Source organism: Furipterus horrens, unplaced genomic scaffold, assembly GCF_987537825.1.
Source record: "Furipterus horrens unplaced genomic scaffold, mFurHor1.1.pri manual_scaffold_6, whole genome shotgun sequence".
Classification (NCBI taxonomy): Eukaryota; Metazoa; Chordata; class Mammalia; order Chiroptera; family Furipteridae; genus Furipterus; species Furipterus horrens.
Genome location: NW_028327176.1, coordinates 117,835,305 through 118,123,662, shown reverse-complemented (window position 1 = coordinate 118,123,662; position 288,358 = coordinate 117,835,305). Strand labels below are relative to the sequence as shown.

The window sequence follows — 288,358 nt, the reverse complement described above, 5'->3', positions numbered from 1 at the left end:
CCCGCCATCAGAATTATAACTCTGAATACCAGAGTTTAGTGAAAAGAAAAAGAACTGTTTATTTAATAGTTATATAGATTTAGATTATTTGCGGATTTCTGCCTTTAAATCTTATGTTCTTTAAAACACCTACAAACACATAGTTCTGCCTCCCCCTACCAAACCAGGCTAGTTTTAGAAAAGTTAGAAATACCGTTTCCCTACTTCCTAGACACAGTTCAGCTTTATGGGTAGCCCAATAATTCAATTCTGATTGGGGAGGTCTTTCTGTGTTGTGGTACCTGCCAGCTCTGTAAGCTCTTTCAATACCATCCCATGGTCCAAGACCCCTCCTATCTTCCTGGGCCCTGGAAGCATCAAAGCCATTTGCGCAACAAAGTTACCAGCCACTAGCCCCAGGCATGCAAAGGCATCCTAAAAGCTGCTTTCTTTTCCCCATCCCCCAGCCGCAAGCTCTGGGATTTTTTTTTTTTTTTTTTTTTTTTGGACACCCCCATTCTGTAACACCATCACAAGTTTACAGCTTCCAATCCAGGAAATCAAACTTGTCACTTCCCTTTCAGACTAGGCTACAATATAGAGTCAAGTCCAAGATGGTAAATGGGCAAGAATGAAGACTTGGATTCAGTTTGAACTTATTTTTACTTTGACTTATTCCAACAAGCAGTTAAAAAAACACAGATAATGTCCACTGGAAATGAGCTGACACAGTTCCTACTGTGTGTTACAAGGCCGTGTCATCAAGGTGCTGCCCGAAAGGACCAACTTACCAGGAATCATCTTGACAGACCGAGGGGGCCTGCAGGGACATCCAGGTGCTAGGGGGAATGCTTCTCCCATAGCAGCAGCCTCCAGGAGTGGGGCCTGCATCAGACCACAAGGGCAGAAGAGGGGGCATGGAAGAGTCTCACCATGGTATTCACTGTACTAAAGGAAGAACCAGATTTTGAATGGGGCTAGGTCATGAGTATACAGCTGTGCCACACGTGGGACCATTTACTCCTAGGGGTTGCTCTGGGGTGCTGTGGGGTCACAGGGTATAGGAGAGTGCATGAGGCCAGAGGAGAAAGGTGGGGGGTCAGTGGAGACCTGCCTCTACATCCAGAAGAAACAACCCTGCCCCCTTCATTCAGGCAGGAAGACAGCCCAGCCCACAAGGGCCATGCACAGTGGCCCAGACCCCACATCTAAAGCCACAGTCACAAACCAGGATATCAGGGTGTTCTGGGGAAAGAGTGCTTGGAGCTTTGGAGGGCCCTGGGCAAAGCTCCAGGCAGGAGAGGCCCAAGCAGCAGTGAGTCAGCTCAGGGTTGTCATACTCAGGGCTCATCAACTAACTCCTTTTATCACATGGAGGCATACAACAACTACCATGGCCTCAGCAGCTTGTTTGAAATGAGAAGGCCATGGGGCTAGAGAAGCAAAGAACTATGGGTTCACTGCCTTTCTTGTGCACAGTGAGGCCAACACCCAAAACAATTTATATGTACTACCATATAAAGCTGTATAAAGAAGATCCCCAGGAAGCCATGTCAGTTAGGTCCAAGTTCTGTGTTCTGAGTCTTATGATCCCTGCTATGCCAACACAGGGGTCTGGGAGTTTTCCATTTCTACTCCCCTAGAGGCTTTTCACACCCATGTAGGACAATTTCCAGTGCTCTCCAATGTGCTCAGAATAAAATTCAAACCCCTTGACATGGCTATGTTATATTTCTTTCAAGCCTTTTCTTTCATCTCTCAGCACTCCCCACCATTAATACTTAAATACTTGGAGTCCCTTACAGGTATTTATTTTTCTCTCTCACCTCTAAGTCTTGGTACTTGCTAACTTCTCTGCCTGGAATACCATTATCCCCTCCTCCTCTCCTGGCTTATTCCCATCACCCATCAGGGGCCAGACCCAGCTCCGTGTCTTCCCAGAAGCCCCCACACAGGCTCCAGTGCTCCTTCTGTTCCACCATCACTACTACCACCCTTGACTTGCTTAGGCACCCCTCTTCTGTCTTGCTAAATCCCAACAATTTTCCCTGCCATAGCCCTTTTGATGACATTTTCTAATTAGCTATATTTATCATAATCTGTCCTATTATACTATAGAGTCCTTGAATATATCCCCAGCACCTGACACATAGTGAGTGCTCAATAAACATTGGATAAATAAGTTAGTATAATTTCACCTATATGAATCATCTGTAGTATTTAGAAGCACACAAAATTAAATACCAAGAATGAAGAAGGTATTAGTCCCACTATATACTAGTCATGCTGACCATGATATTCCATGGGTGGGCACCACGTTTCAAGAAAGGAATAAGTACTGGAGCTTGTCTCATGAAGCCCAAACAGAAAAGTACAGGGTTAGAAATCCTGCAAGCCAAATAACAGCTGGAGAAACTAAAGATGTTTACCTTGGAGAAGGGAAGATGCAGGCAGTACCTACATGAAGGTACTCTTCAGATACTTGAGATGATGCCATGTGGCTCCAACAAAACTGAACTATGCTGTAGAACTTCCTACCTGTTAGAAATGGAATGGGCTTTTTCCTCAAAACAGAATGTGCTGCCATGGAAGAGGGGTTCTTGGGGCAGAGCATGCAGGCATCACTTGTGTTGTAGAAGAGTTGTGAGAGGTCAGACTAGATGTTTTCTGCAGACTCTCTAAACCCTGACATTCCAAGATTTAAATTAATTAGCATGCCAGGCACTTTGCTACTTAGCAGTTCTGGAACGTCCTCAGCTCTATAGTGCTGTGTGGGAGTGCAGCACTGATGCAGCACTCCCAGCCAAGCCAGTCTCTGCTAGTTGAATGGAGACAATTCTAGCCAAATCTTTCAGCATGATTGGATTTCTTCTTCCTTCCAACTGACTGTCAGTGATTACAAAATTGTATATTTTGCTTTGTAGTACTGTCACAAACTGCCTTCAGAGCAATGCAAAAAACAAAGCTCAACTACTTATAGTCCTCAGAAACAGAATAGGCCTCTGGCCAGTTCCTCTGCTGATACCATGCTTCCTTCTTTATATGTAACATCATCATTATTCTTTAGCTGATATGTTTGGCTTATGGCCCTTAGTGTCTTTGAAGTAATGCACTTGGTAACTGTAGTCACTCTATTGACTTTTATAAAACTCCTTTTTTTTTTTACTAAGAAGCCACCTCTAAAGCCAGTAAATCATGTGCTCTGGATCTCCAGCTGCTTGGGTGGTAATGTGAATATTCAAATAGGGCTCATTGCCAGCTTTGGACAACATTTACTCTGGGACTATCTTTAAATTCCCTAATGAACCTATCCATTAATAACCACGTTTTGCTAACCAATTCATTCAATGTCATTTTACCTATCTCTGATATTTTATGTACATCAAAGGTATCTGAATTAAAATGATTAAATGAAGCAAGGAAAGAATTAGCTTACCTCTCAGAAAAGCACATATTTGTATTAACTATTATCTTATGAAAGGAAGGTAAAAACTATGAAAAGAAGAAAATGATAAAAACAGACACTGACATTTAATCTCTCTCTGATAGAAAACCATAGTCCTTGCCTGAGGTAAGTTTTCTTGATGGATTTCTAAACTGCTGATTTTGGTCTCCTTTTCTCAATATGCATGTTTCCCTGTGAGGCCCATAACAGCTTTTGAAAGCAGTCATTTTGCTCATGCTTAATGGGTGGTGCTGTCTGCCCTGTAATTTGCCCAACTTGCCACCATCAATATTGAAAACAAGCTTTAAGGAGCAGGCAGAGCACATGGATTAGTATTGCTAAGAGGAGATGACTAGATTCCCACGATTATGTTGCAGAAGCCCTGTCCAGGTTAGGCATTTTCCAGTCTCTGCAGCTTGACTCAAAGCTTGTTGATCTGCTTTGCTGTGCAGTGCAATGGAAAGAAGCCTGTATTGGGAGTCAGATAGATGGGGTTTGCTTCCAGCTCTGCCTCTAACCAGCTAGATAATAATGGTCAAGCCAAATCTTCCCTAAACCTCTGTAAAACAAAGATTGTATTTTTCTACCTACCTCACCAAAGTTTATGAGAATCAAGTAGCAATAGCACTTGATAAGTAATAAGTCACTGGTCAAACATATGCTCATGGTATTTATCATGCAAGATGACAGTGGGGAAATATTTCATACTATAAACAGTAAGTAAAGAAAATGAAGTACATATACAGAAGAAAAAATTTTCACATGTAAACACATATAGGTATGTGTTAAGTTCACAGGAATTTTATGTAATTTAGATTGGGCCAGTCTATGAGAACTTCATAGGCATAGGTTTAGATAATCTCCTCCAGATTGTGCTAATGACAATATGATAATATTTACATAATGACATACAAGCAAAAACATAGATGGGGCAGGATCAACATGGGCATATTCTCCAGAAGAATGCAACAGTCTCATCACACTCTGTGGCATCGGATTGTTTACTTGTCCATTTCTCACACTTGCCTGGGAACTCCATGAGGGCAGTAATTGTGTCTATTTTACTCATCCTCAGGCAGTGTAGTTTCCTAGGCTACCTAAGAACAGAATCACCCACTCTGTGTTCAATAAAAGTAAAAGGTGTACATAACCCAAAACTGCAATCATAAAAGAAGGGCAGCCAGATGAAGTAAATGTCAGACTGAGGTCCTAGGAGATGCCAATGGATACCTGAGCCCATTATGATGGCCAGTTCCCAGGCTCCTTCCCAAACCTCAGACCCTCTTAGCCATGGGACCTAAGAATCTACATTTTAAATGTTCTCTTGGTCATTCTCATGAACCCTGACATATGAGAAGCATACTGGATAGCATGTTTTAGAGGCTATTGTGCTTGATCTCCAAATAATTCAAGTGCCAGTTTAGTAAAGTGAGCACATTAAAAAGGAACATACTTGAGTTTGAGAACAGCTTCCACTTCTTACCAGTAAGTAGCAGGGCCTTGGGTGAGTCACTTAAGCCTCATTTGTAAAATGGGAATGACAAAGCCCTCCTCACAGGGTTGTTGAAAAGGGCAAAGAGAAAAAATGTGTGTGAAAGTGCTATAGAAACTACTAGTGTTATACCAATCGTGGATGCTGCTGCATTTTTCATTGTTGGTGTTGTGGTTATCTGAGCCTTCAGACAGTTGGCTGCAGAGAAAGACCATCCAAGTGAGACAGTCTGCAAATTTGTGAGATCTGCTTACAGGTGGGAGACAGCACGCTCACATTCCTCTTACTCATACACCCTCTCTTGAGTGTCAATATTAAGAACTGGACTCTTCTCATTAATATTTCATAAAAAGACAGGATTTGGCCCCATCATAACATTAATAGTATGTATTTACTCAGTACTACTTGCCAGATACTCTATGTATATTATCTGCTTTACTCCTCAATAAACCTCATGAGTTAGTATTGTTGGCATCTTTATCCCCTTTATATAGAAGAAGAAAGCAAGGCACAGAGAAATTAAGAACTTGTTCAAAAACACACTTTCTGTAGGTGGTAATGCCAGGTCTTGAATCCAATCTGACCCCAGTCCCTGTCCTTCTCAGCCCTACATAATACCACTCAGGAGCGTGAGAAAAATGTCCTGTGCTCCTTCCTTCCCCACTGACCTCTAAGACATGCAGACAACCAGGGAAAAGAAAGAAAGATGGACTAGTCTTACTAGTTTAGCCAGCGTCCTGCCCACAGCACTAAGCTAACTCTACAACTCTGCAACTTTTCCTTTTTTAAAAACTTAGACTGTGGTTATATGCAGAAGTAATGAAAATATGGTCTTAATTGCCTTAGTCCTAGTTGAAGAAACCATTGACACACATTCACATAAGAAGATTACTAGGGAATCCATTATGAGTTTTGCCACTAGTATATGATATCTCGTAGTGCAAAAAATTATTGGAGTGAGAGCTTCTAAATGAAGTGAGCTAGGGTTTGAAAACTGATTGGACATTTCTCAAGGATAAAGCTGCAAGGACTTCTACTGCTGGATATAAGAACACAGAGCTTTCAGATCCCATAGGAATATTTCAGTATCTAGTTAGGTTTCTCAAGAGTGATTAAAAGTACTGACACATTTACTTTTCTTTCAAAGGGCAAGATATTATCTATCATCACTGATTAATACTTAGAGTCATTCTTCATAAACCATCCAGCAGTCAGTGTTGGCAACCCAGGTGTCAAGGGGCTGGAAATACAATCTTTCCTGAACCAGAACAAGGGCAACAAGCCTGGAAGGTGGGGTGGAGCAGGAGATAGGCCCACGATTAGACCACTCTAATGACAAAGTAAGAAGCCCATAGAAAATGTTTTAAATGGCCATGTAAAGACTGCAGTTTTCCCTTCTTTTCTACAAGCAATAAGGACTAACACAATGAGGGGAAACAGGTATCTTCAGTGAAACTAAGAGGTGTACATAACCCTAAACTACAGTATTAAAAGAAGAGCAGTCAGATGCAGTGATGGTCAAGATGGGTACTGAAAGAGGCTAAGAGAGAATGCGCGTACTACAGAGCTCAAGTACAAAGAGAAAGCACAAGTCTATAAAGTAAGAGGTACCATCTGAGAGGAAAGGCAACAACCTCTGGTATGGAATAACAGGAAGGGTATGTATGGGAATTGGCCCTGTGAGCTATTAAGACTTATTATGAAACTGTAGTAATTAAGATAGTGTGGTATTGGGACAGGTATAGACAAATTATCCACTAAAAGGAAACAGGGAGCCCAGAGCAGACCCACACAGATATGAAAATGTGATTCATGATAGAAAAAGGGTTGCAGATTAGTGGTAAAAGAAGGAACGATTCAATAAATTGCGCAATAAAAAGTAATGGGCCAATTAGTTAGCCATTAGTATGAAATGGGATTTCTGCCTCTCACCATATAAAAATTCAATTCCAAGCAGATTAAAGACTTCAGTAGGAAAGGCATAACTATAAAACTTTTAAAAAGGTAGTGTGAGAATCTACCATTATTACATAAGGGAGGAAAGAATTTTATAAATAAGCATAAAAGGCATAAATCATAAAGTTCAGGGTTGATATATTAAATAAATTTAAAATTAAAAATTTCTGTTCATGGAAAGATATCTTAAAGAGAGTAGAAAGACAAGCCACAAAATTAGAAACAGTTTTTGTAACACATATAATTCACAAAGGACTGGCTGGTATCAGAACAACAAAACATATCAGCACAAAAAGAGACAACCCAATAGAAATTGGGCAAAAGCCACAAGTTGGCATTTCATTGATGAAAATCCACGTATGGTCCATGAGTGCATGAAAAAAAATGTTCAACCTTATTGGTAATTATAGAAATGCAAATTAAACCACAATGAAACATCATTTCCCCTATCTATTGGAAAAGATAGAAGACTAAGAGTATTAAGTATTGCCAAGGATGTAGAAATCTACCCCATAGGTTGACATTGCCCAATAGATTCAAATATATCTGTACTCGATGATCCTGCAAGTCCAGCCATAGATAAAGACCCTAGAAAAACTATTTTTCCCATCAGAGTGACAGGGAACAGTAAGTTCAAAGATCTACTGTGTTGGTGAAGGAATCGAGTAACAAACTTGCATGCCTTGCTAGTGGAAGAGCAAATTGATATAACTTTATGGAGAGCAATTTGTCAATGTATTTCTAAATTAAAATTTTATATTCTCTTAGATCCTATAATTCCACACCTGAGAAATAGTTACAGCCTTGATTGGTGTGGCACAGTTAGTTGGGTGTTGTTCCACAAAGCAGAAGGTCTCTGGTTTGATTCCATGTCAGGGCACATGCCTGGTTTGCGGATTGGAGTCCATGGTTTGGCCATACAATAGGTAACCAATGAATAAAACATTGATTTTTCTCTTCCTCTCTTTCTCCCTCCCTTCCCCTTTCTCTAAAAATAAATAAATAAAAAGTTAAAAAAGAAAATAGTCACAAATGTGTGAAATTAGGTACAGGAAATTCATTTTAGCATTATTTGAAATATAAAAATATTAGAAATAATCCAAATATCTCAGAGTGCAATGAACTACTATGCAGCCCTTAAAAAGAATAATTGAGCTCAATATGTACTGACATGGGTGACTCTTCAAAAAAACAAAGTACATATGCTGCATTTGCATTTTTAAAATAAATATGTTCATGTATTTATATATTAATATATTCATATTTGTATGTATTTATGTACATATTTGTGTGTGCGTGTATTTGTGTACATGTGTGTATACATATGTGTTTATTAACACACATGCACATGGGCATAGAATAACCCTGGAGTATGTACAGAAAACTAATTAGAGTATAATTCAGTTCAGGGATGAGTACAAGTGAGTCAGAGGCCAGGTTTAGAGGAAGTTTTACATTTAATTGCATACTCTTTTGTATTTTTAAAAATATTTGTGCCACGTGCATGTATGACATATTAAAAAATAATAAAATAATTTTAAGAAGTAAAACAGTCATTACTCATGGTAGACCAGAAATCTAGAATGAGGGGATCAGTACAGAGTAGGAGCATATGCTGCTTCTCAAAGTCAGACTCAGGCAGAAGAACAGAGGAAGACCTAGAAAGCAAAGATCAGTGGAAGCAGCAAGTCTACAACTGGGGGACGCTACAAGTATTAGGAGCTCGTAATTCATTGGGGGCAGAAGGCAGAAATTACATGGTCTGACCCTGAGCACCAGCAGCATTCAAAGTTCTTGATACCGAGCCAATATTTTGTCTTTTTGTTGTCGTTGTATTTTTTATTGTATTATTTCTATTACCATTTAGTCCCCTCATACTCACCTACCCACTGCAATCACCACACTGTTCTCCATGTCGATGGATCCCTTTTCCTTTCTGCTCAACTCCTCTACCCCCTACCTACCTGCCCTTAGCTGTCATCTGCTCTCTATAAGTTTGTTTCTATTTTGCTTGTTAGTTCAGTTTTTTCATTAGATTCCACATATGAATGAAATCATATAATAATTGTCTTTCTCTGACTGGATTATTTCATTTAGCATAATGTTCTCCGGGTCCATCTACACTGTCACAAAGGATACAACTTTCTTCTTTTTTATGGCCGAGTAATATTCCATTGTATAAATGTCCATATTTGTTTTATCCCTCATCTACTGATGGACACTTGGGCTGCTTCCATATCTTGGTGATTGTAAATAATGCTGCAATGAACATAAGGGTGCTTATAGTCTTTCAAATTAGTGTTTTGGGTTCCTTTGGATATATTTGAAGAAGTGGGATTGCTATGTCAAAAGGCAGATCCATTTTTAATTTTTTGAGATCTCTCCATACTGCTTTCTACATTGGCTGCACCAGTCTGCATTCCCACCAACAGTGCAAAAGGGTCCCTCTTTCTCCACATCCTCACCAGCACTTGTTGTTTGTTGATTTATTGATGATAGCCATCCTGACAGGTGTGAGATGGTATCTCATTGTGGTTTTAATTTGCATTTCTTTGATGATTAGTGACATTGAGCATCTTTTCATATGTCTATCGGCCATTTGTATGTCCTCTTTGGAGAAGCATCTATTCAGGTCCTTTGCCCATTTTTTAACTAGGTTGTTTCTTTCTTTTTTTTTTTTTTTTTCTTGATGTTGAGTTTTGTAAGTTCCTTATAAATTTTGGATATTAACCTCTTATCAGATGTATCAGCGAATATGTTCTCCTGTTCTGTGTGTTGTCTTTTTGTTTTGTTTATGTATCCTTTGTTCTGCAAAATCTTTTTAGTTTGATGTAGTCCCATTTGTTTATTTATTTATTTATTTATTTTTGTTTGTTTCCCATGTCTTCGGAGATATATCCAATAAGATATTGCTACAAGCAATGCCCAAGATTTTCTTCTATGATTTTTATGGTTTTGTGTCTAAGCAGTAATCAAAAAAAACTCTCAACAAACAAAGCCCTGGACCAAATGGCTTCAAGGTGAATTTTAACAAACATTCTGGGAAGAACTAACAACTTTCCTTCTCAAACTATTTCAAAAAATTCAAGAGAAAGGAAGGCTCCCAAGCACATTTTATAAGACTAGCATTATCCTAACTCCAAAACCAGATAAAGACACCACAACAAAAGAAAATTATGGGCCAATATCCTTAATGAGCATGGAAGCTAAAATCCTCAACAAAATATTAGCAAACCAAATGCAGCAATGCATCAAAAAGATCATACACCTTGATCAAGAGGGATTTATTCCAGGAATTCAAGGTTGGTACAACATTTGCAAATTAATAAATATGATTCACCACACAAGCAAAATAAAGAGTAAAAACCACATGATCGTATCAATAGATACAGAAAAAGCATTTGATAAATCCAGCACCTATTTATAATAAAAACTCTCAGCAAAGTGGGAATAGAAAGAACATACCTAAACATAATAAAGGCCATATATGACAAATCTAGCATCAAACTGAAGAGGCAAAAACTACAAGTATTCCCCTTAATATTGGAACAAGGCAGAGATGTCACTTTCACCTCTCTCATTCAACAAAGCACTATAAATCCTAGCCACAGCAATCAGACAAGAACAAGAAATAAAAGGCATCCAAATTGGAAAGTAAGAAGTAAAACTGGCTCTATTCTCAGATGACATGATACTGTACATAGAGAACCCCAAAGATTCCACCAAGAAACTACTAGAAATAATCAATGAATTCAGCAAAGTAGCAGGATACAAAATTAATATCCAGAAATCAGTTGCATTTTTATATGCCAATAACAAACTAACAGAAAGGGAAATTAAGAAAACAATCTCATTCACAATTGCTTCAAAAATAGTAAAACACCTAGGAATAAACTTAACTAAGGTTTATTTTGACCTGTAGTTGGAAAATTACAGGAGAGTAAAGGAAGAAATTGAAGAAGATACAAATAAGTGGAAGCACATACCGTGTTCATGGATAGGAAGAATTAACATCATTAAGGTGTCCATACTACACAAAGCAATCTATAGAGTCAATGCAATTCCTATCAAGATTCCAATACATATTTCACAGAAGTAGGACAAATCTTTAAGAAATTTATAGGGAACCACAAAATGCCCCACATAGCAACAGTGATCCTGAGAAAAAGGAACAAAGTTGGAGGAGTCACACTACTTAATATGAAACTATATTATAAGGTCATAGTTGTTAAAACAGCATGGTACTGGCATAAAAACAGACACATAGATCAATGGAACAGAATAGAGGGCCCAGAAATAAACCAACACCTTTATAGTCAATTAATATTCAACATAGGAAGCAAGGACATACAATGGGCTAAAGATAGTTTATTCAATAAGTAGTGTTGGGAAAATTGGACAGATACATGCAGAAAAATAAAACTAGACCACATTTTTACACCATATACAAGAATAAATTCAAACTGAGTTAAAAAAACTTAAAAGTTAGACCTGAAAACAATACTTTTTCTTAATCAGGAAGCTTTCATATGCTTCCAGGATTCTGGAGCAAGTCTCCACCAAGATAGCCAGAGATGAGGCAGTGGAGAATACTAGGAATGGCCATCTGAAAAGGAAAGTGAAGGAGCAAGAAACTGGCCATTGCTAGCAGGCTGAAGAGACCTGCCTCATCCACTCAGGGCCAGTTACATAATTTGCAGGGGCCAATGCAAAATGAAAATGCACAGCCCCTTGTGCAAAAAGCAGGAAAATGTACCATTCATTAAAGGTGCTAAAATATAAAGATTTTTCTCCTGTAATATTTCTCTTGACTTGTCATGGTATTTTATATTTGTGATGTAATGTCATTCTAAGTAAAGAATTAAAATTTTTAATTATTTTCATACATTTTCTAATTCATTTTTATATAATGTGATGCCAGTTTAAGTGTAAAATAAAAGCATTTGACTCATAGACAGAACCACTGAATTATACAATTCTTATTTTGTAGCTCATCCTTGCATACATATATATTTTGTTCTTACCAGAACAATGGCAATTCCACACAAAATTAAGCACTGTTTTATTTCACTTCTTAATATGCATACATTCTACCAATACTCTCTACCTTCACTTATTGATGAGTAAGGAAGGAATGAAAGGAAAGGAACTGTGGGTTGCCCAATCTTTCCCTTTATGTAATTAATTTTTCTGTAAGCCATTAGCTAAGACAAGGCAGTGACATGAATTAAAATGGATATGATTGGGTTCCTTGGTAATTCATGCATCTTAGAAAGCCATTGCCTCCTTTCTATGCTTGAAGCAAGTTCTGATTCAAATGGAAAATGTGCCCTCTTGGGACTGCCAGCTTTCCTACTTATTCAGTCATATCCATAACCAACTAACCTGTATTCCTTTGAGTCTCCTCAACTCACACATATTGTGGGTCCACTGGAACTCTATGCTCATGGGGCATGATGAGTACTTCATGCAGATGGGTGCCAAGGAATGGTGGACAAACATTGTGTATAGCGCTGCTCAGGCATGTGTTCCATTGTCACCCTCTGACTTAATTTACCAAAAAACAGGTTCAGAGCTAAAAGTGTTAAGAATTTCATGATGATGACAGCAGAGCATTAGAGCAAACTCAGGGCCCTTCTAAGCACAGGGCCCCATGCATCTTCAATGATTGTATGGCCATGAAGTCAGCCCTACACCCTGGAGTCTGCTGTTAGAGAAAATCTGGATAAACATAGCTGGTTCTCTCTTGCCAATACTTTTCTTGTCCATTTAATATAATAATAAATGTTTAAGAAGTACATTCTTAGAACCATCATATTGAAACATGTCTGAATAACAAGTATTATGTTGTAAATTTTGATTTTTCAGTATTCTACTTATCAGTCTCTTACCAACCTATCTCTTTATGAAAGAACAAAACAATCTTCTGAGGGCTCTTGGTGACACTGCTACTGAATTCTTATGATTATTAATGCAGGATATGGAAATTTCCTCTAAAGAATTAAGAATGAAATCTTAAGTCTGAAGTTTTCTTCAGGGAATAAACTCAAACAGATAAACTCTGGAATTAGTATGCAGTGCAGCACAGATGGGATTGGAAGTATGCTTGCTCCTATTTTCTGTGTAAAGCTTGTCAAGAATGTATTAGGTTTCTCTGCATCATTTATTTTGCCATTTAATAGAAGCCACACAATTGAAAGAAAATGTTTCAGTCTTCATGATGCCTGTTCTATTGAGAGCTTTCCAAAATATATTTGACTTCCAATTGCCCCCCAAAAAAGTTGGCTCTATTATAGAAAGTGACCGGACTCGGGAAAGGAAGAAAAATCTCTTTGTTTTTGATCAGCTGTACTGGATGCGAATATGTCTGAAAAGAACGTCCTTGTAAGAGACCTGAACCACTTAATTTGTCAAGTGTAAAGGATCTGATAATGATAGCATCCAGCTTGTGGGCTTTGTATAATTTAAATAAGATTGAAAGACTTAGCATAATGCTTATGCACAAAAAGTGCTCCATAACTATTATTATTAGCTGTTTTTCCAGCTAATATTAGTCATGTTAAGAAGTAAAGATGATGGCAAAACCTTACATATTCCCCTTCAGCCACCTGTTTCTTTTATCCCAATGTAATGCTGAGGGATATATATAGTAGAATTCTCCTGGCAAGTCCTCAGACCTTCACCACCATGTGTTCTCTACCCTTAGATAACTGTTTCCTGGACTTTATCAAAAGGCCCAGATGACAGGCAAGTAGAGCAGCTTATTCTACAGCCCTTTTTCCTAAGCCCACAACCTGGCACTATCTGCAGAAGCTCATTCCTCTAGTGGGACAAATTACAATGGTCCCTGGGGATGCCATTTTGTTTAAGGCCATTATCGGAATTTCTTTCCCTAGGGGAAGGAAAGTAAAGCCTAGAACATGTATCCTCGTATCTTTTAAGAAATACCTGAGTGCATGAAGAGATGCTCAACGTTACTAATTACCAGGGAAATGCAAATCAGAACCATAATTAGATATCACCTACCTCACACCTGTTAGAGTGGCTATTATCAAAAATATAAAAAATAACAAGTTTTGGTAAGATTGTGAAGAAAAGGGAACCTTTGTGCACTGCTCGTGAGAATGTAAATTGGTGAAGCCACTATGGAAAACAATGTGGCAATTTCTCAAAAAATTAGAACTACCATATGATCCAGCAATTCTACTTCTGAGTACTTATCTAAAGAAATCCAAAACACTAATTCAAAAAGATAAGTGCATCTCTATGTTAATTGCAGCATTATTTAAAATAGCCAAGATATGGCAACAACTGAAGTGTTTATCAACAGATGAGTGGATAAGAAAATGTTATATATACATATATAATGGAATATCATTCAGCCACAAAAGTAATGAAATCTTGCCATTTGCAACAATATAGATAGACCTTGAGGGCATTATGCTAAGTGAAATAAGAAAAACAAATGCTAGCTTCCATTCAAGATGAGGCATAAGTAAAAATGGTTTGCCTCCTCACACAACCACATCAAAATTACAACTAAACTATAAAACAACCATCACCCAGAACCATCAGAACTTTACTTGAATGGAAATCTGAAAACCTTGGAATTAAAGAAACCACATACATCAAGACTACTAAGAGGGGCAGAAATGCAGAGATGCTGAATGGGCTGTTCCCACACCCATGTGTGGTGAATAAAAAAATTGGGAGGATATCTCAGAAGTAGGGAGTCCCAGCCACACACCAGGCCTCCCAGCCCAGGGTTCCAGTGACAGGAAAATAAGTCCCCATAACTTCTGGCTATAAAAACCAGTGGGGATTGAGTTAATGAAAGACACTGCTGGACTCCCAAGCAGTTCCTCTTAAAGAACTGACACACAGATTTACTCAGACTCACTCACTCTGAGCTCAAGCACCAGGGTAGCAGCTTGAAAGGCACCAGTTGCGTATAAGGAGGAAATGAAGTGTCTGGCATTAAGGCAAGAGCCAAGGGACAGCTTTCTCCCAAACAGAATGGCAGGCAGAGGCCATTGTTTCTTTTCTGAACCCTTGCACCACAGAGCCACAGAACCAACAAGTAGGTCCCATATCTGAGACTCCATCAACCTGGCTTACACTGTATGCCTCAACCTTGAGGTTCCATCCCCCCAACTTACAGGCCCACTCAAGCTTTAACAGTGGTGTTCCATATGAATGGCTTGTCTAGGATCATGATTCACATCTTCATAAATCCTCTAAAATAAGCAAAAGCCAGCCTCACCAAGCCACTGCCCCCATATCTCTTCCTAAGTGGCCCTAGGACCAGCACTAGCAGCAACCAGTCTCATTTCACAGTATGGCTTCACGTGAGAACTTCCAAGTGCAGCACAAGTTTCAACCATCTACAGATTACTTTGTAGGTCTTGCTGCAGAGGTCTGGGCAGAACACAGGAAGGGAATGACCTTGGCCTGCACCACTCAAAAAACCCCAGAACCTGCTCACTCAGTGGACAGCTATAGACTACATCAAAGCACCACCACCCTGCCCCTGTACAGCTTATACTTCATGGATAGCATAGGTTGGTAGTCAGTGGTCAAAGCCAGGCCTTGAAGCTAACTGGCTGGGGTAAAGCCCTCCCATTGACCTGCCAACAGCAATCAAAGCTCAATTACAAGAAGAGGGTATACTCAGCCCACAAGAAGGGCACACCTCAAGTACCCAACTTGGGTGATAGGGGAAACTGTACCACTGGACACTACAGGACACCTACTACATTAGGCCATGCTACCAAGACAGAGAGTCATAGAAGCTTTACCCAATAAATAGAAACAAACATAGGGAGGCTGCCAAGATGAGGAGACAAAGAAACTTGGCCCAAATGAAGGAACAGATCAAAACTCCAGAAAAAGAACTAAATAAAATGGAGATAAGCAAGCTATCAGATGCAGAGTTCAAAACACTGGTTATAAGGATGTTCAAGAACTTAGTGAACCTCAACAACATAGAAAAGATTCAGTCAGAAGTAAAGGATACACTAATTGAAATTAAAAAAAAATTTACAAAGAAAAAAACAGTAGAGTGAATGAAGCTGAGCACCAAATCAATGATTTGGAATACAGGAAAATGTCAGGCCCAGATAGCTTCACTAGTGAAGAATAGCCAAAACAACTTTGACAAAGAACAGCATTGGAGAACTTGTACTACCTAATTCCAAGACAACACTAATCCCAACTACATAGTATTAGTCTAAAAACAGTTAAAGAGATCAATAAAATAAAATAGGTAATTCAGAAATAGGTCCAAGCTTATATAGCCAATCAATACTTATATATACTAAGCAGTTTAGTATAATAATTTATTTAGACTTAGCCACCTTATGAGGTGGCTACTTGTTATTAGTATCCCTATTTGATAGATGAGGAAACTGACACAGAAAAGTTATATTACCAACCAAGGGTCACACAGCTAGTAAGTGGACAGACGAGGCTTGAAAACCACATGCTGTGCATACACCAAAAATTTATACTCTCTCATTTTTTTAGTAACTGTCACTGTACATAATTACTACAATATAAGAATTTATACTCAACCCACTACACTGTTCTCCTTTTATGGCAAGTGTTTCATTATTAAGTCAACCTTGTAAAACCCTGGGAAATTTTATAATTAAATGTATAAGTGGCAATATAAAATCAAACCTATTGTGTTAATATTTTGGGCTATGTTTAAGGGAAAATAGTAAATATTTGGTATTTAATTATTTATACTATCTAATGGCATATTAGAGTAATTAGTAGGTAAGCCTAGGCACAACTTAGATTTATTTTTAATTAAAAATTAAAAGATAATTTGGCTAAGATTTCAAGTATTTTGGAACATGAGAATTTAAGATCATGGTAGATATAACAAGGGTCACAGAGGATAGAAGTGGTCCCTTCCAGCATATGAGACTGTTTTATCACAGTTATTGTTAGCATGTCAGTACATAGAGATAATAAAAAGCAGGCTAATAAACATTCAATTAGTTTTATTTTTTTTATAAATTCTTTACATATAATGCACCTCTATAGTGTCTATGCCCAAAGTAGACCACATTTATCACACCCACTGTTTAAGATTCCCCATATTTGTAAGTTTAAAGTTTTGTATTTATGAGAATTATTTAGGTACAGGCATACCTCATTTTATTGTGCTTCACAGATGTTGCACTTTTAAAAATTGAAAGTAGGACCCTCCATCAGCAAAAATATTACAGCCCACTCCATTGCGATACTGGCCTCATTGCAGTGGTCTGAAACTGAACCTGCAGTATCTCTGAGGTACGCCTGTACTTGATATGGTTTGTTTTATAGACAAATGAATTTCTTTAAAAAAATAAATAACACTGGATTTATAAATGCATTTTAAAGCATATTAAATAAATTAACTTGTTGTGATTCTGTGGTTTATAATAAGAAATATATATTTGGTCTTTGTTCAGTTTCTGACACAGAGCTCCTAAAACTCTTGGAACTTTCTGAGTGCTAAGAATCATAAAGGTATCTCTTGTTATGTTAATGAGAGGACTTTTGGATCACATCTAAGGATAAAGGCAGGTCAACAGGAATCAACCCTGTGATTAGGTGGTTGAAACTTTCATTCCCATCCCCCACCCTCACCCTCACACATACACCCACTTTCCTCTGGGGACAAGAATAGGCTGGAGACTGAGTTCAGTTACCAATGGCCAATGATTTAATCAATCATGCTTACATAATAAAACCTCCATTAAAAAAGGAGGAGGGTGGAGAAAGAGTTCAGAGAGTTTCCAGGTTAGTGAAAGCAAGGAGATTTGGGTAAATGACACACCTGGAGAGGGCATGGAAGTTCTGTGTCCCATCCCCATAAATTGCCCTATAGATCTCTTCCATCTGGATGTTCCTGAGTCATAACCTTTTAAAATACACCAGTAATCTAGGAAGTATAATGTTTCTCTGAGTTTTGTGAGCGGTTCTGGCAGATCAATTCAACCCTAGAAGTGAGTCTTTGGAACCATTGATCTATATAGCTGGTTGGTTGGAAGCACAGGTGAGAACCTGGCCTTGTGACTGGTGGCTGAACTGTATGTGTTGAGTTGGGGAGTCTTGCAGGACTGAGCCCTTAACCTACAGGATCTGAGACTCCCACTCCCACACACACATTCCAATTGGTAGTCAGAACCATTTTTAGATGTAAATACTACTGTACAAATGGTTGTTAAATTTTGGTAGATGTGTAAACAGGAAACCAAGATTTATGAGTTGAATCTGAAGGATTAAGGAATAGTGACACAAGCTGTTTTATATGCCAAACCTCTTCTAATTGCTTCTCACATGAACTATTTTATTCTTCATAATCATCCTATTAGAGGTGGAAACTGAGACCCAGCTGGAGTAAGAATGACACCTATACAGGGTTTCGGTGAAGATTAAATGAGTTGTTGTGTACAAGAATAAGTCATTGGTCCAAGGTTGTGGAGTTAGTAAGTGGCCAAGCTGAGACTCAAACATGGCTTCTACCTCCTTGAGCCCAAGCTCTTACATTTTTTAAATCATAACTTTAATTAAATTGAAAATTAATTTGTAAGACCACAGAGGTTCCTGAAGTAGTCTTTGTGCATAAAAGCCATCCTCAAGGACACCAGAGAGCACATTGATAAATAGTAACTCCATAGGAAGACATTATTGTACAGAAGAGAAAACTTCTTTGAGGTTGACTAACTTAGTAGGTGGTGAGTAGATAACCACCTACTAACTGAGGCAATATGCTATCTCAAGTCTATTTAACTGAAAGCCAGTAGTTTCAGCTAGTCTGACAGACAGTGCCCTAATACCTTGCTTCTTTTCAGTTGATCCACAGTCAAGCAGCACTGAGATATTTATTCAAGAGCTTGCTAGAAATACAAAATCTTAGTCTAAAATGAGAATTGGAATCTGTATTTTAACAAGATCCCCAAGGATGGAGGTGCACTAGAATCAAGAAGCACTTCTTTCATTAACCTGACCTCAAACTCTCTACCATTTAGAATATCTTGAGCCTCTGAACACAGCTGAGTTACATTTCAATGATATTTTCTGCTGAGAACTTTTGCTAGCCAAAAGGTATGAATGAACAAGGGAGAAAGATACCTGGTTGGTGAGTGTCAGACTAAAGAAGCAGGTGATAAAAGAGAAGGGGGAAGAGACTTGGATGCTTCTTCTGAATATTTCAACTGGAAATCACAGCTTTATCTAAATCATTCACTTGATATGTAGTTAAAGTCTAATTCTGATATCATTTCAAGTATCATAGTTTTATCTCCACGTTCATATTTTAAGTATAGGCAGTATGTGTGAGTAGTGTACTGAATACTTTTATAAGGTAACCCTAATTATGGGAACTCCTGGTCTCAACTGGGTATGTCAAAATAGTAAGGAAATTGGGAGCCCATCTTTTCCTGGCTTAATGTTTAAAGGATGACTATAAACTTCAACCCCCTCACTAATCCATTAGTTCCATTCAGTTTAATACAGGTTCTGCATACTATTCTCTCTCTCTCTCTCTTTTGGCAATGCTTCCAATTTAATCTTTCCAAAATTAAATCAATCATTTTCCTTCAAAAATTGCTATTTATCTTATAGTAACTCAACTTACACCAAGACTTTCTACTCAGGCCCTCTAGTATACAATACAGGTCCATTCTCAGCTCCTTCCTCTCCTTCATCTGTTACAGTAAATATTTTCCCCAATTACAATGGATTCTGCCTCCTAAATCACTTTTTTATTTGCTCCCACCTTTCCTCCCTATTTCCGTGGCCTCATTGAAGACCCTTAATGTCTGAACCACTGAAGTAGCTTCCTAATTGCTTTTCCGGATTCTGGTTCTCCATGCTTCAAATGATAGACAGTCTCCCTTTAGGAAACAAATCTGATCACATCACTCTCCAGAAAACCTCTGATGGTTCCCATTGTTTATAGGACAATGTCCAGTCTCTGAACCCAGCATCCAAGACCCTTCAGAACTGTTCCAGTCTGAAACTTGGACCTCCTCTCCCTGCCTACCCCATGTGCCCAGTGCACACCAAACCCCAGATGTGCCTTCTTATGCCATTCTCTGCCTAGGATGCACACACCCCTCTCCACCTGCCAAGCTCCTAACATTTATTAAAAGTCCCAGCAGAGATATCACCTCCTCAGTGAAGCCTCTCCTAATTCTCCATTTCTAAAATAGTGATCCCCAGACAAACAGCATCAACATCATCTGGATACCTGTTAGAAATGCAAATTCTCAGAATCCACTGCAGACCTACACAACAAGAACCTCTGGCCATGGTGCACAACAACCCGTAGATTAACGAGCCCTCCGGGATCCTGTTCATACCATGGGCACCCCTCACACTACGTTGTAATTACCTGTGGTTCTTTGTCCCCACTGCTTGACAAGGAGTGCCTAAAATGCAGGGAAATTGTCACATTCATCCTCATTTCCTCGGCATCTAAAACACAGATGTCTGTCAATCTCTTCTTTTAATCAAATAAGAAATAAGTTCCCATATTCCTGGCTTTTTACAGTAATTTCTATAACATATAAAGAAAGACCACTATAATTGTTCCTCTTGCCACTTCTCAGCCCTCCCTAAATTGCTAGGTTCTCCACACATGTCAACCCTTTCCAGGATTGATTGGTTGGACAATGCTGTGTTTCCCAAGACCAGAATGTGAAATTCCATTTAATGAGCCAGCCAGGAAGTCTCCAACACCAATTCCTTTCTCTGACAATGGACCCCTTGGAACAAGCTTTTAGGAACCAGGCCTTCCTGCAAGGGCCTGAGGACTTTGTAGTCATTCATCTGCAATTGTTTCCAGGCTGGGGTGTTTTTTCTTGTTTATTTATTTATTTATTTACTGTTATTCTATTACAGTTGTCCCACTTTTTCCCCCATTGCTCCCCCTCTACCCAGCCCACCCCTTCTCTCGCAGTCAATCCCCACCTCATTGTACTTGTCCATGGGTTATTTATACTAGTTCCTTTACTAAACCTTTCCCCTACTTACCCTCCTTCTCTCCCTCCCTCCTCCCCCTCGTCACTGTCAGTCTGCTCCTTGTTTACATGCCTCTGGTTCAATTTTGTGTATTTGTTTGTGTTGTCCATTAGTTTCCTGTATTAGGTGATATCATATGGTATTTTTCTTCTGTTGCCTGGCTTATTTCGCTAAGTATAATTCTCTCTAGTTCGATCCATGTTGTCACAAATGGTAGGAGTGCTTTCTTTCTTTCTGCTGCATAGTATTCCATTGTGTAAATGTACCACAGTTTTTTGGTCCACTCATCTACAGATGGGCACTTAGGCTGTTTCCAGCACTTGGATGTTGTAAATAGTGCTGCTATGAACATAGGGGTGCATAGGTTCTTTTGAATTGGTGTTTCAGAATTGTTTGGGTATAATCCTAGCAATGGAATTGCTGGATCAAAAAGCAGTTCCATTTTTAGTTGTTTGAGGAAATTCCATACTGTTTTCCATAGTGGCTGCACCAGTCCGCATTCCCACCAACAGTGCAGTAGGGTCCCCTTTTCTCCACATCCTTGCCAGCATTTGTTGTTTGTTGATTTGTTGATGATGGCCATTCTGACTGGTGTTAGGTGGTATCTCATTGTGGTTTTAATTTGCATCTCTCTGATGGCTAGTGATGTTGAGCATTCTTTCATATGCCTAAGGATCCTCTGTATGTCCTCTTTGGAGAAGTGTTTGTTCAGGTCCTTTGCCCATTTTTTAGTTGGGTTGTCTGTGTTCTTAGTGTTGAGACATATAAGTTCTTTCTATATTTTGGAGATCAATCCCGTGTCTGAGGTATCATTGGCAAATATGTTTTCCCATATGGTTGGTTCCCTTTTCATCTTGCTGATGTTTTCTTTGGCTGAGCAGAAACTCTTTAGTTTGATTAGTCCCATTTGTTTATTCTTTCATTTACTTCCCTTGCCTTAGGAGATGTATCGGTGAAAATATTGCTACGTAGGATATCTGAAATTTTCCTGCCTATGTTTTCCTCTAGGACTTTCATGGTGTCATGGCTTACATTTAAATCTTTGATTCATCTTGTGTTTATTCTGGTGTGTGGTGTAAGTTGGGGGTCTAGTTTCATTTTTCCAGGCTGGTTTTAAAGGACAATTGCCACAAGAAAGCTTTATGAAGGCCTGAACACTTAATGTTCTCAGTAACGATGACCTCATTAAAAAATGACATAGGAAAAAAATAACACCTAACTGAATGTGTTTGGTTATTGTTTCTCTTTTGAGAGACATATCTCATACCATAATGGTATTTTAATATAACTCTGAAGTGTATTTGTAAAAAATAAAAAAAAACTTTAGTTTCAATTGTAACAGCACCATGGAGTGTGTCTGTGTCACCAGACACAATATTAAATACTAATATAGAGGGCAAGGATTTTAATGTCTATTCCCCTTAGAGGAATACCTGGTACTAGGTGGGCCCTTTATAAATATTTGTTGAATATTGATTTTTTTCTTGGTTCTTACAGTACCATTTTTAGTTAAGCAGAAAAACCCACATATTATAAATATGCAGTTTTCACATTCTTTTTATGTAAAGATAAATTACTGTTTCCATTTTGAACTACAAAATGCAAATTAGTTATGTGTTTTGCTTAAAATTCCTCAGCCTCCTGCAGCCATCACTCTGGAGAGTTCAAGATCTCCCATCTTTTTAATGATCTAATGAGTGACACCAACGGCATAGCCGCTGGTGGGTAACTTCCCAACACACTGGTTGTTCATAGTAACAGCTGATGCACTGCTTTCTCGCTGAGACTGTGCTGGGCAATCAATAGTTCTTTGTTGATTAATAACCAATTTCTCCACTGATGGAAGTGCACAGATCAATGCACTGCTCTGTTTTGGTGGGCTCCTCCCCGCCCTTCCCTACAGCAGCATTTCCTTCCATTCTATTCATGTTTCATTTTGCTCAGAAGATGGCTGAGATAACTCAATGAACAGGAGGGTGGGGCCATACCCAAAATTTGGCTATCAAATTTTACTGCCGGTTATCTGTGCGCTACCCCCCCTTCCTGTCCGCTAGATGGTGCTGCAGAGCCGTGTTTGTAACAAAAGAGAAGTGAAAAATATAGACAGGTGAAATGCTGTGGAATGCTTAAAATTTATGAAAGTTAATCCTTTAAACATGCTGGTCTGTGGCTGTGTCTTGGCAGGCACTTGAATAAAAGGTCCATCCAAATGAATACAATTATACAACATGCCCATTTATTATTACACCTGGCAGCCTGGGCATACACATTTTCAGGACAAGTACCTCCTTGGCACTTCTGTGTATAAAATAAAGCAGATGTTTACTCAGTGCATAACAATTAATACACTCCCTAAGGAGTATGATTTATGATGCTGAATACAGAAGAGAATGTTTTGTGATCTCCTGAGACACCACTCAGTAAAAGCAACATGTTGTCATATCTCAGGTTTATTAATTGTTCTAGTATCCTAACACTCAGTAGAATATTAGTGGGAATTTAATCAGAGGTGAGCTTTTGTACTTCAGCAATCACCTTTTCTTTAGAATTGAAGGTCAAATTCATGGAAGAATTTGTTATCAAGGGAACCTTGGCATTTCTTTTGACTATGGAAGAACTTCCCCTAGTGGTTATTGCTACTTAAATTTTGCTTCAGGGGGATAAAGGTTAGCTAATAAATGTGGCTCACTTGGAGGGGATCTGAGTTCTTTGGTAAAAAAAAAAAAAAAAAAGGCTAATTTTGTTGTTGTGGTGTGTCCTTTCTCTTTGTGGCACTGAGAACCTATCTCAGCGATAACATAAATCAATCAGATTTGACTCGGAGGCAGCCACCCGCTTACCGTCCACATGACAAAATGAGGTTAACCTCATTTGCAAGTGACGACCCCTTTTCACTGATTGTGAATTGCTTTCTTAACTCACTTTGGGAAGGAGTATCAATAATTCAGCATGAGTTGGTTGGCACGTCTCCCTGACAGATGGAAAAAGCAACAGGGCCATGGATTCATTTATTCCCTGGGATGGGGGTGGGGTAGCAGTAGTGAAATTCCCTGCCCACTCCATCGCCCCATCGCTCCACCTCCCCCCGCGCCCGATCCCACCCCACCACCCACCCCGTCTATGAGACAGTGAGAAAGAAAAAAGTAGTTCCAACGGTCACTAAAGCACAGGCCTCCAGTGACAGCCAAATATGCAAATTTCCTAGGATGTTCTCACTTCAGGGAGAAAATGAGGAATGAAGAAGCAAAAGCAAAAAGACATTAATAATGCACCTGAGAAGAGAACTGAGCAGCTTGGGGAGGGCTGGGGGTGGGGAAGGAGCAAGCAAGAGGTGGCCCAGAAGACGCTCTGAGCCAGGGACCAGCTTCCTGCTTCTGACGCAATCTTCTTCTCTGGAGCCTGAGAAATGAATGGGGGCGGGTGGGGGGAGGAATGAAATTGTAAACCACATTTGTTGTGGGCCTTTTGGTTTTGGCTTCTGGTTTCCCTACTCCCCTGATTTATCAGGTGATGGAACAAAGCTGTGCTTAGGAAGGTGAGGGACTGTCAGTGCAGTCAATCTAACTAGTTGGTGGCTAAAGGCCTTAGTCAAGGGGCAGCAATGCAGAAGTTTGGTTTGTGTGTCTATAGCTGAAATAAGCTATTCCCATGTTTTGTTTTATGTTTCACCTGTCATTGGATACATACAAATGAACAACTCCATAAAGACTTTGATTATACTGCCTAACTTTTCAATTCTTCATCCCTCAAGATAGTATCCTTGAAAGTGATTAAAACAGATGAAGGTATGAATATATTTCCATGAAAATAAAATAAAAAAGCTATTGTTTGACCAAGGTGTTGTCCACTCTGGGGACCCAGAAACCCTTACCTTCAGTTGGCTCATTTTGGTATTCTTGTAGTATCCCCTCTGAATTCATGTCCTCTGAGTGCCTTGACTGCAGGTGCACATCTCTTTGTTTCTGTGACTGACAGGCTGTCCCCCAGCCTCCTGTCAGGGGGCAACATCACAGTGTCTGGCAAGCCTTGATTTCCAAATGCCACTCCCCAACCACTCAGTTCTAGCCTGCTCCACCCTCCACAGCAGCTTTCTGCATGATGTCTCAGCCCCCGCACAGGCTCTCCCTATTGATTCTCAGGTGGCCACAGGCAGAACTTCATTGTTTGATGCCCTTTCACTCAGTGAACTTCACAGGTGACACTTGTAAAATTGCTACAGATGTTGAAAAGAACAACGGTGCACCCATGTCTCAGCAGTGAGAACAAGAGAGTATAATGAGTGTTTAGCCATTTCACTTGGTCTCAGTTGGAAACGCCTCCTCGTCTCCCAAATGACATGATCAGTCTTGTGATTTGCTCTGGCAAACAGACTCACTAAACAGTCTTCAGATAATACTAATAACCCGTGTTTACATAGAGTTCTAAAATTTGCAAAACTCCTTGGTTAATATTACCTCATGTAATCATCACAAAAGCCTTTGATAACACATTAATTTTCAAGATTATGAAACTGAGTGTAATTAAGTGATTTGGCTAAAGTTTCATAGCTGATAAATGGCAGGGCCAGGTCATTTGAGTCTATATCTCATATTCTTTTTCCTGCCTCTGTCTTAAAAGCAGAATTCACTGACTTTATATTGCTAGGTTAATTACCAGACTATCATTGGAATAAAAAATGTCCAAAAAATGTTGTATACTGTACTGTCTCCTCACAGGTCTATGGAGGTTCAACAAGAACAAAATGGGGTCATAACAGAGGGGAAATAGCATGGAATTTAGGGTGTAACCGTCCTGCGCTCCAACCCTCACTACCTACGTGTAAAGCACTCAACAACCCTGGGCCTCAGTTTTTTCATATAGAAAATGGAGACGGTAATTCCTACTGAAAACACTTGAGAGGATTAGCTATTTTAATGAATACAGAAGGTTATAGGTTATATTTATGGGTACCTAACAAATACTAACTTTTATCGGCTATTATGATTATTTTTATTAATTTCAAAATAATTATTATTATTGAAAAAAACATGGACTTAATACAATTCCAGAATAATCAGTGAGCTTGGGATGATAAATTTAGAAGACGTAACTGTACAGAATAACAGAAAATTGGCCTTTCATCTTTACAGATGGTAAAAATTGGCTAATTGTCTCTGACTAACAACTTAATGTTTTTACATCCTCTTGATACTGAAAACTATTTTATTGTCTATGAAAACAATTTTGGTCACAGAAACAATTGCTTCTAGAAATATGGAAACTCTGAAAGACACTTGACAACTTGCTTTGTTAACCATTTGCCAATGATATACCCAATTTTGCATCTTATTTCCCGTCATTGTCAATTATGTAGTACCGTATCAAGATTTGGAAAACAGGTAATCAGGTTGCTAGCAGCCTTGAGCCTGCCTTTGATTTCATCAGAAACACATGCTGCTGCATCCATCAATTTGCCTTTTATGTAAGCTTTGTTATTGTGGTGCTTCACATTTGTCTGTAGCTCACACGCTTGCTGATTTTCATGCCAGAGAAAAAAAAGTGCAATATAGAAGAAGTATCCATGGGAAAGGGCAGCCAAAACAAAGGTGTGGAGTGACTTTAAAGATGTAGTTCAGCAGAAAATCCAACTAGTCCTAATCCATTAAGTCTGTAAGAAAATGTGTTGTTGAGAGGTGATAAAGACAATGCCTGCATTCCACCAGAGAAGAGGTATGATTAAAGCAGCATAATGGAAACATAAGGAAGCATTTCAAGGATGGGCTGAAGAAATGGATCCAAGGGCACCACAAGTATTGCATGGAGAGCAATAGATATCATGCAATTAAGAGGGGAGATCTCATGTTAAGTGCTCATGCCACCAAAAAGGGGAGACGCAAGAAAACTTTTTGAGATGATATATTTATTACCTTGATGGTGGTGATGGTAACATGAGGGTATACATATGTCCAAACTTAACAGACTTTATGCATTAATTATGGGCAGGTTTTTTTTTCTTCGCCAATTATACTTCATTAAAACTGAAGGGATAACTATTTTTTGAGAACTACAAGAAGTATCATATGGAGATACTGAATGTAAGACAACCACAGCACTCTTCTATTATTATGGCCTTATTTTTTTAATTAAGATCAATTTTATTTTTTATAAGTGAACTAATGACAGAAACTTTGTAGAACATCTGTGTATGAACACAGAAAACTCACAACCTCTGGCTCTTAATGGGCCACAGCCACGTCAGATGAAATAGTGCAAGTGGGACAGTTGCATTACCATTCATCCACTTAGCAAATTTGGGAAATTCCTGCCCCTTGCCCCTGGTGCTCTTGATATTTTTTTTCTGGGTCTCACTTCCTGAGTTCAAAGTGGAGAGTTTAGATTTCTAAAGTTCTTTCCAATTCACCATTCACAAAATTTGTAACACTTTATATATAACTCATTTATTATTTCTTGTGACCCCCATTTAAACTTCTGAGGTGGGCAAGGAAGGCATTATCATCTCCATTTAACTGATGAAGAAATTGCTCTCCAGAGGCTACTGACAACTTGATTGCCCTAAGTTGTGCTGTTAAGCACTGGACAATACACCTGGTCATCATGAGGAGGGTAGACAGTGCTGACGAGGCTTGAAAATTTTTTGAAAGTGCCTTTAGAAATAATGTGCGAGACACACAAATCTGTCTCATTATGGTCAGACGCTACATAGAAAGGAGTGTGTGTGCTTATGTGAGATGTTACTGAGAAACAGACCCAAGTTTAATCATTTATTATATTCTCAAGAATTGACTTTGGGTATGGAAGTATCCAAAATTCAAATCCCCCTTTAAGTAAAGTGTGATGTTCGAAAGGAATGCATGTCAGTAAGTAAGTGCCTTCTGTTCAAATATGGTTAATTGAAATAAATGGGATATAGCTTCTGGAGACACAACATTCTCTCTCTCTCTCTCTCTCTCTCTCTCTCTCTCTCTGTCTTGTTCTTGCTCTCATATTTTGAGCCATTCCTATCTTATATGAAAGGGGAATAGAGAGCTGATAATTGTTCAATAACAGAGAGTGCCAGTTGATGCATTTTTATTTAGTCCTCACATTCCTGATAAGTAGGCATTATCACCAACATTTAATAATTGAGGAAACTGAGGCCCAAGTAGGTATGGTGCTTTGGTGGTAAGTGGTGAAGCCAGAATAATGGCCTAACTCATTTTGGTCTTAAAGCCAGGATTCTTTTAATCATACTGCCACAATTCTGAAGGTGACAAAATTCATTTTGGAGGTGTAAGTTCTGACACTATGTATGTTTGAAATGAGTTAAATTACTTTCTAATCGTACCTTATATTTCGGACATGTCGTATTTAAGGGGACTTCGGTGGATATATAGTTCAATTTCATTTCTTTTCACAGCAATACTTTCTTGGTTTCCATTTATCTTATATGGCTTATACAGTGTTACTTATATCCTTTCATCTGAATTAGCTAACTGGAAAGCCTAAAGCAAGGCTTAGTGGTCTAAATGATGTTTGTCTTTAAAAACAGTAGGTGTCAAAAACCACGCCCTAGAAGTGAGCAGACCCTGCTGACATCACTGTTTCTCTGCCTTCTGAGTTGCCAGTTAGGTCTCTTCAATGGGTGAAGAAAAAGCAAGACCCTTTTTTCCCCCTCGCCATTAACAATTTTTCATTATATAAAAGAGAAATATCAAACAGATTTGGTAGAGTAGTAGCTTTTACAGAAAAAAGTAGGGCACACAGTGCTTATCAGACAGAAGAGAGAACTTTGACAAAGGCAGAAGGATTTGGGGAACAAAGAGTGCATTCTGACTAAATACACATTATTCACCAGCTAAGCCAAGTCTGTTATTAACCCCCACCCTAGGAAGGCCTTTCAAATAGCACACCTGGAAATGAGTGAAAAGAAACATTCTCTAGAGATAACATCAATTTAAAAAATCAAGACAAATGTTTAAAATAAAAGATTAAATTGTGCCAGGCATCAATCAGTGCTTCTTTTAGTGTTTTACTATCTATATACAACATAAACATTGTAATGCTTTTTGGAGAGAAGCTGTGAAAAAAACATTTTTTTGACCTGGTTAGGTATGATTTGTTTCAAACACAAGCATATTCAGTGGTAGTTAGCTATAGAAGTTATAGAATGTTAAGGCATATTTTTCATGCATATTTTCTTTCTTAAACATTAAAATAGTAGTAAACATTCTTTTCAGACAACTTACCTCAAGTGTAGTCTACCTATATTTTTGATAAAGGTAGGAAAAAATAAAACTCTGTAACATATGCATCATTTATCTTGGAAAATACATAAATCCTGTTGTGTACTTATTATCCTTAGGAATGTCATATTGAATTTTAAAAATTTTAGCTAAATGAGGATTATACCTGAGGTAATAAAACTTAAGCACACACATAGGCACACTTATTTTAGAAAGAGATCTGTCCAAAACATATAGCATTTCTCTGAAGTCAGGAATATGATCATTTAACCTTTATCTGATGTCTCTTTTTAGTATTACAGACTTCAATTTCAATATATTACATTTTGATTCTCAGTGATGGCCTTCAGTGCTATAATATACACATTTTTAATGTTCTGTATATTAGGATGTTTTGACTTCTTACAGAACCTTTCTGGCTGGGATAGCCCAGAGCTAGCCAATTCTTGAAGACTATTAAGGGCCCAGCTGGGAGCATGCCTATGATAGACATGCTAACTAACCCAGAACCGTACCTCCTCTCTGGAACCCACACACCCCAGGAGGCAATACTCCTCTGCCTTAATCATCCCAGGACCAAGTACCCGACAACTAGAGACCATCTGCATAGCCCAAAGCCCACCAAATTATTCAAACTAGCCAGTCATGTTTTTCCTGCCGTGCTTTGCCTTTTCCAAGGAAACTCCAGTAAAGGCTGTGGCCTAAGTGATTCCCCGTCCTGTCATATGCCTCCTGACCACCCTGAGGTCTTTCCCACATAGCCCTGCATGTGCCATGTCTCTTGCTTCTTGGCCCTACATATATAATAAACCTTATTTTGAACCTTTTCTCTGTCTTCTCTTGTACGCGCCCCTGACTGACCCAACAAGTGCTGATAAAGTATGTACATAAATTTCCCTAGGTGACTATATTTATATAATTGAAGAGTCTACCCTTTCCTCTGTCACCATGGTTGCTATTGCTCTTGTTCACTTCCCAATCAACCTTCCCAACACAACACCCTCCCACATATGCTCACACTCATGAGATGTCACACTCAACGCAGCAGACACACGTATCTCTATCCAGATCATCCAGATCATCTCAGCTCAGCCCTCTCTCCTTCTCCCTCTCTCTCTCTCTTCCTCCCCCATTACATCTAATTCCCTGTCTTCTGAAATCTAGGAAGTACTGAAGATCACCAGAGAAATCAATCAAGTTTGTTAAGTTTTACATAACGCAAAGTGCATCCTGAGGTAGGTTCCAATCCCTTCTATAAAATTTTCTTGCTACCCAAAGAGACCTTTCCTGCTTTATTTTCAAAGTGCAGCTGTGTGGGGAGTCATTGAGAATGCCACATGCCCAACCACCAGATAGATGGAGCATGATTTTTATACCTCCACCCAGTGATTCCATTAAATTTCCTTCTTTATTAGATACTAAACATTCTCACTCAGCTCTAATTATCTTGTACATTGGCAAATGAGATTCCTTTTTTTCCACTTTTGTACAGATTTAGTATACTGTTTCTACTAAAAATACATGATTTGTTTAATTTAAAATGCCCAAGCCATATTTACTGAATTTTGAAAGACAAATTGAGTATGAGAGAGTCATTCCAAGTTTTTCATTCCACTTCAGAAAAGTAGTGACCTCATCCATAACTGTAGTGCCATGGCCCTATAGCTGTAAATAATAATGTCTCAATCAAAATAATTAATTATATTACTCAGGCAAAGTGACCTCAACAAGAAGTCTTTAATTCAATATTTGTGTTTCTCTGTGAGGGAGTGGTCAGGGGGATTATGTTTGTTATCAGTCAATACTATGAAAAAGAAATGAATGACTAACGACAAAACCAAGGGAAGAGATTTAATTTTTTTAAATCAATTTCCATACAATTTGTCTTGGGGTCAGTACAAATTCAGCCTCATCTCTTAAACCCTATATGTCTTCAATTACGTTCCAATCTAAATTGATGTTCACGATGATAGCCCTGGGCCATTGTGAAAGCTTTAGTTACCTAATAAAAATCAATTCTGTTCAGTGCACTTCACTCACTAGAGTAAAGCAAGATAACGTCAGGAAGATTCTTAGCAATAGTTGAACCACAGCCATCTTCTGATTAACTCTAATTTAACCATATGGTTCATTTGACCAGAATTGCCTCTTTCCCAAATTAGGATTAATCAAAGTTTTATCATACATTTACTCTCTTTTGAAAATTTTTCATCTGGGTCTCAAATGTCAAAATCTATATATTTTTCTTTCTGCAATTTGTTTATATTTAACTTACCTGTACCAGAAAAGATCTGATTGCTTATAAAATTCAAGTACTATAATGAAACAAAATAATTTAAAATAGTTTTTTTAAAAACCTGAGACATAAATATAAATATAAATATATTATATATAATAAATAAAAGTAGGAAAGTTAAGCTGGGACCAGGAGTGGATAAACACAAAAATGTGGGCTCTGAAACCTTTCACATTTGCTGGTGTAATCTTAATTTTGTCTTTAAGCCTTTAGCAGCCATGCATTTGTGCTGTCATTCATTTCACAGAAAACCAGATACAGTGATTGTTGCTCAACGTAGTAAATGCCTATTAACATTAGCTGAAAACTAGTCTCTGAGACTGCAACAGGAAAATTAAACAGGCCAACCAACAACTTTCCAACAATCTTTATAGATCATAAAGAAGCATGGGGAGAAGAGGGCGTGTACAGAAAGGGACGTGTTTCCCGAAGCCAGTCTGTTCCAATCCTCAAAGACACCAGTCTTAGCAAATCAGAGTGCAAAGGGAAGAAGCATGAACACATTACTTTGCCCACTGGGCACCATTTACCCTTCCTGTCACTGAAAAACACTCATGGTAGAAGACTGTATTTTGTCTGTTTTTCAAACAGTCTAAAAAAAGCTCAAGAGTAAAACCCTAACCAGCAGAAACTTGTCTAGTGAAAAGTAAATAAAAATAAGGTCCATGTATAGAAATCAGCTTCATTAATTTTTACTTAGAATAACATAAATATTAAAATAGTAATATCATTGTTTCAAAATTAATGAATTACATTTATATTACATAGAATATCATAAATATTGAGGTTTCCTCTCTTGATAAGAAGGCTCAGGGGCTCTGGAGGCCAGGGCTAGGCTCTTATGTGGCCACCAGAAGGGCCTCTCTAGGAAAGTGACAGATAAGATCCTGGCAGACAGTCTGAAATATCCTTGTGAAAATAAATGTTGCAAAGAAAAAGGGCGGGGTGGGGAGCAAAATGTGTAGTCAACCGAGCCAGAGATGGGAGGTACTTAGCTGGTGATCTTTATCCATTCCCTGAGGTCACTGTGTTGGCTGATGAGAGTATTCAAAGGGAGGAAACAAATATGAGTGTTAAGAGACTCAAAATGCAACCTGAATGCCATCTGTTACAGACACAGAGATCCAGCAAGACAGAGTGGCTCACAGACTATACTAGTTATTATAATTATTTGGGGTTACATATATTTATGTCAACTTCATGGGTACACAAACCTCAATTTATAATCCAATCAACATTTTTGACCTCCTTCTATGTGCACAGACCCCAGTGCTGTGGGGGAGACAAAAATGCACAAGACATGGCACTTCCCACCAGGAACTCATTGAAAAGGAGGTGGCTGTGGGGAAATGACAAGTGCAAATAAAATGCTAAGGCAAGAATATGCTAATGAATACTATCACCAACAAGCAGAGTGAAGGAGAGAATCTCCCGTGGAGGAAGTAGAAAAATCCCTGAAATTGTTGATGTGTGATCTAGGCATTGAACTTTAAGGTAGGACGCAACAAGAAGGTGCAAGGTGAAGTTGGAGGAGGGCATTTCAAGGCAGAAAAAGCAAACTCAGCAAGGCCAGAAATTGAAAAGTGTATGAAGAGAACAGTGACCTGATACGTTATGGTGGTTGTTACTCATATGATTGCTGTTCTAACTTTGTTTGTAAAAGACTCATTCGATTGCCTTAAAGCTCACCCCAAAAGATCAGTAAAACCTTAAGTAATTAATTCTAATTCTTAATGGTAAGGCCACAAAAGACTCAGTGTTTCACATATAAATTTTCATGGTTTTTAAGAACAATAACTTGTCTTTCTTTTATTGCTTATACTAGTACAGTTGCCCCTGAGCAACTTGTCTATTCTGCAGCATTCTGTTGCTGTGAATTTCTAGCTACACCAACGAATGTCCATGAGAAACTATCACAAATCTGTTAAATTAATAATCACTTTTATATCATAGCTTCCTAATTTAGGTGTGCCTAAATTGCCAATTGCAATCTATGTTATTGTAAATTTTGCATTTAATAGTTATAATGACTACCTTTTCATGATATAATCAATTTACATACAGGAGAATAAAATTTTTTTGCAGCCCAAAAGTAATGGAGTAAGAAAATGAAGGAAGTGAAATTTCATTATAACAAATCTGATATGGGAGATGACATATTTAATAAAACTCACTGCTTTTCATAGATAAGGAATCCCTAATATAGATGTGTCAAATAAAACGTTCATTATGCCATGGGAGAATGATACACTATCTCATCTTTAGTGGAGAAGATAGGAAAACTACATAATTGCTTCATTGAAAAATTAAATAGTATTATCTTCTTTGTAAAAAGTTATGCCAAGAATCTTAATAAATTCTTAGCCTACCTTTTCAGGAAAAGTACATTATTTTTAAGTGGTGCAATATAAAACATTTTAAGTAGATATTTAAAGTAAGTATTGCAGAACTATTTCAGATTCGTATTTCCAAACTGCAGAACAATTATAAAATGAGTTCACTTACTTAACATACTTTTCCAGTATAATGAACCAAAACTATTTCAGTGTAGGAATCAAAAAAATTGGCTTGAAAAGATGACTTACTCTGCTGAGTTTCCATTCTAAGTCAATGTAAGTTAAAGTTAAAATTTGGATATCAGACCATATCTGTTGGGATCTGATTCCTGAATGTCATGTTCTTGTTCTTCCTGTTGAAATTAATTTGGAACTTAGAAATATTTCTTTTCTGGAGACACACTATAGTTAATTTATATTTGTCTGCCCCCCAAACTATTTGCAGTGATTTAGAAAGATACATAAACAATTGCAAGATAAGAGTTGGTGAGGAGGGTGAAACAGTAGAAAAATAAGGAGGGGGAAGCAATAAAAAACCAAGGTGAGGTGAGTATATACAATGTGTGCCATGAATTCCTGGACCCTCACTCGAGGTGGCCACAATCTGCCTCTAGGATTTCTAAGCAATTGCTTCATATAGTGGACCTTTTGTCAGAAAGCCCTGTGACCAATTATATTTTTCTAAAATGGATACGGCGTTATTTCTAGTCCCTCATGTTTCTCTAGAACCTTGCTATAGGTAGAGTCTATTTCCCTTCTCTTTGAATATGGGGAATGACTTTGTAATTGCCTCAGCAAGTGAAAAGCAACAGAAGTAATGCTATGTGATGTCCATTGCTAGCTAGGCCATAAAAGATGATACAGACTCTCCCCCCTCTCTCTCCTCTCTATCTCTCTCTCTCTTCTGTGTGTGTGTGTGTGTGTGTGTGTGTGTGTGTGTGTGTGTGTGTCCAGGGATGCTCACACTTGGAACCCAGCTACCATGTGTGAGGAATCCCAGCCTACATAGAGAAGCCATATGTAAGGGTTCCAGCCAACAGCACCAGCTAAGGTCTCAGCCAAAGTCAGTATAAGACATATAAGGAATGAACCTACAGAAGATTCTAAACCCCAGCCTGAGTCTTCCATGTGAGACCCCAGACAGTGGCGCAGACAAGACACCCCACTGTGCCCCATTGGAATTTCTGGCCCACAGAATTTATGAGCATAATAAATGATCATTTCACATCATTAAGTTTAGGGCAATTTATTATGTGACCATTGCAACTGCAACAATCTTCTGGATGAAAACAAATCTGGAGAAGCTCCACCATCCCCAGTTCTGAGAGACTAGAAACAAGTTGGTCTTGTAAGACTTCAATGAGAAACCACTGTGAAATAATGAGCAGTATTCTCAACAATATTTGTACTGCAAATAGGGTCATGGTTTCCTTGGTCTCACCTTATAACTCTCTGGGTAGGCTGATTGCATCAGAGCGAAGGTCAGTGTGGCAAAAGCAAATACAGGAAGGGAGTGTAAATGTAGTTCACAGTTATAGCTCTCTGATGGCCTTACCTGATGGAAACATAAGCTGTGACCGGTAGAAGGTGTAGGATGAGATGTAACTCAAAGGCACTATTAATGGTGCTTAGTGCAGAGGCGCAGAGATATTGGGGGTTGGGGAAGGTGGGATAAAAGTGAAACAAAGAGAAGTTACCTCCTACTCTTTATTGCTATTTAAAAATTTTACCCTAGTTATATCCTTAATTTAAAAAAGATTTTTTGAGTTAATGAGGCTTTGACGCTAACATGAGAAATTTCTAGTCTTCCAAATTTGTCTCTTTTTTTTTTTTTTGTCTTTCCTTAAACCCTACTAATGTATTAGTATTAATATATAAACCCTTATCACTTTCTCTCTCAAATATAGATATTTGGGGTTGTACATAATCTTATTTTTTTCTTATTCATCATTACCATAAGCAGTTCACCTTTTTAGTTGACCTATATTGCTTGTGTAGTTCTAAATTAATTACCACTATCCTTTAGTTACTGAATTCTGAGAGCTGGCATGTGTGTGCTGACTGAGGAGTAGTAACAAGGGCATTGTGGAGTTCTCATTGGTTGAATTCCCTGGTGTCCTAATTAGTCAGAACTCAATCTGTGCTGCATCTTCCCAAATGAGCAGGTTGTGGTATCAGCACTTCCAGTGACATGATGTTGAGTTCATTTTCTATTTTATATAGCACATAAGAGTGTTTATTTGTTCTAAGTAGCTGGCAATGTCTGGTTGCACAGATCCTGAACATTAATAACACGATTTCTCCCTACACGATAGCAGAGACTATGCCCTTGCATGTGTTTTATAACGTAGCACTTGTGTGACTGAGATAGAAGCATGTCTGCATGAGACCCTTGCCCAGGTAATGTCACCACAGGTAACCTGTCCACCTGGCTATCCTTCACAAACATCCTTTCTCTTGTCAGAGCTTTTGATTCATTGAAAGTTTAAAACTATGCACTTTGAGAAGTTACCTAAAGTGCAGTTACTCTATGTTGCCAGTTAAATTCAGTCTAAATAGGGATAGGTTTGACATCTTAGGGAAACTGTGATGGGATGGGATGGACCATGATGGAAAGGCACGGGATGCCAGCTATGTGACTTGCCACCCCAAACACTACTGCTTTGGGTGGCACACCATGACCCAGATTTGGTCTTGGTAACTGTGGAGTAAAGGATTTAACTTTGTCCAAGAAGGTGTCTGGCCTTCACCTTTGGACCCTGGGAGTTGATCCCTAAACCCTTAGAATGTGCTGCCTGATGAAAGTATCTTTGTTTACCTGGGAGCTTTGAGCCACATCAGGAATGAGACATAAGGTTGGAGCTTTCAGCCAGGTGGTATCAGCTCAGTCTCCCAAGGGGCTGGAGATTAAGGTTAGCTTTGTGGGTGTGACCAGTCAGAATTGCATGAGAGAGCCCCTATAAGGACTCTGGACACAAATGCTTGGGTGAGCTTCCCTGGTTGGCAGTACTCCATTTGTATTGTCACAGATAACTGCCAGGAAAATAATGCTGTCCGTGACTCCATGAGGAGGGGACAGTTGGAAGCTCCAAGTTTAGAATGTTCTGGACTTTGCCCTATGAGCATAAGCTCTTGGCTGATTTTAATAGAGATGTATGAAAAAAATAGATATGTGTTTGTATATGTATATAACATTTTACATTTCTGACGCAAGTAATAAAAACTATACCTTCTTTAAAGTTTTGAACACTTACGGACAAACTTTATATATTAAAGTTTTGAAAAAGAATCTTCCCATAATTGCTCAAAACTTTAAAGAAGGTATCTTTTTTATTACTTGTGTCAGAAATGTAAGCTGTATTATTACCTCATTATTATTTATAAAGTGTGTTTGTGTACATTAGCAAGTATGAACTTCATAGCAACCCCTGAAGTATACTGATATTGTGTTATTGTTTGCCCCTTGTCTTAGTCTATTTGGGTTGCATTAATAAAATACCATAAACTAGGTGGTTTATCAACAACAAAAGTTTATTTCTCGCAGTTCTGGAGGCTAGACATCCAAGATGTGGAGGCAGCGTAGACAGGTTCTGGTGAGCCTTCCTCAGGTTTGCGAACATCTGGCTCCTCCTTGTATCTTCCCATGTTGAAAAGAGCCCTTAGTTCTTCATTCCTTTGTTAAGTCACCAGTCCTATCATGAGGGCTCCACCCCCAGTACCTCATCTTCCCATTGGGATTAGCTTCAATCTATGAATTTGGGGGATACAAATATTCAGTTTCTAGCGTCTCTCCTAGTCAGTTTCTCTGAAAACAACAGTAATATTAGCTAACACACAAAGCACTTAACAAGTGTGAGCACTGTTTAAAGAACTTCACATATATTAACAAACGATGCACTAAATGAAATTTTTTTTTAATGTATAGTAGTGGAGTTGTTTTCTCCTGATAGTCAAGTGCCCTTGTTAAAGGAGGTTGGGGGGAGAGAACTATTCTTTTGAACCTACAGCTTATGTACCATATTACATTAGTTAGCTACCCCTTTCTCTCTCCAGTCACCACAGATCTGATGCTGACAGCAACAAAGAGGAAGCACAGAATATCAATAAATCCTCAGGCCTCAAAAGAGAGTAGCTTCTTAACTGACCAGCATTTTTATAGTGTTGTGCTCGTTACAAATAGAATTTCACACACACACTGTTGAAGTGTGGGTGAACACACACCGCCACCATCCCCATCCCCATCCCACTCCCAGTTCTTATTGTTCTGAGTAATAAAATGGGAAGGGCCAAAGCTGGGACCCTGATCTTCCGACCTCAAACTCAGGCCTCTTTCTATCGTTAGTTTTCGCTTCTGCATAACAATGACCACTTGATTACTCATTTTTTAAAATGTGTTCAATCAGTCCTATTCTAATTGTCATGACTCACTGCATATTTAGAGGCCAAAAGTGCACCTTACATCATCATACCAACTCATCACAATAGCAGCAGGCAGTGCTTACTGGATGCTTACTGTGTTATTGTTCTAAGGGTTTTACATATATCAACCCATGTAAGTACGAGGACTTTAAATGCTGAAATAACTCCCAGTTACAGATCTATTATACACTCAACTCTTTTACATTTGTGGAAAACAGCTATAGTAGAAAGAATGTTAGCCTTGGAATCATAAAAAATTAGATTCAAATTCAGTCTCATGCTTACTGGCTATGTGACTTTAGACAAGTTTCTTACTCTCTATACCCACTTTGCAGGGTTGTTGTGTTAAAATATGTTTAGTGCACTGAACAGAACCTGGTACATAAGAGTTCTTACACAGCATCTTAGTTTTAGAAACAACAGGAGGCCAGTATTGTTCTCATATTCATTTGACAAGTGAGGAAGAAGTTCAGATAGTTAACCAGTGAGTGGCTAGCGACAGTATGGAATCAGGTCTTCTCATCCTGAGGCAGCTCTTTTTCCCAGGTACCATCTTGTCACCCTCTTGACAAGGCTGACCTGGGACTCAGGTAACATCTAAGCCTCGCAATAACCTGCCTGGCAGACAGTGTTCACACAGTTAGATTTCTGTGCTTTATTACCACCACTTTCTAAATAATCAAGTGCTTCTAAACCCTGCAGAATGACAGCGCCTCGACTGTGACAGCCTTGACACCTCGCTGCTTGGGGATTATATTTTTGGAATTGGAGGGCTTTTGTGTGGCATTAGTTGAAGTGTGACTCTAAGCAATTATACCATAGTTTGGGAATGATGATTTTGCTGGCTTAATTACATTCTATTTGAATAGAATTCCAAGCACTTTTTTTGAGAAATAATGGACTCAATTTTGCAGCCCTGATGCTATTCCTGCTTCAGAATCAAACCTTCCTAATGAGCTCCTATTCTGACTAAATCTGTGTGAGTAAATTCTTAGGCTGAAGCTATCAACTCCTGACGGACAGAGAAATGAGGGAACAGACCCCACGTCCACTTTGTTTGAGGGATTCATTTCAGTTAGTCCACCGAATAAATGCCCAACTCAAGTCATACTTAATTTGGCACTCAGAAAACAGGAACGAATAAATGCATGCAATACAAAAAGCCTCATAAATTAATTAATGAAATTTTAACAAAACTAATTCAAGTCAATAGACTGCTACATTTAGAAGAAATTGCACCTAAAACATTGACAGAATTCTGTTATTAGTTCTTTATATTTTGGAGGTGTGGTGCTCATATAACATGTGTTTACCTACAGGGACTAGGTTTACTTTTGAGACAGGCAGGGGATACTTTCTTATTTAACAAGACACACCAAACCTTCTTTAACCCTGTGCAATGGATTAAATATTTGTGTCCCCCTAAAATTCATATAATAAAATCCTAACCCCCAATGTAATGACATTACAAAGTGAGGTTTAGGGAAGGTGATTGGGTCATGAGAGTGGAGCTCTTAAAAATAGAATTAGTACCCTCATAAAAGGGACTGCAGAGAGCTCTCTCTGTGCCTTGTGAGGACACAGTGAGAAGTGAGCAGTCAGCAGTTCAGAAGAGGGCCCTCAGCAGATACTGAATCTACTGGCACCTTGATCTTGGACTTGCAAGCCACCAGAACTGTGACAAATAAGCGTTTGTTGTTTAAGCCAACCCTGTTTCTGCTACTTTGTTATAGAAGCCTGAAGAGTGACAGAATATGCCATCCTGGGGGGGAAATGGCACAACTGTAATACAAAAACAATAAATAAACTTTTTTTAAAAAAGAATATGACACCCCAAAATATGCTATTTGTCATAAGTATTACATTGCACTGAAGGCACTGGAAAAACAGCAGGTGTAAGAACAGCTCTCTGATCCTCCTCTTTTCTTCCTGAAAGCAGGAGATAAAACTCCCAGGTGAAAGATGTTCTCCCCATGTCAGAGAAAAAAAAAATTCTTATCAGCATGTATGCGGGACTGAAGCTGAGAAAATTCCATACAGATCTTGTTAAAACAATTATTATCCTTGGTTAAAGCCTCTCATATATTTTAGTTAATTTCTCACAATGCTTCTCTGTTCAACCTAGTATAAAAGCATAGGTTTTGCCACTTCTTTGGGGTCTTCATTTCCTTATGAGGGTTCCCATGTCACACAAAACCTATATTAGTTTGTATGTTTTTCTCCTGTTTTATGTCTGTTTCATTCTCAGGGCCAGCCAGAGACCCTTAGTTGAGCCTCCTCTAGAGTTTTTCAACTATGAGGATGTGATCGTGAAAGGCTGGCACGCTCACTCCCACGCTCCCAGAGCCTGTGTCTGGGGTCCTGGGAGAACTGACAAAGGCTGGCAGAAGCTTTCCTGGATCTCTAGTAGTGGTCAGAGTGGAGGGTAAAAATGTATCCTTGTCCCTTCCTTTCCAAGTTCAGAATGCAAGGGGAAAAAATATTTTTGAAAAAATTAGTTCTTTTGATTGTGATTCTTATGAACCTTGTCTTGGTACCCACTGACTATTGATAATTTCCGTACCACGGCCAGCTATTTCTTTCCTTTTTGTCTTATTTGTGTGCTGATAGCCAGGCTTGGTGTACTGCCTGCCAGGGTGTGCAGGTCGTTGGGTCTGTGACTACAGGCAGCCAATGGTCAGATTGGGGACCCTGAGAACATGCTGGGACAGACATGGGGGTTGCATGTCACTTGTGGCTAGCATGCTGCCAACAGTCACTAGTTCTCAGGGGGACTGTCTGAGCCTTTCCTGCTTTTAAAGACTGTCTATCGGAGTGGCTCTGGAACTTGGGCAGGCTGCATCTTTTGCACCCTCTTTGGGGATGCTTCTTGTGACCACAGTTAATCCACTGAAAGACTTATTGGTTTTAAGCTGTAGGAAGGCTTATTGGTTTGTAGTCACACTGAAATAGATATACCTTGAAAGATTTCTACTTCTATATCTAAAAGGATTTTTAAAGATCTCTTATCATAAATAAATGTACTTTTGCTACATATGGGAACATCAGATTAAAAAGAAAAAATTAACAAGGCAAAGATGAGAGTCAACTCTTATATAAATTAGTGTATTTTGAGTTTCTGTATTTATACCTAACTCATGGATAAGAATTATAATAAAAACTATAAAACCCCTTTTGCATCTGTCTATATGTTTATGTCTATATATGCATTTATGTGTACTGGGTGGGGAAAATGTAGATCTATAGTTGTGAGTACACAAAACACAGAATTTATTTTTGTATTATTATTTATTAATTATTGCATTATTATTATTATTATTTTTTTTTTTTTTTTTTTTTTTTTTTGCCCCTGGCTGGTTTGGCTCAGTGGATTGAGCGTCGGCCTGCGAGCTAAGTGTCGCTGGTTCGATCTTCCAGTCAGGGCACATCAGAGAAGGAAAACTCTGACTCCAAAAAACCTCCGCTGCCTTGCGGCATACCTCTTCAGGGGAAAGGCTAAGGGAGTAAACCCCGACAGAAAATCCGGAGCCGGAGTCCCTAAGGCGGTTTGACGTTGTAGTCAACACCGGCAACTCCTGCGGCGCACCTGAAGCCAAGCTGTATTGACTCCGTCTTTCCCTTGGACCCTTCAGCTGCGAAGAGAGGGGGGGTCTGCTGCATGGGCAACAGCAGACCCTCCATATCACCCTGCCCAGGCTCTGTAGCTTCAGCTTCACTGGAGAGGACACTCCAGCGTCATCGCAAGATGTCGATTCAACACGGGAGGAGACAGATACCGTGTCACTCCCGAGTCGGACTGCACAGCCATTCTCGGCGGTGCAGATAGACTCTTAAGAAGCTACACCATCGTCTCTCGAGACGGACGGCTGCCGCCGCCGACGACGATTGCATTATTTTTTATACAAACAACTGTAAACCTACTTTTGCCCCACCTTGTATATGATCTTTTTCCTACCCCCAGATGATACTGCCAAAATTAATTTGTAAAGAGCTCTATTCAATTGGCTTAAGAAAAGCGAGTGCTATATAAATTTATAAAATTATCAAATACATAAAAACTAACTCCAGTGTTTTTCAAGTTCACATGATCTGGGATAATTTTCAGTAAATAAAAGTTAGTTTAAGTTTGTTGGCTTCATAAAAATAGGCATGTCTTCAGAGTTGTCAACATTAAATATAGTGCAGGTATACACTAGTCAAATAAGCTACTGGGTGTTTACAATTGTAAAATTATAAATTCAGTCTAAGAACAAAGCATACAATAAAAAACAAATTGCTTAATGTATGTCAAGCATGGCAGTAAAAAGAAAAAATACTGGGGACAACCATGTTTTTAAACTTTTAGGTTCTTCTGTGATGGTTTTTTTTTTTTTTTTTTTTTTGATACCTCATTTATCTACAAGAAAAATAACATCAGTTAAAGTTGATTTCTTTTTGACTTCTTAAGTTTTACAGAGACAAAAGATTGCTAATAAACATGTTCTTTTGTCACACTATAAAGTTGTATCATGAAAAAATATCTATAAATTACAGAATGGAATATTTGTAAAACTGGCTAGTTTGCTACAGTATGCTTGTACAGTAAGTCCTCACTTAATGTCATATATAGGTTCTGCAATTTTAAGCAGAACAATGTACAATGAAACCAGTTTTACCATAGGTTAATTGATAGAAACAAGAGTTAAGTTTTTATGGCATCTCCTGGACATTATAACTAAATGACATTATTGAAGATCTGCTGTACATGACTGACAATCAATGTATGTAAATGAAACTACTAGAAATCATAAAAGTGAAGGAAAATGGAAGGGAAGTTTGGGAGGAAAGTAGGGTTTAAAAAAAAAAAAAAGATATGAAGGACATGTTGTTGTTCCAGAATGAGAAAAAGAGTAGGACAAAGCCTAAAGGGACATAGAAAGTTCCAGAAGGGGAGTGTGTGTGTGTGTGTGTGTGTGTGTGTGTGTGTGTGTGTGTGTGGCGGGGGTGGGGGGGTGGTTATGTTAGAAGGTCAAAGCTAAGAGTAAATGGATTTATGGGGTTTTTTTGCTTGAGTTCAATAATATACTGAAACTAAACTGGTGTTTAATTTTTTCCCTCTGTTAAAATGACAAAGTTTCTTCGATTATTGGTCTTCTCTTAGGAGATTATAAAAGGTTTCCTTTACCTTCTGAGTAAACTGCTTAGGAAGCAAAGATGCTGTGTCTTATCAAAAGAATTTTCTGTGCTTCGTGTTGGCTTTATCAGGTCTTTGATTACTTAGAAAAACTAAGTCTTCTCACTATGTGAAAGCTAAGGTTTTCCTTTTCCTGAAGTATGTTAGTTTCTGTATTTGCATTTAAAATCTATTGTCACTTTGGTTAGATGGATAACTAGATATTGTTTTATAGTGATCTGTGGTCTATTTAATCAAGTGTTCAAACCTTTCAGCATTTTTTTGACAAACCTCTCCAAACCAAATTCTGAATAATCTTTTGATCACAAACTAACTTTGGGATTTCTTAGAGGCTCCCTGGATAATCTCAGAAGATTTTTTCTCTCTCCTTATGAAAAGAGAAATGTTGAACTAATTAGGCTTATTTGATATGTTAAAGTACATAGGAAACATTGCCAAATAAAAGTGATGCACAACATTTTTAGGTTATATTTCTATGAGTATATGCTTCTAAATATTTCAAAAATTGTGTAAAATTTCAAAGAAAAGTGGTCAATGTTCTTATTACCTGTCTAATCAACTGTAATTACAATTATGATCTTGAAGTGTTAAATGTCACAGAAATAACCGAATTGCCTCATCAGTTACATTATAATGAACCAGATATTTAACGATGGCTATTTTTGAGTCTTGTTATTCACAGAAAGCTATTTTTCACTCTGTTGCTTTCCTGAATATTTTTGCAATCAGCTACAAATAAAAGTGCTTCATCTTCAAAGACATTTATGAAAGGACTCAGACAAGTACCCTGGAATATAGGTTTCTGATAACTTTAAAATCTTATCACTGCACTGGGTAAGAACTTCTAGAAAGCTAATGGAGAAATCAATTGATTCATAACAGTGCTAACTCAAGATCAAGCAAAACAAGAGTTAATTACATGGGACTAAATATTTTCTGTTAAAACATTACTGGTGTTTTAAAATATTTTATCTTCCAGATTTAAAAAAATATATATTTTCTCTTTTCTCTTAAACTGTCTGAAATTTTGTAAATTATAAACAATTTGTAAACAGAATTGAAACATTTATCTTTTCTCTCTACCTGATCCCTTCAGAATTTGGAAACTCTCACTGAATTTTTTTATATTCTTGACAATATAGTAGTTGTTTGCGTAAGTTCAATAAGGATGTGTTCTTCTTATAAAAGGACATAATTGGAAACATTGGTTATATTACCACAGCTTTGACTGGAACATCATATTTGAGAATAATATGCATAGAATTAGATATGACTAGACAGATTTAAGGAACTAAGGTTGACTTTATAAAGTCCCTTGAAAAACCAGCCTGATACCTTGCTTACAGAGTTCCCAGCCTTATAGGTGAGTAAGGAAGGTCATTTCCTGGCAGACACAAAAAACTTGGGGAGCTGTAAAAAAGAGGAGTTTACCCAAATCTATAGTATTGCAGACAAAGTCTGGTGCCAAGGCTTATTAACCTCTATAAGCTTTTAAAGGTCCAATCTGAGATTACTTATCAAAAGTTCTGGCAGACTTAAAAAAAGCCTATATGATAAATTACTATTCTTTGGCACTTACGTAAATAATCAAACCAAGTTTAGTGAGAGTAGACTTATTTACAAACAAATTAGTCTTGCTTCAATTATCTCTGATAAAAATGGGGCTGATAGTAGAGAGGAAATTCTGTATTTCAGTAAAAACTATAACACATGGTCGAAAAGTACCATGTTCACTGACTGTGAGCTTTCTTTCTCTTTGTAAACTGGCTCCTGTGATGTTGTATATTTTGTCAATAATTAATATTTTCAATTTTTCTCCCACTCCTCTGACTTGACATCATTAAAAATTACAACTGCCCTTTTTCTGAAGCACTGCAAGCCAAGGCTGGATGACTTGATATAAATTTTAAAGAGATGACAACAAATTATGTCTGGACAATCTTCATGACTGCTGCTGTGTAGGCCACACAAAAAGTTCACCATAACACCTGATGCCAGCACCAGGGACATTCAAACCACAAAAATAAAAATAAAAATAAAAATAAAATTTATCAAATTGACATTGCCTCTTCTCCCTCCACCCTCTAAAGATGCTTCAAGCCCAACATCTAAAAATCTGCTTGACTGACTGCACTCCAGACTAAAAACTGAGTATGTAGTTTGGGTATATTTTACTGATTATGCTGTTACAGTTGTTCCAAATTTTTTTCCTTTTGCTCCCCTCCACACTGTACTCACTTCCACCCAGCAACAACCCACCCTTACTTCATGTCCATGGGTCATGCATATAAGTTCCTTGGCTTCACACTTTCCTATACTATTCCTCCCCCTGTCTATTTTGTTTCTACCAATTATACTTCTTAGTCCCTGCACCATTTCCCCATTTCTTTCCCTTCCCCCTCCCAGCAGATAACCCTCCAAATGATTCCCATACCTATGATTCTGTTCCTGTTCTGGTTGTTTGATTAGTTTGTTTTTGCTTTTATTTTTTAGATTCAGTTGTTGATAGTTGTAAGTTTGTGGTCATTTTACTGTTCATAGTTTTGATCTCCTTTTTCTTAAGTAAGTCCCTTTAATATTTCATATAGTAATGGCTTGGTCATGATGAACTCCTTTAGCTTTACCTTGTCTGGGAAGTACTTTATTTGCCCTTCCTTTCTAACTGATAGCTTTGCTGGATAGAGTAATCTTGGTTGCAAGTCCCTGCTTTTCATCACTTTGAATACTTCTTGGCAGTCCTTGCCTGCAAAGTTTCTTTTGAGAAATCAGCTGAGAGTCTTATGGAAACTCCTTTGTAGGTAACTCTTCTTTTCTCTTGCCGCTTTTAAGATTCTCTCTTTATCTTTAACCTTTGGCATTTTAATTATAATGTGTCTTCGTGTGGTCCTCTTTGGGTCCAACTTGTTTAGGACTCTCTTGTGCTTCCTGGACTTATATGTCTATTTCCTTCACCAAATTAGGGACATTTGCTTTCATTATTTTTCATCTAAGTTTTCAATTTCTTATTCTTCCTCTTCTCCTTCTGGCACCTCTGTGATTCAGATGTTGGTACATTTAAAGTTGTCCCAGATATCACTGATCTTCTCATCATTTTTTTTCAATTCTTGCTTTTTTTCTGTTTTGGGTGAATGTTTATTTCTTCCTTTTGATCCAAATTGTTGATCTGAATCCCAACTTCCTTCCCATCACTGTTGGTTCCCTGTATATTTTTCTTTATTTCATTTTGTATAACCTTCACTCCCTCCTTTATTTTGTGGTCATACTCAATTATTTCTCTGAGCATCCTCATCACCAGTGTTTTGAACTCTGCATATGATATGTTGGCTATCTTATTTCATTTTGTTCTTTTTCTGTTTTTTGTTTTTGGTGTTTTTTTTTTTCTGTTCTTTCATTGGGCCATATTTCTTTGCCTCCTTAATTTGGCAGCCTCCCCATGTTTCTGTGTTTGGGGTAGAGCTTCTTTGACTCTGTTTTTTGGTAGTATGACCTAATGTAGTACGTGTCCTGTAGGATCCACTGGCACAGTCTCTCCTATCACCCAATCTGGGTTACTGGAGGTGCACCCTTCATGTGGGCTGACACCCGCCTCTTGTAGTTGGGCCTCATTTGCTATTTGAAGATCAATGGGAAAGATTTACCAGGCCAGTCAGCTGCAAGGACTGACTGTGACCACTGACTCCATGGAGGATCAGCTGTGTAGGGGCAGGGTGGTGGTGCTTCGACGTGGTCTGTAGCTGTCCACTGCATGTGCTGGCCCTGAATTTTCCCAGATGGCACAGGCCAAAGTCAGCCCCAACCTCTGTTTTGCCTGAGCTATAAAACAATCTGAGATAGCTGCTACTAGTGCTGGGTTTGGAGATTCCCAGTTGAAGCCAAGCTTTGAATCTAGGCTGGCTGCTGATAGTGTCGGGCCTGGAGCTCACTGAGACCAGCTGTTGCTTGTTTGATAGAAGTTAGGAAGTTGTGAAACATAAGCCAAGACCAACCATTCATATGGAAAAGCAGCTTGCATGGGCCCATAATTTGGATGGGCAGAGTCTCTGGGGATCTCCAAGGCAGGTTAGGTCAAACAGTGTTAGTCAGGTTGATGGAATCTCGGATGTGGCACCAGCCTGCGGGCTCTGTAGGGGGAGGGTTTAGAAAAGAGACCATGGCTTCTGCTTACCTTGCTGTCACACACACTTCAGTTTCTCCCTGTGCACCACTGTTGCCTTTCAAGCCACTTCCCTGGTGCTGGAGCTCAGAGGGAGGGAGGCTGAGTAGGTGAGCCCATGTGTGGGTTCTTTAAGAGGAACTGCTTGGACTCCAGCAGTATCTTCCATTGACTCAATCCCCAGTGTTTTTTGCAGCCAGAGGTTGTGGAGACTTATCTTCCTGGCACTGGAACCTGGGCTGGGGCACCTGGTGTGGGGCTGGAACTTCTTCCTCTCAAGATATTCCTCCCAAATTTTTATCCACCATACATGGGTGAGAGGCCAGCCCATTCCATGTCTGCACCCTTCCTACCTGCTCGATGGAAGTGGTTTTGAAACAGAGCAGGGGAGGGGTCCCCAAATTGCCCACAGCTCATGGTTTTGGGGATGGTGAAAGGAGATAATACAGCTTTCTAAGGTACTTTGCATATCTATGGAAAGCTGATAACTAGATAATTGTTGTGCTGCAGCCTAGAGCAAAATGGCAGATGATAGGCTTAAGATACTTTTCACAACCATGACAGGGTGATGGCTGAGGCTTTCCTGAAGGGAAGCTATGCTGCCCCCAGGTAAAGGGGCAGATGACAGGCTTAAAATACTTTTCATAACAATGACATATGGTGCTCCAGGTCAGCATGTAAAATTAGGGGGAGCCATGAGGAGGAGAGAGAGAAGACACTCAGTCTGAAAGGCTGTAGACGGGAATCTGCATGAGGTCTGGAGTAAGAAAGAGGAGAAAACTTCCTGAAGAACATGGCAGCACAGCTGATGAGGCTGGAATTGCAGGGACCTGCCTAACCAAGCATGGATTAGTGGGAGATGCCTGAAATGCTTAAGTGTGATGAGGCATACTGAGCCACAGACTTCTGCTTTTCTGAAAGACGGTACCTCTGACTGGTGTATTCTGAAACTGGCCTGGTTTGTCAGGGGGAGGCAGTACTATGTGTTTTGGGGTGTTTTAAAGGGAGTGGGACTTAACAGTAGAAAACTGCCATTATTCTGAATCTGTAAAACTTTTAAATGAACCCCTTTCCTTTTCCACCAAACTTTTATATTGGAAGTCACGCTTCTTGGTGGTGGGCAATCAGACCCCACAGCTGTTCCAGAACAGCATAGGCCAGGGTTCTGTAATAGTATCTTTAATTCAGTAGTTGTCAGACTTTATTCAACTTGATTTCTGATGATTCTGGTTGATGGTGGTTCTATATTTTACTTGTAATTTTGATGTAGTTGTGCAAAGAGGTGAACTACGTCTGCCTATGCTGTCGTCTTCTATGTTATGAGTATGTAGTTTGTTCTAATAATTACACTTTGTTTTTCTTTTGTTTCCATAGAAATGCTCCTCATGTCTGTTACTCCTACTACAAAAAGGACTGATTTAGATGCCCCCCACTTCCACCTACACCATTGCCTCCTGAAACAGGATATAACTGTAAGTGAATTGACCTATTTTCAGGACTAAGATTGATTCAGTGATGTATGGAACAACCTACTCAGCTTCTGGATTATGACACCCATATTATTTTTGGTAAACAAACTATAGTACATAATAACTTAGTTTGTGTATTTTAATTTTTCAAAGGAAATTTTAAAACATATGTAAAAATAGGTCCAATAATTTAAGAAACCTCCATGCCTAATCTTCCAGCTTCAACAATGATCAACTCATGGCCAGTCTTCTACCTTACATGTATAAATTACAGTGTTTAAAATACTTCCACCTACATCAGCAATTTTCAACCTGTGCCGCAAGAATTTTTAAATCATGCAATACCTGAGTATTTAGTCAAGGCTCTGACCTCTTTTTCTTTAGATTGTCATATTAAAAAATGACAACAGCTAACACAACAATAGCTATCTGGTGTAAATGAATCAAAATTACACCTTTTTTTTTTTCAGATTAGCCAAATATACATTTTTTGATGTGCCACATAATTTTAGTAGTTAGTTTATGCATGCCAGGAGATGGAAAATGTTGAAAATTGCTGATCTACATAATCTCTTTTGTCCTAAAAATTGTGAAAGGTAGGTTGTGCAGTTTTACAGTTATATTCTATTTCCAACAAATTAACATTTTAATGTAAATGTCAATTTTTAAGATAGTAAAGAAAGAAGATATAAAGGTTGCTCATATTCTTTATGCGTGTTTTACTGGGTTTTTGTGGAAAAGGAGGAACATTGGCATGTTTTCTCCTCAGCTACTATTCAAACTGAATTGAATTATTTTTACTTATTTATTTGTTTACTTAATCCTTACCCAAGGACATGCTTATTGATTTTAGAGAGAAGGGAAGGGAGGGAGAGAGAGAAGGAGAGAAACATCGATATGAGAGAGAAACATCCATTGGTTGCCTCTTGTTTGCACCACCACTGGGGACCAAACTGGCAACCCAGGCATGTGCCCTGACTGGGAATCAAACCCGTGACCTCTTGGTTTATGGAATAACACCTCAACCAACTGAGCCACACCAGCCAGGGTTGAATTATTTTTAATAAAATTATGAGAATAAATTGCCAATTTTTACTTTTCTAGAAAATTGCTTTTTATTGAATAACCTTGATCCCAACTCATTCTATAAAAATGGGATTTTACTAAACAAATTACTTCTAATGTCACATTTTATGCCTAATAGCTGCAAGCATTTAAAATTCTAAGGAAGCACTATAATTTAGAATAATTCTAGGCCAAAGTGATATTTGTAGAGGATGCAAATGCATGAAAATAAAATAAACCAAAGAAGGCATCTAATCATGGTTTGGATGTCATTTTTCTGACAGTTATCAGCGCAACTGTCATGTATCCCTAAAATTTAGGGCTATTAGAATTATTTACTTTGATATCACCCTTTCACATAATGTGTTTGATATTTTAACAAAGTATTTAGGTTCACATGCACGTGGGTACTGATTATCAATACCTCCACATTACATTTTTATTTGTACATGGATTGGTTCTGATTCTTTTTACACCTGATATGCATAACTATTATTATTATATAGATATTTACAGATAACTATGTATAGAATTTTTTCCTGCTCTCTTTCTTACTTGACTATGAATTTCAACCTGTCTCCAAATGCTCTTTTGAAGCTTGATTTAGTCACACTAGCAGAACCCCAGGCTCAACAGTCAGACAGGATCAGTTCTATGCAGCACATTGATGGTGCTGCAATCTTTTTGCTGCAGAAGTTACAGTTGCATATTACTCATCAAGGCAAAATGTCAATGTTGAATGATTATACAATATGTTTTTGTTAACTCCCCAGATGGGATTTTTCTTAACCTTTGTTTATTTGAGAACAACTGAATGCTGAAATGCAGTGGCTGGTGCCAGCAATCTAAGGCTTCATTAGTACAGATGAAGCAAGGCTCATTTGTTACGCAAATAATTGGAGAGATTAAATGAAAATAAGCACCAAGAGAATGTATAGAAGCTCTGAAGTTAGGTAATCATTTTAATTACTCTAGTGACTTGCACCAACCTTCATTATCAGCCACACATCAAGTTTAAATTGTTTTATGGGAAAGTACTAGAGCTACCCGGTGATTATGCTTCATAAAATGACATTTCTTCAAGCTTCCGTTTAAAGGAGTTGTTTCTATTCCAGCACCTGATAAATTCTCTAAATATTTTAAGCGATAAAATTTTGCACCTAAAACTATTTTACCCTCATTTTATGCTTCAAATGGACATTCTTAATAATTTTTGTATTTCTATATCTTTACTGAGATTTGATCATAAAAGATGTGGGTCCACATTTTTGAGACACTGACTGTAGGACATTTTGGTATATTCAGTAGTTTGAAATAAATGCCACTTGGAATCCTGTCATTCTTATTGGCAACAAGCTGCACCTTTTCTATGGGGTAAATTGATTTACTCTTTCTTCATTTTCCTACCTCGACTTGGAAAAACTCTGCCACGCACAGTAACACCTTCCTGACATGTGGGAGCCCTACTTAGAGGTATCATCAGTCCTGTTTAGAATGGATTTAATTTTATATTCTTAGGTGATGATGATCCTGCAAGATCTGGATTAAAATTTTTAGAGGATATGCTACCTATACGTATTTAAAAAGCATTTATTGCTTGCCTTCACAATGCCAGTTCCTCTGCAAAATACTTCACCTAACTTATCCCACTTAGTCCTTACCAGATCCCCATGAAGTATTATTGACTCCATTCTCCAGATGAGAAACTGAGGCTTTGAAGAGCTCACTGACTTTCCCAAGTTCCCTGAGTAGCCCAGCTGGACATCACATCAGGGTCTGCCTGCTTGCAAAGCCAGGATGCCCCCAAGGGATGACTGAACGAGGAAAATCTGGATTCAGATGCTGACTAAGGAGAGTAGAAAACCTGAAGTGATCTCCTGATGTGCATGTATTAGTCATGTATCATGTTGCATGACATCTGTGAATTCTGGGCCCCAGTTAAAATCTCAAATTCCAAAATTTGAGTTTTAACGGGTCTCATCTCTGAATAGCCCTGGTTGCTGAAGAAGAAATTAGGACATGGGTTTTATAGTGTAGTGGGAATAACCAAGAGTTCTCTACTACAAGGTTAGTGATGCTTTTTAATATAACTCAGTAACCACCTGAGCTTTACTCCAGCTACCACACAAGACATTTCTCTTCAACTACATTAACATTTCCGACAGGATGAATGAGACTCCAGTAATCTTTGTGGGGGTGGGCAGGAGTATGTGCTGCTTTCTAATATTTAAGAAAAGCCTTTACTAAATTTCATTCCCTTCCTCCTTTTCCAAGATGCTGGCATTGATTTCCCCAGGTATACTCCAGGCCTAACCAGGACTCATTTTTTCCCCCGAGGTTGTGTTATGCAGGGTGGGGCAAAAGTAGGCTTACAGTTGTTGGCATGGAAAATAATACGGTAATTAATAAACAATAGTACAAGAATAAACTCTGTGTTTTGCCAACTCACGACTGTAAGCCTACTTTTCCCCACCCTGTGTTCACAGGCCCATTTGCTAGCCCAGAATTCATCGTTTTCTATGTTGAGATATACTAATTTGCAAGCATGAGCTGTGGGTGATATGGGAGGTTGGGACAGAAGACCTGTCCTTGAGGGGCACGCGGGGCAGGGGAAGCGGCGCTGTTAAATCTGTACATCTCACTCTGACAGGAAAGTGAGGGAAATTCACAGAGGCGCCAACGCCTGGTGATAGGCGCGAGCAGCAAGGGTAGGCCTGAGAAATCCAGGAGCGTCAGAAAGGCTGGAAGGGCATCCGCCCTCACTCAGAAAGCGCAATCATACGAATTTATTTATGAGCAAAACAGAGGAAGACGGACAACTGAGGTAAGATGGGCTCGGAAATTATCATAGGCTTGGGGCGGGCGGGGATGCTTTCCTGCTGCTTTGCAAGCAGGACGTGGCCCGTCTTGTCTTCCTGGTACCATCCAGCAGCCAGGGACTCAGCTAGTAGGTACACTAGGGAGAAAAAGTCCAAGCTACACGTCAATGTTGACATATAGGAGGGCCAGCTCCTCGCGGCAGGGCTGCCTCCTGCGGGATTTCTGCAGGCAGCGCCCAGGGGAGGCCATTGGCTAGAGCCGGGGTGACCACGTTCCGTTTTCACTTGGCTACTTAATACTGACCTCGGAGAAATCACTTTAAACTCTGAGCCTCAGTTTCTTCATCCATAAAATGGAGGCGGTTCTACTTCCCAGGCTGCCCAGAAAAGATCGTTGGGAGGTTCAACCGGTATAATTCCTGTGGCAGCGAACTGCGAGTAACTGACTCCAAATTACTGAAGAAACACAAGTTAAACATATTCAGGTGGAGTTTCAGGAATTTCCCCCCACTGATCTAACTGCAATCAGGCAGCAACCGCTCTGATTGATTCTTTAAGGGCTACCTCACATGTCAAACACCTGTGTCGGCCCCCCTCGGTCTCCCAAGGCTTCCATTGATTTCTGCTTTCAGTGAAAGTGCTTTTTGTTGCCGCTGTTCGGCACACTCCCAGCTCACCAACCCCGCAGATGGGAGCCAGAGAAGAATCCATTGCCCACTCCCGCCTCTAGGTCTCCCCAGTTTTCTGCACGTGAATGGGTTTTCCTGTCTGATCTCCAAAGACCTCGCAGTATTTCAAAAAGCTAGGAGCGCACGGAGATGAGCAAAAGAGCACCCACCCCCTCCCGGAGGTCGTGCGCCCCTCGGGGATCCTCCTCCTTCGGCGGTGCAGCAGCCACCTCCAGAACTAGCTTGCAGAGCCGTCCGCGCCAGACCCGGCGGAGAACCGGGCCCCCTCCCCACTTGACTCTCGCAGCCCCTCTCCGCCAGTAGCAGCGCTGCTGTCATCCCACAGGAGGACTGGGAGGACGCTGGAGTCCGCAGCGCCCCCGCCCCCTCGCTTTTTCTTTCTTTCCCTGGTTTGGGATCTTGCTGCCGGAGCGGGGAGAGGTTCAGAGAACAGCAGAGCGAGGGACAGAAGTGCAGGCTTCAGCTGCAGCGCGTGAACGGAGCTGGGGTCCTGCATCTCCAGCGTCCCCTCCTGGTCCTCGCCGCCCCGGCTGGAAGGTGACAAAGGGAAGCCCAAGCGCCTGCCTCCAGCCCTCGAAGGTGCCTTAGAGTGCACTGGGAGCCCACGGTTGGAGTCCCTTTGCCTGCAGCGCCGCTGGACGGGAGCGGCGCTCCCGGCTCCCACTCTTCGGGGAGAGCGCAGTGGGGATCGCCTTCTTCTGGACGCTGGGCACAACTCCGGCGTAGCAGCGCGCGACTGGACTGAGTCCCGCTTCCCGCCGACTCACCCGGAGTGCAGGGCAGCACTTGCCGCCCGCCTGCACCCCCTGTAGCCCTAGGTCCTTGGCACCTGCGCCGAAGCCCCACGCCCAGGCGCTGAAACCGCAGCTCCCGGACCCCGCAGCGCCCCCCGACCTTATGGAGAGCGCGCGGGCCGCAGATCCCTGAGTGCGGGCGCCGCCGCCGTCCAAACTGAGCGCCGCGGTCCACCGGCTGGCCCCTCTTAGGGGCGTCCAAGAGGCCAGGGAAGAGCGCACCATGAAGTCCGTGCTGTTCAGCCGCTTCTTCATCCTCCTGCCCTGGATCCTAATCGTCATCATCATGCTAGACGTGGACACCCGCAGGCCGGCGCTCCCGCTCACTGCACGCCCCTACTTCTCTCCCTATGCCTTGGGCCGTGGAGGTGCCCGACTACCGCTCCGCAGGGGCGGCCTCGGGCGCAGCTTGGAGAAGCGCAATGTGTCGGGGCCGCAGCTACAGCCGCAGCCGGAGACGCCTCTGCCCACCATCTATGCCATCACGCCCACCTACAGCCGCCCGGTGCAGAAAGCCGAGCTGACCCGCCTGGCCAACACGTTCCGCCAGGTGGCGCAGCTGCACTGGATCCTGGTGGAGGACGCGGCGGCGCGCAGTGAGCTGGTGAGCCGCTTCCTGGCGCGGGCTGGCCTGCCCAGCACGCACCTGCACGTGCCGACGCCGCGGCGCTACAAGCGGCCGGGACTGCCGCGCGCCACGGAGCAGCGCAACGCCGGCCTTGCCTGGCTGCGCCAGAGGCACCAGCACCAGCACGCGCAGCCTGGCGTGCTGTTCTTCGCCGACGACGACAACACCTACAGCCTGGAGCTCTTCCAGGAGGTAGTGGCCGGCCCTCCCCAGTTTGGGGGCAAGGGCGGGAGGGGCCCTCGGGGGTCGGCCGGGCTGCGGCAGTACTGTACTTTGGAGTTATCACTTTTCAGTGCGCTCTTTTGGGACTCCAGGTGGAGCGCTCCTCGATAGCAGCCCGCAGCCTCTGTCATCCCTGGCTTGCTTCCCTGGCAAAGGGGTCGGGGATTGGGGTGAGGACCCTGTGACTCACGAAAGGGAGTCTGGCCAGGGGCATTGCTCTCTGCCTGGCCCCAAGATTGGGCTGAGGGAGTAGCACAGGTGTGGGGCGCGGGAATGATTTCCAGGAACAGGATATGGGTGCCCTGAGGGTGAAGCCCTCCTATGGAGGATGGTCGGGGTCAACTTGGTGTACTCAAGCATTTCAGTGCACGCAGGTGTGATTGGGATTCTAGAACATACGGAGAGGAGGATGTAGATGGTTATTTAAAAAATCAGCCCAGAGACAGATTTCTCTGGCACAGTCCGTTGGCAGGGAAATAGTTATTAGTGAAAACAGTGCCTTCTAGGAGGTCCTTCCTCTGCTTTTTCCCCCACCCCACAAAAGACCCTTTCTGACTCTGCAGACAACCTCTTTTTCAAGGAAATCCTTTGGCAAATGACTTGAGCCTGTTCTTCCTTGTGGTTATGTCTTTTCGCAGCCAGAGCTATCAGCTGCACTGTCTGGTTCCTTTTTTCCACCTTTCCCCAAGGCCTCTCTCTTCCGTGAGTTTTTAGCCAGGCTACTCCTGCGCGATGCCATTGCATTCTGGTGCTCACTGTGAGGTCCTGCATGCAGCCCAGCCCAGCTCAGCTGTTAAGAGGGCCCCCTTTTCCCTTAGGGGGCCGCACGTGCGCACAACCAGCCTGCACCGGCTTAGAACAGGTGTTATTTCTTGAGGCTAGTATTTTGCAGTCTTGTGTTCTGCAGATGAGACCGAGAGTTACATGGTTTTGTCAGTTTCTTTCTTCATACACAAATACAGCTGAAGAAAAAAATCTTGGATTCTTTGAGATCCTATGGGACCATTGCCTTCCTCTACCCCAAATTCCTGGACCTCCTCCTGCCTCAGACTCCATCGTCCCCTTCTCCCTCAGGTAAACTAGATAATCTGTGTCTAGTAATCATATATGCCCCACACTTTCATTTTAATATCTGTTTGTCTTTCTTAACCTCAGGACAAAGCTACTTTGTACATTTCCAGTTTAGCTGCCTTTATGTCTATTCATCCTTTTCTTCATGGATAAAAGGACCAGTAATTGCTCACGATCTTTTCTTCTCCATCCTTTCAGGTTGTAGGGCTTTCTGTCCATGTTTCTTCAGAAGAAATAAATGTATGGTATAGTCTTCATTATAACCGAGAATAGAAATATCATCTGATTTTTTTTTTTTAAGTTGGGCTTTTATTTTGATTCTGCTTGAGTACTCTCTCCCCCAAAAGATGTGGTTTGAATTCTGAAGCACAGACCTTTACATGTCAGTACACCATAATTTAACCCACTTTTCTCCTACAACTTGGAAGTTGCCCTACCTAGGAAAATGTGGTCTCGTGTATGTATATAATGTGCATCAATACTAATTAACCTTTCAGGGAGCTGGGCTGTGAAGGGAGAGTGATTTTCAGTTTATTCCCAGCTGCTAGCCCCTTATGTGAGGTGTTAAACAGGAAGAGTTGGCACTACAGGCAGTGAAACAATTCAGAACAGTGTTCCTTTGATGCTTCCCAAACTGAAAGGAAGGCTTGTTGGTGGATGTTAAGAAACAAGAGAAGAATCCAGTAGGGTTTTTTACCCCCCATTGGTCCATGGTGGGGGAGGGGGCGGATATAAGAAAGGAAAGAGTAAGGAGAAAAAAATAGTGTTGGCTAGAGGAAACTATACAGGAAAAAAGCAAAACTTTCAAGATGCTAAAAATTGTGTACAGTTGGAAGTAATGAAATAATGAGAATAAAATTAAGAGCATGTGCACTTTTTCTTATGGAGAGGTGCCAAGTATACAAAATATACAGCAGAAGCATTTTTTTTAAGCGCAATATGCATGATACACTTAGAATTTAAATTCTACAGCTCCTAGAGACCCTCCCCAGACTCTAATTTTATGACTAGTCCCTTTGTCCACCAGCGTCCTTCCTCCCTCCCACACGATGTATTGAGGTAGAGTAGGCATCTGGTCACCATGCATATATGTCAGTACATTCAGTTTTCCTTTTTACAACACATTATTTTCCTCTTATGACAAGCAGTACTGAACCCTCTAAAAAGTCAGATTTGTGAAATTTAGGCATCCTTAGTTGTATGCATTAATGGGATGGCCTACCTTAAACAAGTTCTAGAATTAATGACTCCATGTGGATCACAGTGTAGACATTGCTCTCTTGGAGAAAAGGTAGGACCAGGTAAAACATCTGAACACTAAAGCTCCTTAGGTGAAGGGAAGATTCTGATCAGGGATGCTGTAGGGCCAAGGTCTGTATCTCAGCCCTGGGTGTATAGGCACACACACAAAGCAGTTTTTAAGCAATTCACAGCACTTAAGGAAAGAATGTCCCGAGTCAGGCTTCATCTTTTATTCATAGCGCTTCTCATTTCCATGGTTGATGTAAATGCAGATAACATAGGAGAAAAATGAACCAGGTACAAATTAACTCCCTAAGCATTGGCTGCACATGAAGGAAGGTAAAAGATGAAAGGCCTCCAAATTAAATTAAAGGCGCAACAGGCAATCCATGTTCAATTATTCCTCTGCGGTAACTGTCATGATGCTTGCTTCTCCCATACAGCTAATTTCGGCCTATCCTTTCAACTGAGCTGTGCCACTAGGAAAGAAAGATTTGCATTGAACGAATCCTACCTTAAGAGCTAAATCCATTTGCAAATGAAACTGAGCTGGCCATTGGCAAAAACAGGGTTGGAGGTTTTTTTCAGGTATCCAGTATCACAGCAACTACTGCTCATCCTGTGGCTTCTATGGGGGTATGCACTCTGGATCACAGGTAATCCTGCCTGCCTGTGCATCCCGTTGATCTAGCTCTTGGGAGCTTGTTTGCAAAGGATTTAGACTGCTTTAATAAAAGCAACAACTGCAGGTAAAGGTGACTCTCTATCCACTCATGTTTTCAGTAATGCTTTTGATCAGATTTTTGTTCTTTACTGTAAAACTTTCCAAGCTCTCCTGAGTTTAAAGTGAATGCTTTGCAGGTGACGTTGTTTTCACCTCTGCAAATCAATTAAATTGAAAAGTTAAAAAATATAGCATTTTCCATGCAAGAACAAAAACTTTAAAAATTTTAAATTTAATGAGGTAAGACTGGAAGACAGATCAACTCTGAGACATTTAAGGAGCTCATGAAAGGACTCAGTTAATGAGACTGCATCTTGAAGATGTTCTGACAAGCAGTGAGATAAAGAGGCCTTTTGTTTGCGTTCTTTGTTGGCTGGGGTTGAGCTATTGGGTTGGCAAAATATCATTCAGTTTTTCTGTACGATAACTCTAGGAGCGCTTAGTTGTCTTTAACTTCATTCAAAACAGTTTGTAGATTGTATTGAGACAGTTATATCAGCGTGCATTAAAAAAACAACAAAATTGGTGAATTTTTGTGTAGCCATTTTAATATTGAAGATGGAAGAAAAGCGACATTTTCGGCATTTAATGCTTTATTATTTAAAGAAAGGTAAAAATGCAACTGAAATGCAGAAAAAGAAAGGATTTGTGCAGAGTATGGAGAAGGTGCTGTGACTGGTCGAACATGGTAAAAGTGGTTTGTGAAGTTTTGTGCTGGAGATTTCCCGCTGGACTACACTCCATGGTTGGGTAGACCAGCTGAAGTTTAGCGATCTAATCGAGACATTGAGAATAATCAGTGTTATACCACGTGGGAGATAGCTGGCATGCTCAGTATCCAAATCAATAAAGTTATTGGTGAAAATGAAAAATTTGACTTTTGTTTTACAGAAAAAACGGACTTTTTGGCTAACCCAATATTTGCATGCTAGACAGGTGGAGGAGTTGAGGCTTAACTCTGTCTTGTTCCTTTTCTGAAACATGTATAAGCTCCTCCTTTGTATGCAGCTTATTGGAGCTATAATCCAAAGAATACTTAAATTCACAGTGTGAACCCCCCAAAAGTAAATTCTCTATGTTTCCTGAAAGGAGACAAAGCATCTACCTTTCTTTTTATCCTTGCTACAGTTACTTGGTGTAGGGTGATTATCTTTTCAAAGGAAGAAACCCAGAAGATTCCCTTAGGCGCAGCATAAAAAGATTATTTTACCTGAACTGTATCCCATGTGTTTTATTTCCCCCTGTCTAAAAGCATGTTAATAGTCATACCATCAACTCATGAAATGTGAGAATTTTGCAAAAATATGTTCATAAAACTATAGCCAGTTTTCTCGGGCTATCAATGTTAAATTGTTACATCTATAGATTTTCCTTGGTCTCCCTGTGTATAGTACTTGAGTTATGGCTAGTTTTTGACAGGGTTCTTTGGAGACCAGCAGTTTTCATTTGGATTTTGATAATTTAATGGACCAGAAATAATAATTCAGGTGTAAAAGACATTCTCCCTTGCCTCTTCCAATTGTCTTTTCCATCATTTGTTCTCCTACTTTTTACTGATTATTCTTTCTCATGAATAGATATGAAGACGTGTCTGGATTATTGTTTGGTGCAATGAATGTATGTCTTTTACACATTTAGGCTGTTGTCTGCTTCTTCTTAAAAACTATGTGGGTGACTCAATTTCCTTCTGTCTATTCCACTTGCTTCTAAATTACAAGCTGGTAATTTTTCTCTTGTGTGAACAGCCATGGAATAGTAATTTCTTTTAAGCCATGCTACAAAAGCAAAATAGAAGAACCAAAGTGAATGGTTTTATTTATTAACAATTCCAGGTGGTATTCAAATAGTGCTTTTTTTTTTTTTTTTTTTTTTTACAGAATTCAGTAATGTTCAGATAAGTCTATTCAAACCTTTTGGACTCTGATGGAATATTTGCTTTGTGTAAGTTAACACATTATTGTATATTTGATTTGCAGTACTGTTGAAGCTTGAAATTTTAAGTTTTCCGTGGTTCTCAAATTCTCTTCCTAAAACACACATAAAATTGTTATACCACACCGCAAATAGATAGGTACATAGGTAAGTAAGTAGGTAGATTTAGAATACATTTCCAATTCACAGAAATAAACTAATAAAATATAATCCATTATTCATACCTGGTAATTTTTGCATACAACGTTAAGTAAATGTGAAAAATAGCCTTTGCCATGGATACCAGCAACATATACTTAACATCAGCTGAGTACTTACTATGAGCCAGGAACCACCCTTAGGATTTTACATGTATTAATGTAGTTGATCCTCACAACAGCCACTGATATAGTTCTGTCCCCATTTTTCCTCCATCCTAATGCTGATATTTAGTCATGGACACAGTTCTTTGGTGAGTACAGGGATTTTTAAAAGAGAAACCTGAATCTGATGTAGTCAGTACAATCAGTAACCCTTTTTACACTTGAGCAGAAGTGCCAGGAAGTAACTTGGAAAGGTCATACAGATAGGATTCTGTTCAGAGAGAGGATTTTGAATCCCATTGCCCTTGTTCCAGAGCCTGCACTCTTGACTGTCCTGCAGCTCAGCTCATCTAATGTGTGTGGTCCGGTGGAGCTATGTCCCTGGGATAAGTGAAGCGTCCAATTAGCAGGAAGTCTTCTGATGTTGTTGCTCTCTTCTTTCATGCTGGAACTTAGCTCTGTCTTCTGGGCTATCCCAGCCTCTAATTTTATCTTATGACCTTTTTGTCCTGATATCATTTGGTCTTAAGAAAATATTGTCTCCTCTCTTACTATCTCACTGATAGATCATTTGATTTTTGGATTTTTTTTTTTCAGTTAGGTGAACACTGCCAAGTTAGTACATAAACTATAGTCTTATATATTTTTAGATTGGATATTCTTGTGAACAAGTGAAAACTGATTTCCATAAGAAGATAAAAAATTAAAGTTAATTTTTTTTCTTTAGTTGATGTGTGTATAGCAGCAGCTGTATCTCTTGGGCATGTATCTTGTCAGGACAGACAGAACTGAATGGAAGAATACTGAATTGTTTCAAGGTTATCATTGGGACAGAGGAAAGGAGCTGGGCACCTGAACCAATTTGAGCTGAAACTAATTTGGGTGGCAGACACCTGCTGGTTGCTCCTCCCGCAGAGGCAGAGGCAGAGCCAAAGTCGGAGGCAGCTCCCCCAGAGCTCAGAGAGAGAGGTAGGGCCCTGTGAGCTCACTCTGGTGTGCTGGGTATGCTGGCTGCAGCAGGCCTGCACTGCCAGATTCACACGACTGCTCACTTATTGGTAGGCTTGTTAATTTTCTTGTCTCATTTCTTCTGGGATTAGGGATTTCCCTGGATTAAAACCAAGATGAATAAAAATCATTGGTTGAGTCTTTTTGCATGCATGCTAGGAAAAGCTTGGAGATGGCTATGTTGAATGGGTGATCATGTTCTCTACCAAAAGTCAGCGTATTTTTTCTTTTCCCAAAATAACCAAAAACTCAGTAGTTCCCCCTCAATCAATCTCCTCCACCAGTGGAAAGAGAATTTGAAACAGTATGTATGGTAAAAAAAATAAATAAATAAAAGTTAAAGTAAAATAAACATTATGTAAGCTACCTGCAGAATCTAAGGTTCTTGTTCCTTCAACCAGCTGTTTATAAATTATATCTGCATCTCTCTAATGAAAGCCTAGTGTGCTAAATGTTAAACATCCTCCATTAACTGGGATTTCAGTTATCTAAGATAATTGCATATTAGCAGTAACAGTGTATCACTCTGCAAGATTCCTTCTCCCTACCTGAGCTTAAACATTAGCACGTTAAGAACATATGCCTCCTCCTCCACTAACATATGTTAATTGAGCACTTACTATGTGCCAGGCACTGTGCTTAATTACTGCAGTAGGTAATACAGCTATGAACACAGAGCACCCCAGCCCTCCCAGATTGAGCACCTGGTCTTAATAAGCACACTAAGGTCAGTGCCTACTGAGAGACGTGCAGGTCACTTAGTAGAGTTGTAGGTTGGTTTTGTGTGTGCTGGTGGGGGGGGGGGTGTGAGTACTTGGGCCCATGTGGACCAGAGGAGGTTTATTCCATGTATAAGAGGAAGGGAGAAAGGGCACAGTTGGCCAGCAGAGAAAAAGGCCCAAAACTCCCTAGTACTTGTCAGGGAGCCTCTCTGAGCTCTGACCCCTCTGTCCTCAGAAGGGTTGTAGAGTCACTAGGCCTCATGGATGGGCCCAGAGCAGGTCAGGATGAGACTTCAAACCAGCTCAGCACATTTCAGGGGTGGGAAGGGGCTCATGAGGCCCTAAATGGCAATGGACGCATCACAGAAATCTCTCCTCCCAATGGGAGTGGCTATCTTGGCACTGCTGCTGGGTATCACATGCACCTTGACCCCTGATTCTCCTTTTCCCATGACAGCAGCAAGCCCTGGGCCCCCAGACTCCTGGCTGCCCCTGGGGATAATCAGTGTAGGCCAGGTCACAGGCAACAGTACTGCCCAGACAGTGACCATGCTCCTGAGAAATCTGACTCCCACCAGCAGTCAGCACTCTTCAGGCGGAAGGCGCCAAATTAATGGACCTGAGAAAAGAGGATGTGTGAATGTCCAGAGAACTGAAAGGTGTCCTCTTTTTCTTTGGGAGAGGAGTTGGTGTCTCTCTCCCAAACCTGTCCTGTTTCTTTGTATTTGGAAGTGATATTTAAATCATGCCCACTAGAGTCTTCCCAGATACTGCCGTGTCCTTATGTCAATCTATGACTTTGAAAAGTGTGTATAGGGCAGTGTGCGCAGCGTGCTTTCATTTCTTTCCATCTGGTTTTCAAATCACCCATAGGCCTATTATGAATATCTTCAGTAACAAATAATGACTGTAGATGGAATTTACATTTTTCAGAAATGCCTGTGGCTTTAGATTCTGTCTTAAAAACTCTTAGGACTGATTTAATATTATAATTAGCAGTTAAAAAGTAATCAAAACAACATAAATGTCACAAAGTTGGTTAATTAACTGTTAAGCATAGAAGCTACGTTAATTGAAAATTGATTTCTTAATGACATGGATGGACATTTTGTTGTTGATAGATATTCCATATTCATGCATGAATATTATTTATCGCTGGAAAGAAATAAGTTTTAGCATAAATTATTTTCCCATTAGGTCAGACTTGTTTACATAAAGAAGTAAATAAGATGGAAAGCATTTTCTTGTTCTGGCATTCTTCAGTTTTTTCAACTCTCAGGCTCTAAACCAAAAATCCTATATTGATCTCTCAGCAGAAACTGTTTTAATGATCTATTGATGGCATTAGTTTTCCTTCAATTTTGTTGAAAGCAAATAATTAGAAACCTCCTGTCTTCCAAAAGGATTGATTACCCATTCAATAGAGACATTAGTGTTCTTAATAAAGACAGGGATATTTCTAAATACCTTTGTTTGATGCCCTAGAGGTTTGACCATGATGGAAAGTCTTTTCAATACCATTCAGGGTGGATGAGAAGTTGCCCTTCTGTGAGGGGAGGCGAGGAGGGAAGGCAGAACCTGCCCCTCTTTCATGAAGTCGGTTTGAGCAAAGCGTACGTGAGATTGCTGCCGGTCGGGGAATGTATTGCCTTAACGCTGCCTGTGCTCACAGGTGCCATGGAGAGTCTGCATACGTGCAGTGCCCGTGCTGCCTCAGGCTGAGAATCGCTGTTCTGGTTGGAGGAGCGCTGAGTTAGGAATTGGAAACTGGGGGCACCTGGCTTGGCTGAGCCAGAAGCCCTCACCGCTCACCGCTCACGGCCTCAGAGGAACTAACGTTTTGGATTGCTCACTGTGTGCTGGACCCAACCTTAGTACGCATTTAGAGGTGCACACTGCTGTTCAATTTTCATCTCTTTGAGGTAGAAACTATTGGGCTGGCCAAAAAGTCCATTACATTTTTTTCCGTATCATGGCTCTAGTCGTGCTTAGGTGTCTTTAACTTCATTCAAGACAATTTTATTAGATTATATTGTGACAACTGTCCTATTAGCATGCATTTTTTTAAAAACATCAAAATTGGTGAATTTTTGTGCAGTCTTTTTAATATTGAAGATGGAGGACGCTACACAACATTTTTAGCATATTATACTTTATTATTTCAAGAAAGATAAAAATGCAGCTGAAGCACTAAATATTTGTACAGCATATGGAGAAGGTGCTGTGACTGATCACGTTAAGTGTTTTGCGAAGTTTCTTGGTACTATTGACATTTTGGCGAAATAATTCTTTGCTATGGGGCTGTCTGATACACTGGAAGATGTTTAGCAGCACCCATGGCCTCTACCTACTAGAAGCCAATAGCGGGAGACAGCCAACATACTCAAAACATCCAAATCTATAAAGTTATTGGTGAAAATGAAAAATGTCTTATTTTACGGAAATTATGTAACAAACTTTTTGGCCAGCCCAGTATAAGGTCTGTTTTACAAATGAGGAAAGGACCTGATACTCAGCCTCCTCACAGGGCCTGATAGAAGTGTACACACTTGTGGTGAAAAATGAGGTGATGTGCAGGTAAAGTGGGTACACAGGCCAACTCCCCACCACTTTATCTGTCCTCTTGTTAGTCAGTGGCTACAGGCACTGTGCAGTGGCTCCAGAAGGCAGGACGTCACAAAACCACCTGCTCACCGGCTCGGCGACCCCGCAATGCTGCTCTGTCATCCCGTGGGAATGAGAATTTAAATGTGTGCCATGTGTGCACGTGTTGTTTATCACCTGAATAAACTGGGCCTTGCGACATTAAATAGCCAGTGTCAGTTTTAAAGGCCAAATGACAGTTTGGGGAAGTTTTTGTAACTTTGAGAAGTTCCTCCGCTGCATCTGGGGAAAGTGCTGGAGGCATCCTGGGAGACTCCTCTGTCAGGACAGCTGCACCTTGCCTCACTGGCAGAGCAGCTCTGCTGCACGCGGTCCTCAGAGCAGGTGTGGGAGCCCAGGCCCCACCATTGTTTTCCTTTCTCTTTCATGATTGTATTGAACTATGTTATGTGCCTGTTACCTTTGAGTCCTGCCATGCATACTGAAAAGACAGGTTTTGTCATTTTTACCCTCTCTGGTCTCACGTTTTTTCTCTTGTTTAAGAATTTAAAAAACAAAGACATTGAGAAGTTGGGTTAACAATATTTGTGGTTTCTATGGGCAATGATTTGGGTTTTTATAGAAACCTAGAGTTTTCTCTGAAAATCAATTCATTTTCCTGTAAATTAAAATATAGGTGTTCATTTGGTTGGCTCTTGTAACTCTAAAGACATTTAAAAGTAAATTCCTCCCTGGCTGGGTGGTTTGGTTGGTTGGAGCATTGTCCCATACATCAATAGCTGCAGGTTTGATTCCTGGTCATGGCACATGCCTAGGTTGTGGATTTGATCCTCATCAGGGTGCAACCGGTCAATGTTTCTCTCTCTCTCCCCCTCTCTCCTTTCCTTTATCTGTAGAACTAATGAATCATGTTCTTGGGTAGAAATTAAAAACAAATTATAAAAAAAGGAAATGCCTATTCTGTTTCTCATTATGTCTTTTTAAAAATCTATATGTGAAAGGCAGTGGGGAGAAACAAAAATTGAGTCTTTCTGTTATTTTTTATTTACCATTTTAACCATTTTAAGTGTGCAGTTTAGTGCATTAAGTAGATTCACTTTGTTGTGCAGTCATTGCCTCTACAATGTACCTGTTAAACATTAACTCCCCGTTTGCCCTGCTCTCCAGCCCCTGGTACCTATAATCTACTTTCTGCCTCTATGAACTGAACTTTTCCAAGTACCTCATATAGGTAGAATCATACAATATTTGTCCTTTTGTGTCTGGCTCATTTTACTTGGTGTAATGTCTTTGAGGTTCATCCACATCATAGTGTGTATCAAAATTTAATTCATTTGTGAGGCTGAATACTATTCCATTGTATGTATAGAGCATATCTTGTTTATCCATTCAACTCCCGATGAATATTTGGGTTGTTTCCTCCTTTTGGCTGTTGTAAATGCTGCTGTGAACATTGGTGTACATTGGTGTATGTTTGAGTTTCTGCTTTCAATTATTTTTATGTGTATACATACAAAAGTATTGGGTTTTATTTCCATAAAATAAAAGACATTTTCATTTTTACCAATAACTTTGTTGATTTGGATGTTTTGAGTATGCCATCTATCTCCTGCTATTGGCTGTTAGTGGGGAGAGGCCAGGGGTGCTGCCAATCATCTTCCAATGCATAAGACAGCCCCACAGCAAAGAATTACTCAGCCAAAATGTCAATAGTACCAAGAAACTTCTCAAACCACTTTGACATGTTCGATCAGTCACAGCACCTTCTCCATACACTACACAAATCATTTTGTTTTGTTATTTTTGCATTTCAGTTGCATTTTTACGTGAAATAATAAAGCATAATATGCCAAAAATGTCACTTGTTTTCTTCCATCTTCAATATTAAAATGACTGTACAGAAATTTACCACTTTTGATTTTTTTTAAAGGCATGCAGATATGACATCTGTCACAATACAATCTAACAAAATTGTTTGAATGAAGTTAAAGACAACTAAGCACTATTAGAACCATCGTACAGAAAAACCAAGTGAACTTTCTGGCCATCCCAGTAGAATTGCTGGGTCAAATGGTAATTCTATTTAAGTTTTTAAGAAACTGCCATTCTGTTTTCCACAGTAGCTGCACCATTTTACATCCTCACCAACAGAGCACAAGGGTTTCAATTGCTCCACATAGTAATTTTCTGTTTTGCTTTGTTTTTCTAATGACCATCCTAATGTGTGTGAAATGATATCTCATTGTGATTTTGATTTGCATTTCTCTGATTAATGATATCAACCATCTTTTCATGTGCTTATTGACTATTTGTGTATCTTTTTTGGAGAAATGTTTATTCATGTCCTTTGCCAATTATTTGTAGGGTTTTAATAGTTTTTTATTTTATTTTTCATTTGCAGTTTACATTTAATATCATTTTGTATTAGTTTCAGGTGTACTGCATACGAGTTAGATAATCATGTACTTTAAAGAGAGTTCCCCTGATATTTTCAGTAACCACCTGGCACCATACATAGTTTTTATAAAATTATAACTGGTTCAGGAATTAAGGCTGTTATAGCACTGAACCAAACAGCTCAGAAAAGCTATGTCTCAGGGAGCTAGCTTCACTTTGGGCACAAATGTGAAGAAGCCTATACATTTTTGAGACTTCTGGTCCAAGAAAATGGAAACTGTAACAGCAAGCTTTTGGCTACATGTTACAAAACCCCAACATAAACTATATGCGTGCGTGAGCACACGCGCACACACACACACACACACACTTATTTTTAAGCCAGATAGATAGACCATTATCTCACTTTATTAGCAGAATAATTAGTATTGACCACTGTAACAGGTAAACACTGACATCTGAGAAGCTTGATACAGTGAGTGCATATTGATTAGTCCTGCAAATTTCACTGGGGATTGGTGACAGTCCTGCATAGAGTTGGTGGCTCAGACATCCCAGTGCTTCATCTTGTCACTACACTCTCTGGAACAGTGGTTTGTAAGGGAGCAGGGCAAGGGGATGGTACAGGTTGTTTTGGAGGACCAGACATAGCTGGTATTTTTTCTGCCTGTGTGCCACAGCTCAAATCAGTCATCTGACACTGTCCCAGCTGCACAGATGCTGAGACATGGAGTCTTCCTATGAGCTTGGGAGGAGGAGCCACATTCCCCACTCTGAAGTCCAGGTGTTGAACAGGTTTCAGGGTTGGCTGGCTTGGCAACTCAACGGCATCGTCAAAGGCCTGGAATCTTTCTCTCTCCATGATGTCATGTTCAGAATGTCAACTTTGTCCTCCATTGCCCTCCTGGTTATGAAATGGCTGCTGCAATTCCAGCCATCACAGCCAGATAAGGCTACGTGCTAAGGTGGAAAGATGTCAGGGTTCCTTAGGAGTGAGGGAACCTTTCCAGGAGCAGCCCAGCATGCTTCCTCTAATGACCAGAACTGCCAACATTAAACTAATCACTGACAAGTCAGGATTTACCCCTGGTGTTGGAAGAGGGTCACCCTCTCCTCAGTCCTGTTGAGGGGTTGGGTGGGGAATTCTGGTCACCACCTGAACTAAACTGAGGCTCAGCTAGTAGGGAAGAGGAGAGAGCAGATGTTGAGTAGGCAACCAACAGTCTCTGGCATCGCCAGTCTCTGTACTCAGTCACATCATTGCCAATCGTTAGTCAAGTCTGCAGTTTTATATGGTTCCTGCACTATGCTCAGTAAGTTTATGCGTGGCATTGCATATTTGCTGTTGCTTTGGTAATGCTCTTTTCCATGATATTTGCTGGTGTATTATCAGTCACCTCTGTTCAATTTTTTTTTTTATCTGTGTGTCTTTGAAATTGCCTTCAATTTTTAAGTATATTTTATTGATTATACATTACAGTTGTCCCAATTATTTTCCCTTTAACCCCCTCCACCCAATAGCCCCCTTCCCTCCAGCAATCCCTCCTCTTAGTTCATGTTCAGTTGTGCATGTAAGTTCTTTGGTTTCTCCATATCCTTTACTATTCTTAACATCTCCCTGTCTATTTTATACCTACCAATTATGTTTCTTAATCCCTGCACCATTTCCTCCTTTCTCCCCCTGCCCCCTCCCAGATGATAACCCTCCATATGGTCACCACATCTACGATTCTGCTCCTGTTCTAGTTGTTTGCTTAGTCTTTGTTTTTTAGATTCAATTGTTGATAGTTGTGAGTTTGTTGTCATTTTAATGTTCATAGTTTTGATCTTCTTTTTCTTAAGTCCCTTTAACATTTCATATACTAAGGGCTTAGTGATGATGAACTCCATTAGCTTTATCTTGTCTGGGAAGCACTTTATCTGCCCTTTCTTTCTAACTGATAGCTTTGCTGGATAGAGTAATCTTGGTTGTAGGTCCTTCTTTTCATAATTTTGAATACTTCTTGCCAGTCCCTTCTTGCCTGCAAAGTTTCTTTTGAAAAATCAGCTGATAGTCTTATGGGAACTCCTTTGTAGGTAACACTTTGCTTCTCTCTTTCTCTTTAACCTTTGGCATTTTAATTATGATGTGTCTTGGTGTGGTCTTTGTGTCTAGCTTATTTGGGACTCTGTGCTTCCTGTGCTTGTATGTCTATTTCCTTTGCCAAATTAGAGAAGTTTTTCTTTATTATTTTTTCAAATAAATTTTCAGTTTCTTGCTCTTCTTCTTCTCCTTCTGGTATCCCTATGATCCGGATGTTGGCACTTTTGGCAATGTCCCAGAGTTGTCTTATTCTCTCCTCATTTTTGTGAATTCTTATTTCTTCATTCTGTACTGGTTGTTTATTTCTTTCTTATGTTTCAAATGATTAATTTGAACCCTGACTTCCTTCCCTTCACTCTTGGTACCCTGAGCTTTTTCCTTATTTCACTTAGTGTAGCCTTTATTTCTTCCCTTATGTGTTTGCCTTATTCAGTGACTTCTATGAGCATCATGACCACCAGTATTTTGAACACTGCATCTGATAGGTTGGCCATCTCTGTTTTGTTTAGTTCCTTTTCTGGGGCTTTGTTCTGTTCTTTTATTTCTTTGTCTCCTCAATTTGGCAGCCTCCCTGTGTTTGTTTCTGTGTTAGGTAGAGCTGCTTTGACTCCTGGCTTTGTGCACCTGTTACATTGTAAAGGGTGGAGCCTTAGGTATTCACCAGGGTGGGGCAATCTGTTTCACTGTTTGTGGCACTGAATGTGGGAGAGGAGTCATAAGGGGAACAATCTCGCTTGCCCGGCACTCATCCCATTTCCAATCACTTCACCCATATCCCTTATGTGACTGGCACCCCTCTAGCTATTGCCCTGGTGGTGGTCCTCAGAGTGAGTGGGTTCGTGTGAGTTCAAGGACCATGGTGGCTCTCTAAACACACTCTTCTGAGAGACGGGCAGTTTCTTCTGCCAGCCCAACCCCCCACTAATTTCCACAGCTACAAGCTATGAGGCTTTATTTTCCTAGTGCTGGAACTCTGGGCTGTGCAGTATGGCCTGGGACTGGGGTCGCTCCCCAGGTGTCCCTCCCAGATTTTACCCACCACACATGAATGTGGGATTGCCCATTCCATGGCCGCCACAGCCTTGCTACCACTGCACCACATCCTCTCTGCCCTGGATCCCTGTCTCCACCCCTCCTACCTATCTGAATGAATATTTCTTCTTTAAATTCTTGATTTTCAGACTTCCATACAGTTCAATTTCCTGGCAGTTCTGGTTGTTTCTTATTTTGAGATTAGTTGCGATCCTTGTTATGATTGTACGAGGGGGCGAAGCGTGTCTGTCTATGCGTCCATCTTGGCCAGAAGTCTCTAAATTGCCTTAAATTCTTTTTGGAGTAATATTATATGTTAATTAAATACTGGGAAAGAAACCTAGATGTATGTAGCTCTTAAATGGAATAGGGACAGGGTTGAAGAGTAAGAAATCAGGGAATATTTTATTATATTACATTTCTATGAAAAGAGAGTTTTTATCTCATTGTCTGGAGAAGAAGTGGGATTGTGTATATTTCTCAGAACCTGTTTTAAGAGAATGCCGTGTGTGTGTGTGGTGAGGGGGGCAGCTATGATCTCTTCCATGTCCCTGAATATTATACACAAAGCTGAAATAGGATCGTTAAACAACATGTTTTAAGAATATCTGAGTGTTTTAAAGACAACTGTCCCCACTGTTCTCTCTCAGAAGAATGGGAGGTGGATACAGCAGTGCCCCCCTTGTCCGAGAGGGATACAGCCCCAGACCCCCAGTGGGTGCCTGAAACCACAGGTGGCACCAAACATTCACCTTCTCACTTGCAGGAAGCACCATATGGCTCCTCTGGGGCATATCTGAGCTGCCGGCATCAACACTTTCATGCTTTGAGGCCATTATTAAAGAAAGATAAGTTTGCTTGAACATAACCCAGATCTAAGATAACCCAGACAGCTACCAAGTGACTAACAGGTGGGGAGTGTGGATACTCTGGGCAGCAGATGATTCACATCCTAAGTGGGGTAGAGGGCATCACACTACTCAAACCTGTGTGCAATTTAAAACTTATGAAGTGTTGATTTCTGGAATTTTCCTTTTACTGTTTTCAGTCTGTGATTGACTACACGTAACTGAAACCATGGAATGTGAGACTGTGGGTAAGGGGGGACTACTTCATATAGATAAATTAAGAAACAGAAATGAGGGAATTTGAATTTCCTCACATATTCATAATACTGAGCAAACTGGATCAGAGGTCTTTGGGGTCAGAACTCATTTGGGAAAACAGATTGAGCATTCCTATAGCGAATTTGCCACCTCTTACATAGTGATGATAGTGAATTTGCCACCTCTTAGTGATGAAAAGGAGTTGAACAAGTTAGCATATGCTCCCAGTTTCCCTTCTCTACACACACACACACACACGCACACACACACATGCACACCAGAAGACATATTCTGAGACCATATTCTTTTTTTTTAATACTTTCAGCTCAGTGGTATTTATAACTCGAAGTGTGGGTTAACTTCTTTGTATCTGAATCTGTCTATTGCATGCAAAGGCTAATGGACTAATGAGACCAGGTGTCAGGTGTTTAGGGCTCCAGATACCCACGCTAAGTGAACTGCACAGTTGGACAAACACTTCCTTTTATGTAGTAGACACACTGCCGCAGAACCAAGTAGCATGCTCCCTGCCATCAAAGAACTCAGGACTCTTGAAACATTCAGGGGAATGTGTAGCAAAAGGAACAAATTTTGTTAGCATGCTAATTTGCAATCGTTTTATGCAAACATAACTATACATCTGATTGTATGTAAAGGTTTTCTTCTTGATATGCAAATGAAGATCAACATGGTCATTGGCAATTAGATAATTATGTTCATATTTTCAATTAGCATCAAGTTCTACTACAGTAAATACACTACAAAAGGGACAGTACAATAGATGAAGCTTATTTGAATTTTTTGGAAGGACTGTATTTTAGCACAGATGGTGGGAAAGAAGATGGGCTCATGTGGGGTGTGGGGACCTGTAAGCTTTCTCTCTAGTCCTTTCCAGTATTGTCACAATAATATTATACTCTTAGGCTGGAATTCTTTTCTGTAACAATGCCTACATTCTTAGAAGCTTGGAATAAAATAGAAATTTAAATAGTTTATAGATTTGGTTATGGTAAGTCCACACACACAAAAATTGTAGTTAGCTCTTCAGTCTCCCCAACAGTCATATTTCCTCATAAATATATTAAAGCCAGTCCTCTTCAGTGAGGACACCACGTGGATGATGTTGTCCTCCTCCACCTGCATCCAGTGAGGTGGCAAGATCTATTGTTAGGTCACCTTGTGGATGGTGACCCCAAGCTTGGCCACGGGTTAAGGTAGTGACTGCCAAACCTGTGCTGTAAAACACATTGTTCTTTTGTGACTAATAAGTAACCCATAGATTGATACCCTGAGACAGTGTGAATATCTTGTTTCCCAGCGACTTCTACCCAAGCAATCTAGCATTGAATTATGCTTCTCATTTGAATTAGTTATTACATTGGGAGTATAAAATGGTGATTTCCTTATTGTATCATTCCTTCTACACTTGCTAGCTGGCATTCTTCTTAAAGAACCGCTTCTCTCACACACCCCAATCTATACCCATGGGCTGTGGGTCCCTTTTCACACCCAATGTGTTTTAATCAAACAATGTCATTCTTTTTGATGCTTGAATTGTTCACAGATTGGCCAGCAACCCCTCAGACCAGCTTCCGTCTTTATTGCACATGTCCTTGTTTATCTGTGAGTGCTTCTCTGCTCTTTGAGGAAGAAAACATAATTTACCCATAAATTACCTGTGCCAGACCTTGAATCAGTCACTTCTCTGAGAAGGCTTGATTCCTTTTCATGGAAAATTGTATTTACAAACCAAATCTGGGTGTTAAGTGTGTTTATGGCTGCTGGGGTATTAATATTTCTAGGCTCTTTAATCATGAGTTCATATTTAACCTCATTATTTTGTTTTTATTTTAAATTTGCCTACTATAAAATATATTCATTTGAGTGTAGAGTTTGCTGAATATTAGCAAATACTGCATATACCCTTGTAACTATCACCTTGTCAGTTTTCACCACTTACAGCCTCTAATCTGCTTTCTATCACTATAGGTAAGTTTGTCTATTTTAGAATTTAATATAAGTGAAGTAATAGAGTATGTAACCTTTTGTCTGGTTTCTTTCTCACTCAGCATTATGTTTTTGAGATTCATTCATGTTGTAATGAATATCAGTGGTTCATAACTTTTTATTGCAGAGTAGTAACCTATTGAATGGATATATCACAATCTGTTTATTTACAAGTTGATGTACATTTGGGCTGTTTCCAGTTTATGGCTATTATTCAGTTTAACACTACTGTGAACATTTAGGTACACATTTTTGTGTGGACGTATGCTTTCATTTCTCTTGGGTAGATACTTAGAAATGGAACTACTGGATCATACGATAAGTTTATTTTCTAACTTTATAAGAAACTGCTAAATTGTTTTCCAGAGTGGTTGCACCATTTTATACTTCCACCAGGGATGTGTAAGAGACACAGGTACTCCACATCTTCATCATTACTTGGTATTGTCAGTCTTTTAATTTTAGCCATTCTAGTGGGTGTGTGATGGTATTTTATTGTGGTTTTAATTTCCATAATGACTGATGATATAGAATATCTTTTCATGTGCTGATGGGTTATTTATTTTTCTCTGTTGAAATGTTTGTTCAAGCTTTTGGCTAATTTTTAATTGTCCACAGTGAGTAATGCTGCTCATGCTTTAGGGTTTTTATTGAGCTATAAGAATTTTCTGTGTGTTCTGAATGCAATTCTTCAGTCAGGTATATGTATTGGGATATTTTCTCTCAGTTGGTGACTTATTTAAATTTTTTAACAGTATCTTTTGGAGAATAGAATATTTAATTTTGAGTAAGAGCAATAGGTGGAATTTTTTAGTGTTCATATTTTTAGGTCCTACCTAAGGAATTTTTGCCTATCCTAAGATCACAAGAGTTTCTCATATATTTTATTCTATAAGTTTTATAACTAGTTTCTGTGTTTAGATCCACAATTCCATTTTAAGTTCACTTTTTATGAATATTATGAGATATAGGGCTCAAAGTTCTCCCCTGTCCCCTTTTTCTCTCTGTCTCTAACAGAGATGTCCATTTGTTCTACCACTATGCATTAAAAAAGACTAACCTTTTCCCCATTGAATTGTTTTGACACCTTAGCCAAAAGAAAAAAAAAAATATGAACCAACTATCTGTAGGAAGGAGTATTTCTGTGGTCTTTAACCTCTTCCAGTTATCTACATGTCTATCTATATACTAAAATCACATTGTCTTGATTACTGTAGTTTTATAATGAGCAGAGAGCCCAAGCTAGCTCCTCCCAGATAGTCCATGCCAGGATTCAAAAACTCATATGCCTTTGAGCAAGTGATATAATTAAATGAAGCTGGCCATGTGTAAGTAGTATTATCGTATTTGTATTAAAACTTAAAGGACTGCCCCAGCTGGTGTGGCTCAGTTGGTTGAGCATCATCCTGCAAACTAAAAAGTCACTGGTTTGATTCCCGGTCAGGACACATGTCTGGGTTGCAGGTTCAGTCCTGCTTGGTGAAGACAAACTGATCAACATTTCTCTCTCACATTGACGTTTCTCTCCCTCTTTGCCTCTCTCTAAAATCAAAAATTAAAATCAAACAACAACAAAAAAAACTTAAAGGACTAAAACTTCAACCTGACTTATATTCATTTATGTTCCTCTCCCTTATATTTCTCATGGTTTTTCTTATTTATAATTGTGTCTTTTATACACATACTTTGCTTATTCAATTTACAGAAACATTCTTGATTTCTATACATACAACTATGTTGCCTCCCTGCTTTCTTGAAATGCGTGACCCATTTGGTGTTTTTCACTTTCCCACTTTGGAGAGAGGATGATCTCCCGTGCCAGCAGAAACTAGCAATGAACAGTGATTGACATGTAGACTCAGCTTTGGGGCTGTGATGGGCATGGGGACTGTGGCAAACAGGGCAGGGCTGGTGCTGCTGACAGGTACAGAGCCTCTTGGTCCACTGTTGCTGTAGTGGAATGCTAGCCTTGTTTGCCAAATTTTCGGAGGGACCCAAAATCTTTGGATTTTTAACACATCTGAATTTAAAACACAAAAACGGCAGGCCAAACCAAACTTTCCTCTAGGGCCACATGTGGCCAAATACTCCAGCTTGTGACTTCTGGTCACATAGTAAATAAGGGCATAGAAAGGGAGCAACACATTGACCTCAGGCTAGAGAATAGGTCTGTGTCATACCTGACTGAGGCGGATAGAGAAGGGATGATCACCTTGGGCATTTTTGAAAGGGATTTCTTTTTTTAATAATAGACTTTATTTTTAAAGCAGTTTTGGATTTATGAAAAAACTGAGACAATATGAGAAAGTTCCCATATACCCACACCCAGTGTCCCTATTATTAACACTTTACATTTATGTGGTATGTGTATTATAATTAATGGATCAATATTAGCTAAAGTCTGTTCTTTACTCAGATATCCATAGTTTTTACCCAGTGTCCCTTCTCCATTCTAAGATCCTGTTCTGGGTACTACATTATATTTATTTTTATTTTTTAAGTATATTTTATTTATTATATTGTTACAATAGTTCCAGTTTTTTCCACTTTGCTCCCCTCCACCCAGCACCTCCCTCCCCCAACAATCGCCCCCAAGTTCATGCCCATGAGTCATACATACAAGCTCTCCTGCCTCACCCTTTCATATATTCTTCTTCTTCTTTTTTAAAAAATAATTAATTAATTTTAACAATAAAAAATAACAATCCCTCCCTCTCAGACTTAACATCCTTTATAATCTTATAAAGGACAATGGGCAAAGGTCTCGAGCTCCTCTAGCTGCTTCAAGCTGGACATGGACATTGTCCTACCTACCCTTGGGTCCAGAAATTCCTAATAAGAGTGGGAGTGTGGAGGGGAGGATGGCCTTCCCACATGGGGAAGGATCATGCAGACTCCAGGTTGGTTGGCTGTCCCCGGACAACGGTGTGCTTGATTTAACAGGCTGGCACTCTTGTTGTATTCTGGAGGCAACAGATTTGGCAACAGGGTTAAAGGACATCATTCAATCCATAACCACTAGATGACAAAAGACAGGGATTAATTTTTCAATGTCCCACATTAGGGAAAAGAAGGGCTTCTTTGGAGGAAGGTGTGCCAGGTACATCTCACCTGTCCAAAAGCCTTTTGCCCATTATACTTAGTTTGGGCTGAGGGAAATATTTTAGGTTTCCCCCCTCTCGGGCCTCTGGGCTCTTTCTGTCTAAGCCTTTAGGACAGAAAAGAGAAAGCAGTTTTAAAGTGAAGTCCACAGACCACTCCATTCTTCACCAACCCAGCCACTTAGTTCAGCCGAACCATTGAGTCTCAGGAGGCAGCAATGCAGACAGGATTAAGTGAGGCCTATACGTACAATCACTCAGGTAATGAGATTGTAGGCTTATGCCCTTTGAAGACAGAAAACATATGTTAATTTATGTAACATAACCCACATACAAGTCTCTAAATCTGTAGGACTGTCTTATTGGAAAGACATCCAGTTGCAAGACACTTGACATTCTTTTTGCCTGTAAATTAAACATCTTTGATAATGCCACACACATAGTTTAACTTTCAAATGAAAACAAATTTTAAATGAAAAGAAAAGAAACTTTAAAGACAGTTAGCTGCACTACTTTATAGTCTACCACTGAGCATTGTGATTCTCCTTGAATCACAATTTTTCTCCCTAAGATTACCCTCCTTGTCATTAAAGGGACTGCATTAAGTCCATTTTTAATTTATCCTGTTTATTTGCATAAACAAAACAAGAGCAGAAAATGATCACTTATGATCTTTAGTTTCACTTTGCTGGAACTTATGCAAGGAACATTTAGGGTGACCTTCAGTCTGCCCTTCAAGGCCCAGAAGCAGAACCACATACCTGGCATTCAGCCTTGCCTGTAAACACCTGTCTTTTCCAAGTCCTTCTGGATTTCCATTGTGCCTTAAGGTCCCATCTAGCCATCTTTCAGGAAAACAACCTTCATTCCTTCCCTGGAAAGATTGCCATGGACCACGCATCCATCCAAGGTACCAGGCCTTTTATCTCGTGGACTTTTATTACCTTTGAAAATCAATCCCAGTTGCTCAGGGCTTTTTGGTAACAACCAAAGCCCAAGCATATCTCCTTTAGGCATGACATTCCAGTCAAAGTCTTAGTTAAAAAAAAAAAAGCAAACAAAAAAAAACCCCTCTATTAACAAGTGGTCTTATTTGTTTTATGCAAAGAAACTTATGGCATTACTTACTTCTTTAGAATGCCAAACTCTGGAGGGACCAGATAGGGAGAAAAATATACAGTGTGAAGGAAAATACTTGTCCTTCTAATATTCACTGAACTTGCATTTCTATTCTTTATATTTTCATTTTCCCCCCACTAAAAATTTTTTTGTTTTGCCATTACAGTTGTCCCACTTTTTCCCCCTCTTGCTTCCCTGCATCCTGCCCCCTCTTCTCCCACATTCAGTCCCCACCCAGTTGTCCATGTCCATGGGTCATTTATATATGTTCTTTGACTAGACCCTTCCCCTTCTTACCCCCTTTTCTCCCTCCCATCTCCCCCTTTGTTACTATTAGTTTATTCCTTGTTTACATACCTCTGGTTCAATCCCGCTCATTTGTTTGTGTTGTTCATTAGTTTCCTGTAATAGGTGATAGCATAAGGTATTTTTCTTTCGTTGTCTGGCTTATTTCACTAAGCATAATTCTCTCTACTTCCAACCATGTTGTTGCAAATGGTAGAAGTTCCTTCTTTCTTTCAGTACTTATTCATTGTCATTTTCCCCCTTTGTACTGGTGTTCCTCTCTGTCTCTCTCTGTTTCTTCATATTCTTAAAGCAGACCCTTTAGCATCTCTTGCAGTGCTGGTTTGGTGGAGATGTATTCTTTTAGCCTTCTTTTGTCTTGGAAACTCCTTATTTCACCTTCCATTTTGAATGAGAGCCTTGCTGGGTAGAGTATTCTTCGTTGTAGGCCTTTGTTTTTCATTGCTTGGAATATTTTTTGCCATTCCCTTCTGGCTTGTAGTGTTTCTTCTGAGAAATCTGATGATAGCCTTATTGGAGTACCCTTGTATGTTATTAGTTGTTTCTCTCTTGCTGCTTTTAGGATTCTCTCTTTGTCTTTGAATGGTGCCATTTTAATTATGATGTGTCTTGAAGTGGGCCTGTTGGGGTTCATTTTCATTGGGACCCTCTGTGCTTCCTGGACTTACATGACTCTTTCTCTGCTTATGTTAGGGAAGTTTTCTGTCATTAGTTTTTCAAAGAGGTTTTCTATCCCTTGCTCTTCTTCTTCTCCTGGAATTCCTATGATACAGATATTATTACATTTCATGTTGTCCTGCAGCTGTCTTAGAACCTCTTCAGTCTTGCTCAGTCTTTTTTCATTTTGTTGCACTGTCTGGGAGTTTTTGTCTAAGTTGTCCTCCAGCTCACTGATCCGATCTTCTGCTTCCTCTAGCCTGCTTTTAATTCCTTCTACTGTGTTCTTCAATTCAGAGATCGTATTCTTCATTTCCTCCTGGCTCTTATTGATAGCTTCCATGTCCTTTTTCATGCTGGTGTAATTCTCAGTAAGTTCCTTGTAGTTTTTCTGGAGTTCTTTGTAGTTTCTGCTGAGCTCATTGAGCTTCTCCATAATCCATGTTTTGAATTCCATATCTGATAGTTTGCTCTCCTGTATTTTATTACATTATATTTAATTGTCTTGTTTCCATAGGTTCCTCTTGGCTGTGACAGTATCTCAGATTTTTCTTGTTGGTGACCTGGACAATTTTGAGGAGCACTGGGTCAGGTATATTGTAGCATGCCCCTCTGTTGGAATATTACTGAGGTTTTTCTCATGCTTAGAATGGGGTTATGGGTTTTGGGGAAGAAGATCACAGAGGTAAAGTGCCATTCTTAGTGCATCATTTGAAGGGTACATACTATCAGCATGATTTATCATCTTAATCTTGATCATCTGGCTGAGGTAGAGCTTATCAGGTTTCTTTATGGTAAAGTTACCTCCCCACCCCCCACCCCTCAGTATTGTTCTCTTTGGAGGGAAATTACTATGTGTAGCCCACACCTGAGGTGTGGGGAGTTATACTCAACCTTCCTGGGTGGTGTGAGGGATATCTCTGTAAATTATTTGGAGTTCTTCTGCATGGGAGATTTATCTATTTCCTATTTGCTTATCTGTTCAGTCATTTAATTATATACTTTTGCTTGTATTAATATTTAGTATTTATTTTATACTTCAGGTGAAAATCCAGTACTACTTTATTTTGTTGCTCAAATTGTTCCAGTTTTGACCATTTGGGGCCCTTTCAGTCGACTCATGTGGCCTTTTACATGCCCCTGTATTGTGCGGAGTTTGTTTGTTTCTGGTTTTTGGTGCGCTTCCTTACTTCTGTCTCTAAAGATACCCCAGGGTCATCCTGTGTCTTTCCTGCCTCTGCCCTAGAATCAACTTCTTCAAGTAGTTTTGGTACTTTTTTTAGAACAGGATTTTAGAAACCAAGATCTAGGTGCTAGGTGGGCTCATTGCTACGGGAGTGCCATTGCTCTGGGCCTCTCAGCTGACAGAGCGAGGAAATGTATGTGTATACAAACCCATGTATATACACATACCTATAACTGTATCTTACCCTGGCTGGTTTGGCTCAGTGGATTGAGCGTCGGCCTGCGAGCTAAGTGTCGCTGGTTCGATCTTCCAGTCAGGGCACATCAGAGAAGGAAAACTCTGATTCCCAAAAACCTCCGCTGCCTTGCGGCATACCTCTTCAGGGGAAAGGCTAAGGGAGTAAACCCCGACAGAAAATCCGGAGCCGGAGTCCCTAAGGCGGTTTGACGTTGTAGTCAACACCGGCAACTCCTGCGGCGCACCTGAAGCCAAGCTGTATTGACTCCGTCTTTCCCTTGGACCCTTCAGCTGCAAAGAGAGGGGGGGTCTGCTGCATGGGCAACAGCAGACCCTCCATATCACCCTGCCCAGGCTCTGTAGCTTCAGCTTCACTGGAGAGGACACTCCAGCGTCATCGCAAGATGTCGATTCAACACGGGAGGAGACAGATACCGTGTCACTCCCGAGTCGGACTGCACAGCCATTCTCGGCGGTGCAGATAGACTCTTAAGAAGCTACACCATCGTCTCTTGAGACGGACGGCTGCCGATGACGATAACTGTATCTATAACCACTTCCACATGAAGCTAAACATGAGCTCATGCTGATGTCTCCAACTCTGTTCCATAACCACAGGGATCATTCTAGCATTTTCTTTGGCTTATCTGTAAGTTCCCACTCCAACAGTGAGAAACCTGGCTCCCAACATCCACTATCCAAAGGGGATTTTGTTTTAAATTAAGGAATGCAATGAAATGCTCCTATCAAGGGCCAGTAGCAATTTTTAAAATTTATTTATTTTTATTGTATTTTTTTCCATTACCCTTTAGTCTCATAATACCCCCTCCCCCACAATCACCACACTGTTGTCCATGTCCATGAGTCCTTTTTCCTTTTCACTCCAATCCTCTAGCCCCTAAGCTCTCCCTCTGTCTAGCTGTCACCTGCTCCCTATCTATGAGTCTGGCTATTTTGCTTATTTGTTCAATTTGTTCATTAGAGTCCACATATGAGTCAAATCATATGGTATTTGTTTTTCTCTAACTGGCTTATTTCATTTAGCATAATGTTATCCAGGTCCATCCATACTATTGCAAAGGATAAATTTTTCTTTTTTAAAGCCGAGTAGTATTCCATTGTGTAAATGCCCCCTAGTTGTGTTATCCACTCATCTACTGATGGACACTTGGGCTGCTTCTATATCTTGGCAATTGTAAATAACACTGCAGTGAACATAGGGATGCTTATGTCCTTTTGAATTAGTGTTTTGGGTTCCTATGGATATATTCCCAGAAGTGGAATCGCTGGGTCAAAAGGCAGATCCATTTTTAATTTTTTGAGGTATCTCCACACTGCTTTCCACAGCGGCTGCACCAATCTGCATTCCAACCAACAGTCCAAAAGGGTTCCCCTTTCTCCACATCCTCACTAGCCCTTGCTTATTGATTTATTGATGATAACCAGTGGATTCAAGACTTAAATGTTAGACCCAAAACCATAAAAATCCTAGAAGAAATTATAGGCAGCAAAATCTTGGATATTGCTCGTAGCAGTATTTTATCGGATATGTCTCCCCAGGCAAGGAAAACAAAAGAAAAAAATAAACGAATGGGACTACATCAGACTAAAACATTTTGTGCAGCAAAGGAAAACATCAACAAAATAAAAAGACAACCCACAGAATGGGAGAACATATTTACCGTTATATCTCATAAGGGGTTAATACCCAAAATTTATAAAGAACTTACAAAACTCAACACCAGAAACACAACCCAATCAAAAAAATGGGCAAAGGACCTGAGTAGACACTTTTCCTAAAAGGACATACAGATGGCCAACAGGCATATGAAAAGATGCTCAACATCACTAATCATCAGAGAAATGCACTTTAAAACCACAATGAGATATCATCTCACACCTGTCAGAATGGCCTGTAGCATTTGAGTTCCTTTCTTCCTGGAAGGTTTTTGGTCTTCTGTCCACATTGGTTAATGCTACTCATGCTGTAGGCTTAGTTCACGTTGATGTCCTCAAGCAAGTCTCAGCAGATCCCAGATCAAGGCAGATTCTCTGCAACATGTTCTCACAGCAACAGCATCTGCCATTGCCACCCTTATCAGAACAGCACTTAAGTAAACTAATTTGGCAGTTAGTTGTGTCATTGCCTTTCCCCCCAGAATGTTGGCTTTGAAGGCAAGGACCATGTCTGCCTTACCTGGCACAACACAGCACTGGACACACATTAGGTACATGATATATACTCAGTGAAAAAATACAGGAGGAGTGGAAGAAATGTTATACTCCATCTTCTACCCAGTGACATAGGAGAGTGGTTGAGACTCCAATATCAGGAACATTTCTGCTTTCTCAAAGTCTCAACTTCTTTAAAGTAATTAGCTTATGTACCTCAAAAGTTTATGCTGTGGATGGTGGTATGTAGAAATCAAAATAGGCAACAACAGTAAAAGTCCAAGGCAATATAGAATCATGTGAAGGGCACTGTGGAAGAAATTGCATTGAGCCAAGTAACAATTGGTTGAAGGAAATAGCTGGGGAACTCATTAAGGGGCAGATCAAGAAAGAGAAAGAGCAGACGTGACATTAATTTTCAGACTTGTTCCAAAGAAAATTTATGGTATGTTGGATCCTGTAGTTTCTGTGTTGAAAAATATCAGATGTTTATGGACAGTGAAATCGGGAAGGACCCCCGGCTTGAGGCCATCACTCCTGAATTCCTTCATCATATTTGCTTTAATTCTTATTCTTATATTTTCTTTAATTCATTGGATCCTGTTGGATTTGGGGTGGGCTTGCTTTTTCCCCCCTGAAATTATTAGTTTAGAAGGCAGTATACCGAGTATAATATTCTTTATTGTTGTTATAATCCCTGAGGTTGCCTATAGCATTTTAAATTTCAAAAGATCAAGAACTTTATTCATTTCCCTTTGGAAAAAATAAAATAAGATTTCACCTAGTGGTATGTCCTAAAGAAAGCTAAAGGCATCTTTTTAACTTTTTCTGTTTTACTCTAAGGGCATTATGATCGCATATGTGTGATCTGAAGGTTTGCACTCCCTGGAGCTGGCTGTTTGCAATTTCTCAAGGAGGGACCAAAAGGATGCAGCTTAAGGCTGCAGGAAGAAAGTTGGCTAAAGAGACAGGAGCTGGTTCTTGGTAAGGGTCACCAGATACCGGCATGCACTACGGTTACCTGCTGCCCTCCTTTTGCACTGCCCGCCCTCTGATGGTTTAAGTGGCATTTAGTCTGGAGGAGTGTAGACGTATACCAAATGCATCTTTTAAATTATTTATTTATTTATTTACTTATTTATTTGTTTTTAGAGAGAAAGAAAGGGGGAAGGAGAAAGAGAGAGACATACATTTGTTGTTCCACTTATTTATGCATTCATTTGTTGATTCTCGTATGTACCCTGACCAGGGGTCGAACCTGCCACCTTGGCATAAGGGGATGATGCTCTAACCAACTGGACTACCTGGCCAGGGCCGCAAATGAATCTTTTGTGTCCTTTTTATCCATTGGGTGTACGGAAATGACTCTGCCAGAAGTGATTTTGACTGGATAACATTGCTAAGCACGTCCTGGCGGGAGGAATACATGACAGTATGGCATTGAATAAATAGGAAGAGAATGCCTTTGGAGATCCGACCTGTTTGTAATATTGTAACTCTTATAAATAATGTGAACTCCTTCCTCTTTATTTTAATATCCAGGGTGTTACTCTTTTGAGATCGGAGCTCACACCAGGCACCTGACATTGTGCCTGTTACCTAACTGCTATTTTATGTTAAGGAAGTAACAAATCTTTTAAATACTGAGAATATTTTAGTTATAGGAAAAGGTTTTACTTTTAACAGTGACAGTCGTTGGTACGTGTTCAGCCCTTTCTGAAAAGAACAAGACTGCCAAGGAATCCTTACCAAGCATAGATTCAGAGAAAAGGACACACAGCAAAGGGTAGAACCCTGGGTGAGATGAAGACGTTCTGTAAATAGCTGTGCTATTTCCCTTTGGAATGTCTGGCACACTCTATATAGTACCGTGGTTGTGTTGTGAGGGACTGTGTATCTGGTTTGGGGGTGCAGCATGCTAAACTGAGCTCAGAGCCACATGGATGTGGCAGGGCACCTGGAGGTGTCTGAAGTTTTAAACTCTCTAAATGACAAACGTCGTTATTTAGCATGCTTGGAAACAGAATCCTGCCACATCACTTGCATTCAAATAGCCATCGCTTCACCTTTAACAACATGACATTCTGGGGAGGAAAAAAAAAAAGCGTGAACAAACGTCAGTGATGAGAAATCTGGAGTGTGCTAAGCAAAATCTCTTTTCTAACGTGAAACTGACACAGAAATGTCCAGTTTTGCTTCTTTGATTCATCTCATTACCTAGAACCCTAGGCCATTCCGTAGTCTCTGGACACAATCCCATGTGTCTTTCATGACATAACTTGCATGAAAAAGCCGGCCACAAGGCACTTAATTGTTTCCTTATGAGTGGTCCCACAGTTATGGTTTATTATATTCCCTTTTATGGTAGTTTCTCTTTTTCCATTTTAATAATATTTTTGCCTTCTGTTGTTTTATGATCTGTTCTCTTTGATTGTGAGCTTGTCCCTTGCCCAGCACAGGCACATACTGATGGCTTGTTACATGTGGAACACATTGCAGTTACTACCAGCAGTTGGCACCTGCTGTTTGCAGGGGACAGCCTATGCATTCTCAAGAGGACACACACACGAGTCTGAGATGGGGTCTGCTTATCAGTTTTTCACAGATTTGAACATTTAGTGCAACTGGGCAAAAGTAGTTCGTGAGATGAAAAATTATAGACAGTTTAAGGAAATATCATAAAGAACACAGTACTATTTTTAGTGCCAGAGGCCATTTTGTTAATTTAAGGAAAAACATATGTATTAGTTTTAAGTTGGTTTCTTAGTGTGTTTGGCCTGTTTTATATCTAAGACAAAAACGGCTGAAATGATTTTATTTTCAGTGGTGTGGGAGGGAATAGGAGTCTGAAGGTGGAGTGACTTGGAAAAGAGCTGTATTTTTGTGAAAATTTTAGTGGATTTTCTGGTTTTTTCCCCCACAAGTGGAGAAGAGCTAGGATGCAAAAGCATTAAGTGCTATTATTGATTAAAGAGTTAAATCACTAAAATATTACTGAGAGAAATGAAAGATCTCAGTAAATGGAGAGATAGATCATGTCCATGCATTAGAAGACTCAGTGTGGTTAAGATGTCAGTTCTCAACAAATTGATGTGCTGAAATGGACAAACTGGCTGGGAAACTCATATGGAAATGAAAAGGAGTTAGGACAGTCAAAACAACTTTTGGAAGGCTAACACTACCTGGCTTCCAGAGTTATTATAAAGCCATAGTAAGTCAAGATAGTGTGATGATATTAGTATCAAAATCACCAGATGGACCAGTAAATCAGAGGAGAATGCCAGAAATAAGCTCACACATATATGACAACTGATTTTTGACAAAGTTGCAAAGGCAACTCAGTTATTCTGAGACAAATAGATAAGATTGAAACAGTTGAACCTCCATATGCAGAAGAAACTTCCATTGGTCCCTCATACCATGTATGCAGATTAGCTCAAGCATATCATACTCTAAATGTGAAAGTTTTAGGTAGAAAACCCCTGTGACTTGGCTTAGGCAAATATACCTGAGCTATAGCACTGAAAGCAGGATCCATGAAAGAACAGTTGATGAACTGGACATCATTAACACCAAAAGCTTCTGTTCTCCAAAAAACACTATTATGAGAATGAAAAGATGAGCCACAGACTAGGAGAAAATACTTAATAATCATGTATCTGAGAGAGGACTTGTATTCAGGTATGCAGACTATATTGAACTCTCAAACATCAATAGGAATAAAATAAACAATAAATTTTTTAATAGGCAAAAATTTGAACAAATAGTTTACCAAAGAAGTGATACAGATGGCAAATAAGCACATGAAGAGAACTTGGCATCATTAGTCATTAGAAAAATACAAATTAAGACCACAGTGAGAGACTACTAATATCTATTAGAATGACCAAAATTAAACACTGACCATACCAACTGTTAGAATGTGGAGCAACTGAAACTCTCTTAAATGCTGGCGGGAATGTAAAAGTGGCACAACTACTCTGGAAAATAACTTGGTGGTTTCTTAAAAAGTTAAATGCATACCCACTTGGATCCAGCCATTCCACTTTTAGGTATTTATCAGAGAAAAAAAAGTCCACATAGACTGTACACAATATTATAGCACTTTTATCTGTAATAGCTAAAAGCTTGAAACAACTTTCCATCAACAGGTGAATGGATTTTTAAAAACCATAAGCAAACAAAAAAACTGTGGCACGTTCATAGAACAGAATGTTGTTTGACAATATAAAGGAATGAACTGTGGATACATACTACAGCACGGATGAATAACCATATAGTTATGCTGAATGAAAGACAAATCTTTTTTAAAAGAGTATATGCTGTATGATTCCATTCATATAACATTGTATGAAATGCAAGCTAATCAATAGTGATAGAAAGGAGATGGGTGGTTGCCTAGGGGTAGGGGATGTAGAGGGAGAGGGATGGAATTAAAAAAGGGCACCAAGAAACTGGGGTGGTGGAGATGTTTCTTATCTTCCTTGTGATGGTGGTTTCATGACTATATACATCTGTCCAGTCGTATCAAATTTTACTGCATTTTATTTTTTCAGGGGTCCCAAGACCACCCACGCTAGATGATTTACTAGGACTCACAGCACTCAGCATATAGTTAGTTGTTCAGTAAGTCCTCTTCTAACATCGTTGATAGATTCTAACATGAGACTGACACAGAAATGATGTGTAACAAAACCATTTTTACCATAGGTGAGTTGATATAAACAAGAGTTAAGTACCTACAAAATCTCATCAAAGTTATAACCAAACCAAGTTGAACAAAATGACATTATTTGAGGACTTGTGGCTAAGATATATTACAGTGACACAGTAAGGATACATAGCCAGATCCGTGAGGGGAGAAGACATCAGGAAGCATCTGGAGGACTCTGTGCAGGCTTCCAGTGTCCTCTACCTCCCAGGAGGGGTCATATGAGCATGCCTTCCCTCCAGCAAAAATGTAGCCATGGTTGTAGAGTGTTTTTGCCCAGGGAAACCCATTTAAGGGTCAGGGTTTTTACTGGAGTCTGGGCACATAGGCAACCCCCTGCCCACCGTATTTCAGGTTTACAAAGGAAAGCAGGTGTTCAGTACCCTAGGCAGGCAAAATGATTTTATTAGTGTAGGGATTATTTCAAAAGCCAGGCTTTCAGATGCCAGCCTAGGCTTAGCCTTGCGTGCAGGCCTTTCTAAAGATAAGTGTTAGGACTGTTAATTCTTTCCCGTAGTCAGTTATACTTCAGTAAAACTTTTAAAAATGTTTTTGTTTTTCTTTAAATCATTTTTTATTTTTCAATTACAGTGTACATACCATATTATATTAGTTTCAGGTGTACACTCCAGTAATTAGACATTATATAACTTACTAAGTAATCATCCCAATAACTTGACACCATACATAGCTATTAGAATATTAACTACATTTCCTATGCTGTCCTTTACATCCCTGTGACTATTCTGTAACTGCCAATTTGTACTTCTTAATCCCTTCATCTTTTTCACCCATTTCCCTGACCCTCCTCCCATCTGGCAACCATCAAAACATTCTCTGTGATTTCCAGCCAAGATGGAGGCATAGACAGACACGCTGCGTCTCCCTCCAGAACAAAGAAGGAATACAACTACCGCAAAACTAGAAACAACCAGAAGTTCCAGAAAATCAAACTGCATGGAAGTCCAGCAAACAAAGATATAAAAAAGGAATACTCATCCAGACAGGTAGGAGGGGCGGAGCTGGGGTGGAGAGGACGCAGTGTGATGGCAGCAGCAGTGGCGGCAGCAGCGGTGGCAGTGGCAGGCTGGCAGAAAGCACAGTCACACATTTTAAAAAATCAGGAGGGACACCCGGGGAGCATTCCCAGCTCCTCACTGGACTTTGCAGCCCACGGTCCCAGCACCGGGGAAAATCAAGCCTCATTGCTTCTAACTGTGCAGACCAGTGGGGGTTGGGGTGGTGGCAGAAACTGCTGGTCTCAGCAGAGTCTGCTTGTTTAAAGGGCCCCCATGGTCCTAGAACATCCTTAGACCCACCCACTCTGGGAACGATAGCCAGGGCAGCAGCTAGAGGGGTGCCAGTCCAGTGCAGAAGTGGGAGAGGTGCTTGGAAAAGGGGCGAGTGCTGGGCAGACAGCATTGTTCCCTCTCAGACCCCTACCCAACATACAGTGCCACAACATGGTGAAACAGGTCGCCCTGCACTGACGAATCCCTAAGGCTCAATCCCTTACAACATAACAGGAATGACAGCTCTACCTGGGATGCAGAGGCAAACAAACACAGGAGCCTGTCAGAATGAGGAGACAGAGAAATATGGCCCCAAAGGGGAAACAGATCAAGGTTTCAGTGGGAGAACTAAGGGACGAGGAGATAGCCAACCTAATAGATGAGGAGATAGACAACTAACAGACACAGAATTCAAAACACTGGTGATAAAGATGCTCACAGGCTTCACAGATATTCTTGAGTACGGCAAATGCATAAGAGAAGATGTGAAGGCTATGCTATGTGAAATGAAGGAAAATTCACACAAAACCAATGGTGAAGGGGCGGAAACTAGGGTTCAAATCAGTGATTTGGAACAAAAGGAAGAAAGAAAACAGTCAACCAGTGCAGAACAAGGAAGCAAGAATTGAAAAAAATGAGGAAAACTTCCCAAATTTTGTGAAGGAGATGGACATACAGGTCCAGGAAGCACGGAGGGTCCCTGGCGAGCTGTACCCAGAGGGGACCACACCAGGACGCATCATGACTGAGATGCCAAAGGTGAAAGATAAAGACAGAGTCCTGGGGGCAACAAGAGAGAGGCAGAGAGTTGCCTACAGGTGGGTGCTTATAGAACTGTCAGCTGATTTCTCAGAGGACACTTTGTAGGCAAGAAGGGACTGGCAAGCAGTACTCAATGTGATGAAAAGCAACCTACAACCAAGATTACTCTATCCAGCAAACCCATCATTTGGAATGGAAGGGCAGATGAAGTGCTTTCTAGACAAGGTGAAGCTAAAGAAGATCATCATCACCAAGCCATTATTATATGAAATGTCAAAGGGACTTACTGAAGAAAAGGAGATCAAAACTATGAACACTAAAATGACAACAAACTCACAACTATCAACAACTGAATCTAAAAAATAAAAACAAAATTCAACTAAGCAAACCAGAATAGGAAAAGAATCATAGGTTTGGGGATCATTTGGAGGGTTATCAGCTGGAAGCGGGGAGGGGGAGAAATGGGGAAATGGTACAGGGACTAAGAAGCATAATTGGTAGGAACAAAACAGACAAGGGGATGTTAAGAATAATATAGGAAAGGGTGAAGCCAAAGAACGTATATGCACAACCCATGGATATGAACTAAGGGGGGTGGGATTCCTAGACGGTAGAGGGGTACTGGGCAGAGGGGAGCAAAGGGGAAAAAAATTGGAACTACTGTAACAACATAATGAAATATACTAAAAAAATTCTCTGTATCTATGCATCTGTTTCTGTTCTGCTTATTCATTTATTTTGTTTTTAGATTCAATTTTTGATAGATATGTATTGCATTTTATTTTGTTAATATTTTTTATTTTTCCTCTTCCTCCCCCTCCCTCTTAAAGAAGACCCTTTAACACTTCATAAAATACTGGTTTGGTAGTGATGAACTCCTTTAGCTTTTTCTAGTCTGGGAAGTTCTTTAGCTGTTCTTCGATTCTAAATGATAGCTTTGCTGAGTAGAGTAATCTTGGTTTTAGGTCCTTGCTTTTCATCACTTTGAATATTTCTTGCCAATCCCTCTGGCCTGCAAAGTTTCTGTTGAAAAATCAGCTCACAGTCTTATAGGAGCTCCCTTATAGGTAAATAACTGCTATTCTCTTGCTGCTTTTAAGGTTCTTCTCTCTTTATCTTTATCTTTAACCTTTGACATTTTAATTATGTTGTGTCTTGGTGTGGGCCTCTTTGGGTTCATTTTATTTGGGAGTTCCTGTGCTTCCTGGACTTGTACATCTATTTCCTTCACCAACTTGGGGAAGTTTTTGGTCATTATTTTTTCAAATAGGGTTATAATCTCTTGTTCTTTCTCTTCTCCTTCTGCCACCCCCATAATGCAAATGTTGGTACACTTGAAGTTGTCCCAGAGGCTCCTTACACTGTCTTCATTATTTTTGGATTCAATTTTCTTTTTCCTGTTCTGATTGGATGTTTTTTGCTTCCTTATATTCCAAATCACTGATTTGATTCTTGGCTTCATCTACTCTATTATTGATTCCCTGTAAATTATTCTTCATTTCAGTATATACTTCAATATACCTCAGTAGAACTTTTTTAAAAAAATCATGTATGTCAGTATGAGCTAGCACAATGCACAGTGATTAAGTTATTGAAACATGGGTAGACTTAAAAAATAGTAATTTCAGATTTGGGAAGACCGGTGAGAATGTCATTACTTGGAGTGCTCCATGCCCTTAAGTCTTGTTGGAATGAGGTGGAATATTAATAAATATATAAATTGGGATGCTTGGCAAATGGGAGCATCTAATTATTTTTAATCTTTAATAATTTGACTTTTCATTTGAATTACATTTGAAAATCTTTCTCAAATATATAATTTTCCTTTCTTTCATAAAAAAAATTTCCTTGATTGATAATCATTATTTTAACTGTTGGTTACTGATCATGACTCAGTTCTATAGCAAATGAAAGGTAAAGCACTGGTGTTGAGATTATAATTGTCTCAAGAACAGCAATGCCTCTCGCTGCTGTGCAGGTTGTGCCCTGTCCAGGGACACACCCAGCCAAGAGGGTGAGTGGAGCTGGAATCCAGCCGATACTTTCATGGCTAGGCCCATGAGCCATGGTCCCCAGCCTGGAGTCTGTCTGCCTGAGAAAGGGGCAACTTTTTCTAGTTTGCCAAAGGTGCCATGTGGGCTGATGATGACCCTGCAAACACACACCAGGACCAAGGTGGTGGTTTTCCCCCCGAAGCTGCCCAGTATCATCGGGCTTTCTTGTGAACATGTCTCTCCCTTTGAGGAAATCCAGCAAATAACTCTCAATTGAGGGTTGTCTTTAACCAGAACTCTGCTTGTTACAACAGTGTGTACTGGGAGAGGACCAGCTACTTCAACTGCCTTTGTAAAGCGTTTTCTTCTATAATTTGGGCCAATTGCTGTTAAAAGACAGGCAAATTTAGGGTATGTTTTTCTTTTTTGTCACCCAGGAGAATGGCTGGTGTCTTGTCTGGACCCCATCATTAATGTTCCCAGCTATGGTTTCTGTGTGTCTAAATCAATAAAATGTTTAGAGAAAGGCAATTCCTGTGGCTCCTCTGAGTAAAATTTTTGCTGTTACTGAGTAGTCAAGTTTCCTAAAGAGGAACTAAACCTTCTCACTTCTGAGACACAGAGTGTTGTTTAAAAGATTCAACTTTGAAACAAATAGGAAATATTTGACAGTCACATGTAGCTTCCAATAATTGATGTTCAGATATTGACACCCACTTCAGTTCCCTTATTCTAAACCAGAGGCTTGGTTTATGTCTGAGGAACACACAGCTGATGGCTGAGCAGACAGACAATAATCGGGGAGCAGTTGGTCAGAAGGGCTGTGTGTGGAAACCCTCAACTTTTGGAAATTGACACCACCCCCACCCTTTCTCATTTCTTCTACATGGCTCACACTCTCCCTCACTTCATGTTCTTTTCCCAAAGGAAACTTAAACCAAGTCTCTTTCCCCTTTTTATAGATGCGAACCACTCGCAAGGTCTCTGTCTGGCCAGTGGGCCTGGTTGGTGGGCGACGCTATGAACGTCCATTGGTGGAAAACGGCAAAGTCGTTGGTTGGTACACCGGCTGGAGAGCAGACAGGCCTTTTGCCATCGACATGGCAGGTGAGGAGTATGGATGGTGACATTTGCTTCTGCCTGATTGTCCTTACAGACATTCCCATTTGTGCCAGGGCACTAGATGAAGGAAGCTTTAAAAGACCACTTTGGTTAAAACTCTGGGTCACATCATATTCAGCAAACTATTTAAACCTTTAAAACAGGCACTTTGGTTAGTTCAAGTGGAAATTTATTTTCAGGGTGACTAGAAAATACTCATTCTGTTCCATTTTGCCACCTGTCTGTGCAATCTTCCTTCTATCCAACAAATGCTTATGTGCTAGGCGCTAGGTTGGGCATCAGGATTCAGTGGTGAGAACTGCACCTGGCCCCTACCTTTTGGTACCTGTGTCTAGAAGTCCAATTTTTTAGAGTAAATCACATGCTTATTGAGGTGGGCAAAGGGGGAAGGAAATGGGACATCTGTAATAGAGTCAACAATAAAAGCAAAGTTAAAAAAATGATAAGAAATTGACAAACCAATCAATTTAGGGCTTTTTGATACTAGCTAAAATATAAAATTGGATTATTGGTTTTTCAAGCATTTATTAATTTTGAGTATAACTGTACTTAAAAGTTTTTCATTCTCTAACCAAGCAATTGAATTAAATAAGATGTGCAGATCACAAATTCTAAAATGCTACTTGATCCTAAAGTGACTTATTTTCTGTGGGTCCTATGAAATGATGCCTGTGATAACTGTGGAAAGATGCTGTTTGAAACATGAGGCTTAGAGGCAAAACAAAAAAGTCACCAACATCTATAACCCAGAAGATGAAGGCACAAAGGCTTCAGAATTGAGCTCATCAATCTTCAGCCCTGCGACACTGTTCTGTCTGTCAGCCTGTGCTTGGCCAACCTTTTGTGGAGAGTTTTGTACTGCAGTCAGAATCCCTATGCTCGGAATTCTGATGGGATAAAGGCTGTGTTCTGAGCTGGGTTCATCACTTTTATTCTGACAATACTATACATTTGAGCAAGCAAGCTTATGAAGAATACCAGCAGCGTGAGCCATTGGGGAAGCTCTTGTGGATGGCAGCGTGGACAGTCTGTCACCCTGTGTCACAGGAGAAGACGAACTGGGATATTTTTACTCAGTGTTGAATAAACATTTTCTGAGTGTCAGTTTTGTGGGGCTGTCATTGTTTCTTAACGCCAAGGACAGTCTAGATCCCTTACCCTCTCCCAGGCCCGCCCCCCCGCCCCCCGCTTCCTGACTGCTCCGTCCCTCTTCTAACCCCAGCCCAATGCTTGGTCCTCAGTTCTTGCAGCGCCAGAGCTGAGCTGGCATCTCACCCAAAGCATTTACCTGAAGGCACACAGAGAGGTAGGTCAGCCCTACTTGGAAGGTCCCAGGGATTGTCAGAAGAGGCCTTTGTTCAATCCAGCCTGATTCTGTCGCTCTGAAAATACAAGGCCGACCATATTGTGTCTTTGGAGAATCAGGTTTCCGGCTGATCAGACATGTGCGTAACCTTGAACAGAAAACTTGGCGACCATTAGACAAAGTCTTTCACTTCTCTGGGACTTCCTTTCCTCATGTAGAACAAAGCAATGACGTGAATGGCCACGGAGGCCTCCTCTAATGTAGTCTTTCTTTTCCTGTCTTCCCACCTTGGGAAGCTCAAAGAAAAGCCCAGTTCCTTGGAGTCTAAGTGAAGAATGTGACTGCTGAAGCAGCCCGCTGACAGACACTTGGTTCTTACCTTCCCCAGAGCCTTGCTTCAACACAGACTCCCCAGGCATGTCTCCTTAGACACGGAATCTCAGCCTGTTACCCTGTAAGGTAACATCAAGGGCAGGCGACTTGGATGAGTCTTTCTGGATTTTGCCTTATGAACTTTGTGTAGATGATTAAGTAGCCAGGCAATCCATTGAACATATTTGCATTGATTTCCCCCCAGGATTTTTAGATCCAAATAGGTATATCTAAAATTCAAGAAAGGCACATGGGTTTTGTGCATTAGGCCTGGCTTGTGACAAGTTATTTGATGCTCTTTCACTGCCAAAATCTCTGGGAAACCTTTCTCCATGGCATGACTGATGTTTGGATTTTTCTGAACATTTCAATATATTTTCAAGGCATAATATAAGACAGATTATAAAATACGAGTGATTTGCTTGTTTTATATTAATTATCCTTGTTTTAAAATAGAAATAAATTTCTGTCTCTAGGAAAACAACTTTTGTCACACTAAATTGTTTTCTGCATTTCACACACGAACTTGCTTTGTAAATTAGTTTTCAGTAAATGACTGATACTGATATTTTTGGAAGCCTTACGGTGAGAGTGATTTGGTTGATAGGCTAAATTAATGATTCTGATTTTGAGGCAGTTTGTTCTGATTCTAAATCTTGAAAATTCACAGCTTTACTTAGATTCCACATAAGACTCATATTCTCGGTGAGAAGGAGGAGACCTTCTGGATCTTCATGTGCAAACGATACTCCTCACCTCATTTGCAGGTGGCATGCACAACACACCCACCCACCACGTCTGGAAAGAGAATGAGGCTGGTAGCCTGCTTCCCTGCCACACCCACGCCAGTCTGAGCAGCATGACTTAGGAAGTGGTCTGAGACTGTTGAGTGAACGGCGGCCTCTCTCGGATTTTCACGAGCTGATTAAGAAACACAAAACTTAAAAGAGCCAAAATGTTAACATCTCCAGAGCTGCTTTGCTTTGAGGGGTTGGGCACATTCAGGAAAAAGCCCCTCAGGGTCTGTCCTGTTTGTATCTCTGTGAAGTCACAGAAGCTTATTTGAGTACAAGTTGTCAGGACCGGAATGTTTCATGTCATTCACAGAGTTTGACTCTGCGTCTGTATTCAGCCATGTTGGACTTCGCAGATGCTCTTTTTGCTCTCAGATGAGGAAACGTTGTTTTGACATGATCTTGTATGCACGACGTTGCTGGCAGAAGGCAAGATGATTTCTGTTGCCCCGGAGGGGAAATTTTTAAAAATCTTTCTAATGATTATTGAAAAATGAATGAAGATACGCATCCACGCGATGGAAAGAAAGCACCAGAGGCAGCCCTGGCCCTGGCAGCAACGTGCAGTGGCTCTCACTGTTGGTGGATGGGCACGCTGCTCTGCCAAGCCAGCAAGGCCCGGGAATATCTCTGCTGGGCTGTACCTCCCTCGGTCTCCAATTCCTACCCATTGGGCACCTGACCACTAGCTAGTTCTTGTTGACCAACAGCAGGGCAGTCCACACAAAGTTTTTAGCTCTGTTTTGAGGTCAAGGAGTTACTTTGAAATGAGGCTCACTGGCCACTTCTGGGGGCAGGGAGGGGGTTGTCAATAAGGACCGTGGCTTGAAAGAACCGAGCTTAATGTTCAGCCTCTCCAGGAAGTATAGATTTGTTCAGATCCAGAACTCAAGGCTGGGGTATTTACTTTGAAGTCTCAACCTTTGCCTGAGGAGGTGAGCAGGCTCTGCGCTCCTCTAATGACGGTCTCTGCAGTCTCCAGTTGAGTGCCTGGCACGCAGGAAGGACTGTATTCCTGTACAAATCCACCTGAGTGTGCTGCAGTTCAGCTCTGGCACTAACCACCCAGAGTTAGCACAGACCCTGCAAGTTAGAGGGCATGGTCCTCTTAACAAGAAAAACTGCCCTTCAGACACCACCCACACTGGAGTGGGGGGGGATCCCCAGGCCACCTGTACTCCTGACAAACTGACTGTAAATTTGATGTTTCCCACAACCCTCGATAATACACTACAAGGGCTCACAGAGCTCAGAATAGTGTTTACTTATTATTACATTTCTAATATAAAGGACATGAAAAGGCACATGGGATTGAGGCCTGGGAGAGAACCCAGGGCCTCTGTGCCTTTTCCTCATGGCATCAGGGTGCATCACCCTTTCAGCATGTTAATGATCATTCAGTACCCGGAAGTCCCACTGACCTCTCATGTTGAGAGTATTTACTGGGGCTTCATTACAGAGGCGTGATTGATTACATCTGTGGCCTTGTGATTGAACTCAGTTTCTAGCTTCCATCCCCAGAGGTTGGGATGGCCCCAAGTTCTGACCTTCTAATCCTGTGGTTGGTTTTTATGGTAACCAGCCCCCATCCTGAAACTACCTAGGGGCCCACTGAGAGCAACCTCATTAAGCATAACACAGTCACTCCCGTCACTCAGGAAATTCAGAGGGTTTTACAAGCTTTTTGTCAAGAATCTGGCACAAAGACATGACAGATTTTTTATTGTACCACAGGCTCAGTAACGGATCACTCTCTTACCGTAAAAAACTATCTCCTGCATTCTCATTGTACCAGTGCTTTCATTCACCCAGCAGTGATGTCTCAGGGTCACTCTGAGTGTTGCCTGTGGACTCCTTCACTGACTAATGAAAATGCGACATGGTAAAGTGATAAGACTGTTCCTCGTGTGCGGCCTACAAAGGGATGAGAAGTCTGGGAGGACTCCCAGCGTTCCGGCCCCGAGCCCTGTGGACGCGACTGCATCCACACCTGGGAGTGGACCGGCTCCCCCAGGGATGCCCTGTTGTGGCCTAGGATTGCTTCCAGGGAGCAGTCATTTAACGTGGCTGCCAGAGGAGGAGCCAGGGACCGGGACGAGGCCCACCAAGAGGGTGTTGGGGTGGGCACGTGACAGCTGTCCCTGGAAAGCCGAGGCGGGTGCATCGCGAATTTGGGTGTGGGATACCCCCTGTCGCGGGCGTGGAAGAGGAAGGGGCTCGTGAGTGTGAAAGTGGTGGCGTTGGCGTGGCTGAGAGCAACGAGGGCCTTGTGGACTGTCCCCAGGAGCAAGGGTACAAGGAAGTGGGGGGGAGGACCTGAATTCCAGAGGACAAAAGATCAGCAAAGTTGTCTGAGGAAAGGTCCCAGGAGAGCAAGGAGGGAGCGGAAGTTCATTCCCTCCAAGGGCTGAGGAGGCTCCGTTTGGGTGGGGGAGGGGGGCTGCGGTAGTGGGGTGGCTGTGGTGCTGTGGGCGTTACACAATCACTTTTAGGCATTTATCACGTTGTAAGAAGCTATTTCAGATTCTGCCCATAAACCAGCAGAAGTTAAGATCTTTTTAACACTGTTGTCTGGTATGGTGATGACGTACCTTGAACTTAATTTTGGTTTAGTTTTAATTGGTGCAATGTGTTGTATTATGTGAGTTGCAAGTAAGTGCAGGAAATGGGGTGATCTTGCGTAATTAGAACATTCTGTTAACCAGAATACCAGTTGTATAAAAGAAGGAATCTGCATTTTAGGAAGAAAGATCACATTCCTTTACTAAATAGTCTCCAGGCTCCAGATCTACTGTGGGCCTGCCATCCGTATAGAGGGTTGTGGAGCTTAGAAGGGCTTGAGAAGAGGGTAAGACACCGAGAGGGCCTGCCTGGCTTCCTGTGTCCACTGCTGCCCTCCCCAGTCCGCGCCTGCGGAGAGGTAGGAGGAGTCATCCAGGGGCACAAACCAGATCTTGGCAGTCCCTCGCTCTTAGGCTCCTAGGGTAAAGGATTCCTCCTCAGCCTGGCTGCAGAGTCCTGCCTGCCTCCCCCTCTCCGCCTCTCCCTCACCGCCTCCTCCCCTCCACTTGTCTTTGGGGACACCTGCTCCCGCAGTTCCTCCTGTACATTCTAACCTTCACCGCGGGGCCTGCACAGATAGATACCTGTGCCTGGAGTGTCTTTCCATCGCTCAGCCCTTCTCATCCATTAGCTCTCAGTGTAAACTCACTTTCTCAGGGAAGTCTTTGCTGGCACCCCAGACTGACAGCCCCCTGGCCTCGTTATTACCTCCCATTGTTAAAAGCACCACAGCCCTTACCACATGGTATGACATGTTGGGCTATAATTGTGGAAGCCCCCCACTCCCACCTCAAGCAGAATGCAGCCCTGACAGTCCCGCCCTTACTCCATCCCTGGTGCTAGTCCCGTGTGTGCCCACACCTGGTCTTAGAGTGGGCTGAGGGATTGCCCGACACCAGAGTTCCTGTCCCCACTCCTGGATTACCAGGCACACCCTTTCAGAAGTGTTACAGCCCTGACTGGTGTGGCTCAGTGTATTGGGTGTCACCCTGCAAACTGAAGTTCACAGGTTAGATCCCTGGTCAGGGCACATGCCTGGGCTGCAGGCCAGGTCCCGGTTGGGGGTATGTGAGAGGCAACCGATCAATGTTTCTCTCTCACACCAATGCTCCCTCCCTTCCTCTCTAAAAAAATAAAAAAGTTTAAAGAATGTTATAAATGATGGCTATTAAACTAAAGGGGGTGAAGGGATCACACTCAGCAGTGACTGAAAGCTCTCTTTCCTGGACAGTGTGGAAATAGCAGTTGCACTGGGCCTTCCTTCTTTCGCTATTTGGTGACAAGGGATTTTGCCTGGGTTAATTTTGCCTGGGTTAGTTGGCAGGCCTGTTCTTGGTAGACAATGCAGTAATGGACCTCAGCCAGCCTGGATCAGGTGATCACCAGAGCCAAATGAGCACAAGCAAAATTGAGGATGTTTCACTTTGTTTTATGAATATAATGCTGCAAGAAAATGGAGGGAAAAATCGTCCTGCCACTTTGAAGCCATTTGTGGTTTACCTGTGCTGTTTTCAACGCATGGATCTTTTGTATGAGAAAGAGAAACTTACTGAATGTTCTCATGAGAGTGAGTTGACGTGTCATCTGGCTGACTGGGGGCTTCAGCCTCAGTCCAGTGCGACATGATTGTTGCTGGGGCAGTCTGGGCTCTGCGGGAGAGGGCTGCAGCTGCAAGCCTGACAGCTTCCAGAACCGCAGGGACGGCAGTGGGTGTGAGGGCATGAGGAAACCTGTTGCCCATTTCTGATCCTTTCCAGAATGACGTGCATTCTAGAGACTTGTAGCCACTTGGTGGCTGCAGCATGTTTAGTCTGGTCCACATGTACCCTGGCTGTGCTGGGCCTTTGGGTTGAGGGGCCCAGTGCTCTGTGTGCCCATAATTGGGGTGCTTCTCTGGGGCAGATGATGGTGGGTGGCCATGTTCATGCTCAGCTTGGCAGAGGTGAAAATGGAGGAATCCAATGAGCCCTTTAAGGCTGCAGGGCAAGTGGGGACGGTGGGGTTCCAGGGCCCCATGCTACCTCAAATATAGCAGCTCTGTATTTGCATATTATAGTTCCCCTCAAAATTTCAAGGGAATAAAGCTATCCTTCAGAACTAAAAAATTTGAAAACCAAAAGTTTTCTCTTACATCAGGAAAGCCCAGCAGACTTAATAATTGTTTACTGAGCTTTTACCAGGTAGAAGGCATTCTTAGGCATTCTGTATGGTTTCTTATTTAATCCTCACTCAAGGCTGCAAGGGGTGTGCTAATATTGTCATCCTCTTCAAATATAAGGAAACCGAAGCCGAGACATACTACATGACTTGTCCAAGATTGCACAGTGATTAAGTGGTGGAGCTGGGATTCAAAGGTCAGTGTGTCCCAGAGATGGCCCTCCCCCTGGGCTCTGAATCCCTTCTTACCCATTACAGGCAGGTGACCCAGGGCTTGATCTCTGAGCCTCTGTTTTGTTCATCTGCAGAAGGGAGGAAATGGAATTCTTCACAGACTAAGGCTTCACATACATTCACATATAGAGCACTTGGTACACCACTGTAGCCACTCAATGAATGTTATGTCTCTCAACTAAGAAACAAGATCAGCTGTGTCTCTGGGTTCAAATTCCTCATATGTTTGTCCAGGGGGACTCGGCTCAGTGCTATGTGCCTGGTTATCTGGTGGTCACATCCGTGCAGCTGCACACAGCGGTGGGATAGAGGGATCGCTGACACCCAGGTTTCACTTGGGGACAGGAAGACTGTACTTCCCAGTTGTAGATTAGTGATCAGACCATCTGCCTTAAGTGAGGTTGAAGTGAAAATAGATACATGCAAAAGCTCCTGATCTTTTGTGAATTCTCAACTCCTCACTGCATCTAGCTGTTTCAGATCATTCTGGAAGGCAGTTCTTAAGAACATACAAGCTCTTTGCTTTGGGCTTGTGATGAAGTTCATTTCTGTCCTGGCTGATGGACCTGTGCTCATTACCATTCAGTGAATTAGCCCACTGTGCAGGAGGCATGTGGAGATAAACACCGGCTCTTGCTTTAGATAAAATATTGTAAAAAATAAAAAACAAAAGAGTCATCAAGAGAAAAACAAAACAAAAAGATTATTAAAAAGTTGTTGAGAAGCAGATATGTGCTCACTTTCTTATTTCCCAGCAGAAAAACTAAACAAACAAAAAGCATTTGAGCTTTCAAAAGAAAATGCCTTTGAAAGGGAAGAGATCCAAGATGGCAGAGGAGTAAGTGGAAGCTACACTAAACTCCTCCAAGGACCAATCTGGAATTACAGCTAAATTGTAGAGAAAATATCCTGAATAACTAACTAAACACTAGCTGGAGAGAAGCCTCATAACCAAGGACCGAGAGAAGAAGCCATATCACTGCGAGACTGGTAGGGAGTGTAGAGGAGGCATGAGAGAGCTGGTGGGGCTCCCATAGGTGGCAGCTGAAGTTCCAGAGGGATATTTCAGTGACCAGGGAGTTCCCCCTGAGAAGTGCGGGGTCTAAACCCCAAGCTGGGCTCCCCAGCCTACAGCATCATGGCTGGGAAAGGAACCCAGATAACATCTACCTGTGAAAAGCAGCAGGGTTTCTATCTGCCAGGGAGAGACAGCTAGTGATGCAAAGAGCCTCTTAAGGGGTCAACACACAAAATTTTGTTTGCAGCCACTTACCTAGGGCTCTGGCAGAGGCCAAGCAGAGTGGACCAGAGACACTTGAGGAGAGTCTGGGGTTGGTGGCTCTGAGGAGAGAACTGAAGGAATAGCTGCCAGGATCCCTCTACTGAGTCATTCCCACTAATGCTGAAGCCATCTTCTCAAGCAGAGCACTCCTGTCCAAGTAGCATCAGCCTGAGGGAAAGGCAGAACCCCACCCTCAGGAATTGCTCTGCTCCTCCCAGTGGTTCTTAAGCCTGGCTGCTGATTACAGGATCACAGCTTGATTAGTTTAACAACTGATCAGTTTAAAACTGATTAGTTTAACAAATAAGGAGGAAAGTACAAAGCAGCAGCCAAAAGGGAAGACAAAGAAATAGACCCCAAACAAAAGAACAAGAGAATTCTCCAGAAGAACTAGAAGAAATTTAGGCAAGCAAATTATCAGATAGAGAGTTTAGAGTAATGATTATAAGGATATTTAACAGCATGAAAAAAGACAGAAACCATTTTAAAAGGGCCAGTCAGAAATAAAGAATGCAATATCTGAAATAATACACTGGAAGGAATAAACAGGAGGTTAGATGAAGCAGAGGACTGAATCAGTGATTTGGAAGACCAGGTAGAAAAAACACCCAGGAAGAACAGTAAAAACCAAAAAGAAAAAAAAAAATGAGAGTTTAAGAAACATTTTGGACAACATGATACATAACCACATCTCAATATGGGAATACCAGTAGAGTGAGCAAGAACTCAAAAAGGAAAAAGACACACAAGTCCAGTAAGCTCATATAGTCCCAAACAAGTTGGACCCAAAGAGGCCTACACCAAGACACATCAAAATTAAAATTACAAGGCTTAAAGACAAGGAGAATCCTAGAAGCTGCCAGAGAAAAGCAGGTAGTTACCCACAAGTTGCAACAATTCAACTGTCATCTGATGATTCAACAAGAATATTTTAGGCCAGAAGGTAGTGGCATGAAATATTCAAGGTGATGAAAAACAGGGACCTACAACCAAGGCTACTTTATCCAGCAAAACTATCACTTAACATTAAAGGAGAAATGAGGAGCTTCCCAGACAAGGAAAAGCTAAAAGATCTTGTTAACACCAAACCAGCATGGCAACAAGCATTAAAGGGCTTTCTTGAAGAAGATGAGACAGGAAAAGAGAGGGGAAAAAAAAAAAACAGAGGAAAACAGTCTGACAATAAAAGGCACTAAATACATATCTACCAATAACCACCTTAAATGTAAATGGCTTAAATTCTCCAACCAAAAGACATAGCGTAGCTGAATGGAAAGGAAAAACAAGACCCATATATATATGCTGTCTACAAGAGACCCATTTCAGGTAAAAAGATACACACAGACTAAAGGTAAAGGGATAGAAAAATATATCTCATGCAAATGGAAAGGAAAAAAAGCTGGGGTAGCAGTACTTACATTTGACAAAATAGACTTCAAAACCAAGGCTATAGTAAGAGACAAAGAAGGACCCTACATAATGGTAAAGGGAACAATTCAACAAGATGATATAACACTAGTAAACATTTTCTCACCCAACATAAGAGCACCTAAATATTTAACTCAAATCTTGATGGACATAAAGGGAGAGGCTGACAGAAATACAGTCATAGTGGGGGATTTTAACACTCATTGACTTCAATGGATATTTCAGGCAGAAAATCAACAAGGAGATAGCAGCCTTAAATCACATGGATTTAATTGATATTTTCAGAGCATTTCACCCAAAAGCAGCAAAAATACACATACTTTTCAAGTGTACACAGAACTTTTTCTAGGCTAGACCACATGTTAGGACACATATTAAGTCTCAATACATTTAAGAAGATTAAAATCATATCAAGCATCTACCCTGACCACAATGCTATGAAACTAGAAATCAATCACAGGAGAACACTACAAAGCATGCAAAGACATGGAAGCTAAATAACATGTTATTAAACAACGGGTCAAAAGTGAGATCAAGGAAGAAATCAAAAGATACATTGAACCAAATGAAAATTAAGGCACAACAATCCAAAGTCTTTTGGACACTGGGAAAGCAATCCTAAGAGGAAACTTCATAGCATTACAGGCCTATCTAAAAAAAGAAAGAAAGAAAAAGCTCAAATAAACAATCTAACTTTACACTTAAAGGAACTTGGCAAAAGAACAATGAAGTCCAAAGTGAGCAGAAGGAAGGAAATAATAAAGCTCAGAGCAGAGATAAATAAAATAGTCTAAAAAAAAAAAAAACAAAAAACAAAACAACAATGAATCCAAGAGCTGGTTCTTTGAAAAGATATACAAGATTGACAAAACTTTTAACCAGACTGATTAAAAAAAAAAAAAAAAAAAAAGGATCCAAATAAATAAAATCAGAAATTAAAGAGGAGAAATAACAACTGACACCAAAGAAAAATGATTTTAAGAAAATATTATGAACAACTCTATGCCAACAAACTGGACAACCTCAACAAAATGGATAAATTTCTAGAAACATACAGTCTTCCAAAACTAAATCAGAAAGAATCAGAGAATCTTAACAGATGGATTACACCTAGTGAAATTGAAGCAGTAATCAAAAAACTCCCCCAAAACAAAAGCCCTGGCCTGGATGCCTTGACAAGTGAATTTTACCAAATATTCCGAGAAGAACTAACAGCTCTCCTTCTCAAACTATTTCATAAAATTCAAGAAGAAGGAAAGCTCCCAAACACATTTTATGAGGCCAGCATTATCCTAATTCCAAAACCAGATAGAGGCACTACAAAGAAAGAAAATTACAGGCCAATATCCCTGGTGAACATTAATATTAATGTTAAAATCCTCAACAGAATATTAGCAAGCTGAATATAGCAATGCATCAGAAATTCATACACCATGACCAAGTGGAATTTATTCTGGGGATGCAAGGTTAATACAACATTTGCAAATCAATGTGATTCATGACATAAAGAATAAAAACCACATGATCATATCAATAGATGCAGAAAAAAAGCATTTGACAAAATCCACTACCCATTAATGATAAAAACTCTCAGCAAAGTGGGAATAGAGGGAACATACCTAAACATAATGAAGGCCATATATGACACACCCACTGCCAGCATCATACTCAATGGACGAAAACTACAAGCGTTCCTCTTATGATTGGGAACAAGACAGGGATGTCCGCTTTCACCTCTCTTATTCAACATGGTACTGGAAGTCCTAGCCACAGCAATCAGACAAGAATAAGAAGTAAAAGGCATTCATATTGAAAAAGAAGTAAAACTGTCTTTATTTGCAAATGACATGATACTGTATGTAGAGAACCCTGAAGATTCCACCAAGATACTACTAGAACTGATAAATGAATACAGCAAAGTAGCGGGATACAAAATTAATATCCATAAATCAGTTACATTTTTATATGCCAATAATGAACTAACAGAAAGGGAAATTAAGAAAGCAATCTCCTGGCTGCTTTGGCTCAGTGGATTGAGCGTCAGCCTGCAAGCCAAGTGTCACTGGTTCGATTCCCAGTCAGGGCACATGACTAAGTTGAATGTCAGGTCCCCAGTTGGGGGCATGAGTGAGAGGCAACCACACAGTGATGTTTCTCTCCCTCTCTTTCTCCTTTCCCCTCTCTCTAAAAATAAATAAATTATTTTTTTTTAAAAAAGCAATCTCATTCACAATTACTACACAAAGAATAAAATACCTAGGAATAAACGTAACCAAGGATTTAAAAGACCTATACTCGGCAAATTATAAGGCACTGAAGAAATAAATTGAAGAAGATCCAAATAAGTGGAAGCACATACTGTGTTCATGGATAGGAAGAATTAAAAACATTAAAATGTCCATACTATCCAAAGCAATCTATAGAGTCAACACAATTTCTATCAAGAGTCCAATGACATATTTCACAGAACTGGAACAAATATCTCAAGAATTCATATGGAACCACAAAAGGCCCGCATAGCAACAACAATCCTGAGAAAGAAGAACATAGTGGGAGAACTCACACTACCTGATATCAAACTATACTACAAGGCCATAGTAATCAAAACAGCATGGTACTAGCATAAAAAACAGACACAAGATCAATGAAACAGAATAGAGAGAGCCCTGAAATAAACCCACACCTTTATAGTCAATTATTATTAAGCAGAGTAAGCAAGTACATACAATGGGCAAAAGATAGTTTATTCAGTGAATGGTGGGAGAATTAGATACATGCAGCTAAACTAAACTAGACCACCTTCTTACACCACACAGAAGAATAAAATCAAAATAGATCAAGACTTAAATGTTATACCTGGAACCATAAAAATCATAGAAGAAAACATAGCCAGCAAAACTCCTGGACATTGCTTATAGTAATTTTTTATCAGCTATGTCTCCCCAGGCAAGGGAAACAAAAGAAAAAAGAAACAAATGGGACTGTATCAAACTAAAAAGAATTTGCACAGCAAAGGAGCTCATCAACAAAATAAAAAGACAACCCATAGAATGGGTGAACATATTTGCCAATACATCTGATAAGGGTTTAATATCCAAAATTTATACAGTACTTACAAAACTCAGTGCCAAAACCAAACAAAAACAGTTTAAAAATGGGCAAAGGACTTGAATAGACACCTTTCCAAGAGGACATACAGATGGCCAATAGACATATGAAAAGATGCTCAATGTCTCTAATCATCAAAGAAATGAAAATTAAAACCACAATGAGATACATCTCATACCTGTCAAAATGACTATCATCAGTAAATGAACAAACAAGAATTGATGTTGAGGAGGTGGAGAAAGGGGAACCCTAATGAACTGTTGGTGGGAATGCAGACTATTGCAGCCACTATGGAAAGCAGTATAGAGATGCCTCAAAAAATTAAATACTGATATGCCTTTTGACCCAGCAATCCTACTTCAGGGAACATATCCGTAGGAACCCAAAACACTAATTCAGAAAAAACATAAGTATCCCTATGTTCACTGTGGTGTTATTTACAGTCGCCAGGATATGGAAGTAGCCCAAGTGTCCATCAATAGGTGAGTGGATAAAACAACTCTGAGACATTTACACGATGGCATACTACTCAGACATAAAAAAGAAGCAAATTTTATCCTTTGCAACAGTATGGATGGACCTGGAGAACATCATGCTAAGTGAAATAAGCCAGTCAGAGAAAGACAAATACCATGTGATTTCACTCATATGTGGACTCTAATGAACAACTACCAAAGAAAATGGGGACAGACTCACAGATGGAGACTCATAGTAGTGGGGGGAGGAGGTTTGGGGGTGTGGAAGATTTGAGCAAAAAGGATTCATGGACATGGACAACAGTATGGTGATTGCTGGGGGAGGGGTATAGGGGACTAAATTATAATGGAAAAATAATACAGTGAAGATTAAATAAATCAGAAAGAAAATGCCATTTGTAACATGTAGATTTTCAAGGTGTTGGTTGTAGTGCTGGGTAGCTCCACCGGCTTTTGGGAAGGGAGCATTCTGTCTATACAAATTACTGATGGCACGTGGGGAGGATTTAAGAGAGTGATTCTCACGTTTTCTAATTAGGTCACAAGGGGGAAAGCAGGGGTGGGGGGTGGGGTGTCCTTTTCCACCACTTTGACTTTTCTAAGAGCCCCTAAGAGAGCATCTGTGAGGACAATGGAGTGTCAGGCTTCCTTACCCTGGATGCCCAGGCGTGGGCTGATTAGAGATAATAGTTAGATTCGCATGCACAACACACTCACAGTTATATAAGCATTGATGTCATATTTTGGCTAATAGCCGGCTTTGTCTATGCATAATATAAAAGAGGCAGAACCCCCAAGGGAGTGTTCATGTTTAGGCAGCGGGCAGCGAGCAAACAGGAGTGCGGCGCTGAGCTGCGGAGAGGGAACAGCAGAGGTGCATGTGTGAATACTGTAATGTCTGCAGTAAAGGAAATGTCAGAGACTCCAACCCTGCCTCACATATTCTTCTGATTGCTGGACAGAAAGAATCTGCATTGGGTTCCACGACAGCATCTGTAGGTATAATTTTCATTAGGAATCTAATATAGACAATGATAGTGCAAAAAATAACTAAGGTTTACTGCTCTGCACCACTCTCTCTGCACTGACTTCAGAAGTTAAAGTTAGCTGGCATCTTCCTGGGCCCCCTGAGCAGCCGGATCACCCCAACCCCCCAGCCAAGCGCGAGAGTCAGCCAAGCATTGCCTGAACCTCAGCCAAGCATTGCCTGAACCTGGTGGGCCTGAGGTCATTGAGAGTGATACATACCAACCTCATCCCAGAATAGGGAATGTTACTTTGTCTTCCCTTGTTTGCCCGGCTAATTTCTAGTCATGTCTCAAGACTCATGGGTGGTGCAGGAATCGCTTTGTCTGGGAAGGTTTTCCTGATTTTCCATCCAGCGTAGATGCTGTTCCCAAGTTTCCATAGAATCTTGCACTTACTCACTTGTCCTCCAGGTGGCGCTCGAGGCAGCCTCCTGCTGCCCCTGCGACTCTGGGAGCCCTTAGCGGCCTGGAAGAGAGGGCTCACACTCTTCTCCTGGTACCTCTGGGTCTGGCACAGCCCTAGACAGGAGTAGCTTGAATAAATTTTTGCTGAATTCATGAATTTTAATTTGTCTTCTAGTTTAAGGATTGTGGAAATTAAAAGAAACAGCTTCTTATTCCTTCTGATATCACATTGCCATTATTTCTTAATGGTGAGATTTTTCAAAGAGAGGAATATTGAGCTGTACTCCAAAGAGTTCTCTAATGAGGTTCTAATTCGATAGATCTTAACCTGACTACACATAAGAATTACTCACAGAGCTTTGAAAAAATACCCAGAAAAAATAACCTGGGTTCCATTGCTAATCAGTAAACTGTAACCATAATCTCTGGATGTAGGGGGCTGGTGTGGGGGTATGCATATGTATATTTTTAAGTCCTTAGGTGACTGTAAAATGCAGCCAGTTAAGAACAGCTAGTGTAGGTGGTCACAGGCTACTCCGTGTGCCTTCATTGTAGTCCATTAGTAGACATGGCTCCCTCCCAAGCCACCACTGAGCCTTTCCAGAGGTTTGAGGTAGGATACCCACACTACAGAAAGTTTGAGAATGCTCAGGAAAGTTACTTCCATTTAAAGCACTTCCATTGGTGAAACAAGAAGCAAAGGAGAGGTTTTTTTTTAAGGCATTACAACTGAAAAGTACCACTAACAATATGAGAAGACTGCCTGTATGCACTAGGAATGCAAATGTATTTTTTACCGCATAACAAAATTTACCATTTTAACCATTTTTAAGTGTACAGTGGCATTAAGAACATTCAGGTTGTGCAACCATCAGCACCATCCATCTCCAGATATTTTTCCTCATCACAAACCGAAACTGTCCCCTTAAACAATAACCCCACCACGTCTGACCCCAGTAAGCATCATTCTAGTTTTTCTCTGTGAATTGGACTGTGCTAGATATTTCACATAAGTGGAATTATACATTTGTCCCTCACGTTTGGCTTATTTTACTTAGTATAACGTCTTCAAGGTTCATCCATGTATCAGAATTCATTCCTTTTGAAAGCTAAATAATTTTTCTTTGTATATATGGACCGCATTCTGTTTACCCATTCACCCACTGATGCGCATTTGGTTGTTCCCACCTTTTGTCCATGCTGGATACCACTATGAACATGGGTGCATGGCCAGTCACTCTTCCAATTATTTTGGTTATATACCTGGATGTGGAATTGATGGATCATATGGAAATCATATGTTTAACTTCTTTTTGAGGAACTACCCTATTTTTTCCACAGTGGCTGCATCCTTTTATAGTCCCATCAGCAATGCACAAGAGTTCCAGTTTCCCCCTATCTTTGCCAACTCTTGTTATTTTAAAAATTATTTTGCTTTTATATACTAGGGTTTGAAGAATAGGAACACAGATCTCTACTCCACTTATTCTCTATATAATATTTTCTGGGTTGGTGTAGGGTGGCTTGGTGACACATTCAGTAGTAGTCATGGATAAGTGAAGTGGAAGATCTCAAAGGTGAAATAAAGCACAAGACGATTCTCAACAGGCAGCACCTGGCCCTGTTGATCCTGCTGTTCTCAAGGTGGACCTGGGTGATTTCCCAGCAGTCTTTTTTGCTGTCAATCTAATAGAACCACTTTCCCCTCTAAACTTCAATATTAGGTATGTCTTAGTGTCCTGCCACCAACTTACTAGAAAATCATTCATGGATATTTTTAGTTTAATTAAGCCTCTTGTTTTCTTAGGATCAAGTTTCATCCTTGTTCAGCAGCTTGTTTCCTGAGAAGATTTGGTTTTCTAAACTGGCTTATTGTTTTTAGAGTAGAGATTTAAATGAATCATTTATAGATTAAATAAAGAATATGTTTCAGAAATGAAGAATGTTTTTTTTTTTTTCCCCACAAAGAACAATGGCTGCTAAATAGCTTTTGAGGAGTTTTAAAAACTACACAATACATTTTTTAGAATGGTTTACCCTGGAGCAGTCACAAGGTTTCAGGCCATGTCCTGGGGCAGATTAACAGTCCTATTAACAGCGGGGCCAGGCTTTTGCCATTTCTTTCTCCACTAGCAGAAAATATTTCTGAAGTATAACTGGAAGTAACTGTGGAAAGCTGTAGTTTTGTCTGCACCTTAGGAAGCAGTAGATTAGGAAGGAATCTTTATTGTGGCTAATATAAAGCACATCATGACATGCAAGCATTCAGTCTTAGAATCATGATATCTACATATTGTAAACACTTGCGTGAAACAGTGGCAATTTAGAGATGATGGTAAATAAGTGAACGACACATTCCTTTTCGACAGCCCTTGCTCTTGCTTTCTAAAACTGATTTCAGTCTAGTGAAAATGGTTCCTGAAACACTATTATTATTTGTTTTTCAGTTGAATAGTTCACAGGGGACAAGGTTAGAAGGTACAAGATTATGAAAAAAAGCACTTAAGTAGAAGTTTTTCATTTTTTATTGAGATATAATTGATACGTAACATTATTTTAGTTTCTGATGTACAGAGTAACAATTTGATATTTATATAAATTGCAAAGTGATCACCACCATAAGTCTAGTTAACAACCATCACCACACAGTTAAGACTTTTTTCTTTTCCTGATGAGAACTTTTAAGGTCTATTGTCTTAGCAACTTTCAAAGATACAATGCAGTATTTAACTATAGTCACCATGCTGTACATTACCTCCCCTGGACATACTTACTTAGTAAACAGAAGCTTGTATCTTTTGACCATCCTTACCCAGTTGTCCACCCTCCACCCCCTGCTTCTGACAACTACCAATCTATGAGTTAGATTGGTTTGTTTTTTGTTGTTCTTTAGATTCCACATGTAAGTAAGATCATATGGTATTTGTCTTTCTCTGGCTGACTTATTTCACTTTACATAGTACTCTCAAGGTCCATCCATGTTGTTGCAAAGGGAAGATTTTCTTCTTTTTCCACTGAATAATATAACATCATGTGTACATGTGTGTGTCTCTGAGTATCACATTTTCTTTATCCATTTATCAGTCAGTGGACACTAAGGTTGCTTCCGTATGTCGGCTATTGTAAATAATGCTGCAATGAACATAGGGGTCCATATAACTTTTCAACTTAATGTTTTCATTTCCTTTGGATAAATACCCAAAAGAGAATTGCTGGATCATATGGTAGTTCTATTTTTAATTTTTTGAGGACCCTCCATACTATTTCCATAGTGGCTGCACCAGTTTACGATCCCACCAGCAGTGCACAAGCACCTTTGTCAACACTTGTTTGTTCATTTATTGATAGTAGCCATTCTGACAAGTGTAAGGTGACAAATAATTGTGGTTTTTATTTGCATTTCTTTCATTAGTGACATTGGGTATCTTTTTAAATGTCTGTTGGTATGTCCTCTGTGAAAAAATGTGTATTCAGTTCCTCTGCCTATTTTTAAATCATACTTTGTTTTTTTTCATGTTAAGTTGTATGAGTTCTTTATATATTTTGGAGATTAACCACTTACTGGATGTATTATTAGTGAATACCTTCTTCCATTTGGTAGGTTGTCTTTTCATTTTGTTGATGGTTTCCTTGCTATGCAGAAACTTCTTAGTTTGATGTAGTCCCATTTGTTTATTTTTTTCTTTGTTTCCCTCACCTGAGGAGAGAGGCCCAAAAAACTATTGATGTAGAGTAATGACAAATTTACTGCCTACGTTTTCTTCCAGGAGTTTTATGGTTTTAGGTCTTACATTTAATCCTTTAATCCATTTTGAGTTTAATCTTGTATATGGTGTAAGAAGGTGGTCTGGGTTTATTATTTTTGCATATATCTATCTGTTCAGTTTGTGCAACACCATTTATTGAAGGAATGTCTTTACTCCATTGTGTATTCTTTCCTCCTTTGTCATAGGTGAGATTAATTGACCATATAGGCATGGGTTTATTTCTGGGCTCTCTGTTCTGATCCATTGATTTATGTGTCTGTTTTTATGTCATTACCATGCTGTTTTGATTACTACAGCCTTGTAGTATATAGTTTAATATCAGGTAGCATGATACCTTCAACTTTGTTCTTCCTCAAGATTGTTGTGGCTATTCAGGGTCTTTAGTTGTTTCATACACGTTTCAGGATTATTTGTTCTAGTTCTGTGAAAATGCCATTTGTATTTTAATAGAGATTGCACTGACTCTATAGATTGCTTTGGGTGGTAAGGGCATTTTAATGATGTTAATTCTCCCTGTCCACAAACATGGTATATGCTTCCATTTATTCATATCTTCTTTAATTTCTTTCAGTGTCATACAATTTTGCAAATACATGTTTTTACCTTCTTGATTAAATTTATTCCTAGGTATTTTATTTTTTATGCAATTGTAAATAAGATGGTTTTCATAATTTCTCTTTCTGATAATTCATTATTAGGGTACAAAATGCAACTGATTTTGGAATTCTTTTATCAATTATAATAATTCTGAATGAAACCTTTAGGGTTCTCTATATACAGTATCATGTTATTTGCAAATAATGACATTTTTACTTCCTTTCCAATTTGGATGCCTTCTTCTTGTCTGGTTGCTGTGGCTAGGACTTTCAATACAATATTGAATAAAATGATAGAAGAGGACATCCTTGTCTTGTTCCTGATCTTAAGGAAAATGCTCTTAGGTTTTCCCCATTGAGTGTGATGTTACCGTGGGTTTGTCATATATGGGCCTTTATCATGTTTGCTGAGAGTTTTAATCATAAATGGGTGCTGGATTTTGTCAAATGCTTTTTTCTGCATCTGTTGATATGATCATGTAAGTTTTATCCATTTTGTTTGTGTGGTGTATCACATTTATTAATTTGTGGATATTGAACCAACCTTGCATCCCAGTAATAAATCCCACTTGATCATGACCTTTTATCTACAGTATTTTCAGTTTTATCATAAAAATGAACATATAACAAAGATTGTCATAAGTCATTTCTTAGCTCTAATTGCATTTAATACCTACTTTTGAGCAGATTTCTTTGCTTTTACCATCTCAACAATCTCCTTAAACTGTTTCATGCAGTCTCTTGCCCTGCCAGGCATTACTTCTGCTGTTTTTCCCCATCTTTCAGGTATATTTAGTGGACACGTTTGCAAAGGTTGTTAGAAAAGCTTCTGTTCCGTTGTCCAGGGGGTGAAGTCTGTGCATGGACCTTCAGTTGTTTTGAAGGTGTTGCATTGTCTGCTTGAGGCACCACTCCATGCTCTTTTTAAAATTTATGAAAAGCTTTTTTTTTTTAAATTGTTTTTCAATTACAGTTGTCCCATTTTTCCCCCATTGCTCCCCCCCAGCCCACCCCTTCCCCCACAGTCATTCCCCACCCCGTTATCCATGTCCATGTGTCATTTATACGTGTTCTTTGACTAGACTCTTCCCCTACTTAACCCCCTACTCCCCTCCCTCCTGATAACTGTTATTCTATTCCTTGTTCAATTTTGTTCATTTGTTTGTGTTGTTCATTAGTCTCCTGTATCAGGTGATAGATATCATATGGTATTTTTCTTTCATTGTCTGGATTATTTCACTAAGCATAATTCTCTCTAGTTCCATCCATGTTGTCGCAAATAGCAGGAGTTCCTTCTTTCTTTCTGGTGCATAGTATTTTTTATGTTATCTTTTTGACAAGTATCAAGTTTTTGAAGACTCTTTGCTTTACCAATAACATCTTTGGTGGTTGTCTTGACTGCAGAAGAATGTATTTTCTAGTAATAAGTTCCCATCTTGAGTTTGTTCCATTGGGAAAGAGGTTCGCAGCTTTAATTAGTAATTTCAAATGATCTTCTGACCAATTTTTACTGCCATGTCCACCTCTGCTGATTGGTTTCTCTGCATTCTTAGATGCTTGTCATATATGAGCCTCAGCTTCCTCTTTCTCTTTTCTAATTTGCTCATTTATTTCTCCTTTTTCACCACTTCTTTTGTTGATTGTTTCATTCAATCACTGTAACCTTGCTAGTTCAAGGTGATCACAAAGTTTTCCCACTTCTTCCATCATTTTATCCAACTCTGCATCATTATCAGAAAAGTGATTTATTTATTTGAGAGAGGAAAAGTGGGAGGCAGGGATGGAGGGAGAAAAACGATTTGTTGTTCCACTTATTATGCATTCATTGGTTGAATCTTTTATGTGCCCTGACCCAGGATTCAACCCACAACCATGGCATAGTGGGATGATGCTGTAACTTACTGAGCTGCCCAGCCAGGGGACTGCCATTCCTTTTTAATGACTTTTTCTGGATAAGTTTTTCCTTCTTTGCCAATAGTGCTTATTGTCTAACGTCCTCCTCCTCTTTCTCTTTGGCTAAGTGAGCACCTTCTAATTCAGCTTGTCTTTGTTTTTCTTTAGCTTCTTGCTCCTTCTGTTTACTTCTCTTTTGCTTTCTTTTCTGCTTCTGTCTTGGCCTTTTCTTCCTTCACTTTTTTAATTCTTGGATCAAAGCTCTATGCATTGTTAACTAATGTTCTTTTCAGCCCATCTCCTCTCATCATGACAGTCTGCTTTTTTTTCTTCATCATCTAAATAAGAAAATTCTGAGAATCAAAATTATACCAGAGAGAATTAAATGCATCTATACCTTCAAATGATTAATTCATATCACCAAGTTTAGGGACACTTTTATTTTATTTGACCATCTGGAATTTCTTTCAAACATAGGAACACACCTCGAAGAAATTATCCTTTGCTCCCCTTTTAGAAGGCACTAAGTTATCAAAAGTAGGATCTACACTGTTAAATGCTGGTCTTTTCACTGGACCAGATAACACTTCATAAGTGTTAGTTATGCAAGTGAAATGTCATTATCTCCTTTTGTTGATTCACCAGCTGTTTTCCATTTATCTGGGTGATTTTTTAAAACCATTGCTTTGTGAGCTGCTTTGATCTGTCTCTGTGTAGCTTTGAATCTTCTTTCCCTGCCTGTGTACTGCATAATGATCTTGCTTCTTTCAGTCACTAGGATCAAGTGTTTTCCAGTATGGGAAATTCTTCTAACTGCAATTCTTCATCTTCTGAGTCTTCTGATTATGCTTTTTTAATCCTCCGGAACCTGAAAAGAGGCAGAAGTGTTTGTTTCTCTTAACAAAAGCTTCATACCATGTTCCTACAGGTTCAAATGAGCAGAGTGTTGAGGCTGTGATTTAAAATGTTAAGAGGTTTCAGTGTGTTGCATGGAATCAAGCAGAGGTCAGAGGTGATGGTAGTGGTGGCGGGTGGTGGCAGGCGCAGCAGTGCTCAGCAAGAGCAGCACTGAGGTCCTGGGGCCAGCCCATGTCCTGGGTGTAGGCCGCTCAGCGTCCCCTCCAGTTCTGCCTCCCGTCTTAGCCCCGCACCTTGACTCTGTGATGCCCTGTATGATCTTTTCAATGTACTGCTGAATCTGCTTTGCTAGTATTTTGTTGAGGACTTTTGCATCTATGTTCATCAGGGATATTGGCCTATAACTTTTTTTGTAATGTCTTTTGTTTTGGATTCACGGTAATGCTGGCCTTTGTACAAATGAACTGGGGAGTGTTCCCTTCCTCTTGAATTTTTTGAGATAGTTTGAGAAGGATAGGTATTAAGTCAACACTTGTTTTATCTTATCTTTTTGACAACAGCCATTCTAGCAGGTGTGAGGTGATATCTGATTGTGCTTTTTGATTTGCATTTTCCTGATGATTAATGTTGAACACCTTTTCATTGAGCTGTTGGCCATTTATATGGGAAAACAAAGGATTCAGAATAGCTAAAACAATCTTGAAAAATAACAAAGTTGAAGGACTTAGGCTTCCTGATTTGAAAACTATAATGCTACAGTAATAAAGACAATGTGGTACTGGCATAAAGATAAACATGTGAATCAATGGAATAGAATTGGTAGTCCAGAAATAAACTATTGCGTTTATGCTCAGTTAATTTTTGCCAAGGGTGTCAAGACCATTCAATAGTCTTTCAAAAAATGGTGCCCAGAGTTATAAATGTACTAAAAGCCACTTAATCATATTCTTTAAAAAGGCAAAATTGAGTATAGGAATTATATCTTAATAAAGGGGGGTGGTAGGGCACACACACACACACACTCTCCAAAGGCAGAGTACTTTGCTAGAAAAAGATGTGAAAGGAAAGCCAGCCTCCTCAGAAAGAATTAGAGAAAAGAGGAGAGGAGGGGCCACACACACATATAGTTCCTTCTCTAACGAGTTCCCTGAAACTATTGTGTATGTATAATTTAATTTGATGATTGAATTTTTTCCTCTTATTGTTTAAAGTGGGTAGGGACTTTTGAAATTACCTTATACCTGCTGGCAATAGTAGAAGTGTGTCAAGTGCCCAGTATTCTAGTACAACTAGCCAGAGTGACTATTCAAAAAATAAAAATAAAAAAGCTGTATTTTCTTGTGACTGGACTATATGTAAAGGTATTATTGCCATAAACTACCTTTTGTGAACTGTAAGTTTTGATTGGTAACAGCCTTGTTGAAAATAGATTTTGTGTAGTTAGAATGTGCTAGTGGAACAAGTATTGGGAGGTGAGATTGGGTTGATAAATGATAGAAGAAACTGATAAGCACTATTAATGCTTTTAAGTACGGCTGAAAAGGGAATAGGTTTGCTGGACTTCTTTTTCCTTTCCAATTTCTCTCTCTCTCTCTCCCCCTCCTTTCCTCCCTCCCCCTTTTTCCCCTTCTTTTCCTTTATTTATTTATTCTTTCCTTATTGTACTTGTTAGGACCTGCTGCAGACTGTTGAATAAATATCAAGAGCAGACATCCTTGCCTCATCCCAACCTTCAAGGGTCTTTTACCACTAAGTATAATGTTGGCGATGGGTTTTTGTAGATGCCCTTTATCAAGCTGAGGAAGTTCACTTCTATTCTTAGTTTGCTGAGAGGCTTTTTAAAATTGTGACTAGATATTAGATTTTGTCAAGTGCATTTTCTCCATCTATTGGGATAATCAGATTTTTTTTAAGTCTCTTAGTTTGGTGAATTACATTGATTGATTTTTGAAATGTTAAACCAACATTGCAATCTTGGGATAAACCTCACTTGGTCATGATGTACAGTAATTTTATTGCTGGGTTAAGGCTTTTTCTGTCAGTGTTCAGGAGAGTTGTTGGTCCGTAGTCTTTTTGTAAGTTCCTGTCTGGGTTTGCGTCAGAGCAATGCGGGCCCTTGTAGAAGGTGAAACTGTTTCTTCCTTTTCTATTTTTTTGCAAAGTTTTATTATTTCTTCCTTAAACATTTCCAAGAAATCACCAGTGAAGCTATTTGGGCCTGGAGGATTTTTGGGGGGTTTGGTTTGTGATTTTTGGTGGAAAGATTTTTAAATATAAATTTATTAAATTAATAAAGGGCTATTTAGATTATTTCCTCTCAAGACAGCTTTGATAGCTTGTGTCTTTCAAGGAATTTGTCCATTTTTATATCAGCTGTGAAACTGATTGCCATAAAATTGCTCATAATACTCCCTTGTTATCATTTACATGTTTGTAGAAAATATACTGCTACTACTCTCTCATTGCTGGTACTGGTAACTTGTATCTTCTGTCTTTTCATCCTAAATATGAGTAGATAGTAATCAATTCTATTAACTTTTTCCCTTAAGGGCAAAAAATACTTAAGAATTTTTTAATATATTATTTTTTGGAGACAGGAGGGGTAGAGAGAGAAAAAAAAGAAGACCAATTTGTTGTTCCACTTATTTATGCATTCATTGGTTCATTCCTGTATATGCCCTGCCCAGGGATTGAACCTGCAACCTTGGCGTATTGGGATGATACTTTAACCAACTGAGCTATCCAACCAGGGCCCCTAAGGGCATGGTTTTGATTTCACTGATCTTCTCTATGGTTTTCTATTTCTGTTGCAGGGATTTTGGCTTTTTAACTTATTCATACCTTTTTTTTTTTTTTTTTTAATTCACTTTGGGTTTCATTTACTTGTTCTAGTGTATGCAGCTAGGAACTTAAGACATCAAGTTAAGACCTTTTCTTAATCTAATAAAAGTATTTAGTACTTTAAAAAAATACTCATTTTCCATCTAAGTACTGCTTTGGATGCATCCCACAAACTCTGAGGTCTTGTTTTGTATGTATTCCCTTTTGAGTCCTCCTTTGATCTGTATCTTATTTTGGATTATGTTGCTTAGTTTCCAAATATTAGATTTTCCAGATATCTTTATTGATTTCTATTTAATTCCATGTGGTCAAAGAAATATTTGTACAATTTATATTCTTTTAAGTTTATTGAGACTTGATTTATGGCCCAGCCTATGGCTTACCTTGATAATGCCCCGGGTGTACTTGACAAGACTGTGTATTCTGTTGTTGGGTGGTGTGTTCTGTAAATGTCAAGTTGGTTGCTTATGTTGTCTTATATATCCTCACGCATCTTTCAAATTTGTAAAATTTTCAGTTATTTCTTTACATATTTTTTCTACCCTTCCTATCCCATCTTTCATTCCTTTCTTCTTTCTGTACCGTGTGTGTGTGTGTGTGTGTGTGTCTGTCTGTCTATTGGTGTTTCCTTTTAGTAATTTCTATTTTTGTCTTCCAGTTTACTAATCTTTTATTCTGTAATATCTTGTCATGTGTTAATGCCAGTCAGTATATTTTTCACCTCAGACACTGTATTTTTCATCATAATGAGACCACTCTGGGGCTTTTTTATATCTCATATCTCTACTTATCATGTTTAATCGTTCCCCTACCTTTTTGAACATATGAAGTATATTTATGTTTTAATGTCCTTGTTCTGTAATTCTACCATCTGTGTGATTTTTAAGTTGCTAGGTACCAGATACATATATTCATTGCATATATATAACATACATTTATATACACACACATACATGCATCCATATAAGGAGTGAGCACATCTGAACTGCCTCCCTTCCGTTTTCGTGTATTTTATACATTTTTTCTGGGTTACAACTAAGTTACTTGGAAACATTTTGATCCTTTCCGGGCTTGCTTTTAGTTTTGTTAGGCAGAATCAGCTCAGCCTTTAGTTTAGGGCTAATTGGACCTCACAATGAACCCACAATAACCTTCCAACTACTATCCCAGATGCCCCAACTATTACTATTCCACTCTGGCTGTTGGGAAGTGAACTATTTATTCCCAGCTGGGAGTGAGCTCCAGCAAACAACCCACCTGCCTATTTCCAGTGGTTCTTTACTAGGCCTCAGTAGCTTCACAAACATTTGCTTATCACATTCAGTTGGGCTTGAGAGCCCTTTTTCTCTCCAGCACTGTGTGCTGTGAATTCTAGCTGACTTAGCCTCCTGGAACTAATTCTCCATTGTGTTTCCTCAGCTTCAGGGGACTGAAGGGCTGTGAGCTCCCCTCCCTCTGCCAGGCCTGGAGACTTTGCCCTTTAGGCAGGAAACTGAGGCAACTGGAGGGCTTGTGTTTCTATTCTCAGAGATCTTTGTCCTCCATGCCTCTCTTTCAGCATATAGGAACAAGGTTTTCAAACATTTTGTCTGACTTTTAGTTATTTAAGATGTTAGAGGAAACTCAGCCCTTGTTGCTCCATGTGGAAATGCTCCAAGTGGAAATGGCTTGTTGTACTTTGAAAGTCTTACAAATGTTTCTGTTTATTAACCAATAAGCACCTACTGAGGCAGGCCTTGTTCCCCTGAGAGGGAACATAACCTTACCCCATCCCACTCCACTAGAAGTCAGGAAATCCTGTGTCCACAGCACATAACCAGTTTTCATTTGCAATTTTTTTTTCACACAACTGACCAGAACAGAGAATCTTACTCCCATGATTTCTCTAAGATTCATACTATCTCTCAAGCTGCTGCTAACATCTTTAAAGCTATTATTTCACTAAAAAAGTGAAGGGTAAATGTAATACTTGAGGCATAAATACTTGGAAGAAAAGTCAAGATATCCATCTTGGATTGGAAGCAGTAGTTTATAAGCTGAAAACTCCTGTCCTGCTTTAAGAGAGATGATTCCCCACAAGGCAACCCAGGGTCTGGCCTGGTTACTGCTACTGGCTCTGACCTGCTCCTTTCAGGAGCTCCCTGAACTGGAGCCTGGCAGAGAAGATGGAGGTAGCAGCAAAGAGCATCTGATCTGACGGCACCCCCTTGTTGTGTTAGAAAACACAAAACCACTTTGTTCATGTGCTGAGCCACTGCTAAAATCTGCAGACTGGCCTTCCAGGTGCATCCCAGTGTCCAGAGAAGCCAGGACAGGGCCTTGTAGTAAAACAGTGATTAGCTCCACAGGTAGCCACCTGCTTTGCTTTAAACTATGGATGTTGCCATGGAACTCTTCTTTAAATACTGGAAGGACAGTCCTGAGCTTAGGAAAGCAAGCAAGTACTCAGTTCAAATCCTTGAGTGGTTACAATGTCATGAATGTGTTCAAGCCTTAGTGGGGAATGAAGGAAATCAGGTGAAAGTGGTTTCCTTTCATTTTGAGAATAACTTCTGCACAACTTGGATCCTGTATTTTTATGAGAATGGGAAAATCCAACCAGTACTTTGAAGCCGTGTGAGAAATAGACCAGCTGCTTCAGTGTGACTGAGATTGGAACGGGAACTAAGAAAAAAAGGGTGAAGCTTACTAGCACATGAAAGGACACCAAGAATTTTTGAACACTAAAATCTGAGTTGACCTACTAGAAGTCACTTTTTGTGTGTTCATATGAACCTTTGGCTTTTTGTTGAGAGGGCCTGTGGCTGTTCTGTCTGAGGAGGGTTCAGACTTGTGGGTCAAGTGGTGGGAAATAAATGCAGGTGGCCTGGGCCTGCTACCCAGAATTTTCACAAGCCCTTTCCCTGTCAACACTATTTTCTAGTGGTAAGTGGTGGCTAATAACCACCTACCCCTCATACTAGTATGTATGATGGTATTGTTATATACTGTAGTAGTGTGTGAATGGTGCCTCGCAGTTAATGGGGATTTTTCCATTCACTAACTTGACATCAGACAGTTAAGGTGCCACACCTGTCTTGCAGAGGAGGAAATGGGGAAGTTGCAGAATCAAGAAAGGTTAAGTGACTTGACCAGTGTCTTAAGTGCAAGGACCCAGGCAAGGACTTCAAATTTCAGATTCTGTTCTTTCTCCTAGAAGGTGCTGCCTCTCTGCAGGACTGGTGGAAGGTCTTGGGCTGTCCTCAGGCTAATGTTTTCTGATTGTTTCTTGGTTCTCACTCTGCATACACTGTACCAAATTGTATCTGTGCAGCTCTGCGGTAAGCTTTGCCCAAAAGGCCACAGGGTCTAGATGTGTGCCACGGCCAAGAGGTTATGCTGGCTGTGGTTTTCTCCCTCTCCCCATTACTGCCTGGTGTCACATGGTACTTACTTCGTTAACTATACTTTTGCAAAAAAGAGCATAAATCAATTCAGTTCATATAGAGAAAGGCAAAAGTTGCTAAGAAATGTTCCTGGGGATTGGCCCTCAGAGCTGAGCTCTGGGAGGGCGCCTAACTACAGCGTAAGCCCAGTCATCACGAGCAGTGGCCAGGGGCTTCAGGCTCTCGAGCAATCACAAAGGTTGTAACAACTGCTTGCTGAGATGCCTTGTAGAGTGTTTAATGGCTAAGTCTGCAACACAGTTTGTTAAACTGTGATTAAATAGTAATGATTTTTCATGACTAAACTATTGAAGGGACACATTTGTTTCCTTGAAAAATGAAATATAAAAAACGAATTTACTAAATGGCCTGGTATCTTCCACCCTGATTTACCACCTTCCCACCTTTTCCAGATTGAACCAAATCAGAAATTTAAACTAAATAATTATACATTATTCATATTCTAGCACACTAACTTTATTTCTGTTCCTCAGTATTCTGAACTCAAAGTAAATCAGAGCTGGTTTGGATAAAGTACACAAACAAATGTTAAAGGACAGGCAGGAGAACTGGGCGGGCCCTCTCACACCTCAAGGACAGTCACGGGAACTCTGAATGCTTTAGAACTAAATTTAGGTCTTAGTTCCCAGAGTGGCAAATACAGGGTGTGATGATTTCTGTGAAACATATTACACTTAAATGTTTTACAGTACACGCCCCCACATACCTTTGTCAGGGCACTGCACACACTATATTGTAATGGCTGGTTTTCCTTTTGAGACTGCAACACAGATAACGTTCCTGTTCAACTTTGTGCACCAAGGCCTGGCATAGCAGGCATATAAAATTTATTTATTTTTTTATTTTTTTGAGGATTTACTTCTTTTTAGAGAGATGGAAGGGAGAAAGAAAGAGAGGAAGAGGAAAACATTGATGCTCGAGAGAAACACTGGTTGCCTCCCGCAAACCCCCAACTGGGGATCTGGCCCATGACCCAAGCATGTGCCCTGATCAAAAACTGAACCAGTGACCTTTTGGTTTATGGGACAATGCCTAACCAACTGAGCCACACCAATGAGAGCTATACAATTGTTTCTGATGTGACCAAAATTATATAAAAAAATAAGTACACCAATATTTTAAAGTTTTTTTTTAACTTTTCACAAAGGTTTTGCTGTAAGCCTTCAAGTCATCTTGTCCAATCCAAAAGCTGTATTTAAGCGCCGTGGATCCCAGCCAGGGATGCAGGAATCTGACTTTCTAAAACAGATAACAACAGTTGAAGAACTGGAACCGAAAGCAAATAACTGCACCAAGGTATTCGTTTCACATGTGCTGCTTGATCCTGTTGAGTGTTACTGTTAGTGTCTAGCTACTGAAAAAAGACCTCCCTCCCCTCCCTTTAGGTTCTTGTGTGGCACACTCGGACAGAGAAAGTTAATCTAGCCAACGAGCCCAAGTATCACCTGGACACCGTGAAGATTGAGGTGTAAATGGAAGCAGCAGCTGATGCGGTTTGCCTGGCCAGGGGGTGTGGAAGAGGACGTTTGGAGGTTAGGCTACAGAGCGTTCAGGTATTGTTCATTTCACTTCAGTACAACAGCCTTTATTGACACCTGATGGACATCTGGTTAAACAGAGCTTGTCAGTTAACATAAGCTAATCAGATGGTATAAAATGTATGTTTGTCTTCATTTGTTCTCCATGTTTTCTCTGTAACTAAACTGGAAGATCTTTGTACAGTACAGCTAATGACACTGCAGGTACCATTCTGAGTATCTTATATACTTTTCTTTTTTCCCCATTTGGCCTTATTAATTGGTAGGACTAAACAGGTTTTAGAAACAGATGACAAGTACTTTGTCAATTAAATTTTGTCCCCAATTCCTGACCTTGCAATATGAAGTAATTTATGTAAGATTGGTGGCAGTATACATTGTAGGAAATAAAGCCCACACAAAGAAAGGTCTGTGTATTCATCTATTTAATCTAGGGATAGAACATTTGTCCATACTAGGCACCATAAAATGTAAACACAATTACTGACATAAACCTGGATATACCTTCAAAAATTGAAAGTGGCTTTTAGTTACCCTGTTTGCATCTAGTGCAGAGAAAGGTCTTCATGTTAGCACTATGTACATAAGAAGAAATCCAAATTACAAGAGGCAGACAAAATTTGAATTCTTTAAATATTCATTAAACTAAGATTTATAGTAGCATCCAGGTTTATCTTCCTCTCAATAACCATGTTCCCTGTTAAGCACATCATAACAACAGCGCAGTGAAGTGAAGGATGAAATAATTTTGATACACTAGAAAACAGTGCTCAGTGATACAGTTACATTCTATTTATATGATTGAACATTTGATCATACAGTACCTTCCTACAAGATTACTGGCTAATTTGGGGGTGGGGTTTATACTGTTAGAGGTATTACTAACATGATAACTATTTCCCTTATATGCAAACATTAGAGCTATAATTTTATTGAGAGTAAAATTGATTTTGCAAGTTGACTGAGCAGCTTCTCAAAAAATGTGATTTATGAAGTTATGGGAAATATGAGCAAAGCTGCCCTGGACATAAAATGGTTTCTCAACCTGCTTTTCACCACATCAAATTTAATCAGTACAAACCAACACAGTCAATCAGATACTTCGTAATGTGAACAAATGGGGAAAAAAGAAAACATATATATGTACATGAATAAACGGGCACTAGGTGCATTTTAGCAAGGAATGTCAAGCGGTGGTTCTGGATGGAACTGGCGTCGCGGTCCTCACTTCCACAGCTGTGTACTGAGAGTCTGACCCGACGAGCCCCCCGACCACCCTGCTGTGGTGCTGGGGGGCTGGCTGAAACCCAGCGCAGGGCTCGCACTACCGATGCTCATGCCGGCCATTTGCTGATTCATCTGTGAAACATCAAGGGCTTAGTTTAGGAAGCTTACTTCACCTTTAGGTCTTGTTTCTTTAGCCACAGTTAGACATTTTTAATAGTTACTCTATTTTATCAGAAGCAGACCACATAGTTATTTTCCTGCAGAACGCAAACAGCTGCTGTTTCCTTCTTGTTCTTTATTTCCTTCCAAATTTTAGCACTGTCCATAAAGTGAACTCAACCATACTTATTCATTTTCTGTACTCAATTTCTTGCCCACCCCCCCAAGATTAACCACAACTGAAAAGTGCCAAAGCAATCTCTGCATTTGTACCTAAGCATATGATTGTGTCCACTATTCTAACTTTCGACTATACTAGTGCTTTAACTACTAAAGAAAATTTTAGAAATACTCCAAAATCATAAATTGTGTATCATAACTATTCTGCCTTTATCAAAATCTTAAATGGCTCTATATACTTTCAAAAGAAAAGGTCATAAAGGATACATTTTTCTTTCCCTTAGCTAACCACATAAACCTCTGAAGTTTTTATTCTATGATAAGGTCTAAGACTTCCTGTATTCTTCTTCCAGACTGAAGTCACATATGTATATAAGCATCTTAACCCTTCTCCTATGGTTCCCTTAGCTCCAAGATTGACAGCAGGTTAAGGAAAGGCAAGAGGGATGACTACAAAGTACAGGATGGAGTCAAAACCTATGCTCAGAGTTGGATTGTATTCTTAATAAAGTTTAAAGTTGCAATTTTTCAGACACCAATGTTAATGACATCACTAATGAGACTGGGTGCAGGGGCAGATCGCTTCTGATACCTACTAAGGGATGTTTTAACCACCTTGTCACCAGCCAATAGAACCCACGCAGGGAATGCTGGAGGACAGTCTTCAGCACACCTGGAGATAAGGGCCAACGTTAACTCCTTACTGGTTCCTCCAGCACCTTAACCTGAGCTAGGTGTGTTTGAGCTAGGTGTGTTTCAGCATTTTGGCCACACAAAAGCTATTACTGCCATTTGGTCCTTATAATTTTTGAGATTCCTAGAGAGTACAGACCAATGTAATACAAGATATTCCTTTAAATAGTGATAGTAAAAATAACTTGGAGCATTCATGGGATATATAGTGATTTTGCTAATGTTGGTTAGAAATCACTATACTATTCCCTGAATGGACTTGCGGTAAAACAGCAGAGCAGAAGCCAGCTGCTAGATAAGGGTAAAGGGTGAAGGAGTCGGACCATGAACCTAAGTCTAAAGGCATCTCTACGGGGCCAGAGAAAAGTTAGAAGAGGGCACCTAACACAGAAATGGGTGTGAAGGAGGCAGTGCCCCTGTGTCATCTCCGGGCTCTAACCTAACTTAGGTAGAAACAGGATAATATGCACTTGTTCATCTCATATGGGAATCCTTGAACTAGTGCGTACTTTTACAAAGTATTAAACCTAATTATAGGGTAAGTACAAAGGAAATAGAACTTTACAAAGGTTTTTGAACAAAAAATCTTTTAATAAATCCATGGACAGTAACCACATGACCTGGTGAACCACCTAGATCCCTTACAAAACAGTACTTTGAGGCTATGAGACTGGATTTCTTCCCAATTTGTGAAAGCCACACCTGCTTCCTGCCCCGCCAAATCAATGAAGATGGATTGGGTGGTCTAAGTAAACTATAAAAAGCTAGGTTAAAACTTGCTGCTAATTTCAAAGGTGGCAGACAGAGAGTCTCTTAAAATACCCAAGATAATTTCTAGTTGTTACAACTAGATTAAGGATATTCACCATTAACAGTTATTATAATCTGAAATGAAAATATTTAACATTTTCTTACAGAATGCTCCAAACATAAGGACGATGACAGGTTATTTGATATAACTTCATTATCCTACTCAATGCTTTCTGCCAGATTTATTTGTATTTAAATCTAACAAACCATTTAGAAAGTAAATCTTGTTTCTTTGATTTTGGGTAAGTTGGAGAACAACGACCCTTACCTGCGGTAGGTTCCACTGGGGCTGCTGAGCTTGAGGCAGGCCGAACTTACTCTGGGGTGCACCCATCTGTCCTACCATTCCTCCTTGGGGGGCAATCACATTTTGAGGCAGTGGCATCACACCAGTTTGTGCATTTCCCATAAACCCATTGGGTATGGGCATGCCCACCATCATGCTTGCACTCTGTCCCATCACATTTCCTATAAGGCCAGGAGCGGCAGGCACAGGTACACCCATCGATGGAAAACCTTGAAATGCAGTTGGTGCTTGTGAGGTAAATGGTATATTTGTGGGTCCCATAAATACACCTGCATTGTGAGAACCATGAAAGGAAAATGAATCAAGAGAACAGGGCTACTGTATACAGCTGCACTCACCTCAATAACCACATAGCAAAAATTTTAATCTTTGTTTGGCTGCTCCTACTGCTCAGACCAACTCACACCCTACAGTCTCAGAGCTGGTTAGTTCCAGAATGCAGACAAATCAGTTATGAACCTGAGCAACTTTAATCAGAAGAAATAAACCTTATATTAGCTACATAGAACATCCATCGTGATGAAGACCAGACTGCAATACAGGAGATGACGCGCTGCTCCTGCTGATCCGCACCCTGGTCCCCAGTCCCAGATGCTCAAGACAAGTTCTCCGTGCCTGGCTTTCCGGCGGACCGCTGGGATGTCCAATAATTTTAGCTCAGATATGAAATGAAGCTCATTATTTTAAAAGAGAGAGTCTGACAGATTAAAACTGTCAACAACTAATCTCACCATGCTAGTATTTCATTATAATTATTTTAAAAATCTCAAGCCCTTTTCAGAATTCATGTGACAATTCAGACTGCTTACTGTTTACTTGCAGAGAAGATACCATACTGTACAGTTATAAACTTCATGCAAATTAAATTTACATAATTCTTCAAAGATAATCTGTCCTCCTGTAAGCTTGTGAAATAATATTTTAAGTGGTATGTGAACAGCTTAATTCTAAATGAATAAAGTTTTATGAATCTTGTACCTGCTTTTTAATTCTAATGCTTCATTCATTTAGTTCTGTAGTTGTGTAAATTTCAACAACAAAGAAATATAATTGATACTGTTCTAACCACAAAGGATATGCTTCTAGCAATGTCACTGCAACTCCCTGAAAGCAGATTCAGAATGAATTACCAGGAGTGCTCTGCTGCTGAATGGTCCCTGCACCGTACAGAGATAAGATGGAGTCTTTGGAGAGTTGCTTCTTTGCCACCTCTTCTGACTTTGTCGTTTGCTCAGTGAAGAGATCCAGATCCCCAGATGTTACTGCAGACACAGTGGCAGCTGCTGGTACAGAGGACGTCCCCTGAGACAAACACCAAAACATGTTGCTGAATTCTGCGTACTAAAACGTGGCTCAGCCATTACGTAAAATGCAAATAGTTATGATATTAGACGGAAATACAAGAATTGTAGAAGGTAAAATAGAGACATTAAATAAGATCATTTACAGCCCACACAAAGCACCTAGAATAAAGGTACAATGTTTCCTATTTTGCATGGATTAATGCAGAAGTGGTAGATTGAAACTCTTCTGTACTAAGTTGTGTTTACCTGCTAGACTGATGCTGAGTTTTTGCCCCACATCCTGGCCTCAATGGGTTCAACAACAGGTAGGGTATGTGGTTGCTGTCTGACTTCCACCGTTCCTCAGCAACTACTGCTTCAAGGAACTGGTGCCCCCTGGAATAAAGAACATTTCTACAACTACAAAAGTCTGTAAGAGGGTTCTGTAAAGGCTAATTTTGTCTTTTTTTTTTTTTTTTTAAGCTTTTCAAAAGCTTCAGTGTGATATTCTTATAAACCTAATCTAGATCAGTTTTAACCACAACCTTAGAATGTTTCTTGTCTTTCCAGAAATGAAGTACAGCAATACTTCTACCACCTATACTCTCAACCATTTTTTATATTCCACTTATGGACAAGGTGGACAACGGGCAAGTGAACCACAAATCCAAATAAACATGTGGATATTTAATACAAAACAAAAATTTAACTTGTCTTCTATCTTGCACCCACTATTATACAATTACACTGATATCCTAACTTTAACAATCTCTGCAGTTATTTTCAATCACATTCACAATTGTTTATATGAAATTGTCTTAGATATGAAGAGTTTCAAAGAATTCTATGAAGACTAGTAAAAACTTAGTAAGTCTTCTCAAACTATAGAATAAGGTGAGCAGCAAACAAGTTAAAAATCATGTTTATGATTTACCTTGAATTTTTAAAAAATCCGAACATTTAACATCTTTGCTAAAAAAAGCCTTGCAATAAATTAGTATCCAAGCATTGTACTTGAACTAATTAAGCAAGAATTTTGAGACAGAAAGAAAAAGCCACTTAATTTTGCAAAAGATCTGAAATGTGTAAAACTGGACACAATGGAACACCAAATATAACAAATACACTTGAACTACCAATGAAAAAGCAAAGACCCCAGAGGCTAAGAGCATGGGCTCTGGCGCCGCCTGCCAAACTGGAGCCCATGTTTGCTACAGTAACTGTGCCCTCAGACATTCATTGTCTCTCTGTTGTAACATGGAATAATAATACTACCCACCTTGAAAAGTTGTTTGATGACCACAAGAAGTGCTTTGCACAATGACAGGGATAAGCACACAGTATTTACTGTTAATATTGTTAGATGACAAAGCAACCACCTCAACAAGTGATCTTTTCATCATGTTCAGTTTCTGTTCAATCCAAGAACCTGCTCAAAAACCATGAGTTCTATTCCCTGTGAAGGAGCTATAACTACAAGAAAACCCACAATGGCAGGGAAAGCTATTAGTCCAGTCTCATACTAGAGCAGCCTAACCAGTACGCACATGCTTTAAACATGGGTATTACTTTCAATGAAGGTAGGTAAGGTATTATGGACCATCTACCTCAACATGGATATAGTTTAAAAACTGCCAAACCACGTAGCATGGCTAGTGAGCACTTAAATGTCCCTTTATTATTATTTTTGGTGCCCCCTTCGCCAGCACTACAACTCCAGGATAAAACTCTTGCCTGTTACTTTTCACTTCGGGAGGCTGTAGGACCCCTGAGCAAAAGTTCTCTGACTGCCTGGAATCCCAGGGCTGAACCAAGGATAGGCTACAGCAGGTGTGCAGGTCCCGATACTGCTGGTATATATATATTAGGAAAGGAATGGGACAGCTTCTGCATGTCACCTTGGGGACTCTGGAACAATTCTCTTCAATCCCCAATTCCCTTAAACCCCCAGTACACATGCGCACACTGGTAAGCATTTCTAATTCCTTCAGGGAAGACTACACAGCCAGACAAGTAAAGCAATCTATCTCATTCACATGAGTGGGAAAATCTTTTACTAGAATTTGTGCTACACTAAGAAAAAAATCAGGAGTGAAAGAATAAAGGATTCAGAGTGCAGTTGATCCTTGAACAGCAGGTTTAAATTGTGCAGGTAAACTCATACATGAATTTTTTCAATAAATACAGTACTGTAAATGTATTTTTCTCTTAGGATTTTCTTAAATTTTTTTTCTAGCTTATTTATAATAAGAATACAGTATATAATACATATATACAAAATATATACAAAATATGTACTGATCAACAGTAAATTTATTTCCTAATAAAGTTTTGAGGAGTCAAAAGTTATACTTAAAAATCTGCATATATTTTTACTGATTATGCTATTACAGTTGTCCCAATTTTCCCCCTTTGTCCCCCTCTGCCAAATACTCCTCTTCCCTCGAGCAATCCTCCCTCTTAGTTCATGTCCATTGGTCGTGCATAAGTCCTTTGGCTTCTCCATTTCCTTTACTATTCTTAACATCCTTCTATTTTGTACTTACCAGTTATGATTCTTAACCCCTGCACCTTTTCCCCATTCTCCTCCCTCCTCCTTCCAGCTGATAACCCTCCATATGGGGTCCCCACAACTATGATTCTGCTCCTGTTGTAGCTGTTTGCTTAGTTTTTCTTTTTTAGATTCAGTTGTTGATAGTTGTGACTTTGTTATCATTTTAATGTTCATAGTTTTTATCTTTTTCTAAAATAAGTTCCTTTAACATTTCATATAATAAGGGCTTGGTGATGATGAACTCCTTTAGCTTTACCTTGTCTGGAAAGCACTTCACCTGCCCTTCCATTCTAACTAATAGCTTTGCTGAATAATCTTGGTTGTAGGTCTTTGCTTTGCATCACTGAATACTTCTTGCCAGTCCCTTCTTGCCTGCAAAGTTTCTTTTGAGAAATCAGCTGACAGTCTTACAGGAATTCCTTTGTAGGTAACTTTCTGTTTCTCTTTATCTTTAACCATTGGCATTTTAATTATGATGTGTCTTGGTGTGGTCCTCTTTGGGTCTAGCTTGTTTGGGACTCTCTGTGCTTCCTGGACTTGTATGTCTATTTCCTTTGCCAAATTAGGGAAGTTTTCTTTTATTATTTTTTCAAATAATTTTTCAATTTTCTTGCTCTTCCTCTTCTCCTTCTGGCATCCCTATGATTCAGTTGTTGGCACTTGTGGAGCTGTCTCAGAGTCTTCTTATTCTCTCCTTGTTTTTGTGAATTCTTGTTTCTTCATTCTGTACTATTTATTTCTTCCTCATGTTCCAAATGATTGATTTGAACTCCAACTTCCTTCCTTTCACTGTTGGTTCCCTGTGGATTTTTCTTTCACTAAGCATAGCCTTCATTTCTTCCCTTATGCTTCTGCTGTACTCAAATCAGTTCTCTGAGACTCCTTATCACCAGTGTTTTGAACTCTGCAACTGGTAGGTTGACTGTTTAGTCCTTTTTCTGGGGTTTTGTTGTTCTTTCACTTGGGCCATATTTCTTTGTCTCCTCAATTTGACAGCCTCCCTATTTTTGTTTCTGTGTATTAGGTAGAGCTGCCTTGACCCCCTGTCTTGGTGCACTTGTTAAGTTGTATGGTGCATAGCCTTAAGTTACAGTATTCCCTCACTTGTTGTGGGTATTACATTCCAGACACCCCCGTGATGTAGGAACCTTAAATTTATTCTACACTCTTAAACCTATGTAACTTTAACAACATATGTATGCAGTGCCGCAAAATCCCATGATATAACAAAAAATCCGCGATAAATAATTAAATGTAATATTTTTAAAAATCCCACGATACAGTGAGGCCACGATAAGTGAGCCACGATACAGCAAGGGACTACTATATTGCCAGGGCAGAGCAACACTGCTTTGTGGCTCTGTATGTCCGTGTGTGTTGGGGGTGGGGGAGTAGAGAGGGTGGAGAGGGGACAATGCCTCTGTCTGGCTACTTGAGGCTTGCTTGGCCTTCTCCATGCTTCCAGTCACTTCACTCAGTTCCCGTATGCATATGGTGCCCTTCTAGCTGCTGCCCTGGTGGTGGTTCCCAGAGTGGGTGGGTTTGCATACATTCTAGGACCATGTAGGCCCTTTAAATGGACTCTCCTGAGAGACAGCAGTTTCTTCCACTGCCCCAACTCCCACTGGCTTTCACAACCAGAAGTTATGAGGCTTTATTTTCCTGGTGCTGAAACCCTGGGTTGTGCAGTCTGGCCTGCAGCTGGGATCGCTAGCTCCCCAGGTGTCCCTCCCAAATTTTATCCACCACACGTGAATGTGGGACTGCCCATTCTGCTGGCCGCCTCTGCCACACCGCATCCTGTCTTCTCTGGCTCCCTTTCTCCTCCCCTCCTTCTCATCTGGATGAAATTGGCTTTTTTAAATCCTTGGGTGTTGGACTTCTATATAGTTCAGTTTTCTGACAGTTCTGGGTTTTGTTTTGTTTTGTTTTTTGTTTTGAGGTTAGTTGTGATCCTTATCATTGAGCAAGGAGGCGAAGCATGTCCACCTACACCTGCATCTTGATCATAAGCCTATATGCAGATTTTTGACTGCTCAGGAAGTCGATATCCCTAACCCCATGTTGTTCAGGGGTCAACAGTAATTCTCATTGGTGTCCAATCAATCTCACATAGTAAATATCCATCAAAATTAGTAAATTATATATTACCAATTTATGCATAAAATGTACACTTTAACTTGCTTCCCTCCATGTCATAGATATTATTTTGAAAATACATCTGGATTTGAATCTTTACATGTAATTTAGATATAAGAATCCTATTCGCCAAGTATTTTACAGGACTCAATAGAACTGGCACAATTTTGGTTCAAAACCAATGTTTGAAAAAAAAAGAATTAGGTATGATTAAAAAAAAAAAAATAGCCCTGTTGTTCTACCAGTTAGTGATGCAGAATGCCAAGGCATGAACACGAGACCAACCCCTCAGGACAGAAAAAGCTATCCATGCACACTTCTGTCACAGCTGCACTTATAATTAACAGTTAAATGAAGTCTGCATTGTTCCCTTTGCTGCTTTGACACTGAACAGAAAGATTATATGTCATACAGCGAAGCCTCAGATGTGGGGGCCCAATTCTCCAAGCAGCTGCAAAGCAACTCTCATGCCCCAGTGACATCTAAAGAAGTCTAGCAGATAAAGCAACCTCACTAGAATGCTAGACCAAAAGAAATTGCTTTTTATATTCAGACTGTCAAATATCCTAAGTACTCCCTTTCTACAGCCACAGCATTAGACAATTTTTTATCACGTGCATACCCAAACCTGCATAAATTCATAAGGTAATTAGTGTTAACTGAAACATCAGTAACAACACTTAGTTCCTCGATGTAATGGGGATGGGGGAGAAGGGACTCAGCCATAAAATAAAGTTCTTTTCTGCAAATAAACATTAATGCTGCAGACAATTTTGATAAAGATCCATTTAAGCTAATTATTCCTAAGAAATCCATGTGCTCAATTCTAGTGCTAATTATAATGACTATCATAACAATAACTATGTATAATAAAAATATATGTAATTAGTCTTCTCAGTAAGACATAACTTCTTTCGTACTAAAACTTTCCATCCAAATAATTCCCATTTGGTTCAGTTTTTCTAGAGAAAAGGATATATTTTACCTCAAAAATTATGCTGTTGAAACAAATTGGTTGTTTATTTGTAAAGCATAAATTTAAAATAGAATCTTAAAGTTTTATGCTTAAGAGTAACCCATATTCCTGAAAGTTCATATGTTCCACCGCAGAGAAAGACAAATACTGCATGACTACATGATATCACTTATATGTGTATTTAAAAAATAAATCAAAGAGAAACAGAATAGTGACAGTTGTGGGCGGGGGTAGAGGAAATACAGGGGGCTTGGTAAACTCTTTCCAGGTACAAATAAAAACACAGGGTATACACTTTAAGCTTGAGATGAATAAGGTCTGAGGACCTAAATAACAACATAACATGGTGACTACAATTGATTATTTCTATTGTATAACTAAAATTTGCCAAGAGAGTAGAACCTGTGTTCTCACACATCCCCAAAGTAAAAACATACAATGTATACATATATCAAATCATTGTTATACATTTAAAATATATTACAATTTTGTCAGTTACATCTCAATAAAGCTGAAATATATAGTATATAAAGTACTAAACAATTTATTATTTTAAAAAAAGGAATACAGGCCAAAAAAATTCCATGTAATAATCAGAAGGCAACTCAAAATTTCTTTACCATTAATACTTTTTAAAAATCCTGATCATTAATATTATCCTCTAAATCATTTTTAAAAATCACTAAAATAAAAAAGGTAAAGTAGGGTTTTAAGGCTAACTTAAAACAATTTATCTTTATAAAAAATATGGATACTGAATTACCTAGAATTTCTTATTCTCAGTTTTCCTGCAACCAGAAGTGAACACTGTCTTGAGGTGGCTCAACAGAGCATAAGAAAAGAACTACTGACCTCCAGTCTATAGTGACACACACCCAGTTTATAGACTCAGAGGGAAGTGACCTTGTTGATCTCAGGCAAGGCAGAAATAGTCTGAGTTTTCCTACTCTTTGATTGTAAACACTTTTTTCCCTAAAGCAGAAGTTATCAAATTTTAGGCAGCGAATATTTAGGCTTTGTGGGTCATATAGTATCTAACTATTCAACTTGTTTTTTAGTGTGGAAGCTGCCACAGATGATATGTAAATAAGTGCGAGTGGCTGTGTGCCAATAAAACTGTTTGCAAACAAGCTTCAGGCTTAGTTTGCCAACCCCTGGCTTTCAAATCAGTGACTGCTCAGAATTCTTTCAAAATTGAATTTTTGAAACTTTTCAGGAATTAAGCAGTGATTATGTAAAACCATATTCTTACCACGTACCTGAGCTGGGGACATGACAGTTGCAGGTAGGGGATTAGAAATCATTGGTCCAAAGATGTCCAGATCATCGCTCAGAGCTGGCACTGTGGCCGTGTTCCCATTGGTCACTGGTGCCTCGGCAGGGCCATCTGAGAAGAATATCAAGTCTTGTCTTAAAGTAAAATCTCTTAGTACTTGAAACATGGCATTATTTTTTAAATGCATATATGATTTAAAAAAAAAAACAGAAGAACAGGTCAAAAAGTTGACACTCTTCCTCAGAAAAAACCATTTCTAGTTTTCTTTATTCTTCCAGAAATAACTTTTACCCATCATATTTTATACTCATTCTGTATACTGAAATAGAATATATGTGTGCATATTTACGTACACACACCCATTCTAGGTATATATCCACAACCCTTTTTTAACAAATGGTATCATACTACTCACATTATTCTGTATCCTGATGCTTCCTTATGTGCTGGGCACTGTTCTGAGTACTTTGCATATATTAACTCATTTAATCCTCCAAACCTCATGAGATACACACACACTACTTTTGAGTTTATTGGCTAACCTGGGATCTGATTCCACGTCCTTACAACACCTCTTCAGAAATGCGTGTATGTGTGGGAGACCGGACTGTATGGTATTGGAAACTGTGACCACTCTTTGAGCCGGGACCGTCCCACGGGCCCATATGTCTTAAGGACAAGCTGGTTGGCATGCTCCCGTTCCTGCACAACCGTTCCCACACTCCAGAAGGTCTTAGGAATAAAGATAAGAATGCAATGTGCTCTTTGAAACTAGTAAAGCCTGTTCTGCTTTGTGTAACTCCTACTCTCTATCAATGGAATGTCTAACTCCAAGAGTGTAGTCTAAACTTTTGCAATGTACTCTGGCCCTAAAAGTCTGAACCGCTTATTACTATGTTGATTCATATTTCTCTTTGTCCTTCCTAATGATAGTTGGGAGGGGGGCTGCCTCCTGAAGTCACGTATTTCTGCATGTTGCCAACCTAATAAAAACTCAGACCTAAAGAAGGTTCAACAATGTCCTCCACCGAGAGGCACTCCCCTTCTCTTTTCTCAGACATTTCGCCTCTGAGTCAGTCATTTCATCTGCGTCAGGGATCTGCGGGACAGGTACCCCGCATGTGTGTGTCTTGGATATCACTTCATATCACGAATACCTACCCTAGAAATAAATGTTGATGATTTGAAACATTGAATTTTAAAGTTACTATAAAGAAAAACAACTGGATAGAAAGAAAGCAAACATACACTATGTAAACTGATCCTACATGAAGTATCCATAAAACTCTGAAATAAACCCTTTCATTATTCAAGGACAGCCACTTCCACGGTGGCAGTACCAAGCCACCGAGCTGTACTGGGAAAGGAACTCGGATGGGGTGCCCACACCCTGTATCAGCTTCCTACTCCCCCTATCATTCAGAAAACGTTTTTAAATATCTCGTTTTTACATCAGTGCAGAATTTACAAAGTGTAAGGGAGTGGGGTGAGATGAAACCTGCGAGCATTGTATTCCAGGATGTGGACCATCTCCCACAGGTCAGTGTTTGTGGCCACAACCAAGTAACAGTCCAGAGCATCACAACTCCAATCTCCAGGACTTATATCCCAATCGAGCTTCTGTTTTAATAATTTACAATCTCATTTGATCTTTCTTTGATATATCATACACTTGTCAAAAGGCAAATCTTTTAAAAGTTCTTCCATATTGAGTGAGATGCCTTGCATAGAACAGGTATGTAAATATTTGACAAAAGTAATGGAAGGCTGATCACATACTGGGTATTTCTTCCTCAATCCACAGAAACCTACAAGTTCCTTCTCTTTCTTAAAGTAGAAATACAGAAATTGGTATCTTAATTTCCCTGTTTGAAGTTTCAGGGAATCACAGATTATTAATTTCAATGAATAAATTGCCACAAAGTATTTTATACTACTTAGTTGATAAAAGAGTGTGTGAAACCCCCAAAAGGTTGGTTTGAAAGAGATAAACTGCAAATATTTCTCAGTCATTTTCAATGATATGACATTACCAGAATCATGTTATGTATTACACATATATCTAGCACTATGGACAAGTGAAAGGTGAAGCAATAAAGCAATGCATAAATTATTACTAATTTACAACATAGAATTTTAAGCTAAGACACAACTGTAACATAAAAGCATTCAAATGACTCATACATGAAAATAATTTGTTTTCATTTCTAACCCTTTTCAAATGGAAACATTCATTTTGAAGTTAGGCCTCTTGAAGATCTATTTTGTTTTCCAGTCCATTCCACATTCCACCTACATGATGTTTATAGTATATAGTACATCATCTAAATATAATCCAGAAATAAAATGTTTTAAAAGGACAAGGTATTCTAGATTAAAAACACAACAAAAGAAACATCTTTGTGGTATTACATCAGCTCAGTAAATAAACGCAATCCAACGACAGGTAAGCCAGTGGCGCTTTAACCCATAAACTTAAGAGTGGGGGACAGGGAAACATCTACATCAGAGACATGTTTGATTCAATACAGAAAACATGACTATACATATTAGATATCTGCAATTTCAACCCACAAACAAAAGCACATGTCCTCCCCAGAACAAAGTACAGCCAAGGAGAACAAAGTAAAAAAAAGGCAAAGCTAACAATTTAATAAGAAATAAGTAATTATTTCTGGTTTTACAGTTAAATTCCTTTGCCTTTCCAAGTAATAATGTCAGGTAGGATAGATAGCAAATCAGGGCAGGGAGGAGGGAGCCACGTCTCACCACTGACTCAGCGGCCCTGGGCCTGGTCTGATAACATTGCCAGGTGTTCCAACATCACACGGGAGAAGGAAAGTCCTTGGAATTCTGTGTGTCCTTTCCACTACCTGGGAAAGAAAGCCTTTGAAACTGTGCTTTCATCCCAAGGCCTGAAAGGCAGGAAAGGGTCCATAGGGCCCAAAGGAAGAAACCCATAAAGTAATCTTGGTTAAATGCCTACCTGTGGTCACTATCTGTTTTACGAGGGAATCCCTAGTGCTGACAGAAAGACCCCATAAATGACTTTGGGTAACTGCCCCAACTTTAATTTACTGCCTCCTGTCACATATTCTGTTTTACAACAAGATGAACAAATAGTGTCTGGAGCAAGATAAGGATTCGGGCTAACAGACCCCACCCATACCTACATTTGGGCAGTAACATCTCCCCGGGGAAAGCTGGCACCACCTTTACCCCTCAATCAATAAGGAACTCCCTCACCCCCATCCCGCCAACTGTGTAAGTCCTCAGAACAAAGGACTCGCTCTCTTGGCTCTCTGGCCACCCAGCCTCAGGCCACCCCAGCACACTTCTGCCTCCTGGGCCTTTGGCTGCCCCTACCCTGCTTTGCTTATGCCTTTCTCTCCCACCTTAGCTAGGCCTTTTCTCTTCATGAAAGTGGATCACCAATAAACCCTGCATGAACACTAACAGACTAGCTGATCTGTAATTCTTTACTGTGTTGGCAAGAAGAACCAAATTTCTGGGAGTTTCTCCTGTAACAATAACAAGCACTAACAATTAGGATAAATTTATGGAAAAATCCTTAAACATGAGAAAACACTACTACTAACTTTTTCCTTTGGCGAATTAAAAAAATACTATCAACTGATTTTTACCACAGGCCATGTCAATCTAGTCAAAACAGCAATGAGCCAAGGATGCACTGTGTGAGGGTCGGGAGGTTAGTCTAACACAGAAAATGATCTCTTCTTAATACTTTGTACTATACATCTTCCAAAGACTGTAAGTCTCTTCTAAGTAGTACGTCAACTCCACTAAGAATATTAACTTATTTATACTTTCAAATATAAACCCGATCTAGTAGTACATTATCTAATCTGCACAACAACACAGAGCACTTCACTTGGTTTTTGAAGTTGTATTTTACCCTTCGCATCCTTAGGATCACACACGTAACTAGTAAAAATGACAGCCAACACTTGTGTTTGTTTTGTACAAAGCTTAATAAAATACAAATACACACAAAGACATATCCATTTGTTTGATCTCTAAAACAATGCTATGAGACAGTACTATCCTCATTTACAGATGGAAAAAAGTTAAACTTGTCTAGTGTGACAGAACTGGAGCAAAGCTTTAGGTTATAGTCTTACTCAATTTTTACTCTAAAAGAAACACATTCTTGTAAAAGATAAAAACCATGCAAAAATGAGTAAGACTTCCCTACCATGAATGATAGTGATGGCTGCACAATGTGAATGCAGTTAACATCACTAAACTGTACTCTTAAAACTGGTCAAAGTCTTAAATTTTATGCGTATTTCACCACAAAAGAGTCCCTTGCCATGCATTTTCTATGCTTATATACATGGGCTTATAAACATGCTTAAAATAACGTGTACATAACAATATAAACGAGTTTTCTTTAAATAAAATTGTGTATGTGTGGGTGGGGGTGAATTGCATTCTATGATATTGTACAGACCTGTTCAATATGTGATTTATTCAATCCTTCACTACTGGGCATTTAGGTAGTTTACAGACTTTCATCATTACAAAAACGGAACAGTAAACATCCATAGTTCTTAACATAAAGCCCACACAGCTCACTTCCTTCCCTGCAAGGTAACATGACTTCTGTTTCTACAATTGCACTGTAAACAGCTCCATTTCCACATTCCATTAAAAAAAGTTTTTTTTTTTTTAACTGGAAAGGCATTCTGCACAAACAAAATTGGGCTCTCTTTGCAACTACCTCCACAATTAGTGGAACTGCGATTAAAGTTGACTCACAATATAAGTCCATGGAACTTCGGACACCTTTAGAATGAGACAGGAGCATCTATCTGCTGAGGGACAGCAATTGTTGTGGCAAGGTTGCCACCATTTTCAAGTGATTGGAGAAAATTTTCTCTTAGCTCCAAATACATAAGGTAAGAACTTTCTTCCCGGCCTGACTAAGATGTCCTTCTCGCCAGCCTTGTGGTGGACACAGGTGACTCCCCTCTGCTCTCACATCTACAACATACTTGTCCTGGGTTCTCTACCCCATTCTTTTGCCCATATGATCCCCTACATGACAGATTTCACCCTCATAAATTTTCCTTGTTACCACAAAAGTCATGCAGTCACAGAATTGTTGAAAAACAAACCTTTAACCTGAATGAAAACTTCCCAGCCTTGAAAAATCAGTAAATACAAGTTCCCAATGGGTTTTCCTAACAGATTTCAATGTCTGCTAATTTGACTCACTACATTTGGCTTGCTAAGCACATTCTTTAAAAAAGATTCTTTTAACTCATTTTAAAGTTGTGCTTTTAATTTTCAGTATGTAAAAAGGACAGTTAAACACTGGGCAGGTGGCTCATTTGTTTGGAGCATCATCCCATACACCTAAGGGTCACGGGTTCAATTCCCAGTCAGGGCACATACCTAGGTTACAGATTCAATTTCAGTTGAAGCATGTACAGGAGGCAACCAATTGATGTTGTTCTATCACATCAATGTTTCTCTCTCCCTCCCTCCCTCCCTCCCTCCTTTCCTCTCTCTCTAAAATATGGTCAGGTGAGGAATTAAAAAAAAGAAAAACTTACAAAGGACAGTTACAGACTAGTTATCATTATCATCATTATAAATATCATGTGTTCTGGATGTTTTTATAGAATGTTTATATGTTATGATTTTGTGTCCATGATATATGGAAAGGGCATCTCTTTCTACTATCTCTAGTTACAGAAACCAGGGTGCAGAGATTAAAACACCTGCTCCAAGTCACTTCCCTCGTTCAGTAGCAAAAACTTGCACTAGAACAGTCTTCTGACCTCTAGACTAGTGAGTACTCGTTTCCTTAAACTACATTTCATCAAGTCATGTATTTACAACTGAACCTAATCGAAAAGAAATCACTTAGAAGTCTAAAAATAAAAAGGAACTTTTAAATGGTTTATAATTGTTTACACTAAGTTAAGAGAAGCAGTGATGGAAACCATTCAAATCCATTCAGCACCATACTCACAGTTTCCCACCGTCTCCCCACTCCACTCTCCTCCTACCAAGCCCAGTAATCTTCTCACCTTTCTAGTGAGGGATACAGGTGGATGTGGGCATCACTGAGCTAACTGGGCTGAGGGAACCAAAAATAGACAAGCATGCACACCCAAACGGAAACCTCCAGGGTGGTGGAAACTCAGACCGATCCATACAATGGCTGCTAAGAGAGAATGGATGCCTGTGCAAACAGGGACAATTCACCAGACCTGCACCTTGGGGTGGGCACTGTGCTCCTTGTTCAGCTCCACACTGGTGGAAGGAGTGGCCAGCAGCAGGAGGCAGCAACCCCTTTTAATCAGTATGCAGAAAGAGTAGCTGGTGGACAATAAAAATAATGGGAGACCTAGACTACAAGAAAAGCCTAAGGCAAATGGAAGTTTAGCTAGGACAACATCATAAAGAACAATAATGAAGCACAAAGGACCCCTTAAAAAAAGGCAATGAGTAAACAGAAGAAATTAGGACTGTGCCATAAAATGAAGAAGGAATTTCAATCTTAAACACAAGGCATCACACCTAGTTAGTTGCTTGTGTGGGTAACCATTTTCTTTCTATGTTACCTTAAGGTTTCGTACTAGTGTTTTATCTGAGAACTGAGTTGGTAGATGACTTTTAAACTGCATACATAATAGAAATTTATAAGAAAAGGTTAAAATGTTTTGAGTTAAAGAAAAAAGTTGTTAAAAGCAGTACTGCATCTCACATGAACACGCAGCATGCCCAGAATGCATTTACTGGCCTATTTCACATCGTGATGTTGATGGATGCTTTAAAAGAAGGTAACATTTCAAATAGGACTGAGTCATGAAGGCCAGCTACACTGAGAAATCCTCAATATGGTGAGTGAGACTGTTGATTCTATTAACTATGGCTATCCCAGAACTCAACTGATACCGATAATCCAAATGAGTGAAGGTAAACTAAGTATTTACAATGATATTTAGTGGCTTCTTGTTCCATTCCAAGTTCCTTTGGATACTTTATAAACTATCGGGAAATAATTTAACTCTCTGCATTTTAATAACACACTTTTAACACTAATATTTTTATTTTTTCTATTGCCAGGTACTCTGATCAGATATAAAGCATCTCAGGTTAATCATCACATCACCTCAATGAGAGAGTATTTTCACAATAAGCCTAAAATTTTAACAGAAGTCTGGTGTTGCACCTGAAAACGCACCTGCTATAACCAGTTTGAGAAGCTTTTCCTGGTGCCCCCAAGCACAAACAGGGTTAAAATAAGCAGTTCCCCTACTTCCCTGTGAAAGGGCCTTGAAGGTCGAGCTGACTTTATTACCCACTGCAGCCACTAGACCTGGCTCCACTTCCAATGTCAGCCACATCACCCACATCTGATCAGTCAGGCCTACTTTCTCTCCCTCCTAAAGGCCAGAGGCTGCATGCAAAGTGATGGCCTTCCCAAGTGCTTTTATATTTTCATTTTTAGTTTTTAATGGCATCTGAAGACACTCAGACCAACAGGCATGCCTCAGTGTGCTCCAAGCCTCTGAACTACACATCAACCATGTTTGTTCCCAGAGTCACCATCCCCTCCCTCCATCTTCCCACCAGGAGGAGATAGTGCAGCTTAATTTAATGTTGGCACAAAGCAAATGCTCAGTAAGTGATCAACTGAAATACTTTCCAAACACAGATTATGAGAGGTTTGCTTCGTGACTACAGAGCCATGGTGGAAACAGGTCAGGTGATCCTACTTCTGTTCTGAGAAAAAGTGAAATAATGACACTACTGAAAAGTACCAGTGATCTGGTTACAAAAATCTCTTTTTGTCCCTGCTAACCAACATCTCATTTAGCCCTACCTGATCCTTCCTCCTTGAAAATCTCCTCCCTTTGAGTCTAGGGCCACAGTCCCCTGTGGCCAAAGCCACTGCTACTCCTATCCTGGCTGGCTGCTCCTCCTCCTCCACTTTCACAGCCACAGATTCCACAAGACTGTTCAGCTACAATATTACAACTGCTTCCTTCCTGACTGGAAACCCCTCCATGGTCTCTCCAGGTCACCAGTGACAATGAGGTGGGAATTATCTTTCTAAATCAGAAATGTATCCTCCAGAGTAACTCTGTCACAGCACAACAGGCAACTGCCCAGGCATGGGTCAGTTCCTCTACCAGCCGCTGGTGGGCCAGAGAACATCTTACCCTCCTTTCCTACAGATGTTCCATGTGTGCTATCAGAGCACCTGACCAGTACTCCGAAGCTGTCTGCTCAGTCAGAGGCAGATGGGTTTTAAGTCATAAGCTGCTTTACAAAGGTAAGGCACCAAGGGCTGTATTTTTCTGGGAAGTTGCTTATCTTTTCCAACTGTTATTCAATTCACTCTAAAGGTGACCTCCATAACACATTAGATTTTACTTGAAATAAGTTTGCACAGTACCAAAAAAAAAAAAAAAAAAAAAAATCTCATTTGTTCCTCCCTCTGACTTAGCAGCAGCAAGAAAATTAAATTTTGAATTGAAAATATAATTTAAATTGGGAATTTTATTATTATTCCAGGTTTCAAACTGAATTCTCATAACCAATTCTCTTGTGGAATCCCATCTCTTCCCTCAGTAATAATTCTGTCTTCTAGTTTCCAGATTACAACCTCATTCCACACTTGCAAACAAAGCTGCATTTTCTGGTATTTACTAGAGTTCCATGAACTCTGCTGGGACTCAATAAATATTAATTGAATTCATCCTTTACTTGAATGTCAGAGGCATTAGCTGGTCATAATCTATTTGCACAAATAATAAAAAATGTCAAATAGCAACATGAAATTTTATGTATTGCTAATCTAGTTTAAGGCAGATAAGAATATGGTAAGGAAATGGATGTTATGTTTTTCATTACCATTTTTGACTGAGCATGAGCATTCAGCTTTGAATATACCCTTGCTACAATGAAAACTGCCAAGTCTAATTCTTAATCGGTAAATACTGAGGCATCATCCTATGATACAATGAATTTCAAGTGGAAACAGTGATAATTTAAAAAGGCTGCTTCTATGAAATGCAGTGATGCTCTCTTTAATGGCAAAAATCTGTCTCCTTAAAGCTTTATAAATTTTCATGTTACTCAAAGGACCCTTTTTATTTTCTACTCCTGAAACCATTTAAAGTGTTTTCTTTAATAAAAATATTACTTGGAATTCCTTTATATTAAAACATAACTTGCTTTATAAATGAAATAAACTTTCATGTATTACTTTGTAAATTCAAACCACAGATGTCCATTTGAAGCATATTAAAATTTTCAAGCTATAGACTGTTTTCAAATGCTTTAAAAATATATAGGGACCTGAGAGTTAAGGAGAACTATTTGTTTTTATTCGTAATTACTCTTTTTAATGTTAAATAGGCAGTATTTAAGCTAACTGGCAAAATGACTGAAGTGGTCTTAAAAGATAGACTAACCTCTACCTGTTTATGACTCCCATTCTGAGCCTCTCCTGTAATGTGGCCAGCTTTGAAGAGGGGCTGCTGGTACGAGTGGGCGCACCTCTGCTGGGCAGTGGAGCCCAGAGCTAGCCAGCCATCTCTCAAGAGACACACCAATTTGCAGCTGCTGCCCTATCTTAGGCTGAGTTGTTTAAGGAGTAAACTTTGTAGAACTCATTGTTTTTTATTTTTATTTTATTTTATTTATTTATTTATTTTAATTTTATTTTTTGGTTATTCAATTACAGTTATCCCATTTTTCCCCCATTGCTCCCCCCTCCCAGCCCATCCCTTCTCCCACAATTGTATCCCTCCCCGTTGTCCATGTCCATGAGTCATTCATATACGTTCCTTGACCTGACCCTTCCCTTACTTATCCCCCTTCTCTCCCTCCCCCCTCCTGACTACTATTCTAGTCTTTGCCTCTTTAGTTCGTTTGTTTGTGTTGTTCATTAGTTTCCTGTATTGGGTGATATCATATGGTATTTTGCTTTCTTTGCCTGGCTTATTTCACTAAGCATAATTCTCTCTAGTTCCATCCATGTTGTTGCAAATGGCAGGAGTTCCTTCTTTCTTTCTGCTACATACATATATGAATTTAAATAAATATATAAATATCAAATATTTCAGTACCATTTTATAGCTTCAAAAGACAGGAAATATATAAATATGAAATACAAAATCGTATAACAGAAATTTCTCTGTAAATGTTTAACATAGGTGACAGACTAGATTTCATTGAGGCTGCCCAATAGCCTATTTATTAGGCAGCTACAAATCCTCCACAGGCTAAAGACCATGTTTTACGACCATGGTTTCCATGCCCTGGTTAACTCTTACTGATCTCCTCTGACCCAAGGTTCAGGTATATTCTCATCCCCGTACTGCATGCAAGTCACCGTGTCAGGTATTTCATGTTTATTTATTCATGTATTCCGGCCATCGACCACAGAGGGATTCTTACTTCCATTTCCCAAATAAGACGTTAGAGCCCAAGACAAAATATAGGTACTGCCTCTAAATCCAGTGCTTTTATGACACAAAGCTGCCAGCTATCTGTTTGACAAACGGGCCCAATATCTGTTCTATGTGGCACAATGTCACCTGGTAGTCTCAGGAGTTTTATTTTCATCACAACTCAACAAAGTGTAATAGTTAAGAACATGGGCCTGACTCTGTAATCTACTAGCTGTGTGACTTTGGGCAACTTAATCTCATTGTGCCTCAGTTTCTTCATCTGTAAAATGGAAATAATCATAGTTCACCAACCTCGGGGCTCCTGCAAAGATCTGATAAATAAAATACCTGTAAGCACTCAAAACAGTGCCTGGCACATAGTAAGTACTATCCAAGTGTTCCCAAAGTAACAAGATAATCATGTGCAATGCACCTGTTCCAGCTGCCAAAGCCCCACGTGGTACTTATTGATGGCAAAGCCTACCCCCATTCTAGAGGTTAAGTATAGTTTCCCTAGCCTCATTACAACTAGAATGAGGTCATATAATCCAATTCAGGTCAGAGGGACCCTGAGAACTGTGCTGGGGAATTTTGTGGGAAAAGTTCTCTTTCCCAAGAAAAGAAACTATACCTGCCACTTGATGACCAAGAGGGGACAAATCTAAAGATAAAGCCAGTGCTGTGCTGAGGGTGGCAGAACGGAAGAAGGCAAGAGAAGTGTGGCTCTGAACCTCACTGTTCCAACACTGCACAGCCCTCCTGGAGCCACCAGACCTCCAGATTTCCCATTTAGTGTCTTAAACATAAGACACTTTCAGGCAATCAGAAGCCTTGCCCACAGGTCATTTTTCACTCCTTTAAGCCCCTAAATATGCCCTCTTTGCTGTCCTACCCATCAGAGGTCCTGTGCTATTTCAGCATTACTAACAAGTACTCGCTCCTAAAGTCTGGGATATCGAGATCCTGCCCCATCCCCACACATTTCTGGTGCTAGTAAGTATGTGCCTATTTAGCCAGTTCTTACAGCAATACCTACATTTTCTCTTTTCCACAGGTGTGATTACCAAAAATAAAACCAGTTCCTAAGACATCCTTTTTGAAAGGGTGGCAACAGTTTGTAATAGCTCACTAAACACTCTTCTGAGCAGGGACAATACACAATTTTATCAGGTTTTAAACCATATCTGAAAAACAAACTATAAAATTACTTTGGATACTTGTGCTAGAATATTCCTTCTCTTTACCCCTCCCCCTAGAAAGCAGGGTGTACACACACACATACACAAATACCCTCCTGGGTTGGTTAGTGTATAACTCACAAGACACTGGCGGTTATCCAGGGCCACTGCTGGTAAGGCAGGCGTTCTTTTAGCGCATTTCCAAATTTGCTGTATTTTACAGCATATAGACTTTGAGAAATAGAAATTTCCCTGCAGGAATTTTCTGTTTTAAGATAAGGAGAGCCCTTTTTACTGGTATTTTATCCTTTAGTTACTGTCCAGAAAAATCTTTTTGAAAGAAAAAAATTTAGACAAAAATGAGTAATGGAGTCATCTCTCTCATTATATAAAACTGGAGTATACATTACTAGGTAATTAAGTAGGTTATATACTGATACCTATATATAATTAGCATTGTCAATCCATCTTAATTTGGCCAATGTGATAAGTTTTATCTCCTGAAATACCAGAATGAATGAAAAACTTTAAAACTCCCCAAACTGTATATTCCTTGAACTTGTCCATTAAAAAAACGGAGGGAACCCTTATATACTCCTTTACAGGCATACCCTGAAGATATTGCTGGATAAGTTCCAGACCACCACAATAAAGCACCTGTTGCAATAAATCGAGTCGCACTAAGTTTTTTGTTTTCTAGTGCATGTAAAAGTTGTTGACACTATACTGGAGCCTATTAGGTATGCAAAAGCAGTGTGTCTAAAAAACAATTTATATATCTTAATTTAAAAATATTTTATTGCTAAAAATTGCTAACCATCATCTGAGCTTTCATCAAGTCCACCTTTTTGCTGGTAGAGGGTCTTGCCTCAATGTTGATGGCTGCTGACTGATCAGAGTGGTGTTTGCAGCAATTTCTTATAATAAGACAACAATGAAGTTTTCACATCAATTAACTCTTCTTTTCAAAAATTATTTCTCTGTAGCATGTGATGCTGCTTGAAAGCATTTTACCCACAGAACTTCTTTCAAAATTGGGCTCAGGGTTGGGGCAGAGCACCAACCATAAGGAACAACTTTTCAGGACAAGCTAAATTGACGTTCAAGGGCAAGGCTCCTGGCTTCAAGTTCAAGATGGTGAAGTAGGAAGATCCTGAGCTCACGTCCTCTCGAGACCAGCCTCATTTGGCACTAGTGCACAGCAGTGTGTCTGCAATAGTGTAGCTGGGCCCTGCAGCCAGCCACATTGAAGGCTTGCCCTGCAGAGCAATGAGTCTGCAGTAGTTGTGGACAGGCCTCACAGCCAGAGTATCCATATAAGTTGTGGCCCAGCCACAACAGGAGGCCACACTAGTCCACCCTCTGGAGCACTTGGCTCTGGTGATAAGGAGGACACCTTTTAAATAAGGGCCCCACAGGACACCTTCTAAATAAGGCCACTTTTTCAAGACAAGGAGATTTAGCTAACCTAACACATAGAAACAAACAGGCAAAATGAGAACAGAAAAGAATGTGTTAAAAAAAGACAATACCCCAGAAAAAGAACTAAATGAAACTGAGGTAAGCTGTCTACTAGATGAAGAGTTCAAAGTAATAGTCATAACAATGCTCATCCAACTCTCCAGACAAATGGGTAAACTCAGTGAGAACTTCAAGAGTTAAAAATTATAAAAAAGGACTTATCAAAACTGAAGAATATAACGACTGAAATGAAAAAAAAATTACACTGGAGGGAATCAACAGCAGATCATATGACACAGAAGAATGGATCAGTAATCAGGAAGACAGGATAGTGGAAATCACCCAAATAGAAGATCAAAAAGAAATAAATAAATAAAAAGAATGAGGGTAGCGTAAGTGACCTTTGGGACAACATCAAGTGTACTAACATTCAAATCAAAGGGGTCCGAGAGGGAGAAGAGAGAGAGAATGGGACAGAAAACCTATTTGAAAAAACAATGGCTGAATACTCCCCAAACCTGGAGAAGGAAACAGACACCCAAGTCCAGGAAGCACAGAGTCCCAAACAAGATGGACCCAAAGAGATTCACATTAAGACATTATAATTAAGTTGCTAGAAGTTAAAGATAAAAGAAGAATCTTAAAAGCAGCAGGAGAAAAACAACTAGTTACTTAAAGGATATGCCCATGAGACATCAGGTGACTTCTCTACACAAACTTTGCAGGCCAGAAGGGAGTGGCATGATATAATCAACATGATGAAAGGGAAAAACCTATAAACAAAAATACTCTACCCAGCAAGGTTATAATTCAGAATTGAAGGAGAGATCTAGATTTTTCTCAGACAAGCAAAAGCTAAAGGAGTTCATCACCACTAAACTGTCATTACAAGAAATGTTAAAGGGAATTATTTAAGTGAAAAAGAAAAGGCCAAAACTAGAAATAAGAAAATAATATGAAAAAAATTTCACTGCTAAAGGCAAAAATATATAAGTATAGAGAGTAGACCAACCACTTATAAATCAGGTATGAAAACAATTAAAATGTCAATAAGTACATACCTATCAATAATTAAATGGAAATTGACTGAGTCCTCCATTGAAAAAAGATAGGATAAAAAAACAAGACCCCTACATATACTGCCTACAGGAGACTCCAAGTTGAAAGACACACGGAGACTGAAAGTAAAGGGATATATTTCATGAAAACAGAAATAAAAAAGAAACCAGAATAACAATACTTATATCAGACAAAATAAACTTTAGAACAAAGGCTATATAACAAGAGACAAAGAAGGACCCAACAATTCCACTTCTGTGGGTTTATGTGAAGAAAATGAAACATTAATTTAAAAAGATACATGCACCTCCATGTTCACTGAAGCATTTTTTTACAATAGCCAAGTTACTGAGGCAACCTGATGTTCATTAATAGATGAATGGATAAAGAAGTGGGTATATATGTATATGTACACACATACACAAATACACACAGACTAGAATATTACTCAGCCATGAAAAAGAATGAAATCTTGCCACTTGTGACAACATGGAGAGACGTAGAGGGTATTATGCTAAGTGTAATAAGTCAGAGAAAGACAAATATTGCATTATTTTACTTATGTATGGGATCTAAAAACTAAAAAAACAAACAAAGCAAACAGACTAACAGATACAAAAAAACTGATAATTGCCAGAGGGTTGGGCCATGTGGGTATGAGCAAAAAGGTTAAGGGTATTAAGAGTTACAAACTTAACAGTTATAAAATAAGTCATGGGATGTAAAGCATAGGAAATACCAATAATAATACAATAACTGTAGAGTGACAGATGGATTGTGGACATTTTTGTGGTGATCACTTTGTAAGGTATATAAATGTGAAATCTTACTATTATTATACACATGAAATTAATATAATATTGTATGTCAACTGTAATTTAATTCAAAAGAGCTTAACATTCCACAGTAAAAATCAGACATGAAAAAATATTTTGGGTCAACCCTTTCAAACCCTATCACTACTATATCAACTAAGTTTATAGCATGTTCACCAGGAATAGATTCCATCTCAAGAAACCACTTCCTGTATTCATCCATAGGAGCAACTCTTCATCCATTCAAGTGTTATCATCAGATTGCAGCCTTTCAGTCAGCCTGGCTCCACTAATTCTAGTTCTCTTGCTATTTGCACCATATCTGCAGTATTTCCTCTACTGAGTACTTGAACCCCTCCAAGTCATCCATAAGGGCTAGAATCAACTTCTTCCACACTCCTGTTCATACTGATATTTAAACCCCTTCCCATGAAAATGAATCCTTTCCAGAAGGTTTTCAATTTACTGTGCCCAGATCTATCAGAGGAATCGCTATCTATGGTGGCTGTAAACCTTATAAAATATTTCTTAAATACTAAGACTTGAATGTTAAAATTACTGCTTGCTCCATGTACTGCAGATGGGTGTTGTTTTAGCAGGCATGAAAACATTAATCTCACTGTGCATTTCCATTGGAGCTCTTGTATGACCAGGGGCACTGCCAATAAGTAGTAATATTTTGAAAGGAATCTTTTTTTCTGAGCAGTAGGTCTCAACAGTGGGCTTAAAATATTCAGCCAACCATGTTGTAAACGGGTGTGCTGTCATCCAGGCTTCGCTGTTCCATCTATAGGGCACAGGCAGAGTAGCGTTCGCATCATTCTTAATGGCACTAGAATTTTCAGACTGGCAAATGAGCACTGGCTTCAAATTAAAGTCACCAGATTCATTAGCCCATACCAAGACAGTCAGCCTATCCTTTGAAGCTTTGAAGCCAAGCACTCACTGACTTCTCTCTAGCTATGAACGTCTTAGATGGCATCTTCTTTCAGTATAAAAGGCTGTTTCGTCTACAGTGAAAACATGTTGTTTAGTGTGGCCATCCTCATTCATTACATCTTAGCTTGATCTTCTGGATGACTTGCTGCAGCTTCTACATCAGCACTGCTGCTTTACCTTGCACTTATGGAGATGACATTTTTCTTAAACTTCATGAATCCTCTCCTAGCTTCAGACTTCTCTGCAGTGTTCTCACCTCACATAGCCGTCACAGAATTAACCCTTTGAGTGCCATGCATAATTTGAAATTTGGATCATGAGAAAAAATTATATCAATATATAAACTGACGTACAAAAAAAGAGAACAAAACATAAAATACTGATTATTCCATTGTTATTTACAACTATAGGCATCAAAGAAAGTGTTGCTGGGAGCGATGCTGGCACTTTTGGGAAAATTTGTCAGCCTCGCTCACAGTGATGTTGGCACTCAAAAGGGTTAAGAGAATTAAGACCTTGTTCTAGATTAGGCTCTGGCTTAAGGGAATGTTGTGGCTGCTTTGATCTCCTATCCAGACCACTAAAACTTTTTCCTTATCAGCAATAAGGATGTTTTGCTTTCCTATCATTCATGTGTTCCTTGAAGCAGCACCATAATTCCCTTCAAGAACCTTTCCTTTGCATTCACAACTAGGCTAACTGGTCCAAGAGGCCTAGCTTTTGGCATGTCTTGGCTTTTGACATGCCTTCCTCACTAAGCTTAATCACTTCTAGCTTTTGATTTAAAGTGAGAGATGCATGCCTCTTCCTTTTGCTTCAACACTTAAGAGGCCAATGTAGGGTTATTAATTGGCCTAATTTGAATATTGTTGTGTCTCAGGGAATAGGAAGGCCCTGGAAAAGAGAAAGAGATGGGGGATGGCCTGTTGGTGGAGTAGTCAAAACACACAACATTTATGGATTAAGTTCACCATCTTATATGGGCATGGTTTGTAGAGGCCCAAAATAATTACAATAACATCACTGATCACTGATCACCATTACAAATGCTGTTATAAAAATGGTATCAATAGACTTGATCGGTGCAAGGTTGCCACAAATCTTCGACCGGTAAAAAAAAAAAAAAAAAAAAAAAAAAGCAAAAAAAAACCCCCAAAAAACAAAACAACCCACCAATATCTGAGAAGCACAATAAAAGGAGGAATACCTGTACATAGTTCAGTATTTAAAATAATACACAATGTATTCAGATATGTTCAGGCAGAAATTTCCCTAGATTGAAGTAAGCATAAGAACAGACAACTGTACTTATGCAATGACTATACTCTGAGCTAGCTTTTCATTACCAAGATTATAGTTGGTTCTTTGTGAGGTGCCTTCGGAGCACTGAAAGGATGTGATCCTCTCTGATAGCTTCCTTGGTCCACCCAGGCACACGTTCCCCTCTGTGCCTGACAGAAAGAACCACTGGTCAAGGCCTCCTGATGTGGCCAGGCTGCTTTGCAGTACACTTGCAGTGCACGCTGGCAGCAAGACAGAAACCCCATAGGACGGCTTTCCACCTTTAGTGAAAGATTGAACTGAAACCTGTAATGTCACGTTTCACACCAGCAATTTATAATTTTTTTCAAGACTTACATTTAGAGCATACACTCATCCTTTAAGATTTTATTCTCAGACAGGATCTTCTATCAAAAAAAAAAAAAAAATACTGCTGAATGAAAGTATCATTAGTCTGGGGGATAGTCCTAACCAATTGCTAAGCAGCCTGCCAGTTTTTAAGCATGTAAAGACTAAGTAATAACCAACAAAGAATGAATACTAGCCTAACAGAATAATTTCCACCCCTAGAATAACTATACAGGTAGAAGACATGGAAAGCACCGCCCTTTTGCTTGAACACTTAAGAGGTCAGTGGAGGCCCTCAAAGCTTTCAATTCCCTTCTAACTTAGGAGGTACATATTCAAGTCAAGATGTGTCTGTGTCTGTGTCTGGAGTTTGATTTGAGTCTAGAGCATTCAGCGATTGTTCAGTTTGCCCTTAGTCAAGAGGGGCCCTGAGATCTTAGGTTATATCCAAGGCTAGAGGGTAGGTAATAATAAAGTGTCTGACCCCACTTCTAGTATTAGAGTAAAGCACTGCATCAGTAGTCTTTCTACGAGCTTTAAACAGAAATTAATACCTAAATATGAAGTAGTTCTTGAAGGAATAATCAGGAACATAAAGCAGAGGTCAGCAAACTACAGCCCATAAAGTTTATTGGAACACAGCCATAATCATTTGTGTATGTATTTATTTATGTCTAATCCATAATCATTTATTTATGTATTTGTTTATTATGTCTACTTGCATACAATGGGAGAATTGAATAATTACAACAGAGACCATATGGTCTACAAAACCAAAATATCTGGCCCTTTTCAGAAAAACAATGCTGATCCTTGCTAAAAAAAAGATACAGAGGACATTTATCTTTATCCTTGGGATGAAGAAAGTAGGTTTAGCTTGAGTCACCAGGTTGGAGAAAAGACCTTGGTCTCACCAAAGTCTCATTTAAAGGGAAGATTGAATTACAGTTATGTGCCTCTTAACAAAGGAAAATGTGTTGTTAGGTGATTTCATTATTGTGCAAACATCACAGAGTGGATTTATGTAAACCTAGGTGGTATAGCATACTACTATAATTGCATGTGCTAGACTTTTATAACTGGCAATGCAGTAGGTTCGTTTATACCACAAACACGTGAGCAATGCATTGTGTTAAGACATTATCAAGGCTATGCTGTCACTAGACAATAGGAATTTTTCAGCTCCATTATAATCCTATGGAACCCTGTTGTACATGTGGTCTGTCGTCAACCAAAAAGTCATGCGGTACACGACTATACTAAAAAATGATCTTAACTATTACCTTATTATGAGACTATTCAAAGTGAATTAAACTTAACTATGTAGGGGTTTTCTCTGCATTTTCTGAAAATGTTTTAATTTAATGCCTGTTCTGGTCTCATTCATATGGGGACATGCTGTCATTTTTGCATGAGCATAAATCATACTGCTCCTTACTCCTCACCATGTTTCCATTTACAGGGGGAAACAGGAGTCCCATTAGAGGAAGGGGGCATGCTTAAGACTAAAAAAACAGTCTGCTGCCCAAGGCAGAACCACTGTGTTTTGAGCTGAAAGGGTCCTTCGATTCTCTGTGGTCTCCTAGGCGCTCATGAACTTATCAAATCTCATGTTTAACAGCACTTTTAAAAATGTCTGAAAATATTTTTAAAAATAATTTAGGCTATTGATAAACTGCATGAGTGAGGAGCTGTATGTGCTCTGGGTAAAACACTCCCAGTTTCCTATGGCTACAACTCCATCAGCAAGATATCCCTCTTTCTGACCCCACCTCCTACCCTTCCAACCCTTGGAACTCTTCCAGTGTATAATCTAGAGCTGCCAGTCACCAGGAAAATCCTCATCTATCCTTAACCCCTTCTTCAAACATTCCCTTCACCTTCATATCCTAAATGAACATATACATTCTCCCCTGAAGACAATGTTTCCTTTAGTTCTCCCATTATCTAAGAGAGAGCTGTCTCAGGAGACACACAGACCCTGAGTGAAAGAAAGAAATGCTAACTGATGCAAGCCACTGAGATTTTGGAGTTGTCTGCTATGCAGCATGGGCAGCAATAGCTGATTATCACAGAAACTGATACCAGAAGAGGAGGGTGAGCGAGCTGCCATCACCAAACCCTGAAGTGGTACCGACTTCGAGATTAAGGAGGCAAGGAAACATTTATTTCTATAAGGCAGGAAACATATCAAATGAAGTTCTAGCAGAGATACCTTAGTTGACCTCCCCAAGACTTGAGAGTAAGATAATGTTTATTGACAGAATATGAGCTCTAGGGGGTTCTTTGCTACACAACTTATTCCAGAAACAGCTGAATATCTAAGGCCAGTCACAATCCATTTTCCACTGGATCCCATCCCCCCCCACCTCTTTGCCATTCAAGACACTGCTATAGCAATTTTTCTTGTTCAAAATCATCAGATTTGCCTGTTCTACAGATTTATTCACAAAGATAAATATCCTATAATGTCAAGTGGTCAGCAAATCCTATTGGCACTATCTTTAAAATAGATCCAAAGCCCTGGTTGCTGTGGCTCAGTGGACTGAGCGTCTGCCTGCGAGCCAAATGTCACTGGTTCGATTCTCAGTCAGGACACATGTCTAGGTTGCATGTCAGGTCCCCAGTTGGGGGCCTGAGTGAGAGGCAACCACACAGTGATGTTTCTCTCCCTCTCTTTCTCCTTTCCCCTCTCTCTAAAAATAAAATAAACAAATAAATAAAATAGATCCAGAACTTGATTACTCCTTATAATGCCCAAAGCCAGTGCCTACTCTAAGCCATCCTCATCTCTCACTTCTACTCTTGTAATAGTTTCCTTATTGGTCTCCCTGATTCCAAACTTGCCCTGCTACATTCTAATCCTAACATGGTAGCTACAATACTTCAAAAACTGAAGTCATATCATGCACTTCTTCGCTCAGACCCCTCCTATATACTGCCAAGACACTCAGAGTTAAAGCCAAAGTCACAACAATCTATCTGCCTCTCTCCTCACCCCTTACTTCTCTCCACTGTCACTCCCCTTCCCCAGAGTACTCCCCTCTAGCCACATTGTCACCCACTGCTGGTCCTTGCACACATCAAGTAAGCTGCTACTGCAGAGCCTTTCCATTTGCTGTTCTTTCTACTGAGAATGTTCTTACACCACATATCCAGATATCCACAGCTTCTCCAGGTCTCTGCTCCAATGATATCTCAATGAACACCCCATCCTTAATCCTATTTAAAATTAAAACCACTCATTTTTGTTTTCTTCTATCTATAGACTTAATATATATGACCTATGACATAATTTACTTAACTGTTTATTCACTGTCTCTTCAAATAGAATGAAAACTCCGAAAGCTCAGATTTTTATCTGTTTTCTTTCATAGCTATCTCCCTCATTCCTACAATGGTTCCTGTACACATAAAAGACACTGGACAAATATTTGCTGATTCAGTGAACTGGTGTGTAGGAAAAGTCAGGTCTGGTTTATATCTTACATTTCTAAGTTATAAACTAATAAACCAAGCACTCAATTGGAAAGAAAATGCTGCAATAAAAACAAAGATGCAGTAGTTTCAGTAAGATTTTTTTTCTTAATTTTGTATTAAGGCTTTTTTCTTTTCTCTCATTTATAGCAAAGGAAATAAAATACAGAAATTATGAGGACTAGAATTCAACATATTTAGAGCCCTGGATTGAAGCTCTATTTTCAAAATTACAGTTTTTAAATATTTCTAGTTCACTACTTAGTTTGCTGCCAGAGAAGATTTTTAACCCCAGGGTGTATATTTACATGTTATACCAGCTTCCTAAGAAATGAATAAAACATTCAACTGTAATTCTTCAAATAGAAAACAATTTACTCGGTAAGAACTAAGATCAAGAAAAGAAGTATATAAAGTTCAACTCTCCCCTTTAGCTATCTTTCATTCTTTTCCTTTAATTGTTAATCTTTCTCCAACTAAAAAAAAAATTTTATTAATTATTGCTCAAAGGTTCAGATATTACTAAAAATAACCATTTATCAAGCTGTTCTAGAAGAAAGAAAATGTAAAACGAGCTGACAATATTGGTAGATAAGCACAGTACGAGCAATTCTTAAATGAAAGCCTGTTTACTTACCAAGGAGACAACACATACCTATCAGCCATGAAAATAATATGACATTAAATTAAAATGAGTGTTATTATCATCAGGTACAGTATTCCCTCACTTATTATGGGTATTATGTTCTAGAGCCCCCCGCAAAGTAGGAACCTTACATTTATTCTACACTCTTACATCTGTGTAACTTTAACAACATACATATACAGTACTGCAAAATCCCGCAATATAGCAAAAAATCCGCGATAAATAATTAAATATATTTTTTAAAATCCCGTGATACAGTGAGGCCGCAATAAGTGAACTGCGATATAGGGAGGGACTACTGTATATAAAATGAACCTACCTAAAAGATATAAGAATACAGCATGTTGCTTCAGTTAACCAAAATTAAATTTTCTTTAAACCAGCATAGTTTTTTTAGATTGCATTGTGACATCTGCCACGTCAGCACTCATTTTATTATTTCTTTCTTTTTTTTATTGTTGTTCTATTACAGTTGTTCCATCTTTCCCCCATTGCTCTCCCCTGCTCCCCCACAGTCAATCCCCACCCAGTTGTCCATGTCCATGGGTCATTTACATTAGTTCCTTGACTAGACCCTTCCCCTTCTTTCCTCCCTCCTCCCCCTCTATCCTCCCCTCTGGTCACTGTAAACCAGCATATTTTACAATAAGGCTACCCCAGAAATATTTTGCCAAGGGATACCCCCACCCCAACCCCTACACACACACAGACAAAATTAGACAGACACACAGAGTCAGAAAGAGAATGAATCTACTCTTTAAATGTTGAAATGTCACAGTCTACCAAGCCTTTGAAGATTACTTTGATATATTTTCTTTCCCCAAGGAACTCATTACAGTACTTGGATTTCAGTGAAGACAGTGCTGACAGAGACTAGCTCCCTTATTAAAGACTTCCTTTTTTGTAGGAACTCAGCAAAGTAATCATACCATTTTCAAATTCATTTAGCAGGTATCTTTCAGCATACTGCCAATAAAGCCATTATATTTATTTGAAGTAAAGGTTTCAATTGTTTTATAACTCTAATGGTGACTTAAGCTTTTTATTACTTACCAAGTCCTAAAAGATCAACAGTGGGCTCTGCAGCTTTTTTAGGGCTGGTGGCTTTTTTAGGCTCTAATTGCTGATCTTCTTTCTTCTGCAGCTTTAAAGTAATAATCAGATTTATTAATTTTTCTTAAACTAATCAAGCCTTTAAAGCCCTAATTACACATAATTTTGATCGAGTTAGTGTAATGAAGCCTAAAACATTTATTATTGTATAAAAAACAAGTAAACATGATTACTGAGTTCACAATGACAGATCTTACATATTAGGACCTCAATATAGTGAATATGTAAATTTAATCTTAATGCAATTGTTCTTAACCATTTAATTCATTTATATGAAATTACACTGTTAAGAACTATATTTAATTTATTTGTTAGCTACTGTTATTGTGAGCCTGTTAACAGAGGTCAGGCAGGCCTTGAAGTTTTTACAAGCACAGTTTATTCCCCGCACCCACATTGCTGACACGTAAAACAAAACTGCACCAAGAAAAACCTAATGAAATGTTAGTTGATAATGTTTTCCCCAAGTCTACACAATCAGTTACATTTTAAATATAGTATTCTTCTAGTTTTCAGGAGCCCAAGTCACAGTTACACATTCCAAACCATCTTTTTCTTTCTCATTCAGACAAAAAATGCTGTATTAAAAAAGGATTTAAAGCAACAACCACCACCACCACATCTGCCCAGACCAACATGTGTCAGTTGGTTGGACGTCATCCCCCATTGGGCAAAAGGTCACTGGTTCGCTTCCAGTCAAGGCATATGCCTAGGTTGCAGGTTCAGTCCCTAGTTGGGGCACATGTGAGAGGCGGCAGCCCAATAAGTATTTCTCTCTCGCGTTGACGTTTCTCTCCCTTCCTTTTTCCCTCCCCTCCCCTCTCCCTAAAAATAAAAATAAATTTTAAAATGTTAAAAAAAAAAAAAAGTCCAAATCTACAGGCTTTTCAACTCAAAAGCTTACCAGAAAATAAAATATTCATTCACTCATTCCTTTCTCAGGTCATTCTTAGAGATCACTTATTTTATAACTACTTAAAGAATTCATAAGTTAATTTTTTAAGCTATACAGATATATAATTTCTAAGAAAATATATCAACACTTGTTTTTAATCACTGTCTCCCTCAGAATTATTTTTTAACCAATTAACCTATCATTACAGATATCGATTCTTTAATAATCTTCTGAATATAAAATTATCAGCCTGTAACTATAATAATTTCACATTCATTTACTTTTCAACCTCCAGTATAGATAAGATTTACCTTGCTCAGCTAAATAATTTTAAAGAAAGCACAGTTTATAGTAAAAAAGTAATTCTTTTTGAATGGATATAAAAATTACTAGACCTTTCTGCCCGACCCCTTTTAAAAAACTGGACTACCTATGTTACTACCATAAACACTCAAATCTGGAAAAGAATCTGAGGATGAAGTGGACATAAGCACACAAACTTCAAAAACTCCTGAGCAGGATCCACACAAGCATGTCAAATACTTAAAGCACTGAAAGAAAAAACCCACAAAACACAGAATTTCGTATTATGTGAAATTATCTTTCAAAGTGAAGGAGAAATAAAGACTTACTCAGGCAAACAAAAATTTAAGGGAATCAGTTATTAGTAGAACTGCCTTGCAAGAAATGTTAAAAGAAGTTCTTCAGAGTGAAGGAAAATGATACAGGTCAGAAACTGAGAACTAAAGAAAGGAAGTGTAAAAACAGAAAACTATAAACATCTGAGATTTTAATATTACTAATTATAATTTAGCTTTCTTCTCTTTTTCTCTACTATGCTCAGAAGCTGATGGTACTATCATCAGGTACTATGATCAAAACACAGCATTACCAAACGTATTTATGTAGTACTATATAATGTCAGCATGTTTTATCAGATACTTATATTTTCTCAAGATTTCTTTTATAGCCAGGTTAGGAACTCTATAGAAATCATTAACAACTAGATCACAAAAAACCTAGTAGAGAATTTCATCCTTTCACTCTTTGCTTTAAGATGATGCAGTAAGTCTATAATGGAAACAGAAGTTCAGTGTCAGAAACCACTCACTTCTCAAACACACAGGATGCTTTCTCTATGGTTCTTGGTTTTAATAAAGTAAAATATCTAATAATGAAATAACATCATTGTTAGTAAAGAACAGAACTAATACTTTATAGCTACTTTATTTCAGATGTTATTTTACATAGTTATCAGTGAGATAACATTTGATAGTATATCTAAATTCATAAGTATTCTAACACTGTGGTAATGAATTCATCCAAAGATATAATTTAAAGTTACCACAACCAAAATAGCCATAACAACTTCCATTTATAAAGTTTACATGCATTAAACCATGTTTTTATTTTTTTACTTTCATTATTTAATGATATTCTAAGACTGACATCGGTATATAAGGATTTGGAGACTATGCTCTTTGAGATAAAGTTCTGTATCATTACCACAGTTAACTAACTACTACCACTGCGGCCCCTACTATAAACACTACTACTATTATATTAACCTCTCTGCCTGGGCCATTAGCTTCCAACCCAGTCTAGTCTCTTTTCTCCTGAAGAATGAAAATATCTCTTTGGCACATAGTTGTGGCTACTTCAGAGTAATACTGTGCTATTTTCAACACTTTACTTCCAGCTTTATGTCTTCTTTTTAAACTAGGGAAAGATAAATAAATTTAAGCTCATATATCCTAGTTCTGCCAGAGAAATATGGGGCCCTCAGCTTAGGAATGCTAGGTAGGGAGAAGCATGAGGAAAAACTTTCAGGAAAACTAAACACATTTGTATGTTATCAGATATTTTACCAACCACCAATAAACAGATTCCTGTGCATGAAAAATTACTGTTCAAGTTCCAAAGTCAGAGACAAAAAAACTGAAAATTGCAAAGCATTCCCTGCAGGGTTTGGGTAATCACAAAAAGCCCTCTGATAAATAAGACTGCATCCATCATCAGATGTGCACACGCCCTGCCTGTTCTAGGTGCAGTGTTACGACTGAACACAACTACTAAAACCAAGTTATCACTGGCAGACAATTCAGGTCAGGAGCTGTGGGGACTGGAGTCCTGGCATCACTTACAGACTGTATGATCACCTCAGTTCCCATTCCTTCCTCTGAAGAATAAGGAGGTTGGACTACATTGCTTACATCCTTACCAGCTCTAAAACATTACGAGAATGCAAATAAAGTCTTAATGTGGGCCCTAAATATCTCCCCTCTATAAAAACGCCCGTGTGGGTACAGGTACTGTTGGGCCCCATCTACGGTTAGTGTATACATTTCCATACAGTCTATCAGTTAGTGCACCAGGATCTTTAGTGTAAGAAAATACCTTTCTAAATGGCAAAGCCTGTAGGCATTTTAAGATATATCATCAAAGGACATAAATTACTTTCACTATCAGTACTATATTAACTAATCCTCTTAGAACTGCAAAAATTTATTAATAATTCATCCACCAGGACTTTTTTGCTATAATATCAACAGATATTACTTTAAAAAAATATCTTCTGTATTGTGGCTAAATAATCCCCAGTATTAGAAAGGTTGTTTTATCTCTTTTCCTTATTTAAAAAAAAAAATTCCTAAGATAGGTTATTAAAAGTATCAGCTGGAGGGAAAAAAATATCTTGAACACTAAGCTATAGGTTCCATTGCAGGCTCAGTGGTTGTGCTACTTGTTTTAAACCTCCTAAAGATTATTCAACACCTCTGCCCTCGGTTCATCCAAGACTCACTCTATAAAGTGAATTGATAGAGAACTGTCTGCATTATAAGCAAACAGCCAAGAACTGAACCATTCTCTTGGTCTTAAGTGGCAAACACCCTTCAGTCCCCTAAATGTTGTAAGTCTTGATGTTCAACTTTCCCAACAGCACAATCATAAAGAGGATCATTTCTGCCAAAAATCATTTTACACAGGACTGCTTACTCCATTGACAGTCTTTTATTCAGCAGTTAATCCTCTACATGCTCAGCACTGTTCTAGGCACTCATATTCTTCCACGGTATTTGAGGGAAATGGGCAGGAGGTGGAGAGGGGATAAAAAGACAAAAAACAAACAAACGAACAAATGATCACAAATGATCACAAATAAACCAGCAGTACAGTATTCCCTCACTTATCGTGATGTGTGACCATGAATAAATTACCAAACCTGGGTCTCTCAGGTTCTTATCAGTAAATGAGGATGGCAGCATCAACCTTATGGAGTTGTTGTGAGGACTATGAAGTAATACATATAAAAAGTTAAGAACAATGCCTGGCATAAGTTAAGCATCATGTAAACACTATTTTTATTACCTTCAGTGACCCATCAAATCTAATTGTTGACCCTTTCACCTTGACTGCAACATTCTTAAGCACAGGCTTTAACTTAGTAAAACTACCTTTCATCACAGCATTTATTGAGGAAATATTTTTCTTATTTTCTATTGAAGGAAATATCCAGCCCACTGTAAGGAACTGTAAAAGCTTGCATGCTTAGTGAACAAAAGTTTTCCTTTCTTTCATTAAACAGAAATGAAAGCTTTGCACATAAAATAATTGGATTTCTCCCCTTTTTATTGCCTCACTTGCAATAAAGCTTTAAATGACTGCAAAAACATTTAGAAATTCTCTGAAGGGAAAAAAAAGTTGCAATTTAACTACAAGCCTATAATAGAACCTGAAATATAGTTTTCTGCCACAACTTATACACTTCTTATCACTACAGTTACTTTAATAATGGGACAAGTATTAAAAAGCTGTTACAACTTCGGGTGGTTCCTTTTCCTCTTAGGGTTGAGGGCACTTCAATATAGTTACTTAACTAGCAAAGTAAAGTTACTATCATCTTGTTGTCTTCTTTACGACAATAATTCTTATTTTAGCTACTCAAGTCTTTCTCTTTTAAACTAGGTAAAACAGATGAAAACAAACCATCTTGGCTAAAAGAACTTTTATGTAGTACGTAGTCACAATTATTTCAAGCTATTTAAATTATTTACTCATTTAAAGATAAACCCTCAATTACCAAGATATTCCTTTTTTTTCTAATACTTGCCCAAGGATACATTCATTTATTCTAAAGACAGGGAGAGAGAGAGAGAGAGAGAGCAAAGGAGGGAGAGAGTGAAGTAGAAAGGGAGAGAGAAAGGGAGATAGAAAGGGAGAGAGAAAGGGAGAGAAAGACAGAAGCAGGCAAATCAATGTCAGAGAGAAACACTGACTGGTTACCTCCTACATGCGTCCCAACTGGGACCAAACCTTCAACATGTAGAGGTACGTACCCTGACTGGGAATCGAACCCACCACCCTTAAGTGCACAGGAAAACACTCCAACCAACTGAGCCACACTGGCTAAGGCTTGCCAGGATATTCTATATATTTAAGTAGCACCAACTAATAAAAATATTAGTTTCTATACCTACCAGATTCTTCTTTTAATGACAATACCAAGTTTTTGTGAAAAGGCAAAGCAACTGTAACTATCATACTGATGAAAATATAAATTGGTAAATCACTTTGAAAAACCCTGGCAGAAAACTAAAACTGGACATATATATTCCCCATGACAGAGCATTAGTACTTTTAGGTATATACTCAATAACCTATGTGTATATGTTTATTAAAAGACATGTACAACAATGTTCATAGCAGCTTTATTCATCCAAGTCCTAAACCAAAAACTACGTGTGTCAACCGTAAGTAGAATGGAAAAATTAAGAATGGCACATGTAAACAACACTGTCATTCTTAACAATAAGAAAAGAACACCCCAAAACATGGATGAAATCATAGACACAATGATTAGCGAAAGAAACCAGACTCAGAAATAGTAGGTGCTGTATGATTTACATAAAATTAAATGCAGATAAAATGTATCTGCATTGACAGATATCTGAATGGTGATTAACTCCCGGAGAGCACTGAACAGTAAGACCAAGGGAGTGAGAAGTGCTAGCAATGTTCTACATGGTGATCTGTGCTTTGATTACACAAGTGTATAAATTTGTAAAAATTTATTGAGATATAAACTCAAGATCTATATGTTATAATTCAATAAAAAGGTTAAGAAATGAAAAGGACTAATTTAACTTCTAAAATAAAATTTCTATGAAGTTAGAAATGTTACTTTTAGGTAAATATATGTTCACATTATATTAATTACAAAAGTTTTAAAAACTCCCTTAATCTTCTCTTTAAAAAGTAGGACATCTTGAAACCAGGACACCCTAACAGCAATTTCAAGTGCCACCTAGAGTGACATTTTGTAACATTGGTTTTACTGAGAAAAAGGACAAAGTCAAACTTCAGACTCTATAAGGACTAAATCCAGCAGCTATTGATTGATTACTCCCTTGAACTACAGTTAGTGGTTGTATTGATTAGCTCCCTGATATGTGATAGTTTAGCCTATTTAAAGAACAGAGTGTGAGGATTTAAATGCTTATTTAAGGATTCTTCCACTGTGGTGACAAACTGGCTTCCAAACAATGCCCTAACTCACTCTGTATAATTAAATGAAAAAAAAAATTTAACAAAAGTATGTGCTAGGTTATCCTAGATAAAAATTCTATCACTGGCTATAAATTACCTTTAATAATATGTAACATTTTCACAATTTTTTTCTAGTTCTGTACCAAGACATACCATAGACAGCAGCATCAAATCAAACATTTTCTCCCTTTCTCCTCTTTACAAGGCTCTTAACATCAACTGAGACTATTTTCTTACATTTTTTATATAGAAGTGATATGAAAATCTATAATCAATATCTCTATATAATAAATACTGCTTATATTTCGTGTGTATCTTAGCTTGTTTATTTAATCAAATAAAGATATACTTTTTTTTTCATTTTTTTATTGTTGTTCTATTACAGTTGTCCCAAGGATATTCTTTAGTTTTTTTGTTCTCACTATTAATATGTTGTAGCCAAGACGGCTCCAGAACTCATGCTCAATCACACCCTTTCAGTTCAAACACACGACAAAGTACTAAGTGAGAAAACCCGTAAGATAAGTTAGGCTCAAAATTGAGGTAAACATTTTCCTGGAGCACAAATCAAACAGAAAGACAAAGCAGAGAGTGAAACTGAAGTCACTGTCCTACACAGCTATATGGGCAAGAAAAAGAGAGTAATAGGAGATTGTGAATATAGTCTACTACTTGAAATTAGGGGCAAATACAAGTTTTTCCAAAATGATCTTCTTCAATACCATATGATTTTACTCAGATGTGGAATATAATGAACAAACTGAACTAATAAGGAAAATGGGGACAGACTCAAGAGATGGAAAGCAGGATGACAGATAGTTGTGGGGGGCCGTTAGGGGGTGCAGGGATTAAGCAAAAAAGAAAAAGGACTCATGGACATGGACAACAGTGTGTGATTGCTGGGGAAGTGGGGTAAAAGGGGACTAAATGGTAATAGAAAAAAATATATAATAAAGGTTAAATTGTTTTTAAAGGGATGTTACTGCCAATTCAAAAAAATGTTCCTTTCTTATTAGCAGAGTTTAGATTTCAGTAACAAGATATGTGTCGCCTTATTTCAAAATCATAAAAATATTAATGTTGCTCTAATGTGGGCTTAGACATATTCTGTTCCAATAAAAACTGTACCAAGGATACTCCCTTTGGTGGTCAATTTAACCCTCAGTTTATCAGGATAAACAGTTTTCACCATTTATCATATGTGTCTAAGCACCCCTTTTTATTTCTTTATATTTTCAAGTCATTTTATGCCTACATTAGAGAAGTAAAATAAAGGAGAGTGAAAAACTACATTAAAATGTTCAGTAAGAATTTAAACACAGAAAACTGAAATTTTAATTCACATGTTTCTGGTTTTGACAGTATAAAGACCTAAAATGAACAATATTCTTTGAATGAAACATGCATAAACTTGGAAATTAGCTACTGACTTCAGATTTCAAATCGCTAATAAATGGCTACTTCTAGTTCATCTTAACTCTTGAATCATAAAAACATGACACTTTAAAAAACTTTGAAGGCTAATAATTTGTTGAAGAGAGAATGATCATTTCTTCACTCCACAATTACAACAAAAAAAATATATTGCAAGAATAAGATACTGTCACATGCTCTGACATGAATGAATCTTAAAAACATTATGCTAAGTAAAAGACGCCACTCACAAAATACCACATGTATTAAGACAGCATTTATTTGAAATGTCCATAATAGACAGACAAATCCATGGAGACAGAAATATTAGTGGTTGCTATGAGAGCAACTGCTAGTAGCTACGAAGTTTCTTTTGAGGGTTATAAAAGTGTCCTAAAATTGGATAGTGGTGATGTTTGTGACACTACATACATACTAAAACCACTGAGTTTTATAGGTTAATGGTAAATTTTGTAACGTGAATTGTATCTCAAAAAGCTGTTATTTAAAAATTACATGGTAGAAAAATTTCTAACTGGAAAATATTCTAAGAATGGTTTATCCACAAACTGGAAATAAAAAGACTACCATGATTATATGTTAGTAGTAAGAATTCAATTCAGTTTGAGGAATACCAACATTCAACAAGGGTAACGAATTTAAATTTGAGAAACTATATATTGCATAGGGACTGACAATGAGCATACCTAAAACCTATAATATAACAAAATACATTTTTCCACAAAAAAAAAAAAAAAACCCACCAGGACTTCCTAGTAAAGTAGCTGATGACAGTTCTGGGGCAGGTAATGTACAAGATGAGCTTAAAAACAATGAGCATATCCAATATTGAGGAAATTATCATACGACTGCAGCTGCCTCACAAAAAGACTTAGGAGCCAACCTGAAAAGGCTTATCATCAAAGGATAATAACTGCAATAAACAGACATACCATATATATTTAAATTGATGAATACATAGTAAGACAAAAAGCCCTACCTAGATACAACTGGAGGATACTAATGAATCAACCCATTTTTCTGAAAATTGGCAAATTAACAGAAAGTATCATTCTGCCTCTCATATATGAATTATAGTACCAAGTAACAAAAACTAGTAGAAATTTCAACTACTAAGTGAAAAAGAAACAACAGAATTAGGATATCACCATTTTGCAGCCTCTGATGAATTGCTGGAAAAAGTATTTAAGTAAATGGGCTAAAATGTCAAGAAGAGAAATAGCTAGACATTTGGTGACCCTTCTGATGGTAAAAATAATAACATCACAGGTCAAGTTTAAAATAAAAAAATGGGAATCCAATCAATGACCTCTTTGTATGAAATACAAAAAATAAAAGAATTATGGAGACACAAATCAGCAAAATTCATATCACAGGGATAGAAAAAAGACCCCCTTGTTACCACAAGTAAATTAAAAGAAAAAAAAGAGTAAAGAAATTTCTAGGTTAAAAAGTTCAAAAGACACACCAACTTGACCTGCCTTTTAATGCAAACTGATAAACTGGCTTCTATGAGATAACAAAAAATCTGAAAACTTTATAGGATATTTGAAGAAGAATAAGAAATGACTGTTCTGATCACATCCAAGACGGCGGTGGAAGCTGCACTAACAATCTCCCAGAACCAAACTGAAATTACAATTGAATTATAGAAAAATCATCCTGAGTAACCAGCTGAACACTAGCTGGAGAGAAGCCTTATAACCAAGGACAGAGAGAAGAAACCACTTCACCGCAAGACTGGCAGGGAGTGTGGAGGAGGCGCAAGAGGGCTGGCTGGCTGGGCTCCCACGGGCAACAGAGGGATATTACAGCAGAAGGGGGGAGGTTCCTGGACTTACGGCCAAGATGGAGGCCTAGACTGACATGCTCCATCTCCTCCAAACTAAGAAGGACTACAACTACCGCAAAACCAGAAATAACCAGAAGTTCCAGAAAATAAAGCTACATGGAAGCCCAACGTATGAAGTTATAAACAAGTGGTGCCTGTCTGGAAGAGTAGGAGGAGCGAAGCCAGGGCAGGGAGGTCAAGCTGTGCTGGCAGTGGCAGCTGCATTGACAGGCAGCCGGACTGCAGTAAGCACAGACACCCATATTTAAGGGGAGGCGAGAAGCACCTGGGGGGCAACCTGGCTGCAGACTAAACCCGTCAGCTTGTGATTCCAATGCCAGGGAAGACAGACCCCCATTGCCTTGGACTGTGAGGCCCAGAGGGCATGGGGACAGAGAATGAGGCTCCTGGTCTCTCAGTGGAGAGTGAAAGGCAGGAATCCAGATTGGACCCTGACCTGCACACAAAGCGCCACAGTGTGGTGAGAAGGGTCGCCCAGTAGTGAGGGGTGCACAGGGCTCCACCCCTTATAGCATAGGTGGTGTGACAGCCCCACCCAAGAAGGAAAGGTAAACAAAAACTGTCAGAATGGCAGAGATCATGATAGATATCCCAATCACGCAGCTGACCAGACAGCAAATACATGATTTATCAGGCCAACAGATAGATAATCTTTCTGAGGCTCAGTTCAGAGCTATAGTTATAAGACAGCTTACAGAAGTAACAGCGAATCTTAAACAAGATGGGGAAGGAATGAAGGCTAGTCCTGATGAAATGAATGAAAACATATACAAAAGAAGTGGTGAGGGAAGGAAAACCAGGGATCAAATCAACAAATCGGAACATAGGGAAGGAACAACCAGTGCAGAAAGAGGAAACTAAAAAGTGAGGAAAATGAGAAGAGGCTCAGAAACTTATGGGACAGCTATAAGCGGGGCAACATCTAAATCATAGGGTTGCCAGAAAGTGAAGAACAACTAGAAATTGAAAAATTATGTGAAAAAATAATGAAGCAGAACTTCCCTAACTTGGGGAAGGAAATAGACTTACAGGTCCAGGAAACACAGAGAGTTCCAAAAAAACTGGACCAAGGGAGAACCACACCAAGACACATTATAATCAAAATGTCAAAAATTAAGGATAAAGAGAGAATCTTAAAAGCAGTAAAAGAGAAGAAAAGACTTACATACAATGGGGTCCCAATAAGACTCTCAGCTGATTTCTCAAAAGAAACTCTACAGGAAGAAGGGACTGGCAAGAAATATTCAAAGTAACGAAAAGCAAAAACCTACAACCACGATTACTCTATCCAGCGAAGCTGTCATTCAGAATAGAAGGGCAGAGAAAGTGCTTCCAGGACAAAGTAAAACTGAAGGAGTTCATTAGATCTAAACCACTGTCATGAGATGTTAAAGGGACTTGTTTAGGAGAAGGAGGATCAAAACTATGAACATTAAAATGAAAACTGTATCACAACAACCACCAACAGAAGCTAGGGAATTGAAACAAAGGCAAACTAAGTAGGGAACAAGAATGGAAAAAGAATTATAGGTATGGGGAACATATTGGGGGGAGGTCAGCAAGGAGGAGGAATGGGGAAAGGGAGGGAGATGGTCTGGGATTAAGAAGCATAGTAGGAGGAAGTGGAGTAGACAGGAAGAGGTTGAGAAGAACTGTATGCACAACCAATGGGCATGGACTAAGGGGGGACAACTGGAGGGAGGGATGTCACTGGGTGGAGGGGAACAAAGGGAAAAGAAATTGAGACAACTGTAACAGCATAATCAATAAAACATTTAAAAAAAGAAGAAGAAGAAGCGGGGGTTCCCCCGGAGAAGCATGGGATCTAAACCCCAGGCTGGGCTCCCCAGCCTACAGCACCAGAAGCAGGAAAGGAACCCAAGTAACTTCCAGCTGTGAAAAACAGCATTTCTGTCCACCAGAGAGACTCAGAGAACCTCTTAAAGGGCCAACGTACAAAATTTCATTTGTAGCCACTTACCCTGGGATCCAGCAGAAGGACGGCAGAGTGGAATAGAAAGGCTGGAGGAGGATCTGGGGTGGGTGGCTCTAGAGAGAAACTGAAGGAACTGCGGCCAGGATCCCTGGGCTGAGTCATTCCCCATAGTGCAGAAGCCATCTTCTCAGGCAGAGCACTCCCCTCCAAGTGGCTTCTGCCTGGAGAAAAGCAATAGCCCCACCCTCTGGACTCCCTCTCCCTTCTCCTAGTGGAGATTAAGTGGCTGCTCAGTAGAACAGCTGGAGGCTATTTAAGTGATTAGGCCTAACAGAAAGCTTACAGGCCAAAGCAGATCTCTGAGACTTTAGATGGCCCTCCCCAGGACCTAGTGCTAGTAAGAGTGAGCTTTGGTGTGCGGCCTCGTTCTTTATACACACACACAGGCCCAGCAGATGGAGCCACAAGCTGTGGATCACTGATAGCTCCACAGGTTACCCAGAGCTGTCAGAGGCAGTGTGACAAAAAGTGTGCACCGGAATCTTTGCAGATCTACCTAATACATAGAAAGAAACACAAAGTGGTGGTCAAAATGTAAAGACAAAGAAACAGGCCCCAAATGAAAGAACAAAAGAATCCTCCAGAAGATCTAAATGAAATAAAGGTAAGCACTTTATCAGCTAAAGAGTTTTTAAAAATAATTATAAGAATACTCAACAGCATAAAACACCCCAAAAACGAACAGTCAGAAATAAAGAATACAATATCTGAAACAAATAATACACTGGAAGGAATAAAGAGTAGGTTAGATGAATCAGAAGACTGAATCAGTAATCTGGAAGACAGGTAGAAAAGAACACCCAAGCAGAGTAACAAAAAGAAAAAAAGAATTTTAAAATAATGAGGAGATTTAACCCTTTGAGTGCCAACGTCGCTGTGAGCAACACTGACAAATTTTCCTGAAAGTGCCAGTGTCACTCCCAGTGACTCTTATTCTGATGGCTATAAATGTAAATAACAATGGAATAATTCATATTTTATGTTTTGTTCTCTTTTTTTGTACCTCAGGTTATATATTGATAAAACTTTCTCTCGTGTCGATCCAAATTTCAAATTTTTACTCTTGTTCAAATACTGACATATTAATTGTTATACTTTTTACTTACATTTTAAATGGTCCTTTTCATTTCATTTATCTTTGCAATAATCGTAGAAACTCTATGCAGTGTGCATGATAAGGAAGCTTTTGCTAATGGACATTTTCATTGCTTCACGGTATGTATAGCATTAGCATTTTGTTTATAAACTGTTTTTCACTGTTGATATCTATTGATATATGTCTCTAGTGTGAATGCCGTTGGTGTTCATTTGTTTTTGTACGTTATAAAGTTTTCTTTTTTTTCACAAAAATTTATGCAATATTTGGCATATTTCTTGCTTGTTATCCAAGTTGCTATGTTTTCTTTCAAATTATAATCATAGGTTTTATATTATGCCATATATTATACTTCAAGACATATTGGAGGAAATAATTTATTTTTTCTAAAATAATTGTTATAATAATTTTAATGCAATCAATTTTTGCTAAATTGAGTCAAAGAACACTGCTTACAAAAGAAGAGTGTACTTACTATATGTCATGAAATTTTCCGCAAATTATTATGAATAATAATGTTTTTATAGACATTTTTCATAGACGTTGCATTTCTCAGCAAAATAGCCTGGCATTTCCCACACAAATTTTAGCAATTACTCATCGCACTCAAAGGGTTAAGAAACCTTTGGGACAACACAAAGTGTAACAACATCTGCATAATGGGAAAACCAGAAGGAGAAGAAAAGAAGGGTTCAAAAACCTATTTTGAGAAATAATGACTGAAAACTTAAGACACACAAGTCCAGGAAGCACAGAGAGTCACAAACAACATGGATCCAAAAGCCCACACCAAGACACATCATAATTAAAATGGCAAAGCTTAAAGACAAGGACAGAATCTAAAAAGCTGTAAGAGAAAAGCAGTTATCTACAAGGATCTCCAATTAGACTGTCATCTGATTTCTCAACAGAAACATTTCTGGTGAGAAGGGACTGGGATGAAATAGCCAAGGTAATGAAAAACAAACAAGCCTACTTTACCCATCAAGGCTATCATTAAAATTGAAGGAGAGGACTTCCAGCCAAGATGGAGGCCTAGACAGACATACTGCATCTCCCTCCACAACTAAGAAGAAATACAACTACCTCAAAACTAGAGACAACCAATAGTTCCAGAAAACCGAGCTTCATGGAAGTCCAACAAACAGATATAAAAAAGAAATACTCATCCAGACAGGTAGGAGGGGCAGAGCAGGGGCAGGGAGGATGTGGTGTGGTGGGGGTAGCAGCGGCGGCAGCAGCAGTCTGGCAGAAAGTGCATTCACACATTTTTAGAAGTCGGGAGGGACACTTGGGGAGCGCTCCCAAGACCAGACCAGACCGCGCAGCTCATGGACCCAGCATCAGGGAAAATAAAGCCTCACTGCTTTTGACTGTACAAACCAGTGGGGGTTGGGGCAGAGGAAGAAACTGCCAGTCACTCAGCCGAGTCCACTTGTTAAAAGGGTCCCCATGGTCCTAGAATATCTGCAGACCCACCCACTCTGGGGATAATGACCAGGGCAACAGCTAGAGAGATGCCAGTCCCATACGGAAGTGGGAGAAGTGCCTGGAAAAGGGGCAAGTGCTGAGCAAGCAGCATTGTTCCCTCTCGGACCCCTCCTCCACACACAGCGCCACAACGAAGTGAAATGGGTCACCCTCTATGATGAATACCTAAGGTTCCGCCCCTTACAACATAACAGGAGCAACAGCTCTACCTAAGACCCAGAGGCAAACAAACACAGGAGCCTGTCAAGATGAGGAGACAGAGAAGTATGGCACAAAAGGCGCAATGAATCAAAGTTCCAGTGGGAGAACTAAGTGACAAGGAGATAGCCAACCTAACAGAGTTCAAAACACTGGTGATAAAGATGCTCACAGGTTTGACAGATATGCCAAGTATGGCAAATGCATAAGGGAAGAAGTGAAATGAAGGAAAATCCACACAAAACCAATGGTGAAGGGAAGGAAACCGTGGTTCAAATCAATGATTTGGAATATAAACAAGAAAAAAAGTCAACCAGTACAAAATGAGGAAACAAGAGTTGAAAAAATGAGGAGGAGAGGCTTAGGAACCCCTGGGACACTTTAAACGTGCCAACATCTGAACCACAGGGGTGCCGGAAGGAGAAGAGGAAGAGCAAGAAATTGAAAACTTATATGAGAAAATAATGAAGGAAAACTCCCCAAATTTGGTGAAGGAAATAGACATACAAGTCCAGGAAGCACAGAGAGTTCCAAACAATCCAGACCCAAAAAAGACCACACCAAGACACACCATAATTAAAATGCCAAAGGTGAAAGATAAAGAAAGAACCTTAAAAGCAGCAAGAGAAAAGCAGAGAGTTCCCTACAAAGGGATGCCTATAAGACTATCAGCTGATTTCTCAAAAGAAACTTTGCAGGCCAGAAGGGACTGGCAAGAAGTATTAAAGATGATGAAAAGCAAGGACTTACAACCAAGATTATTTTATGCAGCAAAGCTATCATTTAGAATGGAAGAGCAGATAAAGTGCTTCCCAGACAAGGTAAAGCTAAAGGAGCTCATCATCACCAAGCCATTATTACATGAAATGTCAAAGGGACTTACTTACTTAAGAAAAAGAAGATCAAAATTATGAACATTAAAATGACAATGAACTCACAACTATCGAAAACTGAATCTAAAAAATAAAAACAAAATCCAACTAAACAAACCAGATTAGGAACAAAATCATAGGTATGGGGATCATTTGGAGGGTTATCAGCTGGGAGGGGGAAGAGGGAGAAACGGGGAAATGGAGCAAGGATTAAGCATAATTGATTGGTACAAGATAGACAGGGGGAAGTTAAGAACAACATAGGAAAGGGTGAAGCCAAAGAACTTATATGCATAATCCATGGACATGAACTAAGGGAAATGGCACTGCTAGAGGGATGGGGGCTACTGGGCAGAGGGGAGCAAAGGGGAAAAGAAATTGGGACTACTGTAACAACATAATAAAATGCACTTTAAAAAAATTGAAGGAGAAAAAAAGAACTTCCAAGACTAAAAGCAAAGGAGTTTGCTAAGATCAAACCAGTATTGCAAAAAATGTTAAAGGGCTTGCTTTAAGAAGAAGAAAAAGAGAAAGGAAAAACACAGAGGAAAATAATTTAAAAATAAACTGGCAATAAATACGTATCTAGCAATAATCATTTTAAATGTAAATGGCTTAAATGTTCCAATCAATAGACATATAGGGTAGTTGAATGGATAAGATAACAAGACCCACATATATACTGACTCCAAGAAATACATCTAGAATAACAGATACACACAGACTAAAAGTAAAGAGATGGAAAAAGATATTTCATGCAAATAGAAAGGAATAAAAAGCTGGGGTAGCAAAACTTATATATGACAAAACAGACTTTAAACCAAGGCTATAGTTAGAGAAAAGTACTACACTACATAATGATAAAGGGGATAATCCAACAAGAGGATATAACCCCAGTAAACATTTACACACCCAACACAGGGACACCTAAATATGTAAGGCAAATCTTGATGGGCATAAAGGGAGAGATTAAAAGAAATACAACATAGTTGGGGATTTTAACACTTCACTGACTTCAATGGATAGATCTTCCAGACAGAAAATCAACAAGCATATACTGGACTTAAATCACACTCTTGATCAAATGGATTTAATCAACATCTACACAGCATTTCACCCCAAAACAGCAGAATATACATGAAAATTTTCTAAGGTAGACCACATGTGAGGACACAAACAAGTCTCAATAAATTTAAGAAGACTGAAATCATATCAAGCATCTTCTTTGATCATAATGCCATAAAACTAGAATACAATCACAAGAAGAAAACGAAAAAACATGCGAAGACATGGAAGCAAAATGACACGTTATGAAACAATGAATGCGTCAATAAGATCAAGGAAGAAATCAAAATATACCTTGAAGCAAGTGAAAATGAGAACACCACAATCCAAAATCTGCAGGACACAGAGAACGCAATCGTAAGAGGGGAATTCACAGCATTACAAGCCTATCTCAAGAAACAAGAAAAAGTGCACATAAGCACTCTAACTTTACACTAAAAAGAACTTGCAAAAGAATGACAAAGCCCAAAGTGAGTAGAAGGAAGGAAATAGTAAAGATCAGAACAGTAACAAACAGAATCTAAAAAATGATATAAAAGATCAATGATTGCAAGAGCTAGTTCTTTGAAAAGATAAGTAAACATTGACAAAGCTTTAACCAGACTCAACAAAAGAGGAGCCAAACAAATAAAATCAGAAATTAAATAGAAGAAATAACAACTGACACCAGAGAAATGCAAAGGATTCTAAGAAAATATTATGAACAATTATATGCCAACAAATTGGACAACCTGGACAAAATGGATAAATTCCTAGAAACATACAATCTCCCAATCTAAATCAAGAAGAATAAGAGAATCTGGATAGACAGATTACACTGAGTGACAGCGAAGTGGTAATGAAAAAACTACCAATAGCCCTAGTTGCTGTGCCTCAGTGGACTGACTGCCCGCCTGTGAACCAAGGGTTGCCAGTTCGATTCCCAGTCAGGACACATGCCTGGGTTGCAGGCCAGGTCCCCAGTTGAGGATTTGTGAAAGGCAACGACACACTGATGTTTCTCTTCCTATCTTTTTCCCTCCCTTCCCCTCTCTCTAAAAATAAACAAAACCTTAAAAATAAAAAAATAAAAAAACTACAAACAAACAGAGGCCCTGGATCAGATAGCTTCAGAAGTCAATTTTCCCAAACATCCTGGGAAGAACTAACACCTCTCCCTCTCAAACTATTCCATAAAATTCAAGATTTCATAAAATTCAAGAGGAGGGAAGGCTCCCAAACTCACTTTACAAGATCAGCATTATCCTAATTCTAAAACCATATAAAGACATTACACACACACAAAAAAAAAATCAGAGCCCTGGCTGCTATGGCTCAGTGGACTGAGCGTCTGCCTGAGAGCCAAATGTCACTGGTTCGATTCTCAGTCAGGACACATGTCTAGGTTGCACGTCAGATCCCCAGTTGAGGGCGCGAGTGAGAGGCAACCACACAGTGATGTTTCTCTCCCTCTCTTTCTCCTTTCCCCTCTCTCTAAAAATAAATAAATAAATAAATAAATTATTTTAAAAAGAAAAAAGAAAACCACGGCCAAGATCCTGATGAACATTGATGTTAAAATCCTAAACAAAATATTAGCAAACTGAATGTAGTAATATATCAAAAAGATCATACAGCATGATCAACTGGGATTTATTCCAGGAATCCAAGTTTGATGCATCATCCGCAAATCAATAAATGTGATACAGCACATAAACAAAATGAAGGATAAAAGCCACATGATTATATCAATAGATGCAGAAAAAGCATTTGATAAAATCCAACACCCATTTATGATAAAAACTCTCTACAAAGTGGGAATAGAAGGAACATATACCTCAACATTAATAAAGGCCAGCATCATACTCAATGGGCAAAACCTACAAGCATTTTACTTATGATTGGGAATAAGACAGGGATGTCTGCTTTCACCTCTCTTACTCAACATAGTACCAGATGTCCTACTCATAGCAATCAGACAAGAAGAAGAAATAAAAGGCATCCAAATTGGAAAGGAAGAAGTAAAACTCTCCTTACTTGCAAATGACATGGTACCGTACATAAAGAACCCTAAAGATTCCACCAAGGAATTACTAGAACTGATAAATTCAGAAAAGTAGCAGAATACAAAATTAATATCCAGAAATCAGCTGCATTTTTATATACCAGTAATGAACTGTCAGAAAGGGACATTAAGCAAGCAAGCCTCATTCACAACTGCCTAACACACACACACAAAAAAAATAACATATAAATAAATCTAACCAGGAATGTAAAAGACCTGTACTCAGAAAATTCTAAGACTCTGAAGAAAGAAACTGAAGAAGATACAAATAGGCAGAAGCACATACTATGTTCATGGATAGGAAGAATTAACATCATTAAAATGGCCATACTACCCAAAGCAATCTATAGATTCAATACAGTTCCTATCAAGAGATAATGGCATATTTCAGAGAGCTAGACCAAATATTTCAACAACTTATATGGAACCACAAAAGGCCCCTCATACCAAGAGCAATTCTGAGAAAATAAGAACAAAGTTGGAGGAATCACGCTAATATCAAACTATACTATAAGGCAACAGCATGATAATAGCATAAAAAACAGACACGTAGATCTGCAGAACAGATAGCCCAGAGATAAACCCATACCTTCAGAGTCAATTAATATTTGACAGAGGAAGCAAGCACATACAATGGACTACAGATAGTTTCTTTAATAAATGATGCTGGGAAAATTGAACAGATTCATGCAGAAAAATGAAACTAGACCATCCTCTTATGCCACCCAGAGAAATAAATTCGAAATGTATTAAAGACTTATATATTAGACCCGAAACCATAAAAATCCTAGAAGAAAACATAGGCAGTAAAATCTCAGACACTGCTCGTAGTAAATTTTTTTCTGCTGTATCTCCTCAGGCAAGGGAAACAAAAGAAAATATAAACATCAAATATGACAACATCAAACTAAAAAGTTTTTGCACAACAAAGGGAACCATCGACAAAATAAAAGACAACCGCCCAAATGGGAGAACATATTCACTGATACATTCAATGAGGGATCAATATTCAAAATTTATGAATCTCAACACCAAAACAACAAATCCAAATAAAAATTGGGCAAGTGTCTAAACCTAAATAGACACTTCTCCAAATGGACCTACAGATAGCCAACGGACATGTGAAAAGATGCTCAATGTCACTAATCATCAAAGAAATGCAAATTAAAACCACAATGAGATATCACCTCATACCAGTCAGAATGGCTATCATCAATAAATCTATAAATAAGTGCTGTCAAGGATGTGGAGAAAAGGAAATCCTTTTGCACTGTTGGTGGGAATGCACACTGGTGAAGCCACTGTAGAAAGCAGTATGGAGATACCTCAAAAAATTAAAAATGGAACTGTCTTACAACCCAGTGATTCCACTCTTGGGAATTTATCCAAAGGAACCCAAAACACTAATTTGAAGGAACTAAGCACCCCTATGTTCATTGCAGCATTATATATAATCACCAAGACATGAAAGCAGCCCAAGTGTCCATCCATAGATGAATAGATAAAACAACTATAAGCCATTTACAAAATGGAATACTACTTGGCCATAAAAAAGAAGAGAATTTTACCCTTTGCAATAGCAAGAATGGACCTAAAGAACATTATGCTAAGTGAAACAAGCCAGTCAGAGAAAGACAATAACAATATGATTTCACTCATATGTGGAATCTAATGAATAATCTGAACTAACTAGCAAAATATAGACAAACTCAGAGAGCAGACTGATAGCTCTGGAGAGTGGGGTTAGAGAGTGGAGGGATCGAAAAAAAGGAAAAAACTCATGGACATGGACATGAACAGTGTGGTGACGGCGGGGGAAATGGTAATGGAAGAAAATACAATAATTTTTTTTAAAAAACAGTAAAAAACAAAAGAAAAGAAATGACTTTTATAGTATATACGATAATGGTATTTTGTTATTTTTAAAGAGACCTTATTTTTAGGGATATATAATGAAATAATACAATTTCTGAAATTTACTTCAAAATAATACAGAGAGCTAAAGTGAAGTTTGGGCATAAGTTTATAACTACTGAAGCTGAATTAATAGGTATGTATACATTTGACATTTTCCATTTTAAATATCTGGACTAAATTTACATTTACAAATACAATAAAGTTCGAGAAATAAATCCCAATGATTTATGATCTTATAATAAAGGCAAGTTTACATAAATTACATAACAATCTTCCTCTGACAATTACCTTTTTTTAAAAAAACAAGATTTTATAATGTAATTACAAACACTTGTTTGAACAATTCTCAACATCCTTGGGTCTCCTGAAATGGGCTTAAAGGGTAACCGTTTATTCCCATATGGATCTTATTGTTTTCTACCTGGTTTTCAAGGAATTCAAAGCAGCCAGGCAGTGGAAACTAAATATTAAATTCATTTCTTGCAATGCTGGTTTGGTGGAGATGTATTCTTTTACTAGTCAAGGAACTAGTATAACTGACCCATGGACATGGACAACAGGGTGGGGACTGACTGTGAGAGAAGGGGTGGGGGCAGTGGAGAGCAATGGGGGGAAAATTGGGACAACTGTAATAGAACAACAATAAACAAAGATTTAAAAAATATTAAATTCATTTTCTGACCTCAAGTCAAGTACCTAGAGTGGTTGGTTGTCTTTTAAAAGAACCTTTTCAGTGTATGTAGACACTTTAATCCAGACCTGTGGTTGAAAAGAAAAAGTCCCAGCTTTCTGAAAGCATGGATAAGATCTTTGCAGAAAAGTGGGGATGTCCAATACTATTCTATTATGTATCACTGCAAGGAACTATGATTCTACAAACCACTTTTAAATCTCCTAGAGATCAGAAGATTAGTAGAAACCAAGTAGATCTTTCCCCAGATGTTTTCTAGCATTTGGTAGCAGAACTTTAAAGTTTACAATGCTATAAAATAAGGTCCTACAGAGCAGTAAAAACAAAAACAAAAACAAAAACAGGGACATCTCAGCAGAATCAGAGAAGCTTGGCATAGTGATTAATAAGTAGAGAAAATGGTAGAAGAATATGTTCTTGCTGCATTTTGTCTCCATTAGAATATGTGTGTTAAACACCCAATATTTGGGATCCTGTCACCAAAACCTATCTACTGGTTAAGGGAGAGATAAAATTGGGTGAATCTGCTACATTCAATTCAATGTCCAGAAATTACCAATCTATCTGAAATAAACATTTGCTAAAATTCCTTGAAAAATAAGTAAATACAGAGTATCATGAAAATCAAAGTACTAAACTTTTTAAAACTCTTTACCAATGCTATAAAGTTTAAGCTCTAATGATCAATTAAAATATTTTTCAGGAGATAGAATAGAGAGCTGGCAATAATAACATAATTTTAGGCTTTTGGCTAATATAAAGTAGTAATGGTGGTAATTTCTAAACATCTAATATCTCTTATTGACAAAGAACTTTATGCATGAAATGGTTCTATATGCATTCTCATATGAAGATAGAAATTTGTTTATTACTGTAACCCTAGTGTTGTGTATATAATGACTGCTTAATAAATATGAGTGAATAAATGAATTAATGTGATATAACACTTCCCTGGAGTTTGACAAGGCTATCCGTTAGAAAGCAAAGTAAAATGCATTAGGACAAAAGTCTTTCAATCATTCTTTCTCAGAGAATGAGACACTAGCTAATCTATTTTTCAGAAAGCACTCTACATCAAGCCTTAATTATCTCTTGCTTGGATTGTATAGTTCATAGCCTTCCTTCTTACTCAAAATCAGAAGCAATCCACTGTTTACCATGAAACTTAAGGTTTTCTCAAAATTAATTTTATTGTCTTATACTCCATTATTGTCCTATACTCTAGTTAAATTAGGTTATTCATTATTCCAAAATATGCCTTACAATTTCAGCCATTTTTCATGTTATTTCCTCTGCCTGCTGCCCTCTCCCCCGCCTTCCTAACAATCTTTCATAGCTCATGTCAAATGTAACCACCTCCATGGAGACTTTTCTAATAATCCCAGCATATTATCTATCATGTCTCCAAATCTCCATGCTCTACAACTTCTCCTGCTGTACTGTGTCAGCCTTTTGCTAAGGTTATTTTTCACATAATCTCCTTTTGATCACTTGAAAAGTCAATCTCAGAAAATTCTTTCTGAATTTTAAGATTCTTGAGGGTATCTGTCTTCATTATTTTTATATTCCTTCCCGCCATTTAGCATGCCTTCTACATTCCAGGCATCCTAACAGTTGCTATATTCAAACCAAATGTTTCCTCCCAGAATCTTACAATACATCTCTCCAAATAGAGCACGTGCACACACACATGCACACACACCCCTGGATGCAGATGGTGGTAACATTTCACCTCCTTGAAAACAAACTGTCAAACCAAAGCCCTCCTGACGTTACTTTTATCAGCCATATACACTTAAATCACACAGAACATCACAGCAGCTAGAGGGCAACACCCACTCAAGTTCTACAGCATGCTTTATATAACAGAGGAGAGCTGAGTGTGGCTAGGGATTAAGAAGTCAGAACACATACGTAGGGAACTGAATTCAGGTAAACTGAAGCAATAGGATATAAAATACAGTGCACATCTGAAGGCTCTAATAACATCTGATCAAAGCTATGCAGCCTATAAAGCTAAAAAGGAAAAGCTCCAAATGATGAAAGGTATGGAGAGTACTGGGCATAGAGGGGAAAAAAAAATACAAAGACTGAACAGTGGTCTCTATAAGGTTATTAATATTCACTATAATCAATGTTCTCCTCAATTCTAAGCATATTCATACAACATATTATCTATGAAATGATGAGATTTTTTTTTTCATAACACAAACTAACAACCATTCTGGATACTTCTGGAGCAATACCTCAAGACTGTTTATCATAGTTATTATGAAAGAGAGCCCCTATCTATTTCTCCAGGTCCACAGTTAATCATGTTAAATGCAGTACGAGGTTGGTAACAAGAGGCCACACACCTAGGCAATAGACTTTAAAAGACCAAGATGTTTATTTAGAACAACTATCTTCTGGCAGACAGCAAACCAGGGAAGCTAGAAATCCTAAGGTCAGAGGGTCCATTACTATGTATATAGGTGGGCACTTTTTAAAATTAGAACACGGATGCTTCTCATGTGAGTGGAGAAACACCTTGTCCTCTCATGGCATTTTTAAACTTCTAGTTAGATTTTATTGCTTTAAGTCAAATGACAACAGAAGAATTAAGGGATAAAAAATGTAAAGAAAATGATCCTCAAAACTCTTAAGAGTTTTTGTACATTTAGAAAAAAATATTTTTAATTTTAGAAACAAGTATTACCAGAGGAAGCACACATTAACGCATTCAGGACACTAAAAGTTTAAGACTCAAAGTATAAGTCCCTTCACATTAATTGTTTTCTTTTTGGTGATGTAGGAGGAAAACAGGGGAAGCTAAAAATAATTTATCAAATTTTTACATTTAGAAAATTTTATAACTAAGAAAACATAACATAAACATTTAATTATTTTGAGTAGTCAACCACACTGCAAATGCTGGAGAGCAGCATCTAAGAGCATTGGATGTATTCATTTAAACAAAATATATGCAAATATATTTGTATAATCTAAGTCTATTTTATTTTCATTTCATTATTGCTCTCACTTGTAAGGATGCCATAAGTGGGAAGATAAAATATCCTTATTCATATCTGTTAATGGGTGGCTGACCATTACTCAGTTGGACAAGCAGACCTTTTCTCAGTATTTCTAGTATACTGTGACTTACTAGTCTCGTGCCTCTGACTCTCCCCTTCTACATTACCAGGTCAATACAATACATTACCTCTACATACAGGTAAAATAAATTAATACCTTGTTTTAAAAGGTAAGTGTCATATTTAAAAAATAACTTATGAAATATCTTGATTATAAGAAAAAAGGTTATAACTCAGAAAACAGAACATTCAGCTAAAAGGTAGCTAAAATAATTCATGTACTCAATAGCATGATAATAAAAAAATTGTTATAATATAAAATTCATTAAAATTAGGTTATAAAGATGAAGCTGTGTGTTTACAAAGTACATTTAAAATCTTATTCATTAACTTTTAATTGTGGTAAAATATACATAACATTTACTTTTTTAACCTTTTGTAAGTGTACAGTTCGGCAGCATAAAGTACATTCACACTGACGTGCAACCATCATAGCCATCCAGCTTTAAAACTGTTTTCATCTTGCAAAACTGAAACCCTGCACCCATTAAACAGTAACTGCCCATTTTCCCTGACCCCCAGCCCCTGGCAACCACCCTTCTACTTTCTGTTTCTATGAATCTGACTATTCTAGGTACCTCATACAGGTACCTGATATTGGAATCATACAGTATTTATCCTTTTGTAATTTTGCTTATTTCACTTAGTATTGGGTTGGCCAAAAAGTCCATATGGTTTTTAGATAAAAGACACATTTTTCATTTTCATCAATAACTTTATTGATCTGGATATTTTGAGTATGTCAGCTATCTCCCACGTGGCATAACGTTTACTGTCCTCAATTAATGTCTCAATTTGATCACTATCAACTTCAACCAGTATACCTGACAGTGGAACATTGTCCAGCAAGAAATCTCCAGCACAAAACGTCACACAACACTTCTGACACAGTCGATCAGTCACAGCACCTCCTCATACACTGCATAAATAAGTTTTTGCGTTTCAGTTGCATTTTTACCTTTCTTGAAATAATAAAGCATAATATGCCAAAAATGTTGCTTATTTTCTTCCATCTTCAATATTAAAATGGCTACACAAATATTCAGCAGTTGTATTAATTTTTTAAATTAAATGCATGCTTATATGACAGCTGTCAGAATACAATCTAACAAAAATTGTTTCAAATGACGTTAAAGACAACTAAGCCCTACCAGAGCCATCTTATGGAAAAAACCAAACGGACTTTTTGGCCAACCCAATATAATGTCCTCAGGCTTATCCATGTTGTAGCATGGGTCAGAATTTCCTGCCTTTATAAAGCTGAATAATATTCCATTGTATGTTTGTACCACATTTTACTTATCTATTCATCTACTGATGCGTATTAGGTTGTTTCAACTTTTCGGCTATTGTGAAAATGCTGCTATGAACATGAGTGTGCCAATATCTATTTTCAGTCCTTGTTTTCAATTATTTGGGTATATATCCATAAGTGAAATTGCTGGATCATATGGTAATTGTATGTTTACTTTTTTGAATAATTACAGTATCACTGTTTTTCACAGTGGCTGCACCATTGTACATTCTCAACAACAGTGCAAAAGGATTCCAATTTCTCCACTTCCTCACCAATACTTGCTACTTTTTTTTTTATAGTAGTCATCCTAATGAGTGTGAGGTACAAACTACCCTTTTTAAATCCAACAGAAGTTTTCATTTCCACCTATATTTGAAAATGCCATAGAATGAGCTATAAATTTAGAAAACCTAAAATCTTATTAACACAGTCCCCATACTAAACGTTACGGTAATACAAGTGTTACTATAAAAGGCTTATTATATAATGGTAAGTGGGAAAAATATAAAAATAATAATTTTACATAATAAAAAAAGACTGGAAGAAAACTAAAATGCTAAAAGTGGTGAGTCTCTAGATAGCAAAATGACAGGTGATTAAAAACTGGTTTTCCTTTACATTTTCTTGTATTTTCCATTGTTTTTACATTAAGAAAAAAGTGGCTATTAAAAGAAATGAGGCTGAATACAATGATAAAGATTTAGAAGGAGTTGTAGACCTGGCTAGGTGGAAAGAAGAGTCACTGGGCAGTGGGGGGAGATGGGTATAGAAACAAATCAGTTATTGAGACAAAAATAAGAACGGCATGTTCAGAAGACAGTATCTACTCAGTTTCCCTAGAAATTGTGTAGATTTAGGAAGGGATTCAGTAAGACAAAAAGTGAGAATGAGTCATGGTCACACTATGAAGGGCTTATCCACCTGTACTTCATTCTATACGCAATTAGACTCATCTTTTTATTTTTCTCAGTGTTCAGGCCTTCATTAAATTATGATTAATTTGGAATCCTTTTCTGACTCCTGTTTTCCTGGCACTGCAGTACTTTCAAATAAATGCAGTAATCTAGACAATTAATTGTAAGTACCACAAAAATGATATTTGAGAAATGGTAACAAAGTTTACAGCTATAGGGCCAATACTTTCTGTGGCTCAAGACTATTTAATCAAATTGTTATCCTTATATCTTATTCTATTTTGCCCCCAAAATGCAGATGGTTCTAATCAGATAGGAATTAGATGAAAATATTTGTGACTTTAAAAAATAAACCTGACTGGATAATTTCTAATTAAGAAAATGGCTGATTTTGTTTTTAAATTATCTTATATTATACAATATCTCCCACTTAATGGCATTATTATTATAAACATTTTTTCATAAAGGTAACTATATATATTATTTCCTTTCAACATCTGAGCAAAACTGCTGAGAAAAGCATTTGTATCTACACCCGAAAAAATCCTTGCTCACTGGTTCTCTCCAGTGAGTCACACAGCAGAAAGGCTTTCATTCTTTTACCAACACCCAGTTTCATGGATCTAGATTTTGAATCAGCCATTCTGGAGTGAGGAAAAATTAACTGAAGAAACTATATACATAAACAATACAGATGACCCTCACAAACACAAAAGAAAGGTTAACTAATAAAAGCAAAACGCAAGAATATTTGTGGTATTATTTCATTCATGTGTTCAAAAAAGATAAAACAAACCACATTACTCAGACATTCATGCAGGGAAGGTGAAAATGTAGACAGAGCATGGAGGAGACTCCCACATTCGCCAAGATGGTGCAGGCATATGTTCTTACACTGAGCGCCACAAAAGCTACAAAGATGAATGGATAGGGAAAAAAAGCCCTCCTTTCCCTTTCCCTATAAGAACAGTGAGTTTGAGCAGGGAGGGGAGATGGTCTTTGAGACCACAGTTGACTGTTCTCCTAGTCCATGGCACCTGAATAAAAACCTCTTTCCTTTGCACTAGCACCTGTCTCATGAGTTGGACTTCTGTTGCAGCAGGCAGCCAAACCTGCATTTTCAGTTACAAAACTACTTCTATAATGCAAAAAAATAATTACCTCTCGGGAGAAGAGAAGTGAGTGTTTGGTTGGGTAGAATTATGAGGGGTAGTTGCTGGGGTGCTGGCCATGATCTATTTCCTGATTTAGGTGGTAGAAACATGGGTGGTCACTTTACACATAAGTTGCATATATGTAACTGTATATATAAGTTGTATACCTAACAAAGTTCCTGGTATAGCAGATGGTCAATAAAACCGACTACTACTTATGATGATATTATTCTGGCTATTATTGCTACTAATATTTTCACTGATATTAGTACTAATTTCTTCTCTGAAGATTATATACATCCTCTGAAAATAGCAGCCCAGACAGTACAGGAAAATGCCTATATGTCAAGTAAAGCTTCTTTATTTGTGCTATTTTTATGTCAGTTTCCCCATTGTTATACTTTTAAATGTATCTTTCTTTTTATACACTGTACTCTCTTGACCACAAAACTTTGATAGGAACTAAATTTTTTTTCCCCCTTTATGTGATTATTCTTTGAACAGGCTCCCACTATGAGCAGCAGGAGTCCTCAGCTTCTGCAGGTTGTGATGAGGTGTGAACTAGACTTAATAAAACCTAAGTACTTGAAGGAAACATTCAGCAGAACTCTGAGAAAGGGAGAAAGTGTATCTAGTTGAGATGTTTAGGAGGGCTTCATGGAAAAAGTGGAATGAGTAAGCTTTAGGAAAGAAGAAAGGACATTCTTGGCAAAGCAATTTAAAGATGGAGACTTTGTTTAGGGGACAAAGGACAAGTCTGACTGGTATCAAAAATGGAGGGAGAAAACTAGGAAGGCAGGCAAAGAGTCAGATGGTGGAAGATATTGATAGCTACATGAAGAATTGAGGAGACTTGGGATACTTACTACATTTTAACTTGCTGAAGGTTTGTTTCTAACTCTTTGAAGGCAGAAACGCCTCAAATAGATGACAGAGAAAGAACCAGTATATACTCACATTGTATACTTTATTATTTTTAATACTTTATTTATTTTTAGAGAAAGAAGAAGGGAAGGAGAAAGAGAGGGCGAGAACATCGACATGAGAAAGAAATATCAATAGGCTGACTCTCACACACATCCAACTGGAGACTGAACCTGCAAACCAGGCACGTGCCCTGAATCAGAAATTGAACCAGAGACCTTTCATTTTGCAGGAGGATGCCCAACCAATTGAGCCACACCAGTAAGGGACACTGTGCATATTAAATAGATGCACTTTATCAGGATGCCCTGATAAAGTCCATTTTAAATTTTCAAAAACAAAATCAAGGATGTTCCCTTTACTGACCATCCCCCTTACCATGCTTCCATAGCTCTGTGGTGAAATGCACTCAAAACCAAGCAGCCATAATTACTTACAAAACTCTAATGTTCTCTCTACCACTAATGTGCCTAATTACGTTTATCCTGCAAATCACTGCCAAAATAATCTTCCAAAAGAACACTTGTGAATTATGTGTATCATCTGCTTTAGAAACTTAAAAATGCTTCCCATTACTTTCCTCCCTCCCAAAAAGGATCAACTTGAACTTTAAGACCTTCTACACTTTGAGCACAATCTACCATTCTGGTCTAATTTTTCGCTACTTCCTATACATAGACATATTATATCTTCAAACTCTGTGAGTGCTCTTTTTCTAAACATACTTTGTCTATTTCCAGTTTCCATGCCTGACGTCAAGGTGTTCTCTCCAGGGTGATATACTGCCTTCCACCTTATCTACCTACCCTTCAAAATCTACTTCAAATGCTAACCTTAAGCACGGAGTCTTTTCTGAACATCCCTTCAAGTATAATCTTTTCATTCTCTAAACTTTACTGAAGTCTGTCCATGAAAGCTAAAAACACCATTCTTTATGCTATTAATAAGGAAATATTGGGTTGTCCAAAAAGTTCATTTGCTTTATTTCCTAAGATGGCTCTAGTAGCACTTAGTTGTCTTTAACCTCATTTAAAACAATTTTGTTAGACTGTATTGTGACAGCTGTCATATCAACACACATTTAAAAAAACTTATCAAAATTGGTGAATTTTTGTGTCGCCATTTTAATATTAAAGATGGAAGAAAATAAGCATCATTTTTGTCATATTATGCTTTATTATTTCATGAAAGGTAAAAACGCAACTGAAATGCAAAAAAAGATTTGTGCAGTATATGGAGAGGTGCTATGACTGATCGAATGTGTCAAAAGTGGTTTGCGAAGTTTCATGCTGGAGATTTCTCTGCTGGACGATGTTCCATGGTCAATCAGGTAGACCAGCTGAAGTTGACAGTGATCAAATCAAGACATTAATTGAGAAAAATCAACTTTATGACACATGGGAGTTAGCCAACATACTCAAAATATCCAAATCGATAGGTATTGGTGAAAATGAAAAATGTGTCTTGTATTTTGTGAAAAAAACTAAATGGACTTTTTGGCCAACCCAATACTTGTTCTTGAGGAACTCACATAATCTATACCCACTTATATGTAACTAACTACAAATCATATAGAACAAGTTATTAGGACACACTTAGCACATAGTATTCACTCAACAAGTACTTGTTGAAAGAATGATTACTTACGTATCATGAATATCCCAAAACTCATTCTTCGATAAGTATACAAATAAGATGGTAGTCTTTACAGACATATTTTTTTTAAGTAAATTTTACCTTTTCAGTTGTAAGAGGTTTTGCAGGCTTTTCTTGTTCTTTTTCTCTCTTCTTCTCTTCCTTTTTTTTCTCCTTTTCTTTCTAAAACATAGGCCAAAGTTTTGACAAGTTTACTTTTTAAAATATATCAGCTCTTAACACATTTTGGTTTTATTAGTTTGAGTTGTCATTCGAGAAAGGTACAAATTTTCAAAAATGACAATAATTGGTGATACTGAAATACAGTAGTCCCTCACTATATTGCGGTTCACTTATCGTGGCCTCACTGTATTGCAGGATTTTTTAAAATATTGTATTTAATTATTTATCGCGGATTTTTCGCTATATTGCAGGATTTTGTGGTACTGTAAACGTATGTTGTTAGTTACATAGGTTTAAGAGTGTAGAATAAATGTAAGGTTCCTACTTTGCGTGGGGGGGGGCATCTAGAATGTAATACCCACGATAAGTGAGGGAATACTGTATAAATTTAAACAGCAAATTCATACTCTCATTGAATTTCATGTTGATAATACAATGAAGAATATCTTTTCTTAAAAAAACTAAAATGGAAGAGACAATTTAAAATTCCTTTGATATTTTAGAGCCTATCTATATAATTAAACAAATGAGACCTCTCCTCAATAAATTCTCACTGCATTTTTACATAAGGTTAAGCTTCCTAATAGCAACCATAAAGCTGAAATTTGTCTAAGAAGAAAAAATAAACTAACTGATGGAACGCAACTATCACACAGATAAAGGCAGATTATAACATGTAAACATAAGGGAGAAAGGGTGAAGTATAATCACTAATTTTTTTAAATATCACAAAACATTTTCAGTCTATTACCATAGTGTTTTGATTTTTAAAATGGCAAATAGAATTATTTTCTCATGAAAAAAAATGTTAAATACAGTGCTTTGGAACCAGAGTCAACTTACTTGTGTAATTCAACAGTCAAGGTAAAATATAATGATATTATGATGTCCACAATTTGCATTTCAAGAAGGATGAAACAGGATATAATATTAAAAACTTATGGCCACAAACATGCCAAAGAGGAAAATGAAAGAAAGATGAATATGGATAAATCTTGAGAATATCATGTGAAGTGAAACACATCATACAGAAAATGAAACATTTCAGACATGTTGGATATAAGACTGAATGCAACAAATAAACAAGAAAAACAAACAAACAAAAACTCAATAGACACAGCAGCAGGATGGTGGTTACCAGAGGGAAGGAGAGTAGGCTGGGGGAGCTGAGAAGCCATCAAACATAAAGAAACGGAAGATGCGACTTGAGGTGGTGGGTACACAATGCAATATACAAATGATGTATCATGAAACTGAATGTTTGAAACCTATATAATCTTATTAATCAATATCACTCCAAAAATTTCATTAAAAATTCTTTAAAAATAAGAGAAATAAAGATTAAACAAAGAGCATTATTCATAAGGCATTAAGAGGGAAGAGATGAGCAGAAACCTAGAATTCAATGACTACTGCAAGTGAGTACTGATACGATCTTGGTTTCCTGGTAGTAACATGAAAATATAAATTGATGAACCTAGGAAAGGCAGAATAATCACATATAACTTACTCTAAACGCCTAAAGGTTGTGTTTGCACCTGTGCCTTTAAAATGGTGTTTGACACAACCTATTTCAAGGGTAGAATTTTTGCTAATTGTTAATCAGAAAAGATAACACGGGCAATTCCTAGGCTCTAACATAAGAGATATAATAAAAGTTCCTACAGGCCAGGCAATGTGAAAAGCATTTATTTTTCTAATTTAATTTTTATAATAACTGCCTGGAAAAAGCTGTCAGTATTGTCATTTTACAAATGAAGAAACAAAATCTTAGGAAAGTAAGGCACAAAGCAACAAAGCTGACCAATGGTAGGGCCATGGGACAATAGAGCCCACACTTTCAAATCTCACTCCTCGCTGTCATCCAGCGGAGCACTGCTATTCGGTACCATTCTTCCTTATAACAGCTAACAGTGACTGATCCCTTACTGTATGCCAGACACTGCTTTGACTCATTTAACCTAACAACTTTATGAGGTAAGTAATATTATCCCCACGTTATAAGTGAAGAATATATGAGATTTGCAAAAATCTTTATATAACATGAAATGTTGTTCCCTCCCTCCCCCTTCCCTCCCAAGCTGGACTATAAGACCTGTGGGCTATAAGACCTGTATATCCAACCACCTATTTAAGACAGCTGGATGTTCCACAGTCACCTCATACCCAACAGATACAACTTTTAATTCATCTCTTCTCCTTTTCTCTCCTCAAACCCGTTCCTCCACCTCAGCTTCTATCTTTTTCTCACTCAATATTACCGTCATCTACTGAGATGCTCAGGCCATAAAGCGAGTCATCAAATCTTCCTGAAGCACCTCCATATTTCATGGATTACTAAGTCCCACAGATTCTATCTTCTCAAGATCTTCTAAAACTACACTCTTTTTCATCCCCTCTGCCTCCATTTTAGCACATGCTCCCATTGTTTTATTCAAGATTCCTAACAACAGGTTCTGAAGCCATTTCCACACCCATCAGCACAAAATTCACTCTCCACCGAGACAGTGGAGTCATGCTATGACATGAAAATAAAATCCTGTTATCCTGAAAACTCATCATTAAAGTGTCAAGGCCTTCAGAATGAACACCGATTTCCTTCAGCAGGCTCACAAGAAGGGTCCTCTCCCACTTCTGTCCCTATCCCATGCATGTGCCAGCTATGCCATTCTACCTGCAAAACCCCAAACATTCCACTTTGCTACAGGTACCCCCCCCCCCCAGATGCTTTCTCTACCTGGAATGCACTCTTAGTCTTAGAGCTAATGTTTATTAAGAGTTTAAGATGCAACAAAAGTCTATCTCCTGGTAGTAACAGCAGCACAGTGAGTACATGTCAATCACTAAACACATTATACTGCATTAGGACCTGTAAAGTTATCTAGATATCTGTTTTCCTCCATTAGACTGGAAGCTCCTTGAGAACAGAGGCCATATCTTATTTGTCTCTGTACCCCTCTTGTCTAGTGCACCACTTATCAAGAGGCAGACACAGAAAAAAGTACTAGTTCAAACAATGTCTCGAACTAATTCATTAAGATCATGATAAATTTTAAAAGGTAAGAGTCAAAAATTAAAACCCTCAAATATGTGTAGGGATGGCTTTAAAAAACCACAATGGTAGTACTATGTACCCATAACCACCCCTACCCAAAACACACTCTAAAAATTATCACTGATGATTCTAAACTCATGATTCTATACTATATACATTGTATCTATATAATTGTTACTGTTGCTTTTTTAAAAAACATTAACTTTCAAGTGATTACAACAGAATCATAGAAAGAAGATATTTTAATAGATTTTACTAGTAGAGCAAAGAATTCAACAGCAACTATAAAAAAAAAAAAAAGTTTAAAAAAAATAAAGTTCCAAAGAAGGAACTCCTGCCATTTGTGACAACATGGATGGAACTAGAGAGAATTATGCTTAGTGAAATAAGCCAGACAAAGAAGGAAAAATACCATATGATATCACATAATACAGGAGACTAATGAACAACACAAACAAATGAACTAAACAGAATAAGGAGCAGAATAAGTTATCAGGGGGGGAGGAGGAGAGGGAGAGAAGGGGGTTAAGTAGGGGAAGGATTTAGTAAAGGAACGAGTATAAATAACCCATGGACATGGGCAACGGGGTGGGGAATGACTATGGGAGAAGGGGTGGGCTGGGTTGCAGGGAGCAATAGGGGAAAAAATGGGACAACTGTAATAGAAAAACAATAAAATTAAAATTAAAAAAAAAAGAATGAAGAAGGCATTGTCTTTGCCTTCAATATCAATATAATGTGTTTACTTCTGTAATGCCTACTGTATGTCTTCTATATGTTAGGTACTATTATAAATGTTTTTAACTAAAAAAAAATAAACATTTAAAAACTTAAAAAAATAAAAAATTACACCACATTAAAGAAAAAAAAAAAAGCTCCTATAAGTGTAAGGAAATAATGGCAACAACAAAAAGCTAAATGTTTTTTAAATGCTGAGATATACCTATGGTACCAATAAATCAGTCCTTCTGAAATTATAGATTAAAGCACTTTAACCCTACCTGTGGCATAGGAAAATATTCTAGAACTTGTCGTATTTAACATATTTAATGCTGGAAACCATTCACACTTAAACAAGCTCGTATTCACACTTATTACAGCACTCCAAATTACAGCCTAGTGTGAACACTATATAATGCAGCTGGCTAAAACACTACCATACCTCCAATTTGTTTTTCTCAACAGCAGCTTGTAGAGAAGGAGAAGCTACCAAAGGCTGAAGGGGAGCATCAGAGGAGGAAATCTGTGGAATGAAGATGAAAAGTCAGGAGAAAAACACAAAAAGAAGGTAATCAAAACTGACAGGTACAGGAAAGAAACAAAAACCCATGCATATCTGAGATACAGAAGTACTTAGAAGTAGGATAACAAAGGAAAATAATGCATCAGGAAGAATGTATTGCTTTAAAAATTTTTCCACATAAAATTTCTAAAAATAAAATATTATTATAAAACAGTATATGATCTAAAATGAATTTCACTAGGATAAAAAATTTAAAATGCACTGAGACAAGATTGTACCAAAGTATTTAAAAATAATTAAGCTTCTCAAGTGACTCGCTTTTAATCATTATTACTATTGAAATACTAATGCATGAAGACATATTGTCCCAAGTAGCAGGAAAGCACAAATTTTTTTTTAACTTATAATAACTGTTTTAAGAACACAAAATAAAACAGACTGAGGAAAAAGGCATCAACTATTTAAGAAAACAGAAAAAATGGCTGGGAGAAAATAAGTGGATTAATACAACAGCAAAGCAGCAGACAGACTTATAATGTAATTTGTACGCTTCCTTCTTTACGATCAGTACTTACAAATACCATTTCCAGTGCTGTACTTGCTGAATTACCCTGAAGCACTATCAGAGTTATATATGCAGCAGAGGCAATTTATACATGAAAAAGGATTTCATCTAAAAGCCTTTTCACTCATCTTCCTACTCAATTTCTATATACATAGTTGATCACTTTAATGGAAGCATTATCGTCCTGCTCTCTTTACAGTCAAAATATAACTGAAAGACATTTAGAAAACATGTACAACTTTGGAGCCATAAAACTAGCATCTCTATATTGCCCTATCATATCAACAGCGTCTATGAGGAATTTTTAAAAATTAAAGGTACTATTATAGAAAGGTCATTACGTAATGTCAAAATAACATTGTGAGAGGACAAATCTTCATTCAAGCAGATTATTAAGTAAGTTATGGTTGTAATTCTTGAATCACAATCTGAGACCATAAATTTAGGGGGTTTTCTGCCTTGCACATTATTTGTTGCCTGTTATAACTGTGCAAACTAGCCATTTAGTGACTACTAATGGAAATTACATTAGAAGAAAATATTTAAGAAGTTAAACAGCATCTTAAAACATAGCTTCAAAGCTGGTTTATCCTACTGAACATTTACTTGCAAGAGATCTTTAATTGCTACTTCATGTAAAACAGATTAAAAAAAAACACATAAAATCACTTATGATAACTTGTTAATCTTAAATTCCTTTATGCCCAAAACTCATGTAAAAGATGAACATAAAAATATAAGAGAGGAATAGGAGCATTTAGTATGTCGAGGGTACTAATTCAAGATAATTCAGCCTTGGCTGGTGGCTCAGTTGGTTGGAGCGTGACCTTGTACGCCAAGAGGTTGCGGGTCCGATTCCCAGTCAGGGCACACATCTCGGTTGCAGACCCCTGGTTGGGGTGTATAAGGAAGACAACCAACCGATGTTTCTCTCTTACATCAATGGTGTTTTTTCTCTTAGATCAATAACCATATCTTAGGTGATGATTAAGAAAAAAAAGATAATTATATTGTAAAGGTGCTTGTTCTCCTTTTGAGATGATGATAAACTGATTTGACCACTTTTAAAACTCAAAGGCAGGAACATAAAATTATTCTAGGTGTCCCTGGCATAATCAGGTAGGCCCTTAAACTGGGCCCTTTCCTAAATAAGAGATTTGATGTGTGAGAGAAATTCTCCAACTGGCCTTGAAGAAGCAAGATGCCAAATGGCCCCTAGGAACTGAGAGTCATCCCCATTTGAGAGTTAGCAACAATACAGAACCTGTCATACAGACCAAGAAAATGAATTCTGACAACAACCGTGAGCTTGGAAGAAGACACTGAGCCTCAGATAAGACTGCATCTGGCCAACTCTTTGATTTCAGTCTGAGGATATCCAGAGCTAAGAACTGAGCTCACCCATGCCCAGACTCTTGACCAAAAGAACATGTAATGTGGTAAATCTGTGCTATTTTAAGTCATGAAGTTTCTAGCAATTTATTAAGTGGCAAAAGAAAATTAATTCAATAACCATCTCTTAATTAAAAAACAAAATCCTGAGCAGTATGGCATTAAAGTCCTCTATACAATCCCTATTTGCCTTTCAAGACCTATTTCCTCACACATTTATTCTCTCATCTACCCACCCCGAATATTCCTCCTTCACATTCACTGGACAAGACAGTCTCATGGACTACTCACCAAACCCAAACACCAAATAATACACTTGAACTCATTCCTCTTTATCTAACTTTAGCATAGATGGGATAAAATGTCCCTTCAGCCAGATATGTCTTTCCTGCATTATCAACACTCAACCAAGTTTCTCTAAAAATCTTACTTTTCTATTAAGGATAATCTTAAACATACCTCCTTTAAAAATTCTCCTAGTAGAAATTAATTAGTGTTATCTAAATTCTGTGTTCCCGTAACACTTTTATTCTTCTGTCATAAAAGTTACCACACTCTGGACACTGAACATGTACATGTTGATGTTTGAGAGTAAGGTACCTTTGGACAAAAATTATACTATTTCAATCTCTGTGCCTTGCAGATGGTATACATTCAATGTTTGTTGTAGACTAAATGAACAAAAAAGGGAAGAAACAACAAATCCAAGGGAACTTCAACAACCAGTCTCTGTCACTTCATACCTAGTTTCAAAATAAGACCCTAGTCCAAATCTCAAGAGCGAGGGAGGAAAGTCGTGAGGGTTGATATGATACGCCCACATTGGTGCCCAGCACCATGCAGTTACTTTAAAAGATTCAAAAAAATAAAAATATTTTTTTCTGTTTGAGATTACAAACCAGTAAAAATTCTAGAAAAACCTTTTTACTTGGAATATATTTTCCTTTGTTTTTGTCTTTATCTAAACTTCACTTTTCCCCTTTAAGCCTTCGTGCTTACGGTGCTACACAGCACTCAAAATCATATGGCCTAAACCCTGGCTGCTGTGGCTCAGGGGATTGAGCATCGGCCTGCGAGCCAAGTGTGGCTGGTTTGATTCCCAGTCAGGGCACATGACTAGGTTGCACGTCAGGTCCCCAGTTGGGGGCGAGAGCGAGAGGCAACCACACAGTGATGTTTCTCTCCCTCTCTTTCTCCCTTCCCCCCTCTCTAAAAATAAATAAACAAATAAATAAATAAATCATTAAAAAAGAAATCATACAGCCTATACCACAAACTTCTTCCATAAAAGAAGCACATACCAAGGGGTGACCAAAAAAAAAAAAAAAGGTATTCATAAAAAATTGTGTATTTATTCTTACATGTTTAAACTCAGTCACCATCAAAGTACTCTCCATTTGATGCACTATACTTATCAACACTTTTTATCCACTCCTCACAACAGTTTTTGAAGTCGTCAGTTTTGATGTCTTTTAGTGCTTCTGCCACTTTTTCTTCCACATTGGCAAAACATTTCCCTTTGAGGACTTTCTTTATTAGAGGAAACAAACAAAAAAAAGTGTCTGGGGTGAGATTTGATGAATAGGGAGAGTGGGGCACTGGGGGGGGTGGGGAGCAGGGGTCATGCCGTTCTTTGGTCAAAACTGCTGAACACAGCGCAGGGTGGGGAGGTGCATTGTCATGGTGGAAGAAAAAGTTACCTGCTTGCCACAGCTCAGGACATTTCTTCCACAAATCGTGGCGCAATCTCCTCAAAACTTCCAGATAAAAACTCTGGTTGACCATTTCACCCACAGAAAAATTCTAAGTGCACAATCCCTCTCACATCAAAGAAACAGATGATCACTGTTTTCATGTTTGACTTCACTTGTCATGCTTTTTTGGGTTGTAGGAAAGTGGCAGTTTCATTTCAAGATTGTAACCACAGCAACAAGATTCATCTCTGGTTATACTTTGGGAAAAACTCAGGGTCAGCCTCCAACTGCTCCTTCAAAGCATGGCACATAGCCAAGCAATTATCTCTTTGTTAAGGTATAAGCAAGTGAGGCACGAATTTTGCTGAAACTCATTTCATGCCCAAATCTTCAGATAAAATTTGCTGACAGGAACTCCACAATACCCCAGTCAACTCCACAAGCTCATTAATACTCCAACAGTGGTCTTCCAAGATGGTTTGAGAATTCTTACCACATTTTCTTCAGATCAGCTGGTCGAAGGACTCCCAGAACAAGGCTGCATGTCCACAGACATTTTGCCTTAACATGAGGAAACCACTTTGTAAACTTGTGTTTTAGTCAGAGCACCTTCCCTGTAAGCTGGCTGCACCGTTACAGCCATTTCAGCTGCATTGTTCCCTATCAGGAAACAAAATAACTGCCCCATATTGTTCATGTAAATCACCCATCAGGAAATGGGCAAATGTGTTGAATCTTCAAAAAAAAAATTCACTGAAGCCAAACTCAGCCTCTCACAACAATGCCAGCTACTACACAGATACAGATGGGTTTCTAGAACACTCACCTTGTGGGGGAAGCCTGCAAGTGGCCCACCCTCCAGAAGACAATTCTGTTTTTTTTTTGGGGGGGTCCCCCTCATACAACCCTCCTTACTTTCTCAAAAGTATCATATTTATACGACCAGATACCATGTTTATTAGCAGATCACTGAAGCCTCTCTTCACCAGATAAGTAAGTACTTAGGGATGAAGGAAGTATTATAATAGCCCCTTTTATACTTTGCATGATGGATTCAAAAATGGGGCTTAGCTCATGAACACATTCAACAGCCTGGGAGGCAGGAAGGCGTATTTTAGAAAAATCAGCAAACTCTTTGTCACTGTTCTCCTGTAGTTTACTATTTTGTATTTTGCCACATATTCTGAAATGTTTATGTTTAGAAGGGCAAGAAATCTATCAGTTTTTGTTAAAGGATTTAAAAATTACTGTCTTCCACAGAGAAGCAGGGTCACCTTTAGGCCCTTACTCTTGTTTAAACTAAGTAAATAATAACAGTAATACACAATTATAGCCCTGAAAAATGACAGCTAAAGAAAGAGACAAAATCTGTAAAAATCAAACATAAAAACTATAAAGTTAAAGCACTTCGGAGTTATTTAATATAGGGGTAACAGCCATATGAAGCTTAATACCATTCAGGAGATCTCTTTATCAGAGTAAAACTAATATTCAAACTGTCCCTCCTTAGATATCCCCTTAACTGCCCTAGTACTCCTTAAGTACCTTAGATATAAGATACTTATATTCTGTTTATATATATATTTTTTTAACCTGGTCTCATCCCCACTATGAAATTAAATCTCTCTGAAAGCAAAGGTCATGTCCTCTTTATTTCAGTTTCTTAGGATATTGTGACCAATAAATAATCAAAAATTATTTGAATATTCAATCTATTACTGAAGATAAAATGCTAGATATAAATATATAATGTAATTCTTAGAAATATATAATATTAGCTACTTCCACATTGATTGCCACAAAAAAGGAATACTTTAGAGATGCTAGAATATAAACTTTTTAAAAAAATCATTACCTTGCTTACACATGAGTAGGTAAAGTACATTTTCCTGGGGGTTAAATATGATTTTTGTAACTTTTCTGAATTTTCATTACCTTAGTAATTTAAACTCAAAGAGTATAAAATCTCTTACCTTGAAAATTTTATTTTCAAACCTACAAAAAATGTAAAAACCATAGAATGTCTATTAACTTCACTAATATTCACCAAACCTTAAACATGTGTCACATTTGTTCTTTCTACACACACACACTCAAATGCCAGGTTTCACTCAACCATTTAAAGATGAGTTATACGGGAGGCCGAGCAGCACGTGTGAAGAAAAGGAGCAGGAGTGCGAGAAGGAGTGAGAGCTGGAACGGAGCATGAAGTTGGCTCAGGAGGTACATGCTCCAGGGGAGTGTCCATTGCCTGGCCCTGTGCCCCATGGCCCTCCATTTGAGCCAAGCAGTGCTAAGGTTAGTGCCCCCTACCTGGATCATGACACTCCAGCCCTGTGCACTCTCAATGAACATGCCCAGCCTCATGTCATGTTTCCTGGCAATCACAACCATCTGTTCTACGTGCCCCTGGGGGCAGTGAACCCGGGGGGTCCTGGGTTACAATGTCCTAGACCTGTAGAGCAGTGACTCAGCAGCCGGGGAGAGGGAGTGGGAGCCCCTGAGGGAGACTTTTGTGACTGCCTCAAGCCTGGCTGTGACATGAAGCCCAGTGAGCTGGGACCGCCCCCACATGGGGTTCTTAGGTCAGGCCTGGATCCCCTCCCCTAATATGGGGATCTGGTTTTGCTGCCTAGCCCACCTGGCCTGCACCTTTTTCCCTTTCATCAGAGCCTGGCGTCCCTCAAGAGGAAACGTCTGGAGCTGGCTCCCGGGCCAGCCCTACGTCCTGACATGTCCTATATGGAACATCTGGCAGCTGAGAGGCAACATGCAGAAAGGGTGGCAGCCCTGGGCAATGACCCACTGGCCTGGCTGCAGATGCTCAGTGTGACCCTACCCCCCATCCACACATACACTCCCACATCCACTCTCATGTGCCTCTCCACCAGCAGGATGCCATCCATGCAGCCTCTGCCTCAGAGCACCCTCTCATTGACCCCCTGGCCTCAGGGTATCACCTTACCCAGATACCTTACCCAGGCAGGACCATCCCCAGCCCCCTTCTTCCTCACACTCTGCACGAGAGACAAAATTCGTCATCACCAGCTCTTTGTTGCTCCTTACATAGACGTGCCAGCTTCCCTCTCTGTCCCAATGTCAGCAGCTCACCAGCTGCAGGTCTTGCACACAGCATCCACTGAGCTGCAGTGCCTGGTGCTGGAGCAGCAGCAGCGGCTGCATGCCCATCACCCGCTGCACAGTGCACCACTACCCATCCAGGACTACTAGTCACCTGAGAAAGGAAGGTGACAAGCTGCTGGAAACCTGCAATCAAGAGCAGCCATGGCCCAAGTGTATATCTGGACTTTGGAGGTTTCCCTCCCAGCCTGCCACCCAGAGCGAGGAGGGATGCTGCTCAGTAGCAGGGCCTTGGCAGCTGGGCAGAGGAAGGAAGGGACAGACGGAAAGCCAAGGCTCCTGTGATGTGCAGAGGTGGGGAGATGGCAAGGGTCGGGGCAGAAAGCACACAGTATCTTGGACCAGCCTCTTCTTCCTTGCCTCCCCACTTTCTTCCTTCCCCCCCAACTTTCTTCCTTTCCCATACCCAATCCCTGTGGCCACCACGCCCTCCCCCATCTTGTTGGTGTGGTTATTTCATCTGTTAGGCCTTGCTGTTTCTGCATAGCAACAAGTGCTGTCCCTGTGTGCATATCCTCTCTGCAATGTATACTCCTTGCCCTTGCTCCACATTAATAATTCATATATATATATATGCAACCCTGGGCTGGTTTAGCTCAGTGGATTGAGCGTCGGCCTGCGAGCTAAGTGTCGCTGGTTCGATCTTCCAGTCAGGGCACATCAGAGAAGGAAAACTCTGACTCCAAAAAAACCTCCGCTGCCTTGCGGCATACCTCTTCAGGGGAAAGGCTAAGGGAGTAAACCCCGACAGAAAATCCGGAGCCGGAGTCCCTAAGGCGGTTTGACGTTGTAGTCAACACCGGCAACTCCTGCGGCGCACCTGAAGCCAAGCTGTATTGACTCCGTCTTTCCCTTGGACCCTTCAGCTGCGAAGAGAGGGGGGGTCTGCTGCATGGGCAACAGCAGACCCTCCATATCACCCTGCCCAGGCTCTGTAGCTTCATCGCAAGATGTCGATTCAACACAGGAGGAGACAGATACCATGTCACTCCCGAGTCGGACTGCACAGCCATTCTCGGCGGTGCAGATAGACTCTTAAGAAGCTACACCATCGTCTTTCGAGACGGACGGCTGCCGACGACGACGATATATATATGATACTTTTTAAAAACATTCCAACCAAAACCAACTAAACATCCTAATGACTCCCCAGGAAAAAAAATTTCTTTAATAAGTAAATAAAAATGATTTATACATGGATACAGAGAACATACTGATGGCTGCCAGATGGTAGGGAAATTGAGGGATGAGTGAAAAAAAAGGGAAACAAATTAAGATGTACAAATTTCCAGTTATAAAAATTCACAAGTATGTAAAGTACAGCATAAGGAATACAGTCAACAATACTGAAATAACCATGTATTTTGTCAGATAGGTACTAGACTTACCAGAGTAATCACTTCATAAGTTATGTATATCTAATCATTATGTTGTACACCTGAAACTAAAATACTCTGTCAATTGTGATGTTAAAATATTTTTAATTAAAAAAACTGAGGTAGGTAACTCCAAAAAATGGCTCTAGTGATGACAAAGACACTGATATTAAAGAGGCATGTAAAGGTTTTGAATAGTTATTGCAATATACATAAGAGTGAGAGAAAGCAGTATTTCCACAATATCATTTACATACTAGGTTACTTTAGATATGTTTGCATAACTTAATTGCTATATTAAATATTATGAATAGGAAAAATAAATAAAAATGGGTTATAGATTTTAGAGGGTGGGGGGACACTGAAGAGGGTATAGGGGATATAACTGGTGATAGAAGGAGACTTGACTTGGGGTGGTGAAGACAACACAATATACAGTTGATGTATTATAGAACTGTACACCTAAAACCTATAATTTATCAACCATGTTACCCTAATAAAGTTATTAAAAACTTGAAAAAATTTAGGATATTAAAAAGGATGTTAAATGTAGAGAAGTATATTTTATAAAATATACTAAAAGGATTTCTTAAAATTTCATATGAAAATACATTACTTATGTTTTAAAGTTAGTCCTTTTTCCCCCATAAGGCAATAACCAAACTCAGTTTTATGGACATTCTAAATATTGTCAATTTTTATCAATCTTTCAAAAGATTTTCTCTCCTACATTCATTATTCATTATAGAAGCAGCCTAAACTCTACACACAAGGTATCTTTGTTCCAAAATATGCATTAATATGTTACATTTTTTAACAAGATGTTTTCATTATCAAAGACAATATATGAAAATATCCTACTCTTTGTTTGTATCGCTTCTCCATGTGGATTGAAAAAGAAACCCAGTTTGCAAGTAAAATGAGATGAAATTATTGTCTATACATTGCTTGCCAGGTGACTACCTTATAGCTTGCTTATTAATCTAGAAATCAATGGTCAAAAAGATTATTGCACCAATAATGACAATTTGTCTTAAATTGTAATTAACTGGGATGGGAAAATATAATCAGAAAAAAACATTTAAAAAACAGTGATATAACATATTTGATCATCACAGTAAGGTTTCAACTGTTAGCAAAAGGCTTGATAATAACCAATTAACAGATCCACCCAAGTCCTGAGGGGAAGATAAAATTTGCCTTTTTTATTTTTCACAAATTTCCAGAATGGAGTAAAATAATTTCCCTCCTTCCCTTTTCAATTAGTGGCTTTATCTTTTTGCAAATCTCACAAAATTAACTTAATTAAATGCCATTTAGGCAGTTATTAGACTCAGAATATGCTTCTTTCTAAATCAAGAGTTCTGCTTCACGACTTGGCTGGTGTGGCTCAGTGAGCTGAGTGTCATCCCACGAGCCAAAAGGTTGCTGGATTCCCTGTCAGGACATATCCGTGGGTTGCAGGCCAGGTCCCCTTTTGGGGGCGTGAGAAAGACAACCAATTGATGTCTCTCACACACTGATGTTTCTCTCCCTATCTCCTTCCCTTCCCTTCTCTCTAAAAATAAAGAAAATCTTACAAAAAAAAAAAAAAAAAAAAAAAAATTCTGCTTCAGGGGAGCTCATTAACATGTGACAAAATTCCAATGTAAAAATTTTATAGTTTTATACTTTATAAAATTTTTACAACTAATAAATTAAGCTGTATTGCATGTTAAAAGTTCAAAATCTATTAAACTTAAATTGGTGACAGAGATAAAGATTTTACTTACATTTGTAACAGCTATAGCATTTTTATCATAGTATTTCTTCTTTTCGTATTTATCTCTGATGAAAAATTCCACTGCTCTGAAAACAAATAACTTAAGGAAAAGCATAAGCTCGGTGACATGTACACACCACCCACTCAGTCATTCCTCTCCACAAAGTTTAAACTCTAAATTCAATTTTCCTCTCACACTATTTTTGCAACTCAATTCTAAAATTTAACTTTGCTTTCAACCAAAGACATCTATCTCTTTCAGGAAATTTTCCCCATTCAATAAAATCACTCAACCAAATTATATTATATTTTTCCCTATACATACATAACTGTGATAAAGTTTAACTTATGTTTAGGCACAGTAAGTGATTAACAACAATAAGTAATCACAGAACAAGTTAAATCAATGTTCTGTGACAAAAGGTATGCGAATATAGTCTCGGTCTCTCTTGGTCTCTCTCTCTCTCTCAAAATATCTGAAATTTTCCATTTAATGTTTCGGACCATGGTTGACCTTGGGTAAACTGAAATTTCAGAAAGTGAAACCATGGATAAGAAGGAACTACTGTATAAACAATTTGATAGATTTTCAAGGGAAACTAATTCCCAAAGAAGAGGGTCTCCAAAGTATATCCTCATTTCTGGTACCAGAAGGGACTTGCTATTTAACTGTCAGTTATTGTGACCTTGAAGTTAGCTAATCTATTGAACCCATACCTAAATATGTAAAAAGGAAAAATCATACTCATCTCACAAAATTATTGAGTTTGGGGAATAATACATATAAAGTACTTAGCACAGGACCTAACAAACAATAATTGATCAATAAATGAATTTAGCTTTTATTTTTATATATTTGCATCTCAGCTTCCTCACATTTAAAATGAAATAACACTAAAACTCATGTCACAGAACTATTGTAAGAATTAAATAAGCTAGTATATATAAATAATCTAGTGTATATGAAGAACTAAGAAGAAAGCAGGGCACACAGTAAGTTCTATTTAATCTTTAGCTATTATCATTAACAAATATTTTAATAATATTTTAAAATATACAGGCCATGAAAAAGGGAAGGAATGGACAAAAACTACTGTGTTAAGGTCTAAGACAGTTTGCATGTGATAGGTTTAAATAGATGAGCAAATGAGGAACAACAATTGAACCAATGAACCTGGAGATCAGGAAATACTTATCTTCATTTTCCAGTCTCCAGGTGTCATTTGAGACCTTCAATTTAGTTATACTGATGTATACAATAACAACAATAAAAATACAAAAAAAAACCAAACAAATAGAATAGTAATATTTTCAGGGAATCAAGGTAAGACATTTATTAATATCAATTCAAGTTTAGGTGGTTGATTTGGGATTTAGTCAATAAGCAACAACAAAATACTCCAGAACCTTCCCCATTCCTGTAGTTACAAAACACTCAGTACATAACCCCTAACTGTCCCCATCCTCAAAACTAACAAATGGTACAACATAAGTCCAGAAAATTTTTAACATGCCTATGTATTTTATCTTTTAACATGTATTTGTATTTTAATTTTTTTCCCTTTCTTTAAAGATGTCATTTAAAAGACAATTAAATTAACATCTACTCCCAAGAAGAAAATCTTCCAGCTCCAGAGACATACCACTGACAGCAATAAAACTTTCAAAAACTCAAAGGAGAACTGCTGATTAGCTTTGGTGCACAAAAGATCTCATGGAACTGAAGTAATTAACGTTTTAGATGAGACAACATATCCTAATAATGTAAAGCTTTATCATTTGTCATGCACTAGTACATGCAGCCTATAAATAACCACATCCCATATGAGAAATTATACTTTCACAGCAGCTTTTACATAACTTTTGTAATTGTAGAGCTTTTGAAAAGTGACAAATTTTGTAAAGGATGCTGTGAGGTCCCATATTATATGAGTTTTACTCAGTTTTGTTGACTTAAATATAGTTGTCTGTATTTAGTGCAGAAATGTTAGGCTTTTGAAAAAAGCACTGAGCTTCAGAATGATTCATGAAATAAAGGCAACAGTTTTCTTACTATTCTCCCTAATACAATCTCCAAGTCACAGTGTTTCATAATTAAACAAAGGGATAAAAGTGCTACTGCAATTGCTATTAACTAAGGTTAAAAAAAATTTTTTAAGGCTATAGCATTGCATCAGATATAGGGGCCAGTCTCATGGTCCAAGAGGTATTGCCTTATATACTCTTATCATTAATGATTAACTAGCTCAAATTTGTTTAGACAAAATCCCTCTTTGAGGAGTTTCTAACCATTATATCATCCTTTTGTGAACAGTAAGAGGTCAACACCTCATATAAATAGGACTATAACTTGTAAATGCTTTAGAAGTAGTCACAGTTTGAAAAATCAAGTAAGTATCCTTCTTTCTTCTAGGGTGCAGATTCATGTTTCCAGGTACTAAATGGGTATTTCTATGTATGTGTCCAACAGACACCTCAACCTGCCCCAAGTAATGAAGCTTGGCTCATTACCTGTCATTTCTAACTCAACTTTCATCTGGTATTAGATTCCTTCTGTCCACTGAATTCCATAGAACCTCATCCGAGTTAGAAAACCTGGGGTCACCTAGGTGGTTTTCTGAGAAACAAAGCCACTCAACCTAATCCAACTGCTCCTGCTCTCCCAAATTTCTTTCTGATCTTCCCAATTTCCTGCTCTCCATTCTCAATTGCCACCATGTAACTTACATCTTCATTTTTGCTCACTTCAGGGCTATACTAGTGACCTACATGGTCTCCTTGACTCCAAGATCTCCTTCACTTAATCTTCCTTGTGGAGAAGTTAATGTTTCCAATGTTTCTCCTTCCTCAAAACCCTTCAAGGTTTTTCAAATCCTTCAACCCTTTGGATCAATGAAATGAGGTCCAAACTGCTCTATTTAGTATTAGAAACCCTTCATAATTTGGAAAATAACTTCTACTGCCACTTACCCCACAAAATTTAAATCTTGTCACATCAAAACCTTGAAATGTCATGTTTCCTCACAACTTAATACTTCGCATACAATTTTTCTTCGCCTGAAATGTACCTCCCACTCTTACCCTACGATCATGCTACAGTAAAAATAGCCTTGAATAGCAAATTGCTAAATTTATGGGAAGGAGGTGGAAAAGCAGAAACAGAACAGGTCAAGTACACTTTTTTAAAATAACTTTACTATAACTGAAAATGTTTCTACACAAACAGTAAAATAGATATTGTATAATGGACTGTATCTTATGCGAGGACAAAAATCACCTTTTTTTCACTGTTTGACCACACAAACTGTGATAATATACAAATGGGTAATATATAACTGATCTTTAAGAAACTACATTTTAGTCTCAAAACTGCAAATGTTACATTTGGATAAAATAACAAATACCTACAATGAATTAGATCTTATTTATAGAGCAGCATAATTTTGATGAGCTGCTTTCACAAACTTCAATATGACTTTGAAAAAGCCTATAGGATCAAATGTTTATCTAACAAATGTGACAAACATCCTAAGTAAAATGCCTGTGAGAATATAATCTATTCATTCATTAGAGCAGATCTGTAAACACAATTGTGCAAGCTATGCAAATATGGAATGTCCATAGTAAATATTAGCATAAATTACTGCAGCACTTCCACTAAATATGTAATTCGCCTTTTTTTAAAAAATATTTATTTACTTATTTTCAGAGAGAGGGGAAGGGAAGGAGAAAGAGAGAGAGAGAAACATCAATGTGTGGTTGCCTCTCACACTCCCCCAGCTGCCCAGGCATGTACCTTGACTGAGAATCGAACCTGCGACCCTTTGGTTTGCAGGCCAGAGCTCAATCCGCTGAGCCACACTCAGCTAGGCCTTGTAATTTGCCTTTTAAATGCATACATGCCAAAATGTTACACATAAATATAATTACTATATAAAGATGATCAAATAAAATCCCTCTGGAGAAGTTTTTTTTTTAATAGTCAAGATGTTCACAAATCAAATCTCTAATAAACTCTCCAATCAAGAGTTGGAGATCAAGAAGAATCAGTCACAAATTTTATACTTAGTAATAATTACATTAAAAAATTACATAGATTATGTATTACCAGATTCTTAACAAAAATTTACTACATACAAAGCACATCTCAAGGAAAATCAAGTTCTATCTCTAATGAACAACAGTATGATAATGTTCATGCCTTCCTAAACACAGTTAAAATATAAACTATAAAAATGAGTTAATTCTTTACAAACCCGTAATACAGAAATATTAAAGGATACTGATCTGTCTGTGGTCTTCGAAAGTTCTCTGGAAGATTGGCTTCATAGAGCAGTCTTGCTTTAGTATTTCCCATATCCTGCATGCACTATAATAAAAAAAAAAAAAAAAAAATCAAGTATTTTCATTATTTGTATGAACATTAAAAAGTAATTCCACACACATGCATATGCAAATACCAGGTAACATTCATTATTTCCAATATATACACAATAAGGTCTGTCTGGAAAAAGTCCAACCATTGTTAACATAATGAGAACAGTTTGCATGACACCAATATAACCTGGCAATCGAGGTGAGTGAACTGGAATGCATATGCGTGAACAATGATGACTTCACTGTACTAGTCAGTGTGGGCGGTAGACACTGTTGAGTGAGCATGTGTACTGTGTAGCAGTTGCATTCAAAATGGCTGAGCAAGTAGAGAAATGAATCTGCATCAAATTTTGCTTTAAGCTTGAACATTCCTCCATAGAAACTAAGCCACAGCTACAGGCAACTGGTGATAGGCAGCTTCATCACCACAACATGCCCACTCATGCATCGTATCTCGTGCAGTTTTTCAGTGGAACATCAAATCACCCAGGTGACTCAGCCCCACTATAGCCCAGATTTGGTGCCCTGTGACTTCTGGCTTTTCCCAAAACTAAAATCACCTTTCAAAGGGAAGAGATTATAGACCGTTGATGAGATTCAGAAAAATGCAATGGGGCAGCTGATGGCGATTGGAAGAACCGTGTGAGGTCCCAAGGTGCCTACTTTAAAGGGGACTGAGGCATCATTGTCCTATGCACAATGTTTCTTGTATCTTCTTCAAGAAATGTCTCTATTTTTCATATTACAGGGCTGGATATCTTCTGGACAGACCATGTATACTTCTATTCAGAGAAATAATTTAAATCACAATTATGAAATTACTCAAGTTCAAAATAAAAGCATATTTTTAATCCTTCACATTTTTTTTTTTTACCTATATGGATTCACTGTTTTCTAATGTCTTTTTCTGTGCATACAATAATACTATCTTCATTCATATTCACTATTTCCTAAAAGTGAATTCCCGGGGTAGTTCATGGGCAGAATTATCACTGTTTTAAATATCCCACTTGGATAATGCTGCCTTTTTCAAAGTAACAACTCAGGATCAAATTTTCTTTGTTTTTAGCTTCAAAATACTCTGGAATTTCATGATTTACAATCAATATCACTATGAGGAGCAGATAAAAAAGAATTAGTGCTGACCCAGAACGCTACAGAAGTGAATTAATTTCTTTAGGGTTATTAACTTCTTTGAGATTCTGCTGAAAGCTATGGAGCCTCTCCCTACCAAAAAAACAACAACAGCTGTACCCAATGGCCAAATTTTACATACAAGTTCAGGAGCTTATAGGCCTTCCTCCCTAAAATCTATAAACCCCACGAGTATCTAATAATCATTTCAACCAATTTAATTAAGTGTCAGTATCATTATGAGTAAATACTAGCCAAACAGTACTTTCTGGATAGCCCACTAAACACTAAGTTAACATTTGCAAACTAAACATTATTCTATTATTATATCATTTACATAGAACTTGAGTTCCTTAAAATATTTTAACTGGTAGAAAAACCAGTTTTTATAATTCCTCTTATTGTTCTGATTTCCTGGACAAACACCCCCACATCCAGGAAAAGACAATCCAGGTTTAACAATTACTGGATGTCAACCTTGAGTTGTAGCCCTCAAGGGTACACAGAACTTACTTTCCTCCAAATAAAAAATAAAAGTGTGACTTTTTCCACACCTGAGAGTTTTAAGGTATGCAAAATTCTAATACACACTCACTTATGGATGTCTGCACCACTCCACCTCAACGTAAGTATTCTCTCTCAAAGTACATGAGATTTCTAAGTCATTGTTTCAGAGACAATGATAAAGTGAATTAATAGGGGGCTGAGAAATATAAGGTAATAGTAAACCAAGAAAGAATTAAAGGATTTTGTTGTTGTTGTTGTTGTTGTATTTTTATTTAGCTCTAGAGAAAAAAACAGAAGCTAAGGCAAAATCCCCAAGCTTCAAAAGTGTATCATATGTTAATAAAATATCGTATGTCAGCTATAATTTTAAAATAAAATAAAAAGTATATGAGATGAGGAAAAGTTTATATAAGGTGAATTGACAGTACAAGGTCAGAGGACGCTACACCATCATGACACACCCTAGTCTGAAGTTAGTATGTGAGTAGAGCTAATATGCAAATCTGTGTGGCGAGAGAAGAGTTGAGAAACTTTCAATATAGCTTATCCTTCCTGAAAAAAGAAAAAATGTTTTCTATCTCAACTATTCAAATGATGCTAAACCTTTGTGCCATAGTGGGATTTTGGAAGTAGAAATTATCAAGTTACACAGTCATGAAGAAATTAAACATTTGAAAAGTATGAGACCAAGAAAAAAAGATGTTAGTTTGCACATATCTGCAATAAAGCAAAGAAGTAACTTAGATACAGCTCACAGAAACTATGAAAGTAAAAACATTTGAAAAGTTTCTATCAAGCACACAAGAATACATGGAAATTTTAACAAAAAAATTAATAAGACTAAAAACAGTATCTACTATACGTGCATATCTCATTGATCCTGTTACATTTTTCTTCATATTTTAATATTTATGAAATAGTACATCTTACAATGGTATATTAGAATAAATAAATTTTTACTAGTTCATAAAATGAAGGTGCATCTTGCAATCAGCAATGTCTCGTATTCAACGACTATAACTATACACAGTTTATATAAAATACTCTATTTAATGTAAGTCTTTAATAATTTATTTTAGCAAAAAAGTAATTAGGAACAAGACATAAATGTACATTATACCAAATTATTTAATGTTGTACTAGGGATGCTATTCATCGCAATTAGGAGAACCAAAAAAAGAAAGAAGTATAAAAATCTGAATGTGAAGTGAGTTATTCCTACAAGAGACCACTACCAAAAACTGCCTGGGCGCAGGTGCACGGGCACGTGTTAGCTGGGACTGGGGAAATGAAGATTCGATGACATCACCCATGCAGAAAAGACCACTGTGTAAGAAGAAGGAAGATACTGGTAAGCTCAGATGATTTCTAAAAAGTAGAATAGAGTACAGTAGAAGGAAGGTCAGTAATGAAAAGATCAGTAGAGATAAAAGGTTGAGCAATTTAGAGATGATTAGAAATAGGGGAAAGTAAACAACAGGAGCAGGCACTTTGAGGAGGTGGCAGGAATATGTGAACGAACTGTTCACAAAGTTTCAAGACACTATGGGTAAGGGTTCTAGAGAACACTTATGAAAATTTATTCTATTGTCTGGTAATCAGCAGAAAAATAATGAAAACAGCCTAATAACTATAGTGATAAACATTAGCATCAACACTTTATTTTTATAAGTGAATATATTATTATAAACTGCATGTATGATTTACATTGCATATCTATATGGCATTTTAAATTTCAAAATAACACAATTTAATAATTATTACCCTAATTTGACAGGGAATGAAATTAAAGCTGCAAGGCATTAAGTAACAGGCCCAAGATTATTAGCCTTCGGAGTATTTAACTCTTGGTAGAACCAACATCAGCCATCAGTAGTTCAGATATCTGAGGCTACATCTAATAAAAGTTAGTCCTGCAGACTAACAAACACCAGGCTCTTTGCTTTAGAGGCTCAGCTTTTATTTTATAGATGAAGAAACTGAAGCAGAAAGAGGTTATATGATTTTCCTACTGAGTAATACAATGAATTAGTTACAGGGTTGAGACCAGAATAAAGTTCCCTTAGTTCTAATCCCTACCACCATGCAACAGCTAGTCAAAGGAAGTATCCAGGAAATGTTAACATAAAATAGAATACTGTTAAGTGTTGCCTCCATTATTAAAGCATCATTTCTGTTATTAAAACATTATGCTTTCGCTTTTAGGTCCTCTCATTGAAAATGCTTTAGAAAAGTGCACTGACTGTTAGGAGAATTTTAGTTGCTTATTCTTCTACATTTACAATTCAGTTTTCCAGAGCTGGGATGTACTGATCGGTTGCAAAGGGGAGTGGTGGGGAGAGGGAGATGATAAAAGGCATACACTTCTTTTAAATAAAGTGCCATTTAGATAAAGGGTATTTTAAAATATTATTTACTACTCCTATTAAATTCAATTTGTCCTATTTTATAGGTTCCTAAAGATGAATTTTACATTGTATTTTTTGAATGAACCAACTTCCGCCATTAAAATTGCAAAGGCAGGCTTCACCTGAAAATGGTATAACAAATCACACTTAAAAATCCCAAAACCTACTAGTTAAAAGTATTTTGCCCTTGTCAATCCATAATCTATGTGCTTTTAATTTCTCCACATAATCCAATTCATAGAACACTTGCCCAAAGCCTCACACGTCACTTGAGACTTGACTTTAAAAAATACTATTTAAACTGAAATGCTGAAAAGCATTTATGGCTGACATATTATCATCACAATCTAATATGGAAACTTTCCAAGTAGAAAACACTTCATACCCAATCAGAGTTTTTGCTTTAAAAACAATAAAACCTATATTCTAAGAGTTCTTAGTTTTTAATGTTTTACAGAGACTGAAGAAAATTGGGACTGTCAATTTAAAATTTTAATTAGTATGTATTTATTGGAATTGTGTAATTTAATAGAGAAAAATATACAAAATATAAGTAAACAAAAAATTAACAAAAAGTGGGAATAGATAAAAAAAGGCAGAATCAATCAGTAGGCAAATAATCATAACAAGAAATTTTATTTTTATGTAACAGTACTGTATATGTTTTTTTTTAAATCACTTTCATGTCAATGTGGCATTTCCAGTGGGCGGGGGGGTATGTAAATAAGCAGCACACATAAACAGTTTTACTGGAAAAAAAGAGCCTTGAAATGAATGTGAACATAAATGGTAACAGACACAGATAGATATAAAATGTGCCCCAGTTTAGATCACTGTCAATATCAGGAAATAATAATAAATGACAGGTCACCTGATAGTCCTAGTTAATGATTCATTCTCCTGAGAATAAAACATCATTTTTTTCTTTGATCTTCCAAAATCTTGGAGAGCAGAGCTCTCTGTGAAATCCAACTAAGTGATACAGCTACTTCAGGTTATGGATTCGTCCTCGTTCAGCTAAAGCCAAATATAGTTCAGTCTAGTCAAGTGGCTATTTTTAAGAACTATTGCTCCTTAGACCTCCCTTCTCTTCACCTTTGCATATCTGCCCCTTTATCTCAGTACCTACTTCCTATCTATCCCCACAATGCTTCCTGCCCTTTGTCCTTCAGATATAATATGTACCTCGTTAACCTTTCACTGTTAAACTAAAATGCACACTAATGTATTATTTCAGAAGCTATCTGCATAGTTTTCATAAATTTATGTATGTACTGATTTGCCCTTCTAGGTTCACTGCTGTTTTTTTTAAAAAATGAAGTGGGAAAAATAGCTGCCACAACATAAAAAACTGAGATTACCAGTTGCGATTGTTGCAAATGATTAGGTTACAACGTGACGATATGTGACAATTACATCTTCTGAATTAAAAGACAAAATTACAAAACATTAAAATAATTAATAGAACCTTACATATTAGTATATAATGGAAGGATGTTACATGCCTATATTAAATCTGGAGGAAGAAAGATAAAACCATGTAAATTAATACTCTTCTATCCAATTTTTTGAGGTATGGATGAGGGAAAAGAATCTTACCTCCAGATCTTAAAAGTATTGTGTAAGGATATGAAAACAACTAAAAATGTGTACCACATTTGTATATATGCATAAAATATTTTGGTAAGAATATGCAAGAAACTGATAAATATGATTATTCCTACTAAGGGAAACTGGATGACTGAGGGACAGAAATGGGAGGGAGATTATTCACTATATACCTTTTACACCCCTGGAAGTTTGTATCATATATTTCCCATTCCCTGAAACAATAAAATAGAGGAAAGTTATATTAATCCTGCATTGTTTCCAAACAAAATACTATCCAGAGTGAACTTAGCCAGGATATTCAGAGCAGGTAGACCCTCCTCGCTGGTATCCTCCATTCCTGCTAGAAGAACAGTCTTCTGATGATCAAAAAGGTTATGAATCAATTTAAATTAGTACATTTTTATAAATCTCACTCAAGTATATCTTACAGTAAAAATACATTCAAAGTAAAACTACGGCATTTCTTTTCCATGTTTTTTCCCAATACCATCATCTTAAAGAAACACTTTTGTTGCTGAGGATTACATCATTGAAAATTCAATGTTACTTGTTTTTTTGCTTCTTAAAATTTCAGTGTATTTGTTTTTGTGTAGAAAAGGGAACACTACTAATACAAAGGATTATAAGAAATTATTACGAACAACTGTATGGCAAGAAATTTGACAACCTAGAGGAAATGGACAAATTCCTGGAAACCTACAGTCTTCCCAAACTGAATCAAGAAGAAGCAGAAAGTCTGAATAGACCAATAACAGCTAGTGAAATTGAAGCAGTAATCAAAAAACTCCCAGCACACAAAAGCCCTGGACCGGATGGCTTCACAAGTGAATTCTACAAAACATTTAGGAAAGAACTAACTCCTATCCTTCTCAGACTATTCCAAAAGATACAAGAAGAGGGAAGACTGCCAAACTCATTCTATGAAGCCAGTATAACCCTAATTCCAAAACCAGGTCAAGACACAACAAAGAAAGAAAACTACAGGCCAATATCGCTGATGAACATAGATGCTAAAATCCTCAACAAAATATTGGCAAACCGGATCCAGCAACACATTAGAAAGATCATACACCACGATCAAGTAGGATTCATCCCAGGGATGCAAGGATGGTTTAATATTCGCAAATCAATAAACGTAATACACCACATTAACAAAATGAAAGACAAAAACCACATGATAATGTCAATAGATGCAGAAAAAGCATTTGATAAAGTACAACACCCATTTATGATGAAAACTCTCAGCAAAATGGGAATAGAGAGAGCATACCTCAACATAATAAAGGCCATATATGAGAAACCTGAAGCCAACATCATACTCAATGGGCAAAAACTGAGAGCATTCCCCCTGAGATCAGGAACAAGACAAGGATGTCCGCTCTCTCCACTCCTATTCAACATAGTCTTGGAAGTTCTAGCCACCGCAATCAGACAAGAAAGAGAAATAAAAGGCATCCAAATTGGAAAATAGGAAGTAAAACTGTCATTATTTGCAGATGACATGATAGTGTACATAGAAAACCCTATAGACTCCACAAAAAAACTACTCGACCTAATAAGTGAATTCGGCAAAATAGCAGGATACAAAGTCAATATTAAGAAATCAAAGGCATTTTTATACACCAACAATAAAAACTCAGAGATAGAAACTGAAAGAAAAATTCAATTTACCATAGCAACAAGAAAAATAAAATACCTAGGAATAAACTTAACCAAGGAGGTAAAAGACCTGTACTCAGAAAACTACATAACACTGAAGAAAGAAATTAAGGAAGATACAAATAAATGGAAGCATATACCATGCTCATGGATGGGAAGAATCAACATCATTAAAATGTCCATACTACCCAAAGCAATTTATAGATTCAATGCAATCCCTATTAAAATACCAGCAACATATTTCACAGACCTAGAACAAATACTTCAAAAATTTATATGGAACCAAAAAAGAGCCCGAATAGCTACAGCAATTTTGAGGAAGAACACAGTAGGAGGAATCACAATACCTGATATCAAACTATACTACAAGGCCACGGTAATCAAAACAGTCTGGTACTGGCATAAAAACAGACATATAGATCAATGGAACAGAATAGAGAGCCCAGAAATAAACCAAGGTTCATATGGCCAACTAATATTTGACAAAGGGGGAAAGAACATCAAATGGAGTGAAAAGAGCCTCTTCAACAAATGGTGTTGGGGGAACTGGACAGGGACATGCAAAAAAATGAAACTAGACCACCAACTTACACCATAGAGCAGAATAAACTCAAAATGGATCAAAGACTTAAATGTAAGCCGTGATACCATAAAAGTCCTAGAGGAAAAAATAGGCAGGAAAATTTCAGATATCCCACATAGCAACATTTTCACTGATATATCTCCTAAGGCAAGGGAAATAAAGGAAAGAATAAACAAATGGGACTACATCAAACTAAAAAGTTTCTGCTCAGCTAAAGAAAACATCAGCAAGATGAAAAGGAAACCAACCATATGGGAAAATATATTCGCCAATGACATCTCAGACAAGGGACTGATCTCCAAAATATATAAAGAACTCATACGACTCAACAACAAGAAGACAGACAACCCAATTAAAAAATGGGCAAAAGACCTGAACAAACACTTCTCCAAAGAAGACATACAGAGGGCCCATAGACATATGAAAATATGCTCAACATCACTAGCCATCAGAGAGATGCACATAAAATCCACAATGAGATACCACCTCACACCAGTCAGAATGGTCATAATCAACAAATCAACAAACAACTTGTGCTGGAAAGGATGCGGAGAAACGGGAACCCTGGTGCATTGCTGGTGGGAATGCAGACTGGCGCAGCCACTATGGAAAACAGTTTGGAATTTCCTCAAAAAACTAAAAATGGAACTGCCTTTTGAACCAGCAATTCCATTACTGGGATTATATCCGAAAAATCCTGAAACACCAATTCAAAAGAACCTATGCACTCCAATGTTCATAGCAGCACTATTTACAATAGCCAAGTGCTGGAAACAACCTAAATGCCCATCTGTAGATGAGTGGATCAAAAAACTGTGGTACATTTACACAATGGAGTTCTATGTAGCAGAAAGAAAGAAGGAACTTCTACCATTTGCAACAACATGGATGGAACTAGAGAGAATTATGCTTAGCGAAACAAGCCAGGCAACGAAAGAAAAATACGTTATGCTGTCACCTATTACAGGAAACTAATGAACAACACAAACAAATGAGCAAAATTGAACCAGAGGTATGTAAACAAGGAGTAGACTAACAGTAACAAGGGGGGAGGTGGGAGGGAGAAAAGGGGGTAAGAAGGGGAAGTGTCAAATCAAAGAACATGTATAAATGACCCACAGACATGGGCAACTGAGTGGGAACTGAATGTGGGGGAAGGGAGGGGCAGGATACAGGGAAGCAAGAGGGGAAAAAAAAAGTGAGACAACTGTAATGGAAAAACAAACAAAAAAATTTTTTTAGTGGGGGAAAATGAAAATATGAAGAATGGAAATGCCAGTTCAGTGAATATTAGGACAAAGATTTTCCTTCACGTTGTATATTTTTCTCCCTATTTGATCTCTCCAGAGTTTGGCATTCTAAACAAGTAAGTAATGACTTAAGTTTCTTTGCAGAGAACTAATAAGACCAGTTGTTAATAGAGGTTTCTTTTTCTGACCAAGCCTTTGACTGGAATGTCAAGCCTAAAGGAGACATGCTTGGGCTCAGGTTGTTACCAAAAAGCCCTAAGGAACTGGGAATGACTTTCAAAGGTAATAAAAGCCCGCGAAATAAAAGGCCTGCTGCCATGGTTGGTTGTGCGGTCCACAGCAATCTCTCCAGGGAAGGACCAAAGGTTGTTTTCCTGAAAGATGGCTAGAAGGGACCTTAATGCACAATGGAAAACCAGAAAGACTTGGAAAGGACAGGTGTGTACAGGCAAGGATGAATGCCAGGCATGTGGCCCAGCTTCTGTGCCCTGAAGAGCAGACTGAGGGCCACCCTAAATGTTCCTTGGGTAAGTTCCAGCAAAACAGAACTAAAGATCATAAGTGATCATTTGCTGCTCTTGTTATGTTTATGCAAATGAACAGGATAAATTAAAAATGGACTTAATGTAGTGCCTTTAAAGACAAGGAGAGTAATCTTAGGGAGAAAAATCATTATTCAAGGAAAATCACAATGATCAGTGGCAGACTGTAAAGTAGGGTAGCTAACCGTCTTAAAAGTTTCTTCTCATTTAAAAAATGGTTTCACTTGAAAATTAAACCATATCTGTGATATCACCAAAGAGATTCAAGTTGCAGACAAGTAGAATGTCAAGTGCCTTGCAACTGGATGTCTTCCCAATAAGACAGTCTTACAGATTTAAAGACTTGTTTGTTGGTTATGTTACATAAATTAACATGTGTTTTCTGTTTTCAAAGGGCATAAGCCTATGACCGCATTACCTGAGTGATTGTCTGTACGCATAAGCCTCACTTAATCCTCTCTGCAGCGCTGCCTCCTGAGACTCAACAGTTTGGCTGAACTAAATGGCTGGGTTGGTGAAGAATGGGGTGGTCTGTGGGCTTCACTTTAAAACTGGTTTCTCTTTTCTATCCTAATGGCTTGGACAGAAAGGGCCCAGAGGTCTGAGAGGGGGGGAAACATAAACTATTTCCCTCAGCCCAAACTAAATATAATGGGCAAAAGGGTTTTGGACAGGCGAGATGTGCCTAGCACACCTTCCTCCAAAGAAGCCCTTTTTTTTTTTTCTCCTAATGTGGAACATTGAAAAATTAATCCCTGCCTTTTGTCACCTAGTAGTTATGGATTGAATGGTGCTTTTTAAGCCTTTTTGCCAAATCTGTTGCCCCCAGAACACAACAAGGATGCCAGCCTGCTAAACCAAGCACGCCGTTGTCCGGAGACAGCCAACTGACCTGGAGTCTGCACAGTCCTTCCCCATGTGGGAAGGCCACCCTCCCCTCCACACCCCCACTATTATTAGGGATTTCTGGACCCAAGGGTAGGTAGGACGACGACCATGTCCAGCTTGAAGCAGCTAGAGGAGCCTGAGACCTTCGCCCATTGTCCTTTACAAGATTACAAAGGGTCTTAATATCTGAGAGGGAGGGATAGTTATTTTTTACGAACCATGGGTATGGACTTGGGGGGGGGATGCTGGGGGAGGGAGATACTGGGTGGAGGGGAGTAAAGGGGAAAAAATTGGAACTACTGCAACAACATAATCAATAAAATATACTTAAAAAAAAAAAGAAAAAAGAAAAGGGAACACTACTTGCTCTATTTCTTTCCATTAATAAAAAATTTTAGGACACAAAGACCAGGATTTTCAAACTGCCTTAGCTGAATGTATATTTAAAAAAGAAAACCTCGAGCTGTGGCTCAGTGGATTGAGCGTCGGCCTGCGAGCCAAGTGTCAATGGTTTGATTCCCAGTCAGGGCACATGACTAGGTTGCATGTTCAGGTCCCCAGTTCGGGGCCCGAGTGAGAGGCAACCACACAGTGATGTTTCTCTCCCTCTCTTTCTCCTTTCCCCTCTCTCTAAAAATAAATAAATAAATTATTTTTAAAAATAAAATTAAAAAAAAAGCCTTGATTAAAAAGAGAAAATGAATATTTGTAGTCCCTGAATAAATTCTTCATGTAAGTGACTCACCTCTACTACCACTTGAAATTTTCCAGAATAGTTCTCTATCTTCCTCTTAAAAGCCACCAGGATTTCTTGCATAGGAGCAAGCTTTTCAGGACTGGTTTCAAGATCTTTTGGATTGCAGCTGCTGGAAAAGAAGGGCCACCATTTTTGGTCTCAGGAACTCTTTGGAAATATTTAATACAGAGTCCATTCCTTCAGTTTTCATCAACTTGTGTTTTAGGGGAGTTGTTCTCTTTCTGTTTTAATTGTTCTTTTTGAGAACAAAGTTAAGTAAACTACACATTTAAAAATCAAAATTTTAAAATAATGATGTGGAATTAGAGCTACCAATTTTCATATTTCTCACAGTATATAGATATTTGATAATCAGATTTTGATTATCTGCTACAGCATTTGCTAGTTCCTACAAAATTCAGAGAATGCATTCTTTTCTTAAGCAGTAAAATTAAAGACAAAGTGGAAAAAGTTTCACATTACATCATTTGTCATCTGTACTTACTATGAAATTCTTACCACTAGAAGTCTAGGAACAAACCACTACTTTCATCCTAGGTGTTTAAGGTCCAGCTCAGCAGTTGTCCTGAAACTCTCCCCTCTGTCCAAGTCTTAGTGATGCTAACTCTTCAATATTGCTTGTAGGCTTCCCCCTACAATCTACCCTACTGCCAGTACTGTAGTTCACGATCTAGTCACTCACTGGGCCACTGAATGAATGTTCTTAAAAGAAACATAACATTAAATGTCACTCTTCAACTTAGAACATTTTAAGAGCTCCCTGCTTTGTCCCTGTTCCCACCCTCTATCATTCAGGATTAAGACCAAACCAGCCCCTGGCTGAAACTTTCACGTTTGCCTCCCATGACACACATAACTGCAACCAATGCTCTGGTCACAGAACACTACCTTAACTTTCTCAAATACAACATGCTTCTCCATCTTTCTGCCTAAAAGACTCTGCATAACCACATTATGCTTTTAGAAACGCATAAACAAATAAAGACACCATAAAAGTAGTATTAAGACATTTTTTAAATGTTTAAACTTACCATATCACCAAATGCTAATAATATTTAAAAAATAATAAGAATAAAGAGTCACCAAGTAGTAACTTCCTGAAGATCACACATCATTTAGTTAACAAAGCCAAAACCAGAACCCAGGTCTAGAGTCCCAGACCAGTGCTTTGACTATGCCTGCTATCCTCTATCATTATTAATATTCATACAAAGCAAGGAAGAGAAGTGACTACACCTTTAAAATATGTGTAATAAAATTAACAATAATTGTTTCCATGTAATCCATTTATGCAAGTATTCATAATTGCCACCTAACAATTTCCTACTAACTATAGCGCTCTATATGGGGATATATAAGTCTTTATCTTCAAATAATTTATTATTCCTTTAAATTCTCCCCAATCTACCTTATTAGGTGGTATATTAAAAAAAAAAAAAGTTAAATTCATGAAAGACTTCCACTAAGTAACATCTTACCATTCTTTTCACTGCTTTGACCCAAGAACTATATAGTCAATCACTAGAAAAGGAGAATTCTAAATACTTTTACTGACCTTTTTAAAAATTTAACCTTAAAAAGTTAATAAATCAAGAGAAAGCAGAAAAATAGGGTACAAACTTGCACATGAAAATTCAAAATAAATGTGACTTTGGTCAAAAAGGATTGCTTAAAAAGGCAAACTTCTAGTATTCCCCAGACTTTCTGCCAAGATGGAGGCATAGACAGACACGTTGCGTCTCCCTCCACAACTAAGAAGGAACACAACTACCTCAAAACTAGAAACAACCAGAAGTTCCAGAAAATCAAACTACATGGAAGTCCAGCAAACAAAGATATAAAGAGGAAATACTCATCCAGACAGGTAGGAGGGGTGGAGCCGGGGTAGAGAGGACGTAGTGTGGTAGTGTGGTGGTAGAAGTGGCGGCGGCAGCATGCCGGCAGAAAGCGCAGTCACACGTTTTAAAAAGTCAGGAGGGACACCTGGAGAGCGTTCCCAGCTCCTCACTGGACCTCGCAGCTCACAGTCTCAGCCCCGGGGAAAATCAAGCCTCATTGCTTCTGACTATGCAAACTAGTGGGGGTTGGGGTGGGGGCATAAACTGCTGGTCTCTCAGCAGAGTCTGCTTGTTTAAAGGGCCCCCACGGTCCTAGAACTCCGCAGACCCACCCACTCTGGGAACGAGAACAGCAGCCAGAGCAGCAGCTAGAGGGGTGCCCATCCAGTGTGAAAGTGGGAAAGGTGCCTGGAAAAGGGGTGAGTGCTGGGCAGGAGGCATTGTTCCCTCTTGGACCCCTCCCCCACACACAGTGCCACAACGTGGTGAAACAGGTCACCCTGTGCTGATAAATCACTAAGGCTCCGCACCTTACAATGTAACAGGAGCAACAGCTCTACCTGGGACGCAGAGGCAAACAAACACAGGAGCCTGTCAGAATGAGGAGACAGAGAAATATGGCCCAAAAGGGGAAACGAATCAAGGTTCCAGTAGGAGAACTAAGCGATGAGGAGATAGCCAACCTAACAGATGAGGAGACAGACAACCTAACAGACACAGAATTCAAAACACTGGTGATAAAGATGCTCACAGGCTTCACAGATATGCTTGAGTAAGGCAAACACATAAGAGAAGTGAAGGCTATGATAAGTGAAATGAAGGAAAATCCACACAAAACCAATGGTGAAGGGAAGGAAACCGGGTTCAAATCAATGATTTGGAAAATAAGAAAGAAAAAAATAGTCAACCAGTGCAGAACGAGGAAGCAAGAATTGAAAAAAATGAGGAAAACTTCCCAAATTTTGCGAAGGAGATAGACATACAGGTCCAGGAAACACAGAAGGTCCCTGGCGAGCTGGACCCAGAGGGGACCACACCAGGACACATCATGATTGAGATGCCAAATGTGAAAGATAAAGACAGAGTCCTGGGGGCAGCAAGAGAGAGGGGAAAGTTGCCTTCAAGGGGTTGCCTATGGGACTATCAGCTGATTTCTCAGAGGACACTTTGCAGGCAGGAAGGGACTGGCAAGCAGTATTCAATGTGATGAAAGGCAACATGCAACCAGGATTACTCTATCCAGCAAGGCTAACATTTGGAATGGAAGGGCAGATGAAGTGCTTCCCAGACAAGGTAAAGCTAAAGGAGCTCATCATCACCAAGCTATTATTATATGAAATGTCAAAGGGACTTACTTAAGAAAAAGAAGATCAAAACTATGAACACTAAAATGACAACAAACTCACAACTATCAACAACTGAATCTAAAAAATACAAACAAAATCCAACTAAGCAAACCAGAATAGGAACAGAATCATAGGTATGGGGATCATTTGGAGGGTTATCAGCTGGGAGGGGCGAGGGGAAGAAATGGGGATATGGTGCAGGGATTAAGAAGCATAATCGGTTGGTACAAAATAGACAGGGTGAAGTTAAGAATAATATAGGAAAGGATGAAGCCAAAGAACTTATATGCACGGCCCATGGACATGAACTAAGGGGTGTGAGATTGCTGGAGGAAAGCGGGGTACTGAGCGGAGGGGAGCAAAGGGGAAAAAATATTGCAACTATTGTAACAACATAGTCAATAAAACACACTTAAGAAAATAAAAAAATAGAAATAAAAAGAGGCAAACTTCTTAGTAAACTTTAAATTTTGTTAAAGACAGTATCACATTTCTTTCTTCACCTTACTCTGCAAGTGTAGACAATACATAAACCCTACATTGTAAGCTGCCTGCTTGCTCCATTCTTCTTTGAGGACACACTTAATGATTCAGGCAAGGAGTCAGCATAAATTGAAGATCAATCAACTTTAAAAGTTAAGTATGTACATGAGACCATGATTTGATAAAGTTTATCAGCTTGATGGAACTATAATCAGCACTCTTCCTACAAAATAAGAAAAACGTTGCTTGACCTTGTGTTTTCTCCAATAAATGTGTACTTAGAATTGTATACTGAAAGCTTATTTTGTGCCTGGTTCTTTAGGGCATTATGAAAATTTAAGCGTCAAAACCTTGAGAACTAAACAATAGTCTAACACATACAGGTCAAATGTGGTTAAATCATAGAGCTCTCCAAATTAGCTTTTTTAATTGGAACTTCATTCTATTAAATATTGCTTGTCTTGGGAATTCTGTAATAGTGGTGACAATTTTTGAGGCTCCAAGAAGCTCCTCATACACACACACACACACACACACACACACACACACACACACACAGAGTATAGATAGAAAAACCAAAAACCCCTGGAGAACATTTACAACAAAATTTAGTGAATGAGTACACCCAAACTTCAAAATGCCATCAGGAAGGGAAAAGACCCCAATGACTACTAGAACGCCCATGATGCCTCACGGGAAATCAGGTGGATCTGAGAACAGAATGCTAAAATAGTGAAGAGATACAAACAGGAAATTACAGTGAACAAATCTGTAGAAATTGCATGAAATTGAAAGGATTTTTTATCCAACCCAATAGCCAGTAAGTTGGTCCACAATAAGCTCAGGCCGGGGGGAAACAATCTAGTCCCTATGAACTCTTACAATGTAGCCACCAAGGAAAAACTACATAGTAGAAAATGATTAAAAGTTGAAGTCAGGAATAATGGAGATAAAGGAAGAAAAGGTCCAGATGAAAGTGGGAGAACAAAACAGAGCAAGAAAATCTCAAAACAGGTGACCTACATTTAATCTTAAATGAAAATATCTGAAGAAAGGTCTGTGAAGTTAAAAAAGTTATCTTGAAGTTTAGTTCCATTTAGAAGTAATGGAAAACTGTTGTCACATAAAAATAATCAACAGAGAATCAAGGGCAAATCTCATACAAAGTTATTAGGAGAAAAGAATAAGAAGCAAAATAACAGTTCTACAATGAAACCACACTAGAATAGGCCCAGAAAACATATCAAAACTGAAACCTACTAATTCAGAACAAGCTAAAAGACATACACAAGATAAAAAAGGATATGTAAAATGATTTAAAAGACGTGAAGTTATGAAAGAATACTAAATCAGGAATTAGAAACAATGAGAAATAAAATAAAAACTCCAAAAATAATTAAAGATAAAAGAAAAATGTTTCTGAAATGAATATGAAATAATTAAAACATGAGACGAATAAACAGAAGAAAACTGAAAAGGCAATAGAAAAAACACATTAATTTAAATTTAAAAAAGAAGTAATGAAAGGGATCCAAGAGAAAGTGACAAATATAGATAGGAGTTAGGCAATGAAGATCCAACACACAAGTAAGAAAGTCATGAAAGAAGAAAATTTAAACAAGAAAGAATACCAGAAAGAATTTTTAAAGTCACTGAAAAAAAACAAAACTTGAAACTACACACTGGAAGAGCATACCACAGATAGGCATTTCTTGTCTAAAAGAAGTCTCTTTATATTTGAAGATGTAGATAGGTTAAACACAAAAGCACAAAAGAAGATACACCATGTAAACATTAAGCAGAAGGCTGCAGTGCCTACAGGTAAATGCATAATAACTGTAACTACACCACTGCTGTGCAACAAAAAGATAATCTGAGCTAGTTATATTGAGTTTAAATTTCCTAGTAGCCTATTCAAAAACTTACAAAACAGGTAAAGTTAATTTTAATAACATAATTTATATATCATCCCTTTCTCCTCTGCAGAACTTCCATGGAAAACACAGTAACTTATGTCACTTTCATCAATGCAATGCATTATTGGATCCTGTTCTAAGTAAAACAAATCTGCACAACTGCATGATTCATGTAAAATTTAAGTTTCACCCTGGCCTGTGTGGCTCAGTTAGTTGAAGCATAGTATGTAACTGAAGGACTGAAAGTTCAGTTCTCAGTTGGGGCACATGGATGGGTTGTGGGTCTGTCCCTGGTCCAGACACATACAATCCCAGGTCCGGGTACATAGGATCCCTGGTATGGATGCGAAAGGAAGGCAACCAGTCAGTGTTCTCTCTCCCTTCCTCTCTGTCTAAAAAGCAATGCAAAAATGTCCTCAGATGAAGATTTTTTAAAAAAATTAAGTTTCAACTGACTATCAATATTCTACTCCAGGTTCCTATTTTTTTAAAGATGGCAGAGGTGCCTCATCAGACTGCTGTACTTCTATCAAAGTGCAAGCCATTTTACTTCACAAAATTAGTATGTGCTTTTAAAGAATAAAATTTATCATAACATCATCTAAAATATACTATGTCAGAGAGTCAAAGAGTTGAGAAAACTACTGCAGTGTATTTTAGCCCCTTTCATCATCTACCTATCATAAACCTTCACATGTGTACCCCAATTTTAGCACTGAAGATAGACACAACATGGCCACCAATATAAGCACCTGCAACTTTAGTTCCTTTTTTAGGTACAAACAAGTATTTAAACTATCTATCTATTTTCTTTTACCTATTCTCCCTGTATTTGGCCTGTTAGAAATTCAAGCGGAGGCCCAGAATACAGCAAAGCTTATTGATGAAGATTAGTGAAAACCTGTGATTTTAGCATCCTTGGGGAAAAAAATTTCTAAAAACAAATGTTTAAGACAAGCAGATCAATACTATGACACATCTATTGCTAAATTAAACTAAAGGCTACCAAGTAGCCTTAGAGTAGGTTTTTCTAGGAATAAAAAGGTTACAGCAGAAATGTAACCCATTTAACTAGTGGTTTTTTTCCCTTATGAAAGAAAATATAAAGAACAAAGATGTTTGTTCAAAAAAATTTTTTTAACCAGTCTTTCATATTTAACCTGAGAATCTTGCCACATTCTTTTGAATTATCCAAGAGTACAAAAATCTTTATCCTCTGAGGTGGAATTCCACTTTTGGAAAAAGTTGAATCATATCTCTAATGGTAACATGTTATTTTTACTCAAACGCGAATAACGAAAATGTTTTTGAACTGCTGTAGTAACCAAAGAGGACTGAGTGTGCAAAGAATCTCAAGAATGAAAGAGACTTCAGAGTCATCTAAATTATTCATCTGCCCATTCAATGCCTGAATACCGCTACACATTTCCAAGGGGTTGCCCAGCCTCTGCACAAACCATTCCAATAATGGTTAATTAACTACTACTTTCCAAGGCAATCAATTTCAGTTTGGTTGGTGTGAAAGTACCACCTTTCTATTATCTGCATATATTACCTTGAAACTTTGACATACTACTTAAGTTATACTCCCTGTGACTGCTATATTTCGGGAATTTCAAAAGTATATAGAAACATGGGAAGAAAAGGACAGAGATCAACAAAATTTCAAAGAAACTATAAAAATATGTTTTTAATTGGGAGGAAATGCTTGTTTTTTTGTTTGTTTTCTCCATTCTCCCCATTCATCGCCAAAGAGAAGCATTATCTCACAGAATCAGAGCAAACCAAAGGTTGTTCTTAGCTTGCCATTAAAAATATTAAGCATGTACTGCGTTGCTAGCACTGCGGTAACCACCAATAGGACTACAAATACACATATGATAATTTCTAACTACTAGAAGCTTACAATTAAGTTAACTCAAAAAATATGTACAAAGGTTAATAAAATATACTAGATAATTAAGCACAGCCTATACTCAGAAGATGATTTTATTAGAGAAGTAGTATCTGATATGGTAGATACCCTAAAAACTGATTCTCACACACATAACATATATATAAGTAACTAATAGAAATACCGCCCCTGGCTGGTTTGGCTCAGTGGATTGAGCGTCGGCCTGCGAGCTCAGTGTCGCTGGTTCGATCTTCCAGTCAGGGTACATCAGAGAAGGAAAACTCTGACTCCAAAAAACCTCCGCTGCCTTGCGGCATACCTCTTCAGGGGAAAGGCTAAGGGAGTAAACCCCGACAGAAAATCCGGAGCCGGAGTCCCTAAGGCGGTTTGACGTTGTAGTCAACACCGGCAACTCCTGCGGCGCACCTGAAGCCAAGCTGTATTGACTCCGTCTTTCCCTTGGACCCTTCAGCTGCGAAGAGAGGGGGGGTCTGCTGCATGGGCAACAGCAGACCCTCCATATCACCCTGCCCAGGCTCTGTAGCTTCATCGCAAGATGTCGATTCAACACGGGAGGAGAGAGATACCATGTCACTCCCGAGTCGGACTGCACAGCCATTCTCGGCAGTGCAGATAGACTCTTAAGAAGCTACACCATCGTCTCTCGAGACGGACGGCTGCCGACGACGAATAGAAATACCAGTTGATAAAAAACTTTGAGGCAAAACTTTAATTACATTTTACAGAGTCACACAAAAAATAACATTTTTATGTGACAGCTTGACTGGGCTCAAAGATTAAATCACATTTCCACATTAACTACGAAAAGATCTAAAAAAGCAGAACTAACATAAACTAAGTATCATATTTGAAAATTATAAGCATGATTTTCATGAAATGTTGGGGTGGTAGGAGGGGAAGACATAGAGGAGAACTAAATGTAGTAAAAGTATTTCTCTTCTACAAATAAATACCACCCAAGCATATTTTACATCAAGGAAATTCTAATAAAATATATGAATAAGAAACACTAAATAATATGTGATCTATACCTCCCCTGAGTTAAGAGTCAAGAGCTAATAAGAACCAACTCCAAAAGATAAAAATTCCGATGTATAGCAACCTAAAGGTACAGAAATTAACGTAGTGGTTGCCTCGAGGGACCTGACTAGAAACTGGCATGAGGAAACTTTCTAAAGGTGATGGAAATGCTCTGTATATCTTCAATGTGGTACTGGTGACACAGTATAGACATTAGAGACATAAAATCCACTTATATCTGTGAATTGTTCTCTCTGTAATTACACCTCAATTTTTTAAATAAATGAATAAATAAATAAATAGGCACAAAGTTGGACTATAGGGAACATACCTACCACTCAGGAAATGTGATATGCTTAAACCTAAACAAGGAGCAACCTCAACAGACAACTGATGTGATTACCTAACTCTTCATCTCAAAATGCCTTAACGTATCGTCGTCGGCAGCTGTCCGTCTCGAGAGACGATGGTGTAGCTTCTTAAGAGTCTATCTGCACCGCCGAGAATGGTTGTGCAGTCCGACTCGGGAGTGACACGGTATCTGTCTCCTCCCGTGTTGAATCGACATCTTGCGATGACGCTGAAGCTACAGAGCCTGGGCAGGGTAATATGGAGGGTCTGCTGTTGCCCATGCAGCAGACCCCCCCTCTCTTCGCAGCTGAAGGGTCCAAGGGAAAGACGGAGTCGATACAGCTTGGGTTCAGGTGCGCCGCAGGAGTTGCCGGTGTTGACTACAACGTCAAACCGCCTTAGGGACTCCGGCTCCGGATTTTCTGTCGGGGTTTACTCCCTTAGCCTTTCCCCTGAAGAGGTATGCCGCAAGGCAACGGAGGTTTTTTGGAGTCAGAGTTTTCCTTCTCTGATGTACCCTGACTGGAAGATCGAACCAGCGACACTTAGCTCGCAGGCCGACGCTCAATCCACTGAGCTAAACCAGCCAGGGCAGACCTTAACATATACTATTACTAAAAAGGAATTATTTTTCACAAGTATCAGCAAGAAGTAATTCATCTACAGTCAATAATACCACAAAATGAATCTATTTATTTACTCAGTAGTATATTTAGCAACCAATTCACCACAGAAGATTCACTAGAAAAGTGAACTGCTCAATATCTGAAAGATATTCAAGGCAGCAATACTTAGGGTTTTACTTAATAAACAAATGGACTAATACTACTAATAACTGACAAGTTAATATTATTGAGTGTTTAAAATATGCCAGGTACTACTCTAAATGTTTTACCCATATTATTTAATTTGATCCTCACAGCAACCTACAGAAGTAGGCACTATTACCATTCCCATTTCATAAGCATCCACTTGTAACCACCCTGTTCTAACTCTAGGAAAAACTTTCTTAATCACGTTGTGCTATTGCCTCTCTACAATCATGCCTTGAAATTTTCTAGGCTAAAATAATGGTTGTGTTCTATAGTATAGAACTTTTATATTGCATAGAAGTTCCAGAATAATTTTTAAGGAGCAATTTTGGCTTTACTTACAATGAATATTGGATGGTAAGCCTGTCTGTGTGATTAGGCTTCTCTAGTCTTTCTTTACTTTTTTTTTAAGGTAAAACTTTATTGTCTACTCATGTGATTTTTTTTTTAAAGTGAGTGCATCCTAACCACATTTCTCATCAAAGGACACCTGGAAGAGGAGCTCTGTAGTATATGGAGCCATACAGAGCATTCTCTGGTGACAAGTATAAATCAAAAGTCTTATATTCCAATATAATAATTCTTATTTCAAGAAGTTGACAGTTGGAACCATACAAGTAGTTTTCAAATAACAACTTCAAAGACTGTATATTATTTAACAGTTGTTTTCAAAATATTTACATTTTTAATAATACAGTAGTATCTTGTAGTATACATGTAACCGATTCCACAGAAAACCCTCTGATTGGGAAGTTCTGCTCTAAGCTATAAAGAAAGAACGGCTGCCCACCTCAAATAACCTGCTATTCAACTCCTTTCAACAACCTACTTGAAAAAAATAATATTTCTGGAGAACTGAATTGTTCAGGGATTTCACATTTTGTCCTTAGTTTGGAATATACCATTTAAAAGACAAATACACTTTGGGTTTTGAACGTTTTGTACCTCCATTACAAACATCAAGTTACATTTTCAAGTTACATTTCACATTTTCTTTGTGTATGTGTGTGTATTTATTTGTAATCCTCACCCAGGGTTATATTTATTGATTTGAGAGAGAAACATCGATCAGCTGCCTCTTCTACATGCTAACCAGGGATCAAAAACCCACAACCTAGGTATGTGCTCTGACCAGGAATTGAACCCACATCCTTTTGGTGTAGAAGACAACACTCCAATCAACTGAGCCACCTGGCCAGGGCTATACTTCGCATTTTCTTAAAGACAACATTAAGAAACACTTACCACAGTTACTACAGAAATGTTATTAAGAACATTAACTTATATGAAACATTCAAAAAGCTCTGCTTCCTTGATATAACAAATTTCTCCACAAGGATTTGAAAATACATAAAGTATCATATTTTCTTTTATGATTTAGCCAGCAAAAAGCTCAAAAAATTATTTAAAACTGAACTAAATAAATGATGCTTGCCTTTAGAACCTGAAGATCTCTACTCTTTTTTTCCTTCACGTATTAAAGGTTTAATTTTTTTTTTTTTTAACATTTAAATCTTTGCTACATCTAGAACTTATTTTGCTATATCTGGAATTTACTTTGGTAAAAATAAATATGTCTTCAGTATAGAAGTTTACTTTCTTCAACCAAGTGAATATATCTTTTTTTAAATAACCCACTCCCCTGAGTATTCTATTCTTTCTACCCTTATCTCATTCCATTCATTCCAATTTTTATGTGTCTTTTTTTTTCTGATTGTGAGGTCTGTGTGTCACGAACATTCAGCTCCACGTATCTGTGTATTTAGCTTTCATACTAACTTAAAGTACTTTGAAAAGGGCATTAGAAAAGTAACGTAATTTCACTGTGAATTATAAAATAAAACCAGGAGAAATAATCATTCTTACATCACCAGTCAATCTTAAGGATTAGAAAGTATGATTCTGAGAATTTAAAACCGTCATGCCAGGAAAATGGTAAAACCTTAAAATTACAAATTAATCTCTAACAAAGCTAAATCATTCAAAACAAGTCCAAATCAGTAATTAGAACATTTGCTAACAGGGCTGTCTTCCAACTGTTAGACCCTGTCTGAAAATCAAGAACACCTCTTTACAGAAGGGAAATCCTCACTTAGTTCCTATGCTGGAAGGCATTTTATTATTTATCTTCACCCAGGCTCCCTCTACTGACAGGAAAAGAAAACAGACGATGAAATATATGGGCAAATTTCATTAACAAAGAAAAAGAAATTTATTTTTTAAATATTTCAAAATCAACATTTTAGATAAAAATAGATTATAAAGTGATTTTACTACAGACCCAAAAAGAAGACCCCACTGTCAACTGACAATTCAAATAACACTCAAATTTTATATGTGGCACATAACATTTCAACGTACTACTTTTCAATATTAATCCTTAGATGCAAGAAAGATTAATGATTTGAAATTCACTTTAAATATTTTTAATAATTTATCAGTAAGAAAATGTTTACCTGTATCTGTTCTGGTGTCCATTGGTCTAGGTTGACTGACTTGACCCTGGATATATGAACCCCAAGATTTCTATGGATTCCTGCACATCTGATGCAAATAAACACACCAATATTCCAGGAAGCCCACCGGGGACCTAATTAGGGAAAAGAAACAAAGAAAAGCAAATATGAAAAACTAAAATAATTATCATAACAGCACATAAACATCATTCTTTTTTTATACAATTATAACGGAGGCTTACAAAATTTACGCACTCAAATTTTCAAACGGCACCGGCAGCAGATTGCTAAGAAGAAATGTGTCTTGGCTATACTGAAAAGTTATACATTAACCTCAAGAACCTTAATGAGTTTGCTGATTTTGGTTTCCTACAAACTGACCCCCAAAATCTAAGAATTTAAAACTAATTTATGAGTACTTTTACTCTGTATTTCAACTAGAAATAGTAGAAGTCCTTTGCATAAAAGATTACTAACAAATAAAAATCAGAGATTTTTAAAAATAAGTCTTAGAAATTAGTAAGAAATAGACAAGCAACCTAATAAAAAATAAGCAGAAAGATATAAATGAGTAATTTACAGAAGAACTATATGGCAATTAACATATTAAAATATACACAACCTCATTAGTAATAAGGAAAAATGCCCTTTAAAATTATTACAATCCCAGACTTCCGGCCAAGATGGAGGCCTAGACTGACACTCTCCGTCTCCCTCCACAACTAAGAAGGAATACAACTACCGCAAAACCAGAAATAACCCGAAGTTCCAGAAAATAAAGCTACATGGAAGTCCAATGTATGAGTTATAAACAAGTGGTGCTCATCCAGACGGGTAGGAGGGTTGAAGCTGGGGCGAAGAAGTCAAGCTGCGCTGGTGGCAGCAGCTGCAGCAATGAGCGGCGGGACGCGGTAAGCACAGACACCCATATTTAAGGGAAGGCAAGAAGTGCCTGGCTGCAGACCAGATCCGTCAGCTCGCGATTCCAACACTGGGGAAGGCAGACCCCCACTGCCTCAGACTGTGAAGGCAAGAGGGGTTGGGGATGGAGAAAAAAGCTCCTGATCTCTCAGCAGGGAGTAAACAGCAAGAATCCATCTTGGACCCCTACCCCCACACAAAACATCACAATGCGGTGAGAAGGGTTGCCCAGTAGTGCTGAGTGTACAGGGTTCTGCCCGCTACAGCATAGGAGGTGTGACAGCCCCACCCAGGAAGCAAAGGTAAACACAAAACTGTCAGGATGGCAGAGATAATGATAGAGCTGACCTGACAGCAAATATCTGATTTAACAGATCAGCAGAGAGGAAATCTTTCTGAGGCACAGTTCAGAGCTTTGGTTAAAAGAATGCTTACAGACCTGACAACAGATCTTAAACAAAACAGAGAAGGAATAAAGGCTAGTCCTGCTGAAATGAACGAAAACACATAGGAAACAAGTGGTGAGGGAAAGAAAACCAGGGATCAAAGCAACAAATCGGAACATAGGGAAGGAACAGTAAATCAGTGCAGAAACAGGAAACGGAAACTGAAGAAAATGAGGAGAGGCTCAGAAACCTACAGGACAGCTATAAGCGGGCCAATATCCGAATCATAGGGTTGCCAGAAGGTGGAGAAGAAGAACTAGAAATTGAAAAATTATGTGAAAAAATAACGAGGCAGAACTTCCCTAACTTGCAGAAGGAAATACTTACAGGTACAGGAAACACAGAGAGTTTCAAAAAGAACTGGACCCAGGGAGAACCACACCAAGACACATTATAATCAAAATGTCAAAAATTAAGGATAAAGAGAGAATCTTAAAAGCAGCAAGAGAGAAGAAGAGAATTACATACACAGGGGTCCCAAACAGTATTCCCTCACTTATCACGGGTATTACATTCTAGAACTCCCCATGATAGGTGAAATTCCGCGAAGTAGGAACCTTACATTTATATTAGTATTTATATATATTTTAAGGCTTTATGAACCCTTCCCACACACTTATAAACCATTCCCAGTCCCTTATTAACCTTTCCCACTCCCCTATTAACCTTTTCCACACTTTTATAAACACTACTTATGTTCTTAAACATATTTTACACTCTTAAACGTACATAACTTTAACAACATACGTATACAGTATCACAAAAATCCCGCAATATAGCGAAAAATCCGCGATAAATAATTAAATATAATATCTTTAAAAATCCCACGATACAGTGAGGTCACAATAAGTGAACAGCGATACAGAGAGGGACTACTGTAAGACTATCAGCTGATTTCTCAAAAGAAACTCTGTAAGCAAGAAGGGACTGGCAAGAAATATTTAAAGTAATGAAAAGCAAAAACCTACAACCACAATTACTCTATCCAGCTAAACTGTCACTCAGAATAGAAGAGCAGAGAAAGTGCTTCCAGGACAAAGTAAAACTGAAGGAGTTCATCGGATCCAAACTACTGTTATATGAAATGTTAAAGAGACTTGTTTAGGAGAAAGAGGATCAAAACTATGAACATTAAAATGATGGTCTGTGGGCTTCACCTTAAAACAGGTTTCTCTTTTCTATTCCAATGGCTTGGACAGAAAAGACCCAGAGGTCTAAGAGGAGGAAAACCTAAAATATTTCCCTTAGTCCAAGCTAAATATAATGGACAAAAGGGTTCTGGACAGATATGATGTGCCTGGCAACCTTCCTCCAAAGAAGCCCCTCTTTTTTTTTTCCTAATTGGGGATATTGAAAAATTAATCCCTGCCTTTTGTCATCTAGAGGTTATGGATTGAATGATGCCTTCTAACCCTGTTGCCATATCTGTTGCCCCCAGAATACAATAAGGAAGCCAGCCTGTTAAGCCAAGCATGCCGTGGTCTGGGGACAGCCAGCTGACCTGGAGTCTGCACGACCCTTCCCCATGTGGGAATGCCACCCTCCCCTTCACACCCCCACTCTTATTAGGAATTTCTGGACCCAAGGATAGGTAGGACGATGACCACGCCCAGCTTGAAGCAGCTAGGAGAGCAGGAGACCATCGCCCATTGTCCTCTATAATATTACAAAGGGTCTAAAGTCTGGGGGTGGGGGGGTTACTTTTTTTTATTGTTATAAAAAAATCAATTAATGAAGTAATTCTAAAATAATGATAACATAGGAAAGGGAGAAACTGGAAAGACTGCATGCAGGAACCATGGACATGGACTAGGAAAGGGAAAGACTGCTGAGGGAGGGGGATACTGGGCGGGGGGGAACAAAGGGGGAAAAAATGGAACTATTGTGACAATATAATCTATAAAATGTAATAAAAAAAGAAATTAAAAAAAAAAAAGAACTGTATCACAACAACCAACAACAGAAGCTAGGGAACCGAAACAAAGGCAAACTAAATAGGCAATGAGAGTGGGGAAAGAATTATAAGTATGGGGAACAATATGGGGGGAGGTCAGCTGGGAGGGGGAAGGGGGAAAGGGAAGGAGATGGTACAGGAATTAAGAAGCATAGTAGGAGGGAGTGGAGTAGTCAGGAAGATGTTGAGAAGAACAATATGCACAACCAATGGGCATGGACTGAAGTCTGGGGGGGGCACAACTGGTGGGAGGAGGGGATCACTGGGTGGAGGGGAACAAAGGGAAAAGAAATTGGGACAACTGTAACAGCATAATCAATAAAGCATGTTAAAAAAACTATTACAATCCCCACTTTGCATTTAACGTGTTAGAGACTTTTTCAAATCTAATATTGTGTTGTCAAGCATGAGAAAAAAACAAGGACTGGCTCCAGAAACCTTGTATCAGATTAATTTCCAATATAAATCTGAGATTTAAGGAATTTAAACTCTTCCACTGTGGCCTGGGAATAAAAACATCTACCCCACGTGCCAGAAGCCAGGTTGTGGCGAAAACAGCACGGCACTCCTTCTCCTACGGTGCCAAGCCACTGTGAGACTCATCGCGAGACGAGATCACTGAAATGGCCACGTCCAGTCAAGGAAATTTTGACTCACTGGACCATGCAGAACTTGCCAAAAAGCAGCCATGGTGGCGCAAGCCATTTGGTCAGGAATCTGGGCCCTCAGCTTAGAAGTATAGCGTGGCAACCCAGCTGTTAATTGGAGGTGTCACTGGATGGTGCACGGGTTTCATATTCCAGGAGGTTGGAAAGTTGGCTGCACCAGCTGTGGGAGAATTTTTTCTCCTTCAGCTTGCAAATCATATTCGGTATAGCAAAGATGACTGGCAATGAGTAGAAAAGGACATGAAGAAAGCCAAGGACCAGCTGAAGATCCGTAAGAGCAACCACTTATCTACAGAGGTGAAAAGCAAAGCTGAGGAGATGGTGTCATTTGTGAAGAAGAATGTTCTAGTGACTGGTGGATTTTTCAGATTTCTGCTTGCCATGGCATCCTAAGGAGGACGACTCATTGTTCCTGCTTTATCCAACTAGCAGCCTCTTCACTCCATCATAGGACATTGAGTCTCCTCTTCCCCCTCTTCTCCTGTGCCTTCCTCCCTGCTGTAGCATATCTGAATGGCTTCTATAGGTATCTCCTGGTCCAAACTCATACAGCCCTACCGTGAGCTTCATGACAACGTAAGAGACAATAGACATTAACTCTCCTCCCAGAACACTCCCCATCTGATTAATCTATAGGTCAGCAAGAATGTTCCTTTCCCGTCTACATAAGACACCTACTAGAATATATTGCAAGACGGCTCACTGGAGGATGAGTGGATCCTCAAAGGTGGTCCCAAATGATTTGAAAAAGTCATAACAAGCACATAGATACCTTATTCTGTGCTGCATGGAAAGGAACTGAATACATTTGCCTTTAAGCATGAATGACTTTGGTATCTTGGTGTCTACTTTCTTTTTTAGTTGGTTTTAGATTACAGAAAAAGCAGTATTTATGCTTGACATAATTATCCTGACAAAATGGTGGTATAAGCACTACAAAGGAAAAATTATGAATACAGAAGGAACCTGTGCTAAAGATATATATATATATATATATATATATATATATATATATATATATATATGCTAAACTGAAGACACCGTGTTTGGTGGGGAAATCAACCAATAGATACATCGTTGGATAGTCAGACTTAATGAATTATTTGGGGGCATTAAGATAATATCCAGAAGGTGGGGGTTTACACCATACAGGATAATGCATCTCATGGCTATTCCCAAAGGGTTTATTTATGGTAAAATAAGTGACTTTAGGCGGGAGAAGGGAAGACGCTCTTGGATTTTTATTTCATACAAAAGGTTTTAAGCTTTGAAATGTGAAATATTCTTTGTCAAAACATTAAGGGTAGTCATAGCTCCTCTACCAATTCTACTACTGTATTTCTTTATCGTTAGTATAAAATATATAACATTTGAACCAGAGCATTTAAGAGATAGCATTTTACATATTCAGAATTGAGAATGGTGGCGGACACAAAATAAATTATTTCCATCATTAAATGTAATCTGTCTCATAATGACTCTGACTCTGCGACTTATTCTTTAAAATAAAAGTTTATAGAAACACATATGCTTAGAATCTTAGCACATTTTGCTGTAAAGGCCTGATACCCACATCTGTAACCCCATCTAGAATATCTGCTTCTAGACGGTAAGGCTTGTGTGTGCACCATTATACCCATGGAGCTTAGCACTTAATGGGCACACGCTGTTTGTTGAATATATCAGTAATGACCTCATACAAAAGTATCTGGAAAAGGGACTGACGCAAAAAATTGAGACTTTATAAGTTTTGAGAATGCAGAAAATTTGGAATTAATTCTTAAACTTGTAGGTAATCCCTTTCAAGTTCAAGACCTTTCTTTTGTTTTTTAATATGCTTTATTGATTATGCAGTTACAATTGTCCCAATTTTTTCCCTTTGTTCCCCTCCATCCAGTGACCCGCCCTCCCTCCAGTTGTCCCCCCCTCCTTAATCCATGACCATCAGTTGTGCATATTGTTCTTCTCAACATCTTCCTGTCTACTCCATTCCCTCCTACTCCATCTTCTTCCCTTTCCCCCCTTCCCCCTCCCTGCTGACCTCCCCGCAAGATGTACCTCATACCTATAATTCTTTTCCCACTCTCATTGCCTACTTAGTTTGCCTTTGTTTCAGTTCCTTAACTTCTGTTGTTGGTTGTTGTGATACAGTTTTCACTTTAATGTTCATAGTTTTGATCCTCTTTCTCCTAAACAAGTCTCTTTAATATTTCATATAACAGTGGTTTGGATCTGATGAACTCCTTCAGTTTTACTTTGTCCTGGAAGCACTTTCTCTGCCCTTCTATTCTGAATGACAGCTTCGCTGGAGAGAGTAATCCTGGTTGTAGGTTTTTTGCTTTTCATTGATTCGAATATTTCTTGTCAGTCCCTTCTTGCTTACAGAGTTTCTTTTGAGAAATCAGCTGATAGTCTTATTGGGACCCCTTAGTACGTAATTCTCTTCTCTCTTGCTGCTTTTAAGATTCTCTCTTTATCCTTAATTTTTGACATTTTTATTATAATGTGTCATGGTGTGGTTCTCCCTGGGTCCAGTTTTTTTGAAACTCTCTGTGTTTCCTGGACCTGTAAGTATTTTCTTCCCCAAGTTAAGGAAGTTCTGCTTCATTATTTTTTCACATAATTTTTCAGTTTCTAGTCCTTCTTCTTCACCTTCTGGCAACCCTATGATTCGGATATTGGCCCGCTTATAGCTGTCCCATAGGTTTCTGAGCCTCTCCTCATTTTCCTCACTTTTTGTTTCCTCTTTCTGCACTGGTTGATTGTTCCTTCCCTATGTTCCAATTTGTTGATTTCATCCCTGGTTTTCTTTCCCTCACCACTAGTTTCATATGTGTTTTCATTCATTTCAGCAGCACTAGCCTTCATTCCTTCCCTGTCTTAAGATCTGCTGTTAGGTCTGTAAGCATTCATATAACCAAAGCTCTGAACTGTGCCTCAGAAAGATTTCCTCTCTGCTGATCTGTTAAATCAGATATTTGCTGTCTGGTCAGCTGCGTGACTAGGATCTCTATCATCATCTGTGCCATCCTGACAGTTTTGTGTTTACTTTTGCTTCCTGGGCAGGGCTGTCACACCTCCTACACTATAGGGGGCAGAGCCCCATGCACTCATCACTACCCAGCGACCCTTCTCACACACTGTGTGGCATTTTGTGTGGGGCGGGGGTCCAAGATGAATTCTTGTTGTTCACTCTCCACTGAGAGACCAGGAGCCTCCTCCTCCATCCCCATGCCCTTCAGCCCTCACAGTCCGAGGCAATGGGGGTCTGTCTTCCCCAGCATTGGAATCACGAGCTAACAGGTTTGGTCTGCAGCCTGGGGTGCTCCCCAGGCGCTTCTCGCCTCCCCTTAAATACGGGCGTTTGTGCTTACTGCAGTCCCACCACCATTGCTGCAGCTGCTGCCGCAAGCACAACTTGACATCTCCACTATGGCTTCACCCCTCCTACCTGTCCGGATGGGCACCACTTGTTTATAACTTCATATGTTGGACTTCCATGTAGCTTTATTTTCTGGAACTCTGGTTATTTCTGGTTTTGTGGTAAAATTGTATTCCTTCTTAGTTGTAGAGGGAGACAGAGCCTATCAGTCTAGGCATCTATCTTGGCCAGAAGTCTCTAAGGCCTTTCTTTTAAATGGTTGCCTTTTAATTTATCTTGGGAATGATGTATTGGATGTGGAAATTGTAGCTACCAGTGGATGTATGGAACTTTTTAGAATTCATTCACATTTTTCTGATTATGTTACGGTAATACTTTAAGGCAGCATAAGCTATTTCACTTACAATGTTTATGACTCACCCCCCACAATACTATGAACCTCTTTGTTGTATAAGGTTGGCGTAAAAATACTGTCCCGTTTTGAGGTCTATTTTTAAAATGAAAAAGCCCATGATTATGAAAATATTTGTAACATAATCTCCTTTGCTTTCTAGCATCTGTCAACTAGCTTATAAATGCCATGCTTGTAAAATTCTTTAGGTTTTGAAGCAAAATATGCATCCAACTCATTTTCAACCTCTTTTCTTGATGTCAACCTAAGACCATCAAAATGGTTCCATAGTCCCCGAAAAAAGTGATAATCAGAAGGAGCAAGGTCAGGAGAATATGAAAGATGAAGCAGTGTTTCCCAACTAAGCTCTTTCAAGAAATTTTTGGTGAGCAAGCTGTGTGAGGACAAGCATTATCGTGATGGAAGATGACACCCTTTCTGTTGACTAAGGAGGGTCGCTTTTGATTCAAAGCTGCTTTCAGACGACGAAGTTGTTTACAGTAAAGATTAGCAGTAATCGTTTGATTGTTGTCTAACAGTTCGTAATGGACAATTCCTTCCATATCCCACCATACACTCAACATGATCTTCTTTGGATGAAGTCCTCCTCTTGGTTGTTGAACTCTTCTTCCTCCTCAACTGATTCACAATTGGTGGCATTTAATGTTATGGTAAAGGGTCCACTTCTCATCACCTGTAACAAGTCTATGTAAAAATTGTGCCTGAAGGTGTTGCAAAAGCAATGATTCACAACAAGCAACATGCTGTTGCAGATTCTCTGGAGACAGTTTGTGTGTGACCCATTTTCCAACTACTGAAACCTTTCCGATTCTTTTCAGTTGGCGTAGCACGGTTGTATGGGCTACATTAAATTGTTCTGCAGGTTCCCTGGAGGTAATGGTGGGGTTTTCTGTGACAACAGCTTCCAACACTTCGGAATCAAGTTTTTTTTGGATGACCCTCTTTTGGCTCGTTTTTCAAACTGAAATCCGCACTTCAGAAATGGGAAAACCACCTCCTGCAGCTTCTTTCAGTCACTGCATCATCCCTATAAGCACTCTGAATAGACTTTGCTGCTGTACTTGCATTGGCACCTTTATGAAACTTATAGAGTAAAACATTTCTATTGTGGTATTTAGATGGTATGAACATGGCTACAAATATTGCGGATGATTTGTGAACAATACTTTGATAATCTGAAAAAATAAGGTAAAATTAGTCACTGTGGCATTAAAAAATTATAAGAGGCACAAATTTAATAAATACTATCTAAAATTTTCTTTTAAAAAATCGGATATTACTTTTGAACCAACTGATATATTTTTATACAAGAACTTAAATTGTTTTTTCACTTTTTATTATGGGAACTTTCAAATATATACATAGAGAAAATATTACAGTGTATCCACCATCCACCTACAATGATAAATTATAGCTTGTTTTATCAATTATTTTGAAATAAATACCAAATATGTAATTAAAAAAAAAAGAAATTTAATAAATGAACTGAGACGTGTTATAAAAATGTTAGTTATATGGGTCGTGGTCAAAAAATTCTGAAAAACACTAGAGAAATTGACATAAGTATACAATAATACCAAGTCTCAGCTATACTATTCTTCATACCTTTAAATGTTTTTTTTTTTTTGATAATTTTTATGTTCTTTTATTTTCACATATTGCTTGTATAACAAAGTAAAAATGGAAAAATAAAAAGGTATGAATAAAAAAAATCAGGCTTTTCAAAAAACTGAGACTTCTGTTTTAAGCATATACTTTTTATATGAAGGTGAGAATCAATCTACAAAGTAACACTGAAGATAGCATTATAATGTAGTAAAACTAAATATATCCTTCCAAATTCCTTAGGAGATAGCTTATGCATATACAATTTATGCCAAAATATCCTGTTAAATTTAGAATAACACCTATCAAGTGACAAACATCTGGGACATGCTCTATTTAAATATTTGTTTAATTGCTAAAAGTGTCAAAATGAATTCCAGGCCAAGACTCTGTACTGTCAACCTACTCTACCACCTTTTAGCTTCATAAAGTACACTGGACCAAGTAACAAACTGAGCAACAAGGTTTTCCCCTGTTAAACTAAGATTGGCTGCCCTCATTACTTAAGAGTCATATGAAAAATATGTTTAAAGTTTTAAAACATTGTTTCAGTACAAGTTATTGTCATAGTAAGAAACTTTGAAAATCAAAATACAATACTTTTTCTTCTCTATAGAGAATTTTCTATATAGGACTGCAAAACAAGTATATCTTAACTTTCCTCAAAAACAATTCCCAAAGAGGCAGTGCACAAAGAGCATGATGGAAAACAAGATTTTCAAGGCATTCCAAGTGTGACTTCATTTTTATTCTTAAAATAGAACGATCCCTGCAGAAGAGCTGCTAGGGGACCATAGCCAAATACAAATGGAGACTTTTCTTTATGGCACAGTTTTCCTGATGTAGCAAATGTTATAACTGAATGAGTGAATTAAACAGGAAGCATGATTTGTATACTGTAATAAGGGCTATCAATGCAGGAAAAGTGCAGGTAAAAAGCTTAGTACCCCATACAGTGGTGCATTTTTACAATAACCAAAGATAATATAGGGGTTAAAATATATAAAAACATGTACAACAATAATGCTAGCAGAGACAGAAAAAAATGGCTATTTATTATTCAGCAAAAGCTAGGAACTAGATATAATTAAATGTTAGAAGATGTTTAAGTTTTAAACAAGTGAAGGATATAAACACCACTTCATTAATTCTTGAAAGGAAAAAAAACAAAACAAAACACCTTGCTATCACTTATGGAAAATGTTAGCCCTAATCACTTTTGACCAAATGAAATAATAATGTAATTTTGTCAATGCATCTTTCTTTGGAGTATAGCTATCATATCTTAACAATATATTTCGGAACCCTCAAAAGCAGACTTTAAAAAGCCTAACTGAAATTATAAATGTATTATCCACTCTAAAAAATTAACTTCATAAATAGACCTAAAATTGCCTTGATAATAGCTGTTCAACATGATAGTTGTTCAATTATTGGTATGCAATCCTCATTTTCATTCACCCAACTATACAATGAATACTTACCAATTCTGTGACAAGTAAATGCTGTTAAAAGACCATAAACACAAAGTTTCTGACTCAGGAGGTCAAGCCAAATACAAATAGGTATAACCATTTAAAAAACAATTTAGTGGAATTTAGTCAAGTTCTAGATGCATAAACCCTTCCACCAATCAATCTATAGATTCTCTCTCTCTCCCCCACCACCATTTCTCTCTCTCTCTCTCTCTCTCTCTCTCTCTCTCTCTCTCTCTCTCTCACACACACACACACACACTCACACACACTCACACAGGTTTCTCAACTTATATACATATCTATGTGCACATACACACTCACATACACACAAAACACACCCTGTAGCAATATTTTAAAACCCAGGTCACATGATGTATTGATTTAATTTCAACAAGTATTTATTTTCAGAAGAGAAGGATGTAAGTACATCACACGAAGGGTAAATATAATTTTGCTAAACTTTTACAAAAAATCAGTAGCATATGTGCACAGACACAAATACACTCAAAATTGAGTCATGCTGTAAAATGTTTCTCTGAGTCATGGTCTAAATAAGGTTGAAAAATACTACAAAGAAACTTACATGTGTGTGCAAGAAGCCATGTACCAGAATATTTATAGCAGAATGGTTTCTAAAAATGATTGAAAATAAATGTTCACCAGTATGATTATCTCACTGTTCAATTAAATATTATACAACAGTGAAAAGAAATCAAGTGCACATATCTACATGGGTAAACCTTAAATGCAACATGGAATAATCAACTTTAGCATAATACGATATATATAAGGGGCAATGAGGACCCCAACTAAGGAGATAGTCTGTTGGAAGGCACACAGGCCTCACAGAGGCAGCAAAGCCCGAACTGAAATTTAATGGCTGACTAGTAGGCAGTAAGGCACAGAATATGTCAAGACACATTCTTGGCAAAAGTTAAATAAGGTATGGTATGGTAGGGAACTTTGGTATAGCTGAAGGGTAAAGTATTAGAGTATTTTGGGGAAGTTTTCAGATGATAAAGAGGATGCCATATAATGAAAAGCCTCATATGTATGGTAGGCAAACTGGTTCACACCGGCTCCCATGGAGTAGACGCCTCCTATCTCTTCTAAGTTCATCATGGCTCTCCCACTCCTATTCTACGATTACACAGGCCCTTCTTGCCTTCATGCCTTTCCATCTCTTGCTCTCTCTGCCTCAGATGCTTCTTTCATAGGTCTTCGCATGCCTAGGCACTTCGTCCCGTTAGGCCTCAGTTCACATGTTGTCTGCTCACGGAGGACTTCCATGACTACTAGCTAGAGCTGACTCTCCATTACTCTCCATCATTTATAACACATACAACAATCTGTTTCAAATTTCAGGTAAAAATCGATGGTAAACAAGCAGTTATCTGGAGGACCTAATTATTTTAGCAGCTAAATCTCAAACTGAGAAAAAGTAAAGAAAATCACAGTAAGTTCTAGTTCAGTATCTCTCAAACTCTAAAGTATACACATATTTCTAGGGATATTATGAAAATGCAGATTCTAATTCTATAACCGTAATTCTACATTCCTAACAAGCAACTAATGTGCCCAGCTGCCATCACAGACCACATTTGAATAGCAAACCTCTAGGTTATTCTTGGCAAGGTTTTCAATTCAAACATTCAGCATATTTCCTGATCTGCTTTCATTATTCTTATTGAATACGTGACTTAAACAGTATAAATGGCCCTAGCTGATTTGGCTCACCAGCATGCGAACCAAAGCGTCTCCAGTTCGATTCCCAGTCAAGGCACATGATTGCGTTATGGGTCAAGTCCCCAGCTGGGGGCACACAAGAGGCAGCCACACACTGATGTTTCTGTCCCTCTCTTTCTCCCTCCTTTCCCCTCTAAAAATAAATAAATAAAATATTTAAAAATAAATAAATACATAAACTGTGTAAATTTATTAAAACATACTAGGAATCAGATTTGCTGAGGAGAAAAATCAAAAGTGTATTTAGAATTCAAATACTGGGGGTTTTGAGTTATCCATATCACTACCTCATTTTAAAAAACAGGAAAAAAAAAGCTAGCATCAACTAAATATTAATAATCTCTCTCATAATCACAATCACACTAAAACAAAACTGCAGAAACAGAAGAGAGGATGTGCTTACTAATGTTAGCACTTTGACTCATCTCCATCATCAGTGAATACTTAGGGAATACTAATGATACAAACATACCATGTTAGAGAACTGATAAATGTGGGAACAATAAGAATGGAATTGAACAAATGTGAGAATCACCAAGAAGGACTGACAGGACTTAGTGATTGGGAAACACAGTGATAAGAGAGAAGGTAGAGGCCAAAATGGCTGGAACTTCTGCTTTAAATCTGGGATTGAAAGTATAAATGTACCTATAGAGTCAGAAAACTGCAGGAAATCTGTTGAATGTTTTACACATCAAGATGAAAATGTCCATCAAGCCATTTGCAACATAGGGCTAAACTTCAAACTGAAGAGAAATAAGTACTGTCTTCAAGGTAAAAGTTCCAGCCCCAAGAACAAGAAGACCAAAAAAAAAAAAAGAGGAGGATACTAAGTCTCACAGAGAAAATGAAAAGCAGTGCAAAATCAGAGACAACCAGGGTTCTAAGAAAAGATGGTCAACAGTGTCAAAATTTTCAGAGAAGTCAAGAGAAGCGCTAGAACAGAATATCTGGATGAGTGAACAGAGAGGTCACAAATAACCTCACAAAGATTAGGCAGGAAGAGAGGGAGGGAATTACCCATTCTGAATTCCATTACCAAATTAAACTCTCACCATTTCAGTCTCCAACTCCAAACCTTGAACACAGTTTTCTATCTTCCTCTATTTTGCTTTCGTTACCATCTGTATCTTGATCCTTCTTAAATCAACTTCATTTTGCCCTAATCCGACTTATCTACTCAGGAAGCCAATGAGAACAGAGTCACTGCTTTTCCTTGAATACAACTCATCCTGTCTTGAAACTTTCCTACACACCATTTCCCTTGACTAGAATGTTCTGCTTCTGACCATATAAATCCTGCCTCATCTTCAAAGCCTAAATAGAGTCCCATATTCACCATAAAGCATTTCCTTATTAACCCCATCCCTCTAGTCTCCTTTCCTATAAATGCCATGACAGCTTGGCTCATACACAAGACACCTGCTATTTTTTTTCATACAAATAAAAAAATTACTCATGTCTAGTAAAGCAGATGGTACATTTCTCACTGGGCAGGCTTCTATATGCCTTTCTGTATCACCTACAGTAAGCAAACAGGCAGTGTAATGAAAAACAAATCCACTAAGTCTGATGACTTACTCAAATACACAGGTTCTTTGATATCTGAAGCAATCCATCTACTGTTTTTTAAATGAAAACAAATGCAAAAACTGTGAGGCAGAAACTGTTGTTTTTAATATCCATTTTGCCATTCTTCCACTTAAAAATAAAATCCCCTAAATTTTAGCTAGAAACATGGCTGCCCAGAGAGTGGCTACATTCCTCAGTCTCCCCTGCAGCAAAGTGTGGTCAGATGTCCAAGTTTTGACCAATGGAATGTGAGATGAAACAAACTGTTTTGCCATTAACCAAATCAGGCCTATGTTCCCCTTGCCTCTTTCCCTTTCCCATTAGCTGGGAGATGATAAGAAATAAACCTGTTACCTTAGATCCAGATATGAAAGTGTCATGTTGAAGATGACAGAGCTATTCTATCCACACCAAATAGTTCATCTCTAGACTAACCTAAAGGAGCAATAAATTTCTATCCTGTTTAAGCCACAGTACTTCAGTTTTTTTGTTACAGCAGCTAAGTCTGTAATCTACCTAATTCAATGTGAATTATATTTGTACATTTGTAGCAGTAAACAAAATGTACCAGAAATTGAATTCCTTATTTTAGAGCCAAAATTTGGAAAGAGGAGTTAAAAATTAATAAAGCACACTTTTATTAACCTTAGTTTTCTAGATTCAATATGAACCACCACGTATCTATTTTCACAAAGGTATTAGATGAAGAAGACAAAACACCAGTGCAGCCTTCAAGGAGCTTGCTATGTAGTAAGGCATACAATGATTATGGCATAAGTGAAAATGATGGGGGAACATAAAAGAGGAAAAGATGAATGTTGGCCAGGGATATTAATTAAGGCTTTGTAGAGATCAGTGGCATTTGAGGTGATGCCTGAAAGAGAAATCCAATTATGGCAGGTAAAGTCTGTAAAATGTACAAGGACAAGGTATATTCTAAGTAAAATGTACAGTGCCCCTCCCATCTTGAATAGTGTCAACTATACTGTAAAGTTGTAGCCAGAAAATACAACACTGCAGCGCCTGATTACTGGTAAGTTTCTCTTATTAAATATTGATTTGATATTTTTTTAAGCAGTGATACAAATGCACCTAAGTAAAATGTGTATAGTACTAAGTGACTAATAACTTTCAGGTACAGATGATAGTTTCAAGATATGAAAACTCTGTAGAAAGTGGAAAACAAGGTTTTCTAAAAGAAAAATCATTACATATATATAAACAATGTAAAAAAGACTATTTTAATAAACAGGAATTTTACTGAGAACTAAATATACTTGCTTTGTAGCTTTCATCTTTTGAGAAACAAGACAAAATTGTATGTTTTTGAGATAAACCTTATTTTTAAAATATACTTTATTGATTATGCTATTATAGTTGTCCCAATTTTCCCCCTTTGCACCCCTCTACGCAGTACTCCCCATTCCCTCCGGCAATCATCCCCTTTGTTCATGTCCACGGGTCATGCATATCAAGTTCTTTAGCTACTCCATTTTCTATACTATTCTTAACATCCCCCATCTATCCTGTACCTACCAATTTGTACTTCTTAATCCCTGCACCTTTTCACCCTTCTTCCCCTTCCCTCTCCCAACTGGTAACCATCCAAATGATTTCCATATCTATGATTCTGTTTCTGTTCTGCTTGTTTGCTTAGTTTGATAGTTGTGAATTTACTGCCATTCTAATATTAATAGTTTTGATGTTCTTTTTCTTAAATAAGTCCCTTTAACATTTCATATAATAAGGGCTTGGTGATGATGAACTCCTTTAGCTTTACCATGTCTAGGAAACACTTTCTCTGCCCTTCCATTCTAAATAATAGCTTTGCTGGATAGAGTAATCTAGGTTGTAGGTCCTTGCTTTTCATTACCTTGAATACTTCTTGCCAGTCCTTTCTTGCCTGCAAAGTTTCTTTTGAGAAATCAGCTGACAGTCTTATAGGAACTCCTTTGTAGGTAACTATCTACTTTTCTCTTGCAGCTCTTAAGATTCTCTCTTTAACATTTGGCATTTTAATTATGATGTATCTCGGTATGGTGCTCTCTGTGTCCATCTTGTTGGAGATTCTCTGTGCTTCCTGGACTTGTATGTCTATTTCCTTCACCAAATTAGGGGAGCTTTCTTTCGTTATTTTTTCAAATGTTTTCAATTTCTTGCTCTTTCTCTTCTTCTTCCAACACCCCTATGATTCAAATGTTGGTAGATTTGAAGCTGTCCCAGAGGTTCCTTGTTTTTATGGATTCTTTTTCCTTCTTGTTGTCCTGATTGAATGTTTCTTTTCTTCATCATGTTCCAAATCATTGATTTGATTCTCAACTCCATCCACTCTACTGTTGGTTCCCTGTAAGTTTTTCTTTATTTCACTTAGTGTAACCTTCAGTTCTGCCTGGGTGTTTTTTATGCTGTTGAAGTACCCAATGAGTTCCTCGAGCATCCTAATAACCAGTGTTTTGAATTCTGCATCTAATAGATTGCTTATCTCCATTGTGTTCTGTTCCTTGATTTGGGGCATATTTCTTTGCTCCTGCATTTTGGCAGTTTCCCCGTGTTTGTTTCTATGTATTAGGTAGAACTGCTTTGACTCCCTATCTTAGTAACATGGCCTATTGTAGAAAAGTGCACCAGTAAGTTAGATCGGCCGAGCCTTAGGTAATCACCTGGGCGGGGCAGCCAGTGTAAACCAAGTTGATGAGTCTCCAATATGGTGTCTCAATTCTGTGGCTCTGTGTGGGAGGGCTCAGAAAAGGGACAATGTCATTGCCTGGCCTCTGGAGTTTTGTCCAGAAGGAAGCTGTCCCCTGGCACTCACCCTGATGCCAGAACTTCAATTTCACGCTGTATGCCACTGGTGTCCTTCCATCTGTTGCCCTAGTGCTGGAGCCCAGTCTGCACAAGTGCTAAGTCTGTTGCAGGCCCTTTAAGAGGAGACTCCTGAGAATCTCGGAGTTTCTTTTGCCATCCCAATGCCCATTAGTTTTTATAGCCAGAAGTCATGAGGACTTATATTCCTGGCACTGGAACACTGGGCTAGGATCCCTCACTCCCAAGGTATCCCTCCCAATATTTATCCACCACACATGAGTGTAGGACCACCCAGTCCATGTCTCCACACCTCTCTGTGTGTCTCTGCCCCTCCTACCTGTCTGGATAATGTGACTTCTTGAATTCCCTGGCTGTTGGACTTCCACACAACTCAATTTTCTGACAGTTCTGGGAGATAGCTGTTTCGTAGTCTCATTGTAATTTTTGCTGTGGTTGTGCAGGGAGGCGAGTCATGCTTAGCTATGCCTCCATCTTGACCAGAAGTCTTTTTAAGTTTCTAATTACCATAATAGACTAGCAACCAGAAAAGGCTGCTTTAATTTTTTTATTAATAGAAAATAAAATACAATAATGAACAGTGAACATAACACTAACTGCTAACAGTTACTCTCCTTTAAGGCTTAGTTCTTCTATAAAGTCTTCTCCAATTCCCCCAACACTTTTTAAAGAACACTTATTACAATGATTTATAGATGTTTTAGCTGGGGTTTTCTTTTCTGAGAAAAAGTCATCTTTTTGAGAAAAAGGACTTCATTTTATTAAACTCTGAATGCTCTGTAACCTGCACAATGTCTGGTATATAAATGTAAGCTATCTGTAGCTTACGAATAAGAGCCAAGACCTTGAGCTTCCTGAGTACTGCTACCAAAACTGCTAGGAGGATAATTTTACAGGAAATCATCATCATATAGAATATGCAAGACATAAGACAGCACTCATCATACTTCCAGGTACATTATCTGATTTAATCCTAGTAAATAAAAAAATGAGAAAGAGAGAGATAAGAGATCGAGCACTATGCCATGGGCAGATCCCAAAAAGCAACTCTGAATACTCTCCATCTCCTACCATGATAATTTGACCCTTCCAAACAAAATTCCTTTATACTGGATGCCTGGTTTTATTCTATTCTGCCAACTTTTTAAAATGCCAAGTCACTTTATTGTTGAGGCTAATAATACAGATTTAAAGGTATAAATAATCTTTTCATTTCTCCAGAATTATCAAACCTTCCCAAATTATTATAAATTCATTTTATTTCTTTCCTCATAATATACAAGATTAGAGGCAGTAAGAATCAGATTTGGTTTGGTTTTATGTATTAGAGAAGGAAATAGTAAAGGATAGAGAATTTTGATCAAGGGGGAACTGAGGAGAGGAGGACAAAATCAACTGGGATGTAAAGGATAATTCATAAGGCAGCGGCACAGCAGTGGATGTCCAGAGAAAGACACACACAACAAAAGAACTGAAAAAGAAACTACTTGTGTCAAAATGTTGTCCAGGAGCAAGCATGAAACCAGGAAGAAATTCTTTTCTCTTTTGCCACCACAAGTTCCTTTGTTCTTTACCCAAGAACTAGCCTTGCATTGCCCATGGTCAGCTATGTTACGGGTTAGTTACACTTGTGAATGACCAATAGAAGCAAGCAGTGACCCATGAAAACGTTTCCCTCATTGTAAATTGAACTACAAACTTGCAAAAGAACCTGTACTATGTGATGGTGGGGCAGGAGGAGGCAGGAATTACTGCAAATAAGCATGCGGGATCTTTCTGTAATGATAGAAATGTTCTGAAGTGATTATGGTGGTAATTTCAAAATTATGTTAATATACTAAAATTACTGAATTATACACTTAAAATAAGTGAATTTCATAGTATATAAATTACACCTCAATAAGACTGTTTATAAAAATCTTTATGTACCATATTTCTTTAAATGTAGACATGAAATATGATTGCTTTTTTACTTCCTTTACCAGAAAAGAAAGAATGGCAAACAGTAAGTAGTAGAACTAGTAATTGAAGCTGAAAAGAGACCAGCAGATATCTCAGGATGTGGCGTCCTGGCAGATACAGAGAAACATCAGGCAAAAAGCGACAGTATCAGACATATAGTAAGCTCTTGAGAAATATTAATTTTTCATTAATATATATCCTAACTGAACATCGTAGCTATCATCTACTGGAGACTGGCTTAATAGTTAAGATTTTTCATTTTAAGTAAAAGCACTTGAATCATATAAAAACAAAACCAAACAATAAACCCCAATAATTATTTCTTTTTAAAAAATAAAATAAGATCCACCAACTTTGTTGTCAAGATCTGAATAAAATCATAAAGTTTGCCTCTGTTTCCCTTTTGATGTTTCTAATTATACCATTACCCAATATTTTTTTTCTTTTCCTAGCCAATGTCATCATTCTGCCCCATTCAGGCCTTCATTTCTTGGTAAAAATGCCAAGCTGCCAAACTTTACACAATCATTATGGACCATGAGTTCATGAAATAGTTACTCACTAAAGGTGGCATTCAGCTCTTCCCACAATACAAAGACATACCTCGGTTTAAAACACCAATCAGACACTTAAAGCTACGAAACTAAAAACAAATTATATGACCTCCCTTAAATGTCATTTTCCAAAACTATAAAATAAGGAGAGTTCATTTACACCTTTTAGGGTCCTTTGAAATTAAAGAGCATGAAATATACAAGCACCTAGCACATAGAGAATTACATACAGTATTACCCTCTAATGCAGTGGTTCTCAACCTTCCTAATGCCACGACCCTTTAATGCAGTTCCTCATGTTGTGGTGACCCCCAACCATAAAATTATTTTCGTTGCTACTTCATAACTGTAATTTTGCTACTGCTATGAATCATAATGTAAATATCTGATATGCAAGATGTATTTTCATTGTTACAAATTGAACATAATTAAAGCATAGTGATTAATCACAAAAACAATATGTAATTATATATGTGTTTTCCAATGGTCTTAGGCAACCCCTGTGAAAGGGCCGTTCAACCCCCAAAGGGGTCGCGACCCAAAGGATGAGAACCGCTGCTCTAATGCATGGTTTCAGTTACTCAGTTAATCATGGTCCACTGGGGTCCAAAAATATTAAAGGGAAATTCCAGCAATAAACAATTTATAAGTTTTCAGTTGCATGTTATTTTTAGCAGCATGATAAAATCTCTCACCACCCAGTTCTGTCCTGCTAGGGGCATGAATCATTACTTTGTCCACGGTATCCAAGCTGGATATACAGTAGTCCCTCTCTGTATCGCTGCCTCACTGTATTGAGGAATTTTTTAAAATGTTATATTTAATTATTTATCACAGATTTTCCCTATATCACGGGATTTTGCGGTACTGTATACATATGTTGATAAAGTTACATAGGTTTAAGAGTGTAGAATATGTTTAAGAACATAAGTAGTGTTTATAGAAGCGTGGAAAAGATTAATAAGGGAGTGGGAAAGGTCAATAAGGGACTGCGAATGGTTTATAAGTGTGTGGGAAGGATTTATAAAGCCTTAAAATATATATAGATACTAAAATAAATGTAAGGTTTCTACTTCGCATATTTTCACCCATGGTGGGGGGGGGGGTCTAGAACATCATAACCATGGTAAGTGAAGGAATACTGTATATTGTATATATGCTCCCCACCTGTTAAGTGACTTAGTTGCTGTCTCAGGTATCAGATTGATTGTCCTGGTAATGTAGTGCCTATGTTCAAGTAACTCTATTTTACTTAATAATGGTCTCAATGCACAAGAGGAGTGATGCTGGCAATTCAGATATGCTGAAGAGAAACTTTAAAGTGCTTCCTTTAACTGAAAGGGTTAAAGTTCTCAAGTTAATGAGGAAAGAAAACTATATGCTGAAGTACTAAGATCTACAGTAAGAATAAATCTTACATCCATGAAATTGTGAAGAAAAGAAAGTCATGCTAATTTTGCTACTGCATCTCAAACTGCACAATTTATAGCCACAGTGTGTAAGTGCTTAGTTAAAATGGAGAAGCCACTAAGTTTGTATATGGAAGACATAAAAAGAAAACATGTCCCAAGCGATGGGCAGTGTTGCTCCAGAAAGCACTGAGCCTATATGAAGACTTTAGCAAGAGATCCCAACACAAGTGACATCAAACAATTAACTGCAAATAAGGGATGATTACAATAACATATTTTAAGAGACCACATTCACATAACATTGTTCTAGTTAAAACTGTTCTATGTTATTATTAATCATTGTTGTTAACTTCTTCCTATGCTTAATTTATAAATTAAACTTATCATAGATATGTCTGTATGTATAGGCAAACACAATATAGATAGGGTTTGGTACTATCTTTGGTGTCAGGCATCCACTAGGGGTCTTGCAACATATCCCCCGCAGATAAAGGAAGACTACTGAATGTCAACTCTCATCCCCTCAACTGACTGGGCCATCCATCACTCCTTAAACATTTTAAGTCATAGAATGTTCCCTTCCAGCTTGAAGCCTATTCCAATTATGTGTAATTATATCTATTAGAAAATTCTCTCTCATTCTCACATGAAAATGCCACAAGTTCGAAGGAAGAAATAATTCATGATGGGCTACTCTGAAGTAACTGAAAGCAGTTTCATTCAAAGGCAGTTTCAGGAATGCAGTGTAACTCTGACGTGGGCTTGGAAAGGTGGATGAGACTTGGATGAGCAGAAAAGACTTAGAAGATTAATTATTTATTCACTCATTCACTGACTCACTGTCATCAAAAACGTGCTGAATGCTTACTATGTGCCAAGAATTTTCTAGAGGCTGGGGATCCAGTCAGGAAATAAAACAGATTAAAGTCCCTTCCCACTTAACCATTCCAGTGGAACAAAACAAAGAGACAAACAAGTTACAAAATGTAAAGAACATCAGATTGCGGTAAAGGATATGAAGGAAAGAAATTAAATGTGTAAGGAGAGTAGGAAGTGCTTAAAAAAAGATGGGATGCTATTTTAAATACAATGGCCAAGGAATATAACACTGATAATGTGGTATTTGACCAGAGAACTAAAGCAATAAGCCAATTAGGATAAAAACCACAGCACAGGAAGAAGGGGAAGCACACAGCATCTTTGGTCAACAGCTAACAGAAAAGAAAGAAGGTTAGCATAAGTGAAAGTATATGCAACTACACTGCACAGAACTTTGACTCCCGAATTTGATTTTATACTACTAGCAACAAGGAGTCACTGAAAAGTTTTGAAAAGGCCAGTGAAATGAGTAGATCACAGCTTAAGAAAATATAATCAATCAACACGTACTCAATTTATTCAGAGTTTGCACTTGTTAACTACACATTAACAAAAAGTAACTTGCTTTTTCTTCATTTTGAGATTCTGGATCAATTAATAAAATACAAACTTTCAGCTTATAGTGGAAAAAATAACTTAAGTAGTTTGCATCTCTATATATTAGAATTGTTGCTTTAAAAATAAAAAACCTTGATATGCTTGTTTGCACTTTTAGCTGAGTCAGGCCTAAAACTGACACTGGAACAGAGTAAGCAACACATCAATAGTTGTCATTTTCTCCCATGTGTGTTAATAACTCTTAAGTGTTACATAACCAGATGTTCTAAAAAAATTTAAGTATAACTATTGTGAAAATAATATAAAAGGAGACATTTCAAAATGAAGTTGGAGCCACCATTCTAGACGAATTACCTTGCATGTCTTACTCCTCAAACCTTGGGAATGTTTGAACTGGGCAAAATAACCTTTGGTCTGGGCCACAGCAACATTGTATTTCAAACACCTGTTTTTAAAGCTAACAAAAAGGTAAATATCCTGACTATGAGGGCTAAAAATTAAGAACATTCTTTAGAATTAGCACTACCATGTTTAAGTAACCTAAAGCATAACTTAGCTTATTTGCACCCGTAGTAATTCCCTCCTTGGTTTATTAGCACCAATAGAAATCCCTTCCTATTTATGGAATTATTTCCCTTCCCTTTCTCATTAATACCCCTTGCCTTGACCTCATAATCAGTAAACTATTTGAGTTTCTGCCTAAATCAATGTTTCCCACATAGCTATTCTTTGACATAAAATAAACATTTGTTGCTCACTTTGGCTTTTTATTTTTTAGGTTAACACCATTCTCTTCAAAGCCCCTAGGAAATAATTTGTTTTAGTGAAAAGAAACAAAAGGTTTAAAGTTATTTCCTTTCCAGGCCTTTTTTTCTAATATACTATACTGAGTTCCATTTCTAACCAATATGAAGGGACAGACACTGAATTTACCCTACTAATTAAAAAAACTTAAACACCGAACAAAATTTTAATATATAAAACAACATTCCTGAAGACATTACCAGAGAGGCACAGGCCTGGAGCGGGTGTGTGAGTTCTCGACTTTGTGTGGGAAAGATTTCACAACACGAGTCCAGGTGATTTTGAGAGTACATTTATTAAAGCTGGGGACAGTGAAACAAAGGAAGGACTTCGGGTAGAAGAAGTAACAGGAGAGAGCCTAGGCAATGCTCAGCTTTGGCTCCCTATAAAAGTTGTAAGAAAGGAGTGAGCCAAGGCAGGGCTGCAGATAGCTCACTGGGGACCTTGGAAAAGGATCAGGGGGTAAGCCCAGGTAGAGGAGCCGCTGCCCACTGCTGCCCTGGCTCCAAGTCTCGGGGGGACCCTTAGAGTTTAAAAGGAAGTAAAAAAAAGTTCACGTCTGGAAAGGAGCATGCGCGTGCTCTAAAGCAAGCCTGCCCTCAGTCTTTTTCATGAAAGCTTTTTATATCTTTTTTTCTGCAGTGAGACTCTTAGGGAAGGGTTTCAGTAAAATATTCATCAGCTTTTCAGGTGCATTTTTAATATGCTGATGATCAAAATGAGCACATAGGTACGGAGAGTAGGAGCAATAAAATGATATTGGTCCAATCAAGGTAGCATTAAATATATAAAACAAAGTGAAGTCACTCATGTCAACCAAAATGGCTTTCAGTAAGCCATGACACTTTGGTTCAAGAGGGAAACTGCTTAAAGACACATCTGGCAAGAGGACACACTTAAGATATCTACCCATGTGGTCAGAACAGACACGTATGGCAAGGAGATACAGTTAAGGTGTCTGCTCATGTGATCAGAATGGCCATGTCTGCAGAGTGGGACCACCCATAGATAGGCTCTGGGGGAAATGCCATTCTTGCTAGCAGGGGTGTCAATCAACACAGCCATGTACCACACATAGGTGCTTGGACAAGTTCCAAATTTGGCATCAGGGGTGCCAAGACATTTATTGAAATGACCCAGAAGGGTGGAGTACACCACTTTTCAAGTATAACTGAGGTAGGTTCCAGGACACTGCTGAGACAGTTGAGCTTCACACAACACAGTGCTGCTCCATGCCACGCTGACCTCCCTTGGCATTGGCCGCCAGAGACTTTGTCCTGACAGACTGAGGACTTTGCCTACCCTGCTACCCACCTGGCTCCAGAGTTTTTTCCTTGTAAGACGCTGACAACTCCTCTGCCCACAGTGCTATCTCTCAGACCTGCAGACTGAGACTCTGGGACTCGGGTTCATTAACACCCATTGATTGCTGTGTTTATGTGTTATTAATTCTCTTAGATTGTTACAGTGTGAATAGGGTATTAATGCATGTAGATGTTCTTCTCTGAGTGAACTGCATTCAATAAAAGCTGAGTGAACAGCATAGTTACTGTGTGTGACTCTTGTCTATTCCTTGGAACCAGGCTGCTCAGGAGGCAGCTACCCAAGCAGCTGCCAGGCTGACCTATAAGAAAGACTCTATCATGAACTTATGCTCATGACAACAGGGAATTTGTGAATATTCTTTGGTCTATCATACTATTTTACTTTTATCTTGGTTCTGTCTGGTTTTTAATGGAGTTTTGTTATTTGTTTCCCTGACTTCATCTGTCCTTGGGTTTAGCTGGCACAAATGTCATTAACTGGGTCTCCGTTCTCCATTTTCCAGACCAGGGAGATTTAAGCTATGTATCCTTTGGTTAAGGAGGAGAGGTATAAACCATTTGCTCTGGAGTGTACTTGGTTAGGAGAGAAAAGTTCTTGCAATTCACCAGCCAGCTGGCTGTAAGTTGCTCAAACTGTTTGGCTTTGTTTAATTTTCTTGTCTCAAGTTTCCCCATTCCACTTGCCCAGGAATTTCCTAGCTTCTTACTCTCCTGTCACATCCCTAACTCAAGGAGATGGAACTGGGAGTCTACAAAGACCAAAGTGGCTAGATTTCACTAGGTAAAGTACAACAGAGATGCACAGAGAATTCTTAAGATCTACAAAAGGTCAGTGATTAATACACACAAGTGAGGAAACCACAGAAGTTAGAGAAAGATCCACCTAAAACAATTAGAAGGAACAATCTTAAAGTTCAAAACAGTCAGGATAGTGTCTCTGCCCATCAACCAGACTAAAAACCTCATCATTCATGAAGCAGTAGATGTAGGATTCAAAAGAATTTTTGCCTTACAAGTAAGAAAAATTAACTCTGGAGTAAACGCTGCTCTAGTTTCACCTAACAAAACTTAAAAAGCAAGATCTGGAAGAGTATATATTTACAAATAACTGCATCAAATTAAGAAAAAAGCTCAAGAATATGTATAGAAATACAAAAAATAAAATAAAATAAAAATCCAGAACCAGTAAGCAAAATTCACCAATAAAATATGATCTATAAAAAGAAGAAAAGTCAGTTAATTGAAACTGATCCAAAAATTACATAATGATAGGATGAATGGGCAAGAACACTAAAATAATTATTATCTGTGACCTCCATATGTCCAATAAGCTATAGGAAAGACTGAACAAGTTAAGTAAAGGCATGGAATACAATATGATTATAATAGAATATATATATTTCAAACCAAACTGCCTGATACAAAAAAATACACTGGATAGGATTAAGAGAAGATTAGACAATTCAGAAATACAGGGTGTCACAAAAAAATTTATCGATACTTTAATAGCTGGTAACTTGTTGATTTTTCTCTTTCTTTTTTTTGGCGGGGGGAGGGGGTTTAGATTTAACCATTGAGAAATACTGGCTGAAATCAGATTACGTTTTGAACAAAGAAAGTTTATTCTGAAGTGCTAGTGGAACTACAAAAACGTGGTATAAGTTCAAGGACAGGACTACCAGTGCAGTGCAGCTTCTCTGCGTGTGGATGAATTGGCCCTTTCTTTCTTGCAGGTACTATAACTGGTGCCACTTACTTGAATTTACTGCAGGAATCAGCCATGCCACAAACGATATTCACGAAGATTTTCATGACAGGAACTTTTATTTCCAACAAGATGGAGCGCCTCCATATTACCAGCGTGATGTAAGGGCCTATCTTAATGAGAACCTGCCAAACAGACGGATCAGGCAAAGTGGTCCTGTAGATTACCCTGCACATTCACCAGACCTCACACCACTAGACTTTTTCCTTTGGGGATTTCTCAAGAATAACGTTTATGCTAAAAAACCTGAAACCACTGATGAATTATGAGTAGCCATTGAAAGAGAATGTGCCCAAATTCCAAATGAAATGATTCTTGATGTTTGTGATTCTGTTGCTTCGCGTTGCCAGCAATGTCTAGACCAAAACGGTCAACAGTTTGAAAACAAGCACTAAGTATAAAAAAGTACATTTATGTAGTTTATTGTGAATGCTGAAAGGGAACTCTATGCTAATATGTACAGAGTTTATAATCATTAAAATTGTGGATACATTTTTTTGTGACACCCTGTATAAAGATTAAAGAATCTGAAGACAAAGCAATAGCAACTATCCAAAATTAAACAAAAAGCAAAATAAAGCCACAGTTTTAGTAGCCTAATGAACTTATAATTGAAATCACTGAAATAGAATCAGGTGACAGAAAAAAGTACTTAAAAAAATAATTGCAGAAATAGTTTCAAATTTTTGAAATATATATAATTGCAGGACCAAGAATCTCAAAGAATACCAAACACAAGAAATATGAAGGAAATCATCTAACGGTATACCATAATATAACTGCTTAAAACTAGGAATGAATAGAAAAATCTTAAAAGCATCTGGGGGGGAAAAGAATATATTATGTACAAAAAAACAAATATGATGAGAAATTTCTCATCAGAAACAATGCAAGGTAGCAGTCAGTGAAACAACATATTAGAAGTACTGAAAGTACAATATTGTCCACTCAGAACTGTTTACTGTACTAAAATATCCTTCAAAAGCAAAAGTGACATAAAGATCTGGACAGAAATCAATGAAACAGAGAACAGGGAAAAAAAGTCAATGTAAATTAATGGTGATTATTTGAGAATAACAGTACAAATGATAAACCTCTATCCTGACTAATCAGGGAAAACCATGAAAACACAAATAATATCAGGCAGGACAGAAGTGACATCACCACAGATTCTACAGGTATTAGAAAGATAGTAAAGGAATATTATGAACAGCTTGACACTAATAAGTTCACCAATTCCCTGAAGAACACAAATGAGATCTTTCCAGAAGGAAAAAATAACCTGAAGCTATAAAAACCTTCCAGCAAAAAAGAAAAACAAACAAGCAAACAAACTAACTTCAGGCCCAGATGGTTTCAAAGGGAAAGAAGTTCAGCACCATTAGAGAAATGCAAATTGAAACCAGTATCACTATCACTACACACCTAACAAAATGGCTAAAATAAAAAATAGTGACAACACCCAATATGGGCAAGTCCATTATCACCACTTCTATTTTTACTGAAGGTTCTATCTAGTGAAATATGGTTAGAAAAAAAAAATTAAAAGCATCCAAATTGGAGAAGTAAAAAGTCTTTTTTGAAGATGACAATCAGCTAGTAGGAAAGCTGACAGGATCTACAAAAAAGCTAGTAAAACAAATACCTGAGGTTAGCAAGAATGCAGACTAGAAGATAAAGATGCAAACACCCGCTGTATTTCCATATGCCAACAACAATCAGAAATTAAAATGTTGAAAATACCATTACAGTAACATTTAAAAATAAAAACTACAGAGATAAATTTGACAAAAGAAAAATAAGACCTGTACACTGAAAACTACAACACATTGAGAGAAATCAAATGAGATCTAAATAAATGAATATATTTTGTTCACGGATTGGAAGACTCTAAAATGTAAAAGATGTCAATTCTCTCCTAAATGGATATATAGGCTCAAAGCAATTCCAATTAAAATCCCAGAAGATTTCTTTGTAGAAACTCACAAACTGACTCTAAAATTTATATGGAAATTCAGGTGACATATAATAGCAAAAACAACTTTGAAAAAGATTAACAAAGTTGGAGGGCTTATACTACCTGTTTACAATGTTATAGCAATAAAGACATTGTAATTGGATCACTCATATATTACTGGAAGAAATGTAAAATAATGCAGCCATTCCGGAAAAATTTGACAGTTTTATGATTCTGAACATGCAATTACCATTCAACCCAGCAATTACACTACTGGGCACTTACCAGACCAATAAAAACTTATGTGCAAAAAAACCTGTACATGAATGTAGAGCTTTATTTGTAATAGTCAAAAACTGGAAATGGCCCAGAAGTCCTTCATCAGGAGAGTGTTTAAACTATGGTACATAGATACATACTTACCATAAAATTCTACTTATTAACAAAAAGGAAAGAACTATTAATATATACAATAACTTGGACAAATCTCCAAAGAATTACACTGAGTAAAAAAGCCAATCTTGAAAGTAGCATATGATTCCATTTATATAACATTTTTGAAAAGACAAAATTTTGGTGAAATGGAATATGGATTAGGGGGAGGAGGGAAATGGGAGGAAGGTGTGTGTGATTATAAAATGGCAATGCATGAGATCCTAGTGGTTATGGAACTGTACTATATCATATCTACACGTGATAAAGCTGTATAGAACTAAATACACTCACACACGTATGACTACAAGTAAAATTGTAGAAATCACTGTAAAATTGGAAGATTTCATCAATGTCAAAATCCTTGTTGTGATATTGTACTATTGTTTTTGCAAGCTGTTACCATTAAAGGAAGCTGGGTAAAGCATCTTTTTTTTTTAAACCAACATATATTAAACTAAAATTCATGCTGTCATAAAGTCTTTGTTTTTCTACATATGCTTCGATTTATGGCTTTCTATCCACCTTATACATGCACCAAAAAAGACAAAGAAGCTATTACCTCAATTAAAGGGCACAGAGAAAATATGAGCATATTTTTAACTTAATTTTAATCTTCAGAGAATGAAAACATTATAAATGCTCAATGTGCTACACTGAGAAAACTGTACTGTAATCATTGAACAATAATTATATATAAGGTACAATAAATTAGTAACAGAAAAATCTTAACTAAAATCCTTCTTAACAGATTCTCTTAATTGGGGTTCTTTATTAATAAACTGTTTTTATGTTAAAAAAAGGTATATAGAAAGAAATTCATAGCAAACTTAAGAACAATGATTACTTCATGAAAATGTTAATCCTTATTATGTGAAATTTAAAAATTAGAACAGCACTGTCGGTTGAACTTTCTGTGATATTCTTTAATCTGCCACAGTTGCTACTAGCCATATGTGGCTATTACACCTTGATATGTGCCTAGTGGAATGAAGACATTGAATATTTAACTTCAGTTAAATAGCCACAGATGACTACTGGCTAACACACTGAACAGAGAATATCTAGAACTTACAGAAAAATTCAAAAATACAAACACATAGTGTATAATAATCATCAGTGTAGTAGGTCAGTATTTCTCAGCTATGGCCTTTTGGATAGAATAATTAACTGTGCAGGGCTGCCCTAAAAGGAACATACTCCTTTCAAACAATAAAAGTATTTTTTCCAAATTTAATTTTATGGCCATTCTAAAATATTACTATTATTTAATACAAAGAAATTACTGAAGGTAATGGGTTAAGAGCAATAATGCATTTTCACCAGCAGAGGGCAGATATAAGTTATAAATAGTACACACCAATTGCATTTGTTTAAGTCCAATTGTACTGAATCAAAGGACACTAGTATGTTCACTTTCACAGAAGGAATTGTATTTCTTGAAAGAGAGAAGAATGCTAAAATTTGATGTATGTTTTTCAAAAATAAATTGATCGGTCTTCCCAGAACAAGTTTTTGTCAATTTTATCAGTTTATTCAAGAGATAAATATAAAAACAAAACAAAATAACCCTGACAAAGAAAATGTCACCCAAACCTTATTTTCAAGGCCATTTACATATACATTGACAATACTCGTTGAGCTGCAAAGTAAATTCTAAACAATTCTCCTCAGAGAGTATAAAAGTTGTCAGAGTTCCATGGGAAAATAAAGCATTCATTTCAAAAGTAAACTAATTGTAAAAAACAAAACAAGCAATGAAATGCGGCAAAGGTGCTAAAAAATGGCAAAGGCTGGCCTGAGAAAAACTTGGGAATGGTGCCAACATACTGAAGATTCACTTTCTTGATTCTGCACAACAGGTAGAAAACAGGCTCTGAAGCAGTTTGAGTTCAGTTTAACAATAGTCTTTCATAAAAGTGCTTGGAAAAGTTTTAATATCTACCCAATTAAAATGCCCTTTTCTAGTGCCATTTACCTACTGCATTTAATTTTCCTGACTATATCCATTTCTTACAACCCTCTTCTCCTGGGGCTTCTGTGTTCTGGTTTTCCTTGTAGTCTTACAGCCGCCCCCCCCCCCCATTTAGTTCCTTCAAAGATTTTACTTCCTGCTGCTGCCTCCCTACAGTCTTGGTCACAGACCCTCTGATCTACAAGGGTCTAATCCACTCATGGCTCGGGCAAACATTTCCATGCAGATGACTCCCAAATCAACATTCACACCCTTGTCTATCCTTTCCCATAAATTTCTGCCTGACACCTTAAGTATACAAGGTCTGGCCAGAAAAAATCCGGCCATTGTTAATACAACAAGAACATTTTGCACATCAATGGAACCTGGCAGCGAAGGAGAGTGGACTGGAATGTGCATGTGTGAACGATGACGACTTCACTGTACTACTCAGCGGGGGCAGTAGATGCTGTTGGATGAGCATTTGTACTGTGTGGCCGTCGCATTCAAAATGATCGAGCGAGGAGAGCAAGAAATCTGCATCAAATTTTGTGTTAGGCTTGAACATTCCTCCACGGAAACTATTTGGATGATTTAAAAGGCTGCAACTATCAGCAACTGGTAATTGGCAGCTTCATCACAAAAATGCACCTGTTCATGCATCACATCTCATGCAGAGTTTTTTGGCAAAACATCAAATCATCTAGGTGACTCACCCTCCTACAGCCCATATTTGGTCTCCTGTGATTTCACATCTCATGCAGAGTTTTTGGGTGAAACATCAAATCACCCAGGTGGCTCAGCCTAGCCACAGCCCAGATTTGGCACCCTGAGACTTCTGGCTTTTCCAAAAACTAAAACCACTTTTGAAAGGGAAGAGAATTCAGCCTGTTAATGAGATTCAGGGAAATACGACAGGGCAACTGATGGCAACTGGGAGAACTGTGTGAGGTCCCAAGGTGCCTACTTTGAAGGGGACTGAGGTGTCCTGTCCTATGTACAATGTTTCTTGTATCTTCAAGAAATGTCTCTATTTTTCATAGAACATGGCTACATACCTTCTGGACAGACTTCGTACGCACTAACCTGTTTATCAGCTTCTCCCTATTTAAAAGAACTTTGCTACTCTTCTGGTCTGATTCTAGTCTTCCTCAAGAACTACCTCTTGCATTAAAAGCCTTCACCAATTCCTGCTCTCAGTGATTTTAACTTTCTCTGAAGTTCTGTAACACGTTTGCACTATTCTTTCCACACACATATCTAGAATGTACTCTATGCTTATGGCCTGTCTCCTTAAAGTCAAGACTCCTGAAGGACAGGAAAGGGTTTCTGTTGCATACAGCTTAGAATGCGTACTCCACTAGAATAGCAGATAATGGGTAAAATACACACACACACACACACACACACACACACACAAACGAGAAAGATAATTAACATCTTTTCCTGAGCCTTCCAAAAAGTATTCTTGTGCTGATCTAGTGTCAAAACTCTGTTCAATTACATTATTTACCAAACAAAATATAATTCATAAATGCTTCCTGCAAAGTATTGACTGAGTGTTTAAAAAAAGAAGAACCTGACACTAATTATCAAACCCTACTTTGTGCACCAGACATTACTTCACAAACTCAGTTAATCCTCACAATCCGGTGACACAAGTATAGCTATTTTACATGTAATAACACTGAGGCTGAAAAAGTTTAAACATCACACTCCCACCACAAGAAAGAAAAGAGAGAAAGAGGAAAGGGAGGGAGGGAAAGAAAATAAATATATCAAAGGTAGCAACGGGAAAACTGAGGTTTTTTTAATCCAGAGAAGTCAGCTTTCAAAGCCCACGCTTTTAGCTACTGAACCAGTAGCCTCTCAAAGACAACAGCAAAGCAACAGATCTGCCAACTCACAGTCAATTGGTGGGGGGAGGAGAGTAGTGTAGAGTAAGTTATTACATATTATGTAGTTATATTTTATTATATTTCTCCCTTAAACTTGGGAAGAAGGACTAAGCATAATAACGGCCCTCAAAGATATCCATGTTCCAATCCCTGGAATCTGAAAATATGTTACCTTCCATGCAAGAGACTTTCTTTGCAAGTGTACAAGTTAAGGACCCTGAGATGGTTTTCTCCTTGATTATCCATATATGCCCAATGTAATAACAAGGGTTTTTAAAAGAGCCCAATAAGGAGGTATAATGATGGAGGAAGGGAGGGGAGAAAAAGAGGAAAGGGGATGGGGAGGGATGGAGGGAGAGGGGGAGAGAGGAAGAGAGAGAGATCTGAAGATGACACACTGAACATAAAGGAAAGGGTTATGAGGCAATCATCACAGATGACCTCTACAAGCTGGAAAAGATAAGGAAATAGAATCTCCCCTAGTGCCTCCAGGAACACCTTTGATTTTAGCTCAGTAACACTCACTTTGTATTCTAACATTAGAGTTGTAACATGATAAACTGTTGTTTTAAGCCAATAAATCTGTGATTTGTTATAGCAGCAGTAGAAAATTAATACACCAGTGATATCATTTCACTTCAATATAATACTATACTTCTGCTAGTTTTTTGGCACCATGCACCATCACTAACTTGTTGGCAGCCGTCCGTCTCGAGAGACGATGGTGTAGCTTCCCAAGAGTCTATCTGCACTGCCGAGAATGGCTGTGCAGTCCTACTCGGGAGTGACACGGTATCTGTCTCCTCCCGTGTTGAATCGACATCTTGCGATGACGCTGGAGTGTCCTCTCCAGTGAAGCTGAAGCTACAGAGCCTGGGCAGGGTGATATGGAGGGTCTGCTGTTGCCCATGCAGCAGACCCCCCCTCTCTTCGCAGCTGAAGGGTCCAAGGGAAAGACGGAGTCAATACAGCTTGGCTTCAGGTGCGCCGCAGGAGTTGCCGGTGTTGACTACAACGTCAAACCGCCTTAGGGACTCCGGCTCCGGATTTTCTGTCGGGGTTTACTCCCTTAGCCTTGCCCCTGAAGAGGTATGCCGCAAGGCAGCGGAGGTTTTTTGGAGTCAGAGTTTTCCTTCTCTGATGTGCCCTGACTGGAAGATCGAACCAGCGACACTTAGCTCGCAGGCCGACGCTTAATCCACTGAGCCAAACCAGCCAGGGTATCACTATAGATAGATACCAGTTTATTACTGGAGACAAGTTAGAGAACCCAACAGTAGTTTATTGTTGTTGTTTAATAAAAGGATCTTGCTTAAAGTCTTTTACAATCAACTTGCAAAACTGGAGTTTCACCTTACCAAATATTCATCATGTTCTATATATTTTGCTAATGAGTCTTTAAATTAGAAATATTTTTTGCTCTAATAAGCTCTGCAACCACAGTAATAAGACCACATTTTTTTTAGCAGAAGGCAAGTGCTTTTAACAGAAATTTTCATCAGATTTTTCTCTTCAACAGAAATTGATAAGACTTGGGAAGAGGATAAGAAAGGAGAAATGACAAACTAGCAAAAGGTATGGCATTAATGTCCCTTTCTTTGTTACTCTCTTTCACTTGTTTTTACTTCTTTAAAAAACTTCATTATTAACAGAAACAATATCTGTGGTATTGTTTCCTTAATGCTCTCTTGCTCTCTCGTGTGCTCCCTCCACGTGGCTTGGTGAAGGGGCCTGCTCCATGTGGCTTGGAGAAGGAGTCTCCAGGCTGCTTTAAGAGGCTCTCGCCATGCAGTTCTGAGAAGGAGAGAAGATCCACGCGGTTTGCAGGAAGAAGGCAGTTTGCAAGGAGGCTGAGAATCCAGGCGATCCTGCATTGAGAGCTGGAGGGCACCACAGCACAGAAAGGACCTCCCCAATCAGATTGAATGATTGGCAGCTGCTGATGTTCCTTTAATGACCAGCCTGCCACCACCATTCAGAAATTATAAATATGGTAAGAAATTTTTCTTATTCTTTTAAAATATATATTAATGTTAAGTCACATTAGTTTTATATTTATTTGAATTTAAATTTGGTTTTCAAAAACGAGTTTATTATCTGTAAATAAAAACCAGTGTGGAAGTTGATTTAGAAATACAATAATTCTAGTAGTATGTTGTTAAAGTAAATTGTAATTATGTAGTGAGGTGTAAGGAATAGCATGTTTGGCAAACAGTGTCTAAAATGCATCACTAACTACCCCATACCAAAAGCAACTTTCAAGAATAGAAATGCATGAACATCTAGACTAAACTATATTTTTTATGCATTTTTCTTAAATTGGAATACAAAGCTATCTTACATATGATTTCCCACAGAATTTTCAAAACCGTTTCTATTTTCTTTTTAAGTTTGGGTTTGATGTGATCATTGGTCCTTGAAATGCACTCTTTACAAAAGATAATGACAGACATCTGAAGGTCTATCATCAGTCACTCCTAAAAGCAATAACTTGGATCTTTTGTGAAATGAAGACCAAAAATTGTTGGGGGTCAGGGGAGCTGGAGGGTGACGGGGGCACATATTGGAGAATTACAAAAAAAAGTGTAATCCTCTCCTTTTTGGACCTTCAGAATCCTCATATTTACCACTCAAAAGGCAGCATGAAATTAGTACATATTTCCAATAGCATTTTCTAAGCTTTATTTTATGTGAAATATTTTTTAATCATCTCTATATGGTACTATAGCTAAATGCCATTCAGAATTAACATAACTCTATCAAACATCATAGGTAGAAAATACTGACATTGATAAATGTACACCGTGACTGAAAATTTAATAGGCCTATAGATTTTTCTTTAAATTGAGGAATAAATTGGGGTCCTGGCTTTAGTAGCTAGAAGAGGTGCTACTTTCTTTGATTTTATTCTTCTTCAAGAAACCATTAAAAAATGAAACAGTCTCAAACACAATACCTCCTCCTCAACCTGTGAAGAATACTCCTATGAGTTATATGACATGGCTTGAGAAAAGTAAATATAAAACCAAGTAAATTTTCTCAGCAAGACCTAAATCATCAATGAAGAACTTTAAAAAGTATGAAGACTTTATCAAAACCCAAAGTTCAATAAGACACAAAAATAGAAACCCTCAATAACAGAATATTTTTTAAATTAATAACAGTAAATACTAACACAGGAGTGAATGAGGCATGGGATTCAGAAAAGAATACAAATCACATTACAGATGAAATAACTCTGCAGTAAGGCTCAATGCAGACAGAAACAACTGGTGACCACCAAGCAAGTCAGAGGCAAAGCTTGAACTCAAACCTAGCTTTACTAACTTAATCCAGGCCAGTGCTCTTTCAGTTCCATCAGGTTGTGTTTATGATTTAAAAAGCTAAGGTCGACGGCCAGTACCTGGCCTAAAGACACAGCTGCAGAAATAGAAAACAAAGCAGTTACAAGGAAAAAAAAAAAAAAAAAGGCACTAAAGGATTCATCTACAGATTCAATTTGTAGAATAAAGTTTAGTCATCAGAAAAGAAATATTCTATTTTGTTTGTATCAGTATTTTGAAGTCATGGTGGTTCTACTATTTAATGTGAAGAGATAAATTAAAACAAAGACACTATCTACATTGGAGCACATTTGGCAATAATCTCTGAGAAATATATTAAGTCCGCTTGAAGGTGATAGTCTTCTCAAAAATAACCTCTTCTATCACAAAATTTCAACTGCAAAAGCATGTTTTATCTTTCACGCCACTAAACATGGTTAACCGCACTAACACAAGAGATTTCCTGAGTTCAAATGCTGACTCTACAGTCCAGATTCTCACCTCCATATCACCCCAATATAGTCAGAATTTCCTCTAATTCTCATACTGCTCCTCTGGTCTGTACCCTTGTTAATAGGTTAGGTTCCAGAGCTAGCTGATATACTGAGACTGTACAATATACTGGAGAAAACATGTCCTGTACAACATACTGGGAAATGTTCAATACATTATCAAGACATTATACAATTAATAATGTACTGATTACAAATTATCTATTATGTTGGGAGATTCTGAAGACAACCCTCTAAGTTCAGTGATTTGCAAAGAGTACTCACAAGACCCAATATACAGTTGCACACATGGCTATAATTTATTCCAGCAGAAGGATACCAAGCATAGTCAGCAAAGAGAAATGGTACATGGAGTAAGATCTGGGAGAAAACAGGCACAAACATCCAGGTGTATCCCTTCAAACAGAGTAGCAAAGGACTCACTTAATTCTCCCAGCAATGAGTTCTGACAAGTGGGAGATGTTGCCAATCAATTATGCTCATTAGAAACTCCATGCCCAGGACTTTTATTGCAGGGGGAGGCAGCGCTGGTCACACAGGCACCCTAGCCTAGTACATATGCAAATTCCAGACTCCCAGAGGAAAGCAGGTGTTCAGCATAAACCACCCTTTATACAAACAGTTTAGGTAACTGACTCTTATTAGTTAGGGTGGTGAGACCCTCCCCAAATTAAAGTTCTCTGATGCCAGTCAGGAGCCAGCCTTGAGAGTCAGGGCTGTTTTCAATGTACTAGTAGATCCAACAGACCAATAGATCCTTTAGAGCATATATCCCTTATCTACCTGGTCCCTGCTTCATTTTCAGCTCCTGGAAAAGTGCCAGAAATATAGTAGCCATTCGAAAAATTTTCTTTTAATGAAAAAATTTCTGACTCTATCATTTTCTAGCTGTATAACCTTGGAAAAGTTACTTAAGTTCTGTGTGCCTTGGTTTACTTGTCAAATAGGATAATACTGCCTATCTCAAAAGGTCATTTTGAGGATTAATACATGTAAAGTGTTCGCAATAGTGCCTGGCAAGAAGAAACACTATATAACTTATATGTATGTATGTAATATTAATTGACTTTTTGTTACTTCCAACCTTAAAGTTCTACCTTCTGCAAGTCACATTAAGCTCTATCAGCACTAAACCTGATGAATCTACAGTTTACACATATATTATAATTTCACTCATCATTGTTTCATGTCTACTGAGATCCCTAACTAGTTTGTGGACCACATTCCAAAACTTTTTAGCACATACAACAGTATCTGACATGATATCTAACCTTTGTAGAAAATATTGATTTGCCAAAAAAAAAAAAAAAATTACATCTGTTAAGTCAACTCTTCACAGTGGTCAGAATGTAAGGCAGTCAATCAACACTTTCGATAATTATAACTTAAACAATATGGCCTCCAAGTTTCTTTCATCTTTTACTGAGAAATGAAGAAAAAAATGAGTTTATTTTATCCAATGAAAACACTAGTAGTTGTTATAGTAGTAGTAATAGTAGTAGTAGTAGTAGCAGCAGCAGCAGCAGCCGCAGTAGCAGCAGGAAAACACTTGAGTTTATAAAGTATACAGTTAGAATGTCAAATATTTGACTTTGCCTTAAAGACAGCATGGCTTCAGATTCTCATAGATCAATAAGGGTCGTATATATCTGTGACAGCAAGAATTAAGGAGATATATGTTTCCTTAATTAATGAAATCAAGTGATAAAAGAATATTTTAACCTTTAAAGAAAGATAAAGAAGACTAAAAAAGGAGAACATAGAGCCCAAGTTCTAAAATAATGAGTCACAGTGTGGTTCCATCCCAGCTCTGACACCAGAACTCTACATAATCATCATGATAAACCTCAAGGTAGCTGACTTAACAGATCAAAAAGACCAATCAGACTGAAGGTGGCATTGTGAGCAAACTTTTAGATTGTCAAGTGTCTTTAGATGAATTATAATCACAGATCTTGGTTTATATGAATTTGTCCTACATCATCATAAACACCAGTTCCTCAAGGTGAACTTTTTAGTATGACTTACTTTAAAATAGGTTGATATAAGAACTCTTAAAATATCAAACACTTAAAAAATCATCTCCATCTTCACTGCCAGCAGTAGACTCTGGGGTTGGGTCTTACAAAACTCCATTTAACATTTCTACTACTGTATTTGAAGAGGTCAGAAAGCTAAGAGTCCCTGGAAGGCAAGGTGTTGAATATAAGTCTGCAATTTTTTTGCATATGGAAGGCACAAGTGTGGCAAAGACTGTCTTCCTACAGTTAAAGGCAACTGACAAAAATGTCTAACAACAGCCATTGAACAGCTGCAATAACCATAGTCCTGGTTCTCTCATCAGCTTACCAGTTTCATGGGTGAGAAGCAGCCACAGCAGCAGAGATATTGGTACCAATGGGAATATTGTGTGGCCTGGAAAGCACTCCAGTGGTGGCTCGACTTTTGTTCCTCCAGATCTTCCAATGATGTTGTAAGCACCCTATTCCTTAAAATGGCTACAGTGGTTCTGTTTCCTGCCTGACACCCTGACAAAGTATGACATGCGGACATTGAGTTCAAAACCTCTTATACCCTCGCTTGGACTACTGTTAAAACTAGGTGACTTGCCTGCAATCTCTCACCATTCTTCCTCTGATCTGCCGCCCCCAAATCTAATGGTGCTTAAAGAAAACTTACCCCCAAAAAAGGCAACATGAAAACCTCCTACGCTCTTCTGTATACCTGCACTTTATGGACTATGTTGTTTAATTCCTTCTCCATCTGGTGAAATCCCACTCCACCTTCAGAACCCAGCACAAACAAGACTCCTGTGAATCTTTCCCCAGAGAAGTCACTTCATATGCTCATATGTACACTCTCATCCATATATCCTGCTGCCTACCCTTGGTTCTGTGCTCACATTCATTCATTCAAGATATTTGCTGAGTTACATTTACCTACCTCATCATGTGGAGGGGCTAGGGATATAAGCCAAAACAAGACAGACAAGGTCTCTTGTCTCTTACAGATATAATCCAGCAGGGATATAGATTACCCAATAATACCCAAAAATGTTTAATTACAATTATGATAAGTGTAAAAAAAAAGATTCAGGGTGTGTTTACATGTATAAATGGAAGCCTAATCTAATCTAATCTAGGAGGACCAGGAAAAATCATTTCCCCTAAAGTGACACTTAAGCAGAAACTGGAAGATGTGTAACACTAATCAGGCAAAAAATTGTTAGTTTCCTAGGCAGAAGGAACAACATGTACAAAAGCCCTGAGGCAGCATTCTAAAAACTGTGAAGACAACCTATGGGCAAGTGAGAATGCAAAGGGGACAGCAGCCCAAAGAAAGTGGAAAGGGAGGTACTTCTTACAACCACTATTATAAGTAACACTTAGTACACTGTTTTAGAATTATTCATTTGCAAAAATGCCACCCCCACTAAACAAACTCCTTTGGGTCTTATAAATTTTTCTAGTCCCATAAGCCAATACAGTGCTTAAGAGCAAATTCTCAAGTCAAGATATGCAGAATGAAGAAATGAGTGTTTGATCTGGGCAAGGAGTTTAACATATCAACACAAGACTCTTGGAACAAAAATTATCTCTAAGGTTTAAAAACCTAGATTCTGACTACCCCAAAAATTTGGGCAAGAGAAATTTTCATGCCAACTTATACATGTGCAGAGTCAAAGCTAATATTGCTGTGGATGAAAGTTTAAATACTAAAAACTAAACATTAAGTTGGCAAGAGGCTCTAAATCCTCACTGCTCCATAAAGGGTCACCAACTAATAACCAACAGAATCATGAACAAGATCAGGAAGATAAAGTGCAGCTCTCCATCTGCCTGCTCTTATTCTCCAGTCACTCAGCAAATTTGATAGTAGTACCAACAATGATAGGAAACTGGCACCTATGCCATCCTTTTCTCCTTTCCTTCCTAAATACTGTCAATTTAGGAAACACACCTGGTGACTCAGTAAGAAAATGTCAAAATCCAATTGGCATACTTCTGCCAACTATTTTAAGTCAACAGAATAAGGTAATCACTAGCCCTAGACTTTCAGTTTGGGGCACATGTTCTCAAACAGCAATGGGAGAGGGATTCTTTGAGAAAACAGTTGAGTTAACTAGGAAATAGCTCCAAAATACATGAAAAGCTTGATGGAGAGTTTACTAGACATTGGCAAAAACACCAATTACATATATACAGTATGAAATCTCTTTGTAATAACTGAGCTATAGAATAAGACCCTAAACTTGTCTTTTTAAAGTACATTTAATCTGAATTTCACTACTTCCATTTACTATGTCATCTGGCAAATATAGTAATAAATCCAAAATCATTTCACAAGCCAAGAATTTTACCAAAAGAGCTCATAAATGCATTCAACCAATGACTCAAAAACTTTACAAGATACATTTAGCTACGTTAGTTGTCCAATCATGTCAAATTTTTCAGTTATTACAACTATGAAATCAAGTTTAAACCAGTAATTGTCCTTGTGATTTCATTTTTTCTATGAAGATCAATATAAAATAGTGAAATACTTTAGAAGATCATTTTAACATTATTCTAGATTTAGCAGCAGCAACAACAAAAAATAATAATGATCTTTCTAAATCATGACTGTGGAGTTCATGCCCTTCACACTGCACCCTTGAACTCTTGATACTATTCTCTCCCACTTACTCTACTTCTCAAAAACAAAAGACCAAACAAAAATAAAATAAAAAAGACATTTATTCAATATATATCTATTTACCTCAGTGGCAATACAAATAGTGAGCAAAACTAATGCTCCCTATTCCTCAGGTCAAAGGAAATACATGGTCCCTCTCTATATCGCAGTTCACTTACCACAGCCTCACTGTATCGCGGGATTTTTAAAAATATTATATTTAATTATTTATTGCGGATTTTTCACTATATCATGGGATTTTGTGGTACTGTATACATATGTTAATAAAAGTTACGTAGGTTTGCCCTTGCTGGTGTGGCTCAGTGGACTGAACACCAGCCTGTGAACCGATGGGTCGCCGGTTTGGATCCTGGTCAGGGCACATGCCTGGGTTGTGGGCCACGTCCCCAGCTGGGGGTGTGGGAGAGGCAACCACACGTTGATGTTTCTCTCCCTCTCTTTCTCCCTCCCTTCCCCTCTAACAATAAACAAACAAAATCTTTAAAAAAGAAAAAAGTTACATAGGTTTCAGAGTGTAGAATAAATGTAATGTTCCTACTTCACGGGGGGGGGGGGGTGTCTAGAATATAATACCCACAGTAAGTGAGGGAATACTGTAAAACTTTTGTCCTACTGGGTTGGCCAAAAAGCCTGTTACATTTCTTCCTATGATGGCTCTAATAATGCTTGATTGTCTTTTACTTCATTCAAAACAATTTTGTTAGATTGTATTGTGACAGCTGTCATATCTGCATGTATTTAAAAAACATCAAAATTGGTGAATTTTTGTGCAGCCATTTTAATACTGAAGATGGAAGAAGATACACAACACTTTTGGCATATTATGCTTTATTATTTCAAGAAAGGTAAAAGAGCAACTGATATGCAAAAAACGATTTGTGCAGTGTATGGAGAAGGTGCTGTAACTGACTGAACATGTCAAAAGTGGTTTGCAAACTTTCTTGGTACTACTGAAATTTTGTCCAAATAATTCTTTTGTGGGGCTGTCTTATGCATTGGAAGATGATTGGCAGCACCCCTGGCCTCTACCCACTAGAAACCAATAGCGGGAAATAGTCAACATACTCAAAATATCCAAATCAATAAAATTATTGGTGAAAATGAAAAAAATAATGTGTCTTTTATTTCACGGAAAAAACTTAACAGACTTTCTGGCCACCCCAATAATTTGAGAAGTACATGATTCTCCTCCCCCACCTCAAAAAAAGTGAATGAAAAGGTTAACATGTGGTAAATTATGGCCTTAAAAAACCTATAAATTATTTTAGAAAGCACTTATATAAAGTACTTTTGGGGGAAAAAATTTGAACAAAAATTATTTTACAATTATTTCTATACATAAATTACTGAAACATTATTTTTAATGATTCCATATTTACTAACATCTCTACTTAATTTTGTTACTTATTACTCAAAATGCATACCATACAACCGAAGTTCCTTCCTTTTTCTGGAATTTTTAAGGCTCATTTTTCAGTGTTTTATTAGTGCAGTGATGAGTAAGCAAACGAGCTTCAATACAGAAAAGTATTCCCCCTCAAAAAAACTACAGCAGGTAAACAAATATTACTACAATAATCAGGTATTTTCAACTCATCATCTGAAAGGTCACATAGAATAAATATCAAGTTGGCTCAATCAAGTTACTATACTGAAAAGTGCCCACAAAATGGTCTGGTTACAGTAATCCAGTACCTGTTATGGTAGTGAAGTAACTTGCTGATGCTGTGTGGCTTAATCCAATCAAACATCAGCCTACTGAACCGTGACTCATGTATACAGCATTGTGGAAGAACCCTAAAGCTTCAAGAAAGGTCTAGGTGAAAATATACAGAAATCTTAAATGACATTCGCAAAGACTAACTCTTGTTTTGGAGAACAACCTATTTCTCATGGAATAAAAAAGTAAACCAATCTACAAATAAGCAAGATCCCTTCCTAACCACATTTAAAAAGCTGAAACACTTCCCCCTTGAGCTTAGTTATAAGACATTAAATACAAATCAAATCTCCAAACTCAAAACATACGGACTAAAAATAGAGTATCCCAAAGGCTGAGGCCAAAAGCCCTCCAACTGAACAAACTAAAATTTGGGTTTTTTTTTTTTCACTTCTGGATCTTTAAAATATACCTCCAATATTTATGGGGCACAGAAACCTGTGTCCATATAATCTCCCAAACTAGCTGGTCAGAGGCGATCTAATCATAAAAATCTTCAGGAACATAAGCCCACTGTCCAAGAGATTCAGGTAACGAAATTCCTGTTCATTCTGGCTAATATCCAGACTAAAAAAATTCTACTACTGCTAATAATAATAAAGACTCCTCCCTAATTGTTTTTTTCAGTAAAACTACAACCCACCAAAAAGGACTCCCATACTCCTTCTCAAGAAGCAGAAGCAAAAGCCCTGTATAAAGCTGTCAGGTGGGCAGGCCGGTACTCCACCTGGGATAGCAAGCATCGGAGCCTGGAGAACGAGGATGAAGTTGCGGGGTAGGGTTGAGGCGTGGACGGAGACTTACTGGTGGCCCAACCCACGGAGGCACCTGCGAGCCACGGCGGGAGAAGGGCATTCCTTTAACCCCAAGCACTGCCCAGGCCGGCGCCCGGGTCCACGCTGCCAGACTCGCCCCGACCCTGGCCCCGCCTCCGGCCCCGTACGGGTTCCGAGCTTTGCGATGCCCGCACCAGCTCAACCCCGAGGCCGGATAGGAAAAGAGGCAGGGACCAGGGACGGTGCCCGTGGGCCTGACCTCGCCGCCGCCTCGGGCGGAGGTGAAGGTCCACTCGCGACCCGCAACAGCCTTCTCGTCAGGGCTGGGGCCGAGCGGGCACAGCCGCGGCGTCCGCTCTGGCCCTGGGCGTCGCGGCGACGCCTAGGTCACCGGCTGCAGGAGGCTCGGACCAGGGGAGGCAACGACCGCGCTACCTTTGGCCTCGCAGTCGGCGCAGTACTTGTTGTCCTCCTCCCTCAGCAGCTTGGACAGGATGAGCTGGTGCTGCTCGTTCAGCTTCTGAGCCTTCTCCCGGGAGGAGCGCGTCGCCATCTCGGCAGCGGGGCAGGGAGCCCGGGACAGCTATGGCAGCGGCGGGCGCGGGCAGGAGCTGTGCTGGATAAACGCACCTGGACCCGCCGGGACCACGGGCGGACTCAGCCCCAGGAAGCGACGGCGGTGGCTGCTGGAACAGGAGGAGGGGCGGTGGCGGAGGGGGTGGCAGCGCCGACGTGTCCCGCCTCCTCGCCGGGCGGGCCCAGCACGCACCGCCCGAGTCCGCGAGAAGGGGGGAGGAGGGGAAGGGACGAGGCCGTAGCTTCCGGGTGGCGCCGCAGGAAGGAACCCCGGCACGCTGCGCATGCGCCGAGTTTCCCGGGCAGCCTGCCACCCAGCTGTTTCTGCCTTAAGCCCTTAGCCCAAGGTGATTTCAGGAAAGTATCTTGCACTCCCCGCTGTGGGCTTTCCTACTTTTGAGATGTGACTGTTGTTGAGGGCCTCGGATAAAACCGGGTAAGGGAAGATCTTTTACAAAGAGGCGACTTTCATTTGCTTTCTTGGCTTTGCTCTTTCTGGCACAGCATTAGAAAGGCAGAAATAAAAGTGACTGGGTGGATTTGTTTATTCATTCGACATTTATTCACCTGCAGTTTTGAAACAGGCACCACCTTAGAAGCTAGGTACATGCGAAAAATAAAAATCAGCCTCTTGTAGTGGCATGCGCTAAGGACTAAAATTTATTGAGTAGTTATTCTGTGCTGTGAACGATTAACTCATTTAAGCCTGATCACAACCCTGTAATATTATCCTCATTAATACAGACAGGAAAATGAGGCATGGAGTTTAGGAACTTGCTCAGGTTGCAGAGCTACTCATTGGAGGAAATATAATTTAAAACCAAAGTAGTCTGGCTGCTGAGGGTAAAACATCTGGCAATAAGGCCTTCCATATGGAGCGGAAGAGGTGTTCAAGCTGCCAAATATTGGGCAGTGTCACTAAAACAAGACACTGTGTAAACAGTGATCTTTAATTCATGAAGAAGAAAACGGGAAAGAAGACACTTTTGATTAAACCACAGTGTGCCCCACTCCAGGCTCATTGGATTTAAACCCTGGGTGAGGCAATTTGAATATTTTGGCATGTTGTGTCTTACTGCAATTTCTGACGCGGGGTTTATATAATTAGAATAAGCATTACCCTTGCCTGTGGTAATCCAGACTAATAAAGGCAATGAGCAAGAGACTGTGTCTCATACTTTTTTTATAGGGCCAGTTTCTAGCCTAAGCCCTTCATAAAGGTGACCCTCCTGCTCACCTAGCCCTTTTTTGACACAGGGTCTAAAAAATGTTTGTGGAATTAAATTGAATTGTAATAGCAGTCAAGATGCTGAGTAATTAAATAATTTATGGCTTAAACTGCATAGTTCTGACAAATAATAACTAGGTGAATATCAGGGTGAGTTCCAATAAACAGAAAAAACATCATGAGGGAGGTAGAACTTTGAAATCATCTCCTAAAGACCAGCTTGATATAGATGGGGCCCTAGGAAGGGAACTGTTGAGCAAGAGCAGCAAGCACAAAGACTTCAGGTGGCTTGGAAAAGAAGCTAAAGGACAGGGGTACTACTTAGAACAGGTAAGGCTGAATAAATCAAGTGTGACGGATTAAAGAACACTTGGGAAACCAGGCAAAACAATCTGGCTTTCATGCAGTTACCAATAGAAAACCTGTGGATTCTTCAACTAGAATTATAGCACAGAAAAAAAAAAGGATATTTTGGGAAAGTTAGTCCAGCGGTAACCAATTAACTAACACTATTTTTGAGTGTTTTCCCCCAGAAAATTCTGCTTAGCAGTGCAAGAATTCAGAAAAAGAAACAAAGAACTACCACCAAGAAATGATCTACATGATGGACTGAAGGATCATAGCAATGTCTAATAGACATATAAGTACAACACATATGTACTTTAAATTTTTCTAGTAACCATATTTAAAAATTAAAAAGAAGCAGGTGAGATTAATAGTACATTGTATTTAATCCAATGTATCCAAAATATCATTTCATGTGAGTAATATAGAAAATTATTAGTGAAGTTGTTTACATTGTTTTCATATTGTCTTCAAAATCCAGTGTGTATTCTATATTTACAGCTAATTTGAACTTCAACTAGCTGCATTTGGAGTGCTCAGTAGCCACATGTGGTTAAGTACCTGTATTATTGAACATTGCTACTCCAGATTATCAACCTAGAGGCTATTAAAATCTAAATTTGAATTGATTGTTTATTAGGGATGTAACAGGAAGAGTGGAAAAGAAAACACTGATTCCGAAACATTCTTGGGAGAAAAATAGCATTGCCTTCATTCACCAATATTTCCTAAACTTGTTTTTCAGTCCTCTGATAATCAGAAGCTTACATGTCTTACAGTCTAGCAGAGATACAAACATGTCAATAGAAAAAGTAGGGACTTACAGCCAAGATGGAGGCATAAGTAAACACGCTGCATCTTCCTCACAACTAAGAAGGAATTTACAACCACTTCAAAACTAAAAAAAAAAAAAAAAAAACAGAAAATCAGCAAAGAAATAAAGAAGAATTATTCAGCCAGAAAGGTAGGAAGAGCAGAGCCAGGTCCGAGAGAATAAGGTACAGCAGCAGCCGCTGCAGGGGCAGTGCTTGGTGATAGTAGGTGGCAGCACAGCTAGTGGAACAATGACAGTAGCTCCGGAGAAAAGTGCAGTCATACATTTTAAACCTGGGAAGCAACCCCAGCCCCAAACCAGACCGATTCCAGCCCCAGACCAGACAGTGCAGCTTGAGGTTCCAGCACCAGAAAAAATAGAGCCACTTTGCTTCTGACTGGGAAAACCAGTGGGGGTTGGGGCGGAGGAAGAAATTACCAGTCTCTTAATTGAGGCAGCTAGTTTAGATTGGGAAGGGAGAGAAGTGCCTGGAAAAGGGGCAAGTGCTGAGCAAGCTGCATTTTTCCCTCTCAGGCCCCTCCCTCAAATAGAGCACCACAACAGGGCGAAACGGGTCACCAGCACTGATGAATACCTAAGGCTCTGCCCCTTTACAATGTAACAGGTGCAACAGCTCTACCTAAGACACAGGAGCAAACAGAAAACTGTCAAGATGAGAAGTACAGCCCAAAAGGGGGGGGGGGGTAGATCAAGGTTCCAGTGAGAGAATTAAGTGATATGGAGATAGTGAACCTAACAGATGAAGAGATAGCCAACTTAACAAATGTACATTTCAAAGTACTGATGATAAAGATGCTCACAGACTTGACAGAAAAGATTAAGCATGACAGAGAAGAAATGAATGCTATACTAAGTGAAATGAAGGAAAATCCACATGAAACTAGTGGTGAAAGAAAGGAAACCAGGGTTCAAGTCAATGAATTGGATCATAAGGAAGAAATAATCAACCAGTACAGAAGGAGGAAACAAGAATTGAAAAAAATGAGGAGAGGCTTAGAAACTTCTGGGATAGCTTTAAATGTGCCAACATCCAAATCATAAGGGTGCCAGAGGAGAAGAGGGAGAGCAAGAAATTGAAAAATTATGTGAAAATACAATGAAGGAAAACTTCCCTAACTTGGGGAAGGATATGGACATACAGATCCAGGAAGCACAGAGAGTCCCAAACAAATGAGATCCAAAGAGGACCACACAAAGACAAATAATTAAAATGCCAAAGATTAAGGCTAAAGAGAGAATCTTAAAAGCAGCAAGAGAAAAGAAGAGAATTACCTGTAAAGAGGTACCTATAAGACTGTCAGCTGATTTCTCAAAAGAAATTGCAGGCAAGAAGGGGCTGGCAGGAAATATTCAAAGTGATGAGAGGCAAGGACCTACAACCAAGATTGCTCTATCCAGCAAAGCTATCATTTAGAATGGAAGGGCAGATGAAGTGCTTCCCAGACAAGTAAAGCTGAAGGAGTTAATCACCAAGCCATTATCATATGAAATGTTTAAGGAACTTATTTAAGAAAAAAGATCAAAACTATGAACATTAAAATGACAACAAAATCACAACAATCAACAAGAGAAGCTAAAAATAAAAACAAAAACAAACTAAGCAGACAACCAGAGTGGTAAGAGAATCATAGGTATGGGGAGCACATGGATGGGTGTCAACTGGGAGGGGTAGAGGGGGAGAAGGAATGAAATGGTGCAGGAATTAAGAAGCATAGTAGGAGGGTGTGGAATAGACGGGATGTTGCGAAGAGCTTATATGCACGGCCCATGGACATGGACTAAGGGGGGTGGGACTGCTGGAGGGAGGGGGGTGCTGGGTGGAGGGGAGCAAAGGGAAAAGAAATTGGGACAACTGTAACAGCATAATCAATAAAACATACAAAAAGAAAAAGAAAAATTAAGAGCCACACTGTGTAGTCTATAGCACATATAAAGTGCCCTGGGGGTTGAATATATGGTGACAGAAGGAGACTAGACTTTCAGTGGTGAGCATACAATGCAATAGATAGATGATGTATCATAAAATTGTACACTTAAAACTTATGTTATTAACCAATGTCACCACAATAAATTTAATTTTTTTTTTAAGTGCCCTGGGAGCAAAAGGGTCAGAACATCAGTAACCTGGAAAAATCAGGGAAGGTTTCCCCGAGTATGTGCTACTTGAACTTATTTTAGCAGGGGTAGGAATTTTTCAAGTGAATAGGGTGGAGAGAAGGAAAAGGAACAGCTTGAAAAAAAAATGTATGGACTTCTGCAAGTGCACAGTTATGTGCTGAAAGTGGTGAGAACATGAGGCAACAGGAACCTATAATGTGCGTGGAGAATAAGTAGGTATGAAGGGAAACAAAGTGGAGAGGTAGTTTGGCGCCAGGATGCTAAGAGCTTTGTAGCTAAACTGCATAGTTTGAATTTTAATCCATGGGCATAGAGAGCCAGCAGAAGCTTTTACACAGAGAAAAGACCTGATTAGCTGTGTTTTCCAAAACCATAGTGGCAGGCTGGAGAACATGGGTGGGGGAAAATGTTATCAGGAAAAGAGATTACAGACAGTGCTATTGTAATAACAGCCCAAATAAAATATGCCGAAGCTTGTTTTAAGCCAGTAGCATTTAGTTTGGAAGAGACAGAATCAAATGATGTTTTAAAATTAGAAGCTGCAAGATTTAGCAGCTGACTCTGTGGGGGCTGAGTTAAAGGAAGTGAGAATAACACCAAGGTTTCTAAGTTAGGAGACAGGTAAATGGTGATGCCATTAATCCAGAGCAAGAATAGAAGGGACAGTACAGATTTGGGGTCAGAGGAGAAAAGGTGTTTGTTGAGGATGTGTTAAATTTAAAGTGTTCATAGGACATCCAGTTCCATATGTCTAATAGGACATTGTCTACCTATGTCCAAGGAGAAAATGCTGGTGAACATCATTTGGGAATCATTTACATTTAAATGGTCATAGAAGCCTTTGGGTAGATGATATTCCTCTGGAGAAAGCATATAGACTAAAAAGAGAAGAGTACCAAGCACAAAATTCTAGAAATTGCCAGCTAGATGAGGAGTGGACAGAAAAAGGTGAACCAGTGAAATGAGAAGTGAAGTCTGGTGAGGAAGAGAACCAGAAGCCATGAGAGGAACAGTTTCTGAGAAGTAAAGGTGAACACATGCCAACTCCTCCAGAAAAATCAATGATTTCAGTTCTAGTCGATACATACAGCATGTAGCCATGGGTTCCTTGTTTTCCTTTACAACTGACTTTTAGCCCAGAAACAAGAAAAGTGAAATCATCTGGTGTTTCAGCAAAATGTTGTGGGAAGGATGGGGATGGTTTGGGGGATGGGAATAGAGAATGGAAGGAAGGAATAAAGAAGCAAAGAAACAAATGAATAAAGGGTAAGGATAAGGATAAGAAGCACTGCTAGGGGTAACTGTGAAATGTAAGGGAAGGGAAGTGTCCAAAATGTGTGCAGAGAGGTGAAGCCAGAGCAGCTAAATGACTACAGGTTCCTTTGAGGCCAGAGGTGATTTGGTGTCCTAAGGAAATTGATGATAACAGCTAAAAAAGGGAACCTAGTGACTTAGAATATTATTCTCACAGAGGGAAGTAGTAACTTCTGATGAGGTCCAGATATCAAAGTGTCTATAGATGCTTAAATGCTGAGGAGTGAGAATGAAGGTCTGTTTCTACAGATTCTTAGAGAGGTGAGGGCCCTTTCAACTCAAACTCTGTTTCCAGTTGGAAGAAAGAGATGAGAAAGAGACTTAGAGAGTTATATCACAATGATGCTGGTATACCATAGGAGACAAAGAAAAAGAGGAAGAGTCGGGGAGTGAGGATATAAAGAAAAAGTATGGGTGGCATGAAATGGACAAGAGTGAGCAGTGTGTGTGGGTGGAGGTGGAAGGTCTGATGAGAACAGTACATGTGGACAACTATGAGAATGGGGGTAGCAGTCATAAGAGCCACTGCTTTTTAATCTCCTACTGTGAGTTAATAATCCTCACACACCAACTCTTTGAGGTAAACCATATTATGCTCATTATTTGGATTAGGAAGCATCAGCCAGACAGGGCTAATTCATGGTGAGTAATGAATAACCCAAAATCTTAATGATTTCAAACAATAGAAGCTTAATTCTTGGTCATGCCCTTTCTCAGGGACCAGAGTGACAGAGTGTGTCATGTTTCAGGAAAAAGACAGTAGAGTGAGTCTGTTTCAGGCCTCTCCTCAAGAATGACACATGTCTACTTCTAAATCCAGTTATTGCCAAAACAAGTGCATTACATGTCCTAATATCAAGGGAACCAGAAACGTAACCCTACCATGTACCTCGAAAGAGAAATGGAAATATCACTGAACAGCACAGAAATTGGCTCAGGGATGAGTACTTTGTTGAAAGTAGCCTAGATATTAAATAACATAAGTGATATTTGAGGTTAGGTATTTTTGGCATTAAAGGCCCTGCTCTTTTTGTGAGCCATGCTGCTGCTTGGGATGGAAAACAATAGAACAAGTTAGATCCAGCAATGACAAGAGTCACAGAGAGGCCACGTGTTTTGAGGCAAGAGGAACATACAAACATCGAGATATGCAAACAAACAGCATACACATCAAAGAGAGAAAACCCAGGAAAGACCCAGATTTTATTTTTTGTTGTTTTTAAAAGTTACATCAGGGAATGTTAGTGTGTTTGTGGTTCCTAAAAACTGCTCAACTGGTGTGTGGAGCATCCTTTGGATCTATGCTTAGATACCAGTGGGCTCTCCTCAGTGTGGGCAGAGTGTGGTCTCTGTTGCAAATGTGTGACTTCCATACACTACTGTCCCACCCTCCTTCAGAGGTGACTTATTTCCAAATATATAGTATTGAGCAAGAATATATTATACAAGAGCCTATAACAGCATACTGCTTAATGTAGGAAAACATGATTTCCAAATTATTTAGCCTCATATTTTTATCTCCAATGCAGAAAACTGAAATTTTTTTAGGGATCATGTGGACAACCAGTGTCCTCAGTCACAAAAAAACTGATACAAGGATCCAGAAGAGCACATTCAACTCCCTACAATCCTTCACTGGGGATAGAATAACCAATATACATGTGTATCTGAAGGCAGGTGCCTGACGGAACCCCAGAGGGGCAGCCAGTTCTCAAGTTCAGGCTTTGGCAACTTGAGCCTTTCCTCTTTTACGCATTTTGTTGAAGGAGATATAAACAACTCTAAGAAAATCTTCCTGAACCTGCCCCTTCCCACTATCCTCTGCATTCCTAACCCACCAGTCTTTTCACAGGAACATTGACTCCTCCCTCCATTCATATAGTCATCTCAAAATAGATATAGTTTTTACTTCCTTCTATGTTTTTGGTACTGTGCTAGGTACTAGAGATAAAAATTAGTGACCAAAACAATCATAGTCCATCCTTCATTTCTGTAATGGTTCATTGTCTGTATTCATACATCAGGTTCTCTCACTATCTTCTTGTCTGAGATTTCCAGAGCCCCCACCGCTAACATACCTGGCAAACCCTTAATAAATATTGGGTTGGTCAAACAGTCTGTTACATTTTTTCTGAACGATGGCTCTAGTAGTGCTGAGTTGTCTTTAATTTTATTCGAAACAATTTTGTTAGATTGTATTGTGACAGCTGTCATGTCAGTGTGCATTTAAAAAACATCAAAATTCGTGAATTTTTGTGCAGCCATTTTAATATTGAAGATGAAAGAAGATATGCAACATTTTTGGCATATTATGCTTTATTATTTCAAGAAAAATAAAAACTGAAATGCAAAAGAAGATCTGTGCAGTGTATGGAGAAAGTGCTGTTACTGATCAAACATGTCAAAAGTAGTTTGCAAAGTTTCTTGGTACTATTGACATTTTGTCCAAATAATTCTTTTGTGGGGCTGTCTTATGCATTGGAAGATGTTTAGCAGCACCCCTGGCCTCTACCCACTAGAAGCCAATAGCAGGAGATAGCTGACATACTCAGAATATCCAAATCAATAAACTTATTGGTGAAAGTGAAAAAAATGTCTTTTATTTTACTGAAAAAACATAACAGAATTTTTGGCCAACCCAATATTTGCAGAATGAATAAATGAGCAGATAAAATTAAACATATGAACTCGTATGGTAAAAGATAATTTCTACAAGTAAAATTAAAAAACATAACTTTTAAGCACTTTTTAAATTAGGGAATCTAATGCACAAAATTTCTGTTTATATCACTGCTAACTCACTTCTGATCGTCATCAAGTTATATTGTATTTCACTCACTGTTATTCCTTTTCCTTAATAGTAGATTTCCCAGAGTTTCTGCATATCAATTTAGAAAGAAAAATTCTAATCAGAAATATACAGTCAATGTCAAGGTTTAAAACAATAACAATAAAAATGAAACTCACCCGAGATGGGTTCTAATCAAGGGCACTGTGCTTTCACTCATTTGGCCTTTTTTGGCAGTAACATAATTTAACTCAACCAAGCCCAGTTATTTGAGGAATAAATGAATAAAGGCAATTTCATCCAGCTTAATCAGGGGACATAAACAGAAGGTGAAAGATATATGTTCTGCCTTTTTAAAGGTGTAGTGGGCGTGTATTGTTTTACTTTCCCAGAATCATCCCTCCTTCTCTAGCAGCAGCGCTCTATTGAATCCAGTTTTGAAGGAGGAACTCTCAACCAAGGTCTCTATATCTTCCTGGCCATGTGACTGAATTAGGCCGCTTAGGTACTTTCCTCTTGAAAGTTGAACTTGAGAGGAGTAACACAAAGACAAATAGCTGGAGATCCTTCTTCCCTTTGGAAGTCTATTCATCTATGTGATCCTGTTCTTTTGATCCTCACAGCTACTCTATAGTTCCTGTCCCTTCTGAAGACTAGCTCTTTAGTTTTCCGTTAGATTCTTTGACTAACCCCACTAAGTTTTCCAGTGCATTCTTCTTTTGTTTGTTTGATATTTTAAAAAATCAAGCTAAAACTTATTTATGTACAGCACCAAAATTTTTGACAATGAGCCACGTACCATTTGGTGGTAGTCAAGGCGGCGTGTTCTCAAAGAGCTTAGCCTCTTTTCTTAGTCTTTAAAGGCACTTATTCCTTTTCTTCTAGGACTTTGAGGTTTGGAAACCTTGCTGAGATGAGACATTTTACACATGAGGTTTTCTGCCATTCTCATTTTTGATCTTCTTACCAAAGTGATACATATCATCTTAGTAATTTTAAACAAAAGCAGCATCATTTAACAAGAAAGAGGGAAAGGAAATAGGCATAGGTTTGTCTTAATTTGTTTTAAAATTTTTACATATGTTTTTAAATGGAAGATAGGGAGAGATTTCTTAAGCCACCAGATGCACTGACCAAAAAAGAAAAAAAATGAAAATCAAACTTTATTAAAATTAAAAGTTTTTACTCTTCGACAACATTAAGGAAACAAAAAGGTATAACATACCTTAAACTTACACAATTTTATGTGCCAATTATACCTCAAAAAAGTTGGAAGAAAAAGGAAATACAAAATTTGGAAAATATATTTAAAAAATGAAACAGCAAGCTACAGATTTGGAGAAAATATTTTTAATACATGATAGATACAAAATACTTATTTAGGGGATATAAATAAATCTTGCAAATCAATAATAACCTGCTCTGGCTGGGTAGCTCAGTTGGTTAGAGCATCATCCCAAATCGGGGCATATTCAAGAATCAACAAATGAATGCACAAATAAGTGGAACAACAAATCTCTCTCTCTCTCTCTCTCTCTCTCTCTCTCAAATCAATTAAGAAGAAAGAAAAAGAAATGACCTCCTTCCCCAGTCCTACAGCAACAGCAACATTTGTCCAATTCTAAACTCAACTTCCCCAAAAGCCTCCTTAGATTACTCCTGCCTTCATGGAGCAGTTCTGTCTATAAATTCCTATTGACCTAATAATTACATCAAACAATTTTGAACTGTTGGCTTTACATAAATACACCTTTTCCTCACAACTGGATTGCAAATTTCTTTGAACTGCATCTTATACCTCTTTAACATAATGGCAAATACAGATGAGCAAAACAGTGTTCTCAAGAATGTTACCGAGGAATAAACAGGTAATGCTAATAAAGTACAGGTGCTGTTTAAAGCTTAAGTCCAGGGTTCTATAGGAAAACAGTGTACGGGCTCTAAATTTGTTATTTTTGCTATTATATTTTGGGTTCTTTTGTTTGTTTTTGTTCATTAGCTGAGTAAGGTGTGGCCAGGGAAACTGACCTCTAAACTAAAGATGCAATGAGAGGTAAAAATAACCAGACAAAGGAGAGTGGAGAATGGAAAAAGCAGTGTGAGGTGAGGTTTTACAAGCAGGTAAGGAGAAAGAGATCCAATTTTTTAGGAATTCCTGGTTAACCGGAGGACTTAATCTAGCTGGAGGCTAGTGAGAGAAGATCAATAGTTAATGTAGAGTGGCGATTTTCAACTGGTGTACCATAAGAGGCACACCTGTGTGATGCAAGAATTTTTAAAACATGCAATACCTGACTATTTAGTCAGGGGCACTGAACCTCTTTTCCCTTAGATTGTCAAATTAAAAAATGACAACAACCAACACAACAATAGCCATCTGGTGTGAACAAATGAAAATTATACATATTTTTCTGTGTCAAATCATAAAAAAAAACTATATTTTTTGCTGTGCTGCAGAATTTTAGTAATTAGTTTATGTCTGACATGAGATTAAAACAAAATTACTGAAAATCACTGACTAGACTAGTTAATTCAAGAACTTAATTTACCTGGAGGATAGTGAGATTCAAAACTAGGAAATTCAACCTTGAAAAATTTGTCTCCATGGAGGTAGGAATTGGCCCAATCATTGTAAAGTTGAAGGAGACTCCTCCACAGAGGACAGGATGGGAGCAGAGAGCTTGGGAGGGGACCTTACTGTCCCTGTTCCCTCAACTGCAAGACTCCTGTCATCTGTGTTTAAGTCCCAGAAGAAAGGCCTGCGAAAGGACATTAGTCATAGCCTCTACATTGAAAAATTAATGAAGACATATCTGTGAAAACAAGAAGTCAGAGTTTCTGTTTTCTCTTGCCTAAATCTATAAAACTGTAAAATCATGTTGAGTGTCATTGACTACAATGGGCCCAATTTCAAACAGTGACAAAGAATTATAGGCTTTGTTCCTATGTAATAGCCACACTGTTAATACCATGGTTAGTGAAAAGTAGTTTTACAAGCAAGCTACCAAACAAATGCTTCTCTGTATGTGATTTTTAAATAAAAATAGATGTAATCCCCAATCAACCTACAGCACTAATTAGTACCTTCTCAAATCTCATAAATGGTTGGTCAACCTCATTTTAGAAAAGGCCATCTGTTTTGTGGAAAACTCACGGGAAGAAAAAGACAAAAATAGGTTTACTCCACCAAGCTGTTTTTATGCCGGCTCCTGATGAGACAGCAAGCATTTCAGTGATGTGTCTAACACAGAATTTGCTTTAGAAATATCTGAAGTTCTAATAAGCCAGATCCTGCTGTGGGAGTAAATTTATCCCAAATACAAGTAAGGCATTTGCAAAGTACAGTTAACTCTTTCAAGTCTCCTGATCACAAAACAAATATCTTGGAACAGCCGGTAAATGATTAGATTAAATTGAATAGAGGGCAACTGAAACATTTCTAGTTATAGTGGTCATTTGGGAAAAACAAAATGTGCTCCCAAATGACCTATTTACATTTAAATAGTTCAGAGGTGACAGAAAACAGCTTACTATATCTGTCAGTGATCTTCCACCTGTTTCTGGCCTGAGCTCTCTCCAGCAAGGATTAATTCAGGATTGTGCAATAACTGAACCTTTGTCTTTCCTCCCTGCTAAGAACTTCTCAGGCATTTCAACTGTGAGGCCATTTAACAGACAATAAATTCATATAAGTAATTTCCTGTGAGGTTAGCCTTAGTGTTCTTTCACCTTCCAAAAAGATAGATAGATGATGGATAGATAGATAGATAGACAGACAAATGTGCGTGTATATATATAAAATGCACAATAGTCTAACTAAGATTCAAATAAGGTCAGTGACTCACATTTTTGTGTGTTAAAAAGGGAGAGAAGAGAGGACAGGCAGAGAAGTTGAATATGATTAAATTTAATTTTAGAAATATTTCAATGGAAAATGAGTTTAATGAGAAATCTTTATGTATTTATACAAAATTACAAAAACATTGGAAACAGTCTAAATGTCCAACAGTAAGTAAATGGATATATCATGCATGACAGAGTCACATAATGGACCAGCATATAAATATTAAAATTAGTTCTATGAAGAAATGATATCACATGTAACTATATGATCATAATTATATTCTAATTAATTTTTTGAGAAAAATTCTGCAAGAAAATATATCAAAATGGGAACAGTATTAGACTATAAAAGAAGGACTGGTGAGCAATCTTTTTCACTCTATAAAAAATATTTCAAATTTTCATGAAGCGTATATGCCAATTTTATAATCTCAAAATGGTCCACCTTTAAAATCAAACAAAAGTACAGTTTTAAGAAAATATTTTTCAATTACAGTTCACATGATACATTATATTTCTTTCAGGTGTGCAATATAATGATTAAACATTTCTTTCTTTTTTATTAAACCTATTGGGATGATGCTAGTTAATAACATATCTGAATTTCAAGTGTACAACTTTATAATACAAGATCTGTATGCTTCACTGTGTGCTCACCACTCAAAGTCTAGTCTCTTTCTGTAACCATGTTTTTGACCCCCACTACCCTCTTCTTCCCCTACCCTCTAGTACCCATCATTCTCTTGTCTGTGTCTATGAGTTTTCTTTCCTTTGTTCATTTTATTTCCTTTTTAAAAGTTTTTACTTATCTTTTTATTTTTATTAAATTTATTGAGGTGACACTGGCTAATAGGGTCATATAGGTTTCAAGTGTACATTCGTCGGCAGCCGTCCGTCTCGAGAGACGATGGTGTAGCTTCTTAAGAGTCTGTCTGCACCGCCGAGAATGGCTGTGCAGTCCGACTCGGGAGTGACATGGTATCTGTCTCCTCCCGTGTTGAATCGACATCTTGCGATGACGCTGGAGTGTCCTCTCCAGTGAAGCTGAAGCTACAGAGCCTGGGCAGGGTGATATGGAGGGTCTGCTGTTGCCCATGCAGCAGACCCCCCCTCTCTTCGCAGCTGAAGGGTCCAAGGGAAAGACGGAGTCAATACAGCTTGGCTTCAGGTGCGCCGCAGGAGTTGCCGGTGTTGACTACAACGTCAAACCGCCTTAGGGACTCCGGCTCCGGATTTTCTGTCGGGGTTTACTCCCTTAGCCTTTCCCCTGAAGAGGTATGCCGCAAGGCAGCGGAGGTTTTTTGGAGTCAGAGTTTTCCTTCTCTGATGTACCCTGACTGGAAGATCGAACCAGCGACACTTAGCTCGCAGGCCGACGCTCAATCCACTGAGCCAAACCAGCCAGGGTTCAAGTGTACATTACTGTGGTACATAATCTGTATATTACATTGTGTGCCCACCACCCATAGTCAACTCATTTTCCATCCCCATATATTTGGCCCCCTTTATCCTCTACCAGCCCCATCCCCTTCCCTCTGATAACTGCCATACTGTTGTCTGACTGTGGTACATAATCTGTATATTACATTGTGTGCCCACCACCCATAGTCAACTCATTTTCCATCCCCATATATTTGGCCCCCTTTATCCTCTACCAGCCCCATCCCCTTCCCTCTGATAACTGCCATACTGTTGTCTGTCTGTCTCTCTGAGTTTCAGTGTTATATCCCACATATTCAGTTCTTGTTCTTTTCTGTCTGACTTATTTCTCTTAGCATGATACTCACAAGATCCATCCATGTTGTCACGAATTGCAGTATTTCATTTTTTCTTATGATTGAGTAGTATTGCATTGTATATATGAACCACATCTTTATTCAATCACCTGTCGAAGGTTGTTCCCATGTCTTGACTATTGTGAATAATGCTGCAATGAATGTAAGGGTACACATACCTTCACAAATAACTGTTTTCACATATTTGAGGTAGATACCCAGAGGAGGGATTGCTGGGTCACATGGTAGCTCTATTCTTAATTTTTTGAGGAACCTCCATACTGTTTTCCATAGTGGCTGCACCAACTGACACTCCCACCAGCAGTGTGTGAGGGATTCCTTCTCTCCACATCCTCTCCAACACTTCTTATTTCTTGTCTTATTGACGATAGCCATTTAACAGGTGTGAGTTGGTAGCTCATTGTGGTTTTGATTTGCATTTCTTTATAACTAGTGATACTGAGAATCTTTTCATATTTATGTTTAAATACCTTATGAAGTTACCATCACAATAAGCTTAGTATCCATTTGATACCATGCATAGTTAAAATAATATTATTGACTATATTCCCTATTCTATACTTTACATCCTGTATTTTTATAACTGGAAATGTGTGCTTCTTAATAGCTTTCACCTTTTTTCCTTTCCCTCAACCCCCCAAAATACCCTTTTTACAGTAAAATTCATATTTTATAGATAGTTTACCAAAACTAAATTTAATCACTATAGTACCTATAATGCTTTATAGTTTTGATGATACTTTTACATTTATTCTCTATCATCTATAGCAATTGAGATCTTATCATATCATTTATTTCATATCAAGTCAAGCTATTATCTCAGTTTTCACAATATGATATTAAACCCAGCAAATATTTTGATAGAAATAGGATAATTCTCAAGTGTAACTTTCTTTATGATTGGTCAAAAAATAGCCTTATAGATGCAGTAATTTTTAAAAACCTATGGAAATTATTATATTGAAAATATTATAACCCCTTAGACAAAGTGATACATTCCCTTACTAATTTCCCATCTAACATTTTAAACCTTTAAAACT

General features: G+C 38.5%; 2 protein-coding genes and 2 pseudogenes across 3 annotated transcripts; 2 read left to right on the top strand and 2 right to left on the bottom strand.

Annotated features, from left to right (window-relative positions):
• Positions 1-54,272: 54,272 nt before the first annotated feature.
• On the top strand, positions 54,273-122,294 carry B3GAT2 (beta-1,3-glucuronyltransferase 2). Its single transcript, XM_090282650.1, has 4 exons — positions 54,273-55,149; positions 91,909-92,053; positions 121,769-121,917; positions 122,007-122,294. The coding sequence occupies exons 1-4, from the start codon at positions 54,553-54,555 to the stop codon at positions 122,091-122,093; spliced, it is 978 nt and encodes a 325-aa protein (XP_090138776.1). The 5' UTR covers positions 54,273-54,552; the 3' UTR covers positions 122,094-122,294.
• On the bottom strand, positions 112,227-119,363 carry LOC150007289 (dnaJ homolog subfamily C member 2-like; annotated as a pseudogene).
• SMAP1 (small ArfGAP 1) lies at positions 122,191-273,180 on the bottom strand. 2 transcript variants are annotated; one of them, XM_090282648.1, is made up of 11 exons: positions 272,911-273,180; positions 228,943-229,076; positions 205,373-205,458; positions 201,100-201,175; positions 191,079-191,159; positions 186,781-186,861; positions 156,463-156,553; positions 133,747-133,874; positions 126,666-126,837; positions 125,497-125,804; positions 122,191-123,518 (listed from the first exon to the last, which is right to left on the bottom strand). In XM_090282648.1, exons 1-11 carry the CDS (start codon positions 273,026-273,028, stop codon positions 123,384-123,386), a joined length of 1,410 nt encoding a protein of 469 aa, XP_090138774.1. In that variant the 5' UTR covers positions 273,029-273,180; the 3' UTR covers positions 122,191-123,383. The 2 variants fall into 2 exon arrangements, with proteins under 2 accessions (XP_090138774.1, XP_090138775.1); XM_090282649.1 differs by lacking the exon at positions 191,079-191,159.
• Positions 229,837-233,324, top strand: LOC150007287 (FUN14 domain-containing protein 2 pseudogene; annotated as a pseudogene).
• Positions 273,181-288,358: the final 15,178 nt, after the last annotated feature.

Coding starts and splice junctions, on each gene's coding strand:
- B3GAT2 (XM_090282650.1), top strand. CDS start 54,553: ATGAAGTCCGTGCTGTTCAGCCGCTTCTTCATCCTCCTGCCCTGGATC. Junction 92,054..121,768: donor TTTTGCCATCGACATGGCAG/GTGAGGAGTATG, acceptor CTTTTCACAAAG/GTTTTGCTGTAAGCCTTCAA. Junction 121,918..122,006: donor AAGCAAATAACTGCACCAAG/GTATTCGTTTCA, acceptor CCCTCCCTTTAG/GTTCTTGTGTGGCACACTCG.
- SMAP1 (XM_090282648.1), bottom strand. CDS start 273,028: ATGGCGACGCGCTCCTCCCGGGAGAAGGCTCAGAAGCTGAACGAGCAG. Junction 186,862..191,078: donor TTGAGAAAAACAAATTGGAG/GTATGGTAGTGT, acceptor CCTATGTTTTAG/AAAGAAAAGGAGAAAAAAAA. Junction 126,838..133,746: donor CTGTCATGTCCCCAGCTCAG/GTACGTGGTAAG, acceptor TGTTTGTCTCAG/GGGACGTCCTCTGTACCAGC.